At 55.3% G+C, this 206,712-nt stretch overlaps 5 protein-coding genes and 1 long non-coding RNA gene across 12 annotated transcripts; 4 read left to right on the top strand and 2 right to left on the bottom strand.

The window, feature by feature from the left end:
- Window positions 1-11,861: 11,861 nt before the first annotated feature.
- On the top strand, window positions 11,862-34,824 carry CARD14 (caspase recruitment domain family member 14). The gene is made up of 20 exons (XM_028112878.2): window positions 11,862-12,072; window positions 13,283-13,420; window positions 14,546-14,871; window positions 18,144-18,311; window positions 19,223-19,342; window positions 19,885-20,010; window positions 20,251-20,400; window positions 21,405-21,521; window positions 22,001-22,143; window positions 22,289-22,383; window positions 23,995-24,055; window positions 24,301-24,493; window positions 28,001-28,127; window positions 28,401-28,638; window positions 29,528-29,591; window positions 30,315-30,429; window positions 30,996-31,169; window positions 32,922-33,043; window positions 33,942-34,057; window positions 34,617-34,824. Exons 1-20 carry the CDS (start codon window positions 11,862-11,864, stop codon window positions 34,822-34,824), a joined length of 3,012 nt encoding a protein of 1,003 aa, XP_027968679.2.
- A 947-nt stretch (window positions 34,825-35,771) lies between these two features.
- Window positions 35,772-42,922, bottom strand: SGSH (N-sulfoglucosamine sulfohydrolase). 3 transcript variants are annotated; one of them, XM_028112731.2, is made up of 9 exons: window positions 42,814-42,902; window positions 42,465-42,630; window positions 41,728-41,888; window positions 40,236-40,341; window positions 39,863-39,927; window positions 39,384-39,540; window positions 38,933-39,014; window positions 38,034-38,237; window positions 35,772-37,231 (listed from the first exon to the last, which is right to left on the bottom strand). In XM_028112731.2, the coding sequence occupies exons 3-9, from the start codon at window positions 41,790-41,792 to the stop codon at window positions 36,672-36,674; spliced, it is 1,239 nt and encodes a 412-aa protein (XP_027968532.1). In that variant the 5' UTR covers window positions 41,793-41,888; window positions 42,465-42,630; window positions 42,814-42,902; the 3' UTR covers window positions 35,772-36,671. The 3 variants fall into 3 exon arrangements, with proteins under 3 accessions (XP_027968532.1, XP_027968530.1, XP_027968533.1); XM_028112729.2 differs by lacking the exon at window positions 42,465-42,630 and having other exon boundaries at window positions 39,863-40,013; window positions 42,814-42,922; XM_028112732.2 differs by lacking the exon at window positions 42,465-42,630 and having other exon boundaries at window positions 36,846-37,231; window positions 38,047-38,237; window positions 39,863-40,013; window positions 42,814-42,922.
- A 123-nt stretch (window positions 42,923-43,045) lies between these two features.
- On the top strand, window positions 43,046-61,485 carry SLC26A11 (solute carrier family 26 member 11). Its single transcript, XM_028112728.2, is given in 19 exon segments — window positions 43,046-43,115; window positions 44,104-44,339; window positions 44,872-45,064; window positions 45,427-45,512; window positions 48,041-48,120; window positions 49,156-49,298; window positions 50,572-50,747; window positions 51,181-51,253; window positions 53,134-53,184; window positions 55,034-55,094; window positions 56,631-56,686; window positions 56,762-56,902; window positions 58,331-58,375; window positions 58,378-58,457; window positions 58,688-58,787; window positions 59,237-59,331; window positions 59,333-59,371; window positions 59,824-59,896; window positions 60,661-61,485. Coding segments are annotated over 18 exon segments (1,818 nt in total). The 5' UTR covers window positions 43,046-43,115; window positions 44,104-44,105; the 3' UTR covers window positions 60,753-61,485.
- A 7,420-nt stretch (window positions 61,486-68,905) lies between these two features.
- On the top strand, window positions 68,906-170,759 carry RNF213 (ring finger protein 213). Of its 3 annotated transcripts, XM_088028094.1 has the most exons (68): window positions 68,906-68,950; window positions 70,799-70,940; window positions 79,191-79,357; window positions 85,559-86,065; window positions 86,297-86,419; window positions 87,051-87,223; window positions 87,732-87,890; window positions 88,219-88,418; window positions 91,767-92,050; window positions 93,004-93,260; window positions 95,024-95,221; window positions 97,838-98,060; window positions 98,602-98,657; window positions 99,774-99,927; window positions 102,681-102,851; window positions 106,563-106,652; window positions 107,339-107,461; window positions 109,266-109,446; window positions 111,595-111,768; window positions 112,138-112,284; window positions 113,280-113,869; window positions 114,740-114,905; window positions 115,890-116,107; window positions 117,827-117,967; window positions 118,086-118,250; window positions 118,976-120,131; window positions 120,996-121,189; window positions 121,382-121,537; window positions 122,126-125,734; window positions 127,761-127,897; window positions 128,272-128,367; window positions 129,614-129,732; window positions 130,511-130,630; window positions 131,117-131,262; window positions 131,465-131,603; window positions 131,695-131,830; window positions 133,987-134,178; window positions 135,204-135,349; window positions 136,527-136,681; window positions 138,321-138,539; window positions 138,887-139,068; window positions 139,684-139,804; window positions 144,197-144,297; window positions 144,411-144,593; window positions 145,282-145,451; window positions 145,551-145,650; window positions 149,708-149,819; window positions 150,353-150,563; window positions 150,792-150,991; window positions 151,858-151,980; window positions 152,764-152,874; window positions 153,474-153,716; window positions 153,979-154,060; window positions 155,418-155,452; window positions 156,705-156,799; window positions 157,927-158,086; window positions 159,030-159,210; window positions 160,010-160,101; window positions 160,693-160,944; window positions 162,015-162,147; window positions 162,494-162,577; window positions 162,897-163,077; window positions 163,329-163,530; window positions 164,607-164,684; window positions 165,236-165,430; window positions 165,807-165,896; window positions 165,981-166,159; window positions 168,887-170,759. In XM_088028094.1, the coding sequence occupies exons 2-68, from the start codon at window positions 70,844-70,846 to the stop codon at window positions 169,038-169,040; spliced, it is 15,534 nt and encodes a 5,177-aa protein (XP_087884220.1). In that variant the 5' UTR covers window positions 68,906-68,950; window positions 70,799-70,843; the 3' UTR covers window positions 169,041-170,759. The 3 variants fall into 3 exon arrangements, with proteins under 3 accessions (XP_087884220.1, XP_027968322.2, XP_027968323.2); XM_028112521.2 differs by lacking the exon at window positions 68,906-68,950 and having other exon boundaries at window positions 102,684-102,851; XM_028112522.2 differs by lacking the exons at window positions 68,906-68,950; window positions 162,015-162,147; window positions 162,494-162,577; ... (5 more) ...; window positions 165,981-166,159; window positions 168,887-170,759 and having other exon boundaries at window positions 160,010-160,139; window positions 160,693-160,804.
- An 89-nt stretch (window positions 170,760-170,848) lies between these two features.
- ENDOV (endonuclease V) lies at window positions 170,849-185,338 on the top strand. 2 transcript variants are annotated; one of them, XR_003610727.2, is made up of 10 exons: window positions 170,849-173,291; window positions 173,378-173,582; window positions 173,986-174,157; window positions 179,035-179,173; window positions 179,434-179,473; window positions 180,338-180,450; window positions 181,840-181,908; window positions 182,161-182,289; window positions 183,973-184,046; window positions 184,809-184,822. XR_003610727.2 is itself a non-coding variant. In XM_028112523.2 (10 exons), exons 2-10 carry the CDS (start codon window positions 173,476-173,478, stop codon window positions 184,897-184,899), a joined length of 930 nt encoding a protein of 309 aa, XP_027968324.1. In that variant the 5' UTR covers window positions 170,849-173,291; window positions 173,378-173,475; the 3' UTR covers window positions 184,900-185,338. The 2 variants fall into 2 exon arrangements, 1 of the variants encoding a protein (XP_027968324.1); XM_028112523.2 differs by having other exon boundaries at window positions 179,035-179,169; window positions 184,809-185,338.
- A 14,781-nt stretch (window positions 185,339-200,119) lies between these two features.
- LOC114216214 (uncharacterized) lies at window positions 200,120-203,151 on the bottom strand. 2 transcript variants are annotated; one of them, XR_015769290.1, is made up of 4 exons: window positions 202,529-203,151; window positions 202,233-202,396; window positions 201,159-201,239; window positions 200,120-200,979 (listed from the first exon to the last, which is right to left on the bottom strand). It is a non-coding gene; the product is annotated as an uncharacterized LOC114216214 (long non-coding RNA). The 2 variants fall into 2 exon arrangements; XR_003610735.2 differs by lacking the exon at window positions 201,159-201,239.
- Between the last annotated feature and the right edge of the window lie 3,561 nt (window positions 203,152-206,712).

Here is a 206,712-nt window from a genome sequence, read left to right as displayed (position 1 = left end):
TTGTGGCTCCTTACGTCTTTGTCGCCGGGCTGGCGGGCCTGGAGCTCCCAGCTGACGGCCGCCACCGAGCGAGGAGCCTCGTCCGCACCCTCCTTCCGCCAAGGTCCCCGGCGCGGGCGGAGGGCGCCCGCTCGCCGCGGGAAAGGCAGCGCTGGCGCCCGGCGGAAAACCTCACGCAAACGGTCTACTTTTGGAAAGCCTTGCTACCAGCTCTGATCAGTTGTCCGGGTTTTAGGACCCTAAGGAGGAGAGCCCCTGCGCGGTCGAGTGTGTGAGGGGAGCGCCCCAGGCCGGGGGTGCGGGCGGGCCCGGGCACGGCCCCCGGGCTGCGCTGCACCTGCAGCTCCCGGGCCCCGCTGCGGGCGGGGGGAGGGGGTTGGCAGACACGCCTGCCCGGGAAGGGGGCCCCGGAGGGCTTGGGTTTTCCCTGTGCACGGGAGCCGGTCCTGCGTCTGACCCTAAACTTCCCTAAGTGCCCCTAATGGCGGGCTTCCCTGCTCGCCCCGGGACCCGCGTCACCTCCTGACCCGGGTTCATTCTGTGTTCGAGATTGAGAATCTCGCTTTTAACTTCGTGAGGGTTACACTCGCTTTTTCACTGTTTGCTTGGTTCGCATGATTGGGCACGTCTTTAATCCACCATATCTTTCCAGGGGTGTTTGAACGCTCTCCTGTTGTGAAGGTTAATTTAGTTAAAAGTGGACAAATGTTTCATCCACTAAACCAGACACATGCAGAGTGCAGTGCGTTGCAGTGTTGACAGCAAACAAGTCAATGAGGGCTGGCTTCTCCTGAAGCTCTCGCCCTAAGGGCCGAGTATGTCCAAATGCTACAAGATGGTTGACCTGATAAACAGGCCTAGTAAGAATGCTGGTATTCGTCAAATATTAAATATTTCTAAAGCCGACTTTCTTCCTTAGACTTTAAAATAAAATGTAAGTTGTTATGTCTTCTTACTCCACAAAGGTTTATCCGGTGCCCTCTCTGAGGTTGTACACACTGTTTTGCAAGCTGTGCCCTTGGGCCGTGTTGTAAAATGCACATGGATTTCAAAACTGTAAGAAAAGAATGTAAAATATCTCGTGAATAACCTTTACATTGACTGTCTATTGAAATGACCATATTTTAGATATACTGAGTTACATGAAGTACGTGATTTCAATTAATTGCACCTGTCTTAAAAATATGGCTACTAGAATGGTTCAATTACACTGTATATGATCCTCCTATGGGACGGCGCTGCTCTAGGTACTTAGCCTTTTGCCAAGAGTGGGGGAAAGAGTACATTGAAGATTACTGACTTTACAAGTTGTGGTATCAATGAGGAGAGAAAAAAAATTCTTGCATTCCTACCAAGTGTGAAGAGGATGATTGCCTCTCTGCACTTGTTCAGAGATTTTTCATCTTACTCACCATCCACCGAGGCTTGTCTTTGGCCTTCACACTCTTACGCCATTTTCCTGGCAATGTTCTTTAGCCCTGTTTGAACACACATCTTAAAAGCCTCTTCCTTTTGTTTGGGGCCAATAACTTTTTGACTTTGTAGGCCAGAGTCCATGAAAAGGACAAGAGCTTTGGGGATAGGAGGGCGGTTGTCGGTGCAGTCTCTCCTGAGCAGTGCTCACCGGGAACAATGGGGAACAAGGCCGACTTGGTCTTTGTCCTTGAGGTTAATCTAATCCAATGGGATGACACCCTCCCCCGAAATATAGTTTGTGAAGTGAGGTGCAGGACACGGCAGGGACTGCACCCGAATATAACAGGCAGGTCCCCCTTGGTGACCACGAGGCCTCTGGAAGGATAAAGAGGGTTAATCCACTCTAGGGAGCTTGGAGCTGGAAGTGGGTTCAGCGGATCGCAGCAGAGCCGTGTTTTTATTATGTAGGACAGATGGCCCCTGGCTATTGCAGCTGGGAGAGAGTCCCTCTCTGGAGAGGTTTCCCTGCTCCAACACCGCACCAGTTTTCACAGCCTATGCAACGCACACCACAGGGTCAGTAGATCTGAAACTGGTTCTGCTTTATCACCAGTAGGAAGTATAATCTAGTCATTTGTGTATTGAGAACATGCTTTAGTTACTTGCTCTATCTGTGAAAATATTTCCCCACGTAGCTATGTTGTGTTGGGCGTAAGCATCTACATACAACCCAGGAATTGACAACCCAGCTTGGGGGTCAGTAAGCAGTCCGTTGCTTGAACATCCAGATTAATGTTTCCATTCTGTCAGAAACCTCAATTGTAATTCCAGCTAGAAGGTGCAGACTAGAAATGGCCCCACTCTGAGTCCCCTAAAAAATGGATTTAGAGGGCTTATCAACCCTGGGCCCCTCACCCCAGGACTTTTGGTCACCACAGGGGACCCACCCATTTCTGTTTGGGTGCAATAGCTCCTCTATCTCCTGCACCTCACTTCCCACACCTTTATATTTGGCCGGGGGGGGAGGTTACCTTACCTGATTAGACTAATCGTAGGGAGGGCAAGGTCCCATGCCTGTTTTTTCCCCATCGCCGTCTGGCACATAGTCGGTGTGCCTGGTTGTGTGGAGCAAGAGGGCAGGAGGAACGCAGGATGGATCTGGCTGTTCGGGAGATCCCCGAGCTCATCCCAGAGCAACAGGGAAGACAGGAACAGATTTGTGGGCTACACCACAGGAGCCCACCTGCTTCTTTTCTCTGTTACCTGTGTTGGCCTCGGGGTGAAGGCAAAGTGGCTGGTCTTGTCCAGGGGCAGAAGGAGGTTTGGGTGTAGTGCTGCTGGGCTGGGCTCCCATGAATCATCACCACAGGAGTTGATGCCCTGAATCCGAGGGGCTGTCCCCGAAGATGGACTTCCTGCCAGAGGTCCCTGCCCACCACCAGGTATTAGAGGGTAAACACTAGAGAGGCACGGACCTCTCTAGCCTCACCTAGTCGGGGGGAGAGCTCACTAAGCTCCTGAACCCACTGGCTGGACCCGAGACGACACACTGCCGGTGTCCAGCATTTGGGCGGCAGGAGTACAAGAGCATCTTTCTGGTGCAGGCACTGTTCCAGGTGCCGGAAGGGGCAGTGGACAGGACAGACAGCACTGCCTCGCGTAGCTTGTGTTCCATAGGAGGGCAAGCCCTACAAAGCATGTAAACCAGTAAGATAATTGCAGGTTTTAGAATTGCGTGATGCAAAACAAAACAAAAAAAAGCAAAGTGGAAGAGAGTTAGTGGGTCGCTGATTTACCAGGTTACTGGAGGACGGTGCCCCGTACATTATTAAAGGAGGTAGCCATGGCAACACCCCAGGGAGGAATGTTCCAGGAAGAAGGGACCATGAGTGTGAAGACTCCTGGACAGGCAGGGGATTGGTGCAATCGACAGAGAGCCAAGGTGGTTGTGGCATCGTGAATGTGGGCAAGTGTGGGGGTGGAGTGTGGGGGTGGGAGAAGAGGTGAGCAAGGCCAGATCATAAAAGGTCTCACAGGATGTGAGTGGAGTTTAAATTCCTTCTGGTGGCCACAGGAGTCACTTTCTTTGGGAAGAGAGGAATGCATTCTGATAAGTGGTTTAGAAAGATGACCTGGCTGAGGCAAGAGGTGCAGAGGCTGGCCCAAGGGGCCGCAGAGCCCTGCTGGACAGGTGGTGGCGGCTGCCAAAACCGGAGCAGTGGAGACGGGGAGAGGAGGACTCGGGAGAGGTTGGGGTGATGTATGGGGCGGACAGGGGCTGTCAAGGCTCAAGAGGACTAAGATGGACTCCTGGGTTTCTGGTGTGAGCATTCTGAGTGGCCACAGAGTGAGATGGGGAGGCCATAGGACAGCAGTGGGGGGTAGCCTGGGGGCAAAGTTAATAGATCAACAGACCCCCAGGAGTACAGGTGTGCACCGGTTTATGGCAGCATGACTCACGATCGCCAGAAGGTGAGAATAGCCCAATGTCCCGGAGGGATGAATAAACGCAATGTGGTCCGTCCACACAACGGGTGGAATCACTCAGCCACTACGCTGAGCGAAAGAAGCCAGACACAAAAGGTCACGTGTGTACGATTCTATGAAATGTCCGGAAGAGGCAAATCCATAGAGACAAGAAGTAGATTAGTGGTTCCGGGAGATGGGGGGAGGAGCTGCTCAATGGGCCTATATAGGGCTTCATTTTGGGGACAAAAATGTGCTGTAACTAGAGGTGATGTTTGTACAGCACTGTGAATGAGCTAAATGCCACAGAATGGTTCGCTTTAAAATGGTTAATCTTAGAGGCACCTGGCTGGCTCGCTCGGTAGAGTGTGCGGCTCGTGATCTCAAGGTTGTGAGTTCGGGCCCCACGCTGGGCATGAAGCCTACTCAAAACAATAAATAAATAAATAATAAAAGAAAATGGTCAATGTCATGTTGTGTGAATTTCACCTGATTTAGCTGGGTTAGATCTGAGATGCCTAGACAGGCAAGTGGGGTTGACAGGCTGGTGGTTGCATGTATGAATATGAAAACCAACAGAGAATGACCGGTTTTACCTGCTCCTGGGGGAATGGCTGCTTCCCTCCCTCCTCAACCCACTCTCGGCGTTGGTGCGGGCCAGAGGTGGGTGTGCGGTCCACGCTACTTGGTCTGTACACCAGAGGCCCCGCCCAGCCCCGCCCCGGGGACACGCACTCAGTCTTCTGCAGTGTGGGGTTGAGAACCTGCCTAGAAATTCTGGAATTCTCCCCAGCATTCCTCAGAAGAGCGAGGAAGCATAGTTCCCATTTATGGTAGGTCAGCCTCTACCCGGAACCTGGCCCCGCAGGGCAGTGGGGCCAGTCACCCCTGTCTTCCACCTGCACTCCAGTTCTCCGGACCTTCACGTGCCTAGCACGGCGTCTTCACCTGCTGCCAGCATCCTGATTGCAAGGCAAGCCCAGAAGCCCCTCACTCAAGCTCCCTACATTTTATGGATAAAGTGTCACCCACAGGTGCTTGTGGCTGGCCCCGGGCAGCTCATGGTGACTACCGACCGCTGCTATGGGATGTGGTCACTAGGTGGTGCTGTCCCCATGCCACCTGGGCCCCCCACCCCAGCCCACCCCTTGCGAGTTCCTCCAGAAGACACTTTCAACCAAGCCAAGGTCACCAGAAATACCGCTTCCTTGACCTTGGAAGTGTGGAAAAGTCGCCAGTCGGGGTCCACCTGACGATGCCATGGTGACTAAGAAATGGTTTTCGCCCTCCTGTGCTCATGGCCCTTTGGGAACTGGGGGCTTCCTCAACTCTGTCCCTAGAGCTCCCGGTATTTCTGTTCCTTACTGCAGAAGCACCTTCAACACACGCCACTGGCCTCCTCTTTGACTTAGAATGATGGCATTTCCTTGAGTTTTTTATAACTATCTAGAACTTTCCACGCACCAGGCGCGGGGTGGGGAGTGCTTTCCCACCCTGATACAGGTGTGCCACTATTAACTGGAGAGGAAAGAAAGCCAAGCCTCAGGAGTTTAAATATCCTGCCTCAGAGGACAGCTGGAGGGCAGCAGCTCCACGACTCTGGGCTGAGAGCCCGCGTCCAAGTCTCACCTCGGATCTGTGCTCTTGCCTGCTCCTCCCAGGTGGCCACAGCCTTGTCCTTCTGGTCAGGAGGAGGTTTGGGTTCTGGTTGCTGTTCTGCCATCAGCTAGCTGTGTGACCTTGGGAACCAACCCTTGTCTGTTGGGATGAGAATCCTTCAGGTCCTTCCTGCTCAGCCCATGGAGCCATGAACTTCTCTTCTTTCTTGACTAGTCTCTGCCTCGGTGGGAACCAGGCACCCGACCAATGTTTACGCGTTCACCCAACCCGTGTGTACGAAGCATCACTGTTCTGGGGGTGGGGACGCAGCAGAGAACAGGAGAGACAAGAATACTTGTCTTCTGGAGGCTGCGGGCTCATAGTGGGGAGGCAGGCAAGAGACCAACAAGTAACTGGAACATATCATATATTAAGAAGCAATGATCCTGACAGACACAAATGAAGCAGGGTAAAGGGGAGGGAGGATGAGGGTGGGGAGTCCGTGATTTTAAGTAGAATGGGAAGATGGCTCTTGAGTGGAGTCCTGAAGGAGGAGGGAAAGAAAAGAGCATTTTAGGCAGAAGGAACCACAAGTGCAAAGGCCCTGGGGCTGGAGGGTGCCTGGAGCTTTCAAAGACTTTCAAGTAGCACACGTGTATGGAGCAGGGAAATGGATATGAGAGCAGCAAGTACGAGATAGGCAGGGCCCCGTGGGTCACGGTGAGGATGCGAGGACTTGTAGACAGAAGGCAATGACGTGCCATGGCTCATCCTCGAACACTCTGCAGGCAGAAGAATTGGCAAGGGGGGCATGGCGACAGGCAGCTGGGAGGTCGTTGCAGAGGTCAGGGCACAGCGGTGCCAGTGGTGAGAAGTGACCAGATTCTCGATCTACCCTGACATAGAACAGCCAAGACTTTTGTCTCATCCCAAATAGCGGTCATCAAATGTTGACTTTGGGCAGATCCGTTGGAATTCCTTAGATGCTCCCCACAACGGATCCTGAGAACCGAAGAGGAGCTCCAGATTTAACCTGACCTTCCTAGGATTTTTCTGAGGGGCTTACGCTCCCAGAGGAGAGAAGGTTCCCTGCATCCCAAGATTCTCCATCATCCTCTGGATCGCTGCCATCTGCGGCTTCCTAGGGTTCATACAAAAGCAAAACAAACTTTTTGCACGTGTCCTCCCTGCCGTGAGAATGGATTGGCCCCTGAGGGATACGTGGAGACCCAGTGTAAGGCACGGGCTCTGTGGGCAGGGCCCGGAAGGACGGACCTGTCAGACCTGCTCATCTGCTGCTCAGCCGAGTCTCAGGTCAGCCATCGCTTCTCCGCAACAAGGAAGGCCAGGGCATGGAGTCCGTCCCAGGGAGAGCAGGTCAGCACAGCAGGGGAGGGAGGGAGGCTGGTCCAAGAGCTGTCCTCGAGGGAATGAGGGGCTCCTGCCTCATAAAGAGTGCAGGTGCCTGCTTTGCGGACCGGAGGAGGAAGCAGCTCGTCCCATTTGGCTTGACTAAATGACTTAAACATTCTCTGGCTGCCGAGTGCCACCTTGGCAGCACGGGCCACGATGGATGAAAGAATGCTCTGATTTGTGCTCTTATCTCTACATTGTAGAGATGAATGAAGGGGAAGGAGGGTTTCTAAGCCCAGCTGCCTCTACTGGTGGTCAGGACACAGCCAGACATTTCCAACGGAGCGTTGGTGTGGGCTCTTAGCTGAGGGGTGCAAGAAAGCACCTCTCTCTTCGCTTGGTGACCGTCCGCCTCACCCAACGTGTTTATAGGTTTATACCGATTTTCCTAAGCTCTCCCTTACTCATCCCCTCCCATTCTGGAGTCCTGTGTGTGTATGTGCGCGTGTGGGCACGTGTGTGTGTGTGCTCGTGAATATATGTGCTTCTCCTTCCCTCCGTCGCAGGCAGGGGAAGACTGAGCCCTTAGCTCTGAGGAGGCATGAGAAGGTCCCGCAGGAGGACCCCCCCATCTCAGATGCTCAAGGTTCCTATGAACTTGGGTTCTCTCTGGAATTGCTGCAGGGTTAGAGGAGACTTTTTAGAGTATAAAATATGCTGACAGATCTCTGGGGTAAATTTTCTTCACTGTTAGGACTAACCCCGATTTAAATCGGAACTGAGTTGCAAAGAAACTCCTACATGTTTTATTGCCATTTGGGGTTTCATTAGAAGCTACTTCACTGCAGGAAGAATGGTCTGGAGTGGCTGCTACTCAGCTACACTCACTTCCACCTGACCCCACTTCCACCTGGCCTAGGGGTCCCAGGAGCCGGCACAGTTAGTTGGGGTTTAGAGAGTCCCCAAGAGACCTCTGTCTTCGGCTGCCCTGGTGAGGCGGCATGTAGCTTGAGCTGGCCTGATTCTCTGTGTTCACTCTGATGGGAACGGGAGTCTATGAAAAGTCGGTGCCATCAGACCTTCCACGGGCGTCCTGTGGAGTTCGGGGCCAGATCTGAAATGAAAGGGACCCAGGGCTCACCACGCAGCGAGGAGTACAGCCTGAGGTCCCGACTTTTTTCCGCCCCCAGGATAGTGCCCCTACCTCTGCTGAGCTTTCTCTAGTGCAAGTCCTAGGGAGTTCTGGGTTCTTTCTTTCACCTCTGCAGGCTTCCCCAGAGTTCCTTTCTCTCGAGGTGAGCAGTTAGTGGGGAAAGTCCTCGAGACCCTTTCCCTGGTTCTATGACGGGGGCTGCTGGAGGCGCTGGGTCCCACGCCCCTCTGTACCAACCCATCATTCTCAGGGCTCATCTGCTATTTTTCAAAAGTTTTTGGCAGAAAGTGTTTACTTTTCTACCTTTCCTCGTTCTGTGGCTGCTTTTTTTTTTTTTTTTAACAATTCTAGCTCGCTTTGTGAGGAGCTGGGGCAGAGAGATTCTGTGAGTCGGCTTCATTCAGGACCTTTACCACTCAGACTGATTTTATATGTTGAATTCAACCCAGAGTCTGAGCTGGAGGTGGTGGGAGGCAGCTGCGCCCATGCGGAGGGTCACTGGTTCATCGAAGACACCTGCACATATATGGAGAGGTGCTCCTGGGGGCGCAGGGCAGCTGAGGGGAACATAGATGCTGGAATGAGCAAGCATTGGGGACAGAAAGGAGGTGGCGAGCAGGGAACATCTAGGGCAGAGAACAGAACTTGACTGGGGGCCCTAGATGGTCAGGGCACCTGCAGGCCCAACCTGGACTAACAGAAAGCAGGAAGAATAGGGGGTTGGTGTCCTATACGCTGTGGGTGGCTGGCGCTGGCCTCAGGGAGGCCGGGGCAGGCCAGCTACCCAGGAGACCTCCTCACCACCCACCCTCCTCTGCATCCTGGCAGGGAGCGGGGCCAGAGGGAAGCAGTGTACAGTTACTGGCAGCTCTGGGATCTTTCCATTAAAAAAAAAAAAAAAACCTTATTAAAATGTAATTCATGTGCCACACAATTCACCCATTTAAGGGGTGCAATTTATGGCTTTTAGTATATTCGTAGATATGAGCAACCATCACCACAGTCCCAGAGGGGCCCATGAAATGGTGGGTAACTCTACCACAGTTCACGACCTGGTTTCCTTCTAGGAACCTACTTCCAAGCCTGAGGAAGTGTCTATAGTCACTGAGCAAACCACAGAGGTCAAAGATCTGTCAAGTTATTTCCTGGATCAGAACTTGCCTTATTTTTTTTCCTCCTTGCATTAGTCTTTGGTGCCTGAACTGAGTTTTGGAGCAAGTCACGGGGCTTGAGAGAGCAGGCAGCCCATCCTGGCGCTGGTTTGGTGGGGTTTTGCCATCCAGCCCCGTCCTGCCCCACAGCCTACAGAGAAAGGAACGGGCGGCGGCAGCACCACCACTGGCCACAGAGGGGACACCAGATCCCTACCCACCGCGAGGAGCTCCTGGGAAAACGAGCGTGAGCATCTCTCGGTGAGCACTCGCTGTAGCCCAGGCTTCCTCATACGGATTGTGGGGGGCCATTTGTGGAAACGAGATCCTCCAACCACTGTTTCCCATTTTTCTGAGTTTACACGGGGTTGGTCTGTTCTGGCTTTCCAGCGTTTTTAGTGCACAGACCTCTTCAAGAGGCATTTGACTCCGGCTGGTCCAGCTCCTTATTCCAAAGGAAAAGAACCAAATCACAGGAATTCAGGGGTCTGAGAGGAACGCTCCCATAGGTGCCCGAGGATGCCACCACAGCACCGAACAGGATGGAGGAAAAGTAGAAACGGCCTAACGCTGGCCCACAGGGGCATGGAGAAGTCAACTGGGGTTTGTTCGTATCATTGAATCCAGCACCAGTTAAAAAAGGAAGGAGTTTATGTAAGCATCTGCCAAACCATGCACCATGCCCAGCTTGATACTGTTTGCAGAAAGTTAGAGTCAACAGGAAAGATACTATTTACGCTCAGTTGCTCTTCCCACAAAGAATCGTGTAACAGCGGGTGTATATTTGTAGACACAAACCACAGGTAGGACGTGACCTGGCAGCTACCTCCGGGCACAGGGAGAATGCCAGGTCGCAGCCAGCAGGACTGAGCCGGCTCTAATGATACCTCCCCTTAATGAGGAATCTTCTGTTGAGTCTGCATGATGGGTGCACAGATATGTTGTCTATTTGTGGGACTTTTTTTTTTAAGATTTTATTTATTTACGAGAGAGCACAAGTAGGGGGAACAGTAGAGGGAGAGGGAGAAGCAAGCTCCCCCACAAGCAGGGAGCCCGATGCGGGGCTCGATCCCAGGACCCTGGGATCATGACCCGAGCCGAAGGCAGACACTCAACCATCTGAGCCACCCAGGCGCCCCTGTGGGACTTTTTAAATAGACTTGAACTAGGGGCGTGTGGGTGGCTCGGTCGGTTAAGCGTCCCACTCTTGATTTCGGCTCAGGTCAGGATCTTAGGCTCGTGAGATTGAGCCCGGAGTCAGGCTCCACACCGCTCTCTCTCTCTCCCTCTCTCTCTCTCTAAAAAACAACCAAAATATGCTTGAACCAGTCCAGGATTTAAAAACGTTTTAAAAATGACCTTGTGCCAGGGCCAGGAGGGAAGAGAGAGAATTAGGGCGGGGACACAGCTATGGAGGTGGCTCATCGCAAAGCTGGGGGCGTCCGGGGCGTGCTCTGTGGGTGGGAGGGTGGGGGGTGCCCTCCAAGGTGCTCCCAAAAGAAGGTCTTGGATTTTAGGTTAGTCAGCGTCAACACCCCCTGCCCCTGAGCTGCTGTTCAGGTACTTTGAGGGTGAGCTGCTCCATGATCTGCACCTAGATAGACCGCACGCTTGTGACCCAGCCAGAGAGTCTGCGCAGGCCCGCTGCAGCGGGGCCCCTTCGGAGACCTGCCTGTCTTCAATCCGCACCCCCTGCCGGCCAAAAGGTGGTGGCCTTTATGCCTTACTTGGAGTCCTTGGCTTTCGTTCGGAATGGTTTTCTAGTACACTTTTGCAAAGTGTCATTCCCTAGCACATGTCCTGAGTGTCTCAGGACCAGTGTCCTGGGGCCACGCCAAATAAAAGCAGTGTGCTTTCTGTGTGAACACCCCTCCCCCAGCCCTGCTTCCCACCTGTTCCCCCCACCCCCTCACCGTGGCCTGTGGGTGCCTCCTCTGGTTGCTGGGGGGCTGGGTGGGCCGTCCAAACCCTCCCGTTTATTCCAGGCCGTGTCCCTCCACCTTCTGCCGTTCTCATCCCTAAGGAGCCCTGTTAGACATTTCCTCCCTCACTGTGCTCCCGCAAGATAGTAATATCCCAGGTGTACTGAATGTCTGTTTATGCACAGCTGTGCTTTGTACATATAAGGGTAAGAATTTTTGCTCAAGAACCGATTTTCGACCCCTTGGGGGCTACGTCACCCCAGTTGAGGATGCATGTTCTGGATCTCTGGATCAAGCTTGTAAATCAGCTCCCCCGGGGCCAAGGGCAGTTTCCTGTGCTTTTTTTTTTTTTTTTAAAGATTTTATTTATTTATTTGAGAGAGAGAGAGAGAGAATGAGAGAGAGAACATGAGGGGGGTAGGGTCAGAGGGCAGAGGGAGAACAGACTCCCCGCCGAGCAGGGAGCCCCATGCGGGGCCCGATCCCAGGACCCCAGGATCATGACCCGAGCCGAAGGCAATCGCCCAACCAACTGAGCCACCCAGGTGCCCCTTTCCCGTGCTTTAAAGGCAAATTCAGTGTCCTCGCTCTTCTCCGGAGAGAGGAATTGATTTGAAATCAACGGTAAGGATGGATAATCAGCGCCCCTGCCCAGGCCATCGGACACCATCCTGTCCAGATGGTCGTTTTCCTCCGCGCCCGTGACCTGGGCCAAGGGGGTTGGGCTGGAAAGGCCTCCGCGGGCCTGGAACCAGCCGTCCACGGCCGCCCTCTCCTTCCAGCGCTCCGGGGCGCCCGGCCATGGCGGCGCTGAGCCGCACAGAGTCCACACTGACAGTGCTGGACGAGGACTCGCTGTGGGAGCTGCTGGAGAACCACCGCCACAGGATCGTGCGCAGCATCTGCCCCAGCCGCCTCACCCCCTACCTGCGCCAGGCCAAGGTGCTGGACCAGCTGGACGAGGAGGAGGTGCTCCACAGCCCCAGGTTCACCAACACCGTCATGAGAGTCGGTGAGGACCCCCGGCCCCATGCCGCCGGCTCCAGCAGGCCCCCTCTTTGCCACGCCAGCTCCACACAGGCCGTGCCGCGAAGCCCGGGGCCAGGCAGGGAGCGCAGGACTTTAATGACCTGGGGGCGTGGGGACACTCTAGTGCCTTCCCGGGGCTGCCCTAACAGATGCCCACAAACCGGGTGGCTTAGACCGGCAGAGACGTATTCGCCCGTAGTTTGGGATTCAGGTGTGGGCAGGGCTGCACTCCCCGGAAGGCTGTAAGGGGCACATCCTTCCCTGTGTCTTCCTGGTGACCCCAGGCGGCCCTCGGCTTGTGGCCACACCCCTCCAGTGTCCGCCTCTGTCCTCGAGTGGTCTTCTCTGTCTGCTCTTCTGTCTCTTACGAGTGCACTTGTCATTGGATTCAGTGGGTTCAGGGCCCCCCTGGATAATCCAGGATGATCTCATCTTGAGATCCTTACCGTAATTCCATCCGCAAAGACCGTTGTTCCGGATAAGCTGCCATTGACAGGTTCCAGGTGGAGGTACCTTGGGGGGCCACAATTCAACCCACTCCAGATGTCTTTGGAGCCGACTCTGACAGTGTGACTAGCTATGTTTAGTCACTGAAAACCAGGGAAGCTAATAGCTTCACGCTGTCAGATTGTTAGGAGATCGGATGAGACAGTTTGTAAGATACTCATCTCCAAGCCGGGGCCAGAGGAAGCAGGCAGTAAGTGGTTGCTATTAACATGATTCTGTTTCCGCCTGTTCCTTATGAACCTCAGATATAGGAGAAAGGAATCCAAGCCACTAAGTCAGGCTGAGAGCCATGGGATTGGGGTGGCGGGCTCCCTGGGACTCGGGCCCTGGGGCATTGCCCTTTGCGTCTTTCATCCCATAAGCTTTGTACACAGTGTCTGTACGTGTCCACCAACACACCTGGGGGGTCTTGAGAGCAAAGGTCATCTTCCTTAGTCTTGTATGGCCAGCTCTTAGCACTTGGGTTATAGTAGTCGCTCAAGGAAGATCAGCCCGGCCCTTCTGGAGACCAGCAGCATTAAAGGACCCACGAGGGCAGTGAGGGCACCTGCCCCCGGGGATTCTGGAAAACTGCTTTCACCTCCTGATTCCTAGATGTGTGAGGATTTCCTCCACCCCCCCCACACGTGTATCCCAGGGCAAGCCCACCCAGAGCCTTGTGAGCTGACACGGTTTTCTCCCCCAAGGGCACTTGCTGGATCTGCTGAAGACACGAGGGAAGAACGGAGCCATTGCCTTCCTGGAGAGCCTGAAGTTCCACAACCCTGACATCTACACCCAGGTCACGGGGCTGCAGCCCAAGGTGGACTTTGACAACTTCAGTGGTGAGGGCTGGGTCTTGGGGCCGGTGCTTTCTTCAGAGCCTCTGGGTCCTAGTGCCTGCATGCTCTTCCAGATGCTTCTCCTGAACCGCCCCCCCAGCCCTCTGGGGGTGAGGAGACCCCCACTAATCATGTGCAGGTGATAGAAGAAGGAACCCGTGGCCTCTGGTTCTAAAAGAAAAGATCTTGGGGCGCCTGGGTGGCTCAGTGTGTTAAGCGTCTGCCTTTAGCTCAGGTCCTGATCCCAGGGTCCTGGGATCGAGTCCCGCATCGGGCTCCCTGCTCAGGGGGGAGTCTGCTTCTCCCTCTCCTGCCTGCTCTCTCTCTCAAATAAAATAAATGAAATCTTAAAAAAAAAAAGAAAGAAAAGAAAAGATCTGTCCCTAACTATGCAGTACTAACAGGAGACTCCTCTTGGGGCACAGAATCTACATTTGAGAGGTGTAGGGAGAGGGCATGTATGTCCTTTCCCTAGAAACGCTCCTGAGGTGGCCCTAGCCTTGGCTTACATGGAAGGGGCAACCGGGTCCTGGGGCGGCTTCTGCTGGGAGAGGCCCCTGCCGGAAGGGAGGAGGAGAGGAGCGGGCAGCCTTCCGCACCTTTGCTCAGCCAGAGAAGGAGAGATCTAGCCGACCTGATGGGAAATAAGGCCATTTTCATTAATTGAGTGATTTTAGGCTTCCTTGGAGGAGCTGTGGAAAGATTTTGGTCTACAAAGGGCAGGACCAACATCACTCAAAACTGGATGAGAAAACTTTTCCGCCTGTTTGGCGTCATAGTCCATGGTTATGTTAGCTAGAGTGCTCCTGTATGGACTCATGTTCCTTGTTATGTTTCTCTTAGGATGATGTGGAGATGAGCTGGTATTGAACACACCTCAGCTAATGAGGGGGAGCTGGGTCTGCACAGCAGGGTCCCACAGGGAGGCTGCGGGGGGGTAATCCTGGTTGCAAAATCACCAGTCATGCTATTTATATAACCAAATATTGAGTCTGGTTGAGCCCAGAAGTTTTTAAGGAGACCCACAGATTAGGGGGTTCCTGCTTGAGAGTCTGAGCAGAGGAAGCAAAGCCCCTGGGGGACAAGGAGGGAGGGCAAGGTGGCTCACCCGCCCCCCCTCCTCCGCAGGGCTCATGGAGACTTCCAAGCTGACCGAGTGCCTGGCCGGGGCCATCAGCAGCCTGCAGGAGGAGCTGAGCCAGGAGAAGGGACAGAAGGAAGCCTTGCTACGGCGCTGTCAGCAGCTGCAGGAGCGCCTGGGCCAGGCCGAGGCCCGTGCCCAGAGCCTGGGCCAGATGGAGGCCGACCACCACCGCATGAAGCGCGAGGTCAGTGCCCACTTCCACGAGGTGCTGAAGCTCAAGGACGAGATGCTCAATCTGTCCCTACACTACAGCAACGCGCTGCAGGAGAGGGAGCTGGCCACCACGCGCTGCCGCAGCCTGCAGGAGGAGGTACGAGGGATGGCCCCCCAGGCCCCCGCCCGGGGCCCCTCCGGTGCTGGCCTCTGCGGCCATGAGCCGCCCTGCCTGGAATCCCCTGAGGACTGGCTGGCCCGGGAGGTGCCCTCAGTGGGTGGGGAGGCCCGCCCTGGGCCCCACCACCTTGGACACACCTGGGATCCCCCTTGCTCCGGCGATGTCGGTAACCTGGGGCCCATGGGCCTCTGCCTGCCCCTCCTGTATCGTTCTCAGAGGGGCCTGGGTCTGTGCAGTAGGCCAGAGTGTCATCAGTGAGGCCCTCAGACCCCCAAAACACCTTTACTCATTTTTCTGCTGGGAGCCACTATCTTCTGATTGATTTGTAGCAGTTCTTTAAATACTGAGGACATTCATTTCCTATCATCTTGGCATCTGTTGGTTGCCTTTAACTGTGGCTTGGTGTGTTTGTTTTTAGTTTTTACATCTTAACTATATTTAGAAATCATTTCAAATTTATAAAAAAATACAAATAAAAATATCGTCAAGCCTTAAGCTGCACGAACCCACTTAAAGCCAGATTTTTTTCCATAAATGCAGCACTGTAAATGTAATTTTTCTTCCTTATGATTCTCTTAAGGACCTTCTCTTTGCCCTAGCTCGCTTTACGGTTAAGAATACAGTGTATAATGCATATAACACACGGAATGTGTTAATCGGCTATTCATGGGATCAGTGAGGCTTCCAGCTAACAGAAGGCTCTTAGGAGTTAAGTCTCGGGAGGGAGGTTCAGAAAGTTATACGTGGGTTTTCTTTTCTTTTCTCTTTCTTTCTTTCTTTCTTTCTTTCTTTCTTTCTTTCTTTCTTTCTTTCTTTCTTTCTTCCTTCCTTCCTTCCTTCCTTCCTTCCTTCCTTCCTTCCTTCCTTCCTTCCTTCCTTCCTTCCTTCCTTTCTTTCTTTCCTTTCTTTTTTGAGAGGCAGAGAGAGGATGGGGAAAGGTAGCGGGAGAGAGAGAATCTCAAGCAGGCTCCATGCCAGGCATGAAGCCTGATATGGGGCTCAATCCTACAACCCTGAGATCATGACCAGAGCTGAAATCAAGAGTCGGAAGCTTAACCGACTGAGCCACCCAGGTGCCCCACAGCATGGATGTTTTTTAAGAATAGAAGGCCCCCCTCTTTTCTGTAATAGACCGCTCCCTGTTTTGGGTTTGTCTCACGTCTCCTCGTAAGGAGATGGGGGGTTATGCCTTTTTGGCAGGACCCTGCGCAGACAGGGACCCTGGGCCTGGTTCCAGTGGCCCCACCATGGCGCCAGGCCCAGCGCCCCTTGCAGGGGATGTTAGTATCGCTCACCTGGCTCAGGTGCTGCCTGCTTCCTCTGCTTTCATCCCTGTTCCTGAGAAGCAGACTGGGGGTGGGCAGTTCTGGAACTAGCAAACACCCTGCGGCTCGTGGACGTTGCCCCCCTAGACAGCCTCACTGGAGATTCTTGCCTGGACTCATCTTTACTCTGGTGGCTGCTAGATGAGGAGCCCCCATCTCCAGTGACCGCTCTGGTCCACCTGTTGGCCCTCAACATCCTGCCCATGACGGGGAGCCTTTAATCCCCCCAGCTCGTGCATCTGTTGTTGGCTCAGGCGCGTGGGTTCCCATTTCCAATGGTGTGTAACATATTACTGTCCTGAATGGGTTTGCACAGATTGTCTCAGATTTGGCCAGGGGGAGCCCCTTGAATCTCCTCTGTGTCCTGTGGCATGGCCCCTCATTTTCTGAGCACAGACTCCCTTGCTGGTATCGCAAGAGTTCCCGGGATCGTCCCGTCCCCGCCCTGCCCCAGCTCTGGGCTCAGCCATTTCCCTGAAGGGCCCTGGATTCTTGCAGAGACCAAGATCGGGGCGCTAAGGGTGCTCACTGCTCCTGGGATCTCTTTGCTCCTTGGCCCTTTCAGCAGACAAAACTAGGAAACGTGCACGTAAATATACACGTACACAGACACGTACAGATATGCATACGCACTTAGGCACGCAAGAATGCATGTCCACAGACATACTTGTATTTTAGAAACTGTGAGGTCACACCCACACCTCTAATTCCGGTCAATCCTCAGGGCGTGTCCTCGCCTCCCCCATTCCATCCTCGGGTGCCCCTTCTTCTGCGGTGAGAATCCTCCCACGCACACCAGCGCTCACTTGCTCAATCCTATAGGGCATGGAAAATACTTTCACAATAGCTGCGCCCAGTGAACAAAGCTGCTGAGCAGAGCTGAGGGTTTGCAGGTCATGAGCTGCTGTGGCTGCCCGGCTCTCAGTTCCTCTCCCTCCCATCACTGTGGCTACAGTGTTTGAAATATAATTAGGTTCATTTGCTTAGGTTTATTTTCAGTTTTAGGGCCCCCGCCATTCAGATCTCAATGATTTAATTTTACTTTTTGAATATATGGAGTATAACACATCTAACCGGGGTGACCCATAGCCGGAACTGTGTAATTGCTTATGGAAAATTTGCTATGGAAACGTTGGGAGGGAAAAAGTCCAAGTGGAAAGGTTCTTCCTTCTCCTCTTGACCTCAGAGTGAATGCTAACTCCACCCTGACATCCGGACTTCCTGGGTTGCCTCTTAGGGAAGGCCCCCCCACCCCGGGGCATCACACCTGCCTGGGGTGCGGTCCCAGGTCTGAGTTTCTCCTCGGGCACTATCCTGCAGGGTGGAGGCCACCAGGACCTGGCCAGGTAGCTTCCAGAGGACCACAGCCCTGGACATGCAACCCGCTGGGGCGGGGAGGCACATATTTGCATGCGGATTGCAAGTGCGTCTGCATAGACCAGGCATCTCTGCTCCCCATCTGACCTGATTTCCCCTTTCTTCTCACTTACTGATTTTCACGAATCCCGATTCCCTTTATGCAATGTACTTAGCAGATTATGGAAAGGCAGGGAAGCCAGGGTGCGTGCTGAAGGACTAGCTCACTGGCCACTCACCACCCACCAGTTGCTGGGGTCCCGGAGTTTCGAGAGAGGGTCCGAGAGCTGATTTCCCGGGCTCCTTCCTCTGTTCCCTGGGCCCCACCCCATAGATTTAATGGCTTGCCTCATCTAAAAAATAAAGCTAGAAATGCCTTTCTCCTCCCCAGGAACTGGAACTATTTACTAGGTAGAGCTCTTTAATGGATTTTGAAATCTCGGGGGGGGGGCCCCTCTAAGGATGAAAAGCATCCTTCTGGAGGAGAAAGGTGAGGGACGCAGGGGCCCCTGGGCTAGTGGAGAACCAGCCCTGACTCGGCCCTTCCTCTCCGCCTCCTCCTGGCAGCTGTACCTGATGAAGCAAGAGATGCAGCGCCACAGGATGTCTTCCTCCTGTGAGCGGGAACTGCGCGAGCGGTCCCTGCAGATGACCGGCGGCCTGGAGCCCGGGGACAAGGAGCTGAGCCGCCTGAAGGAGGAGAATGAGAAACTCCGGTCGCTGACCTTCAGCCTGGTGGGTTCGGCTCCCGTCCCCAGCAGCTGCCTGGGGCTCCCGCAGGCTGGGCCGGGGGGCGGGGGGAGGTGGTTCTCACAGGTGGTCCGCAGAGGGGTGGCTGAGGACAGGGAGGCCATCCAGGGACACCCAACAGTTCCCTTCCTGCTCCTCGCCGGCCCCCAACGTGGCAGGATGGACAGCTATTGGACGTGCCGAGCAAGGCCCCCCTCAGCTCAGCAGCTGCTGCGGTGCTGATTTAGCGGGAATTCGGCTGATTATAAATGACGGGATTCAAGGTTGGTGGGGGGGGGCGGTGAATTTTCTGCCTGCAGAATATTCTGCCATCCCGCCCAGGCGCACTCTGGAAGGAAGCCGCAGAACGGCTGATGCCAACTTCTGGAATTATGCAAACTTCTGCCCCTCCTCGTCGATTCCTTTCAGTCAATAAAATGTCTATTTATAGAGCTGTTCCTCCCAATGAGTAGACATTCCCTGGGTGCAGGGCGGGCTGCCGCGGCCGGTCTCCCACCTGGATGGTGCCACCGTTCCGAAGCTCCTTCCTGAGCAGTGGGCCAGAGAGGGAATGGCCTGTCCCTTGGTGTGTCCTCCGCGGAGACTGTGCTGGTGGATTTGTGGACAGAGCGGCCTGACCCGGCCCGCAAGGGGGGATGGCCACCCCGAGAGACTTTCAGTTTCCTTTACTTTCTGTCCTCAAGCCCAGAGAAATAGAAGCGAAATGCACGTTTCCCATTTTGATTGTTGACCCTGCCTCTTCTCCTGCCTAGTGTGCAGGGATAAGCTTGAATCCATCCACACGCCCGGCCCCGAAATTTCCTGCTGCCTGTTCTCGGGGCAGAACGACGGGGCACTTCCCAGGGGCAGGCCTTTCAGGAGGTCGGGGTCCCCGGGCTGACCTCTCTTTGCCCCAGGCGGAGAAGGACATCCTGGAGCAGAACCTGGACGAGGCCCTGGAGAGCAAGCAGGAGCTGGTGGACCGCATCCACTCTCTGAGGGAGCGGGCTGTGGCCGCCGAGAGGCAGCGCAAGCAGGTGACCCCGGCGGGGCAGCACGGGCGGGGAAGACAGGCTCTCACAAATGCTCATCCCCCGTGGGAGCTTGATGGAGCACGGACTCACAGCCCACGGCTAGCGGTCCCGTCTGGTTTGTGGGTGGTCAGAAAAGGACCAGACACATGAGCAACAAAACTCCGGGTGCTTTCCAGTGGGGGGTGGTGGTGGTGAGGTTTATTTAGTCGTTACGACAGGCAATATGGGAGGATTGGGAGGAAGGGGGCGGGGGGAGAATGAGGCAGCGTGGAGGGAGATTATTTACGTCTTTTGGGACATGGAATGAACAAAACGTGGTTGTACCTGCAACATCCACGTGTGTTCTGATAACTGAAAGCAAATATAATCAGCATAGCAACTCCGCAGACACACCTTGAAATTTAGCACCTAAGAAATGAGCAGGAGGTCACCGGTCTCACCTCCCGAACCAACCCCTCTGTCCCCGAGGCCCCCCCTGCCCCGCCCCATCCTCCGCCGACCCCCAGCACTGCTGGCCTGCACGGGCTATGTTTGTCCCCGGCCAGTACTGGGAAGAGAAGGAGCAGACCCTGCTCCAGTTCCAGAGGACAAAGGTAGACTGTGACCTCTACAAGGAGAAGGTGAACGCCCTGCAGAGCGAACTGCTGCAGCTACAGAAGGAGCGCGACCAGGTACCTTGGCGGGGAAGGGCCCCAGGGCCCGGGCGGAGCGGTGGCAGAATGTGTCGCCTGGCCGAGGCTCCTCGAGAAGCCTTTGGGGTTTGACCCTGGGCTGGCTGGGGTCACGCGGCTCCCTGCACCCCCCCCCCCCATGGCAGCTGGTTCCAGATTCCCGTCTCTCTCTCCCCCTGCTGCCCCCTACTGACACGCTCCCCCTGAGCCATCCTCCCTCCTTTCCTGTCTGGCTCCCAGGCCTACTCCGCCCGGGACGCAGCCCAGATGGAGATTTCTCAGAAGCTGACAGAGAAGGATGCCCTCCGCAGGAAAGTGTTTGAGCTGACAGACCAGGTCTGTGAACTGCGCCAACAGCTCCGCAGGCCAAAGGCCGAGTCCCTGCAGGGGGTGAGTGCTTCCCTCCCACCCCGCAGGGAGGCTGGCGGCTGTGTGCGCGCGTGGGGCGGGTCCCAGGCCATGTGCCGCCCGGCCGGGACACCGGATCCAGCCGTATCTGCCGCACGCTGGCTCTCGTGGGTGAACCTTGTTGCCAAATCATTGAAGTCAAGTTGAGTCTATGTCTGTATCTTCTTTGATGGTAATCGTATGCAAGTCATGGAAGAGGTAGCCGGGTGGAAGGTTCTGGCACCTGTAGCGTATGGTGTTCGATGAAGAAAGAAAGCATATGAAATTGGGCCAGGCAGCCACCCGCTTTTGTAGATGATGCATTCCTGAGATGTTTGCAAGTCCGATGTCCAAGAGCCGACTTCCATGCATGAAGGGAACTATGTTCCCAAAGAGCTAAAATGATTAGAGAACCTCCAATTATGGTCTGTCAGCATCTCCAGCTCCAGGCACCCGGTGGGTGGGTGAGACCCTTCAGAGGCACCAGGGACCTCGGTGAGGCCTAGGCAGACCCTCTTCTTCCTAGGCGGAGCCCCCAGCCCTTCCTCCTTCAACCTCCTCACATCTACCATGTTCCAAAAATATATATATACGTATTAAAAAAAGGTAGACCGCAAGATGCCAACTGTCCTGTCCCTGAGTGTGGAGGATGGGAGAATTTTGCTTTCTTCTCTATAGTCAGTTCTGTTTGCCCCCAGTATTCTATATGGAGTTAGGAATATGATACATGTGGTATGTGTCACTCGTGTCACCGGTAAGGAACAACATATAATCTCTAAAAGAGATGAAATAGCATTCACCAGGCTGGTTACTTTCTGTCTCCTTGGGGGTCGGCTCCTGCGGTGCTGGGGGTCCCATGCTCCGAGGAGGGGACATGATGAGGGGAGGTTGCCCGGAGGGTGGAGGCGGGAGGTGGAGACAGGAGGGAGGGGACTTGCTGGAAACCCCCAAGAGCATCCAAGAGGAAACGTGCCTGAACTGAGCAGCCCGGGGCCCGTCTTTGGCAGCCTAAGCAGGAAGCCGGCGCCAGGGAGCCCTGTCCGAAGGGAAAGCAGCCGCTGGTGCGCATGTTCGCCCTCTGCCCGCGGGATGACAGCGACTCCAGCTGCCCCGGCCCCCCTGAGGTACGGCGGGGGCCTCCTCCCCTCCTGGGCCAAGCCGGTGCACCCTCACCTGGCGGGACAGACGGGGCCTGGTGCACGCAGGTGCTGAAGACGTCCTCGTGACGCGGACGCAGGCCTGTGTTCAGATCCGTGCAGCACACCTGCCCCGCTGCGCACGTGACCCTCACCAGCCGGGCACTGGGCCTCTCTGGGCCTCAGTGGCTTCGTATGTGAAGTGGGACCATACTACCCACCGTGTAGATTTATCCGGCCGCACTGAGCGACGTGAGATATGGAAAGCAGCTAGTAGGGTTCCTGGCACACAGTAGGCGCTCAGCTAGCGTGACCTTGCTCTGTGCTATGTCCTTCTCACCGGCTCTGCCCCGACAGCTGGGGACCATGGTTTATTATGGTTTTCCCCTCATGCCGTGGAGCCGTGGGGAGGTGTCGAGTGGGGTCCCATGGGAGCCTGTGCCCACCTCTGCCCTGTCCCCCTCCAGTCTCAGCTCTGCTCTGACCTGAACGCCACATCCAACCGTGAGCTGGTGGACAGCTTCCGCTCCAGCAGCCCCGTGCCTCCCAGTCCACAGTCCCTGTATAAGCGGGCCACAGAGGACTTCCGGGAAGACCCCTGGTCTCTCGGGTAACGACTGGCAATGGGGTTCAGGTGGCGCGGGCCCTGGCAGCTCACTGGGACATGGGCTGAGGGCGGCGCAGGTGCAGGGGCTCTGGGTCTGAGCAGGAAGCAAGTGAGGCAGCCCGAGCGGTCTTCCTCCCATGCTTTCCAGTGGCTTCCCAGAAATCCTGCAGGTGAACCGGGGACCCTCCCCGGGGGCGAAGGCAGGTGACGCAGACCTGGATTATGAGACTGTAGACGGGGCAGGTGAGTGCACCCCACCTGGGCCTCTGCAGCCACCCCCCTCCCCTGAGCTGGGCTGGCTGAGCAGCAGGAGAAGTGAGAACAGGGGTCTTCAGGGAGGCAGATGAGACAACCCAGTACCTCTCCAGGGCTTGGGCTGGGGAGGCGAGCCTCACCGCTGCCCCGCCCCGGGCCTCTGGGGAATCCTGACTACCTGGGCCTTCAAGCCCATGCCCTGTTTACTGGGCGTCCTTTCTGTCTCTCACCTTGGAGCCAAGGGAGTTGTGTTCATCTTCCCGTCCAGCTCAGCATTACTGCTCAGATAGCTCCGGACACACGTGTTCTCTCTAACCCTCCCTGGTCTGATGGTGACATCAGAAGGCAGCAGGCTTTAGTCCCCGCCCCTGGAAAAAGCACCTGCTGGGGACATCTCTCCCCCCGGGTGTGGCACGTGAGACCTTCCCACATCTCCTGTGGCTTATTCCTCATGTTTGTGACTTGGCTTGTCTCCTCTCCTTCCCAACCATGGGCCCCACACAAACAGCCTCCTCACCTTTTCCACCCTGCACACCTGTCTCCAGCCGTGAGCCTCGGGCGCAGCGGGTGCTTAGCACCCCGTCTGGAATTCACCCCAGTGGCCACCAGGGGGCGCACAAACCTTGAGCTGTTCAGAACATTCACCCCTCTAGAGCAGGTGGGGTCCGAGGCTCCTAGTGGGTCACTTGACTAGAAACCTTGCTCCCTGCGAGACGGGGTTAACCGAGAGGGTCCCCCCAGGGCATATCCATCCTGGATGTGATGCTCTTTGTTTCCTTTTTTTTTTTTTTAAAGATTTTATTTATTTGACAGAGAGAGACGCAGCGAGAGAGGGAACCCAAGCAGGGGCAGCGGGAGAGGGAGAAGCAGGCTTCCCGCTGAGCAGGGAGCCCGACACGGGGCTCGATCCCAGGACCCCGGGACCACAACCCGAGCCGAAGGCAGACGCCTAACGACTGAGCCACCCAGGCGCCCCCACTTTGTTTCCTTCTGCCACAATTCTGTATAACGTCCTAGTTTCATACACTTTTAGCGGAATTGACCTCAAGTACATCAGGAGTATACTATTTTCATTTGACTCTGAATGTAATCATGAACGGAGTTTTGCCTGTGAGCTCGGCAAAAATAGCAGGCAACCGTTGACCCAGGCAGAAATGCGGCCCAGGGTTATGCCACATTTGATTTTTTTTTAAGTTTTTATTTTAATCACCCAGTGCTCATCACAACAAGTATACTCCTTAATCCCCATCACCTGTTTCACCCACCCACCCCCACCTAGATTTGATTTTGAATGAAGCCAGACATCCAAACTCCAGCTGCCCTATCCTGTAAAATGTTGGCAAGTCGTTCAGCTATCATGTAAGGACACACTATAGGTCAGACCCCACTCCTGTTTTGGGGAAGATGACCTCAAGATTCTAAGAAGTGAGGAAGGGAAGAGGCAGGGAGTTTCAGCCTCAGCAGGAGACAGACCAGCAGGGGGTGCTGCCCAAGGCTGGGGTGGGGGGACGAGTTTGCCCGAGTAAGCAAAGCTCCGTCGGGAGGGGTGAGCCCCGGGGGCTGGCCTGGCCTGTGGCTGAGCCCTCCACTTCCGTTCAGACGTTCCTGAGTGTGAGAGCAGCCTGCAGCCCTGCACCGGGGGCCTCACCCTCTCATCCAGGTGAGCGGTGGGAGGGGCCGGGGCCAGCAGGTGGCAGGACAGAGTGAGGGCTGTGTCCCATCACTATTGGGAGGTGACAGCCCCCCTGAGGATGAAGTCATGGTTAGGGTGTGTGTGTGTGTGTGTGTGTGTGTGTGTGTGTGTGTGTGTGTGTGAATTCCAGAATGCTGGGGCCAGCGGGATCAGGGCCTGGCCTGACCTCCTGCTCTGGTGGCTCGTGGGCTCTGTCACCTCCCCTCCTGCAGCAGCGTCCCAGTGAGGAGGAGGCTGGCCCGCAAGATCCTGAGCCAGGTCACCGTGCTGGCCTTCCAGGGGGATGCGTTGCTGGAGCAGATCAGCATCATTGGTGGCAACCTCACGGGCATCTTCATTCACCGGGTCACCCCTGGCTCGGCGGCGGACGAGATGGCCTTGCGCCCGGGCACCCAGATCATGATGGTGAGTGTGGCCCCCGCCCCACAAGCCCCCGCCCCAGGACCTGCTCCAGGTGGGGTCCAACTTGACAAGGGCGTGTTGTCAGGAGAGCCCAGGCTCCCTCTCGGGCTGAGGTTACACTCACTTAAAGGCTACGTTCCAGTTGACTCCCATGGGAGCCCCGCCCCATCTGGATCCCTGACATTCGTGAACTCAGGTGGGTGAGCCCGCGAGCTCAGGAGAGGACCACCTGCCATCCGAGAAGGCTTCTGGCTGCAGCGGTGCTGACCCGGGACGTTTGGATAAAGGCCATAGCCCTGTTCTTTCACTGTGCTGATCACGTTGTGTGTATGTAGTAAAACACACAGCCATCACATACAATTCACCATCTCGTTGGGGGCATCTTTAAAACCTTTTTTATTGCAAAATATTCGTTAAACTGCAAAACCCATAAATATACCGCTTGACTAATTGTTATCAAGTGAGTATGTGGGCGGGGAGGTGACTTTGATGTGGCCTGGAAGCAGAAAACAGTCACCCTGTTCCTGAGGCTGGTTCCCCCAGGAGGAGCCTGGGGTGAGCTTGGGGTGAGGTGGGGGCACGTTGCGGCAGAGGCGAGGGCTGAGAAGCATGGGCAGGCACCGCCTTTGCTCTGGAGCCCTGGGCCCGCCGGCTTCTCCCTCACCATTAACAGGCTACGTTGTGGTTAAAGCAACTTTTATGATGTTTGGGGAGACCGTCCTGATATCTTAATGTATTTTATTATTATTTATTTACTTTTGAGTTTTTAATTCCCGTTAGTCAACATACAGTGTTATGTTAGTCTCAAGTGTACAATATAGTAACTCAACGCTTCGGTAATCACCCGCCGCTCTTCCCAACTCCTGAATCCCCCTCACCTGTTTCCCCCGTCTCCCCACCACCTCCCCTCTGTAACCATCAGTGTGTTCTCTAGAGTTAAGAGTTGGTTTGTCTCTCTTTTTTCCCCTTTGCTCATTTCTTTTGTTTCTTAAATTCTACATATGAGTGAGATCATATGATAATTGTCTTTCTCTGACTTACTTATTTCACTCAGCATAATACCTTCCAGTTGCATCCATGTCGTTGCAAATGGCAAGATTTCATTCTTTTTGACGACTGAGTAATATCCCATTGTGTGTATATACCACAGCTTCTTTTTTTTTCCCTAAGATTTTATTTATTTATTTGACAGAGAGAGAGACAGCGAGAGAGGGAACACAAGCAGGGGGAGTGGGAGAGGGAGAAGCAGGCCTCCCCGCGGAGCAGGTAGCCCGACGCAGGGCTCGATCCCAGGACCCTGGGATCATGACCTGAGCCGGAGGCAGACACCTAACGACTGAGCCACCCAGGCGCCCCAACCACAGCTTCTTTATCCATTCATCCGTCGATGGACATCTGGGCTCCTTCCATAGTTTGGCTATTGTGGACATTGCTGCTATGAACATTGGGGTGCAGGTGCCCCTTCAAATAAGTATGTTTGTATCCTTTGGGTAAATATCCAGTAGTGCAATTGCTGGATCATGGGGTAGCTCCATTTTTAACTTTTTGAGGAAACTCCATACTGTTTTCCAGAGTGGCTGCACCAGCTTGCATTCCCACCAACAGTGTGGGAGGGTTCCCCTTTCTCCGCATCCCCGCCAACATCTGTTGTTTCTTGCGTTGTTGATTTTAGCTATTCTGACAGGGGTGAGGCCGTATCTCATTGTGGTTTTCATTTGCATTTCCCTGAGGATGAGTGATGTTGAGCATCTTTTCATGTGTCTGTTGGCCATCTGGATGTCTTCTGTGGAGAAATATCTACTCATGTCTTCTGCCCATTTTTTTTTCTTCTGCCTATTTTTAACTGGATTATTTGTTTTTTGGGTGTTGAGTTTTATAAGTTCTTTATATATTTTGGATACTAACCCTTTATTGGATATGTCATTTGCAAATATCTTCTCTCATTCCATAGGTTGGCTTTTAGTTTTGTTGATTGTTTCTTTCACTGTGCAGAAGCTTTTTATTTTTATGTCTTTTGAGTCTCTCGTCTCTGGCTACGCATCTAGTAAGTTGCTGGGGCCGAGGTCAAAGAAGTTACTGCCTGTGTTCTCCTCTAGGATTTTTATGGTCTCAGGTCTCACATTTAGGTCTTTCATCCACTTTGATTTTGTTTTTCTGTATGGTGTAAGAAACTGGTCCGGTTTCATTCTTTTGCACATAGCAAAAAGCTCCCCAATTTTCCCAACGCCATTTATGGAAGAGACTGTCTTTTTTTCATTGGATATTCTTTCCTGCTTTGTCGAAGATTAGTTGACCATAGGGTTGAGGGTCCATTTCTGGGCTCTCTCTTCTGTTGCATTGATCTATGTGTCTGTTTTTGTGCCAGTACCATAGTGTCTCGATGACCACAGCTTTGTAATAAAACTTGAAGTCTGGAATTGTGATGCCTCCAGGTTTGCTTTTCTTTTTCAAGTTTGCTTTGACTATTTGTCTTTTGTTTTATATAAATTTTAGGATTGTTTGTTCTAGTTCTGTGAAAAATGCTGGTGGTATTTTGAATGGGGATTGCATTAAATGTGTAGTTTGCTCTGGATAGTAGAGACATTTTAACAATATTTGTTCTTCCAACCCATGCGCTTGGAATGTCCTTCCATATTTTTGTGTCATCTTCGATATTTTTCATCAGTGTTTTATAGTTTTCAGAGAACACATATTTTTCCCTCTTTGGTCAGGTTTATTCCTAGGTATCTTATTATTTTTGGTGCTATTGTAAATGGGATTGTTCCCTTGATTTCTCGTTCTGCTGCTTCATTATTGGTGTATTGAAATGCAATGGATTTTTGTATGTTGATTTTGGATCCTGTGACATTATTGAGTTCATAGATCGGTTCTAGCAGTTTCCTGGTGGAGTCTTCCAGTTTTTCTATATAGGGTATCATGTCATCTGCAAATAATGAAAGTTTTAGTCCTTCCTTAACAATCTGGATGTCTTTTATTTCTTTTTTGTTGTCTGATTGTGGTAGTAGCTAGAATATTTTTTTCATGATAAAAATATATACTCTTCTAAACTTAAAACCACCCAGGGTTGAGCGAATGAGTGGGGTGGACTGCGAGAGCCCTGTGCTCGTGGGCTTTCACCACCAGGGCAACAAAGGGGGGGGTAGGGATGCCGCCCAATGTCCTGCAGGGCCTGGGTCCAGCCCCACAGCACAGAACAATGGCCTCACATGTCAATAGTCCCAAGCTGAGAACCCCTGACCTGAAATGCTCTAGAGTGGAATCTATCTTGAAGAGTGGAAACTTGGCCCTCAGCGGTAATCTTGGCACACCGCGTGTTGGGGAAGGGTGGGTGCTTGATTCTCGGCATGGGAATGAGTGTAGTTGGAGGAGGCCGCTTCAAGATGTCCTGAAGCAGGGCCGGTGGCAAGGGCTCTGGTGGGTGTGTGTGGATGGCTGGGAAGGGTGAGCGGGTCCTACTGTAGAGTCCAGAATCCAGGTCAAAAGAGGCCGACGCTGGTGATTTGCCCTCAGGTGGATTATGAGGCAACAGAGCCCTTGTTCAAGGCCACCTTGGAGGACACGACCCTGGAGCAAGCTGTCGGACTTCTCCAGAGGGTCAACGGCTTCTGCTGCCTGTCTGTGAAGGTCAACATGGAGGGTACACACTCCCGCACCCCGCCCACTCCATGAGGCCACCACCTGAGACCTGAGCCCCTGGGTGTGCGAAGCCAGCCCTCTCATGCACCCCGGAACCAGACTGTGCCCTAAGTGCAGAGGGCCGCAGGGCAGCTGGGGATCTCCCTCTTGCCCATTGGCTCCAGCACCAGAATGGCTCCCAAGACTCTGGGGGAGGCTCCTTCCTTCTTTCCTGCTTTCATATTCCAGAACCTTCCCTGAGTGGGATCATGGCCCCGGGCTTATCTTTGATCAGGTTATAAGAAGTTGGTCCAGGACCTGGAGGCCCAAGTGGCTACCTCAGGGGATTCCTTCTACATCCGGGTGAACCTGGCCATGGAGGCACGGGCGGAGGGGGAGCTGCGGGTGCAATGCAGTGACGTTCTGCACATCAGCGACACCATGTTCCAGGGTCGCAGCTGCTGGCACGCCCACCGCTTGGGCCCCTACAGCACGAAGGGCGTCGAGCACGGCACCATCCCCAACTACGCCCGGTGAGCAGCGGTAGTGCGCTCCAACACCTCCCCAGGTTGGGCCAGGGGTGCGGCCAGGGGTGCGGCCAGGGGGGGCCTGGCTGGCTTCCTGTGAATGACCCCTCCTGCCCAAGAGGAGAGGGTGGGCATGATGAGACACCCCAAAGTGGAATCCCCAGTGTGCCACCTGCAATGTCACCACTTAGATGGGGTTTCTTTGTGGAAAGGGATGACCCTTGGTCCTAGACAATTCTAGAGCATTCAGGACCAGCGTGACATTTGGGGCTAGCTCACTCAGTCACGGGGAGCCATCCTGGGCACTGTAGGACGGTGAGCGGCATCCACCCACTGGACACCAGGAGTCCCTCTGCCCCCCAAGACAATTAAAATGTCTCAGGACATTGCCCAGTGTCTCCTGTGGGTTGGGTGACCACCATCCTGGTGTGTCCAGGACTATTTTGGTTAAAGCTGGGGAAGTCCCGTGTCCTGGGGAGCCCCTCAGGCCTGGGCCAACTGGGACCATGGGCCGCCCTCCCTGGGAGCACCATCAGCCCTGCTGAGAACTGTGTTCTAGAACAACCGTGGTAGACAAAGCAGGGCATCTTGCCCCGAAGCCTCATCGCTCTCAGTGACGCCAGGCTGGCTGTCGAGATTCTAGAGCGTGGCCCAGACCCAGGTTCCCATGGAGTCACCTGGGTCCCAACTCAGAACAATTCCATTGGCAGTTGCAGGGGGCAGGCTGAGGCTTTGCAGTTTTCCAAAAGCCCCAGGGGACTGTAATGCCCCCCCCCCCCAGGGTGGAGACAGCTGCCTGGGGCTGCAGGGGTGGGTTCGGGGGTTGCTGGGCAGGGGCCTGCTTCTTCTTTGAGTCCTCCTTGCCCCTGGGTCAGGGCCGGTCTCCTTTGCACAGGGCTCAGCAGCTGCTCATCGCCCTCATCCAGGACATGGCTCAGCAAAGCACCATCGCCCGCAAGGTGAGGTGGTGAGACCTGCCAACCCGGATCCCGGACACAGGGCCCTGCTGCGGTGGGTCCTGCCTCTCTGTCCTGGCCTTCCTCCTCCTGGCTCACATCATCTGGGGTGGGTCCCGCCTGGAGGGTCCTGGCCCCATCTGGGGTGGGCTGGAAGTGGGGCAGGTGCTGGCCTGGGGGCCCAGGGACAGGGCCCATAGGCTGCTGACCCCATGGATGTGACCTGGTGTATCTCTCCCCAGTGGTCCCTCCAGGCCTTCACCTGGGCCTGCACACCACACCCAGCCTGCAAGCTCCTCTGTGTGCGCAGATACATCACATAGGCTGTCTCTGTCCCCCTCCCAGGTCATCCCGTTTGCCTGTCCATCTGCACCCCATCCTAGAACCTCTGATGTCCCGACATAGAACATTCAGCTGTCCCCCAGCAGGATGTTAGGGCAGCTTCCCTGGATTGGGGCAGGTCTAGGCTGTGGGGGCCCCTAGTCTTCCCTCCTGCTTTATGCAGCCTGCCCTCACTTTGGACGCCACACTCAGGAGTGCCCTGCTCGGGGGCTCTGCCTGAGGACCCTGTCCTGCCTCCCTTCGGCTCCCACCCTCTGGCATGGGGCCTGAGCCTCCTGGCTGTTCAGTGGGCACAGCCTGGTGGTCCAGGGACCAGCTTGGATTTTGCAATGGGCTAGGGTCCTGTCGGCTTGGACACCTGCTCGTCCCTCTTCCCTCCTCCAGCAGTCATCCAGGGGACCCCAGAAGCTGGTCCGCATCGTCAGCGTGGACAGAACCAAGGCCAGCCCTCTGCGCTCATCCTTCGATGGGGCCCTGTGGGAGCCCAGCAAGCTGGAAGGTGAGGCGGGTAGCACAGGCTGAGGGGGCTCTTGATCGCCACTGTGTGACGTGTGTGGGTGTGAGGTCACGACAGAGGTCAGCGTGGCACGCACCCCTATCAGGTCAAACCCTCATTGAAGACAGTGGGAGTGGATTGAGCGTGAGGTGAATTGTTTTGAGTTAATTTTCTTCTTTTTGGCAAGTGTTTTGGGTGCATGATATGACTGTTGAAAACAGAAGTACAATCTAGAAGAGCAGGGACCAGGAGGGAGGGAGGCCTGGTGCTGTGGGTCCAGCGAGGGCGAGGACCCTGGGGCCTGTGGTCTTGCAGCGTGCTGGAAAGGACGAGAACTGCTTTTCTCTACCCGCACTGTGGGCCCGTGGAGCTGAGCCCCGAGAGACGCAGAGCCACCTCATCAACGGGTGCAAAGAACCACCAGCCACAGGGTGTGCGACACACGTGTCCCTGGTGCAGGCTGAGCCTGTGTTACTGCCCCAAACACACACAGTCTGTGCTGTGGCCCGAGAGGCTGGTGGACTGCCCAGCTTGGCGCCCGGCCCGCTCACACCTCCTCTCCCCCACAGAGTCCTACACTGCGTGCTTCTGGGCTGAGAGCTGCTTCACTCTGGTGCCCTACACCCTGGTGCACCCCCACAGGCCCAGCCAGCCCCGGCCAGTGATCTTTGTGCCCAGGGTGGTAGGGAAGATCCTGAGCGAGAAGCTGTGCCTCCTCCAAGGGTTCAAGAAATGCCCAGCAGGTACGCCATCACCTGGGAGCCCCACCTGCCTGCCGGGTGGCAGGGCAAGGCCTTGGCAGAATGCTTGCCTTCGCTCGGAAGAGCAGTGTGGAGGTCACCGTGCGAGTGTCCTGGGCCGCGTGCAACAGCAGAGGTCTATTGCCCCGTGTTGATGGAGTCCAGAAGGCTGGGATCCAGGTGTCTCTGTGCTGCCCCCGCCCCCCGCCCAGAGGCTCTCAGGGGGAGTCACTCCTTTCCTCTTCTGGCTTCCAGTGGTGCTGATGGTCCTGGGGGTCCTTGGCTTGTGGCTGCGTCACTTCTGTCTCTGCCTCCTTGTCACCTGGCCTCCTCCCGTCTCTCTGTGTCTTCACACGGTCTTCTTATAAGGAACCAGTCATGGATTCAGGGTCCATCTTACTCTAGTGCGACCTCATCTTCACTAACCACATCCGCCAAGACCCTATTTCCAAATACGGTCACATTCCCAGGTTCCAGACGGTCACGTATCCTGGGGGGATGCTATTCAATCCAGTGCGGTTACTGCTGGCAGATAGGTTTGTACTCAGGTGGGACAGGACCCCCAAATGGCTCTGTCCACCTGCTCACCCCCAGAGCTGCTTGGTGGAGAGTCACGGAGAGGAGCGGGCCATCTGGAATCCTGGATCCCGGGGGACAGGGGCTGAGTGTCTGCACAGCAGGAGAGGTGGTTCCAAGGTTGGCGAGCAGGAGAGCAGCTTTGTGGGTCTTCATTCATCAGCTCGTCAATGGCTACGGGAAGCCTTGGGTTACCACCGGAGGGGGAATAGGGCTCTGTCCGGACCCCCCTGGGGTTCACAGAGGGCACAGGGGTGAGCGAGTCTGGCTCCTCTAGCAGGCACCTCCCGTATGCCAGGTTCCCGGCAGGGAGCTGGAGAGGGGCAGCCTCCTGGAGACAGACAGGCTGCTGGGCGTTGGCTCCACAAGTGGCCCAGCGAGGGAGACAGATGCTTTGGAGAAGACGGGGGGTGCAGCTGGGCTCTGACGGGCAGGCAGGAGCTGGTGGGGCCACAGGCCGGGCAAAGGTGCTGTGTGCTGCGGCCCCAGGGGCCAGAGGGGGGCCAGAGGCGCTGCAGGTGCAGCACGCCGGGGAGGAAAGGCCTCGGAGGGAGCTGTCTGTGAGCTGGAGTCCCCGTGATGGGGGCGGGGGTGGGGGGAGGTCTGACGGAGGAGAACGCGCACTCAGAACAGAGGCGATTCAGGAAGAAAAGCACAAGCGGAGTGTGTTTTGACAGGTTTATTCAGTGCAAGGGTTCTCAACCTTGGCCCTGACAGTCGGGTGGGGCTGCCTCCCCCCGTGTGGGGGCATCCTGGGAACTGCAGGACGTTGAGCAGCACCCCGGCCTCCACCCAGTAGACACAGCATGCCCCCCCCAGTGGTGACAGCCACAAATGTCTCCAGACATCGCCAAGTGTCCCCTGGGGGTGTAGCTGCGCCCAGCTGGGAAGCGCCTATGTGTGGGCTCTAAGGCATTTCTAGGTGTGAGAAGCTGGATGTGTGCACTTGCACTTTTGGAGCTTGGGCGGGGGTGATGGGGAGGGCCTCGTTTATCTGCATCGTTGAGTGTGCGGGGCACAGACTCCTCTTGAGTGCTAAGAGCAGGGTCAGCTTTATAAAGAGGACATCCTGGGAGGCACGTCCCCCAGAACTGGTGGGGGACCATGGGGGGCACGTTCAGCATAGAGCTCCCTCAGGACCTCACGGAGTGTGATGTCCCTGTCCACTGTCACCTTCAGAGTACTTGAGCCAGGAGGAATATGATGCCTCCAGCCAGAGAGGGGACATCATCCAGGAGGGGGAGGCATCTGGTGGCCGCTACTGGGTGACCCGCCGGGCTGTCGAGTCCCTCATGGAAAAGGTAAGGGGGGGCACCCGGGTGGCTCCGTCGGTTAAGCGTCTGCCTTCGGCTCAGGTCATGATCCTGGGGTCCTGGGATCGAGCCCCGCATGGGGCTCCCTGCTCAGCGGGGAGCCTGCTTCTCCCTCTGCCCCTCCCCCCAACTCACGCTCTCTGTCTCTCAGTCCTGCTCTCTCTCTCTGTCAAATAAAATCTTTAAAAAAAGAAAAGGTAAGGGGCGGGTGGGGGCTGCTCTGGGGGCTTGGGGACCATCTCCAGAGGACCTTGAGATCTGGGGGACCCTGGTCGCCAACCTGCAAGCCGGGGCCCCCTGGTGCTGGTGCTCAGCTCGTCTCTGGCTCTGCGTTCAGAGGGAGGAGGGCAGAAAGACCCAGCCCCGTCTCTGCCATCTGGGCTCCGTGGGACTCTGGGCCAGCCCCTTAACATCCCTGAGCCCGGTTCCTCGACACAGGAAATGCTGAATAATATTTGTTAAATAACGAGTAAATGGAGATAACACCCCGTGACTTGAGGCTCACACAAATACGTGAAAGGCAGCTTACGGTGAACCATGCAGTTTCATGTGGACCTAAGAGGGCCAGGCCCAGCTGTGCACCAGAAGCAGACGCCCCCTTCCCAACAGTCCCCTCGCCCCTCCCCCCCCGCAGAGGCTGATGGAGCCTTCCGAGCCCCTGGGTTCCAGCCCCTCTCAAAGGCTCCCTCAACCCCGATGGCTCTCCGTTCCTAGATTTTCCAGATGACAAACCAAAGGGACAGACTCTTGATTGTAGAACAAGTGCCCCCGGCCACCACAGAACATCCCTGGCTGCTCTTCCCACCGCCCCTCCTGGGTGTGGTCCCCCTCTGTCGTCTCCGAGGCCGAGGACCTTGACCCATCCATCTCCCACGTTCCCCTCCAGAACACCCACGCCCTCCTGGACATCCAGCTGGACAGCATCTGTGCCCTGCACAGGATGGAGATCTTCCCCATCATCATCCACATCCCCATCAACGAGAGGGCAGCAAAGAAACTCAAGTAGGTGTGCCCCCGAGGGCCAGCGGTGGGGTCTACACCTGGCACCACTTGCCTCCGGGGCATGGGGCGGGGGGCCGTCTCCAGGAACTCACCCTGCGCCAGCGCCTGGAAACGTGGCAGGGCAGTTCCCCCACAGCTTCTGGGACAAGGGACCTGCTGCCCTCCCCCAGGCAACAGCCTGGGGGACGGCGAGGTGAGACCTGGAGCCTGCCTTGACTTGACTAAGGGCACGTGCTCACTGGGGTACACGCAGCTGACAGCCCACTCGTGCTAGGTGAGGACAGGGGCTGAAAACCATTACTTGGTTTACGGTTGGGGACAAACCCAGACATCCTGTTGCCCCCTTATAACGTGTCAGCCGAGCTTGTAAACCAGAGCCCGCCCCCCACCCCCACCGTGCCAGTCATCTGGGGCCTGACTCGTGTGTCCTCTACGAGGCACTTGGGCCCCTCGAAGCGGGGGTCTGTACGCTGTCCCCTGGACTCCGAGCTGGGCTCTGCTCCGGGCAGCCAGCATGCGGCTCTCCCTAAGCGTGTCCCACCGTGTCTGGCCTGTGCAGGAAGGCCCTGCAGCGGCACGGCACATCCGAGGAGCAGCTCCTGGAGGCGGGCAGGCAGGAGGAGGCTGAGCTGGACAAAGCACCCTGTCTATACAGCAGCCTGGCCCCCGAAGGCTGGGGTGACCTGGAAGCACTGCTCGGCTGTGTGCGCTGCGCCATCGGAGACGAGCAGAAGAAGATCGTGTGGACAGAGCAGAGCCCCCGCTGACGGCCCCACAGTCCCCTCCAGGGCCTGTGGGGACCTCTGAGTCCCTGTGATTTGAGCTCAGAGCCTCGCGGGCACAGCCTTGGGGGTGCTCACCACATAAGCCCAGCTCTCCGAGCCTCTGCTCCCCTCACTGGGGTCCAACCTTGAACTCCACTCTGTGCAGGTCACAGGTGGGCATTCGAACCATCCGCCCACCTTTCTGTGCAAGCCATCTCCCCCTCCTCAAAGGCTTGGCTGCCAGGGTCTGAACCAGAGGCCTTGAAAACACATCTGTGGTTTGGCATCTCCTGCACCCTCCCTCCCACAGCGGGAGGCCCCAGATGTCTCCAGAAAACCAACTGTCTGACCCAATTCTTCCCTTTTGCATTTCAATGTGCCAAAGGGCTCGTTCCAAAGCCACCGAGGCAGCAGGCTGGTAGCCCTGGTGCCCCCTAAAGTCACTGCCATCCCCGCCCAGAGTGAAGGCACAGACCCCCTTGTAAGGTAAGCCTGGCTAGCTTTCTCAGCTTCTGATGGCTGACACCTGCTTCAGTGACTCAAGTTTGGAAAGTCGTGTGTACAAACTGGGAAATATGGTTTCCCAACAAAGGAAACAGTATTTTCGTGGGTTTCTGCCTGGTGGCCACCATACCTGATTCAGGGACCCACGGGGGTGTCCTGGAGAAGCCTCCCACAAATACCCTTGCACACCGGCCGGGCTCCTCCTGAGCCCGAGATCTGCACCCTCTACCGGGCAGCCCACTCAGCCCCTTCTCCAGGGCAAAGTGCCTTTCCTCCACCTCCAGAGCTCAGTAGACATGTGGGCATGGTTGGGCCCAGCCCCCAGGCCCCCTAGCACCTGGCTGTGCCCCCTACTGTGGGAGACTGAAGGTCATTCCCCTGAACCCGAGTGCCTCAGGAAGTTGTTCTAGAATTCACGCCAGCCTTCTCATAAACAAGCCAGAAAATGAGCTTCTGCACATTTTACTAAAATAAAAGGCTTTCACGGTGTCCCGGACTGTGGATCTTCCTCCACGCCCCCAGGATGGTGTTGGTGGGGGAGGGCAGGGGAGCGCGGGAGCCCACCCACTCAAGGGAAAAAGCCCCCGCGTTCTGGGCTTTCCAGGGAGACCTTCTGCTTTCCCGGCAGGCGGGCACCGGGCAGGTGTGGAGCATCTGTGAGCAACATCTGTGCCACAGCCCTGGAGTCCAACCGGACAGAACTAACCCAAGCCAGAGGACGGGCTCTTCCCCCTCGGACATTCAAAAAGGACGAGCTTGCCTCTATAGACCACAGAATGAAACTCGGCACCTGGGGAGCCTGCCATGAATCAGCGGCCTAGCGGAAACCCAGCCAGGGTCAGGAACTTGACCGTGGGGCAGAGCAAAACAAGCCCCAGGCGTGTTCACAGATTTTTTTCAAGACCAGAGATTGATAAAAGGCAGATACCGCGTCCCTACACAGAGTGTAGTCTGAACCCTCCCAGCACCCACGTGGTACCTGGAAGTGGGAACATCTGGGGGCTCCAAAGAATGAAAAGGATCTTAAGCTCCAGGTCCCAGCCCCTTCTCTCTGCAGGTCCCCAACCTGACCCAGGACACGAGACCCCCTTGCCCAGACCACCCTCACCTGACACGGACTGGGGGCCCCACCCTGTTCCAGGATCCCCTGGAATTCCTATGCTGAGACAGGGCTCAGACACAAGAACAGCAGCGTCCCCTATCACAGGGGGGTGAAGGACTGGGTCACACGCCCTGTTCTCCCCTCCAGGCAGTGGCAGAATGACACCAACACCGGGGAGAGCCCTTATCAGATGGGCCGCGTGGGGACCCGGTCTGGGGAGGCTGCGCACGTGCCCCAGGGAGGCTCACAGCTCATTGTGGAGTGGCCGGCACTGGGGGGAGAGCCTCTCCTCCAGGACGCCATCGGGAGCACACACCCAGGGGTCATGGGTCTCCCACTGCCACTTGGCCAGCTCGGTCTGCAGCAGTTCAAGAACCTGCGCATAGTGGGGGTTGGCAGCCAGGTTCCGGGTCTCGTGGGGGTCCTGGCTCCTGTCATACAGCTCCCAACGCTCCCGGTAGTAGTAACGGTGGAGATCCTTATACCAGCCGGTGGGGCGGCCGGCCACAGTGCGGTTCAGGAGGTCCTGGAAGGTGGGCGACACGTAGAAGTCCTGGTCGATGGGAAAGGGCATCTTGAAATTGAGGTTGTGCACGAGGTGGAAGGTCTGGTGGTGCACGGAGCGCATGGGGTAGGCCATGGTGACCTCGTGGTGACTCTGGCTGCCAAAGACGGTGCTCCAGAGGGGCTCTGCCTCCAGCACCGGCAGGAGGGACCGGCCCGTGAGCCAGACAGTCTTTGAGCCAAAGATGGCATAGCTCGGGTAAGGGATGGAGAACCAGTCCAAGATGGTGGGCGTGAGATCTGGAAAGGACGTGGTGTCTCAGCACGGCAGCCCTCCAGCCACCAAGCCACTCTGACTCCAAGCCACTCTGGAACACTGGGGGGCCACCTCGTATACTGGATCACCAACAGGGAGGAGCCGCTGTGGGCCCCATGCCTGTCAAGGTTGTCTCGGCCCTCTAGCACACAATGCCTTTAATGGTTTAACAAGAGGCCCCAACTTGGTGATATTCGGGATCCTACCAGAATCCTTTGGATCAGTAAGGAAGCCCCCACGGAGGGGGCGCAGCTATTCCTGCCCTGTGCTGTGGCCACAGTGCTCCCCGACTTGTGCTTTGGGGCCAAAGGGAGATGTGGGCCCCAAGCTGCATGGGTCCTGCTGCCCTGAACCCTCAAAACAGGGGCTCCCCGGGGCCTGCAGCATCAGTATCACTTGGGAGCTTGTCACAAATGCTACTTCTCAGGCTCCACCCCAGATCTACTTCACCAGGCGCTCTGGGGGTGGGGCCTGCCGGGTGGGCGTTAACAAGTGCTCCAGCTGAGGCCGGCGCTCACCAGCGGGCCAGTGGGGAGGGCGACAGTCTCAAAGACCGCGAGACCCAAGCTAGAATCCTAGCTCGGTGCTCAAGAACTGTGGCACCTTAGGCAACTTACCTCTCTGATCCTCACTGCTGCATTTGTAGAATGGGGTGGTCGTCCCTTCCTTGCCCAGGTGGTGTGGGCACCACATAAGGCAGCGGGCCGCGGAGCACTGCCTGGACGTGGTGGTGCCGCTCAAGTTTCAGCTCCCCCACCCCTGCCCGTGTGAGCTGCAGAGCCGTACCTAAGAGACTCACGTAGGCCTCGCTGACCTGGCCCCAGCGTTTCATGTGCTCTGGGGACGACACCAGCAAGGGTTCAGCCATGCCCGGCCAGTACAGGTTGGTCCTGCCGCTGGGGAAGGGGATTCCGTTGTCGGATGTGAAGATCACCAGGGTGTCATTCAGGACACCTGCTCCGCGCAGCTCCTGGAGCACGAGTCCGACCCCTGGGGGTGCAGAGGGGACAACAGAGCTCAGCCACGGCTGGGCGTGCAAGGGCGGGAACATGCGTGCGCTCACACATTTCTTCATCGGGCTGCTGGGCCCTGCACCCCTGCCGTCCCTCCCTCCCACCCAGCACCCCGTCCAGCAGTAAGCCAGGGAGGTCGGCCATTCCTCAGCACGTCCACGTCACCCTGTGCAGCTGCTACCTGTAGACGCTGGTTCTTGTTTTGTTTTCCAGAATCTCATGCCTGTCCCGGGGGATAACTGGGCAGTATGGGCAGTGGCTGGAAGACAGGACTCCCTCTACGCCTGTCCCCTCCCCAGGTCACCACCGGCTAATAGTGGTTCTCCCATCCGGAGAAGAGATCTTTGCAGCTGCAATCGTCAAGGATCTCAAGGAGACTGTCCCAAAGTGCCCAGGTGGACCCTAAGTCCCATGACAAGTGTCCTTATAGAAGAAACACTGAGAAGACACCCAATAGGCTGTGTGAGGACGGGGCAGAGAGGGGAGGGATGCAGCCAGGAGCCAAGGAACGCCTGGGGCCACCAGACGCTGGAAGAAACAGGAAGGACTGTCCTGTCTCCTATAGGGCCTGCAGGGAGGACACGGCCCCGCCGACACTGTGACTTCGGAGCTCTGGTCTGGGATGGGGCCCATGCTGGGGCATACCCCACGGTCCAGGCTCCTTGAACCCACCTTGGTCCATGCGGCCGATGGTGGTGTACTGAGCAGCCAGGTCCGCTCGGGCTGCAGGAGTGTCAGGGACAAAATAAGGCACCTGGAGGGGCACGCGGGTGCAAAGTCAGGGCTAGAACACGCGGGCAGACAAGCTGGGGGGAAGGGGTGACCAGTCCTTGAATTGGGGTAGGAGATTGAGGAGCCGGCCTTCCTTCCAGGGCCCGAGATCACCCTCCACCAGTGAACGGTTGAGCCCAGAACGTCCCTGCTTCTGGACACGTCACTCCACATCTTGACGCCTCTCTTTGCCGGCCCCGTGGACGGGAACCCGGATCCACTGAGTCACGGAGTCTCCTCTTAAACGTGGTGAAGTCACACACCCGGGGCCAGGGCAGCCAAGTCCTCCGATTTACAAGGTGGAGGAGGAAGGGTAAGCGAACATCTCGGACACACGGTGAGGGGCTCCTACCAGCACGTCCTGTGGGTCGTAGGCCTGCGGAGTCCAGTCTGGGATCCGCCCCATGCCACTCTCCCCGTTGCCAAACTTCTCACAGAAGGTCCCGTACTGGGGCTGGGAGTGCCCACAGCGGTGGGGGTCGTGGAAGGCGACGTAGAGGAAGAAGGGCCTGCCCAGGGAGGGAGGGGCTTGAGTCCTGAGGTCAGCCGGTGGACATGCCACCTGGCTTTCTACTCTGGGGAGCCCCCTTCTTTAGGAGGGAACACCCCTCAGCGTCGCTCACTTCTCTAGAACTGAAAGTCTCCCTGGGATTCTCCGTCTCAGGTTCCCCGTGTCGCCTCTCCTTTTGAGTTTCTGGAACCTTCTCCCCCTCCCCCACTCCTCCACCTGGGGCCTCCAAGAATCCCCACTAAAGACTCTGGGATGTGCATCACAGGTTAACTGCCCAGAGGTCTGGCCGCGTGAGGGAGGGGACGGGGGCGTCCTCACACCTGTCATCCTGAGTCTGCAGGAACCTCCGGACCAGCAGCTTAATTCTGGTGATGTTCCGCCCCACCTGGAGGATGGAGCCGTTCTCCTCCGTGTATGCAAATTCAAACGGGTACACCGTCTCGGGCCCCACATGCTTCTTCCCAATGATGCCTGGAGGTGGGGACGTGGGCCTGCCAGGGTCCCGGAGCTACCCCACTGTCCCCCAAACCCCACGGCCCTGGCGTAGCCGCCATGAGATCAGCCCAGGCCCTTGTCCTCACGGACCCAGGGCCCAGGGAGAAGGCCCTGGACCTTGGGTGCTCCGAGCACGTGACACAGGCGGAGGGTGGCTCAGGACCAGGCCTCACCCCGCCGGGGCATGAGGCCACTCACCTGTGCGAATGCCGGCTTGGCCAAGCAGCCTTGGCAGACTCTGCACCTCGTTGAAGGAGGTGAAGTGGTGGACACCCTGGTGCAGGCCGTACATCCCGTTCTGATGCTGCGGCAGAGATGCCCATGAGGCGGGATCCCGCCCTGCCTGCCCCCACTCTCCCCATGGCCCTTCCTGCCCACCCCCCCACCCCCCCGGAGAGCCCGGCAGCCAGCATCCTGGGAGAGTCTCACCGCCTCTCCCAGGCCACGGGACGTCAGCAGGAAACGTGGCAGGCTGAGAAAATGTACCCATAATTACGGGTGGTTTTTATTTTCTTCTCGTCTACCTGTACTTCCCAACTTCTTTGTCATGAACACGTACCGTGGTGGGAAAAAGGGCAGCAAACCTCTAATTAACTGGATTTTTTACAGTGCAAAAAAACCAGTCGACACGTCACAAAGTCAGACTAGAAAAAGACGTAAGGTGCGATGGGGCGGCCCTGTCCTCACTCCTGCGGCCCGTGGCCGCCCAAGGAGCCTTCCGGGGGGGGTGGTGGTGGGGGCACAGACCACAGCTTCCCTCTCCACGTGCGCCTCGGTCTCTCGGATGGGGACACAGGGCACAGCGGCTCACCGTCAGAGGATGTCATGAGGCACAGGTCCAAATAAGTACCTGCGTCCCCACGTTCATAGCAACACTACTCATCACAATCACGGGTAGGAGCAACCTAAGTGTCCACGGAGGGATGGACGGGTAAACAAAACGGGCCATACCCATAGGATGGGTCGCTGGCCAGTCTTTTCGGCCACGAGAAGGAAGGCTGTTCTGTGCTACATTGTGTGGGGACCTGGGGGGCACTCTGCTCAGTGCAATAAGGCAGTCACGAAAGGACACACACTGTAGGACTCCCCTAGAGTAACCAAGTTCAGAGAGACAGAGAAGTGATGAGCAGTTGCCAGGGGCCGGGGAAGGGGAGCGGGGAGCAGTGTTAACGGGCACAGCGCTTCCGTTTGGGAAGATGAAGAAGTTCTGGAGGTGGACGGATGGACGCATGGCTGCACAACAGTGTGAATGGACCTGATGCCACTGAGCTGCACATTTGTGAACGATTAAAAGGGTGAGTTCTATGCTATGCACATCCTAGCAGAGCAAACACAGAGGAAGTGCTTCACAGGGCGCCTCTTACCTGCACTCAAGCTCCCGGACGATATCGTAACATGAGTTAACGCTGAGCAAGTGCTTGTCGGACACCCTCCCACGTGCTTTATGTATAAACCACGAGCTTGGCCAACCCCATAACGATTCCACGAACGAGGTATTATCAAGACCCCGTTTAACAGGTAAGGAGATCGAGGTGCACAAATAGTGCTTTACTCACAGTCACACAGAGCAGTGGAGCCAGGGCTCATGGTGGGCAGGTGGTGGGGAAAAGAAGGTGAGCACATCCCAGGAGAGGTGAGGGAGGGGCTCTCCCTCTCCCGTGCCCTCCTCCTGCACCCCTGCAGCCCTCACCTGGGGCAGGCCAGTGAGCAGACTGGCCCGGCTGGGAGAGCAGCTGCTGACGGAAGTGAAGGCATTGCGGAAGACTAGGCTGCGGCGGGCCAAGGCGTCCAGGTGGGGGGTGCTGATGGCACTGTTGTTGTAGGTACCACTCTCAAAGCCTCCGTCGTCCGCTGAGGAAGGCAGAGACACTGAGGCCGTGGTGGCCTGGGCCAGTGAGGTCCACGCAAGTGGGATACCCGGGTGGGCATGACCCAAGCGGGCATGACATCTGGGCGGCCTGACACCTTCCCGGGACTGACACCCAGAGGGCATGATACTCAGGTGGCCCTGTTAGCAAGGGGGCATGATTGGGCAGTCCTGAGCTCGGCAAACGCTGCATGAGGATGCGGTTTCTGTACCTGTGTCCCCAGCAAGGAGGAGCTGATGGGAGCCCTTAGGGGAGAACTCTTTTATGCTACAATCAGTTGCAAGGCCTGGTTGGGGACCACAAAGTTAATCAGAGAGACTGCGTCTGGTACAACGCCAAACCTCAAAAGAGGAAAAGAATAGGGTTGTCTTGTGACAGCTGGAGCCCTGGTCACCAAGTCTCTGAACAGCAAGCACTAGAAGAACTTGTGATTTCTGGGAAGGGCTGGGGTTAGGGGAGAGGGCGGGGGTGGGGGGTGAGGGGGGTGGGCTGTGCTTTTCAGCCAGAGGAGATCTGAGCCACAGGGCTCCGGGGTCTGAAAACGCAAGGGCAAACTTACAGGGTTACACCGCTGGGGAGGAGAGGAGGGCGGGGCGCCCCGGGGCACGCAGCCACGTCTCCGGGGACTTGGGCATCAGCCCCTCTTCCAGCATCCCCTCTAGGGACTGTACCACGCTGCGTTCTGGAAAACAGCCCAGCTTCCCGAGCTGGGCGCCCTGGCTGATCTGGGCACGGGTGGGGGTGGGGGTCAGAGCCGGGGGCAGGACTGGGGTGCTGAAGGCTGGCCGACACGCGATGCGTGAGGCCGCCCCTGCCTCCCTCTCCAAGGAGCCGAGCGCGAAGGGTCTGGGGCAGCGGGGAGCGCAGACGCGAAGGGCTGCAGGGCTCGCTGGCTGGGGCGCACTCACCGAGGATCAGCAGCACGTTCCGGGGACGCGCCGGGCGCAAGCGGCAGAGGACCAGGGCCAGCAGCAGCCCCCAGCAGGTCGGCCCTCGGCGGCGCATGGCGGCGGTTCAGCCCCGCCCCACCCCGCCCGCGGTCACGCGTGCGCTGGCCCCGCCCTCCGGTGGTCACGCGCGACCAGGTCCCGCCCCCGGGTGATCACGTGCGCTCCAGGCCCCGCCCCTCCCTCTCCTCCCTCCCGCTCCCTTTGCGGTTCCTGCGGACCCCGCTGCGGCGACACCCGGAGACCCCAACCTGCGGCACCCGGTGAGTCCGCGGCGGGCGGGGAGCGGGGCCCGCGGCCCGGGGCGGAGTGGGCGAGCTTCGGGGGACGGGCCGGGGTCGCCGCGGGTGGCGCGGGGCCCGAGGGTGCGGGCTCCTCCCGCGGGGACCCTTCCCCACTGTGTCTCCACCGCGACCCCACCAGGTCCTCGCCGCCCTCGGCCTTGCTGGACTGATCAGCCGGCGTGGAGTCCCGTGGGTTAGACGGCAGGGTCCGGGGCAAGCGTCCTCGCGGGTGGGAGGCGGGGTGTGTCCAGAGCTGGTTAGGGGGGTGAGGGGTGGTATGCGGCTGGTTTTCCCCCCGGGGGTTGCCAGGACCCTAGAGAATGCTGCGCGTCCTGAATTAATGGCCTCGGACGCTCTCCCAGAGCCCGCTTGAGTCCCTGGGCGCTGCTGTAGGGACGGGAAAGCCACAGGTGGGGGTGGGGTAAGGCGCGGCCTCAGGGTGCGAGACCCCCAGCCGCCAGCGCCGCAGTGGGTGGAGTCCGCGGTGCTACGCACTTGGAAAGCCTGGGGCGCTCATGGCTGCAGTCCCCCCCCCGCCCCCGCGCACACCCCCCCAGCCGGACGAGGGTGTCCCCGTGGATCCTGCTACTCCTTGCACTGCTCCCCGCTAAATTCCTTGGGGAGGGAAAAAGAAGAAATGCAATTTTTCGGGAGGAGAGGCGTGGTGTCTCTTTAGTGTTTGATTTTCTCATTGAGAAATCATATACTGCATTTTTCCTGGCAAGTGTCGGTGGAAAGGAGGCAGCTGGGGTTGGGGCAGGTGGGGTTCAGGGAGAGCAGCGAGCAGGGGCCAGGGTGGGGGACTACACCTTTTCTTGAGGCCCCGTTCTGCACCGGTTTGGCTTCCCCCTTGGAGGGGGAGGAGACGGATGTGCCTCTCCTGAGGGCCCTAGACCCTGCCTTATTGCTGCATTCTCCCAAGCCCCGACCCTGACTGCTGGTCTTGTGGCCCCCATGCACACTCCAGGCATGCCATCGTCTGTGAAGGCGTTGGGTCAGGCCAGGACCTCGGGTGCCAGTATGGCCCCCCAGGCCCACTGCTGCTCCCCTGCGGCCGTGCAGAGGCGGCTGCCCATCCTGGCGTGGCTGCCGGACTACTCCCTGCAGTGGCTGAAGATGGACTTCATCGCTGGACTCTCGGTTGGGCTCACAGTCATTCCCCAGGCGCTGGCCTATGCTGAGGTGGCTGGACTCCCGCCCCAGGTGAGACGGCTGCCCCGGTCGCCGCCCCCACCCCAGCCTCAGCAGCTGCCCGGAAGCAGAGTAGGAACGTATCACATGCCCTCCACACAAGTGGTGCGCCAGAACTCCAGCCCCGCGGGGCCCCAGAAGTCTTGGTGTACCGTCCACAGCACGTGACTGCCTTGGGGCAGTTGCATGCCCCCGTAACTGCTCTTGTCACACTTGTCACACGAGGCACTGAGCTAGTTCTGGGTTGTCCGAGGGGGCCAGCAGGATGACTCACCGTGGTCTCAAGGACACTTTCTTAGACTCATAGACTGAGACAAGCATCCAGGCCTTTCCATCCATGCTGGCACCCAAGTGGGGTGAGGTAGAAAAGAGGCTCCTAATCGCTGTGGGTCTGCACCATGGCTAACGGGGTGAGCGCTCTGCCCTGTGTGCGCTGCTGTGTAGTCTCAATGGCCCCCACAGATCCTGTGCTCAGACATCTCCCCCTGGGACTCTGTGGGCCCCCTGTGCGCCTCGTCGATGCTCAGTGCCGTCTCCCCCCCAGTACGGCCTCTACTCTGCCTTCATGGGATGCTTCGTGTATTTCTTCTTGGGCACCTCCCGGGATGTGACGCTGGGCCCAACGGCCATCATGTCCCTCCTGGTCTCCTTCTATGCTTTGCACGAACCCGCCTACGCTGTGCTGCTGGCCTTCTTGTCTGGCTGCATCCAGTTAGCCATGGGTTTCCTGCGCTTGGGTAAGACTGTTGGGCCTTCCTGCCGGGGGGGTACCCAGGCACCTGCCTCCTGGGGATGCCCTGGCCCTCAGCTTTTCCTTTTTTTGCCTCTAAAGGGCTGTTCCTGTGCGTGTGTGAAGGTTGGGGGGGAAGGGTTCTCCTCAGCCCTCCGCTGTTCTGCTTAGAGGCCAAGACATTTGAAGAAGGGTCCAGGGCCTCAGACCCTAGCCTCCCTTTCCCGCTGTCCAAACCTGTCCATACAGGGTGTGTGTGGTCCAACAGTGCTTAGCCCCAGTCCCCCCAGCCCACCTCTCCCAGCCCACATCCACCCACGTTCTCTGGGACTGGTGGTCCCAGCTCAGTATTCCTTCTTGGCTGGCCAGGCTTTCTGCTGGACTTCATCTCCTGCCCCATCATCAAGGGTTTCACCTCCGCTGCCGCCATCACCATCGGCTTCGGGCAGATCAAGGTAGGCACGCTGCTTGGCGGCCAGGCTCCTCCTGGGTCATAGGACCGAGACTGGCTTCCCCACGTGTGGGCCAGTTCATGTCTTGCTCTTCCAGAGCTCAGAGCACAAGGTGCTCAAGTGGTCTCCATCGATTCCGGGAGCCCTCGGGGGAGATGCTAAGTGATGGTGGGACCGTACGACAGGTAACTGGGGTGACTGGTAACAGCAGCCCCACCCCTGTTGGAGCTTTGGGGCCAGTGTGCTTGGTCCGCCTCATGGGGCGATTCCGTTCTGCTGCCTTCCCTCGGCCTCGTAGGTCATCAGCATCCCGTTAACATGTTGAAGAACGAATTATTTCTCCATGCTCGTTTAGCTAGGTGATTTCATTTTAACGTTTTTTCCCCCAATTTCTGTTCAGGATTTTTTCTTTAAGATTTCATTTATTTATTTGAGAGAGGGAACATACGCGCAAATAGGGGGAGGGGCTGTGGGAGAGAGGCAGACTCCCCGCCGAGCAGGGAGCCCAATGCGAGGCTCAATCCCAGGACCCCGGGATCATGATCTGAGCCGAAGTCAGAGGCTTAACCAACAGCCACCCCGGTCTACCTTTTACAGATGATGTTTTAAACGGAAATATAAAGAGGCAAGGACTTTGAAAAATACCGAACAGAGGGGCACCTGGGTGGCTCAGTCAGTTAAGCATCCGACTCTTGACTTCAGCTCAGGTTGTGATCTCAGGGTCCTGGGATTGAGCCCCCTGTGGGGCTCCATCCTTAGCGTGGAGTCTGCTTGAGAGTATCTGTTCCTCTCCCTTTGCCCCTCCCCCACTTGCGCTTTCTCTTTCTCTGAATAAACAAGTAAATAAAACCTTTAAAAAAATCTGTAAAACGCGAAAGGTTTATGCGTTTTGCGCCTGGGTGGCTCAGTCGTTAAGTGTCTGCCTTCGGCTCAGGGCATGATCTCAGGGTCCTGGGATCGAGCCCTGCGTCGGGCTCCCTGCTCGGCGGGAAGCCTGTTTCTCCCTCTCCCACTCCCCCTGCTTGTGTTCCCTCTCTTGCTGTGTCCCTCTTCAAATAAATAAATAAAATCTTTAAAAAAAAAATCTGTAAAAAATATTAGAACCAATCGTCATCAGTGAGCTGATGCCGTCATTTATTCTTACTGGGTGTTAGGTTCCTGAAAGGCAGGTATGGTTTTGCTTGCGGCTGTGGCCGTCCAGCCCCGAGCCTTGTACAAAAGTACGTGAGTGCTCAGTTGGGTGTGCAGAACGGAGCTGAGCCAGATTGTACAGATGAAGCCCCTGGTGGCCGCCTGAGGGCCCACCCCCGTCTCAGGGCCTGCCGTCAGCACCGCGCCTCTCTAAGGCATGGTTCCCGTGGCCAGGCTCTGCTCCGGGCTGGCCCAGGAGAGCCTTCCTGAGGGAGATGGACTGAGAGTCAGGGACGGGAGGGTGTGAGCAAGAGGAAAGGAGCGGACCCTTTCTGCATTCCTACTGTGGGCCAGATGCTGGGTTAAACCCTCCCTTGTCTTGGATTGTCCTGATGCTTCCGGGAGGCAGGTTCATTATTATCTGCGCGTAGAGAGGTGGGAATTCGTTAGGTGTGGGTGGGCATGGTTAGTGTATGACGCACACACGTATGTCTTGGTAAGTGTGGCAAGTGCTGTTTTGTGGGAGGGTCTTTTATTCTGGAAACGATATGTTTCCTTTTTGGTGTCAGGAATGTTCTTTTATGCAACTGTAACATGTAGAAGGTAGCTTCTTTATGTACTCGTGCTTGGCAGTGTTAGGTCCCCTAAATCTTTAACACCTCGATTGAGCCATGACAGCCATCTGAGAGCCCTAGGCAGGGTGGGGGTCGGGAGTGGGGGGTTCTCCTGACCTGCCCTGGCAGGAGCGCCCTGGGTCCCAGAATCCTGTGTTTCCGTGCAGGTGTCTGTCCCCATTCGGGGCTGTGTGCATGGGTTTTGGGATCCTTGGTCTGGGCCTCAACCACCCTGCTAACACTGCCCACCCGGTGTCAAGCAGGATAAAGAACTAAAACACAGAGGAGAGCCCCTTCTCCCCTCCAAGGACCCTGCCTGCCTGCGCCCCTTCAGCGGTTCTTCCCTGGAGGCCCTCAGAGCTCTTGGTAGTTCTGCCCACAGCTCCACCTCATTTTCCTTCTGCCAGGGGTAGTGCCCGGCAGGTGGGCCTCTGGCCAATGGCAAGGGGGGGCAGGGCCCGCACTGAGTGAGAGCAGGGTGTGTCAAGGGCAGTGGGGCCCACGGGGCAGGCAGGCAGTGACCTGGACCCTTGACCAGGGCATGGCTGCTTTGAAATCACCCAGACATTTTCCTCACAAGGGAGAATTATTCACCAAGAGATGTCTTTGACCCCAAACACGAAATGCCTCTTCTCTCGAGGATAATTCTGCTCTCCTGCCCCGGGGGGCTTTGGGAATGGGCAGATGGTCTCCAGAGAGCCTCTGGATGTGCCCGCGAGGAAGGGGGCAGAGATGTGCTGAGAGGTTGCGGGAGAAGGTTGTCTAGTCCAGTCTCTGTTTGGACAGAACCTCCTGGGACTACAGGATATCCCGAGACAGTTTCTCCTGCAAGTGTATCAGACCTTCCGCAAGGTCGGAGAGACCAGGTACGTGCCTGCCGTGTGGTCCTGCTCTTCCTTCTGGAGCCCCTGTCCCGGGCCCCACCCCATTTCCCACCGCCCCCCCCCCCAGGTGGCATGTATTCCAGTCCCCTGGGGCCTGGCCGCCCAAACAGGGTCCCAGAGCAGCATCCCAGGGGAGCGGGTTAGAAACGCAGACCCTCAGCCCTGCCCAGCCCTGCTGCATCGGTCAGCGTTCAGCAGCAGCCCCGGGGTGTCGGTGTGCACCCTGAAGTCTGAGAAGCTCTGCCCCGGGGCCTGAGAGCTGGTCAGCGTGCCCCTGCTCACAGCCTCCGTGGGTGGGCCGCACGCAGAGGAGGAGTAGCGGTCTCCCTGAAGGCTTGTAGTTCAGTGAGGAGAACACAGGGCACGGGGGAGGCAGGTGCAAACCATGTGCAGAGAGAGAGGATGAGAGCCTGACCGCCGCTCGTGGGGCCTCTTCAGATGAGGGGCCTCTCCCAGAGGGCAGACGCAGATGCTTCTAGAGAAGGGCAGCTGGTAGCCAGGACCTCTCCTTGCTGGAGGAACACTCTTGTTCCTGGGGGGAGGGGGTGGGGGACACCGACGACCGGCTGTCTTCTCCTCTGCTTCTGATCAGCTGTGAGGCTTCCCAGGGCCCATTCCATCCGAGCCAGGGGCTCCCTGGCCCAGGATGTGCAGCCTGGTGGTGGGGGGGGATTCCTCCTCATCGCGGGGGCAGGGGAATTGGAGACTGACGGGTCAGAGGGCCTCACAGGCTGTGAGAAGTGAACCTTCTGGAACAGATGAGGTTCCAGTAGCCACAGAGCTATGTGGCTGTAAATGTGAGCCGTAGCCCTACCGCCATTGTGATCTGGGCCTCGACTCCGAGGCCTGCGTAGTCGCTGGGTGCTGAATCGAGTCTTGAAGGAGAACAGGGATGCATGTGTCTTGGGAAGAAGCGAGCAGAGCAGTAGAGAGAGAGGCTTTCTGGCAGAAGGGGCGATGGAAGGGCAGGGGTGTCCGCCCCGGGCCGGCCTGGGTGTGACCGGTGTCTGTCCGCAGGGTGGGCGATGCCGTGCTGGGGCTCGTGTGCATGGTGCTGCTGCTGGTGCTGAAGCTGATGCGGGACCACGTACCTCCCGTGCACCCCGAGATGCCCCCGGGCGTGCGGCTCAGCCACGGGCTGGTTTGGACTGCCACCACAGGTGAGTGGTGCTCTGGCCGAGGATGGGCCACAGCCATCCTGCACACCGGCGGTGCACCCCGTGAGATTCTTCTGTCGCTGGGCTGGTGTGACCTGGGCGTGACCTGGGCACCAGATATTGAAAGTTGCCAGCTGCCTCTGATGCACGGCCAGGGTGCAGAACGGCGTTTAGTAGCAGGAGTTCTCAAGCACAGGCAATTTTGACCCCCCGGGACATTTGGCAATGTCTGGAGTCGTTTCTGGTCGAGACTGCTGGGTGGGGCAGTCATGGGCACCTGGTGGGGAGAGGCCAGGGAGGCCCCCGAACGCCTGCAGTGCATAGCCGATGGCGAAGGATGATCTGGTCCAGAACGTCAACGGTGTGAGGCCGGGAAGCCCTGGCTGGTCCCCGAGGGAGAAAACACATGGATCACGTGCTTCTGTTCGAGCCGCGCAGCTCTGAGCCTGGGTTTCCCATCACACAAATGGGTAGCGGGGCCCTGGGCCTTTCCTGCACCCTGGAAGGTGGTAAACAGCTAAAATAGCTGTAGTCCTGATGACAATGTCCGTGAAAAGAGTGATGCAGCCTTTTGAGAGCTGGGTCCGTGATGGCGCTCATATTTTGGGAAGAGATATCGCCCCCATTTAAGAAGCCAGCACAGGGGCACCTGGGGGGCTCAGTCTGTTATGCATCTGACTCTTGGTTTTGGTTCAGGTGGGATCAAGCTGCGTGTTGGGTTCCACACTCAGTGGGGAGTCTATTTGGGATTCTTTCTCCCGTTCCTGTCCCTCACCCCTGCTTGTTCTCTTTCTCTCAAATAAGTAAAATATTTTTTCTTTTTAAGATTTTATTTGTCAGAGAGAGCATGAGCGCAAGCAGGGGCAGAGGGAGAAGCAGGCTCCTTGCAGAGAGAGCAAGGAGCCTGACACGGGACTCGATCCCAGGACTCTGGGATCATGACCTGAGCTGAAGGCAGATGCTTAACAACTGAGCCACCCAGGCGCCCCATAAATAAGATATTAAAAAAAAAAAGAAAAATCCAGCACAGCTCAGGCAAGAGCCGAGAGGTGGGACCCGAGGTGACCAGTAGATGACGTGGGTGGGCCGTATGTGTCACTGTGGGCCTGTCCCGCCATCTCACATCACGTGCTCATGCCTGCCCCTCGGTCGCTGGTGTGTGTGCTGTTTTCCAGGCTGCGGTGTGGGGGGTGGGTGTCCTGCTTCCCTGGGTGTATTTACTGCTCCAGTTACCCAGAGGAGCCAGATTTCACCAACGGTCTCCCTCCTGTCCTAGCCCGCAATGCTCTGGTGGTCTCCTTTGCCGCCCTGGTAGCATACTCCTTCGAGGTGACTGGATACCGGCCTTTCATTCTAACGGGGCAGACCGCCGAGGGGCTCCCTCCAGTCCGGATTCCGCCCTTCTCAGTGACCACGGCCAATGGGACAGTTTCCTTCACCGAGATGGTACAGGTGGGTGGAGACGGGGAGCCAGGCCTGCCGGGTGGGGCTGAGGTGGTCTCTGGGCCTGGTTCCGTGCCTCTGGTGCATCCGCTTCATAGCAAGGAGCTCCGAGCCCAGCTAGGACTGCTGAGTCCTCAGGACCGAGGGCCTCTGGGTGCAGGGACAGGCACAAAAGGGTTCTGGGCCCGACCTCAAAGGACACCACGTTTAGTTTTCTGCCCGAGCCCAGGGTGCTTCTCGCGCTGTGGACACTGGCAGAGCAGGGATGTGTCCTGTGCTCTGCTCTGTGTCTGGCCCTGGGTGTGAGCTCCCGGCCCTGCAGCTGAAGCACAGCTCTGGTCAGATGCAGAAGAGCGCATGCCAGCCTTGGCGGGTCACTGCCTGGCCGGCCCCTCCTCGCCTTCCCTGGAGGCCCACTTACTGTCCCTCTCTCTTCTCTCAGGACATGGGTGCTGGGCTGGCCGTGGTGCCCCTGGTGGGTCTCCTGGAGAGCATCGCGGTGGCCAAGTCCTTCGGTAAGATGCCCGCTGTTGGGGCCTCCCAGTGGGGTGTCCCGGAGCTGGCCTTGCCTGTCTGCTCTCTTGCTTGCTTTTATCGGCTTAGGTTTTTAACGGCTTGAGTTTTTATCCAAGTAACGCATGCTTGTGTTTTTAACAAAAAAACGTGTAGTAAAAGTGGATTTATGACAAAAACCCACATCTAGCGGTGGCTGGTAACGTGTGCCAGCCTGCTGTCCGGAAGGAGAAGGCCCTGCGTTTCGCCTTCACCTTTCCTCTGGCGTAATGGTGCCCCCCATGGGCTCCCAGTGGCTCGTGAAGTTTGATCCATCACATCTTGGGGTGAGATGCTGCGGCCTCCACCCACCAGACACATGCAGTTAAATTACTTTGTGGGTCGTAGTGAAACGTAGTAGGTCAGGAAGAGATAAGTTTTAAGTCGGTCTTTAGTTTTGGTGTAATTTACGTTATTTAAAGCTTTCACGTAATAGGTAATAACGGCTGTGTCTGATGACAGGTTCCCAAAATTCGTAAAAATTTACCAATGCGCTCTTTCCAGCTGGCTGAGCACCCCTGGCCTGTGCTCTCCCCGCCCCCAGGGAGGCCGGGACGCAGTAATCTACTTAAGTGCCTATTTGTTCTCCCAGAACAAATGTCCTCCGTCAGAGCTGAGGCTGCTCCATGCCTCGAGTGTCCGCTCCCTTGGGTCTGCGGGGCGTCCGGCTTCGTGTTGTGCGCGTGGATGGCATTTTCCTTTCGTTCTACAATGGTTACACTCTTGTCGCACTGGGGTACAGGTCGATTCTGAAGATGAAACCCAATAAAGGGCGTGCACGTCGCCGTAACCACATAGACTGGATCTGGTTGTGGCAGCATCCCGACACCCCCCCCCCCCCCCCCCCGCCAAGGAGACTCGTGCCTGATGCGCCTTCTGAGGGGTCATCCCTGCTAATCACCAGCGGCTGCTCCAGGTCCCACCGCACGTTCCGATCAAGTTTTCCTCATGCAGTTTCTGTTTTTCTGATGATCTTTCTTCCGGCTGGGGAGTTTTGGGGGTATTTTGGAGTCTGTGTCTTACAGCATTTATGCCTCTTGTGACTTTAAAACTGTTTTCTTCTGAAGTCACTTGATGTCCCGTCCTAACTCGTAAGCTTGTCATTCTCCGAAACCAGGGTTGGAGAACCACGGCCCGCGACCCAAGAGTAAGGAGTGGTTTTTACGTTTTAAACATTTGAAAAAATTTCCAAAGATTAGGATTTTTGCGACACACGAAAAGTGTGTGGAATTCGCGTCACAGTGTTTATATAAAGAGGTGTTCCTGGAACACGGTCTTGCTCATGTGTTTTCGGGTCCCCACGGCCGCTTCCAGCTACGTACGACAGGCGCCGAGTCGTCGCGACAGACCGTGGCCCGCAGCGCCTGCAGTGTTCCCGGCCAGCCCTTCCCAGAAACGTTCACCCGCCCTGCATCCCCCCTGCAAGCTTGCCGGCCCCTCTGTCTGCACGGCCCTGGCTGGGACCTCTGGGCCTCGACATTTGTAGTCAGAGAGGGTTTAGTTTCAGACTTTCTGCCCTTCTCACGGAAGCAGCGTGTGTTTGTGGTAGGAAACGTCCAAAGCGCTGAAACATAGAAAGGAGCGAATCGCTTGCAACGTCCACCGCTACCGCAGTCACCTGCTGTTCACGTGTTGCTGTACGTCTGTCTGCTTTGTGTGACGCAGCGACACAGATGTGTATGCTTGCGTACGCACACGTGTTTTATACGTGTTCACGTGTCGTAGTTACGACAAGGAGACAGTGCTGTGGGTAGAGATTTATAACCTGTGTTTTTGGTTCGTGAATATTTTCTTACTGGTGTCGTGTATCTAGTGACAGCATTTTCATTGTCCTTTCTTTTAGCTTCTCAAAACAGTTACCGCATCGATGCCAACCAGGAGCTGCTGGCCATCGGTAAGCCCCCCGCGGTGGCTCTCTGAGGTCGAGAGTGCTTCTCTGCATCTCGCCTGAGCTGCACAGGTCATAGGGATGGTCGCGGTGAGCTTCAGGGAGCAGAGGTGGCCCCCAGTTGGGCCCTTTGAAAGCCTTGTGTGGATTCATCCTTAAGCCTCCAGATGGCTCAGTGTAATCCCTAGGAGCAGGCTGCTGAGGTGTGGCGTCCATGCTGACCGACGCTTGTTGAGCGCTGGCTGTGTACCCGACCCCGAGGTCCGCAGCTTTGTGCTGTGTCAAGGAACACCCGGCGTGTCCCCCCTGGGGTCAGATTGCTGAGGAACGTGGCCCGGCAGGACCTGCTGGTCGAGCGGGACCTTGACCGCCCCGGCCCCCCACCCTGGGGCCTCCCTCCAGGCCGGCAGGTGGCTCCGTGAAGACTTGGGGAGGGCCCACTGTGGATGGGTCTGTGCCCGGCGTCCCAGTTTCGTTTGGTCTGACCTCTCTGGTGATTCGTTCTGAGGACGTGACACGAGTCTTAAATTCGGTTATCGTGACTGTTGTTAATTTTGTGGACACCAGGCCTCTCTGTCTTTCCCTCCTGCCCCTGGCGAGGTGGGCACGGGTCGGAGTGGGCAGAAGCCCCGGTGCCTTCCCGTTGGAGTCCACGGGAGCCTCCCCCGTTGCCACTTCACCTCGCAGCAGCTGTTTGGGCCCGAGCCAGTGGCTTTCCCGACAGCAGAGGGCGTGGGGCCCCAGGATGGGTCCCTGGAGGTTTGGGGGGGCTCCTCTCTGAGCCCGTGGTGGCAGGCGTCGCCTGAGTGGCTGGTGAGGTGGAGTTAGCCGGGACTCGCTCGCCCCCAGGCGGAGGAAGTCTGTAGACTGACCTTCCCCGCACTCAGCAGTAGAAGTTCCAGACAGTATCTCCTTCCCGTTTCCGCGAACAGCGGAGGACGCCTCTGCTTCACGGCAGCGACGAGCAAGGAGCGGTCACGAAGCCGAGGTTGTTGAGCTGCACGTGTGGACCCCATGGGCTGCTGACCCGGGGTGTAAGACAGGCCAGGCAGCTCTCCAGCAGGCACATAGCAAGAGGCCTCCATCGACCCTACAGAACACCACACGGGGAGGAGCCACACGTCCCCGCTCCTCAAGCAGTGGGGCCCCTGACCTGAGTCTCGAGGGGCCATCATAAGGAGTCAGGATGACCACGTGTGGTCCGTGCATGGCCTCTGCCACGTCCACTGATGTCTGCTCTGCTCTCGCGGCGTGTGCTGGGCTGTGGGACCTGAGAGGGCCTGGCTCTGAGCGGGCCCCACCCTGAGCTGTCTCGAGCCGGTCTTGGACCTGTGACCCCATTGTGGTGTTTGTGAAGGTGCCAGGGTGAGCCAGATGCTGGCAGGGTTCTGTCAGGCGTGGGTGGGTCAGTGTAACGGGGGTGGACACTTACTAGCCATGACCTCCTGCCCCAGCTGGTCATCTCACGGGAGGAGTGTGGGTCTGAAGGAACTCGTGGGGTACAGCGGGTGGGCAGCTGGCTGCCAGGCAGTCTTAAGTGTCCTTAGTCCCTCCTGGGGAGGTGGGTTCCTCTCCCAGTTGCATGTGGGAAAAGGTGTATTTAGCTCACCGGGACAGGGCTGCGGCCAGAGTTATGTCACAGTGAGGGTCGGTAAACTTGGCAGAGATCATGGTTTGTTTTTCCTACCCCGAGACAGACACATGGATGTAGACGTAGGATTCTCCTGGGTGATTCCTTTGGCCTTCTGTCTTCTGTTTCCTTTCTGGTTTCTGGCCTCCTTTCCCCTGCCACCCCCCATCTGTTTTAAACCCCTCTCCCTCCTGGATAAACCTTTTCCTTCCACTTTCTCCCCAGGCCTGACCAACGTGCTGGGCTCCCTCGTCTCTTCCTACCCGGTCACAGGCAGCTTTGGACGGTGAGTGACCCATGTTCTTCCTTCCCTGTGCCTCGGGGGGCAGGGGGGAGTCCCAGCCCAGGCCAGACGGTCCGTGTCCGCCTCAGAGAGCCTGCCCGGTCTTTGCACACGTCTCAATGCCACTTCGTTCTTCTCTGAGGCAGAAGCCTGCCCGTGCCAGCCGCCGCAACCCTAGATCAGTGGCGTCCGTGGGAGGCAGGAGTGGGGCTCGCTCAGCTGTCCTTCACCATGATCTCACGTGGTTTTCTCTGATAGCCCCGAGCTTTACTCCTAAAACGTTCCCAGCATGTGGCAGTGCTCCTGCATCTCGTGGCAGAGTACATTCCTAAAGGAAGTGGGGGTAGGAACCACCGCACTCTGCCTGGAGAAGCGGGGGGCGGGTCACGCACAGCCTCCACACGCAGCCTCGTAAGGCAGCGGGGCGGGACAGAGGGTGACCTGGGACTGAGAAGAGGCAAGGGGGCGTCAGCCCGCAGGGCCCAAGTCCCCAGAACTGCTGGCCCCACCCTGTCTTGAGTACCAGACCTCCCCGACACCCCCACAGCACGGCATCCGAGGGGCTACAGGGCATGCTCAGTGTCCCCCCTGTAAATAGGAGTCACAGCGGGGCCCTTGTCAGAGTTATTGGAGGTTACACGGAGAGCGCGTACAGCAGTGCCAGGGGCCGCTTTGTGGAATAAAAGCTCTGTTTCCTTGATGTAATTTTTCACCTGTTTCTGCTGCATAATCAGTGTGTCAGGCTCACAGGGTCTGTGCCCCAGGTCCGGCACGGCACCTCGTGTGTAACGGTTACTGAAAACGTCAGTGCGTCTTTAAGGAAGGAGATTCCTGCCTAACTCCACAGCAGTGAAGGGTGACTTAGGCTTTCTGTGGACATGTATAGACGGAGGGACGTATTTCCAGAGGACGTGCCGGCGGGCACAGGTCACGGTCAGGGTGATGGGGAGCGCGTGCGAGGCAGAATCCTCACTGTCGCAGAAATCAGGTGCCGTTCCTTTATGGTCTTCACGGTGGCAGAGGGAAACGTGGGCCCAGGACCAGTTTTTTGGCAGAGATTCAGGTCTGAATGTAGCTTTCCAAACAGACAAAACGAAAAAGGGAAGTTGAAAAGGAAGGACAGCCACGTTCGCTTCCAGGTTTGCCCTGGCAGGAGCTCGCTGGCAGCGTCTGGTGTTTCTCCGTGTGGATGAGCGCATGCATGTGTGTGCGTGTGCATCTGCGTGTGGGAGATGCCAGGGTCGTAAGCGGGACGTCGTCCCACTCGAAGGTGTCACCGCGTCTCCCTGGCCGTGGACACAAGGGTCATCCTTTCTAACGGCAGCGGGGAGTGGACGCGTTTGCTTGAGCTGCCGTGACACGGGCTGGGGAGTTTATTTCCTCCCCCGCTGGAGGCTGGAAGTCTGCGTCTCCCCCTTACGTGCCGGTGTCCGCGGGGCCCCCGTGTCCCCTCGCAGGCGCTCCCGTCCTGGGAGCGCCGCGTCCCCTGCTCTTCCAGGCTCCCACCCACAGCCACTAACAGCGTCTGTCGCCTTGCAGGACAGCTGTGAACGCCCAGTCGGGGGTGTGCACCCCAGCGGGGGGCCTGGTGACAGGTGAGCACCCCCCATTGTGCCCGGAGCACGTGCAGGGGCGGGGCCGGAGGTCACGGGCGCCCCGTTTCCCCGCAGGAGTTCTGGTGCTGCTGTCGCTGGACTACCTGACCTCGCTGTTCTACTACATCCCCAAGGCGGCGCTGGCTGCCGTCATCATCACGGCCGTGGCTCCGCTGTTCGACACCAGGATCTTCGGGACGCTCTGGCGCGTGAAGAGTACGTGCGTCCTCGCCTGTCTCCCTCTCCCTCTCTCTCTCTCTCTCTGTCTCTCGTGCACACGTCCTGGGTTCTTACCCCGCCGCCTTCCGGGACCCAGATGGTAGGGTTGGAGCTGGGCGTTATCTTTGTTCTGGGAGGTGGTCCCGGGTCAGGGCTTCCTTCAACTCCTCTGGCTGCGAGGAGCGCCCAGGCCGGTTCCCTGCAGTGCTGAGCCAGTCTGCAGCTCACACGGTGCCCTGCTGCTCGTCCTCCGCCCCTCCCCCTTCTCTCCACCCCTTCCCCTCCCCCCTCCCCTCCCTCCTCTCCACCCCTTCCCCTCCCCCCTCCCCTCCTCCTCTCCACCCCTTCCCCTCTCCCTCCTCCCCTCCCTCCTCTCCACCCCTTCCCCTCCCCCTCCTCCCCTCCCTCCTCTCCACCCCTCCCCTCCCCTCCTCTCCACCCCTTCCCCTCCCCCTCCCCTCCCTCCTCCTCTCCACCCCCTTCTCTTCCCCCCTCCCCCCTCCTCCTCTCCACCCCTTCCCCCTCCTCCCCTCCCCCCCTCCTCCTCTCCACCCCTTCCCCTCCCCCCTCCCCTCCCTCCTCTCCACCCCTTTCCCTCCCCCTCCCCTCCTCCCTCCTCTCCACCCCTTCCCCTCCTCCCCTCCCTCCTTCCCCCTCCTCCCCTCCCTCCTTCCCTCCCTCCTTCCCCCTCCTCCCCTCCCTCCTTCCCTCCCTCCTTCCCCCTCCCCTCCTCCCTCCTCTCCACCCCTTCCCCTCCCCCTCCCCTCCTCCCTCCTCTCCACCCCTTCCCCTCCTCCCCTCCCTCCTTCCCTTCCCCTCCTCCCCTCCCTCCTTCCCCCTCCTCCCTTCCCCTCCTCCCCTCCCTCCTTCCCCCTCCTCCCCTCCCTCCTTCCCTCCCTCCTTCCCCCTCCCCTCCTCCCTCCTCTCCACCCCTTCCCCTCCCCCTCCCCTCCCGCCTCCTCTCCACCCCTTCCCCTCCTCCCCTCCCTCCTCCTGCACCCTCATCCCCCTCTTTTCCTCTCCTCCTCTCCCTCCTCCCCTACATTCCTCCCCACCTTTCTCTCTCCCTCCTCCCCTCCACTCCTCCCGTTCTCCTGCACTCCTCCCCATCTTCCTCTTCTCTCCTCCACTTCTCTCCCTGCTCCTCTCCACCTCCCCTCCCCTCTCCTCCTCCCCCTTTGCCTCCTGCCCTTCTCGCCCTCCCCCTGCATTCCTCTTCCTCCCCTTGCATTGCTATTCTCCTCTTCTCTCCCTCTCTGCCCCTCTCCCTCATCTCTCTTCTCCCCTTTCCAGCCCCAAGCCCAGCAGCAGCTGGAGGGAAGATGGGAGACGTCCAGGGTGACCAGTGTGTCTGACAGAACAGTCCCCACGTCCCCCGCAGCTTACCGAGGGGGACCGCCCCTCAGCTGGACTGCTCTCTCGCAGGGCTGGACTTGCTGCCCCTCTGCCTGACGTTCCTGCTCTGCTTCTGGAGGTCCAGTATGGCATCCTGGCCGGGACCCTGGTGTCCGTGCTGATTCTCCTGCACTCCGTGGCCAGACCCAAGATGCAGGTACCAGCCTATCCGTTGTCCCTGCAAGAGGGATCCGCTGGGCTTGGGGGGGCCTGGTGGGGTGAGGTGCTGTATGCTTCACGCGCCCGCTCGTCGGCTCCATGCCCCCCTCCCTTCTGTCGGTCTGGGTTGGGGCCTCCTGCCTGGGCAGGCCACCCTAGCCAAGCTGCCAGGTCGGATGCGCCTCCAGGACCTACAGGCTTGCCCCTCCTTTGTCCCCCTGTCCCCAGGTGTCAGAGGGGCCGGTGCTGGTCCTGCAGCCAGCCAGCGGTCTGCACTTCCCTGCGGTGGAGGCCCTCCGGGAGGCCGTACTCACCCGGGCCCTGGAAGGTACGTAGGTCAGGATGAGGTGGGCTGCAGTCACCCCCAGCTCCTGCCACTGTCTCTGCATCCCCCGTCTGCTGCCCTCAGGACCCAGGGCCCTGTCCTCAGCTCCCGGGAGCTCACCCCACTCCCGGGTCCAGGACGTTGGGTATCTCAGAGTGGTGTCTAGTGGGTGCTTGCTGTCCGCACGCAGCACGGGGGGCTGTTGCCAATCTGTGTTCCTAAATACCCATCCCTTTCTCCGGGGAGTTGGTATTTAGGGGAGAAAAGGGGGTCTGTTCGTCTTCTGAAGGAAACTGCTGCTCTGTGCAGCTGTCTGGGGTCCTGCCGCCCCTGGCCGCCCCCACCTCACGGGGGGATGGAGCTCCGATGGCGTCACTGTGCCCCAGGCCTCTGGCCAGGGCTGCCTGCCACCGCCCATGCCCCGTGTGACCGGCTGGCCCCTGTCTCCGCAGCATCCCCCCCACGCTGCGCGGTTTTGGAGTGCACGCACGTCTGCAGCATCGACTACACCGTGGTGCTGGGGCTCGAGGAGCTCGTGGGGGACTTCCCACAAGCACGGCGTCACCCTCGCCTTGGTCGGCCTGCAGGTGGGTGTCGTCAGCTGCTGGTGAGTCGGTGTTGTTCCCCCCCCCCGCCCCCCCGTGTCAGGACGAAGGCGCTGAGGCTGGAGAAGCTGCGTGACCTGCCCAAGGCCCAAGGTCACGTTCAAGGATGCTGCCTGCCCCCCCCCCCCCCCCCCCCCCCCCCCCCCCGGCTCCAGAGTTCACTCCTGTTATGTTGTTTGTTTGTTTGCAGAGAGCTCGTTTTTGGGTCTCTCAGAGAGTAATCATTTTAAAAGTCTCCCTCTTCCAGCACAGTCGAGGGGCAGTTTCTTCTCTCCGTTTGCCTGAGTAGAGGTGAAGCTGTCCCTGCCGGGAGACTCTGGGGGAGGCCGTGACACGCAGTGACGCTGGGCCGGGGGTGCCTGCCCCAGCCCACCCGTGCCTGCCCGCTGCAACGGGGGCACCCTGCCTGGAATTAGAGTTTCTCTGCCCCGCAGGTTCCTGTCCTCCGTGTGCTGCTGTCTGCTGACCTGAAGGGTGTCCAGTACTTCTCCACCCTGGAAGAGGCAGGTGGGTGCAGGCCGAGTCAAGGAGAGACCCGCGGCAGCGCGGTACGCCCATGGCACGTGGGATGGGGGGCAGGACCGCAGGCCCGAAACTCAGCCCTGGCAGGGTCAGGGGTTCGGGCGCCCCAGTGCAAGCGTGGGGAGCACGGGCGCGACGCGGTGGGTGAGGTGGAGGGCACGGTCGGGGCCCTCCTGTTCTGGGAGTCACTTCAGGGGTGGTTTTACTCACGTGCGGCGTTCGCTCCGTGGATGTGCGGACCCCACGTGCGCGGCTCGGGGTCTCACAGGTGGGGGTGGCCGCAGGCGACGTGGGACGTTTCCATCATTCCAAAGAGTGCCGTCAGTCCGTTCTCATGACCCCCACTAGGGGTAGCAGCTGTTCGGCTTCCTTCCCTCATGAGTCAGCTCTGCCTGTTCTAGAATGTCACGTATCTGGGATCAGAAGGACTTTGTGTCTGATTTCTGGGGCTTAACGGGGTGTCGTCGCTGGGAGCAGCTCACGTGCCGACCCACAGGAGATGGGGAAGAGACGTGGCCCGGTCATGCTGGAGGGCCCCGCGGCACTAAGGAAGGGTCGTCGGGCGTGGACAGTGATGAGGCGCAGACAGGGACTTAGGCGGAACCTTGCCGGGGCTCTGGGTGCTGGCCGGGGGGACCCCAGCTCCTGTGCACCAGGACTCTGAAGCGCCGGCTCTTTATCCCATCCTGGGGCGTGACCCTTCCTCACTTCCGCCTCTTCTGTGCTTGCACGTCTCGTATTTTCTGCAGAGAAATACCTGAGGCAAGAAGCAGGGAGCCAGCCCTACAACGTCAGCGAAGACTCCCTTCCGGAGCACAAGATCGCCCTGCTGAAGGCCTGATGGGGGCGCTGATGGGCGTCTGATGCTGGGGGGTCTTACGGAAGGTTCTGGATGCTGGGATGCTAGATGCTGCCCTATAAACGCCTTGGCCCGAGGGCTCTGAGCAGGTGACCCCCGAAGGAAGAAGGAAACTTCGCATCGAGATCCACAGGTGGGACTCCCGGGCTTTATTTGGGGTGACTGAAAAATCACCTCCTTTCTGTTCCCTGGGCATGAACCTTTTTCTGAAGAACGGTTTGGAGAGAGCCTTCTAGAATGACAGATCCTGTGAGAAGAAAGGCAGGATTTCCACCTGGTCGGGGGAAGGGCCCTCACACCCCAGCACCTTCCTGGTTACGGGGGGTGGTGGGGTTGGGCAGCTCCGAGGCGAGTTCCAGTCCGGGTGGCGGCATCTGTGCTGCTGTTGGGAAGGAAACCGAGATGCGCGAAATGACTTCATGTGTCTGTGAAAAATAATTTTGTTGTCAGTGTTTTTTAAATTAAAAAAGCAAGAGCTTTGGTGTTTTGTAAAAACCATAAATGCTTATTGTAAAACGTACAGGAACTCCTCTCCTCCATCCACTTTGGTGGTAGTCCCTCAGGCCGCCTCCCCCTCCACCCCATCGGTCCGTCAGCATGCGGGTGTGTGTCCCCAGCCGCGTGTGGACGGGGTCATTGCATACATGGTGCTCTGTGACCCACACTTTCATGCAGTCCTTGCTGTGAATTACTCATTGTTATAATAAATAGAGAATACGTGATCTGCAGTGTCTCCAACGTGCTTTATTCTGTGTCTGTGTCACAACGGACTCCCCGAGCCTCTACATGTGGACTTTTCTCGTCCAAGGTGTGTACACCTTTCCACCCCTGCCGTCACAGCCAAGGAAGGTTGGGCTCCCAGGCCTTCTTCGAGAAAGACCTCACTGTGCAGGTGGGCCCCGTGGAGCTCCCCAGCATTCCCACCAAGACATGTTCTGGCCCCCCAACCAACCCCCACCCCTGAATCTGCATTTCCTGCATTTCCTTACCTCGAGCAGCTCTCTCTGTGCACAAACGAGCATGTCCTGGAGCCCTGTGTGCTGGGCCACCCCTCCCAGGGCCCCGTGGAGCATCCGTCCAGTGTTTCCTGGCCCCCAAGCCAAGCACACCTCTTCTCGAGCCAAGAGATCTCCCATTCAGAGCAGGCGGATCCGTTGGCTCTGGCAGGACCTGGGCTCTAGGATCTTCACCCAGAGCCGCACCTGTGACTCAGAATCCACTCCAACAAAGCCTGAGTGTGTCTGCCAGGAAGCAGATCCAAGGATGGTTAGCACAACGTCATTAGCAATTTTAGAAAATGAAAGCAAGCTGAATGTCTCCATTTAGGAATGTCTTAGCCACAAAACACACACGCTGGGATGGCGTGCGGCAGTTAAAGGAACAGGGTGGAGCTGTGCAACTCTACACACTGGTGTCTGAGGAAAAAGAGCAAGTTGCAGAGCGATGCTCATCTTAAGAGATGTTCGTGTGAACACACCCACGGAACGATGTGGCGATGTCTGTACGAGTTTAAAAAAAGTCCTGGAAAGATACACATCAAACTGATAAAAGGAATTACGTTGACGTTATGCGGCTTGGGTTGATTTTAACCATCTATGAGTGGTTTAATTTCTCAACGGTATATTCGCATATAGTTAAAAATTAAGTTATGGCTTAATGTATAAAGTTTATATTAATATAATACATAATTATACAGTTAGGCTTTAATTTATAATTTATTAAATTATGAACTTACTAAATTTATAATTAAGTTATGATTAAATCTTCATTTCAAAAAAAGAGAAAAGATTGGAATGGACCACGGTGTGGAAAGACTTTGGAATTCGGTGCCCGAGGATGTGGGGCTGGGTCGTCAGCAGACGTGCCCCTCTGGGCCTTGGCCTGTGCCCCAGGGCCCGCAGGGCGGAGCTGACGGTACCCTGGCTGGTGTTGTTGCCTACAGCTGGCTGGCAGGGTGACAGTGCCCCCAGCACCAGCGCAGCCCCCAGCACCAGCGCAGCCCCCAGCACCAGCGCAGTCCCCAGCACCAGTGCAGTCCCCAGCCCCTCGGGAGCGTGGCCACGTCCCTGAGACGTGCGTTCACACTGTGTTCCCCCTGAGATTCATACCCTGACTTGTAGTGCCTGACTCCCGGTACCTGAGAATATGCCTTTATTTGGAAATAGGGTCATGGGAGGTGTAATTAGTTAAGTGAGTCCATCCTGGAGTAGGGTGGCTCATCCATACGGCTCAGGCCTTAAAAAAAGAGGAGGTTTGGCCCAGACACACACCCAGGGAGAAGGCCACCTGAACAAGGCAGAAGTCAGGGTGATGCTTCTATAAGCCAAGAGCAGCGAAGACTTGTCAGCAAGCCCCCGGCAGCTGGGAGAGAGGCCAGGAACAGATTTTGCCTCAGCCTCAGAAGGACCCCACCGTGCTGACCCCAGGATCTCCTGGCCTTCGGCCCCGCCTGGTCTGTGCTGCTTTGTTAACAGCAGCCCGGGCAGACTAATAAGGTGTTCAGTGCTGGCTCCTGCAAGCGCATTCCACTTGCCGGCCGGCCGCCGGCTAGGCAGGACCTCACCGGTGCCTTGGGAAGCCACATGCCGAGAATGGCCGAGTTCGGGTCAGCGGGCGTGGAGGAGGGCACCTGCTGAGCAGCGGCCCATGGGCACTGCCACCTGTCACAGCAGCTCCCAGAGCCCCGACTATACGGTGAACAGTGACCCAGATCCGCGCCCTCGACGGAACTACAACACACGCCACACACTGAGCCACACGGGCAGCTTCCCATTTCCAGTTGTCCCTGTAGGACAAGGAGCAGGTGAAATTAATATTTTACTGACCCCATTACACCCACGATACTACTTTCAGCCCGTGATCTATAGACAGCTCACCAGTGAGACAGCTGACCTTGTTTTGCTCATACGACATCTTGAAACCCGCTGTGGACCGTGCGCACGCGGCGCGCCGCGGTTCAGACCAACCACGCTTCGAGGGCTGCGTGCCACGTGTCCCGTGGCTGCCGTGTCCACTTCCAAGGTGGCTCAGAGGCCCCGGCTGCTCCGAGCTCCTAGCTCATGCCCGTGCTTGTCTGTACTCTGTCCCAGGGGGTGGTTGTGAGAGTCTCTGACGTGGTGACGATGGAGGAGGCAGCATGCTGTGGCTGGCTCGCAGAGACCTGTGTTGAGTCCAGGCTGTTCTGGTTTCTCACTGCGTGACATTAAACTGTCTAATCTCCCTGACCCTTAATTTCCTCCAAAGAGCCGTTGCAGGGGTGGAGTTGAGGGGCAGGGTAAGGAGCGACCGGCGTGTATCAGGCACCGAGGAACCGCCGCTACTCGGAGCTGGACCTCCTGTCACCGTCCTAACTCTGGCGGCTTGATGCCGGACTCTGAGGATGGAGACATTGGGGAGGGTGGAGGTGAGGGTAGGAGGGAAGCTTTAGGCCTCAGGCTGCACGCCGTGCTCCTCCCCTGCCCCAGGGAAATGAACCAGGACAGGGTCAGGCTCCACGCCGTGCTCCTCCCCTGCCCCCAGGGAAATGAACCAGGACAGGGTGAGGGGAATCCCGTGTGACTGCACCATCTTGCCTGCAGTCTGAAGCCACCGTGGAGGGCCCCCCCCCCAGTGTCACCAGCTCTTACAGTGGCAGCTGTAGGCTCGGTGGCCACGTCCCTGCAGGCCCCACACCCAGGGAAGCCTCCTCATGGGTCAGGGTGCTCTGCATGCTAACGTGGGGAGCAGTGGGTGTCCCCATGAGTGCCACAGTGGGGCGGGGACCTCCATCTTCAATAGAAAGTCGGCTGGAGCCGGGCTACCCAGCCTGGGCTGACTGGGAGCCAATAGCAAACCTTTTTCTGGCTGCACTGTGATTACTTAAAGAAATTCTGTTCTGCGTAGATCTACCTACCCTCTGTAAATTCAGCTACTGATGCTGGCCAAGAACCTGTCCCCCCTCCCCACTTCAGAATAGTTTTAATCCCGTGGAAGGACCCAAGTTTATCCAAACCACAGGAACCCTTTGCAGTGCCAGATGGCTGCATCTTTTAGGGGAGATTTGGCAGAGCCCACGGAGCTGGTGCCTGCAGTAGGTTGAATTCTGTCCCCTGAAAAGAGTTGAGTTCTTGACCCTAGAAGCCTGTGACTGACCTTATTTGGAAACAGGGTCTTGGAGGATGTCATCAGTTGTGTTCAGAGGAGGTCACACTGGATCGGGGTGGCCCTAAATCGGATGGCTGGGGGGACGGAGACACACAGGTAAGGAGAATGCCATGAAGTCACTTGGTTACTCTTCTCAGTTCTGTGCCCCCTGCCCCCGAAACACACAAGGAGCCACAGCACCTCCATAAGGCTGCCCTTCTGTCTGTGCGGGCCTGCCGCCCACGTGGGGGCTGGGTCGGTGCCAATGGAGGTGTTGGACCCCACCGTTTCAACCTGAGGTTCTTGCTCCATGGCGTCAAGAGTACGATCCCTGGTCGAGAATATCCAGGCCCAGAACACTGACTCCCACCAGCCAAACTCAGCCCCGACCCGTCTGTACCCCAAAGCCTGTTTCTGGACCGCCAAGCCTCTCTCAAATAGATCTGTGGTCTTCCCGTGGGAAAAACCGGAGCTGAAGAGAAGACCTGAAGGCAGGCAGGTGAGTAGATGCACCGAAAGCCGGGAGCTGCAGGCCCCTCTTGTTTTGCACGGTTTTTATTTATACAGCTCTGGGATAAATGAGAGCATTTTGTTCAGCCCTGCCTGGTCATACAAGCCCAGCTTTGAGATGGCTGGATGCACCAGTCCGGACCAGGGCCACAGAGCTGTGCTGTGGGCAGTGGCAGAACCACATGCCCTCAGGCCTAGATTCTCCTCATAAAGGCCTCCTTGTTCTCGGCCTCCCCCCACCCCCTCCTGCACTTACGCTCCCTGCAAAGTGTGCCCCTCTGCTGGCTGCACCCGAGCAGGGGCGCATCCTTCCTGCAGGCGACCCCAGGAGTCTCAGTATACGCAGGCGAGGAGCAAGGCCGGCCAACAAGGTAAGTTTTGGGTCCCACTGAATCCATTCTATAAACACTGGCGGCTGCAAGATCAAGATCAAGGACATTTCAAATGCTCCAACATCCATGGAAACTGGAAGATGTTCTATGCCGAGTTTGACCAGGCAGACCACGTGGCTGAGTCCATGGGCTCCTCCCCACTGATGTCAGGCAGCTGACCCTGGGAAGAATGCGCGGGCAGGCTCTCCGCCAACAGATCTTCCCCAAGAGGGGGTCAGGTTCTTTGTGAACGCTGGGCCAAGGGGAGAGATTCAAGCCTGCAGGCTCCATGCCACCACACGTGTAGGGACAAGGCTGAGGTTGGCACCACCTGAAACCTTTCCTCACGCCCTCCTCCCTTCCCCCCATGACCGAATCCTCCTCCTGCACCGACATCAGTCTTTGATCTTGGCTCAGCCCCACAAAGGAAACCACTTCTACTGTTGTCCTCGTATTTTATTATTTTTCTCTTATTTCCTAATGGTATTAGATCAGATATGTTATTTTTTGTCATACTGTATATATATTATTTTTTCAAATATTGCGTGCCTATTCCAACATATATGTTTATTGCATGTATGAAGACCAGAGAATGGGGCGCCTGGGTGGCTCAGTTGGTTAAGCGACTGCCTTCGGCTCAGGTCATGATCCTGGAGTCCCGGGATTGAGTCCCGGATCGGGCTCCCTGCTCGGCGGGGAGTCTGCTTCTCCCTCTGACCCTCCCCCCTCTCATGCTCTCTCTCTCCCTCATTCTCTCTCAAATAAATAAATAAATAAATAAATAAATAAATAAATAAAATCTTTAAAAAAAAAAAAAGACCAGAGAATATAAAGGGTCTTCTCTGTGAGTACTCACAACGGGCTCATAACACCTGGCTTTTCCATCTTTTCTTTGTTTTGTCTTTATTTGGTGTACTCCATGAGTTTTGACTTGGTTCTTTGGGTCGCTAACCATCTTTATGGTGCAGGTGTCCTGACGACAGGACCACTTATGCCAGGTTCTCAGCGCCTAGAGGAGGAAGGGTTCGGAACCTCTGCTTTCCTTGGAACACCTGGTGGCTTGTTTCTGCGCCTGTCAGAACAGGATGTCCACGCCTACCATGCCACTTACCTAAGACTTCTCAGAAAGTAGGGAGTCGGAGCCTGGCTCTAGGTGGGCTTCCTCTTCTGGAGGTTGGTGTCACTCAAAGTCATCCCTGCAAATGCAGGTGACAACCCAGCTCTGAGGTAGCCTGGCTAGATGGGCTCTTAGTGGCTGAGGGAAGAGGAGGTGACCTGATACTCCAGCTGAAGCCTCATTGATCTTGAGCCACAAGTTAAGTTGGGGGTGCAGAGACAGGTAAGGCAGGACAGCAATCCCCGTCTCTCAAAGGTGAGATTTTAAACATCCTTTTACAGTTTGCTTTCTGCTAAGGAGTGGTCAAGAACATAGAGACGGGAACAGGAACGATTCCCTGGGGACATTAAAATGGCCTTAAAATCCAAAGGGTGTCTCCCTTGGTGGGGTATCTCTCCTGGAAGCATCCTCATTCCTAAGGCTGTGTTGGGTTTTACGACAAACAGGCTACACCACGCAGGTCAGGGTGTTTTCTCAGCCACCTGACTCGTCCAGGATGTGGCTTCCTGACCCTGCCAGGCTGCAGAGTGCTGACCGCAGTGCCCGCTCTGCCGGCCCTTCAACCACTCCATTACTTGGGGCAGGCTAAGGGTTCTGGGGCCCACGAGCCACCTTTGCCTGTGGGGGCACACGCGGGAGGTGCCACCTGGCCAGCAGGGCTAGCTCGTCACTGGCCTGGAAGGGCGTCTGGGTTTTGCTCCGCTGGCATCTCCCCAAATCTAACGGTGGCACAGGACAGTGTAGGGTAGGGCTGGGCCCTCCCTTCACTTGTCATTCCCAGAGGATCCCCAGATTCCCAGAGCCTTCCCTGGATCCTGACTAAGCCCCCTCTCCTGCTAGGACCCAGCAGGGAGAGCCCAGTCCAGTCTGCCCAGCCTGGCACCCCGCCTGGAGCCCCCTTCTTTCAGAACAAGCTCTCTTTCCTGGGCCCCACATAAGGTCAGTACAAGGTCAAAGGCCACAGCAGTGGACACGGCTTAGATCCTGCCCAGATCCCGATGAACTAGACAGTGGGGGTGGCTGGTCGTGAGTTGGGGTTTGTGGCTTTGAGTAAATACGAGATCAATCATGGCAACCTGTGCTGAGCACCCCCTAAGCACCGCCTGAACTCTGTGATGCTGGGTGTGAATGAAGAAGCCAGATTTGCAAGGGCTGGGCACTGCGGGAGGGGGCCCCAAGAGGAACTGAGCTTGCTGTTCACAGGCCAGAGGAAGGGCAGTGTGGCTGGAGCTTGTGGAAGGGAGAGAGTTGGAGATGGGCAGGACAGGGACCCCAGCCTTTTAAATTTGATCATAATCATCCAAACTGGACTTTGTAGCAGCACAGGGGCCCACAAGTGCTCTCAGGCTGCGCTGGTTCTGGGGGAGAGGGCTGTGAGGAAAGTCGGGAGTAATACACAGCACGCACTTTGCTTGGGTCCTGGAACACCAGCATTGGCTGTGTTGTTGTTGTTGTTGTTGTTGTTGTTGTTAATGATAAATTCTCCAACAGCCCTAGGATGCTGCACTATGAGCTCACAGATGAGGACACTGAGGGGTGGAGGGGTAGGGGGTGCAAACGCAGGCTGGGGTGGCCTCTTGGTTATCAGTGACCATCCCAGGGCTGGGCGCGGGCTGGAAACCCTCTACGACTATCGGCCACTGTGGTCACTTCATCTGCACAAGGTCCCGATGCGACGGGGCTGGTGACCTCCTCTTTGCACCGGAGTGACCCACCTCGCGTCCTCTGTGGCCCTCCCTGGCCGGCCGCTGGCTCTCCAGGGCGGGGGGGGGGGGGGGGGGGGGGCACTGTCCAGGGTGCTGGGCTCCAAGGCTGGGGGCTGCTGCGGGAGACGGGGGTGCGGACCCTGCTGGGCCGGAATCCGGGCTCCCTTGCACCCCGGCCCGCGGGAAGCGGCAGGCGGCACCTCCCCCTTGGCCTGGCGCCGGGTCCACTGGGAGGCGCCATGGGGGGCATTCTGGCCGCACCCGCCCGAGCTCCTCCACGCCCGCAGGGGCGGAACCCGGGCCAGAGAAACGAAACCGGGCGGCGGCGGAGGCTTGCGCGCCGGGGCGCCGCAGGTGCGAGCGGGCGCGGGGCCGCGGGGATGCGGGGGGCGCGGGGCCGCGGGGATGCGGGGGGCGCGGGGCCGCGGGGATGCGGGGGGCGCGGGGCCGCGGGGATGCGGGGGGCGCGGGGCCGCGGGGATGCGGGGGGCGCGGGGCCGCGGGGGGCGCGCGGGGTCTCGCCGGGCCTAGCCGGGCAGAGGGCGCGGGGCGGGGCGGGCCGCCGGGTCCTCAGGTCTGGGTCGTGGCGCCTCCGTGCTGCGGGCCGTGCCCTCCCGGCTGCCTCTTCCTGCGGCGCCTGGTTTCGGTTTCGCCTCGGGCTCCCGGACCCGCCCCGCCCCGCCCCGCGCCGCGCCGTGCGGACCCCGCTCCCGGGCCGCGGGCAGCCGGTGGGCCCGAGGAGCCCCCGGGCGCCGCGCCTCCCCCGGGGGCGGAATCCTTTGCTCTCTCGAGTTGCCACACCGGAGCAGCGCTGTGGCCCGGGGGTGCCCCTATGCGTGTGCACAGTAACTTTCTGGAGAACAGCATCGCCGCCCCCGTAACCGCGCCGCCCGGAGCGCAGCGTCCTCCCCAGTTCCCAGGGCTGCCCACGGCCGCGGTCACCAGGCCAGGGTGGGCACCTCTGCCGCGACAGCCTTAAGGGCCACGAGGTGGCCGCGGGGAGGCCAGAGAAGGAGCGAGTGCGGAGATGCGGGCGGGCCAGCCGCCCCTGACCGGCCCCGCTCCTTGTCCCCCACCCCCACCCCCGCTAGTAGGCTCGGTTTGGCGGCGGGTGGGAGGATGGGCTTTGAGTTTGGCACAGTTCTGAAGTTGGGAAGAGTCCGGAGGCTGACTGAATAGTATTGTGCGGGTTCTCATTTATGCCCTTCGGCCCCTGGTGGGGGCGAGAAACAACAGGACACTTCACGGAGGATTTCTGAGCCCTCTTGCGACTTTTTGGGTGTGTGGGGAAGCAGAGCCTTGCGGAGGAGGACAATTTAGGGGTAGAGGCCCGGGCCTGGGGAGTCACTGAAAGTCTCAGAGCGAAAGCCCAGACCAGGATGGTGGTCACTTCCCTGGTCATGTGGCGGTGAGGGGCGAGGTGGGGGCCAGGGCTTGGCGGCGTCCGGTTGAGCCGGGCAAGCCGGCACACACCAGTCTAGCTCTGCCCTGCCCCCGGGAGCTCACTGTCCAGTGGACAGTGAGCCAAATCAGGGGGAGGCAGGGGCGGGCAGTGGGCTGGAAGCAGGCAGGACGCAGCCCGATAGCCTGTTAGGAGTCCTGACCACTAGCCCTGTTAGCTCTGGGCGGCGGCGCGGGCTGGTGCCTCGGATCCGCTCTGGCATCTCTGCAGTGCTGTCTGCCTCACCTAATCCCCATGTCACCTGTGAGCAGGTGCTTCTGTCTCTGTGCCCCTTGTCCAGTGCACTCTTACACCGTGTCTTATCTCAGGGTTTTGCACGGGCTGTGTCTCTGCCTGGAACGATCCGCCTTCCGCCCACACCTAGTTCTCAGTTGTCCCAGCCCCCAGTGTCAGCCAGGGGGGACAGTTTTAGACTCACTGGGTGACGGAGAGCCAGGAGGGGTGAGCCTGGCTGGGGGAGCAGAAAGGGAATAGGGTGATGGAGCCCCTGGTGGGGGAGGGGGAGGGGGAGATGCCCCCGGGGTCAGGAGCGGGGTGGGGGGGCGGTTACTTGGTGGGGGGGCCAGGGCTATGAGTGCTGCAGGTGGGGAAGTGCTAGCGCTAGGTTTCGATTGAGCCGAGGACCTTCTGGGCGCTGTAATTTCACTTTCCCAGAAAATGAAACTGAAGCAGGGCTGTGGTCACATGACAGGTGGCTCAGTATATAGTCAGCTGCCTGGGGTCCCTTCCTTTTTCTGCAGATCTGCAGGAGCGTGCCCGCCTGGAGAAGACCCATCCCTGGAGGAATGGAGTGTCTTTCGTGTGGGCATGTCTCCAAAGATGAAGACCCCAAGTTCTGCAGCCAGTGTGGACAGAGGCTGCTTCCTGCAGCCCCCGTAGCCGGTAAGGGCTGAATGGGGGAGGGGGGTAGGCAGCAGCCCAGTCCCACTTCCCTTCGCTGAAAAGGAAACTGTGGCCAACAGGCAGCTCAGTCGGGTAGGAGGAGGTCTTCTATGGCTGGAGGAACTCTTACTAGAAGCGCTTTTGTTAGAAGAACAGTTTCATCTGGTCCTTTGTTGGAAGCTTTTGTTGCTTTTTAAAAATTTTCAATTTCATTTCTTGGAGAGAACTTGAGGGTTCTCCTCATTCTCGGGACTGGGAAGTGTCAGGCTGAGCTGAGGGATCTTAGTGGATTTCAGAGGATGCTGTGTGGAAGTGGTGTCCCAGGTGCTGTGATGGGGGCGGGGTTCTCACAGCCTGGACGGGACCCTTCCCGCTGGCAGGTCAGTGCCTGAAAGGGGAACTATGTGAGGTGGCCCTCACCAGCCGGCTCAGGTCAGTCCTCAACTCTCTTGGTGTCCAGAACCACGGACTGCCTTCCTTCCTTTCCTAGGTGTTCTTGGACCACAGGACCTTTGCACTGCCTGTTCCCTCAGCTTGGAATATACCTTTCCTCTGAGGGCAGCACCGTTACCCCCTCACCTGTCTTTACTCCTCCACCTTCTCCCCTGGAGGTTCACTCTGACTATCCCATTGAGAACTACACCTGCCTGTCCCCCACCACCCCCCCGCACTTCACCAGGCTGTTTGTCCTTCTAGCATTGGCTCACGGCAGTGTGTGGCTTCAGACAAGACCTTTGCTCTCTTGTTGGCTGCTTTACTCCAAGTCCCTGGCACACAGTAGGTGCTTGAGTAATAATTTCTGGACCAATCAAAGAAAGTCCTCTAGAAGATCATGTGTGTTTTCTAAATACAGGTTGTGTGTGTTTGCACGGGAGTCAGTAAATGCTGTCAGTACCAGCCCTTCTTGCTTGCTGACCTCTGGGTAATCAGCAAGGGTGCCCTGTGTGTTAGTGGTGAAGGGGAGTCACTGGTTCCTTACTTACGCTTGTTTTTGCTGTGCGCATACAAAGTGCTCACATCACAGATGTTTTTATTGGACTGACTGTAAGACGTACGAAGAGGCGACTGCTTTTGTTGTCAATTTTTGCTTGATTTTCTTTTGCTGCTGCCCCTTTAGGGAGGAGCTCTGGCTGGAGTCAGACCTGGGGAGTCTGTCTTTTCCTTTGGAACACTGGGGACTTGACTCCCGCAGTCGTGCTTGAATTGGCTTGGTGTCCACTGTCCTCACTGATTCCTTGCTGTCTGGATATGGAACCAGGGCATAGCTGAGCTCCTGGTGTCCAGGTGGAATTTTGCACCTGCTAGGGCTCCGCACCCCTGGTCACTATGACATCCTCCTGAGTGGGAGACCTTGTGAGGGGGGGTCTTTGGGACCCCAGAGAGTAAAAACCCCAAATCAGACCAGTTGGTTAGAGCCTGGTGCTGTGCTAAGTATTGAGGGGGGACCTATCATAAATTCCCATTTTATGGATGCCAAGGGTGAGGCACAAGGAGGTTAAGTAACCTGTGTACAGTACCACGGCTAGCAAATGGCAGAGACAGGATTTGCACCCAGGCCAGCGGCTCTGGAGAGCTTGTGCCCTGGGAGGAAGCCATGGTCTTGCAGCCTCCAAGGGAAGGGAGGGAAGGGGGCCTGCTGGCGGCCCCCTCTATCTGCTCTGAAGTGCCACCACCTGGGCTGGGTGGATAAGCAGCTCCAGCCCCTGGGGCCCTGCCTGTAGTGGGGGTCAGGAGTCAGGGGTCACGGGTGAGGCAGGGGTTGAGTGTGGGCCTTCAGGGTGGAAATGAATTACTGTGACCAGGTAAAGCAGGGGGATCCCGGACGGAGAGGCCTAGGACCCTGAGGGGCTTTCCTGGAGGCTGGGTCCAATGCCTGGTGCCCAATGCCTGGAGACCCACCTCTCTGGGAAATGCTCGCTCCTCCCAGGGGTCTCCAGAGGAGCGCAATACTTCTGCCCTGCTCCGGTTTTCTGTGAGGGGGTGTCAGCGCGCTGCAGAGGGCAGCCCAGGCGTTTGCCGACAGAACGGGCAGAGGAAGGTCTCTGTGGGAGCCTGGGTGTGTGGCATTTTTACAGGATGCCATGAAGTCTCCCCGTCCTCACAGTAGCCTGGGGTCACTGTCCACGGCCCCGCTCATCCCAGCAGGTAGGGAGGGCGGGTCAGGTCCCAAGCGCCCCCACCCCTGCCCCTGAGAGGCTGGCAAAGGCCTGGAGAGCGGCCGGGGTGCTGGCTTCTCACGTGGGGGCCCTCCCCTGCGGCTGGCGGGAGTGGGGCCGGTCCTGGTCCCACTGGCGGGGCGCACCGGATGGGACTCCACGGGATCCCCAAGGGCTGGGGTCTCGGGAGCCATGGCGATCTCCCCCAGCGCCCCCGCCGGGCTCGGTGCTTCCTGCCTCCCCGCCCCTCCGCTGCCTCGCCCCTCCCTCACACCGGGGCCGTGCCTCTGTTTACAGGAATGCAAAGTGAAACCAAGCTGCCTGGGCGTGACTGGAGCTGCCCCGAGAATCTTCTTCCTGTCAGGCCCTCCCAGGGCTGCTGGGCCGGGGCTCGGGGGTGGTGGGCAGGGCCGGGGTCTGGGGGCCCAGAGAATGAATGGTCAGGAAAGAATTCTTAAGGCGTTTTTGGTGCAAAAATGGTGGTTCTATTAAAACACAGGGACGGGACCTGTGGGCACAAAGAGCTGCGCTGGGGTCGTGAGGAGCGATTGACGATATATTTTCAAGTTGGGACGGGTAGAGACAAAGGAGGTTTCCCAGAGGGTTTTCTTTTTTAAGATTTTATTTATTTATTTGTCAGAGAGAGAGAGAGAGAGAGAGAGAGAGCACAAGCAGGGGGAGCAGCAGAGGGAGAGGGAGAAGCAGCCTCCCCGCCGAGCGGGGAGCCCGATGCGGGGCTCGATCCCAGAACCCCGGGACCAGGACCTGAGCCGAAGGCAGCCGCTTAACGACTGATCCACCCAGGCGTCCCCCCCCCCCAAAGGGTTTTCTTATGTTAAAGAAGACTTACAGGATCCAGGAGGCCTGGCCATTGTTGGGCTAAGGTAGTTTTTGGCTCCCGCAAGACATGAACAGGACAACCCTTGGGAGTTCCTGGAGGAACTTCATCCTCTGCCTCTGCCTTAAGCATTTGTCAAGGAAATTTAGTTTTATCTACCATTTCTTCTTGCCTTGGCTCCCACGTCACTGGATGCCTGGGTCTTGGGGTGTGGGGGGGCCACGTGGATAAAGGCGTGGAAGGGGAGTGTGTGGAGAGTCCCAGCCCATCCTGGGCAGAGGGTGGACCACTTTGCCCAGGTCATGTTGGGCCAGTCCGATGGTGGAGGGTAGGGCCAGAGGAGAGGGTCAGGTGCCCCAGGGGACTCAGTGGGACTCGACCTGGAGTGTTAGAAGTTTATCATCAGGAGATGAAGTTCCGGCCAACGTGTTCACTTCTTTATTTTCCGCTATTTCCCAGTGTCCTTGATGTTTTTATAATGGGAAAAAGATGAGAGCCTGAGACCCTATAGGCATCCCGGGCAGGGCTGGGGGTGGCCCCAGGGAGGGTTTGTGGAAGCAGCGGAGGGTCACTAGTCAGGGATGGAGCCATCCTGCTTGTTTGTGCCTGTGGGGCCGGTGTGGGCACCTCGTCTCCATGGCCACCTGCACAAGCTGCGGGTTTGTGCTCACTGTGCCGACTCAGGTGGTGCTGGGGGCCAGGCGGACCTGGAGGGTTGTGTTGTTCAGTGCACTGGGTTTTATTATTTTAATTGTGGTGAAACATTTATAACTTGAAAGTTACCGTTTTAACGGTGTGTAACCGTTCAGTGGCACGAAGCACATTGTTACTGCTATGCAGCCATCCCCACCTCCCCCTCCAGAACATTCTCACCTTCCCAGACTGAAAGTCTGCCCCCAGTAAACACTAACGCCTCCCACAGCTGCCGGTACCCCCCATCCTCTTTCTGACTGTGGGAATGTGACTCCCCTAGGGACCTCGTGTGAGAGTGGGATTCGTGCCTACTTGCTTTAGCCTCCAGGACAGGGAAGGATGCAGCCCGTGTTTTCCAGCTAAGGGATGGGCCCGGATGGCTGGGGGCCTCCGGGCTAGCTGGTGGCCGTCCCAGGGGCACATGTGCTGCAGACCCAGGCCTGTTGCTGGGGCTCTCATTGGAAGGAAGCCTGGGTGTCGGAGTCCGTGTGGCTGACTGGTTTAGGTTGAGCTAATTTTGTGTGACGTTTTGTTGTAGCAATGATTTGGGGTTGCTGGTGAGGCCTCTGCCTTCTTCCCTCATTCCTGTACTAATCAGCCAGTGACCTGATTTTGGGATCTGAAGGCGCTCAGACCCACTTGGCTCTCTGGATACCCCTAGGTTTGTTTGCCTGCAGGCATGCCTGTTTGCAGGAGCAACGCAGGGGAGATCATGCCTCCCAGCATGCGTGCATGCTTCGGGGGTGGGGGACGGGAATTTGCTCTGATTCAGCCAAAATGTCCTGTGGGCAAGGACCATGGCCCCAGCAGCTGTCCCCAGGGCTTGTCGTGGCTTCTGTGAAGCCATGGGAGGCAGCCCGATGCCTGGGTTCCAACCCTGCTCCCCCATTGTTCTTCCGTATTTGTGTCTACCAAACAGTAAGGTGCTAGGAAAAGCACCTCCCCCATTGGGTGGCTGTGAGTACTTAATGGGTTAACATGCAGAGTGCCTACTAAGTGTCAAGGAAGGTTTGCTCTTCCTGAATCCAGCTACTTTCCTTTTTATTTTGATGATTATAGAAATAGCACATGCTGGTGTGAATTGATGTGATTTGAAGTGGGGGTTCAGGAGCAAACGGTCAAGAAAGAATTCTTGGAACGTTTTTGGTGCAAAAAGAGTGGTTTTATTATAACACAGGGACAGGACCCGTGGGCAGGAAGAGCTGCCCCTGGATTGTGAGGAGCTGTTGATTATATACTTTTGGAGTTGGGGGAGGTAAAGACAATGCAAAGTTTCCAAAAGGACTTTCCTATCTTAAAGACTCACAAGATCCGGAGGCCTGGCTATTGTCAAGCTAAGGTTGTCTTTCCTCTAGCAAGGCGTTACCATGAAGATTGGGAATTCCTGGAGGAATATTAAACTCTGCCTGTCTCAAGTATTTGTCAATAGGCTGCAGGTTATAAGGAAATCTAATTTTATCTACATTTCTTTTGCCTTTGTTCCTCACATCATGAATGACCTCCACATTATAGGAGGGCATAAAAACCACGAAGCCCCTGACCTTCCCCCAGCCCCAGCCCTTCACATCCCCAGCTAACACGATAGCATTAAGTATTTGATGTGTCCCCTTCTGGATGTTTCCTCTGCGTGGGAACGTGCGTACACACATGTGTTTCTCTAAGCTGGTGGGGTCATGCTGATGTAGCTTTAGAATATAGGTGAGGTTTGGTGGGGTGGGGTCCAGAGCCGACAGCCAAGGAAGAATTCTTGAGACGTCTTTGGTACAAAAAGGTGGTTTTATTAAAGCACAGAGGGGCGCCTGGGCGGCTCAGTCGGTTAAGCGACTGCCTTCGGCTCAGGTCATGGTCCTGGAGTCCCGGGATCGAGTCCCGCGTCGGGCTCCCTGCTCGGCGGGGAGCCTGCTTCTCCCTCTGACCCTCCCCCCCTCATGCTCTCTATCTCTCTCTCAAATAAATAAAAATCTTTAAAAAAAATTTCATTAAAGCATGGGGACAGGACCCGTGGGCAGGAAGCGCTGCTCCCCTGGAGTTGTGAGGGTGGCTGATCATACACTCAGGAGCTGGGGAGGTCAGGACAAAGGGGGTGTCCAGAAGGACTGTCATATGCTAAAGACTCTCAGGATATTGGAGGCCTGGTTGTTGTCAAGCCAAGGCTGTTTTCCCCTCTAATGAGGCACGAACATGAAGACAGTTGGGAGTTTCCTGGAGGGATGTTACCTTCCTCCTATCACCCGTACTTGTCAGTGGGCTTTAGGTCTAGAAGAAATTCAATTTTATTTACATTTCCTTCTGGAAGCTATTGCTAAGGCCTTTGTAACTAAACTGAGGGAGAGTCCTGTCCTGCAAGACTGTGATCTCTATAGTTAACCGTTTGTTTTTCCTTTAGGGCAGCCAGGAGTGCCTGAGGAATGTCACCCGTGCCACATTGGTGGTCGTGGGGGGGGGGCGGGGGGTGTAGGGCACCAGCTTCTGCTTTGTCCTCAGCAAGCCTTCTGCTCCCTCATCATTAGGGAGAGCGAAAGTCCCTAAGGAATTTCGGAAGCAAGGTTCCCAGGACCTTGAGGGGCTAGCTATTATTGGGAAAAGGTCATTTATTACCGTCTAATAAAACCTGGTCATGAGACCCTTCAGATGTCTATCCGTGGGCCACATGCCTGGGAGACGATTGCCAACATGTATCTTGGGGGGTAGAGATAAAGGGAGTTTCCAAAGGAATTTTTATTCATTTTTTATTTATGAAGATTTCATTTATGTATGTGTGTGTGTATGTATTTTAGAGAGGGAGAGAGGGAAGGGAGAGAGAATCTTAAGCAAGCTCCACAGAGCTTGGCACTCAGCACAGAGCCCAACGTGGGGCTTGATCTCACAACCCTGAGATCATGACCTGAGCCAAAATCAAGAGCTGGATGCTTAACCAATTGAGCCACTCAGTCGCCTCCAAAGGAATTTTTATATGTTAAAGTAGACTTACAGGATCCTGGAGGGTCAGGCTAAGATTGCCTTTTGCCTTTAGCGAAGTGTCAACATCGAGGCAGCTGAGTCCCTAGAGGAATGTCACTCTGCCTGTTTCAAGGACTTGTCAATGGGCTGTAAGTAGTAAGGAAATTTAATAACTTTTCTTCTGCCTTTGTTTGCCACATCACTAGGCACTTACCTTGTTCCACTGTTTTGCCGTAAGGCATATGGCGGGGCAGATCTTGCCCCTGGAACCCGTCTATCTGGAGGACAGCCTGGTGTGTTTATAATGCATAGGGCTTCTGGCCCCTCTGGCCTAGGAGTTTCGAGGTTTCTTGTCCACCCATATCCTCTGTAGCACTGGGTGCTATCGATCTTGCTAATCAATGCCAAGTGGATGGGTAGACATGGTATCTCACAGATTTCTTTCTCACTTCCTTGATCAGTAGGGAGCCAAGGATATTTTTGAGGGTTAAGAGGTCACTTGTATTTCTTTTTCTTTGAACTGCCTCTTGTTTTCCTTTTGGGAAACTCATTTTTTAGAAAAATTCTTACTGGTTTTCATAGTTGTTGGGGCTGTTTGTGTTGGAGAGGACCAGAACCCCAGCTCCCTGCTTCATCAGCTGGAGGAATGCACTGGCCACACACACTCAGCTCCAGATCCAGGGATTTGGATTTCCGTGGGGCTCCCTCTCTGTCCTGAGTTTCTCTGTCTCTGCATCTTTCTCTGGTCCCCTGCTTTGTCCTTAGGCTGGCTGTATTCATAGAGGCAAGCTGGCTCACCAGTTCCGGTGCCTGGGATCTGTTTGTCTGACCGTGGGAGGAAATTAATGTGTCTGAAACCCCAGTAACCAGACCTGGAGGCCGTCCTCACTTCCTGCCAATCACTGGGGCCCGGAGAAATGCCAGGTTCTCACTGGGTCAGGCTAATCAGGGCCCGCCCCACGTAGAGGCAGGTGGAAGAGAGACTGGCCAAAATGCTCACAGTTTATCATCAAAGGAGAGTGACCCTGGGCTGGTGTGTGTGATGATATCCTTGCTGCTTTGGTTCTTCGGCCATCAGTTTGTTGGGGAGGAAGAATTTTTCTCTGCCCTTCAAAATGCTTCTGGCTGGTCTAAGAATTAAACTGACATGAGACAGATTGACAGGAGAAAATCAAATTTAATTTCCACACAATGAGAGATTGCAAAGACAAGTGAAGGGAGGTGTATATGTGACCCTGAACTCAGGAGAAGGGGGTAGGTGCCTGGAAGAGGGGCTGAGCATGGGGCACCTGTCCTTCAGAAGAGAGGAGGAAGCACTTTGGGCAGGGAGGGGAGTGGCACGTTCTGTTTTGGAGACAGTCGGGGCCAGGCCACTCTGCCGATGCTGACATCAGAAAGAGCTAGATGCTCAGACTGCACGTGCTGTTTTGGGGGTTCAGCCCCATCCTTGGGGCTGGGGCCAGGGTCCTGGGTCCCTCATGCCCACCCAAGAGCAGAAATTGTACCCAGGGAAAGTGCATGATGGGGGAGAGGGCTGATCTGCCCAGTGTCCTGGGAGGATTTTCCTCCGTGACTTCCCTTACTTTTCCCTGAGACCTGACCCATGTGCATGTACATTTGTAGATTCTGAGAACAACAATCCTGAGGCAATGCCAGCCCCAGAGGAAAAAATGGAGCATGGGCAGGAGCTGAGAGAGGATGGTGGCCCTTTCTTGTCCCAGGGCTCAAGTCATCTCCCGCAGGAAGATCCGGATGAGCCCCCTTCCAGCGTCTCCTTGGCCCGCCGAAGAGTGAGTATGCCTGGTCCCTGGTAAGGCAGGTCTGTGAGGAGCAGTAACTGCCCGTTTCCCACCTGCTTGGCCCGGAAGCTGCTTCTGTTGTGGTTGCACCAGTTGCTGAACAAGGCCCCCTGTCCTTACTGTATGGCTCGCCGTGGCCCCCAAAATGCCCTCCCCACCCAGCCCTCTGACAGCTGCACACTGGGCAGCCGCAGGGCAGCCCCTTCTCTGTGCCTGGTTGTGAGTGGGAGTGTGTGGCACCGCACGGTGCCTGGGGTCCTGTTCTTCCTGCCAGACCCAGCCGCTGTGTCTCCTACGGCAGGGACTGGTGGCTGGTGTGGCCGGGCTGGGTCTGGAAGCCTGGGCTGCTGCCACGTGCGTGTCCAATGCACTGGACCTCTTTGCCTTGACGGTGCTGGTGCTGAGGTGTCTCAAAGCCACAGAGACAGGGTTGGTGCTCAGGGAGTACGCTGGCTACCCAGACACTCCTCCCCGGAGAGTGGGGGGGTAGCTGGTGCCGAGCAGCCTGCGGTCCCCTGCAAGTGTCAGACCCCGAGCACGTCGGGAGCCCTGGGTGAGGCTGGCAGGGAGCGCCCTGGACAGGTTCAGGGAGAGTGGCAGGAGAGGAGATCCCGTACCGAAGATCAGCCTGTCCAGACCCAGCAGGCCTGTGGTTTCCTGCTGGAGGCCGGGAGAGGGATGCTGTCCTTCTGGGTCGGGGTTGGGGCGGGTGTCCTGTCTGTTCTCAGTTCCTTGTGGTGGTCAGGTCAGCGGGGGAAGCGCTACAGCAGGCTGAGTCCTGGTTAGTGTGGGCAAGGTGTGGGGGGTGCGTGGGGGGGGTGTGAGTGTGGGGGTGGGCAAGGTGTGGGGTCTGCGTGGGGGGGTGTGAGTGTCGGGGGTTAGCATGGTGTGGGGTGTGCATGTGTCGGGTGTGTCTGAGTTTGGGGTGTGCGTATGAGTGAGGGTATGGGGTGTGCGCATGGTGTGTGGTGAGTGAGAGTGTATGGGTGGGGGGCATGGGTGATGGGGTGCGTGTGGGGTGTTGGTGTGCGTGGAGTGTGTGGGGGTGTGTGTGTGGTGTGGGATGTGAGTGTGGGAATGCATGGGTGAGGGGCATGGTGTGAGGCTGTGTGAGTGTGTGGCATGTGAGGGTGAGGGTGTGAAAGCTGGGGTGCGTGGGGGTGTGTGTGAGGGTAGTGGGTGTGAGTGGGGGTTTTGTGTGGTGTGGGAGGGATGTGTGTGGTGTGGGATGTATGAGTGGGAGTGTGTGGTGTGGTAGGTGTGTGATGTGGGGTGTGAGTGGGGGATGTGTAAGTGTGTGTGTTTTATATATGTTTGTAGTGTGTGGGCATGTGAGAGGTGTGTGTGTGTGTGGGATTTGTGTGGTGTGGGTGTATGTGTGGAGGGTGTATGAGTATGGGTGTGTGGTGTATGTTAGTGTGTGGGGCTGTGTGTATCTAGTGTGTGTATGTGGTGAGGTATATGTTAGTGTGTGATGTGTGTGTGGTGTGGAGTATATGTGAGTGTGGGTGTGTTAGTGTGTGGTGTGTGCGGTGTTCGGTGTGGTGTGTGTGTGAGGTATGTATGTGTGGTGGGGGTATGTGGGGTGGGGTGGGGGTGTGTGTGTGGGAGTAGTTGGTGTGAGTGTGGTGTGTGTGGGGGGGTATGTGTGTGCTATGTATGTGAGTGTGGTATGGAGTGTGTGTGAGTGGAAGGTGTGTGTGTGGGTATGTTCGTGTGAGGTGTGAGTAGGGTGTGGGGAGTGTGTGTGATGTGTGAGTGGGTGTGTGTGAGTGTGGGGTGTCTGTGTGTGGTATGTGAGTGGAGTGTGGAGTGTGTGCGTGTGGGATTTGTGTGGTGTGGGTGTGAGTGTGCGGTGTGTTTGTGACGTGTGAGGGGGGGGGTGTGAGATGTGGTATGTGTTCTGTGCATGTGCGTGTGAGTGAGTGTGTGTCCTTCCCCTTGGCGAGTCAATGTCCAGAGCTGGATGTGGGACAGTGAAGGTTTAGGTGAACTCTGGAAATGGGCGCTGAGGGGCGCACACCCACAGGCGGGCGCGTGGCACCGTGAGTGAACCTGGTTCTGAGCCCAGCAGGACTGGGGTTTCTTTTTTAACCTTGAAGTAAACAGAGTGAGTTTAAAGCTCTTTTGGAAACAAAAATGGGCAAGAATAAGCCAAGAATACTATGAAAAAGGAAAATCTTGAGTGGGACTTACTGTACTAAATCAAACAAAAACGTGGTACAAAGCCATAGTCAGTAAAACAGTGAATTCTGGGGGCGATTGCTGCACCAGAAGAGACAGTCCTGAGTCAGAATCTCGTATGTACAAGAACTGTGGGGGGAAATATATGTAAATATTTATCTGATCTCTGAATGGGGAAAGATTTTCTGGTGATTAAAGCAATGGAAAAGACTACAAATGAAAGACTGGTGGTTTTGACTTAAAAATACTAAAAATCTCATAGAATATGATAAGCACAAATGAAGAGCAAACAATCTAGGAAAAACATAGAATATTCGTATTTACATAAAAGTATTTTAGCAAAGAGTGAGTTGCTTCAATATGTCAAAAGCTCTTAGAAATCAAGAAGAAAACAGTAAACAACCCAGTAGGAAAAAAATGGGTCAGTGGTAGATTGTAGTCTATAAATAAATGGCCTGTAAATTTATAAATGTCCCACCTCTGAACTCAAACATGGAAAATAAAAAGAACTGCAAGCTTTTATATGAAGCCTATCAAATTAGAGAATTGATTTAAAGTCAGCATTTGGGGCAGAGTTCTCCCTACACCTGTGGGTAATGTGGTGGGACCACCCAGCAAGACAGGTGCTCTTCTTCTCTGATTTCATTGTGAGAAACGACCCCAGAAAGGCATCTGAAGGTTTCGGAGAGGATTTAATCACAGCCTGAGCTTCTGTGGCCAAACACTGGAATCCTCCTGAATACCCCACCATGGGCCTGTGACCTCCGACTGCTTTTTCTCAAAGATTGAAGCTGTGGGGAAATTCTTGCAATCAGATCAGATAACTAACTAAATAAAAAGATAAAAGAAAAAAAACAAACCCCAAGTATGGTAAACGGATACCAGCAAAAACGGCAGAGAAGGGGCCTTCAGGGGCCTGTCCCTCCCGGAGGAGCACCAACCAAACTGAGCAAAACGGTCAGCATAAGCTTGTTTGCACCTTTGGAAAGTCTCAGGAGCAGGAGACGTAGCCCTGGTGGCAGAGCTTGGTTTGTGGGGTTTCGGCCTGGCCCCACCCCCTCCCCACACAGGGGGTCTGAGGGTGCTGCAGGCAACTGGAGGGGCTCCCTGCCCCCACCAGGGGAGGGAAGTGGGGAGTCACTGCTCAGAGGGCATGGGGCTCCTTCCGGGGGGATGAAAATGTCTGGAACTAGATAGCGGGGTGCTTGCACAGTGAGCACCAGATGCCACCGAACTGCGCACTTGAAAATGGTTCATTGTATGTTCCATGATTTTCACCTCCATGTCAGAAAGCTGTGTGTGGTACTGTCACAGAAGGGGTCGAAAACAAAAGCCTAAAGGCACACATTCCCACCCGGGAAGGGAAGCCGGAGTGCGGAGCACAGGCAGAAGCTGGTGAGGTCGTCCCTGGGAATTCGCTCGCGGTGGCCATTCCCCCAGCCTCTAGTGACCCTCCAGAACCCCATGGTCAGACAGCGTGTACGTGTGGTGAACAGGCTCGCGTGTGCAGCCGGGGTGTTCCCATGGAGTGGGGGGACTCTGCCAGGGAACCAAGAGTGGGGCCCCAGACTAGAACAGGAGCCTTTACTCGATGAGTCCTGAATCGGGCAGCCTCCCACCCCTTAACAGAAGGAGCTCCCAAAGGCTGAGTGGAAGGTTTTCTTAAGGCAGAAAGGGGTTGGAAAAGGAAATTATTAGTAAAGAATGCATTGTTTTCAGGCAAGGTTATACTCCTTGGGGGTCAGGCGGAGGGCTGGGTAGGCTGCTTTCCTGCAGAGGGTGTCAGGGAGGGACGGCCTCTGCCCAGGGGCGCCGGGCGGAGGGCAGGAGGAAGGGGGTGTCTGCGGAAGAGGAACATCAAAGCAGGAGAGGACGACAAGGAGGCGTCTTGACTGTGTCTGGCATTTAACTGATGGACGTGGCTGAGTGACAGGAGGAGGGGTCTTGCCACGTGGGGAAGCACCTGGGTGGTCAGAGGAGGAGGGACAAATGGGGGGCAAGGCAAGTTTGAGCAAGTTTAGGATTGGCTGGTCTGGATGATCTTGGTGGGCTCTGGGCTGTCGGGGTGTCGCTCGTCATTTTGTACCTGGCCCTGGCGTGATTTAGGGCAGAGGAACAGTGGCTGAGGGAGTTGGGTGCGGGTGTGGGCTCTGCATTGGCCGACTTGCAAATGGAAGGGAGTCTTCCACTCTCTCTAGGGGTGAGTTAGCCCTGGGAGCGGCAGTCTCCAGGATTAGCAAGGACCCCAAACTGTCAAAGCATCATAAGCTGTAGAAAATAAAAGACAGGATTAATACCAGAGGCAGGAGCAGGACAAGTGCAGGATGAGGCAGGCAGGGAGTGAGCAGGAGTCTCCTGGCCACACTTCGGCTATTACCCTGGGTGAGCGACTCTGACCGCTTGGACGCAGTACGGGATCAGGGAATCCTTGTGGAATGGACGAAGCCATCTTGTTAGGGGTTTAGTGTCTGTCAGGCTCAGCCTGCACCATCTCCTCCAGGAAGGCTTCCGGGCTAGAGGCCACCTCTGGGCGGGGCTCCCAGGGGCGCACTCCGGGCCCTGCACGGGTCCTGCTCTCCAGCGGCCCTGGCAGCGGCTCCTTGGAAATGAAGACTCCCAGGTCCCCCACTTTCGGTCTCTCAAGGTCCCGTAGGAAAGGCTTGCGATGTCGGAGTGTGATACATGGAGGCCCATGTACGCTTTGTAACATGCCGAGCTACCATCTGCCTGTTAGCGCGTGTTTTAGCACTCTGTACGCGCATGGATGTTGGACAAGTTACTGCCTTAGATAACCTTTTTTTTTTAAGTTTTACTTATTTAAGTCATCTCCACACGAACTCACAACCCCAAGATCAAGAATCGCATGTTCTTCCGACTGAGCCAGCCACAGCCAGGTGTCCCTTAGACGACCTTTTTTTTTTTTAAGATTTTGTTTATTTATTTGTTTATTTTAGGGAGTGAGAGAAAGCGAGCAGGGGGAGGGGCAGAGGGTTCCACAGAGTGTGGAACCCAACGCGGGGCTTGATCTCATGACCCCGAGATCATGACCTGAGCCAAAATCAAGAGTCAGCTGCTTAACCAACTGAGCCACCCAAGGCCCCCCACCCCACCCCCGCCTTAGATGACCTTTTAGGGCCTCTTTCCTGCCACCGACCGTGATGGTAATGGGTGTCAGTTGTCAGATAGGCTGGGAAATCTCCCTCGAGGGCTCAGCACTGGGGCGGCCCCTGTGTCCTGCTGGTTGTTGTGGGCAGATCTTGGAGAAGACCCAGGACCTGACCCAGACCAAGGCCACCACGCCCCATGGGCAAAAAAACCCCAAGTTCTTCCCTCGGTGTCCCCAGCAACTCGACCCAAACCTGGGGCTGTTGGCCAGTCTCAGGTCCACGCTGTGTCTCAGGGCATTTACCGGCCACTGACACTTAATGCACCGACTCCTCTTCATTTGCTCCAGAGCTGTAACCCAGGTGAGGTAAGGCATTGAGTCCCGGCCGGGTCCACGGAGGGGCCTGCCCAGCTGCTCCCCACAAGCTGTTTCTGATTCCAAAGCTGGGAGCCCTGGCCGCTGAGCAAGGATCTCCAGGCCAGAAAGGGCTGTTCAGACTCCCGTCTGCTTTCGGTCTCTCAAGGTCCCGTAGGAAAGGCTTGCGATGTCGGAGTGTGATACACGGAGGTCCATGTATGCTTTGTAACACGCAAGCAGCACGCTTCCAGGATGTCCCATGGGAAGCAGTTCCGGGGGAGGTTCTCAGCTTTGATTTGGCAGAACGAAGGGTGTGGTGGGCACTGCTCGGCCGCGTGTCCTGCAGCTCTGTCCACTGCCCGTGTCCATTTGTGTCTCTGCTTCAGTCTTTCCAAGGTAAAGACATGGCAGATTTGACAGATATAAGGGGGTTTGGTCAGGCTAAGCTCGACGGATTTGAGACATTGAAAGGAAAGGAAATTGGAGGAGAGTGTTGGGAGAGTGTAGTGACCCTAGGAAATAACATGAGTGTCTCTTCTGTTTAGAGCAAAAGGAAGAGAGGGAAGAAGAGAAAGAACCAGAAGGCCTCCACTTCCGCAGAGCTGGACTCCTTGTTGGAGGCTTCTTCCATCCCCAGTAGTGTCAGCTCGCTTGCAAACCCCAGCTTCCAGGACTCAGCCCCACCCCAGAGCCGGGCTCTGCAAGGTGGTCAGACCAGCCAGCCGAGCCAGCCCCCAGGCGCCACCCCGACGCCACAGGAGGATGGTGACTGCCCAGAGTCCGTGGGGCATGTCGAGGCTGGCAGCAGCCCTCTGCAGGACCAGCCCGGGGGAGGTGTCCTCCCGAACGGGAAGGACCACGACACCCCCGAGCCCTCCCAGGGCAGAGGCCCCCGCCAGGAGGGGGCTGGCCCAACCACCTCTGCCAGCAAAGACTGTCCTGGCAAGGAAGGTGCTGCTCAGGAGCTCCTGCCACCTGAGTCCAAGCGGGGCTCTGAGCCCAAGAAAGAACCACAGACTGCCGCGCAGCAGGCCGGGGCCCACGCCTCTGAGGTGAGTTGTCGGGAGTGATGAGTGGGTCCACTGTGCCCGGACAGCGGGCTGTGGCCAAGCAGCTCTGCCATCGCCTCCCTGCGTAGGAAGGGCACCCCTGGGACTTGTTCCCTGCGATGGTGCGCCCCCCCCAAGCCGCTGATCCCTCTCGCTGGGCTGGTGGCAGAGCTGACCCCTACACCATCGGGGCATCGCCTGGGCCCTGACGTCTGGGGCCTCTGTCTCCTCCAGGAAATTGCTGCTGTAGCCCAGCCAGCTGAGCCGGTGGGAGGGGCTGGGGAAAAAGTGAAAGCCAAGACTCAGAACAAGAAGCAGCCGCCAGCAAGTGCCCCTGCTTCCCCAGAACACCGCCAGGTAGGGCGTCTTGTTCTCAGAAGCCTCCATGTCCTGCTGTCTGTCCCACCATCTGCTCCTTTGGGCCCCGTTCCTTCTAAAGTTCATCCTTTGTTCAGTCATTTGGTGATTCTCTTTTGGGTGCTAGGGATGCAGCCATGAAGGAGACCTGACTCCTGCCATCAGGGCCCACCTTCTGCAGGGGGAAAGACAGAAAGCAAAGTCAGACATGGCGAGAACCACAGAGAAAAGCAGGGTGCGGGTGGAGGGTGCTGGAGGTGGGTGCTGAGAGACCGTCGCCAGGCAAGCCTCCCCAGGGAGGTGCAGATGGGGCAGAGATCTGTGAGTGAAGGGTAAGCCATGCGGCTCTCTGGGGACGTGTCCCAGGCAACAATGGCAGGTGCAAAGGCCCTGTGGCAGAGTGTGGTGGGCCTGTTTAGGGAACAGGAAGGAAGCCAGTGCCCCCAGAAGCAAGTGAGGGGAAAAGGGTTGCAGAGGGACTCTTGGAGGCTGTAGCAAGTGGGTCAGAGGGCAATGGAAGGCTCTGAGCAAGGAAGGGACACGACCACTCTGGCTGCTATGACAAGCGTTGACTAGAGGGGGCCAATGTGGAAGCTGGTCCCAAAGGTCAGGGCTCGGTTACTTGTTCCAGGAAGCTGAAACCAAGAAGACAGCTGTTACCGGAGACAAAGCAGGTGGAAGTGAGAAGGCCAAGCCAGAGGGTTCGAAGAAGCCAGAAGGGAATAACAAGAGTTGTGTGGCCTCTGTGAAAAATGAGAAGGAGCAATGGAACCGCAAAGCCGGAGGGTGTGAAGTGAAGGAGAGGTGGGTGTGAGCCCTGGCACTTGGGACAGCCTGCCCCAGGCAGGGGACAGAGATTCCCAGGCTGCCCTTCTTGGTGACTCTTTTGGGGGGCCACGTGTCCCCTCTCCTTGCTTGGTGAAATGCTCCAGCACACAGCGTGCAAAGGCCCTGGGGTCCCTGAGGCCATGTGGGCCTTACAGAACTCAGGGGAGAAGCTGGTACATCCCAGAGTGCTCATCAGCCCCCTCCCGCCACTGCCCTCAGCCCTTCGGGAGCTGGGCAGAGTTGGCCCCCCACCCTGTGGGTAGAAGCCCACCTTCCTGCTCCACCGGGGAGGGAGGCCCAGGAGGACCCACATGGCATGGGGTCTGTCTGAAGTGTGGATGTTCTCGCACTCTGCCTGGGTGTGTGTGAGGGCACAGTCGAGAAACGAGGACCCTGTTGTGCACGTGTGTGCGTGTGCATGTGCGTGCAGGGGGGCAGGCAGATCTAGATCTAATTGGTGTTTCCTTTTACGGCTTTCTTCCAGCCCACTGAGTCTGCAGGAAGGAATCACGGTGTACTTCCATGCAATCATCTCTAAGGATTTCAGCTTCGACCCCAGCCTCCACAAAGTGTTTGTCAGGGGGGGAGAAGAATTTGGAAAGACCAAGTGGAATTGTAATGTCTGTGAGATGCACTGCACCAAGTGAGTGTACCGAGGGCTTTGTGGGGAATGTACAGAATATCCAGTCTTTGAAATATGTGGAAATAATAGTTTTTTCAAGTTGATAACATTCTTACACTTTGGAAAACGACTGTTTCAAATATCTGTATAATGCATTTCTGTGTCATATGTCACCATGGCCCCTTTAATGTTGGTTCTGTCTGCAAACTATGTCTCATTCTAGAAGCATCCTCTTGGGTCAGTAGTGATTTATAGCTTTGGGTCTGCACTCCAGGCTGTGTTTGAGGGGAGCTAAAATGTTCAGAATAGGAGTTTTTGTGGATAACCGGCTGGTGTCGTGTTTATTCAGAGACCTGCATGAGAACGGGTTCCTCGTGGAAGGCAGTGCTGTCCTGTCCAGGCAGCACGTGAATAAACCCATTCCTTATAAGTACGTCATCATGCGCAGCAAGGGCCACGTCGAATTTGAGTACATCTACAAACGTCAGCAGAGCGGTGAGCACGTCAACCGCTGCCTGCAGGTGAAGGCTACGCTTCTGGGCTCGGGAGGTGAGTCGCTGGCTGGGCCCCTGGGCTGAACTCAAGAGTGCGGGCACCGGGCCTCCCGAAGTGGCTGTTCCCCTGCAGAGCAGGCCTTCCCGGGGTCCTCTTCGCTGGCATGGCCCCCGCCCCCCCAGGCCCCAGCCTCCAGCTCTGCGTTGAAGAAACCTGCATTTAGAAGCCTGTTTTTGATCAGTGTAACAGAACCACTCACCTCCCAGGGGAAACCAGGAAAAGGAATTTTACTAACGGTGGGGAGGGTGAAGCCGCTGGGGGTGAGGGGGTGAGCGGCTGGGCAGGGCGCTGGCAAGATGGTGTAGGGCTGGAGGACGAGGCTGGAGCTGCGGGCACCCACCCCTGCCCCAGAGACTGTGAGTCAGACCCCTGCCCGCACCCACAGCCCTGCTGCTCGGCGTCCTGGCTTTCCTCCACTCTTCTCCTTTCTCCTGTTTATGTCTACTTGCTTCCTTTTCTTTTCTTTTCTTTCTTTTCTTTTTTCTTTTTTTTCTTTTTCTTTTCTTTTCTTTTTTCTTTTCTTTTTTTTCTTTTCGTTTCTTTTCTTGCTTTTCTTTTCTTTTTTTTTTTTAAAGATTTTATTTATTTATTTGACAGAGAGAGACACAGCGAGAGAGGGAACACAAGCAGTGGGGAGTGGGAGAGGGAGAAGCAGGCTTCCCACCGAGCAGGAAGCCCGATGCGGGGCTCGATCCCAGGACCCTGGGACCATGACCTGAGCCGAAGGCAGACGCTTAACGACTGAGCCACCCAGGCGCCCCTTTACTTTTCTTTTCTTTTTTCTTTTCTTTGTTTTTTCTTTGCTCTATTTTCCACTCGTTGAATGCAGTGTGTGTGTGTGGTGTGTGTGAACATGGTGTATGTGTGTGTGGCGTGTGTGTGGTATGTGTGGCGTGTGGTGTGTGTGTGTGGTATGTGTGGCGTGTGTGTGGCATGTGTGTGGCGTGTGGTGTGTGTGTGGTGTGTGTTCTACCTATACACGATCTCCGTGGCTTCTACTTGGGGAACTTGCGTGGACCTTCTCTGTGGCCTGGTGCCTGGTCTGTGGTGGGGGTCCCCGTGGGCTGAGCAAGACCGGGCAGTGTGGGGCGCTCGGATCTCCGAACGTCGAGGAGATGAAGCCTATTTGATAGTAAAGTCCTTTTTCGAGCGGTTGGCCTGTCAGCTCCCGAGAGGCCTGTCTCCATCCGTCTGTAGCCCGGCGCTTCTCCCTGTTGCTCGGCCGTGAGCTCCGTGGGCCTTCAGACGCAGGGTGACTGTCGGGACCTGGGGCTGCTGGTGCCTGAGCCGAGCGGGCGGGTTGGGGCGTCGGAGCAGGCCGGAGCTGAGGCCTGGTGACCAGTGGGAGGGTTCACGGGAAGACCTTGGCTGGCTTTCCGCGGGCCAGGAGGTCATTGCTTGAGCCCAGGTGCAGGGTGCCCCAGCCGCTGACATCATCCCTGCAGGCGATTTGCGAAGGGTGTCTGGAAGGTGCTGGAAACGTGGTGATTGAGAGAGGTTTTGTGCTCTGCTCCATCTCGTGTGGCAGTGGCTCATCTATAGTAACTTAAATAAACGCAGGTCTCCTTATTTCCAGTGCGGGTGGGGGAGAGGTGGCTGCCCCGCTTCCTCCCTTTAAGCGTCCCCGCTGAGCGTGAGCCTCAGTGGCCAGGCTGCCAGAGTGGGGGTTCCGGGCTGCAGCCCCGTGCCCCAAGAGACCCAGACCAAGGAAGCACATGCTGGTGGCCTGGCTCTGGGGGGCCTGAGTGTTTCCCTCCATGGTCCCTCCGCGGCCCTCCGTGGTCCCTCCGCTGTCTCTCCGTGGTCCCTCCGTGGTCCCTCCACTGTCCCTCCGCGGTCCCTCCATGGCCCTCCACGGTCCCTACACTGTCCCTCCACGGTCCCTCCGCTGTCCCTCCGCTGTCCCTCCGTGGTCCCTCCACGGCCCTCCGCGGCCCTCCGTGGTCCCTCCGCTGTCTCTCCGTGGTCCCTCCGTGGTCCCTCCGTTGTCCCTCCACGGTCCCTCCATGGCCTTCCGCGGTCCCTCTGCCGTGTGCCGGTGCCGTTCTGCCTGGAACCGGGTGGTGCACCTGCTCTCCGCACCTCTGGCTCCTGCTTCAACATCTCCGCCCTCATCTCTGCTCTGCCCTTTGCTCTGGGGTCTGCCTCTCCGGCCACCTCTCTGTTTCGCTGGGCTTTCATTGGTTTGTTTTATTTCATGGTTTTTCATTCAGTCTGACCGTCTTCAGTGGATGCACTTAGCCTGCTGGTTGCTGCTGGACTTTTGCCATCTTGACCTGTCTTTTCTAATCACCTTGTTTTCATGCCCCTTTTTTGGATATTTTTTCTAACTTGCAGAATTTCTTTCTCTTTCTCTTTCCTCTAGTGGGTTGGAAACTTAAACATTTTATTTCTTTTCTTCTGGTAGATTCTGAGAAACTGAGACCTCTGATGTCGCCCCTCCCCCCATCCCAGGGTCGAGGGTGTCCCCTTCACAGGAGCCCCGGGTGGCACTCCTTCCCCCTCTGGGGTGGGGGTCTGGCCAGGCCAGGAGCTCACATGGGCCTCTGGAAGTGGGACGCAGAGAGCAGGAAAAGCAGTAATTCCCAACAGTAATTTCAAGTTCTCGCCAGGCTGGGATGGAGCAGGGGTTGGGTGAGTGGGGACCTCTGTGCAGACAGTGGGAAGCAGAGAGTACCCGCTCTTCCTGAGACTTGCACATTCCGATCTGTTTACGTGTTCATGTTGCCTCTGGCCATCTTACTGATCCTTTGGTCTTCTAATTATTTTGCAGCTGGTTTTGCTGGATTTCCTAACCAGCACTCGTACCCTTGCACCTAGTCCCAAGAGCAGGGGTGGACTCAGCCCTTGCCGTGCATCAAGGGCTCTGTCTTGTCTGTCCTGCATGGAGTGGGCGTCATAGCTCCCAGCACAGAGGAAACTAGCTCTTGTAACTTAGCAAAGTGGGGTGCTCAGCTGCTAGTGAGTGCAGTTTCGGGATGGAATTCTTAACCTCTGTGTGATCACTTTCTAATGAACCCATGTACCAAGTGGGCTGAGCCATCTGGTTCAGTAAAGACATGTTTAGAGTATTTTCAGGCCAGCTGAATTATGGGACCTTGGGTCCCCTTCTAATCACTGTGGGACGGCAAGGGTCTGTGTCCTAAACACAGCTGTGCTCCCCCATGGGACCAACCTCCGTGTTGCTCCTCCGCCGGCGGGTCCCGGGCCCACATGAGTTCGGTTCCTTCCCTTCCTCTGCCTTCTCCAGTCCGTTGGTCCGCCTGCCGGGGAGGGGGCCTGTGCCTAGGTCAGCGCGTTCGCATGGCCCACGGTGTGGCGTTTTCCTCTCTTTACTCTTAGACTGGCACCAGTACGATGATGTGGTTCGTATGAGGTGCCCGGGGATGCTTCAGAGGATGATGAATTCTCTAACGGACGGTATAAGGAAGGACGTGGTGAAGGGGAAGCAGATCGCGGCCACCATTATGCTGAACAGCATCTTCAGCATCCTGCAGACCTGGAACGCCATTAACCTGAAGAGCTTTTTTACCCAGTTCCAGCAGTTTTATTTTGTCGTGAAAGTGCCCATGATCTACGAAGGCCAGGCACAGCCCTGGCACACTCTGCAGTACGACGAGAAGGAGGTACTGGGTGTCAGGGGTGTCCCCCGCCGCTCCCCTCACCTTCTGGGCAGTCCGCACCACCCCTCTTCTTACCGGCAGGGGTTGTCCCGGGGAGCAGATGGGGGCAGGTGGACGTCGTCCTGCCCATCATGCAGGCGCTGCTGCTTGCGGATTCTCGGTCCTCCCCTTGTTCTTCCTTCCCCACCCCACCCCCACCCCACCCCTGGTCCCACCTCCTCTCCTGGCCCCACCCCCACCCCACCCCTGGCCCCACCTCCTCTCCTGGCCCCACCCCCACCCCACCCCTGGCCCCACCCCCTCTCCTGGCCCCACCCCCACCCCACCCCTGGTCCCACCTCCTCTCCTGGCCCCACCCCCTCTCCTGGCCCCACCCCCGCCCCACCCCTGGCCCCACCTCCTCTCCTGGCCCCACCCCCACCCCACCCCTGGTCCCACCTCCTCTCCTGGCCCCACCCCCACCCCACCCCTGGTCCCACCTCCTCTCCTGGCCCCACCCCCACCCCACCCCCGTTCCCACCCCCTCATCCCCCTTGCCCCCCCACCTGGCCTCTGGGGGAGTGGAAGGAATGGGTGGAACCCTCCTTTATCATCTCTCCCCCAGCGTTTTGGGATGGCTCTGGCAGTGTTGAGAGGAACCTGGGCCATTTCTGAGATGGAAGCTGGACCCTTGCAAGCATGGAGGGGCCCCTCCACCAGGCAGGGTTTCTGGACGGCACCATTGGTGGTAGCTCCCAGCAAAGGCCCTGGGGCCACTAGGCCTGGGGAGTGGGGGGTGCTCAGGGTTTGTTGGGGAGGGCAGGGCAGTGGGATGGCCCCTCCATGGGAGCTGTCTCTGCCCCTCGGGGGCCTTGGTCCCCTGCCCAGCTGACGTGGCGCTGAGGGCAATGAAGGGGGCCCCTCTCACACCCCTGATGGCTTCAACTCCATGGTTCTGTCTTCTCTCCTGGGACCAGGTGAAGAGAAACCTGTGGGAGTATTTGAAAAAACAAGCTGCGCCATTTCTGGAAAGAACTGGGGACCCTCTGCCTGAAGACAGCCCAGTGAGGAGTAAATTGAGAATGGGCCTGATTATCCTTTTTGCAGTGGAAAAATTTGACATTCCCTTATCAGAGAATGACCTGGTGTTGCTCTGTACCCTTCTTTGCTTGAACGCTGGTTCAGCAGGTGACCTTGACAGTGACCTAAGGCACATCTTTGGAACATGTCACAGGTATTGTGTGTGTGTCAAATGATTTTATAGCTGTTTATAATGATGATCTGATTATACAAATGAGCGTTTGTCACAGGTTGGATGCAGACGTGCCAGGAGTAAAGTCTGCCCGTGATTTCACTCACCTGCCACTTCAGTGTCTGCCTCGCCAGCCTTCTTCCTAGCATATGTTTGGTTTTTACTTTTATTACTCTTCTATCGAATAGCCTGCTTTTGAGAAGCTTTATGGTATATCATGCCTCGCCCCTGGTGACCCAAAGTGAACAAACCTTTTTTTTGTTTAATTAAGAAAATAAATAAAGGAGATGGGACACCTGGCTGGTTCAGCCGGTGGAGTGGACGACTCTTGATCTCAGGGTTGTGAGTTGGAGCACCATGTTGGGTGTAGAGATGACTTAAAAATAAAATCTTTAAATTGATTTTTTTTTTTTTTAAGTAGGCTCCACACCCAACGTGGGCCTCCAACTCACAACCCCAAGATCAAAGTCACACACTCCACCGACCGAACCAGTCAGGTGCTCCACATAAAAATGAAATCTTAAAAAAAGAAAAACAAAACAGGAAAAGTGTTTTATTTGAGCCCAAGTTAAAGCAGCTAACTGGGACACACACCAAGAGGAGTACGCATGCTCCGGGGAGGGAACACGAGGTGCAGGTGATATGTGCTTTTTACAGAAGGAGTTACAGATCATCACAACGAAGGACATTCCAGAAAGTTACAGACTTTATCTTAATCTTATGGGAACCAGGACGTGTTTTCTCTTTTTCTTATCTTTCTGTTTGGAATGCTCCTTTTTTGATTGATTTATTTATTTATTTTAAATGAAGCGGACATACCATGTGTGCTCTGGGCAGAAATAGAGCCTGTGGGTTGAGATCATTTTGACCTTTGTAAATGTCAAAGTTTAGCTTCCCTGGGAGCCAGGGAGCAGCGCCCACAAGCACGAAAACTTGAAAATGTCCTGTATCACCCTGTGTACCTAAGGTTGCAGGGATTAGGGTTTGAAGATTGACTGTAGGGGCCCAGCCCAGGCACGCCTGTGGAAGCAAGGGGGGTGCTCTCCCTGGGCCTCAGCCGCAGTGCGCTGGGCCAGGTGCGGTGTGGAGGCACCAGCCTGCCCTGAGGAGCCTCCGTTGTCCCAGGTGGAGGGGCCCGCCCAGCACCCGGTGATTTCAGGGCCTTCCTGTGCTATTTTCGGCAGCCGTGTGACCGGAACTAGAGGGTGGTAGGAGGCGGCCTTCCCTGAGCAGTGAGTCTTATTAGGACATCTGCCTCTTGGTCTTACAAACTTGAAACACTGAGTGCAACACTACATTTTTTAAGAGAGAGGAATTGGCAGCAAATGTACAGAGGTTTTGAGTGTTTCCAAGAACCGGCGAGCATTAATATCTTGCGACTGTAGGCAGTTTGCTGTGTGTTGTTGGCAGGCTGCCCCCCTGCACTGGCAAAGTGGCTTTATATCTGGATTTACTGTTGCCAGAGGGTCTGGGCTCACAGATCACATAGCCCCCCTGAACCTCAGCTGTCAAGGGGGATAGACGTTTGCTGTGGGGCTTCAGGGAAGGCCTGTCCAGAGCCTGATGCTTCACAGGGTGCCGAGGGCGCCCCGGATGTCCCATGCAACCACGTTTCTCCTGGGGCTAGTCACTCTTCTCGGCCGTCCCCAAATGCTCCTTCCCTCCTCCGTGCGGGTTGCCGTCAGACCCCCGGGGCAGGACATTGGCCAGCCCAGCTCACCGTGGGCTCTCTGCTCCCTTCCCAGCTGGCGAGAGTTCTTGGTCAACCTGTGCCGACAGTGCATAGCGAAAACAGTGGACCTCTGGGTGTTCACCCTGCCCGTCTTGCACCACTGCCTGGCATCATCCCCTCAAGGAAAGGACTCCAGGATGCAGCCTGAGGACACCTGGGCGGCCCTGGAAGGAATCTCCTTCTCTGAGTTTCGGGAAAGAAGGCTAGATCAGTAAGTTGTAGAGCTGCACGTCCATCTGTAAATCTTGGAATCACGGCTGTGCTTCGGGGATCACCGGTGGGCCCCCTGGGTGCACACATTCCCGCTTCTAGGGCTCTTTTAAAATGACTTCTTCAATAAATTTTAAACATACCAGAAATGTAATGAAGAATATGAAAAAGAAAAAAACAGCCTGCATTCCCAGAGATAATCATTGTTGCTAACACTTTGGCATGCACATTTCTGGGATTTTGTCCAAACACAGCTTTGCGGGCACGTTAGGTGCTTGATAACAGCGACAAATTCTGTATTCTGTTTTCCAATGGGCTTTTTTTCACTTTACAGTACTTTGTGAGCAACTCCACGTTGGTAAACATGCAAGCTACATTGTTGTAATGACTGCTTACTCATTAGAACTTATTTTTACTTAAGCAGTGACTGGGCATGTGGATTATTTCTTCTTCTGCACTCTGACTTTGTGAGCATACGTGCTTTGATGAGCATCCTTGTTGCTTCCCTGTCCAATTCGTTCCTCAAGCTAGATCCCTGAAAGCAGTACTGCCAGGTAAAGGCTTGGCACATGGTACGTGCAAATCTTGAGGTAGTGAAGTACTAGATTCCAGGTGAGCAAAGCTTTCTTAGAGAAGACACAGAAGGCACAATCCACAAACGAAAAATGGTAAATCGAACTTAAGTACAAAAATCAAATCAAAATTAAATAAAAAATTTTAAAAAGATGAATATTTCTGCTCAGTTGCAAGCACAATGCCCCCCGTTCACGTTGTCTTGTGTCAGAGAAAGGAATCCAAGTCTCCCCTGCTCCCACCCCTCCATCAACCCAGTACACTCCTGCCCATAGGTTCTTAGGGATTAAAATAGCTCAATTAAGTTATTGCTCCTTCACTATTATTAGAACCTTTAGAAGTTAAAGCCCAGTTAAGATTATTTAGATCACTGCATATATTTTAAGGACCCTTCAGTGGTGTACAAACTGTCTGGAAGAAATTCAGTTGTTGACAATGGAGAATGGCAAGCACCAGCCTTGGTCTTAAAGATCCTGTCTTTCAGGCAGAGGTGGTCTTTACTATGCCGTGAACCTTCATCCATATGATCTTTGTACCCCTGTGACTTCTGTGGCACCTCACTTTATTTATTTTCCAGTGGTCATCTTCTGGGGTCTCCAGTACAGTGTCACAGAATCAGCATAATTTAAAGACCTTCACTGGGCTCACTTGGACTGTTTGATCTGGAGCATTCACTTAGTCACTCATCGAAATGCTTAATTCATAAATCACTGCAGCCAGTATGGAAAACAGTACGGGGGTTCCTCAAAAAGTTAACAGCGGAGCCACCCTATGAACCAGAGGTCCCTCTTGTGGGTGTGTATCCCAAGGAAATGAAATCGGTATCTCAAAGGCATACACACAGCCCCATGGTCTCTGCGGCATTATTCACAATAGCCGAGACATGGAAACCACCGAGTGCGCATTGACCGATGAGTGGATAACAAAGATGTGAGACATGCATACACACACACACACACACACACACACACACACACACACGGGAATATGATATGTACGATAGCACTTGTGTGGAATCTAAAAAAGTCAAATTCGTAGAGACAGAGAGTAGAATGGAGGCTGCAGGCAGAACTCGGAGGTGTTGGTTATTGTACAAATGTCCAGCTAGAGGATGGGTAAGTTCTGGGACCCTAATGTGCACTACAGTTAGTAATACTGTATGATAGACTTCCAGGTTGCGGAGAGAGTATATCTTTTTTTTTTTTTTATGTTATGTTAATCCCCATACATTACATCATTAGTTTTTGATGTAGTGTTCCATGATTCATTGTTTGCATATAACACCCAGTGCTCCACGCAGAACGTGCCCTCTTTAATACCCATCACCGGGCTAACCCATCCCCCCACCCCCCTCCCCTCTAGAACCCTCAGTTTGTTTCTCAGAGTCCATCGTCAAGAGAGTAGATCTTAAATGTTGTTAGCACAAGAGAGGAATGGTGGTCATGTGATGTGGCGCTGGCCCTAGCTAATCCTTCGGTGAAGTGTATCAAGTCAACACATCGTACTCGTTAAGCTTACACAACATTAGATGTCAGTGATATCTCAATAAAGCTGGAAAAAGTGCTTAAATCTTAGTGAAGGTTTCTGCATGGTAAGATATATACATCACATAATTTGCCCTCTTAATCGTTTCTGGTGTGGAGTTCAGTGGCATCTGACACACTCGCGTTGTTGGGCCTCCACCTTCCGTCCCAGAGGTTTTTCAAATCGAAACTCTGTCCGCATCAAGCAACATTTCTGTTTCCCCTGTGCCCCACCCCCCGGGTAAGCCCCATCCTACTTTCTGTCTCTGTGAATTTGCGCACGCTAGGGACCTCACGGAACTGGAGTCAGAGTGTCTGTCCTCGCGCCACCGGCATCGTGTCTTCAAGGTTCATCCATTTTGGTGAATTCTTAATATGTTATTGTTTGCTTTTCATTTGATTCAATTATTTTTGAAGTTGGAACTTTATAGGTCTCTTCTCACATGACTGTATTTACCTTAACTCTGTGTGTGTGTGTTGACCCCATGGCTGCCCTTCTGTTCCTGTCCTCCCTTATACAGGACACAGTTAGTTCAGCTCATGGGAGAGCAGAGCCATTTGCTGAACGTAGATGCGTGTCTGTTCCGGTCCTGGTTCAGTCTGCTGCCTCTGAGCAACTTGGTTTCCTATATGAAGAACCTCATAGACCATCTGAGTCACTTCCCAGCTCGAATCCTGGACTGCCTTCTAGGGACTTGGTACCGGCTTCAAGGGTTTACAGAAGTCTTTGGCAAAAATCTGGAGGTCTGTTGTCTGTTGTCCGGAACAGGCTCTCGAGTCCTTGCTTAGCAACAGCAGATCAGAAACTAGACATTCAAGGCCTGTGATTCCTTTTTTTCTGAAATCCTGGCCGGGTGAAGCACTTTGAAACCAGAGACGTGGTGGGGTCGCTGTTTCTTAGGGCTACAGGGGTGCTCTGCTTCCCATTACTCTGGAGCGGGGGACCCAGGCGTTCAGGCCGTGTGTGTGTGTGTGTGTGTGTGTGTGTGTGTGTGTGTGTGTGTGTGTGTGTTGGGGCGGGGGTCCAGGCAGGGCCCACACAGCTGCTCTCTTCTTTCCCATTTCGTGGGGTGCAGAAAACAGTATAATCTTAAATCCTGAATTTTATTTGTGAAGGATGTAAGCTTGGTTCTTGAGCACCTTAAAAACTCATTTGTAGAAAGAAAAGAACCCATTGTTTTGCTGTATTTAGGTTGTTTGGTTTTTTTTTTTTTTCAGTTCTGTTTTCAGAAAGATGGTGGCGTTATGATTAACTCTTTCCTGTCTTTTCTCTTCACTGCCCTAGAACATTGAGGAAATTTTTCAAATGCTGTTGCACCTCCTGGATATTTATCAGGACAAGTAAGTAGAAATGTGAAAAGCAGCCTCTGTCTTGCACGAGGTTACCCACACACACACTGACTGGCAGTGCCTCCTATTTGCTGTTGAAATCAGAAGGTCCTCAAAATATATCCCACCTCCTTTTTGAGCTATTAACATCCTGGTTTTGTTTTGTCTTGTTTTAAGGGAAAATAATAGATATCAGCTGTTAAGATTTTGGTTTATTTCCATCTAGTCTTTTTTCCTATACATTTTCTTCCATTTATCTTTTAAATGATCACCATATTGCATATTCATGCTTGTGTTCTGCATTTCTTTAATGTTGGTCTCTGTATGTTTTTTGCAAGTCAGGTCGGTTGAAAATAAAAATCAACTGTAGCTTTACGTAGTTATCTGAAATCATTTGCTCCTACAGATTTGTATGACCTCTGACACCCCAAAGGAACACTATACAGCAAAATGCAGAACAACAGAAACCCACGCGTGGCTGATAGGTGTTTCCTGAGATTCTCGGGGCTTTACCCATATCACCTCCCCTGAATTTTTAGGGTGTTCAGGATGGCTGTGGGGGCATCAGATCTGTTAATGTCAAGCCCTGGTGGCTTCAAGGCCTCCCTGGGGTCCGTCACAGAAGCACCCCCACAGCGCCTTTCTCCCCACACCTGCCGCACCGCGTTCCGGTCAGCTCCCACCAGCTGGGGCCGTGTGCCAGCCAGGGAAGGCGAGACCTGGTCCCCACGCACAGTGCCCGTTCTAGCACTTTTCCCCTCCCCTCCCTCCCTCCCTCCCTGGATCTTTCTGAATTTTTTTCAGATTTATGTAGTATCTTAATCTTCAGTGATACACATCCCTAGCTGCTTTTTTTCAAATAAGGGGCTACACTTGGGAATAGTGTCACTTGCTTTTGTTAAAACAGTTCAGACCATGGAGACAAACCAAAAGGACTTCGTTTCTTTTCTGTCTCGGTCATAAGTTCAGGATCTATTGAAACGTCCCCGACGTTAGCCTGTATGGGATCAGAACCATGCCTTACTCGTAGGCATTTCGAAGGGAAGGAGCTTGTCAGGGATCATGGGTACGGTTTTCTCACATTTCCTAAATGACTTCAATGATCTCTCTTAACTCTTTGCGGGGTAGGATTCTTGAGGAGCCCTTGATACAGTCCTACTTGACTGTGTGCCTGAGACTTCATGAAACTATCTGCAGAATCACAAAAGACCAAAAGTTTTATGAGCTGCCTGCCTTATCTGCTGAGATTGTTTGCAGAATTATTACCCTTAAGCCTCTAGTGGTAAGTGGAACACACACACCATGTCGCACCCACAATAAGTATGGAATTTCAAGTGGCCTCAACTCAGAACGGAGATCAGCTGGTTTCTAGGATTGCTAAAGGGAGACAGAGTGGCTGATTCCGTCCTCAGATATTTGTTGGGCACCTGCCCCGTGCCCGGTTCTGTTCTGTGCATTGAGAATGTTTTGGTGAGCGAGTCTGCACGCTTGCCCTCCTAGGGCTTCTGTTGGAGGCAGAGAGGCAGTGCAGGGGTCAAAGTACAGAACATCAGATGAATGGGTTAATTAAAGAGCAGTGCAGGTGGCTGGGAAGTCAGGCAAGGTACCCACAATGTGTACCCGAAACGCGTGTCCATGCATGGTCGTTCCCACGTGACCTCATTTCCTGCACACTGTTCCTTAAATGCAGCAGCCGAGTCCACCTGTCCCAAGTGCACACCTCAGGGCCTTCCACACGGGTGCATGCCCTTGTGCTGCCCCCCGAATCAAGCTGCAGGGCGACCCGGGTGCCCTGTGCCCTCTCCCTCCACTCCCTCCGCACGCCTCCCAGTGGGAACCGCCTTCTGTCTCCTACCACCGAACCTGAGTTTTGCTTGTCTTTGAACTTCCTGCGCTTTGTGTCTGCTTGCTTCACCGAACACTGTGTCTCTGAGACTCATGCCCGTTGCTGCTCACGGCAGCACTGGCTTCTTCTTTTGTACTCTTTGCACGCTTGAGTTTATGGGCTTCAATTTGAAGATGATAGGAGATTTTATATTTACACTGACCAATTTTTTGTTAACTGTATTGCGATTCAGAACCGGGATGTTAGTGGTAGAAAAGAATTCAGTGTATGTTTTAACTTTATTCCTTTCACTTTTTCTTCTTTAAAATACAAAAAAAAAAATTAAGATAACTATTATTGGTAAGATGATTGCTTTTTATGAAGCAAGTGTCATTTAAACCATCACAGGCTGGTGCCCACTTCGAAATAAGCTGTGTTTAGGAAATCTGTCGGTTTTCTAGGGTATATTTTCCTGCAGAAAAGAAGTCTTAAATGTGGGTTGGAACCCCAGACCAGTGTAATCTACATCATGGTAAAAATACTCTACCCTTGCCATAAAAACAAAAAGGTTTGCAAAACTATAATTCAACAAAAGTGTATGATGAGTTTTCAACCAGCTTCTGGATAGGTCCTGACACAGAGGGTTAACGGGATTGGCAGAACACCAGATGGAGAAAAGCTAGAAGCCCACATGTGAGCCTTCCAGCTTAGATTCTCAGGCTTGGGCTGTTCACTTCTTGCCTGTCTCGGCCTGGCAGGGCTGTGCTGGGTGCAGGGACACCAGGATGGGGGTGACAAAGGCCTTCCTTTGCAGTGAGATCTCTGGAGGGGGTACCCAGTGAACACGTAACTGCAACACAGGAGACAGACAGTAAGCTGGAGTCAATAAGGTGCCCTGAGAACTGAGGGCAGGGCTTGCGTTCCTATGAAGAGGACACAGCCCTCACTGGGTCAGGGAGGAGGAACGTCGCCATTCCCGAGGGCCTGCAAGGAACGGAGTGTGGCAGGAAAGGAGCCAGGTCCAGACAAGGCCAGATCACAGGGAAGGCACACCATGCTAAAGCTTCTGGATTATTCTAGAAAGTGCTGTGCCATTCAGGGATTTACAACAAGGGCTGAGATGTCCAATTTTCAGCTGAGAACCATTGCCACCTCTTGCCATCCACTGATCCGGCATGCTGGCCAGGCACACCTCCAGCCACCCTCCCAAGCATCTGGTGCCCTCCTTATATTTAGGGACAGAGCCTCCTCCTGCCCCAGGCTGGGTTCCGTCCCCTTCGTGAGCCTTGGGAATACCTCGTACTTTCCCTACTTGGCACCTACCATGGTTAACGACCAGATGCCTGCCTGTCTGTGGATTGTTGCCCGCTCCCCTGCAGCATCAGCATGTGCTGGGCCACCAGGCAGGAGGGAGGGCATGTGGTGGTTCTCAGGGAGTGGAGTGTCCCTGGAGGGAGGAGTGGCAGCAGATCCCGTTGTGGGTCCTGACACTTCTAACCTGTGGGACTCCGTTGAAGAACACACGCTACCACAGAGCTGGGAAGACCCTCCCAGGGCCTCAGGGAGCAGCTGCCGCTGAGGTGGGGGGTTCTGACGCCTGCACTCATGCAACTGTGCTTCTGCTGCGGTGGGGAGGCATTGCCAGATCCCGTGGCCCCAGGGAACACGGATCTTCCAGAGGGAGAGAGGGAGTAGGGGAAGCCTCATGGGAAGAAAGCATGGACGGGAGGTGCCTTGGGTTTACCTCTGGCCCACGGCAGGCTGTTTCTGTGGCCAAGGAGCAGGGGTTTGCATGACACACTAGAAGGGGGGGTGTCTCTGAGCTGCTGGAGGCTCTGTGATTGGGGCGCATCCTTTCCCAGCCAGTCTGGAGGAGGTGGGCAGGCATGGTCTGGGCTGGCATGATCTGCTCGTTGGTAAGGCTGGGTCCCCTGTGCTGTCACTGTGCTGGGGCGGTTCACGGGGGTGGAAAGCTTGTCCTTCCCATCCCTCCCCCACTTTGCCTGAGCTGTCAGCTCCCAGAGCGAACCCAGAGTCCAAGAAAATTGAAGCGCCTTGAAATGCAGGCCCTGGTGAGGCGCACTCATGTGACTCACAGGTTGCTGTTCTCGAGCGCCCGCTGTGGATTGAGAAGGGAGAGTGTTGTCTCCAGAATAGTCTGAGTCACAGCTTGGGGACCATTATACCCCCCCCCCCTTCTCCTGCTGCAGCAGGATTCAGCCGAAGGGCCGAGAAAGGAAGCCGGGAAGATTTCTGTGCAAACAGTATTCCAGGGGACAGTCACCGGGACAAGAACTTGGCTTCAGGGCATTTTCCAGAAGCCCATCTTTTGGCACACCTACTTGTCACCTGTCATGTTCGGATACCAGGAGGAAATCAAGGTAAGCTCTGCTGGGCTCAGATGCTGGCCAAAGGGCTCCGAGCAGGGATGCAGCATGCTGGCCCTGGGCTGGTGCTCCATCTGCAGGATCAGAGAGCCCAGTGCCGGCCGCGCTGCCCGCAGGCCCCTATGACAGGCCTCGTGGGAAGTGCAGGGACACGGGGCCTTCGGGCTCTGTTTGAGCAAGGAAGGTGGGAGGTAGTTATGGCTGGAAATGTCAGAAAACAGTGGAGCCAAGAGGTACTTGAAGGGGAAACTGGGCAGAAGGGTTTCTAACGTCAGAGAGGGAAATCAGCCTCAGAAAGGCTGGGAGGTTTCTAGAACGAGGCTGGATGAGGTGTGGGGGGACAGGGGCCACTGTGGGGTCTGGCCCATGGGGGTCACCTAAGCGCGAGCGGACGAGTTGCTCGGAGACGGAGGGGTGGGAAAAGGGATGTGCTGAAGGCTGGGGGTGCTTTACGTCCTCTCCTGTTTTTTATCCTAATGCCTTAATGTCTTCTTCCTACAAGTTATGAAGGGTCTCCCACTCGAGCTTCCAGGGTGTTGGGGAGACCACGGAACCCACTTAAAATGATCTCCATGCTTGACATATTTTTGGCCATCCTGTTGATGTGCCACGTGACCCCTCTGGCTTTATGGGACTGGGTTAGGTCCTGCAGGGTTGTCTACACGTCCTCTCCGTTTCCTTTCTTGTTCCCCCGCAAAACTATAGAAGTGACTGCCACTGAGGAAAATGTCCGAAAGGAAAACATTGGCCAAGGAAAGCATATGATCCTCAGAGGCTGCAGGTTCTCCTGGCTGGTGGCCAGCGAGTCAGCAGTGTGTATGCAGCTGGTTCCATACTTCAATCCTGGAGCGATCCGTGGTTTTCCTTCCCGCGTCTGCCTGGGGTGATGCAACTAGTATCTGGCTCGTGGCTCATTTCCAGATTCTCCTCAGTCTCCTAATCAGACCTAGCCTCTACGTCAGTGCCCGTTTCCCATCAAGATAGAAAGTGGCTGCACATGTTGGTCCCTCGCACAGAATAGACTAGAATGTGGGCAAACCCCCCCCAAAAGGATAGAAAGTTGCAAGTTTCAGCTTGTGACTCTTAAGCATCAGAAAAGTCTTCTGTAATTGCTCTGTGAAATTTCAGACTAAGACTTAAACCCCACCAAAACAAAATGATTGAATTATTGAGTTATAATTGCTGAGTTATTAAATGTTATTTCAAGATTTCAAATGGTATAATCCCCCAAACATTAAGAATGAGTTCAGGATGGCTTTTGGTCCATTGACACGAGGATGATTTTCAGTTAAAAGCAGTAATAATGGTGAAATGATAATGTTAATTAAAATGTCATTGAGTGTCCCCTCTGAGGCTGGTGCTGCTGTCACCCGTCTCATGGAGGAGGCAACCACGGTTTGGGGAAATGGGGCAAACCCAGCCCCATCTTCAAGATGGACACAGCTGTGGAAAGTGATGAGCAACCCAGCCAAATGGCTCATTTTACCAGTTTCAACAGGATATCACCTTCCAGGGACACTTTAACGGGATGGTCATAAAATCACACAGCTGAGACCGTACAGGAACAGGGCTGATGACCCTCGCTATATCTCAGACTTGCCACTTCTCCACACGAAGGGGAAAAGATCACGAATCCAAATACTCAGAGCACAGAACTTCTGGCACTCACCCTGAGAGGGACCGAGGCTGAGATCAAAGTGAAGAAAATGCACATGAGTCTCAAACTATTTAGAAACTTCATGGTTGGTGGTGGAACAGACGTAGTAGTTCTGGAGCGATCTGTGTGTCCTGTTAAGACTGAGCAAATAGCACAGGAGTCAACACTGTTGGGAGCCGGAGTTCTTTCTCACCGTGGAGAAGGGAGATGCGGCAAAGGGCAAGGGGTCAGCGGTGTTGGTATGAACTCATGACCCAAAAAGCTGTAGTGGTTCCTAGCTCTCTCCACTGAAAGGCCTAAAAATCAGGACAGCGAGGCCCGGGAGCACAGTGGGAACCCCAGGCATGGCTGCTAAATACCAGCCCCATGAAGAAACCTGTGCTTCTGGAAGGACAGCAGGTTCCAGAGGCAGCAGGAAGAGTGCAGCGCCAGCCTGGGGCCAGTGGTTGGAACTGGAGTGATGGCGGCTGGCATCCTAGAGTAGACCCTGGGATGGAGATGAGCTGCACCTGTAGTTCATGCTGCTCTAGCAATGCCCGTTCCCTAGCTTCGATAGCCCTGCTGAGGCCAAGGAAGGCATGAACTTCAGGGGAAGTTGGGTTGAGCATACATGCGAACTGTCTTATCTTTGCAGGATTTCTACAAATTGAAAGTTATCCCACATGTTTAAAAAAGGACACAGAAGCTAGTCTGAAGGGACAATTAGCCAAATCTAGGACAATTTGATCATCCAAATGAGTAACACCATTACTGGATTACAAGTCATTGATACTTATTTATAGAAGAAAAGGAGGGGGAAAGAGAAAGGAAAGTTTTTTTTGTTTTTTGTTTTTTTAAGCAGGCTCCATGTCCAGTGTGGAGCCTGACTCAGACCTCGATCTCGTGACCCTGAGATCATGACCTGAGCCAAGATCAAGGGCCAGATGCTTAACCGACTTTTTTTTTTTCTTTTAATGAAGAATGCAGCTGGCTGGCTCAGTCCGTAGAGCAAGTCTCTACCTCAGCGTCGGGGGTTTAAGCCCCACAGTGGGCATGGAGCCTACTTAAAAAACAAAAGAAAACAAAAAACACCCTTCATTCTGTAACATGGCAGGAGTAATGGACGTAGGCAAGATTCTTCCGTGGGTGAACTCAGTGCATAGGAGTGTGGGGGAGCAGGATATCCAGCGTAGCCTGCCACAGATGACCATTTAATGCAAAGGAGAAAAGAAATCCGGCAGCCCTTGCTGTCAGCCCTGATGGGACAGGGGTCTCATGGCCTCCTTCTGCAAGTCTCTGATGCGACAGCACTCCCGAGGTCTCAGGCGAGCCGTGGGAAGGTGCTGACTCTCGACCCTGCGTGACCTACAAAAATACATTTTCAATGTGGCTCAACTTCATAGTGTTCCTGCCAAAAAAAATCAAATTTGGGTCTCCTCCCGGGAGAATTATGAGCCAGATCAGGTTGAGAGACAGTCTACAGGACAGCAGAGTGTGGACAGCGCCCCCATCAGAGGACTGGGTCCCACTGACATGAAGTGCCCTGAGTGTGACACGTGGATCATGATCATGCAGAAGGGCCACGGTGTTCGGAGATGCCTGCCCAAGTATTTCAGGGCCACATGGCGCAGTACCTGCAACTTCTCTTCCAGTGGTTCTGCAGAGAAAGTGCTTCTTATAGAGCGAGCACAAAAGAGAGGATGCAGCTGTTGAGTATTAACACCTGGGGAATCCAGTTGAAGAAATACGGATGTCCATGGACCATTCTTGTAACTGTTTTTCTATGTTCGAAGGTTTTTGAAATAAAGCAAGGGAGAGAAATACTTTCAGAATAAAAACCAGTTACACGGTAGAAGGACCATCCTGGTTGCCCGGTCCTGTCAGGGCCCTTCCTTCTCAAAGGCTGGGGTGGGTGGCTCTGACTCGCCACTGACAGTTCACCAGCGACAAAGGCTCAAAACCCAGGTGCCCATCGCCCCTGGAACTGCCATAATAGTCTTTCCTTTTTCATAGAATTCATCCTGGCACTTAGTTGTCATGTGGCTGTCACTGACATGTGGGCTTTGCAGGTCTGGAGACGGCTGGCGGAAATAAACTTCCCCGTGGAGTATGGCTGGAAGGAGTCCTTGATGGGGGACTTGGAAGGGAGAATCAAACAGGTACCAGAAGTCAGGGTGTTCTTTTCAGGGGGCACGTTGATGAATCCAGACCATCTGTAACAACCTACAGGTAGAAAGGTGCATTTGAATGGATAGCCCTAGTGTGCGCAGGGCACTGGGTCAGTATGACCTTGCATTTTTGATCCAGCCTTACTAGTTTGACCAAAGATGATATTCCAGTGAAGAAGAAGGGAACGGGGTCTTGCCACCAGGGAAACCCTAGGTATGGGGAGTAAAGCCCCCCATATGCAGTAGCTCCAAGCGGCTTGCTGGTGACAGAAGCCTTAACCCAGGGACAAATGAAAAGTGTTCTTCATTTTTAAAGCCTGCGACCCTAGGAAAATTAGGGTTTGTTTTTACATGATAGGCGATGTTTATATGTAACTATTAAATGATGCTTTTTAGGGAAGTAGAAACAAGGGGAAATCACTTACTTTTCAAAACTTACCTGTTTTTGCAAGCTGCGGGGACAGCCGCTTTTTCTGCAATGTAGGAAGGGAGATTCTGAATTGGGAGTCTTGTTCGTGTCATGGCTACAGTTAGAGGGGCCCCGCGGGGGACACGGTGAGTGCGGGGTGGAAGGTGGAATAATGGGGACCCGCTGCAGTGTGGGGAAAGTAGAGAATGATGTTCTCATTGCCCAGAGTGTTAGAGTGCAGCCCCCAAAGCGCTCACTGTCCTCGCAGGAGAAGCCTCTCGTCCAGATCTCCGCCTTCTGCAGCCCCTACTGGGACGCCACGGGCCTAGAAGACAGCGTGTCGAAATGCTTCGAGAAGTGTGTCATTGAAGCAGTGAGCTCCGCCTGCCAGGTGAACCACCCTCCCGCTCGGGAAACGCGTCTGGGTTCCCCGCCGTCTTCGGCCACCGCGAGCTGGGGGCCGGGCGCTGGGCCCCGCTGGTCCTGGGCCCCGCTGCCAGCGCAGGCGTGGGCACCCGCCATCCACCTCCCGGCCTAGGGGAAGGGTTCTGAAATTCGGTGTCCCTGACGGCCTCCCCGCGATGCCGCCCAGCTTCCTGCTGCGACAGGTGACGCGCCATCAATCCCAGCCGCTCGCGGGTGAGCGCGCAGGGAGCCAGCCAACGCGCCACTCCTGGGCGTGCGGGTCACTGCGGCTGGCTTGTGTTACCGCCGGCGCCATGCCGACGGAACATTTACGGAAGAAGAATGGACGAAGTTGAAAAGATTCCGTCAACTCACTTGCGGGGAGGGTCTTCTCTGCAAAGCCGGAAGCGAGTCTGCCGCACACGGCCTCTTGGGAACAGCTCCCAACTGTGCGTGTGTGCGCATGCGCGCGCCTGCGTAGGCATGCGTGTGTACGTGCGTGTGCGTACGTGCGCGCGCGCGCGGAAGTGCGTGCACGCACTGGTGCTCTGGGGTCTTCCGTATGGGAAATCCCGTGGTAACTGGTGGGAGTACTTTTACTTCTTTCTTTCCGATGCGGATGCGTGTGTATCTTGCTCTTGCTAATTGGTCTGATTCGAAGCGCGGGGCGGACGTCCTCGTCTGGCTCCCCATCTCAGGAGGATGCCCTCGGCCCTTCACCCCGAGCGCGTCGTTAGTTAGCCGGGGGCTTTTCACGCAAGCCCTTCGTCAGGTCGAGGATGCGCCTCCTGTTCCTGCTTCGTTGGGAGATTGCACTCCAGATGGCATGGGGCGTTGTGTGAAAGGTTTCTGCGTCTCTGGAGACGAGCCTGTGATTGCCCTACCCCCTCCCTTCTCCCTAGATACGATGTATCACGTTAATTTTTTTTTTTTTTAAGATTTTGTTAATTCATTTCCGAGAGAGAGAGAAAGAGAGAGGGAGAGCACGAGCAGGGGGAGGGGCAGAGGCAGAGGGAGAAGCAGGCTCCCCGCCGAGCAGGGAGCCCGGTGCGGGGCTCGATCCCAGGACCCCGGGACCATGACCTGGGCTGAAGCGGACTCTTAACGACTGAGCCACCCGCGCCCCATGTTAACGGGTTCTTTATGTTAAACCAACTTTGCCTCCTGGGGATAAATCCCACTTGGTCACGGTGTATGGTCCTCCTTATAAGTATCTCTTATAAACTAACCCTATTTTTTTTTTTTTTTTACAAGTTACCAAAACTTTTTGTACAAACTTTGAACCTAAAGAAGGGGGGAGGATGTTTTATCTCTTGGTGGAGAATTGAAATATATGTGCTGTGTGTAGGCAGGCTTTAAAAGAAGGACAGTTTAGGGTTAGGGTTTATGACAGAGTGTGTGTGTACCAATGGTTTACACATATCATTATGGTTGGTGTTTTTCATGGTAAGTCCAGGAAAAACAGAAAGTGACGGTGAGCCGGAAGGAGAGGGGCTGTGGCCTGCAGGCGTGTCTGTGTCCGTGCGCGCCTGTTTCCACACCTGTGTGTACGTGTGCACATCTCCATGTCTCTGCTACCCGTCACATATGAGGAGTCAGCACACAGGGAAACAGGAATGTCTTGGAAAAAGTGAAGTATTTTATTCTCTTGCTTTTTTTTGAGACTCTGTTAAACTATTCACGGAGGATTTCTGGAGTGCTATTGGATGAGAGATTTATTATGTTATTCAAAAGCAAACAAATAAAAAAAAAAACCCTCCATTTCTCTCTCTTTGTTCATTATCTTATAGTCTCAGACCAGTATTCTTGGGGGAATCTCTTCTCATGACCTGCGGAAATTTGGCACTCTTGTGTCGGCTGTGATCACTAAGTCCTGGCCGAGAAACAACGGGGAGGCCATGGATGACCTGGATGAGGTTTTAAAGCACCTGCTCACATGGCCGGACATGAAGCATCTCTTCAAGTTGTGCAGTACGTCTGTGTGGGGTGCTGGGAATGCTTGCTCTGTCCGCTTGTGTCTGCCCGACCCCCCGGGGGAGGGGGGCAGACTATGACCTGATACTCGGTTAGGATGTGTTGATGTTCGACAAAGGAAGCAGACCGGGTGGAGGAACCCAGGGGGATTCAGAATATCCTACACTCTGAATAAGAACTAACCCCAGGGGCGCCTGGGGGGCTCAGTCGTTAAGCGTCTGCCTTCAGCGCAGGTCATGATCCCAGGGTCCTGGGATCGAGCCCCGCATCGGGCTCCCTGCTCGGTGGGAAGCCTGCTTCTCCCTCTCCCACTCCCCCTGCTTGTGTTCCCTCTCTCGCTGTCTCTCTCTGTCAAATAAATAAATAAATACCCCGAAAGCCACCCTTCCCTGAATGCTGGCCATGCCCCAGCTACCATGCCGACATGGGTTCCCTGACACAGTCCTGGAAGATCTCCGTTCTTCAGATGGGGGTGTAATGTGACTTACCCAAGGTCTCAGGGATAAGTATCAAGGACTAAAATTCAAACCCACGCGTGTCTGGCTGTAGAAACCCCTCTCTGTTAGTCTGAGATCAGCATCAACGTCCGATCCTATATTGTCGACTTTTGACCAAAGACTAAGTACCATCTGTTTCTTCTGCCCCTACCCCCGCATCCCCTGAGTATTTTGTGATCAAAGAGGGGGAGATAGGTATTGCCCCCAAAACATCACATTACAGTTTGTAAGTTGTCAGATTCAGATTTAGTGGGAAAGCACTGGATTTAGAACTAAAAATCCCAGTGAGATGATTTGGAGTCTCTCTTCCATCAGATGACAGGGACAGCCAAAAAAAAGCTGAGTTCCTTGCATGTGGGTGTGGTGGGGATAAAGTAAGATCATGGATGTGGGATTTTAATGTACATTATTGAAAGCTACCCACTTGAAAAGGTTACGTTTATGTTTTTTTAAAAATTAATAGACACTTTTTGAGCAGCTGTAAGTTTACAGGAAAATTGAGCAGAATGTACAGAGTTCACATATTTGTACCTCCCTGCCCCCGACACAGTTTTTCCTGCTATTAATGTCTTATTGTGATGTGGGATATTGGTTATAACTGAGGAGCCAATATTGACACAATTATTAACTAAAGTCCACAATTTGCCTTAGGGTTCACGGTTGGTGTTGTATACTCCGTGGTTTTGGACAAATGTACAATGTGTGTCCACCAGTATGATATCCTACAGAATAGTCTCACTGCCCTAAAAATGCCCCGCGCTCCCCCACGCCTCCCTGTGGCTCTGCCTTTCTCAGAATGTCCTCCAGTTGGAGTCGTACAGTCTCTGGCCTCTTCAGATGGGCTTCTTTCAGTTAGTGATGTGCATTTAAGTTTCCTCCATGTCTTTTTGTGCTCAAAGCACCTTTGTTTTTATCACCAAATAATATTCCATTGTCTGGATGGACCACAGTTTGTCCATTCACCCACTGAAGGACATATCGGTGCTTCCAGGAATTTGCAATTATGAACAAAGCTGCTGCATGTGCTTTTAATGGCACAGAGAAATCTGCTCTTCTCATCATGCCGTACAACCCTAAAATTACTCGGAGGGAAAGCTTCTGGTGGTTGAACTCAATATATTTAAAAACTCTGTCCTCTAGATTGATCTTAAAATTCAAATTCAAAATTTTGCCAGAGAGCCAAGATGTGTAGAGAATCAAACACTCACATTGATGTTTCTCTGTTTCCATGTGCTGTGAAAACGCCCCCTTAAAACAATCTGGGTCACCCTCGCGGGGTTCGAGTGCAGCCACTCTTCCCCTGCACAGATTCTCCAGATGGGGGCATGCAGAGGAGACAAAGTGGTTTAAGAATGATATTCAGCATGCTGAGCGGGGCCCAGGTTTTAAAACCCCGAGCAACGTGGCTCTCCTGGCTGATTCCCGCCATGGGAGGAGTCCTCTTCATTAACAAGGTCATTGGGAAGCCTTCCAGGCAAAAGCAGAATCGAATGAAGGGAGAAGCACATCTGGAGACACGGAGTGACCTTCACTTGTCTTGTGTGGAAGTGGGGGCAGAACAATGAGGCTGCTGGGGACCCCCATGCTTCTCGGAGTTGGGGGGAGAAGTGGACACCCACTGTTTTAACTCTGTTCTCCACCTGATCAGGAACCAATGAGAAGATATTAGCCAGTGTTACCGAGGACAGCAGGAGGCTGTTGGCTATCGCCGACTCTGTGTTCACGAAAGTCAGTGAGGACCTCCTGAATGGCACCATTTTAGTTGGTCAACTGGAGCTCCTCACGAAGTGCACAGATCGGTTTCTGGACATCTGGCAGATAAGTAAGTATCCGAGTGGGGTCTGAGCTTCAGGTTAGTGGGCAATGACTGCACTTGCCCGTGTATTTTGTAGAGGGGAGACCTTCGTCATCTTTACGATGAGTGGCTCTTCCTGTCAGTAAATGGAGAGGGGATGGTTTCCAATCCTCCGGAAAACAGTGGGAAAGTGATAAAATGGTGACCCAGTAAGACCCGCTCTGTCTCCACGCGGCCGAGCGCGTAGGCAACTTGCCCGTGAGGCTGTGCACACAGCCCCCTTGTCCCTCCCCGTAGCCATGAACGTGGAGCATCTTCAAAGGGATGTGGAGGAGGAGACAGTTGCACGGAAAAGGCTCTGCTTGTTTGTTCTACTGGGTCCCTTTTTTCTTCCAGAGAGAAAAGATCTTTTACTCCAAGAGAAGCACAATATGAAGGAAGTGCTGGACTGGAGAAAGGATGAGCTGAAATTTCTGAAGAGAGAGAAGACATGTGTGGACAGTCTCCTGAGGTTGTGTGAGAAGGTGAAACATCTGATAAAAGGTGATACTCCTAAGAGTTAACACGAACGACATTGAGGGGGCCCCAGGAGAGAAGGGTCAGAGGAGCAGACAGTGAACACAAGTCACACGGCAGCCTCGGGGGAGGCAAGTCACACGCACCTCCTTATTCTTTTTGGTATTTATCCCCATGCCCCTGCATGGCGCACTTAGACATCCCCTTCACCGTTCAGGCTGAAGCATCAGCCCCCGTGGAACTTGAGGGCTGGGTCTCTGTTTCTCCAGGCCCCGCACACACACGCACCCCTTCCAGCCTCTCTCCATTCCCAGTCCTGTCAGGGTTTCAATCAGATCACCATTCAGGGTTCTGTGATTACGTCTGTGTACATACACCGTTCACAGCCAAGCCGTGAAATAGACCATCATTGTTTTATGTTTCTTGCTCCAGCTTATTTGTCTCTGGAATTAAAATTCTCTTCTTCAGCCTTTCGAGCCAGGCCTCCTCACTTCCTCACCAGCTCCCTACCTCCAGCAGCTGTACGATCAGTGTGTATGCTTCTGGGAATCCTGTGGCAGGAGCCTGGCTGACTCCCAGTCTCCCTGCTGTGGGCTGGGGTTCCACGCCCTGGGGCCCAGCTTGGCCTGGGCCACTGCTGCACATCTGCTTTTCAACTCCTGCCCCCCCGCCCCGCCCTTTTCTGCTCCTCCCAGCCCAGCTGGCTTATGACTTTTCCAAGACCATGTCTGTTCTGGCCCTGGAGTGCGGGATATGGGGAGGGAGTGAAGCAGGCAGTGTCCATGCTGTCATCCCTGCCCAGAAGTGACCGTGCTTGATTTGTTGTGAAAATTCATGAACGAGCTGGGAGTTGGGTGGGGGCTGGCAGGGAGACAAATGGGTTCTTAGTGAGGAAAAATGCCAGCAAGTGTGTTCACGTGAGTTTTCTTATGAGCAGCAAGGACAGTAGGTATGCAGAAAATAAAATACAATGGTGTGGCCAGTAGAGGTTTGACTTCTGATGTTCCTTTATGGTTTCAAAGTGGATGTGGAAGAGATGGCAGAAAGACACTTGGAAGATCTTGGCAGTAAAAAACTGAGTGACGCCGTGACAGTGAGGTTGTCACCCAGCTCCCCGGATGTGAAGAGGACAACGCATTACAACCTGAGCCCCCAAGTCCAAGAGATGGCCAAAAAGATGGAGCAGCTAAAGGAGAGCCACATCTTCCAGGTCTTCTGGGAAGACGCTGCAGAAATGCTGAGTGGGTCTGAGGAAGACCTGGAAAGGCAGATTCTTCAGCCTGAGGAGGCCTATAGATATCTGTTTCTCCCTTGTTTCAAGAAGTTTATGAAACTATATGAGGATCTGAGGTCAGGAGAGATCACCTTTCAGGAGGTTGACACCACCTTCAAGGACTTTGTGAATAAATACAGCCACCTCGACACCGACCTCCGTCTTATGTGTGTCCTGGACCCCAGCGACCAACAGGACTGGATCAAGGATCGCGTTGGGCAGATCAGGGAGTACCATCACCTGAACCAGGCTGTCAGCTCAGCCAAGGTCATCTTGAAGGTCAAGGAGAATTTGGGCCTGACCGGTGACTTTGGTGTTCTGCACACTTTGTTAAACTTTGTAAGTTATTTGCCGGGGACCCGTGGGGTGGGGGTGGGGGGCTCCCATGGGCTCTCCGGGTTCTGGAAGCCGGACAGGATGGTTTCACAGCTTCCCCCAGGAGTTCTTGTTGCATCTCACTGGATGCCTGATCATGCCATGGGCTTCGTTTCTACCTGTTTATAAGCAGCGTGCACACTCCTGGCAAGTGAACATTTTCTCAGGTGGCCATGAGGGACAAGAATTTGGGAATGTGCAGTGACCCTCTTCCGGTAGCCAAGGATTTGGAACCAGTCATCTGGTCTCATCAGGTTAGAGAGAGGCTGGAGAGGCAAGAGCTGGGTTTGTTTCGCCCCCTCTGTGTTCACATCTGCTAGTGCTGGCAAGGGGTGGCGCATGGTAAGCCGCCTCTGCTATGGTGAAGAAGCAGGGGCTTTGCTTTGTGTTCCTTCAGGTGAGGATTTACAAGGTGTCCCATGATCTATGTTATGATGTAGATGTGAAGATGGTGAAAATTTAGCACAAAATTTGGAATTATGCACACCTAGGCTTAGATCCCAGCAGCATGTTCTCAAGCAGGTCACTGCTCTGGGCCTCCACTTCTTTACCCATAAAATAGGAAAAGTAACAATATGCACCTGGCAGAGTTCTTGCGTAAGTTGCTTCGCCGACTGCGAGGTATGGAGGAATAGTAGCTACTGTGGATCGATGGGGAGACAGCAGTGGGGGCTCTAGCGTCCCAACTCGCGGTCAGGAGCTTCGTGCACCTGCCTTCAGCTGCTGCAAGTCCAGGAAGGATGGTTCGGGGTCTTTGGGATGGTCAGTGCCACTGCTTGGACTCCAGAGTTCCAGGTAACCAGGTCCAGCCCACAGCAGAGCTCTGTCTTGCAGACTGACAACTTTGACACATATCGGCATGAGAAGCTGGAGCGGATCAGCAAGCAGCTTATCCATGCCAAAAAGCTGCTGCAGGACATCAGTGAGACCCGGTCCCAGTGTCTGAGTGAGCTGTCCCTGAGCAAGGAGTTCATCAGCTGGGTCCGGGAGGCTCTCGGAGGTACAGCCGGTCATTGAGGTTGCTGGGAGTCGGGAGAGAGTGTTGAGATGGCTCACGGGGGGTTTCATAAACTTACAGGCAGTCCCTCTCCTTGATCATGTGCTGTGTAAAGAACAGACATGCTGTCTGCATCCCTTCCGTAGATGTGCAGTGTGTGCCTCCTCGATTGTTGGTAGAATATGCGTCGGGGCAGTATTTCATCTGTTCCGGCATAAAAACTTTCCTTGGCTACTTTTTGCCCCCACTCTGGAGGCTTGCTGTGAACAGTTGGGTATCATTTTCTTAACAAATCTTGTCCCCTTTAGCTTTTTTCTCTGGCTGATTTTAACTAAAAAGTAAGGTAAGCTCTTATCCACAGAAGAGATTTCATTACATCAGCTCATCAGTGTTATGTGCACTTCTTTTTTTGGCCAAGAGCTCGGGAGCCTTTTTTGTCCTGTGGTTTAGGTGCCTCTGGCAAAGGGGTTGCACGGTGGGGAGGAGAGGTAAGGAAGACAGGTGGAGGAAGAAGGAAAGGGGCGGCAGCTGTACTGGTATGCAGGGAGAGGGTGCTGTCTCTCATCTGGATGCTCGGTACTTTCAGCTGTGGGCTCCTCGGCCCTCTTTGACGCACATCCTTTGATTAGTAAGTAGCCCAAAGAGAATTATCTCCATTTTTTTTGTAGTTAATGTCAACATAGTATTTACCAGCTGAGCCCATTTCTTTTTGTATTTAACAGCGATGTTGTGTGGACTATACACGACAAAGTGCATGGAAGGCTTGTGCCATGTCTGGATGTTTCTGTTGCTTTGTTGGCCTTTGCCAGTGGTGTCAACATCAACAGCAAAAGAAACACGGCCCCAGATTTGTACTAAAAGCAGAAAGTGGATCAGACCCTACAAATCCATCACTATCCATTTATAGCCTAAGTGTTCTTGTTTGAGGTCTGAGTGCGGGATCGTCCTGGAGCCCCCAGGCGCTCACCTGTCTCTCCTCGCCCCAAGGCATCAACGAGCTGAAGGTATTTGTGGACCTGGCCTCTATCTCCGCTGGGGAGAATGACATCGACGTGGACCGGGTGGCCTGTTTCCACGATGCCGTGCAGGGCTACGCGTCGCTGCTGTATAAGCTGGATGCGAGTGCAGGATTTGACGAGTTCATGATGCATCTCAAAGAACTGTGGAAGGCTCTGGAGAATGACCTGCACCTGCCCCGTAAACTGGTAAGTCTTCCTTCTGGCTTCATCCGACCAAGCACACAAAGCTGCATACCGGGTTGTTCGACATCACGAGGGGCAGGACTACAAGTCACCCCACCTGTGTGGCACATGTTAAAATGATGTTTAAAACCAGTTTTCCTTCATATGTGGAAATGCTTTCTTTCCCTTGTTACGTTAGAAAGTAGGATTCAAAATTTCACATAAATAAGAGCAATTTCCACTGTGCAAACCACACATGGAACAAAGACTAACGTATGACCAGTGTTTTTTTCTGAATGGTGGTGTTACTGAATTCTGTATATTTCTTGGTACTTTCCATGTTTTCCACAATTGGTATAAATTAAATTTCTTTAAATAATCTCTACACCCAACATGGGGCTTGAACTCAGGACCCTGGGATCAAGAATTGCATGCTCCATAGACTGAGCCAGCCAGGCACCACTGTAAATTAATTTTCTTTTTTAATTTTATTTTATGTTATGTTAGTCACCATACAATACATCATCAGTTTTTGATGTAGTGATCCACGCTTCACCGTTCTCGTACAACACCCAGTGCTCCATGCAGTATGTGCCCTCCCCAATACCCATCACCAGGCTAACCCATCTCCCCACCCCCCTCCCCTCTAGAACCCTCAGTTTGTTTCTCAGAGTCCATAGTCTCTCATGGTTCGTCTCTCCAACCGATTTCCCCCACTTCATTTTTCCCTTCCTTCTCCTAATGTCCTCCATGCTCTTCCTTATGTTCCACAAATAAGTGAAACCATATGATAATTGACTTTCTCTGCTTGACTTATTTCACTGAGCATAATCTGCTCCAGTCCCATCCACGTTGATGTAAAAGTCGGGTATTCATCCTTTCTGATGGCTGGGTAATATTCCATTGTAGATATGGACCACATCTTCTTTATCCATTTGTAAATTTTTTAAATATTTATTTATCTGACAGAGAGAGACACAGCGAGAGACAGAACATAAGCAGGGGGAGTGGGAGAGGGAGGAGCAAGCTTCCTGCGGAGCAGGGAGCCCGACGCGGGGCTCGATCCCAGGACCCTGGGATCATGACCCGAGCCGAAGGCTCAACGACTGAGCCCCCCAGGCGCCCCTATCTATTTGTAAATTAATTTTTTATCAGAAAAATGAATGAACATGTTAGTTTGAGTCAACCATTTGCACCGGGGTCCGAGCAGACCCATCCTGTGCCACGCGGCCCATGCACAGCGGCAATGTCCTCCAGACCCACCGGAGGGCGGGGGAGGAAAGAAGCAAAAGAACCAGGTAGAGGTGGTTCCGTTTCCGCTGCTGGAAGCTTATGTCCAAACAAAAAGTCTTTGTTGTAGTTTCTCCAGGTGCTTCCTTTGGGCTTGGGGTCCCCAGAAGCACACTTAGAATGTAAGGCCGCACTGCCCTGCTCTGTCCAGCATTACCCCTGCCTGGGGGCCTGGGAGCGCAAAGCCCTCCCACTGTTCCGTCTACGTGCCCCCATGTGCTTGCCAGGGCAGTGGCCACTGGGAGGGACACAGACAGCCCATTACATAAAGAGCAACACTGTGGGACAGCGACTGAGGGATAAACGAGAGGGCAGTGGGTGAGGAAGGCCTCCCCTGCGGGCAGGAGATGGGGACGGGGGGCTTGCCCCGTGGGAGCAGAGACGGAGTAGCCATAGGAAGAAGAGAAGGAAGGTTGCTCACACCGTGGCCTGTTTCCCCTCCTGTCCCAACAGCGTGACTCTGCCAGGAACTTGGAGTGGCTAAAAACTGTGAAGGAAAGTCACGGGTCAGTAGAACTCTCTTCCCTGTCATTGGCAACGGCCATCAATGACAGAGGCATCTATGTGATCCGTGCCCCCACGGATGGCCAAAAGGTGAGCCTCCCTGCCTCCCGGCACAGCTGGCAGCGGTATGTGCAGGCTGCTGCAGAGTGGGGTGGGGGTGGGGCTCTGTCTCCAGAAAAACGACCTCTGAGCATACACAGTTCCACAGATCTCCCCAGACACGGTTCTGCAGTTGCTCCTGCCCGAGAGCCATGGAGGCCATGAGGAGGTGCGAGTCTACTGTTTGGAAGACCTCAAGGAGCTTTTGAACAAATTGATGCTGATGTCTGGCAAGAAAGATCACAGCAACGTTCAAGTAGAGGTATTTTCCAAGGTGAGAACTTGCGATGACATTGGGGCCAAGCAGATGTCCTGAGCTCATGTTTGGGCAGAGGACTCTCACTGCCCGGTAACCAGAGAAAGTCAGAAGGGTTTGCGTTTGGATTAGTTGATAGGAAGCACTCTGCTTTAAGTCCATGGAGCAGGGGGCCAGCAGGTCTGCGGTCCTCCAGTTCCTGACCCCAGGAGACATCTGAGCTCCAACAGGCCCTTTGGTAGTAGTCCCTTCTTAAGATGCACAGACCGAATTGTCCTCAGTCCTCTGAATCACAGAGGAGATAACCCCATGGGCAGGTCTTAGAAAGAGACTCCTCTTGCTTCGCTCACTCTGTAAATCAGCAGGAACCTGCAAAGACTGAAAGATTTACATAGTCATTTTTCATTGAAATCAAAAGTGACCATGTTGATAAAGGAATATCCATTTATGACGTAACAGTCTCTGGACTTTCTTATGAGTTTTTTCTTTCAAGGTCGTTTGTACTTTATGTACTTTATGACGACATCCTTTAGCCTTACCAGAGAGTCCTGTGGGAGGCTGATGATGTAAATGGGGAAATAAGGCCTCTGTGATTACCCTGTGTGCTCAAGGCCACACAGGGAACCAGTGGAAAGACATGAACCCAAGTACTTCAAGTTATATCTGCTTCATGTCATTCTGGATGATTGTATGAACTCTGGCGCAGCTCTGTGATATCTGCCTCCTGGTTCCATTTGCCACAGGTGTTCTGCAACGTGCAGCGGCTTGTCCAAGCCTTCATAAACCTTTACTGTGCTGGAAACATGCTGTTCAGGGCCTGGGATGCCAAGGTGTATTGCTCCCCCTGGCACGACGTCTCCATTTGGATGGACTTCTGCTTGGAGCCCATAAGCCAGCTCAAGGACAGCGGGCCAGTGGCCGAGCTGTTGGAGGCCATCAGCAGGCAGCTGGAGCACTTCCTGGACCACTGGAAGGGCTTCGTGGCAGAGAAGCGGGCCAAGCACTTTTATCTCAACTACTACACCGCCGAGCAGCTGGTGTACCTGAGCACAGAGCTCAAGAGAGAGACGCCCAGCAACGCCGCTCTCACCATGCTGTCCTTCATCAAAGGCAACTGCACCCTGAAGGACGTCGTGAAGGCCCTCGAGGGGCCCAGTAGTGAGGCTGACAGGCACCACAAGAGCACGGTGGTTGAGGGGCTGCGGCTGATGCTCCTGCATGAGTTCAGCCTGGTGGGCAAGCTGAGGGCCGTCATGGAGCAGTCGATGGCATGCATGAGTGCCTTCTTGCCTCACTGCCTGGACCTGGAGACCCTTGGGCGCTGTCTGGCCCACCTGGGCTGGATGAGCGGGCGTCCCGTGGAGCGGCTCCTCCCCAACGGCCTGTGCACCGGCCAGCCCAACCTCCTCATCTGTGGCCACTCTGAGGTGCTGTCGGCTGCCCTGGCCATCTACATGCAAACCCCACACCAGCCGCTGCCCACCTTCGACGAGGTGCTGCTCTGCACCCCGGGAACCACGTTTGAGGAAGTGGCGCTACTCCTGCGCCGCTGTCTGACCCCAGGCTCCCGGGGACAGGGGATCTATAGCCTGCTGTACGTGGACCTGCTGAGCTACGAGGTGGCCTGCCAGGTGGAGGCACTCTTCCTGAGCCTGTGCTCAAAGCCGCACCATGAGGACTTCCAGCTGGTGATGATCTGTGACTCCGAGCGGGAACATTGCCACTTGCCCTCGGCCTTCAGCCAGCACAAGGTCCTTGTCACCCCCCAGGCGCCCCTCCAGGACATCCAGGCCTACCTGGCTCGGCATTTCCAGGTCCCCGAGCACATGCCATCAGCTGCCAGCGTGTTCCGGGACCGGATGTGCGTGGGGATCGTGGTCTCCAAGCGAGCGGGCGTCGGTAATGACAACTCCCGGGGTGGGCGGGCCCCTTGCGTCCCAGGGACCATCTGACGGCCCTTCCCTATCCAGCAGGGGCAGCTCAGGTGGAGCCCTCCGTAGGGGGGAAACTGAGTCCCAGGGAGGTTTTGATTCTCTGAAGCTGTAAATTGGGGCCTGTGCTGGAACGGGACACCCTTTCTCCCTGGGTTTCACGCTCAGGCGAGTCCAGGGAGCCAAGTCACCTTCCTCTAAACAGGCTTCTCTGAAACTCCCTCTCTTTTAAACTCCGTTGGCCACTTCAGGGTTGATGTGGGTCTTGAGAGCAGAGGGAGGTGTGATTGCTTTGTCTTGGGAAGAAACAGATGCCCCTTGACTTCCCTTCTATTGACTTTATCCCCTTAATAGCACAATCTTCTCTGCATGGAAAACCTGTACCTCCCCTCCCGTGGAAGTGGGTGGCACAGTCTCTGTCCTTCGATTCAGATTGCCACCATCCATCCCAGGGGATGGCAAGGCGAGTGAGCAGGCAGCAGCAAGGAAATTTGAGGGTTCAAAAGTGTATTCTTTAACTTGATGTTACATTGCTTCTCTTCTGAATTTTGCATAGAGAAATGACTTGTAATAAATCTTTCTGGATTCTCTCATTCCTGGTCCACAGCCCTGGCACCTAATTTCCATATTTTATTTTGTTTCATTTTTTTAAGATTTTATTTATTTGAGAGAGAAGAGCACGGAGGGAGGGGCAGAGGGAGAGGGACAAGCAGACTCAGTGCTGAGCGAGGAGCCCAACGTGGGGCTCAATCCCAAGACCCTGGATCCTGACCTGAGCAGAAATCAAGAGTCAGACGCTTAACCCACTGATTTCTGTGTTTTAATGTTACAGGAAAGTCTCTCTACGTGGAGAGATTACATAGAAAACTGAAAATGAAGCTTAGAGGCAAAAAAGTGCCCCTAAAGGTGATCCGACTAATCGACCCTCAGGTGGATGAGAACCAGGTTCTGCACTCCCTCCTGCCTTTCCTGGAGGCTGACGGCCAGACGAGACCCACAATCTTCCACTTCGATGTGACCTCTTCAGTACGTGCCCCAGGATTTCAGTCGAGTGGCCCCCATGTCCCGCCCTGCCTCCTCCCCGTATAAAGAATTTCCTCTGTGTGTGTGACATTCAGTATCACCGTGTCCAAGGACAGAGTACTACGGTCCTCAGGGTTGGGAGATCGCATCATCTTTTGTGTATGTGCTAACAAACCCACGTGATTCTGTCTCTAGGTGCAGACTGGACTTTGGGTGTTCATTTTCAAACTCCTCATCCTACGGTACTTAATGGATATAAATGGGAAAATGTGGTTTCGGAACCCATGCCATTTATACATCATTGAAATCCTGGAAAGGACTCCAGTGCTGCCCAAGACGCCTTCAAGGCGGGTGTGTACCACAGGGCCTTTTCACGTGTCTGTTCCAGCACTCCCCACTTCTCCTCAGTGAACTCACTGGCTGCTGTGTTAGTAAAGATAAATCAATCTTTACAGTTATTTTTTAATAACATCTGGAATAAAAATACTCTTACTAGTTAGGAGTATCTTGAGTTTGATTTGTTCGATTTAGGATTGATGCTATTTGAGTGAAATGCCAGGGGTGCTCAGAACATGGTAAATCTAATGGGCACAGTCCGTCCTTCTTAATGCCAGCTAAGATGGGAAAGAGGCTCTTGTCATATACACTTCTTAACAAAAGGGAGCCGTGGGCACACATGCACACAAACACACATGCTTAGTGGAGATTTTGTTTCAGGAAGTTGGGTGACAAGGACCTAATGGTGGAGCAGGTAGCTCCCATGATGCCTCAACGTACAAGAGAGCAACCTGTACACAAAGGAGTCCACAGAAATCACTTTATGGGAAGTGCGTTCTTAAAAGGGTCCAACCAGTGTAGATCGCATGGAGGATTAAAATGCAGAAGCTTTTTTTTAGGAAATGGAATCATAACCATTTTATTTGTGTCTCCCCTTTCTAGAGTACATACACCCCCCACTTCAATTTTCTTGATGTCTTCCCAAAAGTCACCTGCCGGCCTCCCAAAGAAGTGATAGACATGGAGCTGAATCCTGAAGAGAGCTGCAGCGATCCAGGGATGGATCAGAGAGTGTTCTGCAGCGAGACTTTCCAGAGGCCTTACCAATATTTGAAACGGTTCCATGAGAAACAAAACCTAGACACATTTTGGTACCAGGAAGGCTCCGTGGAAGGCACCCCTGGGGAATGCCTCCAGTATTTCCTAATTTACTGCGGGTTGATAAATCCGTCCTGGTCAGAGCTACGGAACTTTGCTGGGTTCCTGAATTATCAGCTCAGAGATTGTGAGGCCTCCCTCTTCTGTAACCCACACGTGATTGGAGACACACTGCAAGGCTTCAAGAACTTCGTGGTCACCTTCATGATCTTCATGGCAAGAGATTTCGCCACACCGACACTTCATACATCCGATCAAAGCCCAGGGAGGCACACAGTCACCATGGACGGGGTCAGGGAAGAAGACCTAGTCCCTTTCACTCTCCGGAAGAGATGGGAGTCAGAGCCTCACCCATACGTGTTCTTCAATGGTGACCACACGTCCATGACCTTCATAGGCTTCCACATCCAGCCCAACGGGAGTGGCAGCCTTGACGCCGTTGATCTCTCCAGTGGGAGGGTGATCAAGAAAGATGTCATTGGAATGGAACTGTACCAGGGGCTGTTGCTCCAGAGGGTGCCCTTCAATGTTGACTTTGATAAGCTGCCCAGACATGAGAAACTTGTAAAGCTCTGCCTGGCATTGGGGATCCAGTGGCCCATGGACCCTGATGAAACTTACGAGCTCACAATGGACAATATGCTGAAGATCCTTGCCATTGAGATGCGGTTCCGGTGTGGGATCCCCGTCATCATCATGGGAGAGACTGGCTGCGGGAAAACCAGGCTCATTAAATTCCTCAGTGACCTGCGACGCGGGGGTACCAAAGCTGAAACCATGAAGCTGGTCAAGGTCCATGGAGGAACCACTGCAGAGATGATCTACTCCAAAGTCCGGGAGGCAGAGAAACTTGCTGTCTTCAATAAGGACCAACATCAGCTGGACACCATCTTGTTCTTTGATGAGGCCAATACAACGGAAGCCATAAGCTGTATCAAGGAAGTCCTGTGTGATGGTACAGTGGGCGGCCAGCCCCTGGCCAAAGACTCGGGCCTGCATATCATAGCGGCCTGCAACCCTTACCGGAAGCACTCACAGGAGATGATCTGCCGTTTGGAGTCGGCCGGTTTGGGATACAGGGTCAGTGCCGAGGACACGGCGGAGAGGCTTGGCTCCATCCCCCTGAGGCAGCTGGTGTACCGAGTGCATGCTCTGCCACCCAGCCTGATCCCACTGGTGTGGGATTTCGGACAGCTGAATGACACCGCCGAAAATCTCTACATCCAGCAGATTGTGCAGAGGCTGGTGGACTCCATTGGTATAGATGAAGATGAGACTCGCGTGATCACAGAAGTACTTTCTGCCTCTCAGGGTTTCATGAGGACGAGAGTAAATGAGTGCAGCTTTGTCAGCCTCAGGGACGTGGAGCGCTGTGTCAAAGTGTTCACATGGTTTTACAGCCACAGTAGGATGCTCCTGTCAAAGCTGGATTCCTTTCTTCAGGAGTCCCACGTCAGCAAAAACAACTTGGAGAGAGAGCCTGTCCTCTGGTCCCTGGTGCTAGCCCTCGGGGTGTGCTATCACGCCTCTTTAGAACAGAAGGAATCGTACTGGAGAGCCATTTGCAGGCTCTTTCCGGAACCATATAATGACAGCAAGGTTATTCTGGAGGAGATAACTCAAACACAGGGTCTTTTTCTGAATGGTGTGTCTTTAAGGAAAACCATTGCTAAGAACTCAGCTTTGAAGGAGAATGTCTTCATGATGGTTATCTGCATTGAGCTGAAGATTCCCCTCTTCCTGGTGGGGAAGCCCGGCAGCTCCAAATCTCTTGCCAAGACCATCGTAGCAGATGCCATGCAAGGCCCGGCAGCTCACTCAGACCTCTTCCGGAGCCTAAAGCAGGTCCATCTGGTATCATTCCAGTGCAGCCCCCACTCTACCCCCCAAGGCATCATAAGCACCTTCAGACAGTGTGCCCGCTTCCAGCAGGGGAAGGACCTACAGCAGTACGTCTCTGTGGTAGTGTTGGATGAGGTTGGACTGGCAGAAGACTCGCCTAAAATGCCCCTGAAGGCTCTGCACCCACTGTTGGAATACGGATGCATTGAAGATGATCCTGCCCCCCATAAAAAGGTTGGCTTCATAGGCATTTCCAATTGGGCCCTGGACCCTGCCAAGATGAACCGGGGTCTTTTTGTGTCACGCGGCAGTCCCAACGAGAAGGAGCTCATAGAGAGCGCTAAGGGGATTTGCTCCTCAGAGCCCCTAGTTCAACAGAGAGTCCGAGGGTACTTTGCACCCTTTGCCAGAGCCTATGAAACGGTGTGTCAGAAGCAAGACAAGGAATTCTTTGGGCTTCGTGACTACTATAGCCTCATCAAAATGGTCTTCACCAAGGCAAAGGCTTCTAATAGAGAGCCCTCTCCACGGGATATTGCACAAGCTGTCCTTCGGAACTTCAGTGGCAAAGATGACATCCATGCCCTGGACATTTTTACAGCCAATTTACCTGAGGCGAAGTGGTCAGAAGAAGTCAGCACCATGCAGCTGATCCAGCAGAACATGTACAGTGACCTTCAGAAGGTGTCAGGCAAGGAGCTGGACGACTCTGAGTCCCGCTACCTGCTTGTGCTGACCAGAAACTACTCAGCCCTGCAGGTCCTGCAGCAGACGTTCTTCAGGGAGCACCAGCAGCCAGAGATCATTTTTGGTTCCAGCTTTCCCAAGGACCAAGAGTACACCCAGGTCTGCAGAAATATCAACCGAGTGAAGATCTGCATGGAAACTGGCAAGATGGTGGTGCTGCTCAACCTACAGAGCCTCTATGAGAGCCTCTATGATGCGCTCAATCAGTACTATGTCTACCTTGGAGGCCAGAAGTATGTGGACCTTGGTCTGGGGACCCATCGGGTCAAATGTCGGGTTCACCCAGACTTCCGCTTGATAGTCATTGAAGAGAAAGACGTTGTCTACAAACATTTTCCCATCCCTCTCATTAACCGGCTGGAGAAACACTACCTGGATATCAACACCGTTTTGGAGAAATGGCAGAAAAATATCGTAGAAGAGCTCAAGAGCTGGGTGGAGAGATTCATAGATGTGAAAGCAGGGCAGTTTGTAGCCAGACACAAATACAGCCCTTCTGAAGTCTTCATTGGCTACCACCCGGACGCGTGTGCCTCTGTGGTGCTCCAGGTCACTGAGAGGCTAGATCACAGCATCTTGACTGAGGAACTGTACCAGAAGGTATCTGAGGAGGCCAAGTTGCTACTGCTGGGTTGTGCCACGCCAGATGCTGTGGTTAGGCTGGATGCTGCCTCCCTGGGTAGGTTCGCCGCACAGTCCCTGTCTCAAGAATACTACCACAGGCAGCAACATAACTCCTTTGCAGACTTCCTTCAGGCTCAGCTTCGCACCATGGATCTGGAACGCCGTGTCATCTTCACAGAGGTGATAATAATTTTATGCTTGTCCTCCTTCATATCTCAGAGGCCTTGCATCCCTTGTTTCAAGAATTCAGGATTCTTTTTTTTTTTTTTTAAAGATTTTATTTATTTATTTGAGAGAGAGAGAACGAGAGACAGAGAGCACGAGAGGGAAGAGGGTCAGAGGGAGAAGCAGACTCCCCGCTGAGCAGGGAGCCTGATGTGGGACTCGATCCCGGGACTCCAGGATCATGACCTGAGCCGAAGGCAGTCGCTCAACCAACTGAGCCACCCAGGCGCCCCAAGAATTCAGGATTCTTTTCAAGCCAGTGTTCAGAAGTCATAAATGGATATATTGAGACTTTAGTTTCTCTCCACTAAGTGCAAGGAAACCCAGATATTCACAAAAATTCAACAAAAGCAAGTTTTGAGTGCCTCTTTCTATGCAGAGCTCTGTGCTGATAGTAAAATTATATACAGTGTTCACTTCAACAAATGAAGTGACACATTTGAGTACCGTGCTGAGGGCACCAAGGATATAAAAATGCATTGGCACAATTCTAGGCCTTGGTCAGCATACGGTGTAAGACTCGTGAATGGATGCCATTGGCATCACACGACATTGCTATCCGTGGGGGCAGAAAGGAGCAATGCACATGAGAGTTTGAGGTCAGAGGACCCTCAAGCCGATTGTGGAATGCGGCTGGGAAAGTATTATAGGCAGAGGTTCCTACTTGAGCAAAGGTGTGAAACCGTGCCATCTGTGCCGGAAACAAGGAACTGGTCGCTGTGTGGTGTGAAGCTTAAGGGTGCAAGGGCCAAGAGATGGGGATGAGATGCCATTGGAGAGACTTCATGGAGGGTCTGAGCAGCGGTGCTGACGAGCTGGGTCTGCTGTGGAGAGGGGAGGGATGGAGGGATAGAGAAATGCATATTGAGGTGCGTCCCATTGCCTGGGAGAGGGAGGAGAAAGCCTGATAAAGAGACTATCATAGAAAAGGGAGGGAGGCTGCTGTACCAGTTCAGTCCAAGTAGAGGAGCAGGTAGATGGAATGAGAAATAGGATGTGATTGGCAGACCTAGTGACTTATTCCATCTGGGGGCTGTGGAAGACGAAGGGGTCCAGAGATGGTTTCCTGGATTCTTCCTTGGATGACTGGAGGTTTGGTTAATTATAGTCCAGGAATGAGCCACAAATATTGGTGGTAAATTCCATTTGGGACAGACTTTGGTGCCCCTGTGGCATCCAGGCAGACATGTCTGTCATGCAGTTGGATATAGGAATCAAAAGCTCAGTGGCAAGGCCAGCCTGGAGTTAGGGGTTCAGGAACTATGGTATCTGCACGTCCACAGGAGTGTTTTGATTTGCTGTGTGTGTGGGGGGGGTGTGATCCGGTGTTACAGGAGAATTGGTCATAACTGTGGGGCAGAAGGAGCACTGTCCATTTGAACTCCATCTGGAAGTATGCAGAAGACCAGGAGGAAGGAATGGCATTTGTGTTGAGCCCTAAGGGGTCATCAGAATTTCTAGGAGGGGCCAGGCAGGAAGAGACACTGCAGTCCAAGGAGATTTGAAGGGACCTGGAGACAGGAGGAGTCTTCTTTCCCATACCTTTTGATTTCATGGGTTCTGTTTGCCTCAACACTGCCTCATTTTTTTATTTTTTATTTTATTTTTTTTTAAAGATTTTATTTACTCATTCCACAGAGAGAGACACAGCGAGAGAGGGAACACAAGCAGGGGGAGCGGCAGAGGGAGAGGGAGAAGCAGGCTTCCCGCCGAGCAGGGAGCCCGATGCGGGGCTCGATCCCAGGACCCTGGGACCGTGACCTGAGCCGAAGGCAGCCGCTTACCGACTGAGCCAGCCAGGCGCCCCCTGCTTCATTTTTTTAAAACTCCTCTGGGTTTGGATTCTTTTCTGTGTACCAAATGCACAGTGCATGCTGGGCCCATAGAAGATATTTGCTCAACATTCTCATGTTTCTAATCCCAGCAGACCTGCAACCTTCCTTGAATTCTAGCAAATAATTAGCATTTCCTGACTTTGCAGATCACCACTTTCTCCAGACTGCTGACCAGCCGTGACTGTGAAAGTTTGGAATCAGAAGTAATGGATGGAGCTCTGATGCCCATGGTCCTGTCCCTGCAGCAGTTTGACACCGAGAGCTCATTCCTCAGAAAAGTCCAGTGAGGCTTCCCCCCTTCCCTCCCGGCCCCCCCCCCCGCACCCCCAGCTCTGACCGCTCTGTGCTTCACGTGCGTGACTGCCTGGACCACTGGTGCTGGCACCAGCCCTGGTTAGTGAACACCAAGGACACGTGACGGAGAAGGACGGTGCCCCATTCTCCTTGTGCCCCATCTCTCCTGCCTTCTGCATGGGCATCCTTCTCTTAGGGAAGCATTTACTGGAGTTCATGTGCTCTCTTCACTGGCTTGTCTGCTCACATAGAGGAGAACCCCACCGGAGTGATTCCACACCAATAAATTCCTTCAAATTTCCCATCCCTCTGGGGAATTTTATCACCCATTGTTTAGGGCAGACAATTTCCTTTTTCTTTCAGAAACTGCTTAACTAACGTAGCCAGATGTAAAATCCTTATTATTCAAACGGATTTTGAGGATGGAGTCCGTAGTGCTCAGCTCATCGCTTCAGCTAAGTATGTTTTTGTTATTTTTCTCAGAAACTACCCAGAAAGCTCAAATTTTATTCAGGAGTTCCTAAAGAATTTCTTCCCTGAAAACCGTATGGTATTAGAATAAACAAAGAAATAAAAATAAAAGGACTCTTGCTTTTCATTCCCCACAGACAAGGGGCTAGAGAAAAGGCTAAAACAAGGCAAAAATGGTAAAATGCCACGAGGTGTAAGTAATAGATTATTAGTAGGATATGAAAGAATATCCTAGGAACATATCATCTGCAGACATGTCTTGGTAATTATTAATGTCAAATTATATAATTTGAATATATTGCAAGTTGAAGAGCAATCAGTATGTAAAAGCTCTCATTTGTATTTATTGGACATTTTTATAGTATTAGTGTAGCAGAAGTTTGATACTTTTAGAATTAACTGTGTTCTCTTATTAAGTTAGGGGAAAGGTGATTTCTGGGCCGTTGAAGGCATTGGAAGCCATATTTCGTAGCATGGTTGTGGGTTCACAGAATCCTGCTTCTCAGGACGGAAAGTTCAGCGAGCCTTACCCATCGAGGGTTGTAGGACAGGGCTCCTGGTCAATAAGGAGATGGCACTTCAAAGCAGAGGGACACAGGAGTGGGGAAGAAAACGTACCTGTTGGGACAGAGCTTGCCCTCCTTCTCTCATGAGAGGAGACAGTGAGCATGAGGGTATGAAATTTATCTCGCGGCACCTGGGGGGCTCAGTCGGTGAAGTGTCTGCCTTTGGCTCAGGTCATGATCTCAGGGTCCTGAGATCGAGCCCCGCATCGGGGTCTCTGCTCGGCTGGAGGGCCTGCTTCTCCCTCTCCCACTCCCCCTGCTTGGGTTCCCTCTCTCGCTGTGTCTCTGTCAAATAAATAAATAAAAATATTTTTTTAAAAAACTAATCACCTGGGGCGCCTGGGTGGCTCAGTTGGTTGAGCGGCCGCCTTAGGCTCAGGTCATGATCCCCAGGGTCCTGGGATCGAGCCCCGCATTGGGCTCCCTGCTCAGCGGGGAGCCTGCTTTTCCCTCCTCCACTCCCCCTGCTTGTGCTCAGACTCTCTCTGTCAAATAAATAAATAAAATCTTTAAAAAAAAAAGAGAGAAGAAAGTTATCTAAAGCTAAAAAGACATGAGATTGAACACAACTACTCATAGGATACCCTTCAGCCACTTCACGACTTTGGTTTTGTTTATTTGCTTTTTGTTTTGTTTTGTTTTGTCTTTGCTTGTTTGTTTTAAAATAGGTATTCTGCCATAAATGAAATCAATAAGATGCAAGGCAGTAAGGACTGCATCTTGGTCTATTTTATCACAAAACTGTCCCGGATGGGAAGTGGAGCATCCTACGTGGGATTCCATGGAGGTAGGATGAAAATGTTAGTGAAGATGCTTATTTAAATCACGTCTGAGCTCCTTCTGATTTGGTCCCATGGTGTACACGTCTGGAATTGGAACATTGATGTTAATCTCAGCAATACTCGTTTCAGATTCAGTGAGCTTTCTTACCAGTGGTTACCGCGGGAAACACTCATGTCTGGACCTGCTGCTCCAGCGTACGGCATCCCCTTTATAGACCAGTAGATAAACGCTTGATTAGCCTCTCTGGGTCCTTGCCCTTTGTAACACGGACAACCCAGAGAAGATCCTGCCGGCTGGTACTGTTACAGAAGCACCAATACTTTCTTCCTGTTTCTGGAGGGAGGGAAATGCTATCTTCAACCTCTCTCTCCTTTTCTTCTAAGAATTAAACCAACTAGTATGTTAAGAAAATTGGTATTCTAGAAATTGGCAGATAACAGTTTAGAGAATGGGAGGCGTGTCTTGCCAGTTTCCCACACTCTTTACTAACTGTGACACAGCAAGTATAATGCAAAATGTAAAAAGACTCAAAAGCCTTCAGATACACTTTACAAAAAGGCAGTTCTCTTCATTCTTACAACCGATGTTCATGTTTTAGTCATCGGCACAGACACAGAGCCAGGTGGTTTCTGCATGGATTCCAGGCTTTGGGCGTCAGGGTACACATCATTGAGCAGCAGTGTATTGAAACATCGGGACATGTGGCGTGTCCCTGCTTGTGGCTGACAAGAGGACACCAGGAAAGGCATGGGGAGACTCCAGGTGGCTTCTGCTTCCCACAGGGCTGTGGCAGTCTGTGCACATTGACGATCTCCGGAAGTCCACGGTCATGGTTTCAGACGTGACTAAGTTGCAGGATGTGGCCATCAGCCAGCTCTTTAAGCCAGAAGAGAACCCTGAGTGTAAGTCAGGAGGACGCCTTTGGGAATGTAGGTAGGAGGGTAGGCGTGGCAGCCAGGGGTGCAGAGTGCAGGGAGGCGCACTGCTGTCCCGTGAGGGCCAGGCTGTGCCCTTGTCCCCATTGAGTCCTTGCACCTGCCCCAGTGGGGCATGAGTCCACGGGCACTGCCTGCTCCTTCCCACGGCGAGGCACTGGCCAGGAGTCCCACATGGGAAAGCGGGTCTTTGTGGACGTGGCAGGCTGTGAAGTGGGGGTCTCTGCCATGTGTCACACCCTGGTTGCCAGGGCTGTGTGTCAGCTGTGCACCCTGGACGGGAGGAAGGGTCGCCTCTGGTGGCCCGCACAGACGGGGCCGGTCAGAGGCCAGCCTACGTGATCCGTGGCCTCTCCCGTGGGGCTTGCAGTGGGGGCAAGGGGCCGGGAGGCCTGTGGGGAGAGCCCACGTGCCGCTCCTGTCCCCAGCAGCTTGTCTGTGCTTCTGTTGCAGCGGAGACAGGACACGGGGCCGGCGACGGCCGGGAGGAGGCAGAGGAAACCCAGCCTGCAGGGTCAGGGGAGGCGGCCAAGGCGGGCTTGGGAACAGAAGGCTCTGAGTTGTTGCGCAGCCGATGCGCTGAGCGAGGCAGGAGTAAGGTGAGTTCTGGCTCTTTCTCGTTCTTGGGCCTCCCGGAAGGCTAGGCTACCCCGCAGGTGGCCTCCTCATGCTCACCCCTGGAGTAGAGGCCCAAGACCAGGGCAGGGTTTCCCATGGTGGAGTCCCCCAGCAGTGGCCCTCAAAGGGACGGGGAAGGCTGCGGGGCCAGGAGGCCTTACCGTCCCCGCCATACACATGCAGATCGTGGACACCACCAGCCTGCTGCAGAGCTGCATACAGGGTGCCGTGGGCATGCTCAGGGACCAGGAGGGCCGCCCTCGCAGCATGCGGAGAGTGGAGATTCTTCTCGGCCTCCTGAAAGAGGATGACGCGGAGAAAGGTGCGGGGTCCCGGGGTCACACACAGGCGGGCGCCCCCTCACGAGTGCCCATGGGACGCGCTCAGGACTCGGTTCCTCTGCTCTTTTGCAGCTGCTTTCCTGCGGTTGTGCAAGGCGCGCCTCTGTGCCCTCCTCGAGCAGCAGGAGAACGGCTTCTTCAACGTGAAGGCGTGGGTGTCGAGGGAAGCCTCGAACCAGGATGCTCTGCAGGAGGCAGGCACATTCAGGTCCTGGCACGAAGGGCGCCAGTGGGGGGTGAGATGTGGGGGTGGGGGGCAGGAGGGCCCCGGCCGTGCATGGCTCGGCCACCCGCTTCTTCCTAAAGCTCTGAGTGGTTCAGAGTGGTCACATGTTTTCTCGGAAAGGTGCAGGGTGGTCTGGGTGGCGGGTACCTGGGGTTTGCTAGACACTTCTCTGCTTCTCTGCGTGTTTACGTTCTGTCCTAACAGCAACAAAAACGGAACACCTGTTCTTGAAGGATGTAAACATCGGCCCGCGTGTTCGTCCCACGGAGATAGCTGCTGTTGTAGGTTGTTGAGGAGGTGATAGGCAGGGAGGGAGGGAAAATGACCGCCCCAGGCCTGCGGCTTGGTTGAAGTTACGCGATAACTACCGACATCAGACCCGGGAGTGTTCATCCATCGGCCGTGGTCCTTTTTCTGTAAAACCCTGACCGTTTTTTCAGGACTAAGTGAGACAGTCCGTGTCATGGAGGGAGGCGGGGTGCTGTGGGATCCCCAAGGAAGATTCGTCCTCCCCTCGTCCGCAGAGTCCTCGTGGGCTTGTGACAGTCCCTCTGCCCCTGGTTTCCCCACTTCTGAGAGAATGTTCAGCTCATCCGAAGCCCCTCCCATCCGGTCTTCCCAGCTGTGATCCGTGTGGCTTCAGGGACACTGCCTTTGTGTGATGGGCAGGAGAGAAACGTGGGAGCCCAGAGCTGAGGGGAAGGTGTGAGCTTGCCGGTGCTGGTTTCTGCTGTGAGGGCATTTCTGCGTCAGTTTTCTTCTCTGGTTATACCCTTAATGTCTTTCCTACTTTCACTTTCTGAGTGGGGAATTTTAGATCAGATCTGAATCTAGATCGTTTCCCTCGGTCACTCCTCACAGATATTACTAAATACTTAATTTCACATCAGTACTCCTTAAAATCTGCATTTTTGGTGCCTCTCCAGCCACCGGACTTCCCATACTTGCCGGGTGTTCCGAGCGGCATGTGGCCCCACTTCTGTCTGCTCTGCCGTTGGCTGTGGCTTCGGGGCTGACCCACCCTTAGCAGCCGCCGGTGCTCTCTGCACACGCCTTCGTGGGCTGATTGGGACCACACCTGTAGCTCCCCTGTGTCAGCTGTCAGGTGGGCTCTGGAGCCTGCTAGCCCAGCTCCCACGATCTCGACATCTGTCTCTGTTTACCATCCACGCGCTTGGGACCCAAGTCATTCGTCCTCTCGGGATTAAACTCCCCGGCATGGCAGTCCTGGTTGTTCCTGACATCCGAGGTCTGCATGCCTGTCCGGGTCCGCCTTCCTGGGTGCCCTGCAGCCAGCCTTCTACACCTTCCCGACGTGGGCACTCTTTCCTTCAGTCGAGTGCTCTCTTGATCGTTAGCATGCTTTGTTTCCTCAGTAGACACTTGTGAATTCTCGCCAGGTCCCTGCACACCACATACTTTAAGCAGGAAATCATCTTTCTTTCTTCTTTTCAAAATGGAGCCTGAATTGGTCTCCTTGACTAGCTGGTAGTAGATGTCTCACAGCGTGTTACAGAGTTTATGATTATGTATAAACGTCGTGATAACAGTGAAGGACAGCATCGTTCATAGAAGCAGTGAAATGTCCCTCTGGATATATAAACACTCAGATCCAGCATACACAACCATCAACAAGAGCTACCTTATAGAGAAACAGGTACTTTCCTGTTTTGCTTGACCTGGAACACATTTATTTTGCCTTGTGCTTTATTATATTCTCTCCACAACTGTTTTTTTTTTTTTTCCTTAGAGTAACATTTATTTTTTTTCCCAAATGCCACATGGTCCCTCTTTTCTTCATAGAGCCTGGATGACTTGCTCTGGGAAATTAGCTGTATAACAGAATTCAACAAATCCTACTTGGCCTTTTCAGGGAACCGATGACCATTTTTTCCATGTAGAATTAAGGTCCGTTCCAGTCCTGCCTCCAATCCTAGAAGTTTCTATCTGTGAATTTTTCTTCGAGTACTTAAAAACAATGGCAGTTAGCATTTACTGCCATAGCCGTAGCGTGGAATCGGTAGACCAGACCTGTTGTTCCAGCCCAGAAGGAACCAAATGTCAAAAGGAGGCAGGACTTCCATGGCAGCGTGTGCTTGTCGAGCTGCGAACGAGTTCTCCTCTTCCCTGCACTGCAGGCAGACCCTCTGGAAGCGGGTCCAGGGTGTGGTGACCCCTCTCCTGGCGAGCATGGTATCTGTCCTGGACAGAGACAGCAACCTCGAGCTACTGATCAGGCCAGACTCTCCATCCTGGACAAGAGATCTTTGGATGTTTATTTTCCGGGACATGAAGCTTCTGAACATTCCTCTTGTGACAAACGATACGAGGTAAATAGGAGAGTTTCTTTATGTGGGAAGGGAAAAAAATTGTCATGCAGCAGAAGTCTTCGTGTGCTCTTCCAAGTAATTGATGAAGCCTAGGTTTCAATTTCGGAATCACATTTATTTTATTTTTTATTTTTTATTTTTTTAAGATTTTATTTTTAAGTACTCTCTACATGCAGCATGGGGCTCGAACTCACAACCCCAAGATCAGGTGTCGCACGTTCCACCAACGGAGCCAGCCAGGCGCCCCTGAATCACATATATTTGAAAAGCTGCGTCCTTTTGCAGCCTTAGGGTGATGGCATTACAGTAACAAATGGGAGTTCTGGGAAGTTCTGAGAAATCCTGGTCTCATTCCCCTTCCTCATTTCCCTGCTTCCGGAGCGCCTGTCACGGGTAGAATTGCCAGCTTCAGCTTTGTCTACACTGGCGAGGCTGCGCTTCAGAGAGCTCTTTGATCTGTGCGGCTCTGCCTGTTCCTCACTCTGCGGCACGACCCACACGGCCCACCCTGGGCCTGCTCTTGCACAACTCACTCTCCGTGGGCCTCCGAAAAGCTTCCTCTTGGATTTCAGGGGCTTCAATTCTGGAGTATGGGTGAATAAAGAGTATACAGGTAACTGGGATTCTGGATCTCCAGTGGAAACACTTACTCAGAAGACAAGACACCGTTGACCGTGAGGGAGAGGGTTGCTTCAGACAAGCCATGTACCATATGTGTGGGTGGAGGGTGAGGGTAGGTCCAGACACCGCAAGACCCGGTTCTGGCCCAGACCTTGGGCAGCCTGCTTGACTCTTCCCAGCCTTGGTTCGTTTCTGTTTGTCTGTGAGCCAGAGATGATCTGTGGACATCCTGGATTCCTTTGTAACAGAAGCCCTGAGCTGTGAAATGGGCCAGCAGGCTGCCTCTAAAGCCTTTTAGGCACCTGTGTTGTTGAGCATGGAGAGGAACTGGCATCGGTGTGGGTCTCCTGCCTCGAGCAACGTCTCACTGACCCTGTCCTTTGTCCTCCTTTGCCTGACTGCAGACCTAAAAGTGAGATGCCCTACATCACGGTGCAGAACTACATGAGCCCTCCCGAGGACGTGTCCAGTAACGTCCCATTTAGCTGGAGAATCAAAGACTATCTGGAGGAACTGTGGGTCCAGGCTCAGTACATCACTGGAGCTGAAGGTGAGCCCAGGGATGTGGTGAAACGGGCCATGTGCTGACTCGCCGCCGTAAGTGGGTCATTGCCATTAGGGGGCTTCTGGACAGCTAGGGCACTGGCACTCAGGAGATGTCCCTAAGTGAGCCTTTCCCAACAGTGTCGGTGACCAGAGTGGAATAGCTTCCTCCCAACTGAGCGGTCAGTGTCCTGAACCACGAGGCTCCTTGTTCTGCTGTCACAGGCCAAACAGCTTGGCCATAGGCGTCCCAGGAAATCCGGGCGTAGTGCATGCTTTTGCAAAAGTCATCTTTCATATGTGAGACAGTCTTTTCAAAGTTTACTTATGGTATTACCTTTGAAAAAAAACAGGTCAAGGGGCACCTGGGTGGCTCAGTCTCTTAAGCGTCTGCCTTCAGCTCAGGTCATGATCCCAGGGTCCTGGGATGGAGCCCTGCATCAGGCCCCCTGCTCCGTGGGGAGGCTGCTTCTTTCTCTCTCTGTCTCCCTCTTCCCCTCCCCCCCCACCCCTCTCTACTGCTCGTTCTCTCTCTCTCTCATTCTCTCTCAAATACACAAGTAAAAATCTTTAAAAAAAAAAACCCAAAAGGTTAAAATACTTGACCGTCTTACTTCTCTGGGTATACATTGTGCCACTTTCTCTGAACAAATTGAAGCAGTCTCTGTCCCGAGGAAAGAGTATTTCTTTTTTTCAAGACTGTACCCTAACTGACCCTGCTTTCCTGTGATAGCATGTGACTTAGGGGCCTGCACTCATCCACTAGAGGCAGATCTTTCTGGTTTGAACAGCATGTGACCCCAGCCCCTGAAGAGCAGCCCACTCATTCCTGACCCGCTTGGATCCTGGGGTTCCTGAAGCACATTGTGTTGCTAGCCATAGAGCCTGGTCTGTCTCAGGTCGTTTTATCCCTCTGGGGCCAGCTAGGCTGTTCATGACAAATCTAACATCTGTTCTGCCTTGGTTTCTGTTACTCCACTGGAAAAACATCTCAGATGTCTAGAAAGGACCCTTAAATCCCGCAGCTCGCTCCCCTTTGCCAAGAGCCGCCATTCAGCGGAGCCTTATCCGCGGTTACTGCTTGCAGAGCTGCCCTTCCCCAGGAGATGCGAGGTGTTCTGAATGCAGGCCAAGAGTCACACCTCACGTTCTCCCTCCACACCCTCCACTGCTCTCCTCTGCAGGAGTGTCGAAGAAGTTAGTGGAAATCTTTCGGCAGACCCCCCTGGGCAGGTTTCTTGCTCAGCTCAGTGTAGAATGGCAGCAAGAACTGTTTATGTGCTACATTAAGGACTTTCTCCTCTTGACGATGAGAGTGTCCACGTGGGAAGAACTGGAGGTAAGACCCGCTGGGTCTGGGGCGGGGTGATGCTGGTGTCACATGGACGGGTGCAAGCCATTCTTCCACTGCTGAGTGTGCTTGACCCTCAGCCCGCACCTGGGGCCCCCAAACCATGGGCTTTTCGTTAACACGAGGAAGACCTCCAATTTCCCTGTAACACCTTCTTTTTAAATGTGGAGTTTCTCTTGAAGAAAATTAGGTGAATATTTAACTGACCATTACAGACAATAACAGTAACTGAAATTTTAGTGGACATTATGATACTTCCGATGACCGAAGGATTTCAAACTTAAGTACATAAAAAAAGAAAGTGACAAATTTGAGGAGAACATGTTTACAACCAGTATGATTAAGGGTTAATAAAATATTCTTAGGAATTTAGGGGCGTCCAACTGGCTCCGTTGGTGGAGTGTGTGACGCTTGATCTCAGGGTTGTGAGTTCGAGCCCCATGTTGGGTGTACGGATTTCTTAAAAATATAAAATTGGGGGTCTGGGTGGCTCAGTAGGTTAAGCCTCTGACTCTTGACCGCGGCTTAGGTCTTGATCTCAGGGTCCTGGGTTCAAGCCCCACGTTGGGCTCCACACAGGGCCTGTAGCCTACTTAAAAAAATAAAGTGAAATAAAACATCTTTAGGAATCAATAAGAAGGTCTCCTTGGGGCACCTGGGTGGCTCAGTCGGTTAAGCATTTGCCTTTGGCTCAGGTCATGATCCCGGGGTCCCTGGAGGGAGAGCCAGAGGGGCTAAGGGAAGCGGAGAGAATCCTGAGAAGACTCACCCCTGAGCGTGGAGCCCAACACAGATTTTGATCTCATGACCCTGATAGCACAACCTGAGCCACAATCAGATGCAGTCGGATGCTTAACCCACTGAGCCACCCAGGCACCCCAGAGAGTCTCCTAATTTTAAAAAATAGGTGAAAGTTGTATAAACTAAGAATTAATCGAATAATTATACAGAGATCTAGAAACATTAGAAAAACTAGCCAGCCTCACTGGTAAGTCAACAGAGCGTGAGTGGTTTTTAGATACTGCTTTTACCTGCCCACGTAGCAGGACTGGTTTGTGACAAGGCCAGAGACTCCTCCATTCCTGGGAATCAGCCAGTGCTCCTGGAAAAGCCTGGAGGCATGGATTGGGAACCTAACAAAATCTGAACCGGAGTTTTTGTCCTGAGAGCATTATCAGATGTGGGCACACATTTTACCCATGGGAATGTTCTTTCCAGCTTTGTTTCTTAAAACGAAAAAATAGAAACAATTTAATTGTCCATCATAAAAGGTCAGGCAAATTAAGTTACAGCCATTTGATTGGTGAATTTTTATTGTAATTGGCGCACACATTAACAGTGGTGTTCTTCAAGTGTAATTAATGATGGAAATGTTCATAATGTGATATTAAGTGGGGGAAAATGAGGAATACACCATGGTTGTAATTCGAGGACAAAACGGAGGCAGGATATGGATGTAAAATGCCTAGAAGGGGTGACACCTAAAAGTACCCAGGGATGGTAACAGTGTGCGTGGTTTTTAATGTTCTCTTCTGTCATTTCTGAGCAGTTCAAATTTTCCACTGTGAAAACGTATCTTTTCTTTGCATTTTACAAATGTACAGTAAAAGCTTGTTTCTCATCCCAGGTTTTGCAGGTGGCACTGGGGTCCTGCATCAACCAAGTGCAGGCAGGGAGGCCAGAGGAAGATGTCTCCTTACCGTGGGTGCACCTCGCTTATCAGCACTTCAGGGGCCGGCTGCAGAACTTGTCCAGAATCTTGACTGTCTACCCCCAGATTCTACAAGTGCTATTTTACAACATAACAGAAGGCCCATGGAACACCAGATTGGATGGACATGAGCTAGTATGGCCTCTCGTGGAGACAGTTTGTGCTCAGAGTCAGGGCTTGGGCTTCCTGGAGCAGGGCGGGTGGGGGGGGCTTGCTTCCAGGGCCGCCCGGGATGGGAAAGCCTGGGAGCTGTGTTCTGCACAGGAGACTGCTTCCCAGGGCAGTTGTGCCTGGGTAAGGCAGAGATGTGAGGAACACATCTGACTCATGCCTTCTACGGCCCAGGATGAGAAGAGTTGAGGCTCCAGCCTGGAGCGCGAGAACACACTGGGGTCACAGCCTGGACCTCTGGACTTAGCACTTAGAGCAGTGACAAGGGGTGAGGGTGCTGCTTCGTCAGGTGCTTGTTCTCTGTCCCCCAGACTCTGGATGCACTGGCAGCAGTGGCCTGTACGGAGGTGCTGACGAGGGACATCCTGCAGCCCAGCCCCGAGGTGTGGCTGCAGATGGTGAAGAATCTGTCCATGCCGCTGGAGCTCCTGGGCTCTGACGGGTACCTGCCAAGCTGCGGGAGGGTGGCCAGAGATGTCATCAGGGAAGTCAGGTGAGACCAGCAGCCCGGTCCCCACCCGTCCCTTCACCATGTGCTCACCTGCGACCGGCCGGGTCCCGGGCAGGTGGGGTTCTCTTGCCCTGGAAAAGGGTCCTCTCCTCACTCACATCCCATCACATCTGCTGAACGTTCTTCAGTGCCAGGCAGCATGCTGTTGCTGGAGACACAGAGAGGGAAACCACATTCAGGGAGTGCTTGGGGTGCAGGCAGGACAGAAGGGAGCAGATGCTCGGGGTCCCATGGGAGAAATGCTGGCAGAAGGGAGCAGTGGGAAGGGGCCCCAGGCAGGACAGTGGGCACCAGCAGGGCGGAGGAGAGGTGGCAAGCAGTTAGGCTAGGCGTCCTGTGCTGACCTTCCAGAGCGAGGCAGTACTCACGCGGCACAGGCTGCGTGTAGGATGTGGCACCGTGGTCCCCTCTGCTCTGCAAGTCTTAGGGAGGCCGTGAGGGACACGGGGAGGTGGCTGGGAGGTGGCTGGGAGTCGGGAGCACACAATCTTCCCTCTGCCTTCACCCCACCCCTTTCTTGGATCCTGCCCAGTCCCCTCCGCCTGGCGTCTCAGACGCTATTGTCCGAGCTCAGGGAGTGACAGCCCTCTCTCACAGAACCCATTGGAACCGCATTTTCCCCGTGGCCCTTTTTGTGGAACACGTGCTCCTGGGGGTCGAGAGCCAGATTCCTGAGCTGCAGGCGCTGGTGACTGAGTATGTCTTCCTGCTGAACAAGGTGAGTGCTTGGGCCGGGCTGGCTCAGCTTGCAGCACATGCAGACCTCCTTCCAGGGGGCAGGACCCTGAGGCATCATCGGACATTTATCTGTGGGGCGGTACATCCCCTTCCAGCTGAGAGTCGCACCTGGAAGTGCAGAGGAGCGTGATTTTATCACGGCTTGACATCTGCCATGTGCAGGTGTTTGTCTACCTCTCATGAGAGCCAGTCAGGGTTCCCCAGCAGGAATGGAAGCAACTCAGGCTGAGGCAGGGAAGATGCTCTGGAACCCGGGGGACGGCTGAGGGGTGGGCTCCACCCACCGGAACCCAGGCCTCTGGTGGGCTCAGAGCTGCCCAGCCCAGCAACGTGGTCCCTGGGGAGGCCAGGTTTGCACGAGAGTGCCAGTGGGCTTTCGGCTTCTAAGCAGGGGCTGTGGTGGACCAAGGAAACGGGAAGCCCCGAGGCCTCTGCCACTTGACACCCTTCATAAAGTTAGCGACGCACAGGACAGTGCCCCTGCAGGAAAAGCCACCATCTCTGTGCCCATGCACTCAGCAACAATGACCACTCAGCCAAAGATGGCTTCTGCCTCAGTTACCCCTGGAGCCTCGCACAAATGCATCTAACAGCTTTAGCTGTCCAGGCTCTGACGTGCAGGGGGCACACTCTGAGGAGGCTGACATGGACACCGGGAGCCAGTCTCCTCCTCGGTGACCAGAATATCAGTGGCAGAAACAAAATGTTAGGCTACTTCTCTCACATGACCGTGTGAGCCTAAGCAGTCTGAGGCAGCGGATGGCTCCCCCCCCCGTCAGGTGCCCCATCTCCTCTGAGTTGTCCCTGTGTTGTCCTCACTACACAACCTCCACTTCGTGGTCTGAGAAGGCCCTTCTTGCCGTCATGTGCCGCGGGCACGGAGCATGGGCCATTTTGAGAGCACAAGCCAGAGTATGTCCACACCACTGCAGGTCATAGCTCACTGCCCTAAATGCAGTCATGGCCTCACCTAGCCACAGAGGAGGTAGGGACACCTCGGGTGGCGTGGTTATACGCCCAAGTAGAACCCGGAGTTTCTTTTGATGAGAGGAAAGTGAAGAAAACTCTAGAGAAAGCTGGTGCTCTGGCATCCAGGATCAGCACAAGGACCCATGTACTTCTTCCTGCACAGGGACCACCTGTAGCCTCTCTCCGAGCCCCACCCCATCACTGGCCAGGAGCCTGGGGGCTGCTCCATCCGTCCAGCCAGTCCAGTGGCTCCTAATGGCCAGGTGGCCAGCAAGCCAAAAGAGCAGTTATCAGGTCCCTGCACGCCGGTACGCACACACACGCAGGCCTTTGCAGGCTAGGTGCGTGGAGAGGTCTGTAGGCCAGTAAAGTCACCCCAGGAACGTACTGGGTTTCTGGTGTGTTTCTTCCCAGTCAGATCTGGGTGTGAATGACCAGAGCCAGAGGTCTTCTCATGCATTTTCACACCTGAAGGCTCTCGTGTTTATGGCCTCATGCTCTCCTTGCCCCTCCAAGGCCAGCCTTGAGGCCACTCGCAACAGGAGGCCAGAGGGGGAACATTGCCTGCAGGGAAGGCTCCTGTCGTCTGGCTGGGAAGGAAGGCTCAACCGGGCGAGGCCTGGGGTCTCAACTCATCTTCTACTGGGGCCACCTTTTGAGAGCTGCCACTTAGAGTGAGCCTGAGCTAGCAGTCAGCAGAGCCTCCCACAGGACTTTGGCAAAAGCTGCAAAAAGATGGATGTTCTGTTTAGTTCTGTTAGAAAGGATGGGTGGATGGGTGGATGGGTGGATGGATGGGTAGGTAGATGGATAGATAGATTCTCTTGCCCTGTGATCTGCCTCCCACGGGGTCACAGGGGACAGTTTTACCAGATATGTGTAGATCATAAGGCCATCAGCTTTCTAGTCTGATATGTCCCTATCCTTACCAGCCAGCGTCTAACCACTAGACTACTGCCGTTTTTTCATTGAGGTAAAGTATACATCACATAAAATGTATCGTTTTCACCATCTTTAGGTGCACAGATTAGTGACATCAAACACATTCACATATGATGATGATGTACTATCATCACCACTGTCTGTCTCCAGAACTCATTCATCTTGCAAAACTGAAACTGTCCCCATGAAACATTGCCTCCCCATCCCTCCTCCCGGCCCTGGTGCCCACCACCCTACTGTCTGTCTCTGTGATTTGATGACTAGGGACCTCACACAAGTGAAATCCTCCAGCATTTATCCTTTTGTGAGTGGCTGGCTTCACAGTATCTTCCAGGTCCATCCATGTGGTAGGCGTCAGGACGTCCTTCCTTCTTAAGGCTGAATAATATTCCACTGTGTGAATGGACCACATTTAGTTCATCCATCCATCCACCAGTGGACATTCAGGTTGTTGCCACCTTTTGGCGACGGGGAATAACATGTGTGCAAGTATCTGAGTCCCTGCTTTCGATGCTTTTGGAGATCTACCTGCAAATGGAATTGCTGGGTCATGTGGAGATTCTGTGTTTAACTGAGGAACCACTGAACTGTTTTCCACAGGGGCTATAGCACGGCACTCCTACCCGCAGTGCACCAAGTTTCCGTTGTCTCCACATCCTTGCCAACATTTATTTTTCGGTTGGTTTGGTTTGGTTTGGCTTATAATGGCTGTCCTAATGGGTGTGAGGTGGCATCTTATTGTGGCTTTGATTTGCATTTCCCTGATGACTAATGGTGTCAAGCACCTTCCTAAGTGCTTGTGGCCCATTTGTATGTCTTTTTTGGAGAGATATCTGTTCAAATCCTTTCCTTCCTTGTGAATTAGGCTGTTGATAACAAATCAAATTTAGCAAGGTATTAAAAACACATATCATTTGGGGGTGTCTGGGTGGCTCAGTCGGTTGGGCATCTGCCTTCAGCTCGAGTTGTGGTCCCAGAGTCCCAGGATCGAGCCCCGCATCGGGCTCCCTGCTCAGCAAGGAGTCCACTTCTCCCTCTGTCCTTTCCCTGGCTCATGCTCTCTCTCTCTCTCTCTCTCACCCTCTCTCAGATAAATAAGTAAAAAATCTTTTAAAAAAACCCATGTCATTTCAAAGCGAGACTAATCCTCAGAATTCAGAGATAGCATCAGAAAATCATAAATGTTATCAGCTAATGTAACAAAAGATAAAACCTTAAATGCTCATTTCAGAAGGTACAGAAAAAGCATTTAATAAAATTCGTAATTTGGAAAAAAGATACTCTTGGCAAACTGGAAAGAGAAGGGGATTCTCTTTATGCCGATAATGGTATCTATTGCAAACATCATGCCTAAGCCCAAAATTCCAGAAGCACACCCATCACACTCATTATCTTACGTCATTGAAGATGTGCATCTCCTAAAATCCAGTGCTTCCCCTTCTAAACACATGCCTTAGAGAAACTTCCCATTGGTATACTCAGGCGGACACATGGAAGGATGTTGGGTGCAGAACTGTGATTGCAGAACAAAGGGAACATTCTAAATGCCCATTAACCAGAAAACAAGTAACTGGTATATCCGCCAGTGGGTGCCCTACAGCAGCTAACAGGAGTGATCTGGACCTACGTATAGCAGCGAAAACTTATGTACAGCGTGACATCACTGATGCAGAGGCTAAACCCATTCAAAACAGTAACATGATCTTCACGCACGCGTGCAAATGTAGTGAACGTGGGAATTTAGGAAGGCGGTCCTCTGTGGGAGGGGAAGGAGGGCCATGTGATCAGAAGGGACATGTGGAGTTGCAGCTGTATCTGTGATGTTTTGTTTCTTTAAAAAATAATCTACAACAAATATTCCAAAAATGATAAGATTTCTTAAAGCTAGGTGATGGATACACAGGTGGTCATTATGTTATCATTTGAAATATCTTGGGGCACCTGAGTGGCTCAGTCAGTAAAGCAACTGCCTTCGGCTCAGGTCAGGATCCCAGGGTCCTGGGATCGAGTCCCTCATCGGGCTCCCTGCTCAGCCGGGAGTCTGTTTCTCCCTCTCCCTCTGCCCCTCCCCTCTGCCCGTGCTCTCAGGCTTTCTCTCTGTCTCTCTCTCAAGTACTTAAATTTAAAAAAAAAGAAATAAAAAATAAAGTTTGAAAGATCTCATAATGGGAGGAGAAGTGTGAACCGGAGAAAAAGAGAGGAAGAGGGAAAAATCAGAAGTGGCGAATCTCATCCTACTCCAAATGCAGCATAATGATAAAGGGCATTCAACGCTAAAGAAACTGCTAGAAGCAGAAAGGCCTTGCCCTGCAGGCTGACCCGGTGGTCCCAGGGCCCAGCAGCTAGGGGGGTGCCCGATGCGTGCCCTGTGTTGCCCCGGGGGAGAGTGGTCTTGCCTGGCTGACCTTTGCCCTTTCTCATGGCTCATCAGCCTCCTCATCACTGCCCCTCTCTCCATCAGTGTCTGCAGGACGACTCTGACATCAAGACATACAGGCCTTTTGTCGCAGTGATGAGCACTCTACGTAAGTGCAAGGACCAGGCCAGCAAGACCCTCGCCAGGTGAGATCTTCGGTTGGAGATCCCTGTGGTGGGGAGCGCTGCACGTGTGGGGTCTGTAGCTGCTCGCAGCCAGCTTCTCTGCTTCAGAGCCGGTGCCCCTGCTTGGATTCTAGGGTTGAGATTCAGCCATGCCCTGTATGCCTGGGAGATGCCCAGGACCCGGTCTGCCTGCCCTGTGACCATGTGTTCTGCTTGAGCTGCATCAAGGTCTGGCTCACCTTAGGGCAGATGAGATGCCCCTTTTGTTTAACAGACTTGCCAGAAGACTACTCTCTAACCGTGTCCCAGGAACACAGGTAGATCACCCTTTCTTCTCTTTTTCTTCCTTTTTTTTGGCAAGTACAGTATTCAGAAATATAAACTGTATTAACCTTAGAGAACCTGACTTTGGAGAACCATTCTAAGAGAGACTGTCACCTTCATAAACCCCTAGTGTCTCAAAATTATTCCTCTGCAAGACACATCCAAGCGTAGATTTGGGAGACAACATGATTAGAGGAAATAAAGCAGAAGGTCATAAATTAGATAAAACCATCACAGGATACCCAAGGAGCTTAGGACACAGCCAGTTTGGCTCCAGTGACCTGAGGGCAAACCTAGTTCCTGTCTGGCCCCGCTCTTCAGAGCAGTAGTAGAAACGAACGGAAGCTCTGTGGGCTCAGTGACCTTCAGCTCTGCTCCGGCAATGGCTCCCCTCCCTTCTGATACCTCCTGAAAGTGTGCAGAGCCAGCCCAGGGCACGGGATCTTTGCAGACTTTAGGATGAAAGGGTATTGCTGGCTGGTCCCAAGGACCAAAGGGCTCCTAGAAAGGGATGAGTCTGCGTAGCATCAGGCGGTACATATCCAACTCAGTGCAAGAAGATGGTTGCATCTTTTTACTGAAAATCACAGAATGCCGTCCAAATCCCGAAGCACTGTGTGTGCAGGGATTCTGGAGCACACTCTGCAGGCCTGTTGACTGTGCATTCCAACCACTCCCAAGGGAGGCCATCAAGAAACACGCCTGCGTCCGGCAGCTGTGCAACAGTTTCTTCCTGGACCTGGTCTCCACCGTGTGCTTCAAAGATAATTCTCCACCACAGAAGGAGGTGATCGATGTTCTGCTAAATTTACTCTTTGTGCAAAAGGAGCTTTTAAGAGACGCTTCCCAAAGTAAGTTGCTTTCTTCCTGTGGACCTAAAAATCCAGTGTCTTGTCCCACTTCTTCGTGGCTGATGGGAACATGAGCCACCTCTCTCCCTCTGGCTTAAGGACACCGTGAACACACCAAATCTCTCTCTCCATTCAATGATGTTGTGGATAAGACCCCTGTCATCCGCTCAGTGGTCCTGAAACTGCTGTTGAAGTACAGGTGAGCACAGCTGACTTGGGGTTTGCTTCTAGAAAGCCTTGCTGCCTACTTCCCTCCTCCTGGCTGCTGCTTTGCTGCCAAGTACCCTTGTCTGAGCTGGTAGGAAGTTCAGGATTGGGGGGGGGGCGTCTGCAGGAGGGACCTCCTGGTTTCTTTATCTGTACTGGTTGTGTGCCTGACCTCTTCACCTCTGGGCACGTGAGTTCGGCGTCACCCCGAGCACCTTGTTAGCAAGGAGGAAGCAGGTTTCAGGGAGAGGAGCGAGGTGCTGTGATGTGTGGGGGAACCTGTGGGCGGGAGCCGGCAGTTCTGAGCCTCCTCACACAGCTGCCTAGTCCTTGATCCGGGGGCTGCTGACTGAGAATGTCCCCTCACCTTCGTGGTCCTGCATGCCACCTGCGTCTCATTTCAACGTTTCGGTTTCTCTGATCCTATGAATGGACAGAGAAGCCCCTATGGTGCCAATGCTCAGTGCTCTTGTCAAATTATGCTATTATAGAAAATTCTTAGGAAGCTAATCTGTATTCAGAGGCTTCTTTCCAAGGACACCTTGCACACTCAGCCTGTGTTCTGACTTGACACAGCATTCTTTGAGGTGATCGCAAAATCAAGATGCTCTAAGAAGTGTTCCAACAGGGGCGCCTGGGTGGCTCAGTCAGTTGAGCATCTGCCTTCGGCTCAGGTCATGATCTCCAGATCCTGGGATCGAGCCCCGCGTCGGGCTCCCTGCTGAGGGAGCCTGCTTCTCCCTCTCCCACTTCTCCTGCTCCTGCTCTCTCTCTCTCTTTCTCAAATAAACAAAAAATAAGTTCCAATAGAAACAATTTCTAACTTAAGTGTCCCAAAGCAGACTCAGAATAAAGATTAGATTTACATTTAAAATGTGGATCTTCTGCAACCTTATCTATGGACATTTCATTTTGCTTTTTATTTTTTATTTTTTTAGTTTCATCATTTGTGAAATAGTCTGTTCAAACAGGATTCCTGAAGGATTTTCAAATAAAAGGCTTTTAAAATGCATTTTATTATAGAAGTAGTATCTTACTATATACCTTAAAGTGGTTTTTAATTTTTTTTAAAGATTTTATTTATTTATTAGAGAGAGAATGAGAGATAGAGAGCACGAGAGGGAAGAGGGTCAGAGGGAGAAGCAGACTCCCCGCTGAGCAGGGAGCCTGATGTGGGACTCGATCCCGGGACTCCAGGATCATGACCTGAGCCGAAGGCAGTTGCTTAACCAACTGAGCCACCCAGGAGCCCTTAAAGTAGTTTTTAAGACATATTTGTCAAGTTGTCCTGAGATCTGAAAAGACCCGCTTTTGATGTCATGTCATTTTTACTCATTTTGATAAATGTGTGAGATCTGTACTCATTTGAATTTCTTTGCTTAGAGAAATGGAAACGTAGTCAGTGACACACATACATCTTGACATATAGTGTAGAGTAGACACGTTAACGGGAGTAGAGACAGTACCCTTAAGGGTAAATGCTTCATTCTTCAATATTTAGAGACTAAACACTACAGAACTCATTTTGTTTAATTTTTTTTAAGGTGTATTTATTTTAGCGGGGGAGGAGCAGAGGGAGAGAGAGAATCTCAAGCACACTCCCCGCTGAGCCCAGAGGCTGATGCAGGGCTCGATCCCACAACCCTGTGATCATGACCCGAGCCAAAATCAAGAATTAGATGCTCAACTGACTGAGCCACCCAAGCACCTCCAGAACTGATTTGATTTGATTTGATTTTTAAGATTTATTCATTTGAGAGAGGGAGTAAGTGAGAGAGAAAGAGAGCACGAGCATGAGAGGCAGAAGCAGACTCCGCATCAAGCAAGGAGCCCGACGTGGGGCCTATCCTGGGACCCCGCAATTGTGACCTGAGCTGAAGGTAGATGCTTAACCCACTGAGCCACCAGGTACCCCCAGTACTGATTTGAAAAAGAAAATCTCAAGACCTAAAACACGATTTAAAATCTGCCTTGTCATTCTCTGGGTTGAGAAGTACTTGCTTCTGCACTCTGGCAGTTTGAGCATTTTTGTTTGTGGTGCCCACTAACTGGCCACAGAGTTGTGGAGAAGGAGAACCGTGCTCCCCAACCCTGGGCTCGCACACCCCAGGCCGCCTGCACCCCACACCAGGAGGGAGGCCGGCCACACTTTGTGGTCGTGCCTCCTTCCGCCAAGTGTGGACTGCAGCTGTGTACTTCCTGCTTAGATGGGGTGTCAACAGCACCCCGAGCGAGAACCGTGTATGGTCTGGCATGGATCTAGTGTTGTGGTTTCTTTCCCAAGTGCCTGTCTGTGGACCTTTGGGGGGGTCCCCTAGGGTCAAAACCATTTTAAAACATTACAGGATGGTACTTGCCTTTTTCAACACGTTGGTCCTTACAGTGATGTTACCGAAGCAGTGAAGGAGGACACTGCCGGCGTCCCAGCACCAGGAAACTGAGTGACAGCCCTCGTGGTTCTCACCTTTGTGCATGTGTAGTGTTAATAAATGCCAGCCTCACGTAAGAATGTTCTAGATGAAGCCACAGAAACCACTCATTTTACTCAGCCTCCACCCTTGAGGACAGGACTTTTTAACATCCTGTCAAAATGAGAAGCGCACACAGAGGGCGCCGGCTGCACACTTAAGTAAACGGTTTTCTTGAGGAAAATCTCTCCTGCAATTCTTGAGTTACCCACTGAGCTGGCCTCTTGTTTTATGGAATAGCTTTTGCACTTGAGAGAATGACCAGCACACCACAGTTACTCAGAGCTGGGCACTTGGCAGACATTTTCTCGAAAACAAGCAAAGGCGGCAACTGATAGTGTTTGTGGCTAATGATAAAATTGAGGCTCTTAAGCAAATATTGGAATTCTGGAAAACAAAACCTATCAGCTTCCTCATACTTAGAGGCTTTTTGGTGGTACAGGCAGTGATGTTAATGAAGGTGAGGCTTTTAAAAATATCTTGTGGAACAAAAATGTCAACATTTGCAAGATCTGCATAGCGCAGGGAACCAATATTTTCCACATGACCAATGCATGATGTCACAGAAACATGCATTGCTTTAAAAAAAATCCATTCAAGTGCAAGGTAGGTCATTTGATTTTAATGTAATTGAGTATGAAAAGTACATTGATGTGGTCTCAGATTGCACATTGCAACTAACCTATAGAAATGATCATTTATCAAGTTTTGGTATTGTGTCAAAGAAAAATATTCACCATCATCTGGAAATACTATGAAAATATATCTTTCTTTTCCAACGACATAATGTATGAGACCAGATTTTCTTCATCTACTTCACTGTCACCAGAAGCAGGAGCAAGATGGGAAAGTCCAGCTAAGTTCTGCTAAACCAGGCATTAAAGAGATTTGCATGGATGGAAAACAAAGCCCCTCTTCTTACTAATTAATTTTTGTTTTGGAAAATAGTTTTTTTTTTAAAAATGTTATTTGTTTTTAACATGTAATGGGTTTATATTTTAAATGAGTTGATAAATATTTTCCCCTTTTTTCAGTTTTAATTTCTACTATCATAAATATTGATAGATTCAACCCACATAAACAAAAGCTTTTTGGGGTTCTCAATAATTTTTAAGACTCTAAAGGAGCTCTGAAACCACAAAGTCTGAGAACAGATGGTCTAAAATATGGAATTTTATATTCCTCCAATATTGCCCTAAAATATTTTCAGTTGGGGCGCCTGGGTGTCTCAGTCAGTTGAGTGTCTGCCTTCAGCTCAGGTCATGATCCCAGGGTCCTGGGATCGAGCCCCGCATCGGGCTCCCTGCTCGGTGGGGAGCCTGCTTCTCCCTCTGCCTGCTCTTCCCCCTGCTTGTGCTGTCTGTGAAATCAATAAATAAAATCTTTAAAAATAAGTAAATAAAAATAAAATATTTTCAATAAAATGTTATAAACTGTACGTATATATCTATGTGGGTATGTATATATTTATATGGAGAGATAGAGGGAGATGGATAGGTAGGTAGGTAGACAGATACTTTCTCTCTCTTTTTTTTTTTTGGTACAATGAGACCAGCAGGTACCCTATTTCTCTTTCCATAGCTTCCAAGAAGTCAAAGATTATATCCAGGCTTACTTGTCCCTGTTGGAGGAGAAGGCCCTGGTAACTGAAGATAAAACTGAGCTGTACATCCTCTTCAGCAGCTGCCTGGAGGTGAGCGCGCCGTAACTGCCCTGCACGACTCCCCCAAACTCACTGCACCGTGTAGTTGATTCAGTGGAAAAATGTCTCTGACGATTCACAGAAGATAATTTTCATCGGTGAAATGAACAGGTGCACTGCATGCACACACACAAACGGTTTCCGCAGCCTCGCTTCTGCCCCCCGTGGCTGTGTGTCCTGGCGCGCGTGGCCCGGGCCAGAGAACAGAAACTCGCCCCCCGACTTAACTGCTCATCTCCAGCTGGCGAGCCTAGGACTGCTTTTCGTTTTTACTCTCTCCCTGTTTTATTACTTCCCCAAATTTTACCAGGTGTGTGAGAAAATTAGATTATACGACATGTTTTTTTCTGTTTTCTCTTCCCCTCCTTCTTGCCCCCACCCAAAAAGGGATGTTCTTTTGCCATGATTCAATACAGTTACCCTCAAGCTTATGATATTTCTGTCTTGTTCTCCACCGTCACAGGGTAGAGATTTGGGAAGGCTGGGGATGTGCATGCTTTTTTTTCTGGTTCTTTCTTCCCTAGGATTCACTGTATGAGAAGACTAGTGCTCTGTCTACCAGCAAGGAGCTGACATACCTGAGGGAGGAAGGGGTCTTCCTGAAGACCTACTTGCGGCGGCGTGGCCCGGAGCCAGCCAGCGAGGCATCAGTGGAGTACCTGCAGGAGATGGCCAGGATCCGCCTGTGTCTCAGCAGGGCTTCTGACTTCCTCAGCGAGCTTCAGGAGGGCTCAGGCAGGTCTCCTTCTGCACCTTTCTTTACCCCAGGCTTAGAGACCCCATGATTTAGACATTTGGAGAGTTCTCAGAGCGACCCCGGTCTATACCATGTCCCCTTTCTCTTTGATTGGTTTGTTCACTGTGAGCTCGTGGCCACCAGGGCACCTGCCTTTGGCCTGGCTCTGTGTCCTAGACAGGCGGGCAGCAGGTCTTCTCGACCACCATCCCTCCCCCCTCTCTCAGGCTCTGCAGAACTGGTCGGGGAGAAGCAGGGCTACCTGCAGCAGGTGGAGCGCTTCTGCAGGCAAGGGAGGAACGACTGGTACCGAGTGTACCTGGTGAGGAAGCTCGCCAGCCAGCGAGGGATGGAGTTTGTGCAGCGCCTCTGCAGACAAGGCCAGCCGGCACAGTGGGTGCTTCCCCAGGAGGCTGTGGTGCAGCAGGTGAGGACACCTGAACTTGTGTCCCCCCCACCCTGCACCCCACGGCTGCTCTGGTCCCTGTGCCTCCGCTTTGGTTAACCTGAGCCAGCTTGTGATGCGGTGGAGGCGGCCAGCCATGGGGGACAGGTGTGTGTATGTGCTTTTGCTTTGTCGCCTGCCTGCACAAAAGCCTCTTTAAGGCACCGCTTCTGATCCAGGTTGATGTGGGGAAAGCCAAAGAACGATTCTGTGGCTTTTCCTTTCGGCAAATTAAAAGTAACTCAGCTTGGGGCGCCTGGGTGGCTCGGTCAGTTAAGCGTCTGCCTTCGGCTCAGGTCATGATCCCAGGGTCCTGGGTCCAGCCCCGCATCCCTCTCCCTCTGCCCCTGCTGCTCCCCCTGCTTGTGCTCTCTCTCTCTCTCTCTGACAAATAAATAAAATCTTAAAAAAAAAAAAAAAAGTAATTCAGCTTGCAGAAGTCCTTTCTCTCCTCGGCAGGCAGAGATAGGAAGCATGAGAGTGAGGATGATAGAATTGTAGCAATTTAGGCTTGGGGGTCCCTCTGTAGCCCTTTCTTGGGGTTATAACAATTGCACTAAAAATCCTGGTTTTCCTTTTTACTCCTGATGGGAGCGTATAGTGAACATACTGCAGTTACCTGCCTTTGGTCTCTGCTCTTGGTGGGGACAGGGTCAGCGCTGCCTCCTGCCCCACTCACCCCTTCACTGGACGAGGGGGAGGCACCTGCCAACACAGCAGGGGACTGTCATGCCCAGGCCTGGACCTCTAACAGTTACCCGGGACCTTTACCTTTCCAGATGGTTCTTTGCTAACCCTGCCCTCGCCCCCTCCCCTGTGATTAACCCCTGCGTTCCTGGGCTTTGCAGGAGGATCATCCAAGCCAGATGGACCCATACCTAGTGCATGGTGATGAATATAAGGCTCTTCGTGATGCAGTGGGCAAAGCTGTCCTTGAGTGCAAGCCCCTGGCTACTGTGGCTGGTCCGAAGGTAAGACAGGCCCCAGGCCTCCCTCTGTACCAAATGGCGCCCCTTGGAGCCTGCATCTGCCTCGTTAGTGTCAAATGACCCAGTGGAAGAGGCGCCCCAGGGCGACATGCCATGTTGGGCATCATGTGTCCACAGCCTCTGAGTGCCTGGCTGAAACAGGAGGCCATTAACAACGGAGTTAGGGGACAGATTTGCTCGACCTGCTGACCTACCAGGCCAGGGCCTTCAGCAGCTCCCTCCTAAGTTCTCACATGTGTTACTTCTTTTGAGACCCTGCTGGAGCCTCACTTCCTCTGATGTCACCCTGATGGCAGACACGCGAGCAGCACTGGGGAAATTCCTTCCCTGGATTCCTGGCCATGCTGACAGGGGTGTTTATTTTCATAAAGGGGCAGGGTTTTTAGCATTTAATCTTTAAGCAGTTCTGGTCTTGCTTCCTCTTTGAGTTCCTGTTTACCCTGGTGCTGTGCCAGGAAGCGAGGAAGTAAATAAACAGCCTCTTTCTGCTCAGAAGAAGTTTCAAGGAACAGCAAAGTGGTCAGAAAAATAGACAGTGATTTCTGTTACTTGTGTCCTAAGTGATGTGGTAACCGTGCATTGCGTTTCACAGCAGAATGTTTATGAGCCTCGTGGTCTCAGAGGTGCAGGGTAGTGGGCATCCAGGTCTCAGGAAAGGCTCCCCGGCCTCCCCCTGGTTGAAGAGCTGAACCAGCAGGACTCTGGCCCTCAGGCAGATGTGTGGAATGCTGCAAGCCTCACTGGGGTCTGTGCTTTTTGCTTCAGGTCTGTAGGAACCCCGGCCCTCAGCAGGCGGCCCACTTACTGTTAGCGCTCTTCAGAGAGGTGGCCACTTTGTACCGATTCCGTGACACAAACCTCCATCCTAAGCCAGAGGTGAGTGTCTGCATTCAGAGTGGTGCTCATCGTCTCTGGATCTGGAGGGGCTTTTCTGAATAGAAGTAAAAGCCACAAACAAATTATGCCCATAATTTTTTTTTTATCTAGGATGGGGCTTCTCAACTTACTTTTTTTTTTAAGATTTATTTATTTTAGAGGGTGGGGGAGGGGCAGAGGGAGAGGGAGAATCTGAAGCAGACTCTGCACTGAGTGGGGAGCCTGATGCAGGACTCCATCTCATGACCCTGAGATCATGATGACCTGAGCCAAAATCAAGCGTCTGACGCTCAGCCAACTGAGCCCCCCAGGCGCCCCTCAACTTTCTTATGTGGAGGAACGACTTGCTGTGTCACCCAGAACTTTCAGAATTACAATGAAAAACAAAGTCAAGAACATGAGAAACTGTTGGAGTTAGTGCTCAGGTGTGTGGTGCTGTGCTTGCAGGTGGAAATGCTCTTGTCTGGATAATTGCCCCTCGAACCATATTTGATAAGTATTCATGTCAACATATATGCGGGACGTAAGAGCAAATGTTTGGCTTTACATCATATTCTTCTTTGATATATTTTTAATATTAAGATATTTTTTCCCATCAGCAATGTGAGGCTCTGAACAAGTTCATCGAGGAAAGCAAGGTCCTGTCTTCTCCAGACATGAGACATTTTGCAACATCCCTTGTGACCAACACGCTGCCCCTGCTGAGGACAGGTGCCGGGGACAGCAGCCTCGAGGGCACAGTGGCAGAACTGGCTATTCACACTGCGATTGTCCTCCTGTGCGGACGCAGCGAAGTCTTGGAGCCCCTGCAGAATCTGGCCTTCTCCCCAGCCGACATGGTGGTAAGACTGGGGCGTGGTTTCTCTGGTGGCCTGTCCCTGGGCACCTGTTGAAACTGCCTGTCTCATAGCTCCTCTCTCTGCTCTGTCCCACTTGACACCCGAGTCCACAGTGACAGCAAGAGCCCTCATTCCGTTTTCCCGGTGGAGAAGTTGCAGGTGGAGAAGAGGGAGAGTCCAGAGTCCACCTTGTCGCCCCAGGGCAGTGGCAGCCAGCCCAGGCTCTCACCTTCCTGAAGCCTTCTCTGCTTTCTTGGCTTTTCAGAGTGCTTATCTTCCAACGATGCCCGAAGACTTGCTGGCTCAAGCTCGGAACTGGAAGGGTCTGGAAGGAGTCCGCTGGTACAGTAAGTGTCAGATTCTGAGACGGGGTCACCGTCCTCTGTGCTTTGAACTGGGGTCCCTGTGGTTTGTGCCTGAGGGTCCCAGACGCCTGCTTTGCGCCACCGTCGGGGCTTTTGCGGAACAGGGCGCCCTGCTGACCGCAGAGGACGTGCGTCAGGCCCTTCCTGAGTCCCGTCCCAGGGGAGGATCCTCATGGCATACGCTTCTTTTGCCTGATGTGAGCCACACCAGTGGCTCAGGCAGGGGCCAGCTCAACCAAGTTTTTGACCCAAAGATAATTCTTTTTGAAATATAGAACTAGGAGCCTAAGTAATGCAACCCATACTTTATGTAAACTTTGCTGTTGCCTAAGAAAATAATTTTTCTTTTTTTCAATTTTTATTTATTTTTTTTAAACAGACAAAGCCAGGCCTTTCCTGGTTCCCTCTTTTTTTTTTTTTTTAAAGTTTATTTATTTATTTATTTTTTTTAGTAATCTCTACACGTAACGTGGGGCTGGAACCCCCAATTCCAAGATCAAGAGTCGCATTCTCCTCCAACTGAGCCAGTCAGATGCCCCTGAGCAAATAACCCTTTTAAACTCATTATAGGGCGCCTGGGTGGCTCAGTCGTTAAGCGTCTGCCTTCGGCTCAGGTCATGATCCCAGGGTCCTGGGTTCGAGTCCCACATTGGGCTCCCTGCTCAGCAGGAAGCCTGCTTCTCCCTCTCCCACTCCCCCTGCTTGTGTTCCTGCTCTCACTGTCTCTCTCTGTCAAATAAATAAATAAAATCTTAAAATAAAATAAAATAAAATAAAATAAAATAAAATAAAATAAAATAAAATAAACTCATTATAAAAGTTGTTCTAAAACATGCTCTTGGGGCACCTGGGTGGCTCAGTTGATGAAGCGTCTGACTTGGTTTCGGCTCAGGTCATGATCTTAGGATCCTGGGATCCGGTCCCGCGTCAGGCTCCCCACTCCGCGCAGAGTCTGCTTGAGATTCTCCCTCAGCCTCTGCCCCTCCCTCCCCCCACTTGCACACTCGCTCGCTCTCTCTTTCTCTCTCTCTCGATATAATAAATAAGGAAATAAAATCTTTAAAAAAACCCATGCTCTTTAAAAACAAAAAATCAAAGAGAAAGAGAGAGTATAAAATAGGCCGACGCTGCCTCCCAGAGCAGCCCCTGCAGGAGACTAACGGAGTTTCTCCCTGCTCTGTCAGATGAAGCTTATGCATAGTTTTCACTAACGTGCTCAGGACCAGTACTCTGTTTTGTTTGGTTAGGCCGGAGAGGAGAGCGTTGGCTTTCTTTCTTAACCTCGGGTCGTTAGGTAAAACCTCACCAGCCAACTTGTCTCTTGTTGTTCTTTTAACAGTATGTCCCAATGGCCACCCGTGCTCTGTGGGAGAGGTGAGTCTTGGTATTTAGGGTGGTGTTTGCAGGGCTTAAACGTTTGTTCCTCTAGATCTGAGCAGGGGGGCATGGGGGAAGAGGTTAGTGAGGGCCATGACCTTCTAGAGAACATAGACTCTTTTCAGGGCTGTTTACGGTGCTCCAGCCAAACATCTAAACAGTGCAGAGGGCCTGCAGACCTCCCTCTGTATTGTGGGGCTGTCCTGAGCACTGTGGGCTCTGGTAGGGCGCTGAGCAGCATTCCTGGTCTCAATTCCCAGAGGCCAGTAGCCCCGTAGTTGCCAGGGTGACAACCAAAAATGTGTCCAGACATTGCCAAAGTCCCTCTAGGAAACAAAACTGCTGCTAGCCATCCTTCCCAGCCGCTGCTGCATGGGGTCAGTGACACATGCGAGAGGTTGCCTGGGCCATAGGCTGGGTTAGAGGAGATGTGCTCCAGACACCACAGGACAGGAAAAAGAGACTCTGGATGATGAACCCCAGCGGAGAGAGCTGTGTGCGCCTCGCCTCTGCCTGCTGCGGCACCCGGCAGGGCCCTTCATGGTGTCTCCTCTGCTTGCCCAGTGCAGGCTGTTCAACCGAACAAAGTAAATGAGAGACCTAGAGGAGGAAAGGCGATATATATACACTGCATGTTTCTGAGCTTCGCCCACTTCCTCGTCCATGAAGTGGGGAGAGCAAAGCACATTCTTCCCGAGACTTCTCTCTAGTCTGATGGTCTGAGATCTGGGGCTTGAGGCTGGTTTGGCCTGTTACAGGCTGTGATTCACAGTATACGGCAGCCCACGACCAGATTTGGAAAAATGAGGCTTTGGAAGGAACGAATCATATGGTTACCTTTTTTTTTTTTTTTTTAATAAAAAAGTCCAAACTGTGTTCAGGAATTAAATTTGGAGGCTGCGGTAGTTTCCGGGTGCTAAATAATGAAGCTGTGGTAAGGTGGTCAGGGGAGCGGGGAAGAGCAGAGAATGTGAGAAAGGAAGGCTTATTTCGTATTTGTCTACAAAGTGTCTATTTGGGAGTAAAACTCAAGTTGTCTCTCCTGCTTAAAAAGTCCACATTTACTCACGTGCACCATATTTGCACAGGGCATCTGCCCTGTGTCCCGGGGCTCCTGCAGTCGCTGGCACATGCTCGAAGTAGAACAAGCAATCCACGTGCCACGTGTGGATTGGCCTGCAGGGTGGTGTTTGTGCATGAAGCGCTACTCCTCCAAAACTGAGCTCAGGCACGTTTGTCTTTGTCCTAGTGTGGCAGGCCAATGGAACAGAGCCATTGTGTTGACTGCGGTGCCCTAATTGGAGGGATTAATCACAGACCTGAGACTGGATTTCAAGTTATCGAGTATGTAAGAGTGTATTTCTTTTCTAAGTGATCAGACCATGGGTTTTTTGGGCTATCTTTATTCCAGTGGATAAATTGCTGCTAAGTACAATATTAATTACTATTACGCACTTGGGCCTGTGTCACGTCGGTCTCAATGCCGAGGCCCCTGTGGTCATGTCACAGTGAGGTGTCTGATCTGTCGTTGGCTGACTGGGCTCTTAAATGCAAAGCAGACCACACGTTAATATGTCTTATCCAGATGTCTTCCGTGTGGGCCTGGGGCGTGCCCCTGTAGAAATATGCTTGACACACACAATTGACTTAATTCAGAGGGACATTGAAGTCCGCAGAGCCACAGATTGGGCTTTTGTCTATCTGAGCTCACGCTGTCTCACTTGTAAACTCTCTTAACTTCCTCCGCTGTTTGTGGGAAGTGAAGGAGACGTGGTCCTTCTTACCAGACACTCCAGAATCCACATGCATGGCTGGTGTCCCTAACCCAGCCTTCGCTCGAGATGAGCGTGGTTCCCCGTGCTCCCCCAGATGGCAGGTGGGGCCTCCCTGTGGCCATGATACATTTTGGCTCTTCTGGTGCTGTTATAGTTTAAAATACCCTAGTCTGTTATCTCCACAAACCATCAGCATGTTCTAGAACGTCCAGTATTTGTGCGACAGAATGTATCTATCCTACTGCGCCTCCCCTCTGGATGTGGTATGAAATTCTTTGCCAGACCTTCAATCCCAGTTTTCAATTTAGGAAAACGAGATCGATGTCCATACGTCCCGACGTCCATGTCACCGTCCCAAACTCGGGCCGTCCTTAGCCTGCGTGCTCCCCCCCGTGGTGACTGCGGTGGGAGACACAGGTGCAGACCTCGTCCTGACACGCGGCCCAGGGATCGCACTAATAGCCAGTCGGTCCAGCCGCTTCACACAGAATGGTGTGGGCTGTGTTCAGCCAGGAAGGGGAGGCTGGACAGAAGACCCTGAGGCGAGAGGTCTGGGCTTACCAGAAAAAGTCCTGGAACACCGTTTTCTTCAGAAGGGCAAATCTCGTCTCGGGTCCCAGGAACCTGCGGTGTGCCCCGAGAGCTGAGGAGGGATGGCTGTCTTCAGTCTCCACCGTCTTCTCTCGTTCTCTCCAGTAACAACAGAGACAGAACGCAGACTGGCCATGTGCTGGGAGCCCCACTGTCCAGAGGCGAAGCGGTGGTGTCTGACCGACAGCTGTCCCCGGTGGTCTTCCTGCTCATCCGGTTGCTCACTCACCTGGCCCTGCTCCTGGGAGCCGCCTGGAGTCCTCAGGTACAGCACGGCCTATTCCTGCCAGGCCCTGTGTTTGCTCGTTTGTTTCTAACAACCCACTGTGGGTTTTCACAGTGAGTCCTTTTGCCTACAGAGTGCTGCCCGCCTCCCGTGGATTAGGATACCTCCCTTGTCACTGTTCCCTAATCCACAGAGCAACAGAACGTTCACACACCCTCATTTCCCCACTGTGGCATGTGGTGGTGTCGGGGAACTACCCGTCAGGTTACATAAAATCCATTTTATTTTTTTTTAAGATTTTTATTTATTTAGAGAGGGAACAGAGGAGAAGGGCAGAGGGAGAGGGAGAATCGCAAGCAGACGCCACACTGAGCATAGAGCCTGCCATGGGGCTCGATCCCACGACCCTGAGATCATGACCTGAGCCAAAACCAAGAGGCAGACACTCAACCGACTAAGCCACCCAGACGCCCCTAAAATCCATCTTAAATGAGCATTCCATGTCTTGGTGCGCACCCAGGAGCGGAGAGGCTAGCTCCGGGAAAGAAAGCACACTGTGTCTCCTCTAAGTGCATTAACCGTGGTAGCAAACGTTGAGGCTTTGACATTCTTTTATTTTTAGGTTCGTACACAGTGTAGCTTTAATGGGTTCGAGATGAGGCTGTTCCCACGTAAGCTTACAAACACGCATCTTGATGAAGGAAGACATTACTTGAGAGGCGGTTCTGCACTGTGTGGTTTTGATGAGTTAAGAACAGGGCTGTGAGACTGTTTTGTGCCGACGATGTCAAAGGCAGTCATTCCCAGACCGCGGTCGCTCCAGGTGCTCTCGCCTCTTCTGCTTGAGCGGTGCTCCTGCCCGCCACCCCACCAGCGTCCTCTGAGAGGCGGCCTCTGACTCGGAGCTGGCTTTCCTTCCTGGGGCCTGTGCGGGCACGCCGGCTCCCGATAGACGAGATCTTGTGTCTTGTGGCCCTTGCAGGCTCTCATGCACATCATCAAGCCTCCGGTGCAGGATCCCAGAGGCTTTCTGCAGGAGCACATCCACAGTGACCTGCAGCAGCTGACGAGGACGCTGGGGAAGAGTGCTGACGAGACAGCCACCACGGTGCACCTTGTGCTGTGCAGCCTCCTCCGAGGGGAGCACCGCCCTTCCCGCACGAGTGAGCACATGGGGCCGGGGGGGGGGGGGGGCTGGTGCGGGTGGCACACGGCAGGGCCACTGCTCACGACACCTGAGCCAGGTACAGGGAAGCCGGGAGAAGCATGCGGAAGAGACCACAGAAGGTCAGCTCGTGTTTGCGTTTCCCCTGCCGGGTTAAGACCTGAGATCCTGTGTGGTCATGTGCACGGGGGTATTACGTGTGTGTGCACGGGGCGGGGCGGGGGGGGGGGCTGTGCAGTTTCAAAAGCTAGCCTGGTGTGCAGTGCCCCTGCTGCACGATGGACATGTTTCGTCCAGGATGGGTGATGTGTGAGTCATCACCGTCGAGAGACCAGTGTCTGATAATCTGTTGGGACTTGTCCTCCTTGGACCCCTGGCCTGTCTGGGGGTCCTTCTGCTTTTCCTAAGGACATGGTTGTCCAGGGCTGCCTGACTGTGTTGACGTGTCCACAGTTTGCTGTGTGGAAAAGTAGGCAACAAACCATTGTGGTCACTGAGCTAATGTTCCCATTTTAAAAACTGAAATCCATAGAAAGGAAAGGTCCATAAGGTAACTTAGTAAAACAGTTATCTCTGGCACTGAGAGTGACTTTATTTTCTTCTTGTTTATTTGTATCTTCACAAAGATCATGGGGTCGGTGGGAACAGCAAGGACCATTTTTAAATACTCAGGTTAATTTAGGAAGAAGCGCCCTGCCCACCCCTGGAAGGGAGTGTGATTTGGTCATCCTTGGGTCCTGTTCATGGAGCTGCCGTGCTTTCTGTTCCTTGGGTAACCCATGCATGTTTCCTTATAGGGCCTTTTGGTTTCGATGCAAGACTGTCGACCAGAGAGCAGAGAAATAGCTGGGAGAAGGCCATGCAGACCCTCATTCTCCCTGGGCTGGAGGTGCGTGGCCAACGGCCTGGCTGGGAGCCTGTGGGCAGGTACCGTGGGCGTCCCCCAGGCACTTGGGGCAGCGAGCACCCGGGTGCTGTTGGGGCTCTGGCCGAGCCCCAGCCCAGGGGTTGACCCCCCAGCCACTCCACCGTCCTGCTGTCCCTGTGCCCTCTGCCCCTGCGGCCGGGCGGGCAGGTTGAGGAGTTACCGTGAGTCCGGAAGTTGCAGGTGACTCTTCATCCCCCAGCTGTTATAGCAGGATGTGAGAGCAACAGGTAGACAAACTGTCATGTAGATACCCACCAAAAATGTGTGATTCGTCCCTCCTCTGTCAGACAAGAACAGTATTGAGAGTAAATAAGCCCAGTAGGAAATAAAAGATTGGGCATGGAACACAGGTCTGGGAGTCTCCTGTCTGCAGAGACGAAGCCTGCAAACGAGGAGCTGTAAGCCGTCTCGAAAGACAAGGAGTGTGAGCGCCTGGTTGCGTGCAGGACCCAGTAGGACAGACTGTCTAAATGGCCCACTGCTGAAGCCACTGGGTGTCCCCACCTGCAGGAGTGGTCTCACCTCCAGGCCCTGTACTGTTCTCTCCCCCAGCATCTGGAGAAAGCCCTGCTGACGGTGACAACCCTCATCAGCCAGGATGAGCGGATCAGCTCCAACCCTGTGGCCAGAATCGTGTACGGTGACCCGACGGCCTTCCTGCATCAGCTGCCCCGGAAGAGTGTGGTCCACTGCTCTAAGATGTGGTCCTGCAGGAGGAGGGTCACCGTGGACTACCTCCAGCATGTGGTAGAGCAGAAGAGCGGGCGGGAAGCCGTGCCCATCCTCTGGAAGTTCCTGCAGAAGGTAAGGCTGCTCCACAGTGACCACTTGAGGGTCCACCTTTATTTAGTCAGTGGGGCATCTAACTGATGATGTCAGTGCTTCGCTTTTCTGATGGAACGCTGGTAGTAGAAGACTCGGGGCCAGAGAGGGGGGTCCTCGTACACATCAGACTGTGAGGCCGTTTGAAGCGTAAAGTCATAGGGGAGTAGGAGTCTGTAACAGACTCCTCCATAGCAGGAGTCTGTGAAGCACGCGAGGGCCGGGAAGGTATCTCCCCAGTCATTCAGCAGGAAGGAGCAGGATTCAAATCTTCCAGGCGGTGTCTGTTCACCTTCACCCCCGACCCCCAGTGCCAGGAGCACCTGGCCGTCAGTGACTGCTGAATGAAAAAACTTTCATCAGACAGTCCAGAATCTCCCGTGTTCCCGACCCGGCCCTGGGGGAAGGGAGCAGTGTGGTGAGTCGGTCCCGTCAGTTAGACCATAAACATACCCCGTGTCAGCCTTGTTCCGCGTGAAGGCTTGTCTTCCACAGTTGTCTGTCGAGTCCTTCCCCCTGGACCAGCGTTTGCAGTCCAGCAAGAAGTCTGGGGACTCAGAAATGTCTGACGGTCGGTGAAAGGGCAGGAGTTCCCCTGGGAAGGGGTACCTAGGTCTCCCACGGAGGTGCCCCATCCCATTTGACTGGAGATGCTTGGGTCCTGTCCTCAGATGACACACAGGAGGGATGCCCAGCCTGGTTGCCTATATTCCTGGCCTTTCTGCTCTTGGCAGATTCTCTGCCCACCCAGCCCCTCACAGGGGCCCATGAGGCCGATTTCTTTCATGCGTTTTTGGCAAACACACATGATGTGTCAGCTCCAGGAGGCCAGGGACTGTCCCTGGTGTGCAGGACATTAGGCACACAGGCGGCAGGCTCTGGTGAACGACAGAACGGCCTCTTCCCGTGTCTGAGTAGCCTGATGTGGCGTCACCTAACACAGCACATTGACCGGATCAAATGCAAACACGGGCCCTGAGCCAGCCCCAGAGTCTGTTTCCCCAAGAACGTGTTCTAGGTGAACTAACACGTGGCCGGGCTTCCCTCTCCAGGAGGCAGAGCTGAGACTCGTGAGATTCTTGCCTGAGATTTTGGCTCTGCAGAGGGATCTCGTGAAGCGGTTCCAGAACGTTTCAGAAGCTGAATACCAATCCATCCGCTCTTTCATGAGCAGCCACCACGAAGGTACGGGTCTGCTCTAGTAAGAGGTCAGCACCACCCATGTTTGGTAGCTCGAAGGGATCACTGCAGCAGGGCTGGGAGAGGTGCAGTCAGGGCTCTGGGTGTTCTGCGCCCCCAGCTTTTAATGCCAAGCAGTGGGTGCCGTGAATCCCAAAAGCCCAGCAGAGGCTTTGCTATGGCTGAACGTGGTGCCGGGTCTCCACCCCCTGGAGCTCGGTGTCAGTGCTTATACACGTGGCTGAGCCCAGAGGCATGAAGTTGGGCTCTTTCCAAAGACCGTGAGATGTCATTGGTTGGACCTGACGGGGTAGGTGTTTCCATGGCTCTAAAAGAGTGTTTTGTTTGACAGACGGGTTGAAGCAGTTACTCCACAGAAGAGTTGGTATTTTTCTGTCGACATGGAATAAGCTGAGGAGGTCACTTCAGACCAATGGTAGGAGCCACACTCCCTGCTGCCAGCCCGACTCAGCCCTGTGGTCACAGAGTGCCGTGCCACATGCATTTCACCTGTGACCCTCTGAGTGGAGGTGTCTGGGACACGTGAAATGGCCTAGTGGGAAAACTAAGTCCCCAGTCCTCTTGGGTGTGTTGATACGGACTCAGGAAGGAGTTGAGGATGTTTGAAGCCAGTCAGCGCAGGGGAGAGGTGGTAGGCACAACCGTCAGAGCATCCCTGGCTCCAGCCTTGTTGCGCTGGGAGCAGCAGCAGAGACCAAGGGAGGCCTCTGCTTGCAACACCCTGTCCTCTAAAGGTGAAGTCAAGCTGCCAGAAGACTACTGCGCCGCCGACCTGGACATGGACACTGATTTCGAGGTCATGCTGCCTCGTCGCCGTGGCCAGGGCCTCTGTTCCACCGCCTTAGTCAGCTACTTGATCAGCCTGCACAACGAAATTGTCTACACCGTGGAGAAGTTCTCCAGCGGAGGCAGCAGGTGAGTGCATGCCTGCAGGGGAAGCTGTTTCTGGGCGGGCTCACCTGAGGCCGCTGGGCCCGCCAGGACAGACGTGAGCCCGGAGGCGGCAGCTTCTGTACCTTGGTCCGGCTCTCAGGGTCCACAGGCCCGGCAGCATGTTCATCTGCTCGAACTGGGAACCTCAGCTGGGAGCTGGCTCTATGTGGCCCAGAGTCCCGGGCCACGTGTGCCTGCTGGGACACTGAGTCCTGCGACTCTGTGTCCCTCAGCTACTCCGTCGATGCCTCCGAGATCACAGACCTGCACGTCATCAGTTACGAGGTTGAGCGGGACCTGATGCCGCTGATTCTGTCCAACTGCCAGTACCAGGTGGAGCAAGGCCAGGAGACCCTGCAGGAGTTCGACCTGGAGAAGATCCAGCGCCAGATCACCAGCCGCTTCCTGCAGGGCAAACCCAGGCTCACCCTCAAGGTGCGGCTGACCCCTTGGTACTTATTGGGTCGGCACATCTGTTTGGTGAAAGTTGGCCTGAGTGTGGCTTTTATCCAGCAGTTTCAGAGTGAGTGGGAGCGAGGATGACCGTCCAGCCGCGTGTCCCCCCAGAGGCCAGGACTCCACTCCTGGCCATACCTCAAGGCCAATGGCTCTCTTGAGCTGCCACTGAGCCTTCATCCCCCCAGGGTCTCGGCAGGTCCCAACGGACCTGTTGTTGGATTTCTCCACCATAGTAATGGCATTACCTCCTGCCCCTGATGGCCCTGGCAGCTGCCTCATGTAGCTGCCCCAGCCCCCTGCTTCTGCCCCCAGCCTCCATCTCAGGTGTGACCGCTGCAGTAGCCCCCACCACTCCCTGCCTCCCACGTCTTCAGGCCATATTCTGAAGCCAGATCTGGCTCCCGTCACTTCCTGGTGATGGCCCGACCCCGACAGGCATCCTGGTGCATGTGGGGTGCATGTCCCATCCCACAGCACACCCGTGCTGCTCGTCCTGGCCTGTCTCCAGCCACTTCTCACGGCCTGCATGGACTCCTGTGGCCTCGAGCACTGGACCACCCTCCCTCCCCAAACACCCTGTGCACTTTCACGTCTCTGTTCGTTCACCTGGGCTGTCCCTCTTCCTTCCGGGTCCGGTCAGAGACCTTGTGCATGGGGGGTGTGTGCTCCCTCACCGCCCGCAATCAGGCTCTGAACTGACGGCGCCCCGGGCCGCTCTCACTGGCTCTGCCACCCCTGTTGTCTAGCAGAGGGACTGCATCGTGCGAGGCTGTGCGCAGTCGTGGTTGGGGGAGTACATGAACGGGAGGGCCCCACGTTCCTGTGTCCCCAGGGGCTCGCCAGCCCACAGCATCCTACGTGAGGCATCTGTGTGGCCGTCGAGGCGAGGCCGGGTCCCTTGTGTCCCTGGGTCCACAGAGACGTCACAGGGCCACAAGGCGGCGTGCTCTGCCTGGCGGCGCTCTGGACGGCGCGGTGCTGCGGTGGAGTTACTGCTCAGGAACCTCCATGGTGGATTCCGTGTCCAGAGACTGTTTTCTTTCTCAATTTAGGGACTACCCACTCTGGTGTACAGACGGGACTGGAACTATGAACATCTCTTTACGGACATCAGGAACAAACTGCCACAGGTGATCACAACACACCTGACCGGGTGCATGGCGCTTTTACCCGGTCACGGTGCTCTCCTCCCGCGGGGACGGCGCAGCCTCGCTCTGGGCGTCGGCCGGGGGCACCGCAGGGGGGCCTCCCGAGTCCCCCGGGCCCGCTGCTCTTTCTGGAGGGCAAGCAGGACGCAAATCAGCAAAAGTGTCCTTGTTGAAATCCCGCGTTTGTTTCTTGGTAATGACGTCATGACCGAGTATGCTGGTGCAGAAGGTGCAGAGAACTTAGGTCCGTGCTCCTCAGGTTTATGTGTGTGGGGTGTGTGTGTCTGGTGTGTGCGTGCGTCCGTATGAGTCTCCTCACAGAGCCGCTTTGAGGACGCGGTAACTTCATGCCTGTTTGTGTAGGGGATCCGGGTACCGCTGCCACTTAGCAGTCACTAAGCGTTAACTGTCCTTGTTGTTAGAAGGGTCGTCCCACCTATGGCCTTGGCAGCGAACAAGGCCAGTGTTCTTGCCAGGTAGCGATGCCCAGGAAGCCCCAGCCACGAACCCCTGTCCCATCTCTGATTTCCTAGAAACCCCTCCCCAACGCAGCCGTCAGCGCCATTTGTGGGCAGCTGCTGTCCTTCAGTGATGTGTGCGAAGCTCTGTCTGTCATCGAAGTCACTCTGGGGTTTCTGAGCACGGCCGGCGGCGATCCGGACATGTCCTTGAATGTGTATGTCCAAGACGTGCTGCACATGGGCGACCAGACAGCCCTGGTTCTAACGGTGGGTCTTGGTTGGGGCTCTCTTGCAGGTTAATCCACACTGCCCTCCCCACTTCCTGCCGGGATTAGTGCCACTCGGGGTCCACAGAACACACTCTGGTGCTAGAGGCAGGGATGCACCCACAATGTGAGACTCTGAACTGGGCACGTCACAGATGCCCCCCCGCAGCTCGCCAGCCACCTGCCTCTCCCGCCATGGGACTGGCTCTGAGATGGGGCGGGCAGCGGGGGGACGCCACTCCGGAGGCTAGGCCCGCGGCTGGTGCATGCGTGCAGGAGGCGTCCGTGTCCATGGAGAGGGGGATCAGTAGCCCGGGAGCAGAAGGGCCACCATGCCTGCCTGTTCCCGCTCAGCCCCGCCCCTGTTTCCCTTTCAGGCCTTCAGCAGATGCCAGCTGAAGCACACGATTGCCCTCTGGCAACTCCTGTCGGCCCACAGGTCGGAACAGCTGCTCCGACTGCGTAAGGTGAGTGCAGCCCCGCCCCCGCTGGCCTGGGGGCCGCCCTGCCTCCTCCCGGCCTCCTGCTGCCTCTGTTCTGGTTTGTTCTAGGAGCCCTTCAGGGATATCAGTGCCCAGTACAAAGTAGGTCTCAGCCCAGAAAATGCTAAGTGCCTCAGCGCTTTCCTGAATCAGACGGACCTTGACTCCTTCCTCCTGGAGCTTCATGAAATGATGATCTTGAAACTGAAGAGCCCCCAGGCCAAGGACACCTTCAAACCTGAGTGGACGTACGTAGGGGTTCGTTTGCGGGTGGGCCCGGTGCACGCGGGGTGTCCTGCAGTCTCTCCCAAGGTCTTCTAGATCTCCTAGGACATGGAAGATCCCACGTCAGAAGCCCATGCCCTGCAGTCTCACGCCCTCCAGGCCCCCCTCGCACTGGCCTTTTGGGTTTGGTCTCTGTTGGGTTTTTTAAAAACAATTACAGAAGTCATATATTCTCATTATAACAAGTGTACTTACGTCAGAGATGTGCATTTTATTTTTAATTTTTTTCTGTTTTTGTTTAAGTGTAGTTAACATGGTGTTATATTAGTTCTCGGTGTGTAATGTAGTGATTCAGCAGTTCCGTACATTATCACTCGGCTCATCAGGACACGTGTGCTCATCCGTCCCTCCACCTCCCTCTGGTGACCGCTGCGTGTTTGCTCTTTTTTTCTTTGTTTATCTGATTTGTTTCTTAAATTCCACATGAATGATATCACACGGTATTTTTCTTTCTCTGATTGACTTATTTCACTCAGCATAACACCCTCCAGTTCCATCCATGTTGTTGCAAATGGCAAGACGTCATTCTTTTTGATGACTAATATTCCATTGTATATATATCCCATAACTTCTGTTTTTAAATTTATTTAAATGTAATTAACATATAATGTATTATTGGTTTCAGAGGTAGAGTTCAGTGATTTATCGGTCTTATATAACACCCGGTGCTCATTCCATCCCGTGCCCTCCTTAATGCCCGTCACTCAGTTGTCCCACCCCCCCACGCCCCTCCCCTCCAGCACCCCTCAGTTTGTTTCAAGAGTCTCGTATCGTTTGTCTCCCTCTCTGATTTTGTCTCGTTTTATTTTTTCCTCTCTTCCCCTATGCTCCTGTTTTGTTTCTTAAATTCCACAAATGAGTGAAATCATATAACTGTTTTTCTCTAATTGACTTATTTCACTCAGCATAATACCCTCTAGTTTCAGCCACATCGTTGCAAATGGCAAGATTTCACTTTCTGATGGCTGTATAATATTCCATTGTGTATATAGACCACCTCTTCTTGATCCATTCGTCTGTTGATGGACATCTTGGCTCTTTCCACAGTTTGGCTATTGTGGACATTGCTGCTATAAACATTAGGGTGCAGGTGCCCCTTCGGATCACTGCATTTGTATCTTTGGGGTAAATACTTAGTAGTTCAAAGAATATCAATGTAAGTAAGTATAAGGCCAGACAGCATAATAGAAGAAAACCACAAATATGAAGTGTGCTCGCAAGGAGAACTGGGATTGGATTATCTGTTGAGAAAAACAGGAACCAGGGGCGCCTGGTGGCTCGGTCAGTTAAGCATCTGCCTCCGGCTCAGGTCATGATCCCGGGGTCCTGAGATGAAGTCCTGCATTGGGCTCCCTGCTCGGCGGGGAGTCTGCTTCTCCCTCTGCCTCTGCCTCTGCCTGCCGCTTTGCCTATTTGTGCTCTCTGTCAAATAAATAAATAAAAATCTTAAAAAAAAAAAAAAGAAAAAAAGCCACACCAATGTATAGTATGTGAGAATACCCAACACTGGATATTATCTGTCTTTTACATGTTTTACCAATCAAATGGCCAAAAACAGAGATCTCATTTTCACTTGTATTTTCCTATTTCCTAGTGAAGCTGCATACATTTTTCTAATGTATTTGCCAGTTTTGTATCTTCCCCTGAATTATCTGTTGATATCTGTTATGTTTCTTTTGGGCTATTTCTCTTTTTTCATAATGTTAAAAGATTTAAGATTAACCTTTTATTTGGTATGTTACAAATGCTCTACCTCAGTCTTGAATTTCAGAAAGCCAGATCTGACAGAATTTTTCTATAAGGACTAGGAAAATATAGCTATAAGGGTCTTCCTTATCCAAAGGTTGTGAAGTATTCTGCCATGTTTCCTTCCTGTGCTTTTATAGTTTCATGTACATCTGCTGTGTTAACCAGTTTACTATTTATGTGTGATGTGAGGGATTTACCTTTCCTGTTTTTCTTTCTTTCTTTTTAGATTTTATTTATTTATTTATTTGAGAGAGAAGGAGCACAAACAGGGTGGGGGAAGCAGCAGAGGGAGAGGGGGAAGCAGACTCCCCGCGGAGCAGGGAGCCCGATGCGGGACTCGATCCTGGGACTCTGGGATCATGACCTGAGCTGAAGGCAGACACTTCACTGAGCCACCCAGGCGCCCCTGGTTCCTGTTTTTCTAAACAGATAATCCAATCCCAGTTCTCACCAGCACACTTCATATTTACAGTTTTCTTCCATTACACTGGCATATACCTGCATACCTTGATATTCTTTGAACATATTCAACAAGTCTTTACTATCCTGGACTTCTGGTGCAGAGAAAAAAGATCCCTTTCCTAGAAAATTGAGTGTCTTTGTTAATATAAAACATGAGATGGAATACAAGCTTTTTTTGAATGGTGAGGCTGTGTGTTCATATAGCAGATCACATTAGCAGAGTGTTTACAGGATCGTGACCCGGCCATTACCAGGATCAACTCTGTTCTGTGCTGTTTGTGTAGTGTGGTGTGGTAAGCAGCAGGTGCGTCCTTCAGCCCTGCACCCCGGGTTCTAGTCCCCACTCAGGAACTCAGTAGTTGGTTGACTTGACTTTGATGGTCTCCATGAGCACTTGGAGACAGTGACAACCCCTGATGGTGTCCTTGCATTAATGGGAGACCACTTAACCTTCTGTCTCTTGTTCCTTGGTTTTTCAGCCTGAGAGACACTCTGGCAAGTTACATGGAAACCAAAAACAGTGAAATTCTTCCTGAGCTGCAATTCCAGTTCCCAGAGAAGATACTGTTGTGCAGTTGTGTCCCCGTGTGGAGCCTGGCTGCTGAGCTGAAACGGGGTCGGCAAGTGAGGTAGAGTCTGCTCTGCGCGCCTCTGCCACCACCCCAGCTGGGGCTTCCTAGGGGGCTGCAGGACCCCCGTGTGCTGTGCCACGGATAGCTGGGAGTGCCACGCTGCTTCAGGAAATGTGCACATTCTACATCCTTCTCATCAGACTGTGAGTGCTGTCCAGGGGGAGGGGATAACTGGAGATGCCGTGAAAACGGAAGCAACCACCTTTCAATTCCGAGGGGGTACCAAACACGTGCTCCTCAGCTTCCCACGACAGCAGTGGACGGTGCCTTCAGCTCGCCAGCTGGAGACTGGCACGCACTCACCTTGGCCCCTCTCTCTCCAGAACGAGAGAGGGGAAACGGGGCTGTTGATTTTGCTTCTGTTTTCCTTCTCATTTATTCCGCACTCATAGAGAACCCGGCTTGTTTCTTCCTTCCAATCCCTTCCTTCCAATCTCCAGTCCCGTGTATTGCACACATATTTGTGGGTTTCCATGAAGGCCTGAGAAAGTGCCAGGCCCTTTTTTGTCTCCTCCCAAATACAAGTCAGCATGTTCTGTGAATGCCTTGAGGCCAAACCTCCTAGCCCTCACGCGCCCCCCCCCCCCCCCCGGAGTTTCACAGGTCAGAGCTTTCCTCGTTGACACAATCAAGAGACTGGCTTGATGGCCAGATTTGCTTCTGATTCTTGGGGTTTTACATTTTAAATGAAAGTTTATCAATTAACCTTGGATCAAAGGCAGGGTTCTGGCATTTTCCTGCGAACTTTTGGACTGTCCAGCATCATGCTAAATAAATGTGTGGTCTTGATGTGACCTCGATGTCCCGGACGTGTGACTGTCTTGTTCTTCCTCTGGGTCTCGGCCATGCCATAAAAACAGACTCAGAATACAGAACCAGCTAAGTTTCTGAAAAAGGAGAAGAGAATAGTCGACCAGCTCTGATCGTGTACCTCTTTTCTCACTGGGAGGTTGTGCCTCTTTTGCACAATGCCCTCGGATACTTGTGGCCTCTGGACTGACTCCTGCTCCCAGGTGGCTCAGCACCCATTAGCACGGAGATGCCTACTGTTCATAAGTCAGAGGCGGATGTCTTCAGTGTACATTCGGAATGAGTGAATGACTCAGTCAACTTGAAATCAGGCCCTCGGGGTGAGAGCTACAGGAACAGAAAACACTTCCAGGACCACTGTCACCCTGCGGCCACAGTGGAGGGAGCTGCAGGCGGAAGAAGCCGACCCCCACTGTCTTCTGTGTCTGATGAAGGGGGCGCACGGTAATCCAGACCCCTCAGCGATTAATCTGATACAACCACCACGTGCACTTAGTCACCAAGGATTGTTCCGCCATGCTAGACTATGCAAAAAATCCACCTGGATTGCCCATTTAATGGAGGGGGACTTTGTTCAACTCCTCGACTTGCACTTGGAATTCCTTTGATACCTCCAAGCTGGTACAGAGCTGGTGTGGCCATCAGGTGCTGCTCTGGGTCCTCACTGTGCCACATCTTCACGGGGGGAGTTGGGTGTCAGTCTTGTGCTGTCAAACTTTCTTTTGGCTGGGAATTTTATCCCCCCACACTTTTATGAAGGGTTTTTTAATGAAGGTATTTTGTTTTGTATGCTATGCTTTCAAAGCCTTAATTGTCCTATCTAGCATTATCTGGCCTAGCACAGGCAAATGTAAATTTTATTATATTTGTCATATTTGTTTTAATAAACTTGAGTTTTGCTGCTAAAGAATCCTCCTCGTTGAGGGCAGAGCTTCTGTTTATGGCAAGTAGACATTAATTCAGCTTTGGGGAATGGTTTTGGTTTTCTGTGGAAATGTACTCGTAGATGCATCCATGAAGTGGAAGGTTCCGGACAGAAAGTGTTCACTCTGGTGTAGAAGGTGGGAAGTAAATCTTCGCCAGGACAAAAAGACAGCAGAGCCCGGGATCCACAGTTGGCCGCTGCTCGCCAGGCGCCAGACTCTGGGGCAGAAGCCTCAGCCTCGGCCTCAGAGGGGTGAAGCCACACTCCCTGCCTGAGATACCATCACTGGAAAACAGTGTTCCAGCAGAGGTGTGAGCGCCGTGTCCACAGGCTGGGCCGTGGGGTGGGAACAACAGTTCCTCCGCACAAGGAAATACATGCAACAGATAAACCGTCCGCTCCCAGCGGCCCCCTCACGTTTGAGTGGTAAAATACCACATTAAGGGAAAATTGTATTTTCTCTTCCTAACGGAAAGGCTCCCTGGGGAGAGAACTTGTAGTCTTCCGGAGAAGGGCTTGCCCCTGCTGCCAGACCACCCGCCTCCCCGCAGTTTCTGCTTCAAGCCCACGACCCGTCCCCTTCCTTCTCGCGTCCTCACCGACCATGACCTTCCCCTCCCCCTCCCCCTCCCCATCTCTGATCTCATCCAGCCGCCTGCACATTTCCCTGTCGGGGCTCCTTCTGCTTTCGGCCCAGGCAGAGACGGTCACTAGGCTGGTGGTGACTCACCCGAAACTCTTCATAACTGATCACTATCTCCTCTTTAAGACCTTGTTGTGTGTGTAAATTATGTACCTGTTGTCCCGGGCTGTGGGATTTCATCATTTATTAACTGAGACAACCATGAGAGGTGTCGGCGATTCCTGGGTTCAGGCAACGCTCTCCAAGCCCTTCTTGGTCACTAATTAAGCTTATGCACAAGCATCGTGAATCTCAGTTCCAACCTTTGGAGAAGCAGCACCAGAAAAAGGTAAATGCTGTTCTCACCTCATCAGGGTCCTGGGGACAGCAGGACCCTGCTTCCTTCTGAGGAGGCGGGAGGATTTGGGGGAGCCGTCTGGGCAAGAGCAGAGAGAAGTGGAGGGAGGAGCCCTAGCCGGAGCACACACAAGCTGCCCCAAGACCTTGCACGCCCTGCACAGACCTGCCTTCAACCCTGCCCCGTTCCTCCACCCCCAACCTGATGACGAGAGTGCCACAGGCCCAGCATCTCCGCCCCTGACTGCCCGTACCCTGAAGCACGGCAGAGTCATGGCCCAGAGCCACTCTGGCCCCAGCTCCACAGGCCCACGAATGGCCCCCAGTCCCAATCCAAGGGCCTCCTCATGCTCACCGCTGTGTACCATGACAAGGCTGACACACAACATGTCCGTGTCCCAGACGGACCCCGGTGTGAATCTTGGCTCTCCCATTTGCCAGTTCTACGGCCTTGAGCAAGCCCTTGACCTCTTTAAGCCCCGACTCCTCGATGTGTAAAATACCTCTCAGTGCTGTGGTGAGAAAGAAGATAGTGCCGGTAAACAACAGGGCATGGTGCCTGCCGTGCAGTGGGCGCTCAGAAGTAGTACTCATTTCTTCTCCCTGCTGAACGCTTGCCCATCCTTCAAGGCCCCGTCAGTTGTCAAATGCTCTATGCCTTTCCTGAACCTCAAACGTCCCTATCTCCTTTTGAGATGTGTACTCAGACTACAGTTCTTATCCACAGCCTGCTCTGCTCCCCCCGGTAGCATATACACCATGGGTCAAGTGCCTACGCGTCAGCATCCCTGGCCGCGCTCCGTGCCTCAAGTACACCAATGTCTTGCCTGCCACAGGACCCGTACACGCGTTGTGCCCTTTGCCGGCCCTCCTCTTAACTCTCCCCCTCAGAGAGGCCTTCCCCAGGGCCAGTCCAGAGTCGGCTGGTAGGTCATTCTCACTGCAGCAGGCCACCGTGCGACTGCGCCCGAGGAAGCCGTAGCCCCAACATCCAGCACAAGGCCTGGCACAAGGGAGGAGCTTGGAGCTAAGAGTCAGTGTTCCAACCGTTGTCTGCGTGTAGCACAGCGGGTGAGGCTTTGGGCCCGCCACGACCCACGAGTCTGGCCCGGTGAGGACTTGGCGTCCTGCCTTCAGAACTCTCCCCGACGTCCTTGGACCTAAAATCACAGTGCCGCGGTTGGGGCTGACGCTCGGTGATGGGGTCCGAAGCCAAAGGAGAGGGAGAGTGCCGGGAGGGCGGGTCAGTCCCGCCCTGCTCCTCCGAGGTGCACTGCACACCTCCCTGCGCCAGGAGCCTGGGGACCAGCGCCCTTCCCGGGCCGCGGGCCGACAGCGCTGTACCAGCGACCCCTGCTGTCGCCCTTCCCCGCCGGCAGCGCACAGCGATCCGCCCACCCCTCGGCTTTGCTGCTCCTCCGTCCAGGCACGAGGCTGCTCCAAGCGCCGCCCGAGCCTTCGACCCGACGACGACTCCCGCGCACGCGCTCACACGCTCCTGCCAGCGTGCGTCCGGACGTGCCGCTCAGGTCGCCAGGGTGGGGGCTGCGGGGCGGCGACGGGGGGAGGGGGGCTGAGGGGGGCTGGGGTCGGGCGCGGTTTCCAGCGAGCCTCCCGCCACCAGGCGGCGGCGTCTGGAAACACACAGCTCGGACCCCGAGCCCCAGCCAGCCGCGCCAAGCCCACGAGGACGACCGGGCGCCTGCGCGCAGGCCACCGGAAATGACGGCAGCGGGAAGTGACGCCACCGGAAGGGGCGCTTGGGGGTGCGCCATGGCCCGGGAGGCGGTGGCGTGGCCGCCCGAGGAGACTCTGTCGCTCTGGAAACGGTAATGGGGTTGGCTGACTGCCAAGTTTCGGGGACCGGAGCGACTTTGGGGCTGCGGGGGCCCGGCCCGCGGACGAAAGGGCCTTCGGGAGTTGTAGTCTGCGGGGGTCAGCCGCGCTTGCTTCTGGCGCCGGGTCTCGGGGCGGTGGGAAGGTGGGGGCGATACCGTGGACGGGCTGTCCCCGAGGCCGGGCTTCCCGGGGAGGGCGGGCGAGACCGCGGAGGGCGTGTCCGCGGGAAGAGGGGGTGAGGCCGCGGAGGGGTGTTCCCGGGGCCGGGCTCCCCGGGAAGGGGGTGGTGAGACCGGGAGTGTCCCAGGGAAGAGCCTCCACCTCTCCCCCCCCCCCCCCCCCGCGCCCGGACGTGCGGGGTCGGGAGGTCCGCTGGACGTGTGTCGCCCTCAGGGAGCAAGCCCGGCTGAAGGCCCTCGTCGTGGACCGGGACACGGAGGCGTGGCAGCGGGACGCCGCCTTCTCGGGGCTGCAGAGGGTCGGGGGCGTGGACGTGTCCTTTGTGAAGGGCGACAGTGTCAGCGCTTGTGCCTCCCTGGTGGTGCTCAGCTACCCTGAGCTCGAGGTAACCCCGGGGGCGCCCCGCTCTGGCTGGGGCATCGGGACAGGGGCCTGTGCCCCCGTACAACCCTGCTTCTCCTTTTGTAGGATTTCCTGAATAGGTTGGGAAGCCTTTGAAGAAGGAAGGAGGGGAGTAAGGACTAAAAGAGATTCTGTGACTTAAAATCTGAATTAACTCCCGTCTTTACTCCAAGTTGATCATCGCCTTGGGCTTCCCATCTCCGTGGCCCCGCAGCAACTCACCCCGAATTGCCCAGGCTGGAAATCCCTGTCTCCCCAGAGCGTCATTCACACGTCCAGTTCCGTTCTGTCCCACGCTAGCTCCATTTTTGCCAGGAATCTGGCCCCCTGTCTGCATCCTCCCAGCGGTGGGATGTGCCCCTGTCCCCCTTCCTGCAGAGGACGGAGTAGAAGCTTCGCTGGGTCTTCTGCCTTCAGGACTGCCCTCTGTGGCCTCTCCTCCATGCTACCAGCAGAGCGATTTTCCTAAAAAGTAAATGTGGTCACACCACCACCTAGTTCACTTAGAACACTTCAGTGCCCATTCTGTGATCTCATGGAAAGTGGGGTTGGACTTGCTAATAAGTGTAAAGACCCTTCGGAATCTGACCCTACTGAATGTCAAGCTGTAGGTTCAACCCTCACCAACCCCCATTCCCCACTCCGGGGTACTTCAGATTCCTCGAACGTACCATGCTCTCTCTGCCTGCCTGACCTTTGCACTGATGTTTCCTCTCCTGGCTAACCCCTACTCACCTCTCAGGTCCCCCAGTAAGCACCCCGCTCTCCCTGCAGGACCGGGAAACACTCAGTACCCTCTCTTTCCCCTTTGGTGGGTCTCTCCACCTCCCCAGGATGTAAACTCCACAGTGATAGGAACTGTGTTGCCATGCCCATCAGCTGTAGCTGTGGGAGCGTAGCTTGATGCCTGCCCCATGGAAGACAGATAGGGACGTGAACGAGTGAACAGTATGCCCATGGTTCGTTTGGGGTCCACAGTTCAGGAAGCCTTGACTAAAGAAGAGCTTGAGCTTGACAAGGAAACCTTTGCTCTGCAGCTCAAGAGGTTTTCTTTCCCTCATCTGCCTGCTCCTAAAGACCGCGTGTTCCTGCTTCAGTGTCTTTGTGCTTTACTTGGAAGACCCTGTTAGTCAAAACTCAGCAAAAATGTACTGAGCGCCTGCGGTGTGCTGAGAGCGGGATCTAGGGTGGTATTGGAACCCGAGTCCCTGCCCTCACAGGTCCCTGGTCAGTTGTAGGATGGCCTCCGGGATAAGGCCCAGCCTCCGGAGCCAGACAGCCTGGTCTTTACCTCCCCTCTGCCGCTCCCACTCCACTCCCCTGGGCCTCTCACTTCCTTTTTTCTAACTCGGGGACAGTGACACTGTTGATAGCCAGCTCAGTTGTGAAGGGTAAATGAGATCATGCGTGGAAACCAATTAGTTAGCACGTGGCAAGCCCTCAAAAGAATAAACGTTAGCTGGTTGCTCACTTTTCAAGCCCCAGCTCGCATAGTCCCGTCTCTGTTCTTTCTCCCTGATGCAGGATTAACGCCCTCTCATCCCCGACTGTGGTGTCTTTCTCAACGCAGTGCTTTTTCCGTTGTAATAAAGTTACGCACTCATTGGGGCTTCTCGAGGGTAGGGTGATCCTCCTGCAGCCCCAGCACAGAGCAGAGCGCCTGCTGCTTCGAAGGCCTCGGCGTTCGTTGCCCTCTGCTGTGGGAGCTTAGACTAGGATTGGGGCTTGGGCAGAGTCTGGTGCAGAGGCTCCCAGATGCCTGATCGCAGGTCTGCCCAGTCAGTCTGCTGGAGGTGTATACAAATCCCATAGGCAAATCCAGAGACAGAAAACAAGTGCCTGGTTGCTGAGGGCTAGCGAGAAGGATGGATGGGGTGTGACTGCAAAGGGAGGCGAGATTTGTTTGTGGGGGGGGGGTCATGAGAATGTTCTAGGATCAGATGGTTGTACCACTCTGTAAATAGAAAACCGTGAAGTATGCACCTCAAACAGGTGAACTCTAGTAGTAAATTCTACCTCAATAAAGTTTTTAAAAGATATATTTATCCCAGAGCCCCAACTCATTTCTGGAAAGAAAGAATCTCCCAGGAAATCTTCTTTAAACAAGCGTCCCTGTCATCGCGCAGCAGAGCCAGGGTGGGAAGCGCTGGTCTGCCTTCCATGCAGCCAGGAGTCCTTTCCTCAGTATATCCCTGACAAATGGGGGCCTCACAACAGAGCCCATTCCGTGGCTCGACGCCTGGTTAGTATTTTCTTTTCTACAGGGAGCTGAAATGTTTGTGACTTCTGCCCGTCGATTGTGCCTCAGGCAGCAGAGTGCAGAACAGACCTTTCCCGCCTTCCTCCATGTCCACCCTCCCACTATCTGAAGACCACTCTGTGCTCTCCGTCTGTCTGCTCTGCCCTGTCCTCAGAGGCTCACTGGTGTGACTTCCAGCTTCTTCCCTTGCTGCTGGCCCTCTCGGATGCCTGCAGTTAGCAGGGCCCGGCTTTGCGTCAGGCTCCAGAACTGAACCGAGTTCCACCCAAGTTCGGTGGGTCTAAATGCACCAAAGAGACTGAGTGTTTAGGAGCCACGTCACCCACTTAGGTTGAAACCTGCAGATCTTCACAGAGATTACTGACTGTCCGGATCGTGCTCACACAGCCATTACACGATTGAGGTTTTTCTCTTTTTCCAGATTTTTAACTTGGAAATGTGTAAACATTGAAACATTGGAAGAATAACACATTGAACACCCGTTTACTCTCTGCTTAGATCCAGCTCTTGCCAACCGAACTCTCGTTTTCTGTGTGCGGGCGTGCGTGTGTGCATGCGCTGAGGGATCCGCAGGTGTTGACAGCTCACCTGGGATCACTTCTGCAGGCCTGTCCCGAGAGGGACCTATGTGGACCTGATAGCAGTCTTCACATTCCCTTAGCACCACCTGGATCCCTGTCCATGGCACATTTCCCCAGTTGCCTCTTGAGCTGGTTTTGCTTCCTGATTGTAGAGGGTGGACGTGTGGTGCACGCCCACTGCTACCCTTGGGTCACGTGGACTCTGGGTGGGGGTACCCCTTATGATACCTGTTCCTTTACTCCTTGTCTTTCAGGTATTTCTTGAGCTGACTGTTCCAGGTCCGTTTCTCCAAGTTGACAGCTGGCTTTTTGAATGTGTGGGGTCAGATTTCCCTTTTTTCTGGAACGTTTCTTGGATTGAGGCTTTAAGTGCTCTGTTGAAGCACTCAGCTCCATCGCCCTGTTTTTCTTCTTCGGCCATGCGCTCTGGCTTTTTTGGCTGTCCGGTGTTTTTGTTTATGTCTGTCCTGAGTGTTTAATTTTTGCCTTGTGCTCTCAATCTGCGTGTAGGAATGGTTCATTTTCCTCCACCGCTGCACAGCTGGTTGGCAGCATTTATTTAACGAGTCATGAGTTGGGTCATTGCCGTCTGAGTTTGCACAGCCTTCAGTATGCGTGGCGAGTTGTGCTTAGACAGGTGTCTGGAGGGCCGGGGCTTCGGGTAGGTGGCTGGGTTTCTCTGATCATGAGGGACGGTGAAGTGTAGTTGCTCCAGTAAGCGGTGTCCTTTTCTGAGTTGACCATGGCCAGCATGCCTTCCGATTCTTGACACTCTTGTTTCTGAAGAGCCTCGCGCTTCTGGCCTCATTTTCTTCACCACAACCCTGCAGGGCTCCCCGGTTTCTCCCCAGAGGCCGTGTCTTCCTGCAAGGCCCCTGCTGGTCCCATGTCCTCCCGTGCCTCTTCCCCCGGGTCCCCACTGGCCAGGATTGCCTATGGGTCTCATTCCGTCTGTTCCCCAGCACCGGCCCTTCCCCCCCCCCCCCCAGTCCCCACCTGTCCTTGCCCAGCCCAGATCTAGAGCTGTCTCTGCTGTTCCAGGCTGTTCACTTCCCCACGTCGGTGCACATGGATGGTCGTAATAGGCTTATCCCTGGGTCATGCCGTGGACGTGGTGTCCGCGGAGCTTTATGCCCTCTCCTTGTGGGTCTCTGGTTTCTGGAGCTTGTGCGGACAGATTCAGACGTAAGCAGCCATGGTCCTGTGAGAGCTCAGGCCACGTTTGAGCTTCGTGGGGCTCTGTGCCCCAGCACTGGGCTCGCGGTGAGTCGATGTCTGCTCTGTCTTCAGATGAGACCCGCCCACTTTGGGTCATTGGCAGTTGGGGATAAGCTTCCTGTGAGTCCATGATCAGGATGCTGGAGTCACAAGCCCCCACCCTCATGTTTGGGGAAAGCGGCCCCTTCTCGGGGGCGTAAGCACTTCGAGCCCAGCTTCGGGGGGCGGGGGGTTTGAAGGTGTGGTTTGGAAGGCCCCAGGGCTCTTTGCTCTGGTGGCCTGACAGTCTCTCTTTAGACTCTCCTGTCCGTTGGGACCCAGTTTCTCTTTCAGATTGTCTAGCTCTGAGAACCCACCTGTCCTTTTCTAGATTCTTTGAAATCTCTTTTCTTAGAGCCAGGTTTGCCTTTCTTGTGGTTGTAACCCTGTGAAGACCTGGCCTTTCCTTCTAATGGGGAGCAGCGACATCCTTACTCTGGTGGCACTTCACACACACACGCTCTTGTGCTTTGTCTTCTCTGAGCCTCCCGACAGCTGACAGCCGGGTGTGGGGTGCACAGAGGGGACCCGAGCAGGAGGGCCTGGTGCAGGAAGTGTATGAGCACCTTTGAAAGGCAGCAGGCTGATTCCCCGCCACCCATTTGCAGGGCGATCACCTTGTCACCGGGCACTCTCCTCCAGAGAGGTGTGGCTGAGGGGGGCGGATGCTGGGAGATGGGGAGGGAGCTGGCAGCACCACGAGGCCTAAAGGATGAAGGGCCAAGGGCCGCGCCCACCTGTGACCTGGGTGCCCGGTGACAGGTGGTGTATGAGGACTGCTGCATGGTTAGCCTGACGGCGCCCTACATGTCGGGCTTCCTGGCCTTCCGAGAGGTGCCCTTCCTGGAGGACGCAGTGCAGCGGCTGCGAGAGAAGGAGCCCCGCCTCGTGCCCCAGGCAGGTACCACGACTCCAAGGAGAAGGGCCCTCGGTTTCCACCCAGGAGGGAAGGCCTCTGCCGGCCGCATCACCCACCGCACGGGGAGAGCTCTGAACTCCCTGGAAAGGATGCACTTTTACCTTGAGGAGAGGGATCGGATTTTCTAAAAAGCCGCCCGCGCCCCCCAGAAGTGGCAGTCCCACCCCCCTTGATCTGGGATGCCCTGGTCTGATGGGCGAGGGGCAGTTCGGCTGACTGACTTTCACCTATGGCTCTTCCAGGTCCTCCTTGTGGATGGAAATGGGGTTCTCCACCACCGAGGTAATCCTGCTCCCAAAAGACAGGGCGCAGGAGGGGGCAGTTCTGACCAGTGTCCTTCCGGACTGCCTGCACCCTGCCCCAGGCCCTCTGCTGCAGGCCTGGCACTGGCCATGCTTCCCTGGGCTTGATTTCATTGTCAGGACCCCGCCTCTTTTCCTGCCCGCCCCTGAGGCCTCCCCTAGCACTCCATGCTGGCCCGTCTCAAGCACCCTCGGCCAGTTGGTCCTGACTGCTGCTCAGCTGGCCTGTCCCACCTCGTCCCACCCCGAGTAGTGACAGGCCCTCGATGGAAACCAGACAGGGGTGCCCATTCCCCACTGACGCTGGGAAACTTGCACCCACCTGGGCACCGGGACGCTGGCCACAGAGAGTGACCGAGGGAGAGGAGAGGTTTCACCCTCAGACACAAGCCTGGGGGTGGGGCAGCAGAGGGACCCGGGACCCGTGGTGCCAACGTGGGGCCAGGCCCGCAGCCACTGTATATGCACTGCCTGGCAGGAGCCCCAGGATGTGCTGGGAGGGTGACACGGGCCTGATGGCAACTACAAGGGGGAGAAGAGGATGGAAATTGCCAGAAAGAGGAGAACCAGTGTGAAGCGTCGTGAACTAAGCAGGCTCCGGACCTTGCCAGGGGGAAGGAGGCATCTTCCACCCGAGCCTGACAACTGTGAAAGTGGGGCAGAGGGCTGCGTCCCGGCTCAGGCCGGCTCTCCCCGTCCTGTCTTCCCGGTCTTCAGTCCGCCGACAGGCCTCTGTTTACCTGGGAAGACTCAGCGGGTTCTGGTTTGTCCTCTGTCTCTACGCCGCCTCTCGACTGCTTGGCTCACTGCCCCACCAGCCCAGCCTCACTCTCTGCCCCTGTAGGCTTCGGAGTGGCCTGCCACCTCGGCGTCCTCACAGACTTGCCCTGCATTGGGGTAGCCAAGAAACTTCTACAGGTGGACGGGCTAGAGAACAACGCCCAGCACAAGGAGAAGGTGAGGGATGGGGGCGACGCTGCCCAAGGGGAGGGTGAGGGATGGGGGTGATGTCCTGCACAAGGGGAGGGTGAGGGATGGGGCTGACGCCGCCCAAGGGGAGGGTGAGGGATGGGGGTGATGTCCTGCACAAGGGGAGGGTGAGGGTTGGGGGTGATGTCCTGCACAAGGGGAGGGTGAGGGATGGGGGTGATGTCCTGCACAAGGGGAGGGTGAGGGATGGGGGCGACGCCGCCCAAGGGGAGGGTGAGGGATGGGGCTGACGCCGCACAAGGGGAGGGCACGCAGAGGGCCTGTGGGGGGCATGCAGGCTCAAACAACCCCACGGACCTGCCCCGTAGGCACCTCTGATCCAGCCCTGGCCTGCTGGCGCGCTCACGGTCCTGACTCCCTAGCCCAGAGTAAGAAAGCCCCACCTTTCTCTGTGCATGCCCTGCGTCCCCTGTGGGTCGTGGGTCACGGCAGCAGATGGCCAGTCTGGAGGAGTGCTGTCTGAGTGCGCCCAGCCTCTGGGCGCGTGCTTGCCGCTCCTGTACCCGCTACCTCTGGGCTGCTGTGGCGGCCCGTCTAGGGCAAGGGCCCCCAGTGACTGGGGACAGGACATCTGGGAGCCTGTGGGGCCCCAGTCCAGGGCCTGCAGGTTGATGCTGCCCGGCCTGCCTCAGAGCTTCCTCACCCCACCTTCTCCCAGCATCTCCCTCCTTTGGCCCCCTCAAGGCTGGCGTTGGGAACGTGACACCCCACTCCGGAGGGACCCAGTGACGCGTCCGGCTCTACTGCTGGATGGTAGACCCCAAGAGCAGTGATCACATTTGTCTCATTCTTCGGGGCAGACCAGTGTCTGCACAGAACAGTTGTTGGTGGAGTTGGAGACCAAACTTAGGTGGCTCCTGAGTGACTCAGTGGACCAATCCCCGCCCCTAGAAAGACTTTGTTGGGTTGAACCAAACATCCTTAAATTCCTCGCAGGAGGCGGGAAGTGGTTCCAGCCCGCGGGAAGCACCTGTGTGTCCAGCGGTCAGGTTGGGTGGGTGGGCGCCAGGCCTTCATGCCAGCCTGGCACCTTCACCCATCAGCCCTGGGGCCTGGGTGGGCTGCTGCCCCTTCTCCAGGCCCCGGATTCCTCGTCCGCAGAACAAGGGAGAGAGAACTGCGTTCCAAGGGTCTCATCAGGGTCGGACGGTGCTGGGGATGGCCTCCCGGATGCCAAGTCTGCTCGTGGGATGGGTGTGCGCATGGCCGAGGCTGCGTGGCTTCGCAAGGGCTGCAGACCTGGGCCCTTCCCTCTCCTTGCCTAGCGGCCACTCGAACTTCAAAAACTTAACAGGCCTGCTCTCTGCCCTACACTGAGAAAAGACTTTTTCCATGTTTTTTCTTCCCGTTTTCCAGATACGACTTCTGCGGGCTGGAGGAGATTCATTTCCTCTAATAGGAGGCTCTGGGACTGTCCTGGGCATGGTGAGTGGCCAGGGGCTTACACCCCTGGGGGTGGCACCTGCAAACATGCATGCAGGTGTTCATGCACTCCAGACCCTGTCCGCTCCCCCTGCCCCTCTGACTGACCCAGGGTGTGCCCTGCAACCCCACCCTCGGCTATGCCGAGGGGACCTCTGGGCTGCACTCTCCACAGCTTGCCCCTGACCGGTTGTTAGTCGTGGAGTCCCCCGGGGTTGGCTCTACTACACTCTGACTTTGCCTTCCTTATTCTAGGCCCTGAGGAGCCACGACCACAGCAGCAAGCCCCTCTACATCTCTGTGGGCCACAAGATAAGCCTGGAAGCTGCCGTACGCCTCACTCGAGGCTGCTGCAAGTTCCGGATCCCAGAGCCCGTGCGCCAGGTGGGTGGACCACATGCGCCTTCTGCTCTTCCCTCACCACAAGCATCTGTGGAAGGGCCTGGTTGGGCCCCGCTGGGCTCTGGAGGGAGGAGAGGGGGACCAGAGCTGATCCTGGGGCCCTGCCCTGCCTGGGCCCTGGGGTCTGCTGTGCTCCTGCACGCAGCTTCAGTCTCCTGCACCCCATACTGGGGTCATCGGGAGCATCAGCTGATGTCACCTCGGGCGGCAGAGTGGCCTGCCTACCCCTGGTGAACCCCTCAGTGCCTGACCTGCCCAGCTGGCTTGGGAGCGAGCCGGCATCCTCTGCTGGGGAGGCCCCTGCAGGGCTGCAGGTGGTACTGAGGAAGGCTTGTGCTGGACCAGTCATCAGTCAGGAGATGGCAGGATGTGGCTGGGCCAGGCCCCCAGCACCTAGATCGGTGACGGTGGGGGTTGGGAGCAGAACTTTGGGGAACAGGTTGGCTTGGCAGAGGAAATAAAAGCCTGTAGGAGATAGAACCTAAGCACAAGCTGCCTGTGGGCCTGCATTGGTGGGCTCGGTGGTGACAGGGCATCACCAGTCACAGGTAGGTGTGTGTCCCGGGAAGTCTGTGAGAAGCCATCCTCAGGAAGAGAGCAGCCAGAGGAGGGGGAAAGGCAGTCCAGGCTCAAGGACCCACATCTGTAAAGGCCCTGTTGCGGGAATGAATCTGGTGCCAGCAGGAAAGTCAGAGGAAGGTGCGGCCAGAGCCAGGGCCAGGGTGGCGCAAGGCTCTCAGGCTTCCTTGCAGGGACCTGGGTGTGAGTCACAGTGGCTCTGTGGGCAGTGTGGAGGGGCTGGGGGAGCCCGTCTAGGCAACAGGTGCTGGTTTGTACTGTCCAGCCCTGGGGCCCAGATTGCTGGCTCAGTGCTGCTGTAGGACGGGAGGGCAAAGTGCCTGGAACCTCCCTGGTACCTGCGGCTTCCCCTGTCTCCCCATGACCTGCGCTGGGTCAGCTCGAGGTGACTGGGCCCAGGGGCCCCAGCCAGATGCTGAGAGCCGGTCCGCACAGCTCAGCACGCCCGTGACGCCCTGGCTGTGCCTCCCTGCTGCTGGCAGCCACCACCACCTCGGGGGCCCTGGCACCGCCCCCGGCTGCTGGTGTGCAGGCTGGCCTGCAGGTGGCGGCAGCAGCCCGTTGCGTGGCTGTGGCTCAGGGCTGTGAAGAGCTGGGCCTCTAGGGGGTGCCTCCAGGGCCCTGCTCTGGCCGGAGCCCCCCTCCCTCAGGTCTGCCTGGATCCTGTCTATTCCAGTGACTTTGCGGAACCTTCTGGCGACGCTTCCCTGGGGAGGGCGGTCATAGCCGACACGAGCCAGGGAGACAGGCCAGCAGCCGGGCGGGGGCAGACCCTCAGAGAACGGCTGGAACAGAAGCAAAAGCTATGGAAGCACAGGCCACGAAGCCAGCGAGAGCCAAGTGGCCCCACTGGGTCCCAGGGACAACCCTGGGCTCCCGCTTGGCCCGTGCCCTCGGGCCCTTCCGGGACCTGCCACGGCGTCACCCACAGGGCTGCAGCTCCAGGGCCCCCGAAGGCTGGGCCTGTGACAGCCGGGCATTACCTCTGTGGCTTTCTCCAGGAAGCAAGAGTGTTTGCGCCAGGCTGTTGGGGGGCGGGGGCCTGTCTAGAGGCCACCACCTCTCACGTGAGCCCCCCCTCCTCAGGCTGACATCCGCTCTCGAGACTACATCCGCAGGACCCTGGGAGTCCCCGGGCCCCCCGCACCAGGGCAGGAGAGGTGAGTGCCGGGGGCACTCAGTGGCGGTGGCTACAGCGTGGGGCTGATCATGGTGGGGCCTCCTCCCTGTGGGGCTGGGCGGAGGACGCAGAGTCCCTGGAGGGGTGGCAGAGCCGAGGCAGCCGGATGTGAGGCCTGGGCTGACTCCGGGCCAGTGGGACTTCCTGCAGCCCACGAGGGCTGCCCCCACCTGCCTTGTCCACTGCCTGCGTGGGGCTGGGGTGTGGGCTCCACAGGAGGCATGGGGGTCAGATGGACCCGGTCCTCATCCTGGGCACCAGCTGCCGTGACTGTGACACTCTCCGGGCCTCAGTTTCCTTATCTGAGCGCCAGACACAGTCATTCTTGTCCTGGTAGGTTCTGGTGGCAGAGCCCGGCACGGATGGTCACAGCCAACTGTGGCTGGTTATTTAACCCTAACAGCACCTTGCCATGAGACAGACACCGTGGCCCACTGTCCACGTGTGGAACAGGCGTGGGTGGCATTGATGAGCCCCAGAGAGGTTACTGTCGGCTTTTCCTCGAGCTCCTTTTTTCTCTAAGTCGAGGGCCATCCTAGGCCCAGCTAAGCTGTTTTGAGAATGGGTGGCCCCCACAGCTCCCCCGGGGGTGGGGGCTGGCCAGCTGGAGTGTACGCAGCCCTTGACCAGCAGGATCTGCTCCTTCTTGAATCAGCAGCAGCTTCCAGGCACCACCTGGGGAGCAGGGGGGACTCGGGCTGGCTCTGTGTTTGATGCTGCCCCTTCTTGATGTCATTACCAGGAGCCAGAAGGTGCAGAAGCCAAAGATGTGCCCTCAGGAAGGTTCGGAAGAGCCGGAAGGTGAGGGCAGGCCCCCCGAGGGCCACAGCTGAGGCCCCAAGACACCGGCAGGGCCAGCAGCGGCAGTGGGGAGCTGAGCTGGACATGGCAAAGAGCTCAGGCTGCCTAACTTCCTGCCCCTGCCTGGAGTAGTGACTGGGGGCACGGCCCCCTCAGTAGCAGGTAGAGCGCCCAGGCCCCAGCGCACGGCGGCTGCACCACCCACAGGGACGGCAGCAGGCTTGGCCCCGCTGGGATGGGCCCAGGGGACGGCCCCTCCTGCTCCGAGGTCTCGGTCACAAGGCTGTCAAGAGCTCCGCACGAGACAGATCTCACACCACAGAGCATCAGCCCTAGAAGGAGCATGATGTTGCTTTCCCAGGAGCACGGGAAGGACATTTAAGGTTCATGGGGATTTTTTGGTGTGTTTTGTTTTTTTCTAAAAGTGCCCAGTTGGGCTTAAGACTACCAGACTACGTGTCTGTCCCCGGCTGCTCGTCGTCCGTCTGCTCCTTCAGCACACACCCTGCTGCTTTTTTTGCTTTTGTGTTTTTATTTTCCAGAGTTTGTTTTCATTTATATTTTTTATTTATTTATTTATTTTTTTTAAGATGTTGTTTATGTGACAGAGAGATAGCACAAGTAGGCAGAGCGGCAGGCAGAGGCAGAGGGAGAAGCAGATTCCCCTGCCAAGCAGGGAGCCCCATGCGGGACTCAATCCCAGGACCCTGGGATCATGACCTGAGCCGAAGGCAGCTGCTTCACCGACTGAGCCACACCGGCGCCCCCAGAGTTTGTTTTTAAACCACCAGTTCCCCCTCATCTCCACCCATGGCCAGTCAGCCATACTGAGTGGCCTCTGCCCTGACCCTGGAGGGTGCAAGCTGGGGTGACCGGGCCTGGTCCCCAGCTGCCCTGCCCGTCTGCCAGCCTGCCTGCTGCTGGCACACTCGGCGATCGGGGGCCCCACGGGGTGGTCCGGGTGCCAGAGGACCGGCGCTGGTATCCAAGGGGAGAGGCGTCAGGCCCTGCCACTCTGGGAAGCCAGTTGAGGCACGTCCCCTCTGGGCCGGAGTGCTGTTAGCCTTCCCTCGCTGCTGCCCGCCGGGCACCCTCGCCTGCCAGCGTCCTTACCGCAGGCCCAACCTCCAGTGCGGGGTCGCAGTGTGTCCCTGTCCCAGCCGCTTGTCTCACTGAGGGCTGCAAGTCCCAGCTCACAGGGGCCATGACCCTCGCCCACAGCCCCCAGGCTCCCTACACTGACATTTGCTGAGAAGTGTGATTTTAAGAGGCCTTTCTTGCCATTCATGCTAGTTCTCAAAGAGCTAGTGGTCGTGGTTTGGACGACTGTGGGTCTCAGTACTCCCCCCCCCCCCCCCCCAGCGTCTTCCGTTTGTGAGAAGTGAGCTCTTGTCTGGGGCCCAGACCTCTGGGCGGGCTGAGGGGGGACAGTGAGCGAGGCAGTCTGCTGGCCCCCTTCCCCTCCTGCTCTGACGGTGCTCCTGAGACCCCCTTACAAGGCCAGGCGGCCGGGGGGAGGCTGAGTTGGACGGCCCCACTTGATGGTAACGGCCCCTGTTTGGGACACATCTCAGTAGGAAGCAGGATCGCCCCAGGACAGGCGGGGCTGTAGAGCGACACCAGGCTGCTTGGGGGCTCTTCTCCACGGCCTGGTGGGGTGAGCAGGTGCCAGCATGTTCCCCAGGCGCCTCCGAGGGGACTCCTGCGCGTGGGAAGGAGCACACCAGGCTCCACCCTCCTGCCCTGCCCTCGCCGCTTCCCCAGCTTCCATCCCTCCCAGTCCTGGGCTGGCGCTCATCAGAGCTGGGGTGCACGGGGAGCCCCAGCCGCCCTCCGTGGGATCCCAGGCTCCCGGTGCTGTGCCTCTGACCTCAGACCCTGCACCCCAGCATCATGAAAGTGGCTGTCAGCTCCCTTCTGCCCAAGGCGGCCCAGTTCTCCCTGCTTTGCACCTGAGACATAGTCTGTCCCTTGGGAAAGCGTGACACAACACCTGATGGAGCTCTGAGGGTATGACCTTGCATTCGGAGCCTGCTTTCTCCCCGGGGCTATAAGCACCCCAGGTTGGCTGGGTTAAGTAGGAGAATACGTGTAGTCTTTCACTTAGTGGTGGACATAGTTCCCCCTAAACAAACGGGTGGGAGCGGCAGCCAGCGCCCCAGCACCTGTCCTGAGGTTTGAGGGGCACGGGATCCCTGGGCACAAGCAGACCTGGGTGGGGCTCCTCGAGGGGCAGGGAAGGAAAGGGGTCCCCGTCTCCCCCCAGGCCCGCACAACCCAAGTCCTGAGAGGGCAGGGCAGACAGGACCAGGCCTCCCAGGTCCAGACCGCAGACAGGAGAGCTTCCCTGGGATCCCTGGAGGCTTGGCACCAGGTTGCAGCAGCCACCCCTGGGGCCCCATCTCTCCAAGGGGTGCAAGCAGATGGCCCTGGCTCCCCCCTGGGGTGGGAGGGGTGCTCAGCTGAAAGCCACTGGCTCCTTGGTCACTGGAGGGGCCAGGTGGGGTCCCCATCCCCCTCAGTGAAGAGCAGGTCAGAGCCTGGAGAGAAGTTTGCAGACAACTTACCTGAGAAGCGTTTGTCTTGAAATTAAAGTCACGTCACAGAAGCTGCCATTTTAAGCATTTCTTAAAAGTGTACAATTCAGTGGTTTTTAGTATATTCAGAATCTTGTGCCACCAGTACCACTGTCTAGTTGCCGAGCTGCTTCATCACCCCAGAGGGAACCCCCCCTCCCCGTGAGCAGTCACTCCCCCTGCCCTGGCAACTGTGGGCGCTGGAGTCCATGCAGAGTCTCGCGGTGTGTGGCCTTTGTGTCCGGCTGCCCTCACATCTCTAGCCCGAAGTTTTGAGCCCAGGATTTTCATGGATCCTCCGTGTGCAGCACCGAGCGGTGCCGCTGTGTACTGCCCGGTGTGACTCTGTTGTGCGGCTAGAGCCCGTGTCGCAGGCACCCACCCGTGCCTGAGTGTGTGGCCTGTTCCTCTCTGTGGCTATTACGAGTAGCGTGGCCATGCACATGGGCGGACGGGTGTTTGTATGCACTCGGGTGTCCATCCTCCCAAGTGTGTCCGGAGGAGGGCAGTGTCTGGGTCCTATGGTGGCTGTGTGTTTGCCTTCTGGGGGAGAGCCACACTGCTTTCCTGCTGTTTTCCACATGCTCTCCAGCAAGGCACGGGGCTCCCGGGTTTCCCCTCTGCCACTCCTGATTCTGGCCGTCCTGGGGGTGTGATGTGCATTTCCCTAATGACAGAGGACGGTGAGCATCTTTTGTGTGATCATTGGCCATTTGTCCATCCTTCTGGGCGAAATGTCTGCAGAAATCCTTTGCCCTTTTTGAAATGGGGCTGTTGTGTTGTTGGGGAGCCGTGAGAGTTCTCTCTGTGCTCTGCTTACCAGACCCCTCTCGGTTACGTAACTCACACGTGGGCTCCCTCGACTCCGTGGGCTGTCTTTTCACTCCCTGGATAGTGTTCTTTGTGCATGAAAGCTGTTGAGTTTGATGAAATCCAATGTATCTGTTGCTCATCTGTTGCTTGTGCATTTGGTGTCATATATTGCAGAAGTCATTGCCTAATCCAGGGTCATGGAGATTTCCTCTAAGAGAATTATGGTTTCAGCTCTTACATTTAGATCTCTGACCTGCTTCCAGCTACTGTTTACGTATGGCTCTTCTGGGTCCCTGGCAATTCTGTATGAGTTTTAGGACCATCTTGTCCATTTCCGCAAAAAGGCAGTTGGACTTTGGCAGGGCACTGCACTGACCGACTCAGGGAGCACGGCCCCCTAGTGGTGCTCAGTCTTGCCGGCACTGTGCTCAGGGGCCTTTTCCTTTACTTCTCCGTGAACTTCTGTCCACATCATCATGTGGTTTTCAGTGTACAGGTCTTTTTTTTTTTTTTTTTTTTTGAGAGGGGGATGGGGAGGGGCAGAGGGAGAGAGAATCTCAAGCAGGCTCCACACCCAGCACAGAACCCAATGTGGGGCTCAATCTCACGACCCTGAGATCATGACCTGAGCCCAAATCAAGAGTTGGACGCTTAACCGACTGAGCCACCCAGACGCCCCTTCAGTGTACACATCTTACTCTTCCGTTGGCTAAATTTATTCCTAAGTATTCATTCTTTTTGATGCTATTATAAATGGAATTGTTTTATTAACTTCATTTTTGGATTGTTCATGGCTGGCATACAGAAATACCACTGGGTCTTGTGTCTTATGCTCGGTGACTGTGCTGTAATTTGCTGGCCCGGAGTGTGTGTGCGCTTGCGCATGTGCACACACATTCTTCAGGGTGCTCTCCGTGTAAGGTCATGTCGTGTGCGGATAGAGATAGCTTTACTTTTCCTTCTTCCTTTCCAATCTGAATGCCTTTTCTGTCCTTTCCTTGCCTGATTGTCCATCTAGGACTTCCAGTAGGACGTTGAATACCAGTGGTGAGCGCAGACATCCTTGTCTTGCTCCCGATTTGAGGAAGAGCGCTCTCAGTCCCCAGTGAGGACGGTGTGGGCTGTGGGCTCTTCACGGATGCCCTTTTTGGGTTGAAGGAGCTCCCTTTTGTTCCCAGTCTCTCTGTCTTGATCACGAACGGGGCTTGGGTGTGTCCAGCTCCCTCTGCACCTATCGCAATGACCGTTTTCCTTCACTCTGTAATGTGCTGTGTCATGTGGGTTGATTTTTGTATTTTGGGCCACTCTGCATTTCTGGGGTGTATTGCACTTGCTCATGGATGTATAATCCTTCTACTATGCTGCTGAATTTGATATGCTAGTATTTTGTTGAGGACTTTTAGATCGATATTCCTAAAGGTTATTGGTCTGTAGTTTTCTTGTGATATCTTTGGCTCTGATACAAGGGTAATGCTGGCTTCCAGGAAGAGAACCCATAGCAGTGTGGGGGTGCCATGGACCCCTCAACCCTTCCAACGGCCAACCAAGGCATGGAGCGCAGATCAGAGTTGCGGGGAAGAGACAGAGGGTTTCGGCAATTTGTTGAGAGCCCGCCCACCCTGGGGTTGCGGGCATAGATACAGCCAGGGCTTCTCAGAGGGGACTGGGCTTAGGGGAATGGGGTGCAGGGGTCAGACATGGGCCAGGCTGGGAGTTCAGGGAGAGGGGTGGTGGCAGAGAGGTGTCCATGGAGGCAGGTGGAGGGGCTGAGGTGGGGACCTGCCAGCCAGGGTCATTTGCAGGAGACCCAGAAAGCATTGAGCGTGGGTGTGAGGAGGGGGCTTCAGGGGGGCATGTCTTGCCCCCTCCACCCCCACCCCAGCGTGGAAGGGTGTGTGGGGACCCTGAGTGGGTGGTGTCTCAGCTCCCTCCCACAGAACCTTAAAAATAGGGCTGAAATGATGTCCATCTTCACAGACCACAGCCTGCCCCAGAGCCAAGAATAAGTCTTGAGCCACTCAATAATTCAAGTTGGATCCAAATAGATTTTTCTGTTAACCCAGCAGCCTCTGCACCCCTTCCCTAGGTCCCCACCCTGCCCAAGGGCTGGGAGTAAGAGGCTCCCATGAGGTGGGTTGGCCTGGCCATTGCAGGTCACAGTTGGGCCCCTTGGGTTTCCCCACCTTGGGGACCCCTGCCTGTGCACCCTCCCCTCTCTTGGCCCATTCAGGAATGGGAGACACCCAGGGCTGGGAGTGGCCCTTCATGATCGGGCCAAAGCCAGGCTTCAGGGGGGATGCCTGGCCATGGTCCTAACTGTCCTAAGGACCCCCTGCTCCCGCACCCCTACTCTCTAGCCACAGGCATTGGCCCATTTGAGTCCGGTTTTTAGCCAGGCTCCTCAGCACCTTTGACCATCCCTCACTCTTCTCCCAGGCTCCTGGGGTCCCAACTCTGCAGGGCCCAAAGGTCCTGGTGTACACCACTCCTGAGAGTCTGTTTTCCTGCCTCTTCCCGATGGGGCCTGAAGGGGCTGGACCTCGGCCTTCAGGGCCTGGTGGGAACAGCTGGGGGCAAGGAGCCAGAGTCCTGAGTTCCAGCCCAAGGCCTCTGCACTCGCTGGGGGCGGGGAAGTTCCTCACGGCCCTGGCCCACCCCTTCCAGGTTTGTCCCAGCCTCAGCAGTCCCTGCTGCAGTGCCCTGGCCGGGCCCTGCATGGAGTTTTACCAAATTATTAATTAGAGGCACAGGCATGCGGCAGCACTGACATCCAAATGAACGGCACACTGGGTAATTAGGCAAAGGTGTCATGGAAATGATGGAGCACAGCCCACTATCCCCAGTTCACCTCCCCAGGAAGCAGGAGCTACTTCTGGCAGCTTCTTACCACCATAGGCGGCACTGGGGGCAGGGACAGCTGTTGCTTGGGAACAGGGCTGCCCACCCCCGTCTGATTCTTCCCCATCCAACAGACAGAAGAATGGGGAAGGGGACAGTGAAGATGGGCTCACTGTCCGGGATAGGCAAGCAGACCTAGAGCAACACAGGGAGGGAACGTAGGGGAAGCCAGTGGAGGGCCACCCCAGGGCAGCGGAGGGAGACCTAGGCCAGACTCCAGGATGTGGGGGAGGGTCTGCCCCTGAGGACAAGGCAGCTTCCTAACCCTTCCCTGGGGTTCCTGGGCATTTGTTCACACACACACACTTTCCTTCCACCCATCTTCTCAGTTTGGCTGAATCCTAATTCAGTGTGTGCATTATTTCTTTGCTCATACTACTCAGCTGAGTAACGTATTATAATTCCATCTCCTTTCTTGTACAACCTCTTGTTTTTCCTGGACTTAATAACTGCCTTGTGTTTTGGGTTTTGTTTATTTTCTGTGTACCTCTTATTTTTTCATCCCCAAACCCTGCAACAGGAATAAGTCTCTTTTTTGGTACGTGAAAAACAGACCATCTCTGAATTTGTTTTCTCTTGGAGCCTGTGGTAGCCAGCCTCCAAGATGGCTCCCAGCGATCTGCACCTCCTGGGGTCTGTGTGATCATCTGGCCATGTTGATCACTGGGACTTTTGTCTTGATGGGTCTCTCTCTCCCATCATTCACTTGGAGGGAAGGCAGCTGTCAGGTCCCAAGCTGCTCTGTGTAGCACACATGGCTAGGAAGCGAGCCCACCTGCTGCTCACCGTGTGAGAGAGTCATATTCTAGATGCGCCCTCCAGCCCTGGTCAAGCTTTCCGTGTCCACAGTCCGGCTGTCATCCTGAGTGCAGCCTCATGAGAGACTTTGAACCAGAACCAGCTAACCAGTCTACTCCCAGGTTCCAACCCCTCAGAAACTGTGTAAGACACTAGATCTTTGTTCTGGGATAATTTATTACACAGCAAAAGACAGCTAACTCCGAGCCATTCCTCCCTTGCCCACCCTCCTCAGTTGCCTTGTACACCTGCTACATCCATCACCAAGGACCTCTCTCCACCTTCCTCTCTCCTGTGTTGAATCTCCCCTTCATGGTTTCCGTGCAGTTTTTTACCTGGGTCTGCTCCCTGCTGGGAATGGTGTGCAGCATCCCGTGGCTTCTCGAGAACAAGTACACGAGAGCAACAACCCACCCTTGCCCTCACCCGGAAACCTGTGCCCCTTCTGGTCTTCCATCAGGGAGACCTGGGAAAGTGGCTGAGTTTTTGTTTCTAAGGGGCAAGGATACCATGGTGACCTTCGGGTGTCTGTCGCCTGCACCGTCTCATTTCATGGTCTGCGAACCTCTGGGACCGGGGAGGGTCCGCCATTCCCTCTGGGCCTGCTGCGCTGTGGGCCACGAGGCCACCACTGTCCGTGGTGCTGAAGCTGATGCTGGTTTGCCGGCTGGGATGCTGAGGGAGACTTTGCCCTACTTCTATTCCTCTCTCACCCTGCTCCCCTCCTCCTGAGGGCAGATGCTGTGCTGTCCTGAAAAATCCCCTTCCCTGCCAGCCCTGGTCCTCTGTCCAGGCCTCCCCTTCCTGCACCAGGCTGTCTTCCTGCCCAGGTGCTCCTCTGTGCTCTTGTGATCAGACACCACACAGGTTCTACAGATGGGCTCAAATCCTGGGGCAACAGCCTCTAGGTACTTGAGCTGAGAACCCTCCAGGTTACATGTGGCAGAAACCACCGTAAACCACCGTAAACAAAAACGGGCTTGTTGGTTCACTCCAGGGGCAGAGCTGGCTGTGTGCGGCCTGCTTTCTCCCTCTGTGTGGGTGCTGTTCCCAGGGGGCCTCTCTCCTCTGGGGGCCAGGTGGCTGGCAGCAGCCTCAGGCTTCCCTTCTCCCCTGTTATGCTCCCAGGCAAAGGCACCCTTCTGTCCCAAAGGCTCCGGCAAAAGGGCCAGGGCCGTGCCCCTCGGTTCTGGCTGACCTGGCCCGACCATGCTCACTGTGGCGAGGTTGGAGTTGGAGGACCATGCATGGAGCCGGGGAGTGGAGCAGCCCCAGTGCACCCATGGACAGGGTTCCTCAGTGGACAGAACCCTGGCACCAGAAGACACACCCAGTTGGGGAAACGGGAGGGGACCATCTCGGGAAGGTGCACTGGCTTCGCGATCTCTTAGGACACTCTGTTCCCAAGGCCTCTGCCCAGTGGTGCCCCATCTTGTCTCTGGGTAATATTCTTGCAATGCCAGCAGGAAACAGCGTGATTAAGGCTCCATTATTAACTTGCCTGTCTTGTTTCTGGGGCACAGACGCTGATGGCTTAGGGGACCTAGTTGGCATATAACAAGGTCTCCATGACAAATCACTTGGGTATCAATTAACTATCTAGGGAAATGTCAAGCAGGATCTGTCGTCTTGGTAGCTGGGGATAGCCAATTAATCTGGAGCGGTTAATCCGATCCCCAGCAGTCACCTGCCTCAGCCTCCAGCAGGGCCCAGAATGAAGGAAGGGTCCTGGGGTTCCCAGGGTGGACGGGGCCTGGCCTCCATCTCCCCAGGATGCGCACCTCTGCAGTCATGCCAGGGGCCCTAGTGCTCTGCTCTTGCCTTGCAGCCTGCCTCTGTCCATCATTCATTCCTTCATGACCGCCTGCAGGGTCTGCAGGGTCAGGCCTGACCTGGTCACTGCTGGTCAGCGGTGGGACAGAGCTGCGTGGGACAAACGTGCATTCAGGGGACCATGATCTGTGTGGTCTCTGTAGGACCCAAGATGCATAAGGGCATCCAACAGGGCAGGGCAGAGAGTAGGGTTAACTCTGCAGGGGTCAGGGTGAGGGGCTGGTGGGGGCAGTGGGCAGAGGGCTCCCAGGCGCAGCCCAGGCACGGAACCTTTGGCAGTGATTCAGCAGACCTAGCCATTCCGAGTGCGGCTCTGCCATTCCGAGCTCCAAGGCTCGGAGACAGATTCTTAAAAGCTTTTCGGCCTCAGTTCGCTCACCCATAAATGGGGCTGATGATCCCTGGTTCCCAGGACTGCTGTGAGAGTACACAGTGCCCCCAGCAGACGTGCCGACTCAGTACTTGGCCCACAGGGGCGCTGGCTGAGCTTGGCTTCCCTTCTCTGCCCTGCAGGCTACTCACAGGTCAGGGGGCTTGGATGGAGCCCAAGCCCAGCAGAGGTCCAGGAATGGGGAACATGAGGAATGCGGCCTGGGAGGAGGACAGCATCCTGGAGCAGGTGGTGTGGGCTGGCCAGCAGGCACAGGGTTCGGGGACTCTGGCCACCCGATGTCACCATGCCTTTTGCTTTGTTTTCAGGAACGACCCTTGGCCGCCTGGGGCTGTGTCCCTCCTGGTCAGGACCAGTGCCGCGGCCCATGCTTTCCCCCCACCTGGCCTGCCCCTCTGGTGGAGCTGCCCCCCAACCCGTGATAGCCCCCCCACGTCTACTCATTGGTGATTGGCAGCTGCCCCTTCCCAGCCCTCCCAGCCACGGAGCCTCATGCTTATTCATGACACTGACATATGGCACCTCCGTGGGGGGGATCGGGGGAAGCTGCCAATTGTGAGTGCAGCTTGTCCCCATTCTAGCCCCGCTGAAGCAAAACAAATGCAAGATGTGAGGGGAGCAGAGGCGGCCCGGGGGCGTGGGCGTGTGTGCGTGTGCGTGTGTGTGTGTGTGTGTGTGTGTCTGCACGCTCGCCCCACACTGCGGGGGTGCTGGGGGAGGGGAGGAAAACAGAGTAAACGGTGGGGGGTACAGGGGGTGAGTTTGGGTTTTCATGGCTTCTGGGGTCTTAGCTGATGGGGTCCTCAGAGGTCAAATTGTCCATCCCTCTGCCCCAGGCCAGCTCACACCAGCACTAAGACCCTTCCAGCTCTCTCTCCTCACCCCTAGCACGGACGCTGCGCTGGGGGCCATGAGCAAGACCGACTAGCAGCCTGCAGTCCCGTGCGCAGATTACGGAAATGTTCTGATTCCTTCTAGAACCAGGAAACTCTACCTAATGTCAGACCAAAGTCCCCAGAGCTCCAGGCTTAGCCAATTTCTTCTTCAGTCTCTCTTGGGGATGGAAGAAGGTGTGCACCGCCCCATATCAGCGGGTGGGGGCACAGCAGCCCTCCAGTGTTCCCCTCCATGCGGGGCTGGCACCCCAGGGCTTGGCTGGGCACCCACGGGCTACAAAGCTCTGCTCCTGGGGCTGGGGAGGGCAGGGCAGGAGCCAAAGGCTGAGCTCTGGGGGTCCTCAGCCGGCCCCTCCTCCCAGACCCAGGGCTGAGGCTGCTGCCATGGAAACCAGGCTGTTTGCCAACTGGCCACGTGCATCCTGGAAATGGTTGATGGGTCCAGGGACTATGGCCATCACTTCCCAGGAGGCCCAGCTCCAGGGACCCCTGACCCTGCTCGGCCACCTGTCCCCACTGGTAGTAAGGGAAGTCCCTAGAGATGGAGCTGAGGGAGGCTGGACTTGGCCCTGCGACCCAGCAGGCCCGGGCCTGAGGCCAGCAGAGAGCGAAGATCCTGCTCCACAAGCCCCAGCCCAGGGCCCAGGCCTCATGTGGGGTCTGCCCAGGGGGCCCACCAGCCTCCTTCTTGGGGAGGGGAGTGGCTGGGCGCTTGGGAGCAGCACCCCATACGTGGGGCCTTCCCCAGGGAGTCCGAGAGCTGCAAGTGTGCAGCCTGCTAACAGCGGCTCACTCGCCAACTCCCTCCCAGGCGGCTGGAGCCCTGGTGCAGGGGGGTGGGGGGCTGCACGGGCAGCTCCCATTCCAGCCCACACCCCGTTCCCCAGCCCTGTGGGCCCTCTGGGTGGGACGGTCCCCTGCCTCTGCCAAGTGTGGTGTGAGTCCCTGGGCCTGGTTGGCAGTGCTCACGTCCGGGAGGTGCTGGGCTGCTCGCTTCAGGCACCGCTGTGCATGGAGGCATCTGCTGCTGACTGTCTCGGGGCAGATGGGCTGCCAGTGAGCTAAGTGTGTGCGGGGGAAGGGGTGCCATAGGAACCCCTTCCCGCCAGAGCGTGGGGGCGGGAGAGGCAGGCCGGTGGGGAGAGCGGGGAGTGCTTGGGAGGGAGAGGGGGCTGGGATCACAGGAGCTCTTGGCGTGGGGTGAGGCGCGTGGCAGGGCGCTGGAGGCACTGGGCAGGGCAGGGACACCTGTCACCACTGGCTGGGTGGCCCCAGGCAAGTCTGTCCCCTCCCAGGGCCTCGGTGATCATCTTCGGGGTGCCTTCCAGCTCCTAAACCCTGAGCTTCAGCAGGATAGGGGTGCCCTCAGCAGGCAGATGGCTGCCGTCTGCAGGGCCTTCCTGCTGGGGCGTGAGGGTGGCGGGGACGCCAGCGCCATCTGCCAGCCCCACGCAGGGCACATGGGCGACACCTCTGCTGTGTGCTCCGAGGCCGGGGCTCCCGCAGAGGTTGGGGTAGCACTGTGTGCTGGGCATTGTGCAGAGCAGAGCCCGATGCCGGCTTTGGCAGCCCCACCTGGCTGCAGCAGGAGTCGTGCAATGAGCCTCCTGCCAGGTCACGGCGGCCAGGCTGCCGGGCAGGATGCTGGCTACGGTCGGAGAACCGCCCTGGCCTGGCGGCCCCAGGCCCACTGGACCTCGACCCTCAGCGGCACCCTGAGGCACCCTGTGGGAAAGTTGGCAAGGACATAGCCCAAGGCCGTGGACAACCTTGAGAGTGCACTCGGGTGGCACTGGGAGGGCCTGGGGTCGGGGCGGGCCCACTGGGCAAGCGCCACAGTCCTGCTCTGGGAAGCTCAAAGCTCCTTGTTCCTAAGGACGGTGAACAGACGCCGGGGGCCTGGCTCTGTGCCTGTCATGTGCTCAGCCCCGGGCCCCTCATCTGGACACAGCAGGGGAGGCAGCCATCACCGCACTGGGCGGAGAGGGAGGCTGGGCTCAGCAGGACGAGGTGGCCGCGGAGGCCTGGGGCCCGCTAGGGGTTGAGCCCCGACGGACGGAGGCTGCGGCTCCGCTCCACCCCTGGGGATCCAGGCCCCAGAACCCCGCTAGAGGGCTGCCCGGTGCGCCACACCCCTCCACAGCTCCAGAAGCCCAGGGGAGGGTGCCAGGTGGGCCCCGTGCCCCTCTAGCCTCCCTCCCATCCCCGGGCGGCCCCCACCCACCCCTGCAGCCGCCTCCGCCCGCCCGCCCGGCCCTGCGTGACTCAGCTCAGCTGTTACTCAGCCTCTCCGCTTCTTGGTGGTTGCCTTTTTTTTTTTTTCTTTTCTTTTCCCCAAAGTGTGGCCTTGCTCCTGTGCTGTGGCAGGGTGACTGCCCGTGGTGGCCCTAGCTTGGCAGCCAAGGTGACCAAATGACCGGGCCTCATCCCTGGGCTCTGGTCCTGGGCAGATCCTGTCACCTCCTGACCCGGGCATGGTGCTGGGGGACAACTGTCCAAAGCCCCCCTCTGCAGCTATCTCATGACCCAACGACCTTGTGTCCCTGTGGTTGTAGACTGGGCCTCAAGCGGCCAGAAACGCTCCTAGGGAGGGTGATGGGTGGGGCGGGGGCAGAGCCCCACTTTTCAAGAAAGGGACGAAATGGAGAATTTGCCCGGCATCACATTACTCAGACAATGACGGGCTTTCCCTCAATGAAGAACGATGCCCTGACATTTGGGATTGTCGGTGGAATTTGCCGTTTTGTTAGGTAGTGAGTTCCCTGTTCTGAGGAGGATTCAAGCCCTGATGTGGATTGAGCCTGGTGTGGTGGAGCGGGTGGGAAGGTGTTACAGGCTGGAGTGGGGCATTTGGGCTTCAAGTCTCAAAGTTCAAGTGGGAACCTAGGTAAGTCATCATGCCTCTCGGGGCTGTCTCCTCCTTTGTAAGGTGGGGCTAGTATCTCCTTGGCAGGTGGTACTGAGGATCTGACAAGACCATAGATGAAAGTGTATGCAGACGCTTTTATACGCCGGTTCGGACCGTGCATCTTGAGGGTTCTCCACCTCTGAGAGCATTGGCTGCCATGGATGGGAATGCGCCCCATCAGGAGAAATGGCTCCAACTCCAACAGGGAGCATCTGGGGAGGAGACGGGGGGGGCCTGCAGGGAGAGCTCCAGGCGATGGGGAGTCTGGTGAGGGCACCGGGGGACCCTTGAGAGAGCCTGGCCTGGGCAGGAAGGGCGAGGCATCTCCCACCTCCTGGGCCCTGACCCCGGGGTTCCTAAGTGTAGGGGGGGCCCAGGGGCCCTCAGGGGAATGGGGTGCTCATGCTGCCTGGAGCTGGGACACCCCTGGCCTTGATGGAAAAACCCATCTGGACAGACACAAGCTGCCTTGGGGTTTAAATAACTAAGTGGAGGTCAGCAGGTCCCACACCCATGGACGCCGGGCTGGGGACAGCTGGTTTCTCCTGCCCAAATGGTCCTTCTCACCCGCCACCCCTGCCTTCCCTCATTCTCCCCTCCCTCCCAGCCCCTGCCTGCTCTGTGCCCATATCTCACGCCTCTTGGGGGGGGATTAAATGGTGGTCCCCAAAAGATGTGCCCACCTGGAGCCTCAAAATGTGACTCACTTAGAGTAAGACTCCTTGCAGATGTCCCCAAGTTAAGGATCTTCAGATGAGCTCATCCTGGATGAGGGTGGGCCCTAAAGCCAATGTCAGGTGTCAGAAGAGACAGGCAGAGGGAGGCTGAGGCGGAGGCTCAGAAACAGCCTCGAGAAGTTGGACGCAGAGGCTGGGTGGTGTGCCCATCGGCCAATAAGCCCACGGGCGCTGGCAACCTCCAGAAGCTGGGAGAGAGGCCTGGATCAGGTCCAACCTCGGGGCTCAGCAGCCGCTGGGAAGCTCGGGGTTGTGGGGCAGCCCCTGCCTCGAGGGGCTTCTCTGCCTTACACAGTCCCGTCTTTGAAGGCAGAAGCCAGCGCCTGTACCCGTGCAGCTCCAGCGTAGGCCGGTGGCCGGGACTCCTGCCGCCACACTCACCCGAGCAGACAGACGCAGAAGGGGGCGGCCCAAGGCAAGGGCCCCAGTCGCTTCCCTGAATGGTGGCCTGGGGGGCAGCCATGCTGTGTCACGTGCGGGCCGTGGGTTGGTGGGTTGCTCCGGAGTGTGTGGCACTGAGCAACTCCACGGCTCTCCAGAAGATTCTCAGAGCCTCTGATGTCCTGCAATAACTCCTCCTCTCTGGGGAGGCCAGCCAGTGGGCTCTGTTGGTCCCAAGCGGTGTGTGGGGTGAGGAGGCCTCACCGGGACCCCTCTCCGCTCTGACCCAGGGCAGAGGCCATGAGCCAGCAAGGAGCTCCTCGAGGCCCCGCCAATCCCTGCTGGATGAGCTGGCCTCTGGGGCCTTGTGGGAACAGAGCAGACCAGGAGGCCCGTGAAGGGTCAGCAGGAGAAAGCACACCGGTCAGGACAGGACGCCCACTTTCCCCGGTGAGGAGGCCTCGGCTCCTCCCTGGGCCGCAGGCACCCTGCTCGGCTCCCTCCACCCCTGCTACCGTCCCTCTTGGCTCTCAGGGGGGCCCGTGTCCTCCCTCCCTCTGTCCTCCTTCTCTCCCCTACACCCTTCTTAGAAATGAAGTCATCTAGAAAAATAATCAAAAAATAGAAAGGGAAAAAAAAAAGCTAAGAAAATGGGATTTTTTTTCCCTTTCAAACATTTGGTAAGACACCTCCCACACGGATGAGTGTCCACGGGGCCTGTTTTTGTCCGAGGGAGACTTGGGCCTGCACCTCTTTGGGTTGCAGGAGCCTGGTGGGCCTCCCCACTCCCACGTAGGGGTCTGCACCTGGCCTGCCCCGCACCCTGGCAAAAGTCATCTCCCAGAGCCTGAGACCCCAGGCGGCACCCTCCGCAGGAGACCCCGAGCCTCCAAGGCCGGGCGGGCGGCGCAGCAGAAGAGGCGCAGTGGGTTCAAGTTCGGGGGTATCAGCTCCTAGTGAGGTCTCTGCCTCCGGTCTCTCCCCTCTTCCCGCCGGCCCACGCCCTCCAGCAGACTTCTCGTTTGTTTATTTATAATTTATACTCAGCCTGCTTCCAAGAAAGCTCCGAGGCACTTGCTGAAAAGCTGCATCCCCAAGCTGGGCTGTGCTCCCGGCAGCCTTAGGCTCCAAGCCCACGAGCACTTCCCCGGGGCTCACAAGTTCCCACGGCTCAGCCAGGCTCGGGCAACCTTTCCCGCCACCCTCGATGTGCACCCTGGCTTCCAGAGAGACCCTCCCTTGAGGGCAGGTGGCTCAGGATGATCCAGCCCTCGGCAACCCTCCCGTGCCTTCTCCCACACTGGGGACCACACCCTTCCTCCATGATGCCTCCTCGAGCCCCAGTGGGAGGGGACCGCACCTCTCTCCTGCCCCTTGGCTGTCTGTCCTGTGCCACAGTTGCCCAGCCCAAGCTGCTCTGCCTGCCCCCAGCCAGACCCTGCCCAGCCCTCGAAGGCCTGTGACCATGGACGAGGCCGGTGCAGGGGCGTTGGCTCCCCTCTGCGTCAGGAGTGGTGTTCGGGCCCGGCCTCTGGCACAGGTTTCAGGGTCCACATGGAAGGAGGGAGGAAGCTCTGGCAGGGCAGAGGCTGTGGGGGTCACCCTGATGACTTCGTCTGAACCCCAAGGTAGAGGCCGTGGGTGAAGATGTGCCACTCCCAGCGACCAGCCTGGGCAGGACGGAGTGGCTGCCGCTGTTCTTGCTGCCTTCATCCCGAACTTCCCCGGCCCGGCTGGGGCCTCAAAACTTCTTGCTTCTGGCAGGAGGCTCATCTCTGATCCTGGGCATCCCCTATCCTCAGCCTCGTTTCGGGCTTGTTTTCCACCCTCGGAGAAATAAGTGAGCGTGGGTGCTGCTCCGTCTCCAACTCGGATCTGAGCCTGTGGGAGCCAGAGAACCGGCTGAAGCAGGAGAACTTGAACGCGGCACTTCCCTTCCCCAATCCCCAGTCCCTCCTTCGGGAGATGGAGCAGATGATGCCCACGGCAGCCCTGTGCTGAGGACCTGGGAAAGCCCGCAGAGCAGCTCCATGCCCCGCACACAGCCTCAGGTTTCCCACCTGCAAAATGAAACAGTCTCTCCAGCTTCTCCCTCTGCCACAGTCTGTAGATCCAACTTCCAAAGAGCAAGCTGGTGGCCCCTGCCAGCCAGGAGGGCACATTGTGGGCAAGGGGCAGGGGCTGCCCTCCGTCCCCTACCATCCCGAAGCTCCAGATCCCACTGGCCTGGCCCCACCGGTGATGACCGATACCCCTCCCACCTGGCAGGGGGAGCCCTGGCACGGCAGGGCCCTCGGGGCGTCGCCCTCAGGAAGCCTCAGTGGCCAGGGCAGTGCCAGGCAGGCCTTGCGGGGGAAGTTCTGCCACTTGGCAGGCGCACAGGGAAGCGTGGCCTTTCCCTGGTTCCGGCTCTCCTCGTCACTGAGTTCCATGGGGCCACAGATGCCCTGGCTGTGGGGGTTGAGGGACACCAGATGTCCGTTCCAGGCCACCATGCCCCATGCCAGAAGGACAGTGCAGCACGGCCCCTTGCGGACACAGCCCTGAAACCCTTGACTCTGGAGCTGAGAGGGAGTCTGGGGGGGGGGGGCGGGGAGGAGAGGAGCCAGGCAGCTCCATCTCCTGAAGGAAATGCCTTTGAGCCACAAAGACAGATGCTGCTGGGGTGGCCTGTGCCCTGCTCCCCACGAGGTTGGCAGCAGATGGCTGCCCGGGCTTGTCCAAGCCACAGGGCCTGCGAAGAGCTCCTCTCCCAGGGCCCAGGCCCAGAGGGAAGCCATTCGCGAGCCATTCCAGTCAGCCCTGGATGCGTGTCTGGGAAGAGCACGGGCTCCTCAGCCACCAAGCGCTGGACTGAGGACGCGGACCCTCCACGTACTAGTGTTGTGATCTCAGTCAAGGGGCTGCCCTCTCTGAGCCCGTCCCCTCGATCCTAAGACGACAACCCCGCGCGCGCGCGGACTGGCAGCTAGGACCACATGGAGCACAGAGTACGCGATGGACGATGGCCGTTCGTGGTGCACACTTCACAGCAGACGTGGCCTCTGGGGACCCCCGGGGGGACTTCTGAGGACCCCATTCTGGAAGCTGACCCTCTCTCCTCCCACCGCGCCTCGCACCCGCCTCGCACGCACCCGGCACGGCAGCCATCACTTTCCCGGCAGTCCGAGAGCCTTGAGGGCGGCACCAGGCCTTCTTCCAAATCAGCACATCTGGAGCCCAGAGGATCCTGAGCAGAGGGTGGCAGTGTGCGCAGGGTAGGATTCCCTGAGCGCCTCGGTCCTCCCACACGAATGAGCTTTTTCGGAGTGAGATATTGAAAGTAAGGCACTTGATACGTGGGCAGTCACTCGTTCCTGCTGGCTCCCCTGCCAGAGAATCACCCCAGGGTGGGGAGGAAGAGGACGAGGCGGAAAGAGCCTTCATTTACCTGCTCAGCATACAGCATTTACTGTGCACCTGCTGGGGCCTGAACGAGACACACCCTCCGCCTTCCTGCAGCTTTCAGACAGCAGATACCGTGTTGGACAGTGACGAGCCCTGTGCAGAAAACACAGGGCCGGGGGCATGGGGACATGAGGAAGGTGAGGTGTAATGTTAAACAGGTGGTCCCCTCGCTCGGGAGGTGATGCTGAGCAATGCCCCAAGGAGGTGGGAGCCGGGCAGGTGTCTGCCGGAGCGTTCTAGGCCGCGGGGGACCGGCAAGTGCAAAGGCCCTGGGGCAGGGAGGAGGGAGGTGGGCAGAAGCAGCAGGCCGGCGTGACTGGAGTGCAGGGGGCGGGGAGAGAGTGGTGCCGGGGAAGGCCTCCCCATTCCCTCCGAGGGGACCCGGCAATCGCAGGGAGGGCACACCGCAAGGTCACTGGCTTCGGTGTGGAGAGCCCACTGAGGCTTCAGGAGGGAGACCCCGCTCAGGGGCCAGGTGAGAGGGCGGCCCGGGGCAGGGGGACAGCACGGCGGGCGGGGGAAGCGCTCAGGTCCCCGGACACCGAAGGCACAGGGACACCCCCCCGCTGCCGGCCCGGAGGCGGGGGTCGGGGGCGGCGACCGAGAGCGCTCCCGCGCCGGAAGCCCCGCCCCGCCGGCTTCCGCCCGCTCCCGCCCGCCGGAAGGCCGAGCGCTCGCGAGAGCGTCTCCCGGGCCCCGCCCCCCCGCACTTCGCCAATCACCGCGCGCGTGAGCCCGTCGCTGTGGCAACCCCCTGAGTCTTGGTCGCGGCGCGGGTCCTGGCCCCCGGAGCCCGGCCTCCAGGCCTCGGTGCCCCCCGGGGTCCCCGCGCCGCGCCCGGTGACCAGCAGCGCCCTCGCTGGGAGGTCCGGGGACGGGTGGAGGCGGGAGGCCGCAGAGAGCCGTCCGCTCCGTTAACTTTTTTCCGAGAACTTCCCCCGCCCCCCCCCCCCCATCTCCGCCCCGTCCCGGCCGTGGAGGCCGAGCAGCCGCGGCCGCCCTGCCCGGGGTCGGACCGGGGGCGGGGGCGGGGGCGGGGCAGGGGGAGTACCCCGCCTCTCCTGGCCCTCTACGCCGGGCGCCCACGCCCCGCCCCGCCCCGCCCCGCCCCGGCCGGAGGCCCCTGCAGGGTCCCCCCGCCCCCTCCCGCCGCGAGCTCGGGGCTGCAGGGGCTGGACGGAGAGGAAGGAGGGACTGGACGCTGGACGGCCAGGGTCAGCGGGCGGGGGCCGGGCCCGCAGGGCAGAGCGCGCCCCGCAGAGCCCACCCCGGAGGGAGGACGCCTGAGGACCGACGGCCGTGTCAGCCCCCGCGGCGGACCTCCGCAGGGCCTGCCCCCTGCCCCGAGCGTCTAAGGAGGATGAACGGAGAACGGGAGTGTGCAGCCTGAGAGGGAGTCGTTGTTCCTTGAGTTCACCCAGAAATCTGACTCAAAGGAAAGTTACCGCACTGGGGAAGAGCACAGTTGGCTGGAGAATTTGGTTTAAAAATAAATAAATAAAATTTAAATTACATAACTAACACGTGTTCGGTATAAAAAATTTGGAAAACATACGAAAGTATAAAAACCCTTGATCCCGCCGCAAGACAGAACCGCTGTGAACACTTGGGAATGTTTTCTTCCAGGCTTGTTTTTCCTCCGTGCATTGCTCTTGCACGTACATGGTTTTCTGGTAAGATCTATGGACGTGCTCCAGCACCCCACGGACCGTTGTGTGTGACTAGGAACGGAGGCTCCTGATGGGATGGGAGCTTTCCCCTCCCCAGTGCTCGCACACACAGCAGCGCCCGGACTCAGGACAAATGTGCCCGGTTGTGGTTGGTGCCGGTGTGGCCTCTGGTTCCCAGAGCTCCACCTTTGTCCTGCAGAGGGGGTCCTGGGGGGTGCAGTGAGTCCTCCACGCTCCTTCCTATGGCCCCAAGTTCTTTTGACCTTCTCCTGTGGGCCAGGGGTGCAGGGGTGGGGGACAGGGTCAGGATGAGGCTTGAGGAACCGACAGTTCCTGGTGAGGGAGGCTCCACCCTACAGGCAAGGGCCGGGGGGGGCCTGGGAGAAACAGGGAAAGTGGCCAGATCAGACAGGGAGGCAGCCAGGGGCCAAGTCCCAACGCTCTACCTCTGCCCTCCTTAGGGACCACACTATAGGACCAATAACCAAAGGAGAACACCTGCCTCTCCCAGCCATATACACACACCACATGGTTTCACCCTAACAGGACAAGGGGACATGTTGTGGTCTGGCCACCGGAAGAAGCCCCTAGCTAGCCCACCCTCCTGGGCACAAGTTGGAAGCAACGTTTATGTGCATAGAGCAGGGGAGGGGTTCCCCTTCTGAGCCCAGATTGGGGTGGTCAGTAATCCACAAGCCTGGCCACTCGGCCTTCCTGGCTGAGCGTGAGCAGTCCTCTGATCCTGTTCTGCAGGGTCATGGGAATGACCTCGCCATTCATCTGGACACGTGTCAGGCTGCCGCCACCTTGGACACCTATGCAGAATGGGGTATGGACCACAGGTGTCCTGGACCCTTGGTGCCTGCAGGTTTGGGTTGGTTTGGTTTTGTTGACAAAGTCTGTCTTAAAGGGTGTCTTGAGTGTGATGGTCTCTCTGCCCAGAGGGCATTAAGGGGGCAGTAGGGCCAGGCACCTCGGTGCTCCTCCAGTGGGATGCTCTGTTTCCCGGGTGTGTGGAATGGTGCAAACAGCCCTGTCCCACTGCACACGGACGGTGGCTTATCTCAGAAGCCCCTTGGAGTCTCCTCTGGGACATAGAGGCCACCTGCATGTCCTGGCCCGCCCTCCCTCCCGGCCCTGCAGGGCAGAGAGGACCCCGCCCCCACCAAGCGGCCCCAGAGAACCCTGCTCCAGATGCCGTCACTTGCACTCCCGGACAGAGCGTCCTGACTCGTCTCCCAGAATGTGTCTTTCAAGAATCACTACCTACCTCTCCTTGCTTAAAACCATCTGGTGGCTTCCCGTACCATTCAAAGTAAAACCCACAGGGCTTTCCATGGTGGATGAGGCGTCGGTTACCTTCCATCCCCAGGCCCCCAGGAAGCCACCTGCGGTGGGATGAAGCCAGCGAGTCTGCACAGTGCAGGGAGCCGAGGGCCGTGTCCTCAGGAGGGTGTCGGCAAGGACTTAAGGACCCAGCCTGGCCGTTCCTGAGCCTGGACAGCGTGTGTGCTCTGTTTGCACTCTGATGTGACCGCAGGGCGCCCTCGCCTTGGTCTTGATGCATCTCTGTCACAGAGAGGCCCTGATGGATGTTAGTGTTCGGTGACATTGTTTAGGCCGGAAATTGTCGGGGTCCAGCCACCAGCACACCAGGGCCTGCTGCTTTTCCCCTCCCACGACCCGGTGTGACCTGACCTCCGGCTGCCCCGTGCACCGCAACCCCCCACCTGCTGCTTCTCTCTCCCTGCACGAGCTGCTCCTGCCACACCAGTCCCCTCCGTGGTTGCACAGGTTGCCCCTCAGGCCCTTCAACGTGGCCAGTCCCTCTGCCCGGTCCCGCTGCGCAGGGCGCACATGGCCCAGCCCAGGCTGCCTTCCCCACTGGGCCTCATGCTCTGTCCTTGGATCCTGGTTACCCGGCAAACCTCTTGCCGCCGCCCCTGCTCGTGTCTTGCACCTCTCCCCCGTGCCAGCACCAAATCCCACAGCCAGGAGGCCGAGTCCCACACTGGCGCACCACAGTGCTGGAGGGCAGGGATGGTTCGTGGGTGGAGCTCCTGTCCTCCCAAACCGCTGGGGCATTTACCGGTGCCTGGGAGCCCACTCTCAAACCCTCCTCTGCGGTAGCACTTGGAGACCAGAGCTGGAGCTGGGTGGGCAGGGGAAGGACACAGGTGCTGTGGCCAGTTTCTTCAGCCTCTACTTCCCACCGCCAGATGCCAATGGCCAGAGCGTGGTGACCCCTGAACCCTAAGGAGCAGAGAAGCTGGTGCTCAGAGCCTGCCCTTTGCTCTGCCTGAAGGGGGTCTGACTCCTTCGTGTGGTAGGACCCGGCCCCTGATTGGAGGCAGGGACCCCACGGCCAGCCAGGGTCCGCCATCGGTGTGTTCCCAGGCCTCCAGGCTTAGGGGCCTCTCTTTGCTTTGCTTTTAAAGAGTTATTAATTTATTTGAGAGAGAGAGAGAGCATGAGCGGGAGCAGAGGAAGAGGGAGA

The sequence above is a fragment of the Eumetopias jubatus genome, unplaced genomic scaffold (genome assembly GCF_037043125.1).
Source record: "Eumetopias jubatus isolate StellerSeaLion01/CBP00866 unplaced genomic scaffold, mEumJub1_p1.0 scaffold_10, whole genome shotgun sequence".
NCBI lineage: Eukaryota > Metazoa > Chordata > Mammalia > Carnivora > Otariidae > Eumetopias > Eumetopias jubatus.
The sequence above is the reverse complement of the archived record's forward strand: the minus strand, read 5'-3'. Positions and strand labels throughout refer to the sequence as shown.

Bases quoted from the DNA above. Each gene is read 5' to 3' on its own strand.
- SGSH (XM_028112729.2), bottom strand. From the start codon at position 42,910: ATGCGCCGCCGAGGGCCGACCTGCTGGGGGCTGCTGCTGGCCCTGGTC. The intron at 39,541-39,862 runs GTGTGAGGACGC...CTCCCTGGGCAG, and splicing joins CTGCAGACTCAGGATGACAG to GCCCTTCTTCCTCTACGTCG. The intron at 38,238-38,932 runs GTGGGTTCAAGG...CTGCACCCCCAG, and splicing joins CATCGGCCGCATGGACCAAG to GGGTCGGACTCGTGCTCCAG.
- RNF213 (XM_088028094.1), top strand. From the start codon at position 70,844: ATGGAGTGTCTTTCGTGTGGGCATGTCTCCAAAGATGAAGACCCCAAG. The intron at 155,453-156,704 runs GTGAGTCTTGGT...TCTTTGTCCTAG, and splicing joins ACCCGTGCTCTGTGGGAGAG to TGTGGCAGGCCAATGGAACA. The intron at 159,211-160,009 runs GTGAGCACATGG...GTTTCCTTATAG, and splicing joins GCACCGCCCTTCCCGCACGA to GGCCTTTTGGTTTCGATGCA.
- CARD14 (XM_028112878.2), top strand. From the start codon at position 11,862: ATGGCGGCGCTGAGCCGCACAGAGTCCACACTGACAGTGCTGGACGAG. The intron at 14,872-18,143 runs GTACGAGGGATG...TCCTCCTGGCAG, and splicing joins GCCGCAGCCTGCAGGAGGAG to CTGTACCTGATGAAGCAAGA. The intron at 31,170-32,921 runs GTACGCCATCAC...TGTCACCTTCAG, and splicing joins GTTCAAGAAATGCCCAGCAG to AGTACTTGAGCCAGGAGGAA.
- ENDOV (XM_028112523.2), top strand. From the start codon at position 173,476: ATGACGGCAGCGGGAAGTGACGCCACCGGAAGGGGCGCTTGGGGGTGC. The intron at 179,170-179,433 runs GCAGGTACCACG...TGGCTCTTCCAG, and splicing joins AGCCCCGCCTCGTGCCCCAG to GTCCTCCTTGTGGATGGAAA. The intron at 179,474-180,337 runs GTAATCCTGCTC...CTGCCCCTGTAG, and splicing joins TGGGGTTCTCCACCACCGAG to GCTTCGGAGTGGCCTGCCAC.